Raw genomic sequence first — 288,358 nt, 5'->3', positions numbered from 1 at the left:
TAATTAATAATTTAAATATTTAAAAATCATATGAGAAAATTGTGATCAAATGAAAATTCGTTTGACTCTAAAAGATTTCGTATCATATAAATTATGACGGATGGAGTAATTAATTAGACTCGACATTTTCATTAATCACCAATACCGTGCATTCAAGTGATGTATATCTGGTTCAGAATTGAACACATCATGCTATTAATTCTTTTTCTCTTTATAGTTCTTTTCCGTAGTGGGAATGGGAGCAGAAAACCTAATGAAGTGAATTATATAGCCTAACCCTTGGCTTTTAAGATTGGTAAGAGTTTCATCAACTAATTAAAGAACCTGTTACCAGTTCAGAAGCATTTATCAAGCTGAGCGCAATACAGAATTAGGATGGGTCCATATCACGACCCAAAATCACACCTGTCGTGATGGCGCCTATCTTAATACTAGGCAAGCCGACTGCAACGACCCGTCCAGTCGTTTTAAGAGTTGTAGCCACGTTTTCCCATTTACTTCTCATTCTGTACTTTATAATTGTTATGTGACTTGCCGGGGTAGTCGGTTCGGGTCCGGAGAGATTTCAGAATAAATTGAGACACTTAGTCTCAAGGTTGAAAACTTAAGTTGAAAAGGCTGACCGGATATTGACTTATATGTAAACGACCCCGGAATAGAATTTTGATAATTTCAATAGTTTCGTATGGTGATTTTCGACTTAGGAGCGTGTCCGGAAAAATTATTTAGAATTCTGTAGCTAAATTAGGCTTGAAATGGCTAAAATAGAAATTTGAGTTTGAAAGTTTGACCGGGGAGATGAATTTTTGATATCGGAGTCAGAATCCAGTTCTGAAAATTTTCATAGCTCCGTTATGTAATTTATGACTTGTGTGCAAAATTTGAGGTCAATCGAAATTGAATTGATAGATTTCGGCATCGAATGTAGAATTTGGAATTCGTTAGTTTCGTTAAGCTTAATTTGGGTGTAATTTGTAATTTTAGCGACGTTTGATGTGATTTGAGGTTTCGACTAAGTTCGTATGATGTTTTAATACTTGTTGGCGTATTTGGTTGAGGTACCGGGGGCCTCGGGTGAGTTTCGGAGGGTTAAAGGATCAATTTTTCGACGAGGAATGCTGCTGGAATTTTTCTGATGTCTGCACCTGGTTTCCTTCTTCGTGTTCGCGAGAGAGGTCTCGCGCTCGCAAAGAGGAACTGGAGGCAGGCGATGTTGTTCATCATGTTCGCGGCATGGGGCTCGCGATCGCGTAAGGCAAGGAGGCGAGGCTACGTGTTCGTGATTGGCCATCATGTCCGCGAAAGGGAAAATGGTTGGTAAGGATTTTTGCCTTCGCGTTCGCGAAGTGTAGGCCGCGTTCGCGAAGGTTTGCCTGGTAAAGCATCGCGTTCGCATCATGGGTCTCACGTTCGCGAAGGGAAATTTTTGGGCAACATAATTTTGTGCTTCGCGAATGCCTGGCAGAAAGTTTAAGTTCTGAAAGTTGAGGATCGACTTGATATCAGAATTTAATAATTTTTGTATGGTTAGACTCGTAGTTGAACGAGCGTTCATATTTTGTAACTTTTGTCGGGTTCCGTGATGTGGGTCCCAGGTGCGATTTTTGAGTTAAATTTTGGATTTTTGTTGGAAAATTTATATTTTCATATGGAATAAATTTCAATAATTTGTATTGATTAAATCGAATTAATTGTGACTAGATACGGGTCTTTTGGAGGCCATGTCACGAGATAAAGGCATAGCAGAGTAAAGAATTACACAAGTCGAGGTAGGTGACTTGTCTAACCTTGTGTGGGGAAAATTTTTCTTAGGATTGGTATTGATGTGATGTGTTGAAAGTCGTGTACACGAGGTGACGAGTGTGCACACTGATTAAATATGGAAGATTATGTCTTTAAACTGTGTAGATCACTGTTACATATTAATTAAGTTATTTTATCCTGTTATATTCATCATCATTGATCTATTTTTATATTTTTGAAATTTGCCTAACCTTTTCTTGCTAATTGCCTTACTTGTTTAGTTGAAATTTTGTTTCTTATATTTTGTGCATTATTTGATGATTGGATTTCTTAATTTAAATATTTTTAATATGAAGTATTTTGACATTTTAAAATTTGATATTAATGCAAGGTGTTAAATTTGTGAAATATTATTTTTGCTGAGTTATTCATTCCTGAATATTTTATGAGATTTTGTACTCATTGTGATTGAGCCGTGAGCTCCTTATTGTGGAAAATATTATTGTTGTTGATTTATTTTGGCAAGTTAAAATATTTGGGCACTTGAGGTGCAAATTGTAATATATTGTGATATTGATACGCATGTGGTGGTATAAGGTCTGGGTGTTGAAACACATGCGGTGAGATAAGGGTGGCTTGATACGCGTGGCTAGTAGGGGAACTACAAGAAGTCATGTGGTGTGATAAGGGTGACTAAAATGCGAGATGCTATTTCCGAAAAATATTTTCTTTAAAATTAAATGTGAAGGCTCCCGTAGTGATATAAGAAAATAAGATATTGTGAATATATTTATGATTTGGTACAACGAGGTGGTACCTCGGGAGTTCCTTGTTGATATTTCTTTATGACTGCATTTGCCTTTGGTTATTTTGTGATTTTCCTTAAAGTTGTAAATTTCTGTTTTCTTTTAGCGAGGTATTATTTACCCTTATTCTGTGTAGTTAAATTGTGACATACTACTTACTTGATTCATTATTATTATTATTATTATTAATATTATTATTATTATTATTATTATTATTATTATTATTATTATTATTATTATTATTATTATTATTATTATTATTATTTATTATTATTATTATTATTATTATTATTATTATTATTATTGTTAAACTTTTCACCATGTCTTTTATTATTCCAGTAGAGCCTGACCTGACCTCGTCACTACTCTACCGAGGTTAGGGTTGACACTTACTGGGTACTACTCTGGTGTACTCATACTATGCTTCGGCACATCTTTGTGTGCAGATCCAGGTACTTCTTACCAGACCAGGTATCAGTGAGCTAGTCTATACGCGGAGACTTCAAGGTACATCTGCCAGCATCTGCAGACCTCGGAGTCCCCCTCTATCTTTATTATGTTGTTTTCCTTATCTTCACTAGACTCTGTTGTTTAGAGACACTTAGTACTCGTCTTAGAAGCTTGTGACTTATTTCTACTGGGTTTTGGAAGTTGTAATTTGTTTAAGTTACAGTACTTATTTATTTCAGCTGTTAAGAATTTTATTTCACATTTATATTCAGTTATTCCGTAAATTGTTAGGGTTACCTAGTCATAGAGATTATGTGCCATCACGACATCCTACATAGAGAATTTGGGGTCGTGACAAGTTGGTATGGAGGGGATTATTGAGGGGAATTTGGTGTCATCACAACTTTGGAGATGCTTTTCGAGGGGATTATTTAGGTAATGTTCTTATACTCATTTGTTTATCATAAATCTCGATTCCCCACTGATTTCCCCACCTAATTAGCGAGATTTTGAAGTGAAATTTGGAGGTTTAGGGCTTGAAAATTAGAGAGTAGATTTTGGGGATTTCGAGGACCAAATGATGTCGGATTTTGATGAATTTAGTATGGATAGACTCGTGAGTTAATGGGATTTCGGTTTTTGTGACTTTTATCGGATTTCGAGACGTAGTCCTGGGGGCGGGTTTGAGCCAATTTCAGATTTTGGCTTATGATTTCGTATTTTTCTTGTGGAATTGATTCTTTTAGCTTATATTAATTATATCGTACTGCTTGTGGCCAGATTTGGGGCGTTGGGAGATTGATTCAAGGGGCAAGTCCATTTCAGAGTAGGATTTTTTCATGTTTTTAGGTAAGTAACTGTTTTATATTTGGTCCTGAGGTATGAAACCCCGAATTTTGGTATGATGTGACTATTTTGGAGGTGACGCACATGCTAGGTGACGGGCGTGTGGGCGTGCACCGTGGGGGATTGCGACTTGGTCCGTCATGTGAGACGGTAAAGTCGAATAGACTATTGTTAATTACCTGTTCTCTCTGTGTTATAGAAATTTTACTGCAAATCATATAAGGAATCATGATTAGGCTATGTGATAGTACTATTGGGACTTGCAGAGGTCGCGTACTTATTGAATTATTTGCTAATTGTTATCTTGTACTCAGTCATAGTTTTACTTGCGCATCATATCTCAATCTCTTCTTGATTCTTGTTGATACACTATGTTACTTTGTTTATGTTGATCTTTATGAATTCTGAGAGCCCGAGAGACTGTAGAGGTTGGTGACTGAGTTAGGGCCTGAGTGCCGAGCTGTGAGCTATAGGTATGTATTTGAATCGGGTTGCACGCCGCAACGAGCCTTAAGGCTCTGTGTGTGTGTGTGTGTGTGTGTGTATATATATATATATATATATATATATATATATATATATATCTTTCGAAAATAATTCTTTCAAGTAAATATCTTTCAAATATAATTCTTCCAAGTAAATATCTTTCAAATATACTTTTTTCAAGTAAATATCTTTCTAATATAATTCTTTCAAATAGATATCTTTCTAATATAATTCTTTCAAATAAAAGTCACCATGTGACGCCTCCTTTAACTTTTCAGGCGTGAGAAATATATTCAACATATCACATCAAATGGCACGGCAATACCTTCGTGCACTTGTCTCATTCTCACCCAATATATAAATATATATGTAGATTAAATTAATTGGCACGGTAATACCCTTCGTGCATTTATATCTTTCTCACCGTGCATAGAGAGAGAGAGAGAGAGAGAGAGAGAGAGAGAGAGAGAGAGATTAAATCAATTGGCATGTAACACCCTTCGTGCATTTATATCTTTCTCATCGTGCATATATATAACAGTACCAACTAGGTGGGAGAAATACCAATAACAATAAAAGAAATAAAGTGGAGGCATACATGAAGCAACAACGACTACAAGTCACGAAAACACCCTTCGTTCCATGAATATATGATAATATCAAAATAATTGCACGAAATCACCCTTCGTGCTTTACACTCTCAAATGGCACGGCATCACCCTTCGTGCTTTACACTCTCAAACGGTACGGCATCACCCTTCGTGCTTTACACCCTTCCTCACCAAGCACATGTATATCATTAACATGCAAGGTAGGAACCATAAATAACATCAAGGAGAGTGTTTAAACCACAACACAATACAATAATTCATATCACAATTTGCCACTAACCACAACCAAATTCCAAATATGTAGCAGAATCAATAAATTTCTCAACAAATAGCCCAAGGCTCCACAGAACGTATATAAAACCTCAAAACTACCAACAGAGGTGAAAAATACTCAGTATAGGGCAACGCCTTCATTAATCCAAATTCTTGATAATTATATTAACTCCTCAATTTAAACTTATTTAATAAATATTTGCAGATAATGATTCCTTCGTGAATTTAATTCCAAGAAAAATATCAAGTCAACAAACACATGGAATTCACATAACATCCAAGTGAAAATAACACCAAATTATTATATAAAATACAAACTTGACAATTAAGGAACGAGGCGCGATAATTCAAGCATTTACTAATGCTAACAATTATCTAATTTAATACATAAGAATGCCTAAAACTTTAAACCAATAAAATTTGCACATATAAACCCGAGTACGTACTCGTCACCTCGCGTACACAGATTTTCACATTTCACAAATGGCACATAAGACTCGATGCCTAAGGGGTAATTTTCCCACTCGAGGTTAAGCAAGACTCTTACTTTATTGAAGTTATGCCGATATTCCAAAATCGCCTTCTTGCTTGAATTGACCTCCGGAAAGCTCAAATCTATCCAAATTAATTTTACAACTTCATTAAAATTCATCGAAAATAATTCTGGATAATAAAACACCAACTTAAATTTTTATTATAAAAAGTCAGGGCTAGGCCCGCCCCTCAGAACGTGATAAAATTTTTACGAAATTCGAACACCCATTCCGATACGAGTTCAACTATACCAAAATTATCAAATTCTGATAACGGATCGTCCTTCAATCTTAAATTAATGTCTAGAGGATTTCTACCATTTTCTACCCAATTCACTAACTTAGTGGTAAAAACAACAATAGATTTATGTAATTTAAACAAAATCAAGTTAGGAATTTATACCCTAATGTTTTCCTTGAAAAACTTTAGAAACATTGCCTCAACCGAGCTTCCTTGGTCCAAAAATGGAAGAATGAGACGAATTTGGACTTTATTCTGCTGCCCAGGGATTTGTTCTCCGCGTTCGCGACCCTTCCCTCGCGTTCGCGATGAACAAATTCTCCAACAACCATTTTCAAACTCTTCTCAGATAGCCTCTAGTATAATGGTCATAACCTTTTGTACGAAACTCCAAATGACAAATGGTTTCACTTTCTGAAAACTAGACTTAAAGAGCTATAACTTTTATATGTTGCTCATCTCCCCATTCCTTATATATTGCGAGATATAAGCTTCCAAAGTCAGCCCTGTGCAACAGAGATTTCTAAACTCTTCCCAGAAAGCCTGTAGTGTATCTACCATAACTTTTGGTACACAATTCCAAATGATAAATGGTTTACCTTTCTGCAAACTAGACACAAAGGACTACAACTTTAATTTTTAGATCATCTCCAAATCGTTTATAGATTGCGAGATATGAGCCTCCAAACTTAGACCATTGCAACAGAGATTTCCTTCTTCGCGAACGCGAGAGTCTGTTTGTGAATGCGAAGAACAAAATAGACAAAAATGATCTGAAACACACCCGAGGCCCTCGGGACCTCAACCAAACATACCAAGGTGTCCCATAACATCATATGAACTTAGTCGAACCTTCAAATCATCTTCAACAACACCAAAAATACAAATTACACTCGGGTTCAAGCCTAATGAACTTAGAAATTTTTGAATTCCACAAATGACCGCGAAACCTACCAAACCACGTTCGAATGACCTCAAATTTTGCACACAAGTCAGAAATGATACAATGAAGCTATTCCAATTTTCAGAATCGGATTCCGACCCCGATATCAAAAAGTCAACCCCCCGGTCAAACTTCCAAAAAATTCATCTTTCGCCATTTCAAGCCTAATTCTACTACAGGCCTCCAAATAATTTTCCGGACATGCTCCTAAGTCCATAATCACCATACAGAGCTATTGAAATCATCAAAATTCCATTCCGGAGCCGTTTTCTCAAAAGTCAACTCTCCAGTCAACTTTTTACATTTAAGCTTCTAAATAAGGATTGTTCTTTTAATTTAAATCTGAATATTCAGTAATTCAAACTCGACCACACCCACGGGTCATAATACATATTGTGAAGCTGCTCAAGACCTTTAGTCACTGAACGAGGCATAAATTCTTAAAACGACAAGTCGGGTTGTTACATTCTCCACCTCTTAAACAAACGTTCGTCCTCGAACATGCTAAGAATCTTTCTGGGGACTTTAAATTACTGAGTACATTCTTGCACACATACTTGTGAGTGATTCTACATCTCTGCAATTTAACACGGGTCCGACAACACCATCTCAATTGAGATTATTTCTTTTCTCCATTCGTATAAGCTTTAGAGCAAAAATCCCCAACTCTCCAATCATTTCCAAAATGCCTGATTTTCACTTCGACGCACGGTATTAGTCTCAACAGGCTATAGCAACTCGTGCATATGCACACACCAACTTTTTTGATAGTGTTGAAGTACTTTAAAATTTTTCTGGGGTGTTTCATTCTTCTCCGCTTAGGATCATTCGCCCTTAAACACATAACATAGTTTGTCTCTTCTTTTGCACGTCTCAATCCCCCAAATTTTTACTAACTCCCAAATTTTTCAAAAATTTTGGTAGAGTCTCCCCTGTAATTGGGCCTAACCACCTGCCAGAGTAACACCAAAATAACTCCTACAACACATCCGTAACCCAACAAAACACCACAAGTATATATCAATAACACTAATCTCAGCATTGCATTATCATAATTATATCAGGACATGAAGCACATCATATGTATGCTCATCGCCACATCTCTGGCCTTAAAAGCTGTTCATAATTAATTCCAGCATCATCAATTAATCTCAAATTAACACCACCTCATTTCGAATTTTCACAACACTGAAAATAGAATGTGAGGCATGAAGACCTCATGATTACTTACTCGGATTAATGAGTTACATTTAACTCCACCTGGGCAATCACCTTATAGGCTAAAACTCAATGTTTACAGCACAAAAATTGCTGAATATGAACAGAAAATATACAAGAATTATCAAATAAGCCTAACAGGGATGACTCCATATTAATATTATTATACAAATTAAATTTCACAAAGGGAGAATTTTAAACTCATAAATATTTCACCACAAGGATCTCGTCCTCATATAACTTCCACCGTGACTTGTAGCCCGGTTTAAATATTTCACATCATATAAAAATGCGAGGATCTCGTCCTCAACTCTGAATCACAAGTATTTTGCACATTGTGCCAACTAAAATTTTCAATTTCCTTTCTTTTCTCCTGTTCAATATATTTCATAAATAGTTTTCACAATACATAATGAACCCTCATACCGGTAGGGCATATAATTCATAAAAATTGGAATTAATTATTTTGAAACACATTAAACCCACTGTGATGAATATTAAAAATTACTTTTGGACTTATAGCCCTCAATGGTGTACAAAAGTAAAAATGACAGACACAGGCTCACATCCTCAATTGTCCCAACAGGGATAACATATAAGTGGGTCACAAAATTACGAAACTTACCCATAAGCGGAGCATAATAGGAGGACTCACCTCAATATTCAGAACCGAATCAAATTAAGGGAAGATATCCTTTTATAACAAAATCAGGATCGTACCTGTAACGACACCATCTGGTGTCTTGGCCTCAGCCAAATCATAGAGATTATATCAACGGGTCGGGCCTCCACCTCTTAGGCGCCCTCTACCCACCTGTCCACCACCTCTAACTGACCATGCACATGAAGTATTAACTAGAATAACCCTTGTAAGAACCCCGTGCCGATGGCGCATTAAAAGAACTTACTGTAGCACCCCGAATATTTGAAATTGTTGATGTGACCGCTGTTACACCCTATATTTTTGTACGTAAAAATGCGTCGTAAGAAAACTAATGTAGGACCAAAAATGAGATAATATTTAAAAGTATATAAAGTAAGTTAATCATGTTACCTCTGAGGTTACAAATATTGAAGATCATGAACAACAAGTACAAAGAGGGTTAGACAGTTCAGAAGCTAAAGCAATTGAATAAAACAATGTTTCGTTGAAAGTCGACAAGTTGGGAATGTTATAACATGTACCTTTGGGGTGATACTAGGGTGATTAACATGATAAAGAGATTATGTTATGATTTATATTAGTCGTATGACATCCTTGTGTTATGTTTTTAAGTCAAGCGAGTTGTGAAACAAAAGTCGATGAAAGTCATCACAAGTTACATTCATAAGTTTTAATGAAACTTTGGGTCAAATGTAACTGCAATTTTCTCCCAATATACTTAGAGTTATGGGGTGTTCCACCTATCAAATTAAATATCTATGAGTCTATTTTCCAACACATTAAACCGTTTGTCAATACGACATAAGAGTAGAGAGATATGGGCATTTTTGCGATACTGCACAAGCTGCTAGGTGACAAGTAGGTGTGTCACCTACTTGCTTAAATGAAAGCCCAAAAATGGACCATTTCGGGTCGTCCAAAGAGGCCTTTTAAGGGCCTATTTTCTTCATATATTAGACTTAAACTAGAGCATAATAACCAGACATAAGCTCTGCAAAGAATCCTCCCAAAAATTTCCCACAAACCCTAATTGATTTTCTCTCCCTTTCAAGTTCTAATTAGAGGTAAAACCTAAAGTTTTGAAGAAACAAGATAGGAGCTGAGTTATCCAACAAATAAGGTGAGTTTACTGCTCTCTTTCATCCATTTTTTCTTCTATAAATTCATGGCAAGTCGTTCTATACTTGTAAGAACTCACGGGACGGTGATCGGAAGCCGTGAGTTCGAGTTATTCACTTGTAGCGGACTGTTTTGTGGACTGTTTTGTGTTGCTGTTGGGCTGTGTGTTTTACTACTATTTTGTGGAGTTTTGGAGTAGGAAAGGGGTTTATAAACACGATATAAATATAGGGTGGTTGGCTGGTCGTTCGTCATAACATTTCCGGGTCGTTTGACACTACTACGGTGGTCGTTTTGAGTATGAAGAGATTGGGGTGTGTTGGGCTGTTTTGTAGTGTTTAATGGCGTATATAGGGCTGGAAAATGATGTATTTATGTTGTTATTGTTCTGTTCTTGTATTTTTGGTGTTATCTTTAATTTGGAGGAATAAGGATTATAGGGGAGATGCTGCCCGTTTTAATACAAAATAAGTTTGTCGTTCGTTGTGCGATAGTTGTACCTTTCGTAACTTAACGATAGTATTATTATCATTCTTGTAGATTAAGGTGCAAAGAGGTGAGTTCAACTTGGTGATTGGGAAGATTGTGATAAGGTATGTTAAGGCTAATCCCTTCCTTCATTTTGGCATGATCTCGTAGCTACATGTGTTAATAATGAGACATAAAAAGAAGTTCATATTCATGAATTTATTCACACTATTCTAGTCTCATAAGTTACAATATTATTCCTTATCGAGATTCTATATTCAATTTAGTATTGTCTTCTTCCAGTCAAGAGAGCAGCAAGCCTATATATACAGTATTACAGTATTTTCATTACCATCGAGCTATAATCGATGGGCAGGCCCCTATTGGGCAACCTCTGATCAGATGGTAAGTTATATATACCGAGCCTACTGTGGCCGAGCGCCTATGAGCGAGCCCAGGATGGCCGAGGTACAGATGCCCAGTATGGCCGAGCGCCTATGAGCGAGCCTACTACGGCCGAGCAGTTACACGTACCGAACCTTATAGGGCCGGGCATTTATTTTACTTAATATATTGAGAGAGTTGAGTCAGTATCAGCACGTAAGTATATCTCCAGACCATCTTTGAATCCCAGTTAATTTTAGTTATCATATTATCAGTTCAGTTTCAGCTTTCAGTTATTTTATTGCCTTACATACTCGGTACATTATTTCGTACTGACGTCCCTTTTCTGGGGGCGCTGCATTTCATGCATGCAGGTTCGGACAGATAGACGGGTAGACCTCCTCAGTAGGTGTTTCCCGAGTTCCGCCTTATTGGTAAGCTCCACGTCTTTCGGAGTTGCCAGGTCTAGAGTTTTGTGTACATCTTATGTATATCTGTATATATGTTATGGGTAGGTCGGGGCCCTGTTCCGATCACAGTACATCTATTAGTAGAGGCTTGTAGACATATCCTGTTGGTTAGTGTTGTATGTTGGGTTTGTATAAATTGGTGGTTTGTCAGCTGTAGTAGCTATGACGGCCTTGTCGGCCTAACTTTATATTGATGTTTAGTTAGCGCTAGTTTCCATTCATTTTTATATTTTGCTTCGCAAATTTTCTTGCAAGGTGGCCCCATGGCCAAAGTATGAAATTATATGTTCAGAGTCCCTTAGTCGCAATATGGTATGCCAGAATAGGTGAGGCACCGGGTGCTGGTTTCGCTCCTAGGTTCGGGGCGTGACAACCGCGCTGGTACTGAAATGTAGAATTAATAAGGATGCAGGAATACAGCAAGACCCAGCATCATCCCATACAAATCATGACCCCGCAATCTGATCGTTGATAGTGGACTCCCCTCACTTGACGCGAAGCCATAGGACACATGCCGATGATCCACAATACTAACCTTCAGCGGTCATAAGACACCTCAAGCTATTTATTTGGCGCATGTCACCCTCGTGACAGTTAAACTCGCTTTCTCCAGTGCCTTGGCTGCCAGTATGTACCCTTCACTAAATAGAAATCCCATACGAACTACATAGTCTATAATACCACCAACTATCTTCATATCTACATCCACCTCATGACCCTACCACGCTTGTGATGATTAGGCAATTAATTAAACCTTCTTAGTATCATACTTATCAACCAGATGTCAGAACTTGCTGCACCCCAATGTGCACAACTGAATGATCTCTGAATACTTCTGCATCCTCGATCTGGACTACACGTTGTAATAATGGTTGAGAACTCGGCTCACTTATAACCCCTCGGTAGTATCACAAACCATTGGCGCATAGTTGATACCGAGTGCGCGATTTCATACACAAGTGGATGCAAAAGGACATAAGATATATGCTTCAAGCTGAATAAATGCCGCACGATAAGGAATAAAAGAAGTGAAAAATTTTCATACTAGTTATGTAGCCTCTCGAAGATAAGTACAGACGTCTCCGTACCGATCCACAAGACTCTACTAAACTCGCTCGTGACTCATAAAATCTATGAACCTAGAGCTCTGATACCAATTTGTCACAACCCAAAATCCCACCACATGTGTCGTGATGGCACCTAGTCTCTAAGACTAGGTAAGTCGATTTCCATTACATTTCAAAGGCATTTTTTTTAATATGAATTAAATAGGTAATCAAAACTAACAGCGGAGCAAATATGAATATAACAATCTCCCAAAACTGGTAGTACTGAGTCACGAACTCCAACTGAATACATGAAATTATCTCGAGGATCGAATATACAGTACTGACCGAATAAGAAATTAACAGTACAATAAAATGAAAAGACTCCAAGGGACTACAATGACCAAGCAGTCCTACCTTGAATCCTTGCGATCATACTCTAATCTCTGTCCGAATCCGATATCTTCAATACCTAGCTCTGCACAAAAATTTGCAGAAGTGTAGTATGAGTACACCACGGTCGGTACCCAGTAAGTATCAAGACTAACATCAGTGGAGTAGTGACGAAATACAGTCAAGACACTCACTAGTCAAATAATCTGTGCAATATAGCATAAACAAATAATAGAAAATAAATAGCAGTGATAGCAACACCAATCAACTAGTGATTTAAACATCAAGGCAACGGGAACACCATAAATATTAGTCAAACGAATAATAAACACAGGTACAACAAATTAATCAAGTCCTTCAAAATATACATCTTTTATCTATAAGTTTTTCAATAAAAGTCTCAAGAATATAGTCCTCTTCAATAAATATATTTCGAATATACTTCCTTCAAATAAATATCTTTCCATTATAATTCTTTCAAATAAATATCTTTCAAATATAATTCTTTCAAGTAAATATCTTTCAAATATACTTCTTTCAAGTAAATATCTTTCTAATATAATTCTTTCAAATAGATATCTTTCTAATTAATTCTTTCTAATAAATATCTTCCGAATATAATTCTTTCAAGTAAATATCTTCCGAGTATAATTCTTTCAAGTAAATATCTTTCAAATATACTTCTTTCAAGTAAATATCTTTCTAATATAATTCTTTCAAATAAAAGTCACCATGTGACACCTTATTTAACTTTCGTGGCGTGAGAAATATATTCAACATATCACATTAAATGGGACGGCAATACCTTCATGCACTTGTCTCATTCTCACCCAATATGTGACACCTCATTTAACTTTCGTGGCGTGAGAAATATATTCAACATATCACATTAAATGGGACGACAATACCTTCGTGCACTTGTCTCATTCTCACCCAATATATATATGTAGATTAAATCAATTTGCACGGTAACACTCTTCGTGCATTTATATCTTTCTCACCGTGGATATATATAACAGTACCAACTAGGTGGGAGAAATGACAATAACAATAAAAGAAATAAAGTGGAGGCACACAGGAAGCAACATCGACTACAAGTCACATAGAAAACATAGGTGCACAATAATATCTCAAGATAAAGGTATGAATGTATACACAACAAAATGATATCAAAATATAATGTAGGTATCTCGTCCTCGCCTGCACGGAAACACCCTTCGTGCCATGAATATATGATAATATCAAAATGATTGCACGGCATCATCCTTCGTGCTTTTACTCTGATCCTCATCTGATAATATAAATGAAATGGCACGGCGTCACCCTTCGTGCTTTACACTCTCAATGACACGGCATCACCCTTCGTGCTTTACACTCTCAAATGGCACGACATCACCCTTCGTGCTTTACACTCTCAAATGGTATGACATCACCCTTCATTCTTTACACTCTTCCTTACCAAGCACATGTATATCATTAACAAGCAAGGTAGGAACCATAAATAACATCAAGGAGAGTGTTTAAACCACAACACAATACAACAATTCATATCACAATTTGCCACTAACCACAACCAAATTCCAAATATGTAGCAGAATCAATAAATTTCTCAACAAATAGCCCAAGGCTCCACAGAACGTATATAAAACCTCAAAACAACCAACAGAGGTGAAAAATACTCAGTATAGGGCAACGCCTTCATTAATCCAAATTATTGATAATTATATTAACTCCTCAATTTAAACTTATTTAATAAATATTTGCAGATAATGATTCCTTCGTGAATTTAATTCCAAGAAAAATATCAAGTCAACAAACACACGGAATTCACATAAAATCCAAGTGACAATAACACCAAAATTATTATATAAAATACAAACTTGACAATTAAGGAACGAGGCATGATAATTCAAAGATTTACTAATGCTAACAATATCAAATTTAATACATAAGAATGCCTAAAACTTTAAACAAATAAAATTTGCACATATAAGCCCGAGTACGTACTCGTCACCTCGCGTACACGGATTTTCACATTTCACAAATGGCACATAAGACTCGATGCCTAAGGGGTAATTTTGCCACTCGAGGTTAAGCAAGACACTTACTTTATTGAAGTTATGCCGATATTCCAAAATCACCTTCTTTCTTGAATTGACCTCCGGAAAGCTCAAATCTATCCAAATTAATTTTACAACTTCATTAAAATTCATCGGAAATAATTCTGGAAAATAAAACAACAACTTAAATTTTTATTATAAAAAGTCAGCGCTGGGCCCGCCCCTCAGAACGTGACAAAATTTTTACGAAATCCGAACACCTATTCCGATACGAGTTCAACTATACCAAAATTATCAAATTCCGATAACGGATCGCCCTTCAATCTTAAATTAATGTCTAGAGGATTTCTACCATTTTCTACCCAATTCACTAACTTAGTGATAAAAACAACAATAGATTCATGTAATTTAACCAAAATCAAGTTAGGAATTCATACCCCAATACTTTCCTTGAAAAACTATCGAACAATCGCCTCACCCGAGCTTCCTTGGTCCAAAAATGGAAGAATGAGACGAATTTTGAGTTTATTCTGCTGCCCAGGGATTTTTTCTTCACGTTCGCGACCCTTCCCTCAAATTTGCGATGAACAAATTCTCCAACAACCATTTTCAAACTCTTCTCATACATCCTCTGGTATAATGGTCATAACGTTTTGTACGAAACTCCAAATGGCAAATGGTTTCACTTTCTGAAAACTAGACTCAAAGAGCCATAACTTTCATTTGTGACAAATGGTTTCACCTTATATATTGCGAGATATAAGCTTCCAAAGTCAGCCCTGTACAACAGAGATTTCCAAACTCTTCCTAGACAGCCTGTATTGTATCCACCTTAACTTTTGGTACACAATTCTAAATGACAAATGGTTTACCTTTCTGAAACCTAGACACAAAAGGCTACAACTTTCATTTTTGGATCAAACTTACAACAGAGATTGCGAGATATGAGCCTCCAAAGTTAGACCATTGCAACAGAGATTTCCTTCTTCGCGAACGCAAAGAACAAAATCCTAGAAGCCAAATCTGTCATGACCTGGAATTTCCAACCGACGAGACCGTGATGGCACCTAACATTTCACTTACTAGGCAAGCTAACGTTAGAAAATCGTTAAACCAATTCCTTATTTCCATTCAGTAAATAATAATGATTAACTAAGATGAAATATAAGAGGTGCGGAATTTTATAAAATTGTATTAATTACTACCACCCGGATCTGGAGTTACGATTCACGAGCATTCTAGAATTTACTACAAGTAATAGTCTGAAAGAAATATAACTGTCTGAATGAAAGAAAACAACATTGACATAAAAGGTAGACGGGGACTTCAAGGTCTGTGAACGCCGACAGATCTACCTTGAGTCTCTGGACAGAGGACCAATAACAAAATATCGATCAACCTGAGCCAGTATCAAAATCTCGATCAATCTCTGTTGTGAAAAATATTACAACAGAGATTGCTACAATCTCTGTTGCAAGTGTCAAGCCTAACCTAGGCGAAGTAGTGACGAGGCTAGGACAAGACACCCACATATAACCTGAACAGTATAATCATGATAGTGGCAACAACAATAAATAAATAAATAACGCATAAATAATGGGAAGGGAACATACAGTGGGGGGGAATACAACATAAAGAGTGAGAATAATGAAAAGACACGATTAAACCGAAAATCTTTAAACGAATTGAGCAATTAAAATAGTAAGGAAAACTGCACGGCATCACCCTTCGTGCTTTTACTTTCAACCTCACCAAATAAATAAATAGAACAACACGGCATCACCCTTTGTGCATTAAAACTCTAATAATATACACGGCATCACCCTTCGTATTTTAAACCTCTCATAATATACACGGCATCACCCTTCGTCCTTCAAACCTCTCATAATATACACGACATCACCCTTCGTGCTTTACACTCTTTGTCACAATATAAATAATGCATGCACGGCATCACCCTTCGTGCTTTACACTCTTCCTCACCATATAATTAAATCACGCACGGCATCACCCTTCATGCTTTACACTCTTCCTCACAATTCACAGAATCAATAACAACAGATAGAGAGAAGTTTCACAAAGAAATCAATATTTCATCAATGATTACTTTCATAATTTAACATCTCAACCTCGAATCAATATTCACAATTTTATCAACCTTGGTGGAACCAGATACAAGTCTCCCAACATTTCAATAACAACAATAAGCATGGATAACAAGATTTAAGACTACAAATTTGCAAGAATGGAATTTCACCCGCATGCTATGACTCAACCACAACGCATAGGTTCTCGTCACCTCAACTATACATCGTATTCAACAACAAAACACATAGCAATTACTCACACAATACCTATTCCATCAAGCCAATGTTAGACACAACACTTACCTTGCTCCAAAGACCACTAAATTCTCAATCACAGCTTTTCCTTTGGAATTCTCCTCCAAACCACTCGTATTTATTCAAAAATGAGTCAATAACATCAAATTTTCTAAAGGAATCAATTATATTTCATAAATTAAATTTTCCAAATTTTCCTCCAAATGGTTAAAAAATTGACCCTGGGCCCGCTTGGTCAAAACCTGAGGTTCGGACCAAAATTCTTTTACCCATTCACCCCCAAGCCCGAATATGTAATTAGTTTTGGAATCCGACCTCAAATTGAGGTCTACCCAAAAATCCTAATTTCACCATAATAATTCTAGATTCTAGGTTGAAATCTTGTTATAAGATGTAAAAGATTGAAAGAAAAGAGTTAGTAATCACTTATTAATGCACCAGAAACACTCGGCACCTCAACCATAATGCACGGAAAGAACAACACCAGATATCATAAAATCAGCATCCAAAGTAGCCAAAAATTATCCGAAATACACCCGAAACACTCGGGACCTCAGCCAAACATACCAACACATTCCATAACAACATATGAACTTAGTCAAAACTTCAACAACACCAAAAACACAAATTACACACGGGTTCGAGCCTAATGAACTTAGAAATTTCTGAATTCCACAAACGACCGCAAAACCTACCAAACCACGTTTGAATGACCTCAAATTTTGCACACAAGTCAAAAATAACATAAGGAAGCTATTCCAATTTCCAGAATCGGATTCCGACCCCGATATCAAAAAGTCAACCCCCCGGTCAAACTTACCAAAAATTCATCTTTCGCCATTTCAAGCCTAATTCTACTACAGGCCTCCAAATAATTTTCCGGACACACTCCTATTTCCATAATCCCCATATGAGCTATTGACATAATCAAAATTCAATTTCGGAGCCGTTTGCTCAAAAGTCAATTCTCCGGTCAACTATTTACATTTAAGCTTCTAAATAAGGATTATTCTTTTAATTTAATTTCGAATCTTTAGTAATTCAAACTCGACCACACCCACGGGTCATAATACATATTCTGAAGCTTCTCAAGACCTTAAGTCACTGAACGGGGTGTAAATTCTTAAAACAACAAGTCGGGCTGTTACACGGATCACTATGGATTTTGTTCTTTCACTCAGAGGAAGTTCGATGCAATTTGGGTGATTGTGGATAGATTGACCAAGTCATCTCATTTCATTCCTATGGTTACTACTTACTCTTCGGAGCAACAAGCTCAGGTTTATATTCGTGAGATTGTCAGGCTTCATGGCATACCGATATCTATCATCTCTGATCGGGGTACGCAGTTTACATCACGGTTCTGGAGAACCGTACTGCGAGAGTTTGGTACTCAGGTAGAGTTGAGTACAACATTTTACCCTCAGACAGATGGACAGGCCAAGCGCATAATTCTAATATTGGAGGATATGCTTCGTGCGTGTGCTATAGATTTTGGGGGTGCTTGGGACCAATTCTTACCACTTGCGGAGTTTTTTTACTACAACAGTTATCAGTAGAGCATTCAGGTGGCTCCATATGAGGCCTTATACGAGAGGCGGTGCCGGTCTCTAGTGGGTTGGTTCGAGCCAGGTGAAGCTAGGCTATTGGGTACGCACTTGGTTAAAGTTTCTTTGAAAAAGGTTAAATTGATTCGGGATTGACTTTATACAGAAGGTTTGTGATGTTATGCGGATTGGAAGGTTTGTGATGTTGCATTCATGGCCGGTAAGCCGGTCTTGCTACGGGTTTTGCCCATGAAGGGTGTTATGAGATTTGGGAAGAAGGTCAAGTTGAGTCCTAGGTATATTGGGCCTTTTGTGATTCTTGAAATAATTGGAGAGTTGGCTTACAGACTTGCACTACTACCTAGTCTCACTGTAGTTCATCCGGTGTTCCATGTTTCCATGCTCTGGAAGTATCACATCGATCCGTCTCATGTGTTAGACTTCAGTTCAGTCCCGTTGGATAAGGATATGTCTTATGTTGAAAAGCTAGTGGTCATTTTGAAAAAAAAAATTAGAAAGTTGAGATCGAAGAGCATTGCTTCAGTAAAAGTACAGTGGAGGGGTCATCAGGTTGAAGAGGCGACTTGGAAGACTGAGCATGATATGCGTAGCTGTTATCCTCATTTTTTTCACCACTTGAGGATGAATGTTTGTTTAAGAGGAAGAGGATGTAATGACCCGGCCAGTCATTTTAAGAGTTGTAGCCCTGTTTCCCCATTTACTACTCATTTTTTACTTTATAGCTACTATATGACTTGTCGGGGTAGTCGGTTCGGGTCCGGAGAGATTTCATAATGAATTAAGATACTTAGTCTCAAGGTTGAAAACTTAAGTTGAAAAGGTTGATCGGATATTGATTTATGTGTAAACAACCCTAGAATAGAGTTTTGATGATTCCAATAGATCCGTATGGTGATTTTAGATTTAGGACCATGTCCAAAAAATTATTTGAAAGTCCGTAGCTAAATTAGGCTTGAAATGGCTAAAATAAAAATTTGAGTTTGGAAGTTTTATAGGGGAGTTGACTTTTTGATATCGGAGTCGGAATCTAGTTATAAAATTTTTTATAGCTCTGTTATGTCATTTATGACTTGTGTGCAAAATTTAAGGTCAATCGGAATTGAATTAATAGGTTTCGGTATCAAATGTAGAAGTTGGATTTTGTTTGTTTCGTTTAGCTTGAATTGGGGTGTGATTTGTGATTTTAGCGTTGTTTGATGTAATTTGAGGTTTCAACTAAGTTCGTATGATGTTTTACGACTTGTTGGCATAGTTGTTTGAGGTATCGAGGGCCTCGGGTGAGTTTCAGAGGGTTAACAAATCAATTTTTGGACTTGGAATGCTGCTGGAATTTTTCTGATGTCTGCACCTGGTTTCCTTCTTCACGTTCACGAGAGAGGTCTCGCGTTCGCGAAGAGAAACTGGAGGCAAGCGAGGTTGTTCATCGCGTTCGTGACATGGGGCTCGCGTTCCCGTAAGGCAAGGAGGTGAGGCTACGCGTTCAAGATTGGGCATCGCATTCGTGAAAGGGAAAATGGCTGGTAAGGATTTTTGCCTTCTCGTTTGCGAAGTGTAGGCCGTGTTCGCGAAGGTTTGCCTGTAAAGCATCGCGTTCGCGATTTGGTTCTCACATTCGCAAAGGGCAATTTTTGGGCAGCACAATTTTGTGCTTCGCGAACGTGAAGGACTTGTCACGTTCACGAAGAAGGAGTGCCTGGACATAAAGTTTAAGTTCTGAAAATAGGACGAAGTCCCATTTTTCATTTTTAATGATTTGGAGCTCGGGGAGAGGCTATATTCGGGAGATTTTCAAGAAAAACAATGGGGTAAATGTTCTTAACTCAATTTTTGTTAAAGTACCCGAATCTGTGGTAGTTTTAACATTTAATTGGTGGATTAAGTTGGAAACATTGTGAAAATCCCTCAGTTTAGATTGAAGATTTGAGGGTCGAATTGATGTCAAAATTTAGTAATATTGGTATGGTTGAACTCGTAGTTGAATGGACGTTCATATTTTGTAACGTTTTTGGGTTCCAAGACGTGGGCCTCACAGGCGACTTTTAAGTTAAAATTCGGATTTTTGGTGGAAGATTTATATTTTCATATTGAATAAATTCCAATAATTTGTATTGATTAAATCGAATTAATTGTGACTAGATACGAGGCTTTCGGAGGCCAAGTCACGAGGCAAAGGCATAGTAGAGTAAAGAATTACACAAGTCGAGGTAAGTGACTTGTCTAACTTTGTGTGGGAAAAATTTCCCTTAGGATTGGTATTGATGTGATGTGTTGAAAGTTGTGTACACGAGGTGACGAGTGTGTACACGGACTAAATATGGAAGGTTATGTCTTTAAATTGTGTAGATCACTGTTACATATTAATTACATTATTTTGTCCAGTTATATTTATCATCATTGATCTATTTTTATATTTGTGAAATTTGCCTCACCTTTGCTTGCTAATTGCCTTACTTGTTTAGTTGAAATTTTGTTTTTATATTTTGTGCATTATTTAATGGTTGGATTTCACAATTTAAATGTTATTAATATGAAGTATTTTGACATATTAAAATTTTATATTAATGCAAGGTGTTAAATTTGTAAAATATTATTTTTGCTGAGTTATTCATTTCTGAATATTTTGTGAGATTTTGTACTCATTGTGATTGAGCTGTGAGCTCCTTATTGTGGAAAATATTATTGTTGTTGATTTATTTTGGCAAGTTGAAATATTAGGGCACTTGAGGTGCAAATTATGATATATTGTGATATTGATACGTATGTAGTGGTATAAGGTGTAGGTGTTGAAATACATGCGGTGAAATAAGGGTGGCTTAATACACGTGGCTAGTAGAGGTGCGGTGTGATAAGGGTGGCTAACACGCGGGATGCTATTTCAGGAAAAATGTTTTCTTTAAAATTAAATGTGAAGGCTCCCGCGGTGATATAAGGAAATGAGACATTGTGAGTTTATTTATGATTTGGGACTACGAGGCGGCATCTCGGGAGTGCCCTTGTTGATATTTCTTTATGGCTGCATTTGCCTTTGGTTATTATGTGATTTTCCTTAAAGTTGTAAACTTCTCCGCGAGATATTATTTACCCTTATTCTGTTTAGTTAAATTGTGACGTACTACTTACTTGATTCATTCTCATTGTTGTTATTATTATTATTATTATTATTATTATTATTATTATTATTATTATTATTATTATTATTATTATTATTATTATTATTATTATTATTATTATTATTATTATTATTATTATTATTATTATTATTATTATTATTATTATTATTATTATTATTATTATTATTATTATTATTATTATTATTATTATTATTATTATTATTATTATTATTATTATTATTATTATTATGATATAAGGAAATGAGACATTGTGAGTTTATTTATGATTTGGGACTACGAGGCGGCATCTTGGGAGTGCCCTTGTTGATATTTCTTTATGGCTGCATTTGCCTTTGGTTATTATGTGATTTTCCTTAAAGTTGTAAACTTCTCCGCGAGATATTATTTACCCTTATTCTGTTTAGTTAAATTGTGACGTACTACTTACTTGATTCATTCCCATTGTTGTTGTTGTTGTTGTTGTTGTTGTTGTTGTTGTTGTTGTTGTTGTTGTTCTTATTATTATTATTATTATTATTATTATTATTATTATTTTTATTTTTATTATTATTATTATTTTTATTATTTTTATTAAACTTTTCACCATGTCTTTTATTATTCCAGTAGTGTCTGACCTGACCTCGTCACTACTCTACCGAGGTTAGGCTTAACACTTACTGGGTACCGCTGTGGTGTACTCATACTACGCTTATGCACATATTTTTGTGCAGATCAAGGTACTTCCTGCCAGACCAGGTATCAGTGAGCTGGTCTGTACGCGAAGACTTCTAGGTACATCTGCCAACGTCCGCAGACCTCGGAGTCCCCCTCTATCTTTATAATATTGTTTTCCTTATCTTCACTAAACTCTGTTGTTTAGAGACACTTAGTACTCTTCTTAGAAGCTTGTGACTTATTTCTTCCAGGTTTTGGGAGTTGTAATTTGTTTATGTTGCACTACTTATTTATTTCTGTTGTTAGAATTTAATTTCAGATTTATATTCAGTTATTCTGCAAATTGTTAGGTTTACCTAGTCTTAGAGACTAGGTGCCATCACGACATCCTACGGAGAAAATTTGGGGTCGTGACTCCGACAACCTGAATAAACCACAAATTTCTCTAAGTTTGAAACAATAATATTTAAATTTAAGAGAAAATCCCACAAATACTGATACAAATGCACTCCCAAAATCCGGTGTCACTGAGTACATGAGCATCTAAATGATAACATAGTCTGACTCATTAAACATTTTCTAGAAATATAAAATAGTACAAACAACTGAAAGGTCTACCTCGATAGGCTCCAACACATAAAGCTCTGAAATCTAGCAGCCACCGTATCCGGAAGTACATGGATCTGCACACGAAGTGCAGAGTGTAGTATGAGTACAACCGACCCCATGTACTCAATAAGTAACAAGACTAACCTTTGGGCTGAAAGTAGTGACGAGCTCAACAGGTACAATCTAATATAAAACTAACAGTACAAAAATGTAGGCATGCTCTCAAGTTCAGCAATTAAACTCAATACAAGAAAAATAGATCAAATCTGAATGATATGAGGAATATGACATCTCTATGTCTACATGCCAATGTATATGCCATATGTGATACGACATAATGAAAATCTCATGTACTCACACTCTCAGAGTACTCAATCACTCGGTATTATACGAGCAACTACATGCCCTGGGAAGTCTATCCCAAATATAAACATCAATTGCGCTCACTATGGGGGGTGCAGACTCCGGAGAAGCTCCTTCATTCCAACTGCTATATAAAGCGAATATGACTTACTGCTTCACGACCCAAAATCCACACGTTTGATGGCGCTTATCTCAACACTAGCCAAGCCGACAACCTCAATAAACCACACTTTCTTTTAAATTTAAAACATAATATTTAAATTCAATATAAAAATCTGCAAATACTAATATACAACACTCCCAAAATCCAGTGTCACTAAGTACATGAGCATCTAAAAGATAACAAAGTCTGACTGATAAAAACACTATCAAAAAATATAAAATGGTACAATAACCAAAAGGAAGAGAGTCAAGGTTAGCGGACGACAGGAAGCTAGCTACCTTGATAGTCTCCAACTAATGACACTCTGAGATCTAACAATCATCGTATCTGGAAGCACCTGGATCTGCACACGAGGTGCAGAGTGCAGTATGAGTACAACCAACTCAATAAGTAACAAGACTAACCTTTGGGCTGAAAGTAGTGACGAGCTCAGCAGGTACAATCTAGTATAGAAATAACAGTACAGAAATGTATGCATGCTTTCAAGTTCAACAGTTAAACTCGGTACAAGTAAAATTGATCAATATTGAATGATATGAAGAATATGACATCTCAATGGAAAAACCTCGTGTACTCACAATCATAGATTACTCACTCGCTCAGTACGGTATATGGCCAATCCAGCCCAGGGAAGTTCCATCCCGTATATATATATACACACACACACACACACACACATACATTAACTGACAGTTAGTGACTCAATACCATATAAGGCAAAATCCAGTCGAGGGGTAAATGTATCCCTAAATATAAATGATTCGGACAAGATCCATGTCCAGGGAATTCATCACAATTATAAATAAATTAAGCAAGTCCATGCCCTGGGAAATCCATCCCGCGTATAATCATCTACGCTCACTGTGGGAGGTGCATACTCTTGAAAGGCTCCTAAAGCCCAAGCGTGATATAAAGCCGATATGGTCTGCTGCAGGCGGGCAGCCCCGATCCATATGATAATAAAGCCGATATGGCCTGCTGCAGGCGGGCAGCCCCGATCCATATAATAATAATATATATAAAGCTTATATGGCATGCTGGGGCGCGCAGCTCGATCCCATAAATATCCTCACAATGGATGGATATGACTGAGTATGAAATGTATATTTTAAAATGATTAATTCAACAGCAACATGACCCTATGTGTCCCAAAATATCGGCATGTAGCCTAAACATGATCTTTAGTCCGAGTCTCAGCTCAATTTCTCTAGTACATGGAGGATATGCGCATAATAACATGATATTTTTAATTTTTACAGCTCCACAAAATTTATTCAATTCACCATTTATATTGTGCAAACCCACACGCTCGTCACCTAGCATGTGTGTCACCTCTAACAATTGATATAACACATAATTCGGGGATTCATACCATTAGAACCAAGTTTAGAAATATTACTTACCTCAAGCCGTGTAATTCTTTACTCCGCTATACCATTGCCTCGCAAATCGGTCTCCGAACGCGTCGAATATAGTCACAATTAATTTGATTCAGTCAATAAAAATTATTGGAATTAATTCCATATGAAAATACTAATTTTCCGACAAAATCCGAAATTACACTCAAAATCGCCCGTGGAGCCCACTTCTCAGAATGCGATAAAAGTTACAAAATATTAACACCCATTCAACTAGGAGTCCAACCTTACCAATTTTACCAAAATATGACATTAACTCGACCTTCAAATATTAATTTGAATTCCCTAGGCCAAAATCTCTAATCTCACCTCAAAAACACGTAATCTAGTCGAAATACTCAATGATAATCCAATATTATTGACTAACAATGATCACAAGTGACTTACCTCAAGTTTTCCAGTGAATTTTCCATGAAATATTGCCACAAACCGTGCTTGAAAGGTCCAAAATAACAAAAATATTGGAACCCCTCTGTTTTGTACACTGTCTAGTGCTTTCAAACACTTGCGGACGAATTTCTCGCTTCTGCGAGGCCGCTTATGCAGTCCTGTCTTCTGCACCTGCGGAGTTTCTCCTTCTGCAGTCCTGAATCCTCTTTTGTGGAGTAGCATGTGTGACCTTTCCATCACTTATGCGAAGCCAACTCCCCTCCCCTTTTTTCGCTTCTGCGATCGACCAACTGCAGGTGCGACCTGCTTCTGCGGTCCACCTTCCCGCTCCTGCGACCACTTCCCTTGCCAAGTAAATTCTACTTTTGCGCAACCAAGCTCATTTATATGAGTTCGCACCTGCGAGCCAATTTCCGCAGGTGCGATTGCATCAATAGGCAGTAGGAAGTTTCAATTGTTCTAAGTCTATATTTGATCTGTTAACTATGCGAAACTCACCCGATGCCCCCTGCACCTCAACCAAATACACCAACAAGTCGTAGAACATCATACGAATTTAGCCTAGACCTCAAATCTTATCAAACTACGCTAAAACTATGAATCATAGCCCAATTCAAGCTTAATGAAACAAATAAATTCAAACATTTACATTCGATGCCGAAACCTATCAAATCAAGCCCGATTGATCTCAAATTTTGCACACAAGTCATAAATGACATGACAGACCTATTTCAATTTCCAGAATTGGATTCCAACCCCGATATCAAAAAGTCAATTCCCCGGTCAAACTTCCAAACTTAAATTTCTATTTTAGCCACTTCAAGCCTAACTTTACTACGGATTTTGAAATAATTTTCCGGACACGCTCCTAAGTCCAAAATCACCAGATGGAGCGATTGAAATCATCAAAACTCTATTCCGGGGTCGTTTATACGTAGTCAATATCCGATTAACTATTTCAACTTAAGCTTTAAACCTTGGAACTAAGTGTTCAAAATTCATTCCAAAACCTCACCGGACCTGAACCATTTTCCCGGCAAGTCACATCACAACTGTAAAGAACACATTGAGAAGTAAATGGGGAAACGGGGATGTAACACTCAAAATGATCGACCGGGTCATTATACTCTCCCCCTCTTAAATAAACATTCATCCTCGAATGTGCCAAGAGTTATTTCCAAGCCATCACATCACTATTCCACCTTACCACGCACATACCCGGGGGTGATCACACACCACCCTATTCTATATAGGCCTGACAATACAACATAATTGACGATCATTACTTTAACTTTAGTCCGTAAAACTTAGAACCCAGATTTCCAACATCCAGAATTCCTTTCAAAACCCGAATCTCATATCTACACACTGTATAAGTCTGAACAGGTTGTATAAAGCCATAACCGTAATCCCAGATATAATCTCCTAACATACTACACAACCCGTATGCTCGCAACACCATTCCCGATCACAATAACTACTCCAAGAATTAACGCCCCATTCAGCGACTTAAGGTCCCGAGCAATTTCGTAACATGTATTATGACTTGCTTGTGCGATTGAGTTTGGAAGTTGGAAGATTTGAAATTTTATGAGTTTGATTTGTGGTGCCGAGGTAGGCTAATGTGTAAGGACCCGTGAATTTTTTACTCTAATTCGAGCAATTTTGAGCTTAGGAATATAATTTAATTTAGACCCGAACCGCATGAGAATTTCTGGAGTCGATAAGTTATTTAGATACTTGGTAATAATTATTTTATTAATCTTTGAGTGTTGTAGTAATGGGGAACCCTTGGATGTTAATTTCAAAGCAATAAGACTAAAGAAAATACAGTGAGCTATCTCCCCATAGCACAGCTATAACACAGGAGGGAAGCTGAAAATTTTAGCAAACCAGTGAGCTAAATCCTTATAGCACATGGATAACACCAGTGGAAAAACAGTGTATCCGATTTTAGAAAAACAGTGAGCTAAAGCCTTATAGCACAGGGATAGCACCAGTGGTCATATCACTTATTGATTTATGTTGCCCTTATAGTTATTTGTTTCCTATTATTTTGTATACTATATTGCACAGGTTATTAGACTAGTGAGTGTCTTGACTCTACCTCGTCTCTACTCTATTGAGGTTAGTCTTGATACTTACTAGGTACTGACTGTGGTGTACTCATACTACACTTCTGTACATTATTATGTAGAGTAAGGTATTAGAGCTATCGGACTCGGACAGAGTAAAGTGTGATCGCAAGGATTCAAGGTACAACTGCTTGGTCATCGCAGTCCCTTGAAGTCTTTCTATTTTATTGTACTGTTAATTATTAATCAAACAATATTGAGTATTCGATCCTTAAGATCATTTTATGTATTCAGTTAGCGTTCGTGACTCAGTATTACCAGTCTTGGGAAGGTGTTATAATTATTTTCGCTGTCAGTTTCGATTAAAATAAATGTGGCTTGAAATGTAATTGTAATCGGCTTACCTAGTCTTAGAGACTAAGTGCCATCACTACACCATGGGATTTTTGGGTCGTGACAGGACCGAATATGGGGAGGGTGTTGAAACCGGTTAGACAAAACACTAGCTATAGGGCGCATGCAATCAAACACTGCCCTAAAACATGAAATGGAACATAGCAACAAAGAAATAATTATAAAAAGAAAGATATAATTAATGTAATGCCACTTAAATATAATGTAACGACCCAGCCGGTCGTTTTGAATATTACAACTCCGTTCCCCCATTTACTGCTCAATTTATGCCTTACAATTGATTTATGACTTATCGGGTTAGTTGTTCGGGTCCGGAAAGATTTCGGAGTGAATTGAGACACTTAGTCTCATAATTAAAAACATAAGTTGGAAAAGTTGATCGGATATTCACTTATGTGTAAACGACATCGGAATTGAATTTTGACGATTCCAATAGCTCCGTATGGTGATTTTTGACTGAGGAGTGTGTTCGGAATATTATTTGGAGGTCCATAGTGGAATTAGGCTTGAAATGACGAAAGTCAAATTTTTAGGAAGTTTGATCTTAGGGTTTACTTTTTGATATCAGGGGTTGGAATCCAGTTCTGAAATTTTCATACCTCCGTTATGTCATTTATGACTTGTGTAAAAACTTTGAGGTCAATCGGACGTGATTTGATAGGTTTCGGCGTTGTTTGAACAAATTGGAAGTTTCAAAGTTCATTAGGCTTGAATCGATGTGTGATTCATGTTTTATTGTTGTTGGATGTGATTTGAAGATGCGACTAAGTTCGTATGATGTTTTAGGACTTGTTGGTGTATTTGGGTGAGGTCCCGGGGGCCTCGGGTGAGTTTCGGATGGCTAACGGATCAATTTTGTACTTTGCATTCCAGCTGAAGAATGCTGGTTTTCTGTCATTGGTTTCCTTCTATGCGATCGCGTGAGAAGGTCCGCGATTGCATAGGCTTGTTTAGGCAGTGGTGAAATTGTTCTATGCGATCGCGTAGCTGTGGGAGTCTGTTACTCGCGAACTCGTGAAGAAGGTCGCATTCGCGTAGAGTAATTGGAGTAGAAGTGGAGGTCACATGTTTGTGCTTCGCGATCGCGTGGACGAGTCCGCGATTGCGTAGGTTTGTGAAGTTATGCATCGCGATCCCATGGTCAGGTCCGCGATCGCGTAAGGTTAAAACTGGTCAGGGGCAAACTGTGCTACGCGATCGCGTGAGATTGTCCGCGATCGCGTAGAGCAAGTGACTGGGCAGAGAGTTTACGTTCTGAAAATGGGACGAACCCATTTTCCATTTTTACCGATTTGGAGCTCGGAGAGAGAGGATTTTCGAGAAATTTGCAAGGAAAACAATGAGGTAAGTGTTCTTAACTTGATATTGGTTAAATTACCCGAGTCCATGGTTGTTTTTAAAATTTAATTGGTGAATTAAGTTAGAAAATTGTGAAAACCCTCTTGGTTTAATTTTAATATTTGAGGGTCGTGTTGATGTCGGATTTGAGTAAAATTTGTATGGTTGGACTCGTGGTTGAATGGGCGTTCATATTTTGTAACTTTTGTCGCGTTCCGAGACATTGGCCCCATGGGCAATTTTTGAGTTAATTTCGGATTTTTATGAAAAATTTGCATTTTCTTATGGAATTAATTCCAATAAATTTTATTGACTCAATCGAATTATTGTGGCTAGGTTCGAGGCGTTTGGAGGCCAATTCATGAGGCAATGGCTTAACGGAATAAGAATTTCACGGTTTAAGGTAAGTAACAGTTTTAAATCTGGTCCTGAGGGTATGAAACACCGGATTTTTGTGTCATGTGATTATTTTGGAGGTGACGCACATGCTAGGTGACGGGCGTGTGGGCGTGCATCGAGGGGATTGTGACTTGGTCCGTCCCGTGAAACTACAGAGTGGAATAACTTGTTGTTAGCTATATGCTCTTGATGTGTTGCAGATATTTAATTGTAAATCATGTTAGAAATCATGTTTAGATTATGTGTTGGCACTGCAGGAACCCACAGAGGTCGTGCACATGTTGAATTATCTGCTAAATTGTTGTTTTGTACTCGGTCACAGTTTAGTTGTTATTTTATCTCAGTCTCTATTGTTCATTATTGATGCATCATATCATTGTTGTTTGGGCTGATTTCATGATTATTGAGAGCCCGAGAGATGGGAGTGATTTATGACTGAGTGACGCTGAGAGACTGATTGTGAGATATTATACAATAGCACGTGAGTTGTCCATGTAGCATGTGAGTTGTCCATGCTGATCCTTATATTATACTATAGCACATGAGTTGTCCGTGCAGCACATGAGTTGTTCGTGCAGATCCATATTTTTATACTACGGCACGTGAGTTGTATGGGAAGCACGTGAGTTGTCCGTATAGATTATAGCGCTTGGACTGTAGGAGCCCCTCCAGAGTCTGTACACCCCCCAATGAGCGCGGGTACCCATTAAGTGTGAGTGCTGAGAGCTGAGAGCCGAGTTGTCCGTGCAGATTATTTTTTGTTTTGGCGATGGGCTAGTCTGGAGGACTTGAGGCCAGGATTAGACCGCAGCTTAAGCTCGGTAGCTTCAGTTGTAACATGTACATTTTGACTCATATGTGTGGTAATGTCACACCACGAGCCTGGGGGCGAGACCGGCACCCGGTGCCTCACCTATCCTTGTATACCAACTTATGACTAAGGGACTCTGAATATATGATACCATACTTTGGCCATGGGCCACATTGCAAGACATCTGCGAATGCTGACTAAATATGAATTTAAAGCTGGGCCGACAAGGCCGTCATAATTATTGCAGCTAAAAAACCAACCAAATATACATACAAGGCCCACAAGTCCAACGCACTGCACTAGCTGACAGGATATGTCTACAAGCCTCTATTGATAGATATACTGTGATCGGAACCTCTTCCCGACCTATTCATAACATATATACATATAAACACAAGACGTACATAAAGCTCTAGATCCGGCAACTCTGAAAGGCATAGAGCTTACCGATCAAGATGAACTCGGGCAACACTTAATGAGGAGGTCTACTTGCCTGTCTGTCTGAACCTGCACGCATGAAATGCAGCGCCCCAGAATAGGGACGTCAATACGAAATAATGTACCGAGTATGTAAGGCAATATATTGAAAGCTGAAATTGAACAGATAATATAATAACTGGAAGTAACTGGGAGTTAAAGATAATCTGAAGATATGCTCACCTGCTGATACTGACTCAATTCTCTCAACATAGTAAATAAAATAGTTGTCCGGCCCTAGAAGGCTCGGTATATACATATATAACTGTTCTGCGGTAGTAGGCTCGTTCATAGGCGCTCGACCATACTAGGCTCCGTATCGCGGCCAACTAGGCTTGCTCATAGGCGCACGACCACAGTAGGCTTGGTATATAACTTATAATCTGATCAGAGGTTGCCCAATAAGGTCCTGCCCATCGATTACAGCTCGATGGTAATGAAAATACTATAATATTGTATATATAGACTCTCTGCTCTCTTGACTGAAAAAAGAAAATACTCAATTGAATATGAAGTTATGATAAGGAGAATATTGTAACTTACAAGACTAGGAAAATAAAAGTAAATTTCGGAATATGAATTTCTTTTTATGCCTCATTATCAAACTTGCGTAATTACGAGATCATGTTAAAATGAAGGAGGAGCTTAGCCTTAACATACCTGGAGTAGGAAAAAATCCGTATGTTGTTCTTGGAAAAGATTGTACCGTGCTCTCTTAGAATTGCAAATCCCGTTGCTATTATGCAGTGTAACTTTGTATGAAAATTTACCCAAAATCCATCACTTTCCTTAGTTTTAATTCACGTTTTTTTGTGAATTAGACTTGAAGATTGTGAATTGATCATTCTTATACGAAATTGCACCGTACTCTTTCTTTGATAAAGGATCATATTCTTGTATGAAATTAGTTGAATTTAATAAGTCTTACCTTAGTGGGTGTGGGCCCCACTAGGTAATGACTTAGCAAAGAACCCCTCTAAAATTTTCCACTTTTTTTGTGTGAGTTAATACTCATCATCAAGGCCCCTTTGGGCTGCCACGTTAGGGGGGTTAGACTTATCCAAAAGTTGTAATTAATTAGCTAATATCCCATCAAAAATTATTAATTACCCAATCATCCACATAATTAAAAATTATCTCAACTTATTTAAATTACTATTCACTTTTAACATGCCTTATACACCTTACTATCATGGCCATGTGGTACCTTGTATGGTACTAGTCCAAAAATACCAGGTATTTTAGCTCGGGCCGTATTTTATCCCAAAATATCAAAATTCGACGAAATTCATTTTCTTCGATTTTCTTACCCTCTTACCTTCACTAATTTACTTATCACTTATTTGAAATAGCATAATACTTATAATCCCAAAATAATCTCATCCCCGAACTTACGTCGATTTACTTACGACGAAACTTTAACGTACGAAAATGCGGGATGTAACATCTCATTTTCGAGCATATATCAATTTACTTATGGCGTACTTTTACGTATGAAAGCATGAGGTGTCACATCATTCCCACATTTGGAACATTCATCCTCGAATGTTTACTGATGCACTTATCATTCTCAAAACCCATACCTCTTGCGAATACTTTAATATTCTCCTTTCTATTTAGACAACTGTTCTTTGAATAAATCCAAAGGCCAGGGCATTCCCCCCTTTAAGCCTCTTTCTCACACCACGACTTGTAGTCAGAATCCTTCTAATCTCATAACTGTTGCTACTTTCTATCATGCAGCCTATACGACTCTAACTTTGTATGTGCACCTATGCGATGCTTCTCTCCTCTTTCCTCTAGCTCTTAGCCAATCTCTATGCCTCACTTTATGAACATATACAAAATTATGTCAAGCTGTTCCTATGGGCGTTATTAGCTTTACTATATCTAGGCAGGCCATACTATACCGTAACTCTTACTTCGATTTATTGTTACTGAGGTCTGCGACCAAACTCCAGGTTACTCTTGTTGCTTATCCTATATGCATAAAGCTAAGTATTTAAATGCTTCTCCATTACTGTTCATCTTAAGAATGATGGTCTAATCTCATCTCGTACTTTGTATCTTTTATCCATCTATTGTTGACTCACCTTAATACCGATAACTTGACCTCTTATGTAACACTGCCGCTAGGGCTCGCGTCTCATCGGGGAACATCTGAAATGATTAGACTGATCTATCTGGGGCGATACCATGCTTCCATAACCGTATTTCATAGCATCCCAATGTGATTCATCTTATGTGGGTTATTCTAATTCCGTACAACTCATGAAATCCTCTTCAAGTCATTACTCGATTGAAGGCCCAAACGTCATCCTTTTTTTTTATCACAATTACACCCTCTTAACACTACAGAGCATCATTCTATCTATTCTAAATGCTACTAGTATTAGACTCCTTTGAGTTTATTTAGGCTATACTGAATTTTCTATAACTTAGAAAAGTCATCAGCTCTCTTGTTTCCATGGGCTTAATCCTGAGGACCTATCCGTTCTTATCACCTTCTCACTCGCCCTTTTTTGTTCTTACTCTTGTCATAAAACTTTGTCTCTTTACTATACTTTAGCTTGCGACCTATACATATCTATTTATACTATTCACAGCCTTCCTTCAACTTGCTTGCACCATAGATTTCCTTGTGTTATTCTGAAACATCAAGCGAGACATCACATCATCTCTAATTTCTTCTTTACTCTCTTAACTAGACCAACCTTTATGTAGGCTTAAGCTATTGCAGCTCATGGTATTAGTTATTAATTTTAGCCTTTCATGGCGCTATGGCATATCCATGATACAATCCTTTGTTTATGACCCGGGATCAATTCTTCCTTTTAACTTATACCGGAACCTTCAACGGCTGTATGATTGTCAACATATATGCTGCATATATAAAACTCCAAACTCTTACGTGCGTTCATAATGTAACGAACTCTGGATCATTGATCGAATAATTCCTTTCTTTCCATCTTAGCTTTCATTAAACGTAAGCTATAACTTTTCTTGGTCTTTCTGCCCCCTTGTTGCGTCCATACTTAGCTTATCTTAGTGCCCACACATATTGGAATTCCATACAACTCATATGATCTTGAATGTCACTTTTGATTTTTCTCACCGTTCACTAGCCACGGTAGGTGCCACTTTCTTATGGAGTCAATGTTGCTTTGAGACTGTTGTTGTAAGACCATTTCCTCTTTAGGTCACTGAGTTTAGGTTGAAGCCTTGTTCCTTATTTTCCTTAGCTAGTCTTCCATAGTAGTACTTAGGGAGGTCCCTCTGACTCTTGTAAAGATGTGAGCTTATTACATTGCATACTCAATGGACCTCCTGATGTCCTTCCTTGCCTATACTTATCCGTAGTTACTTACTTCCATGACCTTGTACTTGTGGGGTTGCTTCTGAACTGATATTTTGATTGTCTTCCTAGTGGCACTCTCTTTTATTCCCGTAACACTTATACAGTACCTTTTTAAATTCCCAATATGAATATATCTCATGTATTATAATGTCATCCTAACTGCGAGGCTGAATTCCCCATGTTGGGGTTCACTCTATTTATCTTGCACGATCTATTGATTTGTCTATATCCTCTTATCTAGCCATAACTAGGGTCTTCCTGAATCAACTACTAAGCACTCGTTGGCCCACTCTTATATCAATATTCCGTGTAATATTTTTGGGGTTATTTCCTTTGTCTTAACTTACCTCTCGCACTGGCTCTTTATTTATCAATAACATCCCAGGCAGGAACCCTTACTTCCTTTCCTTGATGTCATGTTTGCATGATGTTCTGGAATCGTAGCATGTCTGTAGGATTTGAATGAGTGTAATCTCATCCCTTTTACAGTTTATCGCATTCTTCCTTTATCATTCCATAATTACTAGAATCACTTAATTCTAACTTAATGCCATCTCACTCCATATTCCCCTATTTAGGGAAGTACTAATAGTTAGCGCTACGGCGATCTACCTATAGATGTTTTACCTCTTTATCTTTGGCTTCTTTTCACATAATCGATGACCCTTACTCGCCTTGCGGAAACCCTTCTGTACCAAGGATAATGAAATTCCTTATTCATGAGGGTGACACCTAGTGTAACTAGCACATATATTCCCTTAAGCTTAACTTTGCTCCCATTGCTTGCTTTAAGAAAGCGTCCTCCAGAATTACCTTTAAGGGTTATTCTTCTGTTTTACATTCTATTATCGTTAGAACGCAATTTCTGAAATTCTTATGATGATGACTATTATTAAATCACTCAATCCTTAATTTATGTTTAGTTTGTCATGTTCACTAGCCCATACTGATTTCTATTATTCTTGGGTCTAACTTTCCCTTCCGGTAGTTATGTTGGAGTCACGAGCTTTTTTTTGAAAAGAGGATATGATTTTATGGCCTATATTCTTTGGTTGTCTTAAAGCCGGTCACTTATTGTCTTTCCCTTCCCTTAACTATCTACTCTATAATATTGTTTCTTTTAATTTTTTGTTTCTACCGTTGTCATCAATGTATCACATCTTACTCATAATGCTTCATTAACTCTCTCCTTATTTCCCTGCTAATATTTCTAACTATCACTTTGTTCTGAAAACTTCAACAAGACATTCTTTTGCTTTTAGCTCCCCTTTCTCCATTTACTGGCTCTTCAGATTGCTTAACATTCTCTCTCTACTAGGGAAGGAGCCACAGTTAGGTAATATTTATCCCTTCAAGGCTTCCAGTGACTATCTTTGTAGTACTCATATCTTATTGTACTATTTTAGAGTGCACCCTCTGGATGTCTCACAAGGAGATTTATTAGCACTTTTACAATATCCTTCGAAAACGTCAATTAATACAAATAATCCATCCACCATTTTGGGTTACTACGACCCCAGCCGGATCCTGATGTTCCATCCTTTTCTTAAACTATACTTGTTAGCCCCCATAAGGCATAACTGAGATAGGTGCAGCTAGTTGTACATACCTTTTTTATCGATGAAGGTAACTCAAAATGCTTATATCTCTCTCTCTGAATTGCACATAACGTTCATCTCTACTACTTAGGTACCTCGTACCCTTCCTCGCCTTGCTTCTTTTACTTGTTGAAACTTGTATCTTCCTTCTGAATCTCTCATTGCTTTTCACCATACGGGTGGACAGATATTCTTGCCTTAAGGCTCCTCACCAAGAAGCTTACACGTCTTAGTACACACAAGTTCTGCTGAAGACTAAGGGACTCTGAACATATGATACCATACTTTGGCCATGGGCCACATTGCAAGACAACTGCGAATGCTGACTAAATATCAATTTAAAGCTGGGTGACAAGGCCGTCATAATTATTGCAGTTGACAAACCAACCAAATATACATACAAGGCCCGCAAGCCCAACGTACTACACTAACTGACAAGATATGTCTACAAGCCTCTACTGATAGATATATTGTGATAGGAACATCTTCCTGACCTACTCATAATATATATACATACATACACAAGACGTGCATAAAGCTCTAGACCCGGCAACTCCGAAAGGCATGGAGCTTACCGATCAAGTTGAACTCGGCCAACACTTAATGAGGAGGTCTACTTGCCTGTCTGTCTGAACCTGTATGCGTGAAATGCAGCGCCCCCAGAAAAGGGACGTCAATACAAAATAATGTACCGAGTATGTAAGGCAATATATTAAAAGCTGAAACTGAATTGTTAATATAATAACTGGGAGTAATTGGGAGTCAAAGATAATCTGAAGATATGCTCACCTGCTGATACTTGCTCAACTCTCTCAACATAGTAAGTACAATAGTTGTCCGGCCCTTGAAGGCTCGGTATATACATATATAAATATTCTGCCGTAGTAGACTCGCTCATAGGCGCTCGACCATACTAGGGTCTATATCGCGACCAACAAGGCTTGCTCATAGGCGCTCGGCCACAGTAGGCTTGGCATATAACTTACCATCTGATCAGAGGTTACCCAATAGGGGCCTGCCCATCGATTATAGCTCGATGGTAATGAAAAGTATTTAATACTGTATATATAGACTCTCTGCTCTGTTGACTAGAAAAAGGAAATACCCAATTGAATATCAAGTCTCGATAAAGAGAACATTGTAACTTACAAGACTAGGAAAATATACGTAAACTCCGGAATATGAATTTCTCTTTATGCCTCGTTATCAAACTCGTGTAATTACGAGATCATACCAAAATGAAGGAAGAGCTTAGCCTTAACATACCTGGAGTAGAGAAAAATCCATATGTTGTTCTTGGGAAAGATTGTACCGTGCTCTCTTAGAATTGCAAATCCCGTTGCTATTATGCAGTTTAAGTTTGTATGAAAATGTTCCCAAAATCCGTCACTTTCCTTAGTTTTAATTCATGTTTTTTTGAATTAGACTTGAAGATTGTGAATTGATCATTCTTGTATGAAATTGCACCGTACTCTTTCTTTGTGAAATGATCATATTCTTGTATGAAATTAGTTGAATTTAAGAAGTCTTACCTTAGTGGGTGTGGGCCCCACTAGGTGATGATTTAGCAAACAACCCCTCTAAACTTTGTCACGTTAGAGGGGTTAAACTTATTACCCAATCATCCACATAAATTATCTCAACTTACTTAAATTACTACTCACTTTTAACACGCCTTATACACCTTACTATCATGGCCATATGGTACCTTATATGGTACTAGTCCATAAATATCGGGTATTTTAGCTCGGGCCGTATTACATCCCAAAATGTCAAACATCGACGAAATTTATTTTCTTCGATTTGCTTACCTTCTCACCTTTACGAATTTACTTATCACTTGTTTGAAATAGCATAATACTGATAATTCCAAAATAATCTCATCCCCGAACTTGCATCGATTTACTTATGACGATACTTTAACGTACGAAAATGCGGGATGTAACATCTCATTTACGTGCATATTTCAATTTACTTATGGCGTACTTTCACGTACGAAAGCATGGGGTGTAACAGGTAATGTCCCTATGAGTGGAATTTGTTCCTCGATGAGCGGTGGAAGTGACTATATGATGAGTATGATGTGAATGTGGCATGTGTCAGATGGGTTGAATGTGATGAATAAAGTTTGCTTATGACTCAAGAGTTTGCTATTGGGTACTTGATTTCTTCCTTGATTTGACATATAATCTCGAGTTGTGAGTATATTGAAGGATCTTTCACGTTGTTAAATTATGGAACAAATTAAATTCTCATGTCTTGTCAATGAGTATGGACTCAAGAAGAGTAAGTGATTGTGTAGTAATTGTGGTTGCGAATGGGCATTTCTAATGTTGATGGCTCGAGAAAGATGATCTTCGAAGAGGCTTAGAGTCGGTAATATTTTATTGATTCAGGTGCGACAGAGATGCATTTTGATTTGATGCAATAGTTGGGCAGCAATGTATGAGGGAAGACATGACGTGAAGTGTTTCGCGATGGTTGAAGTACTAGCAGGTCAAGTAGGAGAAGTAGAGGTTGAGAAGTTGCTTAAAGGAGATGATTTAGCCGAAGTAAGAGTGGCATATTAGCATATGGATTATGTGGTAGGGTAGTCGCACACCTTGAGAAAGTGTAGAACGGTTTGGAATCGCGATAGAATGTGATTTGGCCTACGGACTTCATTTAGAGTGATGGTTACTATACGAAGAAAGATTGAATATGGAAGAAAGGAGTTTGTTTGTAATGAAGAGGGATGTGAAGATCTGATTATCGTTTCAGGCGCAATATGACTTGAGTTCGGAAGGTATTGTTGATCTTTCAGTTGATGTCAATAGGGAAAGTGTAGACTTATACAAATGGTGGGCGAGCATGAGCTCAGGAGAATTTACTGATTACGTGGTCGTTGCACCCAGTGCGGCGTCGTTGGAAGATGTCGGTAAGGAATTTCACATGTGGGTTATCTCTTGTGAGCAGTTAAAGGTGGCATGATGTTGATGAAGCTTCTACCCGATAAGAGGTTGAGTGTGTGATTGTGGCTGGTGATTCAGAATGTTCATGAAAAGCTTAACAAAAGACTGCGAGAAGTCTGGCGGGATAACAATGCGAGATCATGATAATTGAGAAGGAGAAATCCTTGCGGGTTCTAAGTTTATATAATTGCAGCTTAAAGCTAAGTGGGGGAGCCTTCTATTGACAATTTGATTTCAGGGTTATGTGTTAAATTTTAGTTTTGGTCGGAGACATACTTGTGGATCAGTTATGACTTGTAGAGATGGAAATCGAGGATGACTCGAGTAAGGAAATTCCTGAATACGGATTATATGGAACTTTATAGAAATAGAGAAATCATGGAATGATTAAATTATTATTTTGAAGAACGTAGTATGCACGAAGTATGAATTTGATTGGTGGTGTTAAGGCAGGGTTACTTCTTTGGGGGTTGTTGTGCTAATGGGGCTTGTGCCCTTCGGCCCGTTTGGACAGTGCAATTTGGATTTGAGCAAAGTGGTTAATTCCCGAGAAAATTCAAATGGGTTTGAGAATTATATATAGCAAATGAGAATGTTTACGGACTTGTTTATGGATAAAATATGAGATTTGCACTTGAAGGTATCTGTAAATGCGGTTAAGTTTGTATGACTATGGATTCTACATTTCAGTATAAGAAAGGAATGAGGAACAATTTTAAATTCACATAAGGTATTTTCGGAGTGAGTGTTACGGTTGTGGTATTTATGGGGTAATTATGATGTTATGAGACTTTACATAAATTTTGGTGGCAATATTCTTGTGTTTGGTGACCTGCGTGGCTTGGTTGAGTTAGAGGGATTTAGTTCTGATAGCTTGGTTATGTGCAAATGGATTTCAAAGTGTTCTTAATGGTTTCTACCATGGGTTGAACCGGATATATTCTACCGGTGTAGGGAACATGTTGTGTATTATGAATTCCTCTTGGAAGAAAGCAAGATGAAGGTTACTGAATGACTGGGTGTGTAATTTGCTGGTTACCCAAAGTTGATAATGAGATTCTCGTGCTTATCACATGATGGCATGATAGATGTGGTATGTGGCGCGGGATTAAGATTTACATGTATAAGGTGGCAGTTCATTCTTGAAAGGAAGATCACGAATTTTTGAAAGAATGGTCAATTTCAGATAATTAAATGAATGTTATAATTGCTCAGTAATACCTGAGAAGGGTGCGCATTTCAAAAGGCACATTATGTTTTGACTTACGGATGTTCATTGGAATTGCAGTACTCACCTGGTTGATAGACTGCTGATATTCAAATTATTGCTATGTGGCACGGAAGAATTATGAAAGTATTCCTTATGGGAATATCATGAATGAAAGATGTGTTAGTCATTCTAGTGCTGGAGTTGGGATCAGTTACGGTGATTCATGTGTTTGATGAATTTGGAGAGTGGGAGTTCTCAGAAGTATATTGTTCCAGGTTACGGCCTATTTTAGGTGAGTATTATATTTAACTTAGTGGAGGCACTAGTTGCGTTAATTATTTGTGATAGCTACGCACTATGAGTGTGTATTTATGTGAGGATTTTAGCCAATGTGCGGGCATCGGGGCAAGTATTCATACTAGAAAGAAGGCTTAGGCTATGATATGCCTATAATTGACTGTTAAGCGTAAAGTTATAATGTTTCTCGTATTCGTACCTTTGTTGAGAACTATTTGTGCTACATTTGAGGTTACAAAGAGGCTAATTCCCCTGAATAAATGGGGTAGTTACTATTTCTGCACTAACTTGCTGATTTGAAGTGTGATACCAGACTTTGCACATGCTTACGCTATGGCGTGTTATTTGTACCAGTCCAGGAGCATGAGAACCTTATTTCATTATTATATACATGTGTACTTTTTTAATGCTCATGTATGATCTGCTGGGACTGGAGGCCTGTGACCATGCCAGGGGATTTATATTATTGGCACGTGAGTTATCCATGCCGTGTGTGGGAATTTTATTTCTATGATAATTTATCTCATTCATTAATTTCCTTCCTCTACTATTGTGCACATGCACCTACGGTTATCCTCTTCACGAAAATTGAGAAGTTGGTTGTAACATTGGGGTTGTGGTGGTGCTTGTTGAACTTGCAATATGGTTCTCTTCCTTGAGACATCTCCCATATTTGGGTACACAAATTGCGCAGTTGTGGCTTGAGTTATGCTAATGTGACGTGTCAGTGGGATAATTGAGTTTAATAATATAAGGTCATTGGACCTAGAATGGGTGCTATCAGGTTTGATTACGATATATTCGGGAGGATACTATTGAAATTCAGCTTAGAAAGTGATTATGGTTATGGTTGGTGTGAGAGAGCTCCATGACTTGTTGATCCGATAAGGGGTCATGAGATTTATGCGTGTTTCTTTCATTATCAACAGTGTATGAAGGTTTTGGAATGAGGTTTTGTTTGATATGGGATTTAATACTAGTACCGGGTTAGTTTGGAATAGTCACTGTGATCGGGAATGGTGCTGCGAGCATGTGAGTTGTTTTGTACGTTACGTGATTATATCTGGGGTTATAGTTATGGCTTGATACAGCTTGTTCAGACTTATACGGGTAGATGTAATATTCGGGTCTTGAAAAGAAATTTTGAATGTTGGAAATTGTATTCCATATTTTTTGGACTAAGGTTAAATTAATGATTTTCCGTTGTATTGTGTTGTCAGGCCTATATTGAATAGGGTGACGTGGGATCACCCTCGGGTATGTGCGTGGTAAGGTGGAATAGAGATTTGAAGGTTAAGAACAACTCTTGGAAAGTTTGAGGACGAACGTATGTTTAAGTGGGGGAGAATGTAATGACCCAGCCGGTCGTTTTGAGTATTACAGCCCCGTTCCCCCATTTACTACTCAATTTATGCCTTACAGTTGATTTATGACTTATCGGGTTAGTTGGTTCGGATCCGAAAAGATTTCAAAGTGAAATGAGACACTTTGTCTCATAATTAAAAACTTAAGTTGAATTAAACGACCTCGAAATTGAATTATGATGATTCCAGTATCTCCGTATGGTGATTTTGGACTTAGGAGCATGTCCGGAAAATTATTAGGAGGTCCGTAGTGGAATTAGGCTTGAAATGGCGAAAGTCAAATTTTTGGAAAGTTTGACCAGAAAAGTTTGATATCGGGGTCGGAATCCAGTTCTCAAAATTTTCATAGCTCCGTTGTATCATTTATGACTTGAGTTCAAAATTTGAGGTCAATCAGACGCGATTTGATAGGTTTTGGCGCCGTTTGTAAAAATTAGAAGTTTCAAAGTTCATTATGCTTGAATCAATGTGTGATTCATGTTTAATTATTGTTGGATGTGATTTGAAGACGCGACTAAGTTTGTATGATGATTTAGGACTTATTGGTGTATTTGGTTGAGGTCCTGGGGACCTCGGGTGAGTTTCATACGGCTAACGTATCAATTTTGGAATTTGCACTCCAGCTGAAGAATGCTTGTTTTCTGTCACTGATTTCCTTCTATGCGATCGCGTGAGAAGGTCTGCGATCGCATAGGCTTGTTTGGGCAGAGGTGAAATTGTTCTATGCGATCGTGTGAAGGAAACCACGACTGCGTAGGCTTGTTGAGGCAGTGTCAATTTTGTTCTTCGCGATCGCGTGAAGAGGGTCGCGATCGCGTAGCTGTAGGAGTTTGTTATTCACGAACGCGTGAAGAAGGTCGCGTTCACATAGAGTAATTGGAGCAGAAGTGGAGGTCACACGTTTGTGCTTCGCGATTGCGTGGATGAATCCGCAATTTTGTAGGTCCGTGAAGTTGGGCATCGTGATCCCGTGATCAGGTCCGCGATCGCGTAAGGTTAAAACTGGTCAGGGGCAAATTGTTCTTCGCGGTCGTGTAGAGCAAATGACTGGGCAGACAAGTTAAGTTCCCATTTTCCATTTTTACCTATTTGGTGCTCGGAGAGAGAGGATGTTCGGGAGATTTTCAAGGAAAATAATGGGGTAAGTGTTCTTAACTTAATGTTGGTTAAATTACTCGAATCCATGATTGTTTTTAACATTTAATTGGTGAATTAAGTTGGAAAATTGTGAAAACCCTCTTGGTTTAATTTGAAGATTTGAGGGTCGAGTTTATGTCGGATTTGAGTAAAATTTGTATGGTTGGACTCGTGGTTGAATGGGCGTTCATATTTTGTAACTTTTGTCGGGTTCTGAGACGTGGGCCCTATGGGCGATTTTTGAGTTAATTTCGGATTTTTATGGAAAATTTACATTTTCTTATGGAATTAATTCCATTAAATTTTATTGACTGAATCGAATTATTGTAGCTAGATTCGAGACGTTTGGAGGCCAATTCACAAGGCAAAGGCTTAGCGGAATAAGAATTTCACGGTTTGAGGTAAGTAACAATTTTAAATCTGGTCCTGAGAGTATGAAATCCCAGATTTTTTTGTCATGTGATTATTTTAGAGGCGACGCACATGCTAGGTGACAGACGTATGGGCGTGCACCGAGGAGATTGTGACTTGGTGTCACGACCCAAACTACCCCGTCGTGATGGCGCCAATCGCAGTACTAGGCTAGCCGATTCGTTATTCAAAACATACAATAATTCTATTCAATAATTCATTTTCAAATATTTTTCATCATAAATCTTTCATTAAACAATTCAATACAAGTGAAAGTAATCGAATATAAAACCAACGGTCCGAACTCGGGTGTCACTAGTCATGAGAATCTATGATAAAAGTCTGATACAGTCTACTCAAAAGGACAACAAAGTCTAACGAAATAATCTACTAGCAAATAGGAGGGAGAAGAGCAAGGTTGAAGTTGCCATGCAGCTACTGAGGAAGAATCAGAACTCACTCGGATGTCCCGTGGCACATGGATCTGCACACAAGGAGCAGGGAGTAACGTGAGTACGCCAACTTAGTAAGTAACAATTATAAATAAAGACTGAGTGCAGTGATGAGCAGTAAAATCACATAAAGTTCAAAATTATAAAGTCTCAGTGAAACAACAAATGCCAAATCAATGTTCAAGTCAAAATATCTCGTAAAACTCCAGTTTCAATGGAAGACATATAAGAATATCTTTAACATTTTCAATAGAGGCTCAATATAAAAATAGAGTGAAAATAATGATTTCATAAATAAGCCCCTCGGGCAAAACATATCACTCATGAGCAGCCCCTCGGGCACGCCTCACAGGCACCCAAGCCTCCTAATCACTCGTCACTCAGCACTCGGCACTCGCACTCAGTAGGTACCATATAATAACTATTGCGGCGTGCATCCCGATCCATAAATATATAGTCGACTGCGCTCACTGGGGGTGTGTATAGACTCTGGAGAGGCTCCTATAACCCAAGCGCTATACCGCTGCGGCATGCAGCCCGATCCATATCGTATCCTCACAAATCAGGTCCTCGGCCTCACTCAGTCATAAACCTCACAATCCACTCGGGTGTTTCAGTAAAATCAGGGGACTTAGCCCAAAAATCAGGGGACTTAGCCCAAAACAACTTTCATATACTTTAAACTAGAGTAATGAAACTGAATTAAACAATAAACAGGCAAATCATGACTGAGGATATGCTTTCAAATCAAAACAGTGTGAGGATAGTAACAAAACACCCCAAACATGGCATTCAGCCCAAGTTATAAGAAATATTTCTAAAACATATAGTTGTTATACAACTTTAATCAAAATATGCAACTCTAGGACGGACCGAGTCACAATCCCTAACGGTACACGCCCACACGCCCGTTATCTAGCATGTGCGTCACCTCAATGTAGTGAAATAGCATAAAATTCTAGGGTTTCATACCCTCAGGTATAGATTTACATTCATTACTTACCTCAAACCAGACAAAGCTCTAGCCCGCGATGCTCTTGCCTCTCGATTCGGCCTCTAAATACTATGAATCTATCCAAAATCAGTATATTATCATCAATATACGCTAAAGGAATGAATCCCATATGAAATTTATCAAATTAAACCACAAATCCCGAAATAGGTCAAACCTGGTCCCCGGGCCCACGTCTCGAAATCCGACGGAATTCAAAAAACTAGGAAACCCATTCACTCACGAGTCCAACCATACTAGTTTCACTCGAATCTGACTCCAATTCGATGTTCAAATCCCAAAAATTCATTTTTAGAAGTTTCTACAATTTTTCCCAAATCCGAATTAGAATCACTTACCCCGATGAATTCTTGAAAAACCCTCGAAATATCGTCACAAACCGAGCTCCCTAGGTCCAAAATGTGAAATAAAGCCCTTAACCCGGTTTATATAGTGCACTCTCTGATCTCCACTACGCTGAGGCGAAAATCCAGGCGCGGCCGCAAAAATCCAACCCCTGCGGTCGCAAAAAGGTAGCACTGTCCACGCTTCTGGTGGCTGTAGTGATGGGCTTTAGTAATTTGGCCATCACTTTCTCTACAGATTTCCAAATAATGATTTCTTTAGCTTTCTGGAAACTAGACACGAAGGACTATAACCTTTGTTTTTGAATCATCTCAAAATTCCTTGTAGATCAAAAGATATAGGCTTTCGAAGTCCTACCAGCGAATCTACAGATCTGCCCTGGCGCTATAATTAAGCACCAGAACCATGACTGAGTTCCGGTAATGCCCAGACTCGCTCAAAACTCACCCGAAATACACCCGAGGCCTCCGAAATCTCAACCAAATGTGCCATCAAGTCCTAAAATACCATACCAACTCAACCGAGCTCTCAAATCACTTCAAACAGTAACATAAACATAAATCGCACACTAATTCAAGCTTAATGGACTTGAAACCTCAAAGTTTCACAACCGATGCCGAAACCTATCAAACCTCGTGTGAATGACCTCAAATTGTTCACGCACGTCAAAAATGACACTACGAACCTACTCCAACTCTCGGAATTCCATTCCGACTCCGATATCAAATTTTTTACTGCCGACCGGGAATCACCGAATTTCTAGTTTTGCCAATTCAAGCCTAATTCCACCACGGACTTCCAAATTATATTCCGGGCATGCTCCTAAGTCCAAAATTATATAACGGAGCTAACCGAACCATAAAGATCCAAATCCAAGATCGATTACTCAAGAGTCAAAATTTGGTTAAACCTTTCATATTTAAAGCTCCTAGTTGAATATCATTTCCCCATATCAATCCCTAATAACTTGAAAACCAAAATCTATGACTCACATAAGTCATAATACATCATAAGGGGCTACCCATGCCCGTAAACCACCGAGCGAAGTGCAAATGCTCAAAACGACTGGTCGGGTCGTTACACTTGATCCGTCCCGTGAAACTGTAAAGTTGAATAGCTTGTTGTTAGCTACATGCTCTCTATGTGTTGCAGAAATTTGACTGTAAATCATGTTAGAAATCATGTTAAGATTATGTGTTGGCAATGTAGGGACCCACAGAGGTCTTGTACATATTGAATTATCTGCTAAATTGTTATTTTGTACTCAGTCAGAGTTTACTTGTTATTTTATCTCAGTCTCTATTGTTCATTATTAATGCATCATATCATTGTTGTTTGGACTGATTTCATGATTATTGCAAGCCCGAGAGACGGGAGAGACTTATGACTGAGTGAGGCCGAGAGCTTGATTGTGAGATATTATACTATAGCATGTGAGTTGTCCGTGCGGATCCTTATATTATACTATAGCACGTGAGTAGTCCACGCAGGACGTGAATTTTCCGTGCAGATACAGATATTATACTATAGCACGTGAGTTGTCCGCGCGGATCTAGATATTTATACTATGGCATGTGAGTTGTCCATGCAGCACGTGAGTTGTCCGTGCAGATTATAGTGCTTGGGCTGTAGGAGCCCCTCCGGAGTCTGTACACCCCCCAGTGAGCGCGGGTACCCATTAAGTGTGAGTGTTGAGGGCTGAGAGCCAAGTGGTTGAGCTGTTGTGACGAGTTGAGCAACTGTTGCCCTGAGAGGCTGTACTTGCGTTTCATTTGTTGTTGCTCTTAGTTACTATATATCATTGTTATGAAATTCTCTAAAAGATTTTATATGCGGATTACATGAACTTGAACTGTATAAAACTGATTTGACTTAAACTGCTGGAATTGAAAGTATGTCTACTCTCTGCTGGAATTACTGAAAATAAATTGTAACTGTGTAACTCGTCACTCTCTTCAGTTCCTTATTTATTATTGTTACATGCTGAGTTGGTTGTATTTATACTATACCCTGCACTTCATGTGCATATCCAGGTATTCCCGGACATAGCGTGTGTTGATTCTTTAGCACAGTTGATTTTTCAGAGATTCAGAAGTAGCTGCGATGAAAATTAAGTTCTCGGGTAATAAAAACAAACATGACATGACCATCCATATCCATAAGAAGTGAATGGAGATTTCTGATACATTTGTTCTAACTACCAACACAAAACTATATATTATACTATACTAGAACACACATAAATCACGAATACCATACATCTTCATATTGTGAGGCTTAGCTTCAATTACTTTATCCAAGTCTTCATTTAATTTCCTCCTCCAAATCCAGCTCCATTTTCACTACCAGGATATGCTCCTCCATAGTATCCACCATATCCTCCTCCACGAGATCCTCCTCCTAGGAATCCTCCTTATCCGCCTCCTCCGAATCCTGGAAATCCACCTCCTCCCAATCCAGGAAATCCTGCTCCTAGAAGTTTGGTGTCATTTTCCTTATTTTTCTTTTCGGATAACTTTTATGCACGGGTGTAACAATCATGCATATGCATGTTAGGTTGATAATTAGCTGCGAATTATCAAAAAGTCATGTTAGCTACAAGAGATTTAGCGACAAATTAGGATGAGTTTAGTAGCTAATTCATTTTTTTGTAGTAGTCTTTTTAGATAAATCCAGTTATTAAAAGCAAAAGTTAATACAAAATAAATCAAGTCCATAATGGCCATAAACATGAGAAAATACTCCATATTTTCATTTAGATGGAATTGTTGATTTGAATTTTATATATGAGTTCAAGTTCGGGATACTTCTGAACTCATTTAATTTATTTTTTGGGTTCAAAATCAATTTTTTGCACTTGTTTAGTGAATCATTTAACACATATACAAGGTCGTAGTCAAAGCTACTTGGTTTGGATAATTGTCACGACCCAAAATCCCAACATGTCGTGATGGCGCCATGTTGGATAAACCACAATTTCTCTTTAAGTTTGAAAATATAATATTTAAATACAATACAAAATCCCACAAATACTGATACGAAAACTCCCCAAAACCTGGTGTCACTGAGTACATGAGCATCTATTATGAATAAAAGTTTGGAACATACGGTCTATAATAGTCTGAGACCAAATACAGTAAACAAGGAGATATGGAAGGAGAGACAGGGTCTGTGATACACGACAGCTACCTTAGAATCTCCGTAAAATCAGCTGTGCAAAAGAATCAACACCCGCTATGTCCGGGAACACCTGGATCTGCACACGAAGTGTAGGGTGTAGTTTGAGTACAACCATCTCAGCAAGTAAAAATAATAAATAAAGAACTGAAGATAGTGACGAACTACACAACTATAGTTCACTTTCAGTAATTCCAGCAAAGAATAACATGCTTTCAAATCCTACAGTTTAAGACAAATCAATTTTATACAGATCAAGTTCACGTAATCTGGATATAAAATCATTCAGAGATTTCACAACAATGGCAGCTAGCAACCAATTGCAACAACAAATGCAAAGCAAGTACAGCCTCTCAGGCAACAGTCACTCAACTCATCACAACAGCTCAACCACTCGGCTCTCAGCCCTCAGCACTCACATTCAATGGGTACCCGCGCTCACTGGGGGTGTACAGACTCTGGAGGGGCTCCTACAGGCCGAGCGCTATAATCTGCACGGATAACTCACGTGTTGCACGCACAACTCACGTTCCAAAGTACAAATATCTGAATCCAAACGGACAACTCACGTGCTGCACGGACAACGCACGTGCTATAGTATAATACAAGGATCTGCATGGATAACTCACGTGTTTCATGGACAACGCACGTGCTATAATATCCCGCACTGACAACTCACGTGCTATAATGTAATATCTCACAATCAGGCCCTCAGCCACAAATCTCTCCAGTCTCTCGGGCTCTCAATAACCATGAAATTAACCCAAACAACAATGATGTGATGCATTAATAATGAACAATAGAGACTGAGATAAAATGAACAAGTAAACCGTGACTGAGTACAAAACAACAATTAAGCAGATAGTTCAACATGTACATGACCTCTGTGGGTCCCAACAGTACCAACATGTAGCCTAAACATGGTTTATAGTAAAATTTCCACAACACATAGAGAGCACATAGCTATCAACAAGTCATTCAACTTTACAATTTCCATGGGACGGACCAATTCACAATTCCCTCGGTGCACGCCCACACGCTTGTCGTCTAGCATGTGTGTCACCTACAAAATAATCACATGACACAAAAATCCGGGGTTTCCTACCCTCATGACCAGATTTAAAATTGTTACTTACCTCAAAACGTGAGATTCTTTACTCTGCTATGCCTTTGCCTCGCAAATCGGCCTCTGAATGACTCGAATCTAGTCATAATTAATTCGTTTCGGTCAATAAAATTTATTGGAATTAATTCCATATGAAAATATAATTTTTTCCATAAAAATCCAAAAATTAGCTAAAAATTCGATCGTGGGTCCCACGTCTCAGAACACGACAAAAGTTACAAAATATGAACGCCCATTCAACCACGAGTCCAACCATTCAAATTTACTCAAATTCAATATCAACTCGACCCTCAAATCTCCAAATTAAACCAAGAGGGTTTTCACAATTTTCCAACTTAATTCACCAAATAATGTTAAAAACAACCATGAATTCATGTAATTTAACCAATATTGAGTTAAGAATACTTACCTCGTTGTTTTCCTTAAAAACCTCCCGAAAATTGCTTCTTCCCGAGGTCAAATCCGTCAAAAATAGAAAATCCATTTTCAGAAATTAAACTCTCTGCCCAGCCATTTGCTGTACACGATCGCGAACATTCTCGCGCGATCGCGAAGAATAGTTTTCCACTACCCAGATTGATCCCTACACGATCCCTGACTTTCCCACGCGATCGCGATGCGCAACATCACAGATCTACACGATTGTGGACTCGTCCATGTGATCGCGAAGCACAAGACGCGTGACTTCTACCTCCGCTCTACTTACTCTACACGAACGCGACCTTCTTCACGCGTTCGCGAGTCACAAAATCTCAAAGCTACGCGATCGCATCCGTCTTCACGCGATCGTGAAACACAAATCTCAGCAGTCCTCAATTAACCTTATGTAATCGCGAAGCACAAAACCTCTACTGACCAACTAAGCCTACAAGATCGCAGACGTATTCACGCAATCGCGTATACGGAAATCTGATACAGATATCAGAAAATTCCAGCAGCTGTTTAAGTCTAAATTTTGATCCGTTAACCATCTGAAACTCACCCGAGCCCCTCGGGACCTTAACCAAGTATACCAACAAGTCCTAAAACATTATACGAACCTAGTCAAACCGCCAAATCACCTCAAACAACGCTAAAACCACGAATCATACCCTAATTCAAGCCTAATGAACTTTGGAATTTCCAATTTCTACAAACGACTTCGAAACCTATCAAATCACGTTCGATTGACCACAAAGTTTTCACACAAGTCATAAATGACATAACGGACATGTTCAAATTTTTAGAATCGAAATCCGACCCCGATATCAAAATGTCAGCCCCCGGTCAAACTTTCAAAAAATTTAACTTTCACCGTTTCAAGCCTAATTCCACTACGGACCTCCAAAAAATTTTTGGACACGCTCACAAGTCCAAAATTACCATACGGAGCTGGTGGAATTATTAGAATTCAAATCCGAGGTCTTTTACACATAGGCCCACATCTCATCATCCTTTCAAACTTCAATTTTTAATTGTGAGACTAAGTGTCTCATTTCACTTCGAATTCCTTCCAGACCCGAACCAACTAACCGGGTAAGTCATAAAATAACTGTAAAGCATAAATTGAGCAGTAAATGGGGGAACGGGGTTATAATACTCAAAATGACCATCCGGGTCATTACATTCTCCCCCTCTTAAACAAACGTTCGTCCTCGAACGAGTTTATAATAATACTTGGAGTCTTAAATAAGTATGGATATTTACTCCGCATATCCGGTTAAATCTCCTAAGTAGCTTATCCAAATGGCTGGTCTCTCCACCGCACCTTCACTGATGCTATGTTCTTTGACCTCAGCTTTCGAACCCGTCAGCCTAAAATAGCCACCGGCTCCACATCATAAGTCAAATTACCGCCCAGTTGAACCGTACTTAAATCCAGAATATGAGACGGATCCCCGACATATTTTCAGAGCATGGATACATGGAACACGGGATGAACACCTGATAGAGTAGGTGGCAAAGCAAGTTAATAAGCCATCTGTCTAATTTTCTTAAGTATCTCAAAAGGCCAAATATACCGAGGGCTCAACTTTCCCTTCTTCCCGAACCTCAACACACCCTTCATGGATGAAATCTTGAGCAGAACTTTCTCTTCAACCATGTGAACAACATCACGAACCTTCGTGTCAGCATAATTCTTTTGTCTAGACTGTGCCATGCGAAACCGCTCCTGAATCAATTTAACCTTCTCCAAAGCTTCTTGAACCAAATCAGTACCCATTAGTCTAGCCTCCCCTGGCTCAAACTAACCCACGGGAGACCGACACCGTCTCCCATATAAAGCCTCATACGGAGCCATCTGAATGCTCGATTGGTAGCTATTATTGTAAGCGAACTCTGCTAGTGGCAGATATTTATCCCAAAAACCACCGAAATTAATGACACAAGCGCGTAGCATATCCTCCAATATTTGAATAGTGCGCTCGGACTGTCCGTCCATCTGACAGTGAAATGTTGTACTCAACTGAACATGTGTGCCAAATTCTCGCTGCACTGCTCTCCAAAACTGCGATGTAATCTACGTGCCCCATTCTGAAATGATGGACACTGGCACACCGTGTAGGCGAACAATCTCGCGGATATAAATCTCAGCCAACCGCTCCAAAGAATAATTGGTACCAATAGGAATAAAATGCGCGGACTTAGTCAGCCGATCTACAATCACCCAAACCGGATCAAACTTCCTCAAAGTCCATGGAAGCCCAACTACGAACTCCATGGTAATACGCTCCCATTTTTACTCCGGAATTTCATGTCTCTGAAGCAATCATCCTGGTCTCTGATGTTCATACTTTACCTGTTGACAATTTAAACATCGAGCTACAAACCCAACTATATCTTTCTTCATTCGCCTTCACAAATAGTGCTGCCTCAAATCCTGATACATCTTCGCGGCTCTTGGGTGAATGGAGTACGGCAAACTGTGAGCTTCTTGGAGATTCAACTCACACGAATGATCTACATTAGGCACACATAGCCTGCCCTACATCTGTAATATAACGTCATTTCCAATAGTGACTTCTTTGGCATCACCGTGGTGAACCGTGTCCTTAAGGACAAGTAGATGTGGAACATCATACTGGTGCTCTCTGATGTGATCATATAAAGAAGACCGAGAAACCATACAAGCCAAAACTCTATTCGACTTGGAAACATCCAATCTAACAAACTGGTTGCCCATGGCCTGAACATCCAAGGCTAAAGGCCTCTATGTTACCGGTTAGTATGCTAAGCTGCCCAAACTCTTCGCCTTACAACTCAAGGCATCAGCCACTGCATCGGCCTTTCCGGGATGATAGATAATGGTGATATCATAATTCTTAAGCAATTCTAACCACCTCCGCTCCAGCAAATTAAGATTTTTCTGTTTGAACAGTTGTTGTAGACTCCGATGATCGGGATATACCTACAAGTAATGCCTCCAAATATTTAAGGCATGAACAATAGCTGCTAACTAAAGATCGTGGACTGATAATTCTTCTCATGTACCTTTAACTATCTGGACGCATAGGCAATCACCCTACCGTCTTGCATAAGCACTGCGCCGAGACCAATACGTGACGCGTCACAATAAATAGTATAAGACTCTGAACCTGTAGGCAACACTAATACTGGAGTTGTAGTCAAAACTGTTTTGAGCTTCTGAAAGCTCTCTTCACATTCATCCGACCACCTGAACGGAGCACCTTTCTGGGTCAATTTAGTCATAGGCGATGCAATAGATGAGAAACTATCAACGAAGCGATGATAATAACCGGCCAAACTGAGAAAACTCTGAATCTCAGTAACTGAAGATGGTCTGGGCCAATTGTGAACTACCTTTATTTTCCTTAGATCTACCTTAATTCCTTCACTGGACATTATATGTCACAAAAATGCCACCGAACTAAGCCAGAACTCACACTTAGAGAATTTGGCATAAAGTCTCTCCTCTCTCAGCCTCTGTAATATAATACCCAAGTATTGTGCATGCTCCTCCTAGCTACGTGAGTACACCAGAATATCATCAATAAATACCACTACAAATAAATCAAGATATGGCTAGAATACACTATTCCTCAAATGCATAAATGCTGCTTGGGCATTGGTTAGCCCAAAAGACATCACCAGAAATTCATAGTGGCCATAACGAGTTCTGAATACCATCTTTAGAATATCCGAATCCCTAATTTTCAATTGGTGATACCCAAATCTCAAATCAATTTTGGAGAACACCCTTGCTCCCTGAAGCTGGTCAAATAAGTCATCAATATGCGGCACAATATATTTATTCTTGATTGTATCTTTGTTCAACTTCTTATAATCGATGCACATCCGCATAGTACCATCTTTCTTTTTCACAAACAGAACTGGGGCACCCAAGGTGACACACTAGGCCTAATAAACCCCTTTTTAAGGAGTTCCTGAAGTTGCTCTTTCAATTCTTTTAACTCAACTGGTGCCATACGATACAAAGGAATAGAAATGGGCTGAGTGCCCTGCAATAAGTCAATACCAAAATCAATATCCCTGTTGGGTGGCATACCCGGCAGGTCTGCAGGAAATACATCAAGAAAGTCTCGTACGACCGGTACTGAATCAATAATAGGAGTATCTGCATCAACATCTCTCACAAAGGCCAAATATGACAAATATCCATTTCCAACCATACGTTGGGCCTTCAAATAAGAAATTACCCTACTAGGAACAAACTCAAGAGAAACCCTCCATTCAACATTTGGAATCCATGGCATCGTCAACGTCACGCTTTTTGCATGACAATCTAGAATAGCATGACATGGAGACAACCAATCCATACCCAAAATTATATCAAAATCAAACATACCGAGTAATAAGAGATCAACTCTAGTCTCCAGTTCCCCAATAGTTATCACACGCGACCGATACACATGGTCCACAGTAATAATATCACCCACCGGTGTAGATACACAAATAGGTAAAACTAAGGTCTCACGGCGCATATCCAAATAATGAGAAAAATACGATTATACATATGAATAAATGGAACCAGGGTCAAATAATATAGAAGCCTCCCTGTGGCATACTGAAACAATACCTGTGATCACTGCATCTGAGGCAATATCATTTGGCCTGACAGGAAATGCATAAAATCGGGCCTGACCACCACCTGATCGGCCTTCCGCTCTTGGGCGACCCCTAGCTGCTGACCCCCACCCTGAGCTAGCTGGGTGGGTGGTGGAACTGTTGGTGCTGGTGCTGTCAGTCGAGGACTCTGCTGTGGAGCCCCACTCAACAGCCTAGAACACTCTCTTGAAATGACCAAATTCTCCACACTCGAAACAATCCCTCCTTTGACGGAACTGCTGCTCCTGATAACTAGAGGAATTACCTATAGAACCCTGAGCAGACGTGGCATGATGAGAACTCTGCGCTAGCAGTGCACTTAATGGAGACTGGCCTGAGTGAGCACTGTAAAAACTATGGCTAGTTGATGCACCAAGATGAACTGGACGACCCATCTGGGCGTGTCTGTAAGAATGACCCCTACCGCTGTAATCACCTGGACCACGAGGCCTCTTAGCCTCCCTCTCTCCACATTCATGGCAATGAACCATATCTATTTACCGAGCAATGTCAACCACCTCATAAAAGGTATCACCAGATACCTTCTCCCTAGTCATAAGTAACCAGAACTGATATGTGAGGCCATTAATGAACCTCCTAATCCTCTCACTATCAATGGGAACCAACCAGACTGTGTGATGAGCCAACTCAGAAAATCTCATCTCGTACCGCGTCATAAGCATGCCATCCTGACACAACTGCTCAAACTGTCTGTACATCTCCTCTCTGCGAGACTGCGGCATGAACTTCTCCAAAAAGAGAACGGAGAACTACAGCCATATAAGTGGTACTTCACCAACTGGCACACGCCTCTCACAAGCCTCCCACCATCTGAAGGCCACCTCAGAAAATTGAAAAGTAGTGAACGAGAACTGGTCTCCAGAATACCCGTTGTCCGAAGCATCCGCTGACACATATCCAGAAAACCTTGAGCATCCTCTAAATCAGTACCGCTAAATGGTGGAGGTCGAAGCCTCTCAAATCTCTCAAGTCTACTCTGCTCATCATCTGCCATAACAGGAACTATCGGGGCCTGAGCAGCTGCAACCGACTGGGCTGGTAGTGCCCCCGGTATATGAAGTCTCTGCATTACCTAGTCTGGAGTATGGGAAACAGGGGTAAGAGTACCACCCCCTGGCCTGGGAAGTGGTAGGTGCAGCCGGAGCCGAAACCACCTGAGCAAGACCAGTGCAAACTGTCAATATCTGGGCCAAAGTCTCCTGAAGGACTGGAATCTCAATAGGCACAACTGGTGCCTGAGCTGGTCCTGTCGGCTCGGCTATATCTGGAAACTGCTCATGAGTTTGAGGACCTGGTGGTATTACAAGTGCTGGTCCAACTGTGGTACAAGCTACACCTCAACCTCGTCCTCTACTACGGCCCCGACCTCTCGTGGCCCTAACTGGTGGCACTGGTAGCTGACCGTCCGATCCGGTAGTATGTGCCCTCACCATCTGTGAGAGAATAGAAAAAACAGAATTTTTAGTTTTTCGGAATCAACAAATTCGCACGACAGAATACAAGAAAGTGAAATTTTCCTAAGGGTTCTACAGCCGCTCGAAGATAAGTACAGACGTCTCCATACCGATCCGCAAGACTCTATTAAACATGATGTTGACTCGTGAGAGCTATGTAACCTAGGGCTGTGATACCAACTTGTCACGACCCAAAATCCCAACCTGTCGTGATGGCACATATCGCGATATTAGGCAAGCCGATAATCTCAGTAAACCACAATTTCTTTTTAAGTTTGAAAATATAATATTTATATACAGTACAAAATCCCACAAATACTGATACGAACACTCCCCAAAACCTGGTGTCACTGTGTACATGAGCATCTATTATGAATACAAGTCTGGAACATATGGTTTATAATAGTTTGAGACCAAATACAGTAAACAAGGAGATAGGGAAGGAGAGGCAAGGTCTGCGAAACACGGCAGCTACCTCAGAATCTCCGTAAAATCAGCTGTGCGAGAAAATCAACACCTACTATATCTAGGAATACCTGAATCTGCGCACGAAGTGTAGGGTGTAGTGTCAGTACAACCAACTCAGCAAGTAACAATAATAAATAAAGAACCGAAGATAGTGATGAGCTACATAGTTATAGTTCACTTTCAGTAATTCCAGCAAAGAATAGACATGCTTTTAAATCCGGCAGTTTAAGTCAAATCAATTTTATACAGTTCAAGTTCATGTAATCCGGATATAATATCCTTCAGCGATTTCACAACAATGGCAGATAGCAACCAAGTGAAATAACAAATGCAAAGCAAGTACAGCCTCTCATGCAACAGTCACTCAATTCATCACAACAGCTCATCTATTCGGCTCTCAGCCCTCAACACTCATACTCAATGGGTACCTGCGCTCGCTGGGGATGTACAGACTCCGGAAGGGATCCTACATCCCAAGCGCTATAATATGCATGGACAACTCACGTGATGCATGGATAACTCATGTGCCATAATATAAATATCTAGATCCGCACGGATAACTCACATGCTTCACGGACAACTCACGTGCTATAGTACAATACAAGGATCCTCACGGACAACTCATGTGCTACACGGACAACTCACGTGCTATAATATCCCACATGGATAACTCACGTGCTATAATATAATATCTCACAATCAGGCCCTCGGCCTCACTCAGTCACAAATCTCTCCAGTCTCTCGGGCTCTCAATAATCATGAAATCAGCTCAAACAACAATGTTATGATGTATCAATAATGAACAATAGAGACTGAGATAAAATAACAACTAAACTGTGACCGAGTACAAAACAACAATTTAGCAGATAATTCAACATGTGCACGACCTCTGTGGGTCCCAACAGTACCAACATGTAGCCTAAACATGGTTTCTAACATGGTTTATAGTCAAATTTCCACAACACATAGAGAGCACATAACTATAAACAAGTCATTCAACTTTTACAGTTTCCACGGGACGGACCAAATCACAATCCCCTTGGAGCACACCCACATGCTCGTCACCTAGCATGTGCGTCACCTCCAAAATAATCACATGACACAAAAATCCAGGGTTTCATACCCTCTTGACCAGATTTAAAACTGTTACTTACCTAAAAACGTGAAATTCTTTACTCTGCTATGCCTTTGCCTCGCAAATCGGCCTCCGAATACCTTGTATCTAGTCACAATTAATTCGTTTCAATCAATAAAATTTATTGGAATTAATTCCTTATGAAAAATATATTTTTTTCCATAAAAATTCGAAAATTAGCTCAAAAAAATTGCTCATGGGCCCCATGTCTCGGAACCCGACAAATCTTACAATATATAAATGTCCATTCAACCACGAGTCCAACCATATATATTTTACTCAAATCCAACATCAACTCGACCCTAGAATATCCAAATTAAACCAAGAGGGTTTTCACAATTTTCCAAATTAATTCACCAATTAAATGTTAAAAACAACCATGAATTTGGATAATTTAACCAATATTGAGTTAAGAACACTTATCCCGTTGTTTTTCTTGAAAAACACCCGAAAATCGCTTCTTTTCGAGCTCAAATCCGTCAAAAATGGAGAACTTAAACTCTTTGCCTAGTCATTTGCTCTACGCGATCGCAAACATTCCCACGCGATCGCGAAGAACAATTTTCCACTGCCCGGATTTAACCCTACGCAAACACGAATGTTTCCACACGATCGCGATGCGCAACATCACAGACCTACGCGATCGCGGTCTCGTCCACGCGATCGCGAAGCACAAAATGCGTGACTTCTATCTCCGCTCCACTTACTCTACGCGAACGCGACCTTCTTCACGCGTTCGTGAGTTACAAAATCTCAAAGCTACTCGATCACATCCTGCTTCATGCGATCACGAAGCATAAAAATCAACATCCCTCAATTAACCTTACGCGATCAAGGATATCCCCACACGATCGCGAAGCACAAAACCCCTACTGACCAGCTAAGCCTACGCGATCGCAGACGTATTGATCCGTTAACCTTCCAAAACGTACCCGAGCATCTCGGGACCTTAACCAAATATACCAACAAGTCCTAAAATATCATGCGAACCTAGTCGAACTCTCAAGTCACCTCTAACAATGCTAACACCATGAATCATACCCCAATTCAGGCCTAATGAACTTTGAAATTTCGAATTTCTACAAATCACTCCGAAACCTATCAAATCACATCCGATTGACCTCAAATTTTGCACACAACTCATAAATGACATAACAGACCTGTTCAAATTTTCAGATTCAGATTTGGACCCCGGTATCAAAAAGTCAACCCCCCATCAAACTTTTCAAAAATTCGACTTTCGCCATTTCAAGCCTTATTCGACTACGGACCTCCAAACATTTTTCCGGACACACTCCTAAATTCAAAATCACCATACGGAGCTGTTGGAATTATCAGAATTCAAATTCGAGGTCTTTTACACATAGGTCCATATTCGGTCAACTTTTCTAACTTAAATTTTTAATTATGAGACTAAGTGTCTCATTAACTCCGAATTCCTTCCGGACCCGAACCAACTAACCTGGTAAGTTGTTAAACAACTGTAAAGTATAAATTAAGCAGTAAATGGGGAAACAGGTTTATAATACTCAAAACGACCGGCCGGATCGTTACAATAATTCCATATAACTCACACTCTATGCACGCCACTTTATTTGACTGAACACGAAGTTCAAGCATAAAAAAGATTAATAATAAATAATCAACTCTAAAAGATGCTACAAGATACTCTTTTCCTTAATTATCAAACTGATCATCAAATTAATCATTTTCATATATTGCATGTTTATTATAAAACTCTTGTTATTTATTCGTATAACCTATAGTTCATTCTAAAAAAGATGCCCCTCCTTTTCAATTTATGTGAACCTTTTTTTAGTCTGTGCCAAAAAGAATGATTCCTTTCCATATTTGAAAATTATTTTCTTTTGTGCAATGATTTATAGTCACAAAATATATGTGCCTCATTTTTACATCACAAGTTTAAAAGACTTCTCCTTTTTCTTAAGTTTCATGCTCAATTAAATAAGTTCACATAAATTAAAATGGAAAGAGTATAAGATTTAGTATCCTCTATTAATCATTTCATACTACGTAATAATATTTTAAAAAATTAAAAAATGGGGACCTTCAATCGTCGGGGCCTAAAGCAATTGCTTTAATGGATCCCCCAGAGCCGGCCTAAGCACAAGTTACCTCGTAAATTGAAAAATTAGCTTATTAAAAATTCAAGTTATTCATTCCAATATATAAATATACTAGTTTTTATGAATGTTAGTTGCACGTTAATAATTGGCGTATAAATATTTAGTCAATTATTTATATAAGGAACGACAAAAATAATTAATGTATATATACATGAGGTGAAAAAATGTTTGAAGTGTGAAAAACTACAACCACCATTAAAATGTTGAAAATTGATGTTATTACCTGACTGCTTTTTGTCTTATATATATTATTGTTTTTAGGAAAAAGATAACGGAATTTTAGCATACTACGTAAATTCAAAATAATTTAACATCATCTAAACAAACATAAATGATCAATTTAATTAAGTTACTTAGATAATATTTATATATACTTATAGCTTTTCCATATGTAGTGTGACTATATCTTATCTAAGACTTTCTCGCAGATGAAATTTTCGGTGTATATTGTTTTTTGATGCTTTGGTTTCTCCGTCATGTTTGAAACTTTTATTGTTAATATTGATATTTTTCTTGAAAGTGAAACATATAATTATTTGTTAAAATGTTGTGGCAAATATAGTCTAACATTTGAGATTGTTTGCCTTTGTGCTTTATTTATTACAACAACAATAATAACATACCCAGTATATTTCCACGTGGGGTCTGGGAAGGGTAGTATCTACGCAGACCTTCACCCTACCTAGTGAAGGTAGAGACGTTGTGCTTTATTTATTATCATGGCAAAACAAAAGCAAACAAAAAATAATTTTGGATAAATTTAAAAGGATATCTATAACGACCCGACCAATTATTTTGAGTTCTAGCACGTCGTTCGGTGGTTTGAGGCCCTGAGTAGTTTCACTTCAGGTATTATGACTTTTATGTGTGGTCGTAATTGAATTTCGGGAAGTTCGGAATTGATTTGGAAAGCAAATTCTAATTTCGGAAGCTTTAAGTTGGAAGAATTGACGAAGGTTTGAATTTTGAGTAAACAACCTCGGAATCGGGATTTGACTGTTCCGATAGATTTGTATGATGATTTCGGACTTGGAGTATGTTCGAGTTGTGTATCGGATCACCCGGGAGCATTCCGACCCTTATTATGGAAGGTTGGTAATTTGAAGGTTTAAGAATTTCCTAAGTTTGGTTTGAAGTGGGCTTTGGTGTTATCGATATCCGCTTGGGGTTCCGCGCCTTGCAATGGGTTCGTATTGTAATTTATGACTTGTACACAAAGTTTGGCATTATTCCAAAATATTTTGGTATGGTCCGGGCGCATTCATCGAATTTGTAAATTTGAAAGCTTAAAGAAGGATTTCGATCGTTGATTTGTAGTTTCGATGTTGTTTGGCATGATTTGAGGCCTTGATTAAGTTCTTAATGTGTTTTGGGATGCGTTGGTATGTTTGGTCAAAATTCTCGGGGGTATCTGGTGGATTTCAGATGGTTAACAGTTCGGATGGTTAACGGATCAGATTTTGGATTTAAGGTAAAGCTAGAGATTTTTGGTTGCTGGTGCAACCGCTTCTGCAAAAGCTTTATTGCAGAAGCAACCTCGCAAAGGCAGTGAACTGTAGAAGCGGCTGGAGGTGATATGGGCAGAGTCCGCAGGTACGAAGAAGTTCTCGCACCTGCGTGATCGCAGATGCGACCAATGGAGCGCAGAAGTGGAGGTTGGCCAAGAAGGCCTGGGCCGCAGAAGCGGACATGGTCGCGCAGGTGCGCAATACACACTGCAGATGCAGCCGGTGACTTGGACTGGGTACTCGCAGGTGCGAGATTGAAGCCACAGAAGCGGTTGTCGCAGAAGCGACAAGGGGACCGCAGATGCGAAAATGTCGCTGGGCAGAGTTGTTTTAAGAACGGGATTTGGCACTTCTTCTTTTATTTTTCACTTAGGTTGGCCAAATTTAGTGAGCCATTTTTAGGGAATTTTCATCAAGCAGCACAAAGTAAATGATTTCCACCTATTATAAGTTAAATACATAGTTTATATATGGATTTAAACATGCAAATTAATAGAAATTTAGGATTTTGGTAGAAAACCTAGAATTTGGTATTTTGACACGAAATTAGATATGAAATTGGGAATAAATCATATATATGAGTTCGTAGGGTTATGGTAAAGTTTCGGAATCCGGACATGTGGGCCCGAGGGTGGGTTTTGTTGACTTTTCGAGCGAAGTTGGGAATTATTATGAATTGATTTATTATGAGTATTAGAGTATATTTCTATTGGTTTGCACATTGTTTGACTAGTTTTGGAGAGACGGACATCCATTTGAGTTGTTTGAGTGGCGTTGGAGCCGGTTATGGAACTTCGGAGTGAGCCAGGTCTCTTGTTTAACTCTGGGAGGGGGAAACTACCCCTAGGTGATGTATTTGATATGTGCTACTTGTTGTGGGGGCTAGGTGTGCACGAGGTGATGGGAGTCCGTACGTAGATAAATATTTATGTTATTGTCCGGGTAGTCTTAGGGTCACACCATGCAATGACTGTACTATTTCAGTTGTCCTTTGCCTATTAAATTCCTTTATTTTACATTACGACTTGAGACTAGACTTGCTATTATAGAGATTTGACTGTCGCAGAATAATTGTACTCCTCTTATGAATTTCTCCTGCGCTATGCATTTTTATCGAAACTCGCACGTTTGACGGGCTTCATGACGGGCTTCATAACTCGCACGTTTATTCGTGAATGGGGTCAAGGACCCGTTAAAACTTCTTATTCTAATGGGATAGAACCGTTCGCCTAGGAAGTATAATAGATACATCTATGGTTTGTGTCGTTCGACCCTCGACAGTGTACACATTATGATAGGATCGGGCCATTTGCCTCGGCAGGATTATGTATCACACTCTCATGGGAGCGGGTCATTCGCCTCGTCAATATAATATATGTATCTATGGTTCGTGTCGTTCGACCCTCGGCATTGCTCATATTATGATGGGATCGGTCCTTACGCCTCAGCATTTCTATAAAATATTCTTATGAAATCGTGCGTAATATTTGGCAAGAAGCCAGTGTATCTGTGAGTTTTCCTGATTTGAACTGTGACAACCTATCTGGTAAGGTCCATTATATATATATATACTCTAATTGAGGAGGTAACTGCTTAGTGAGAGCTTGAGTTACCGTTCAGAGGAGGATTGTACCTCGTATTTATATTTGTTCATACCGTTTATCTGCTTTGCCCTATATTTATTTACTTCTTACTGTACCTGTCTTATTGGACCACTAGTAAGTGTCGATGTCGACCCCAGGTCACTACTTCTCTATGGTTAGACTACTTACTGGGTACACGTTGATTTACGTACTCATGCTACACTTGTTGCACTTATTGTGCAGGTATATATATGTTTCTGGTGGTCCTCTAGGCGCAGAGGCGCGACATTTGCGGAGACTTTAGGTTGAGTTGCATTCCATGTTACGATCCGCAACATACAGAGTTTCCATCAGAGTTAGGATTTATATGGAAATATCTTATGAAAATATTGTTATTTCTATAGCCTAATAAACAAATAACATAAAATATTTTTATTAACAAAGATATAAATAATTAAAAAAAAATTAATCTTTTGGTCTTGAGAAATGATGAGTTTGGCTTTACAGCTCAGAGAAAAAAAATTGATAAGTGACAATGTAAAGTCTAAAAATAACTGATGTTGAGTTACTATTTTACAACTATTAACTTAACATATAAAAAATTTAAAAGTTGACATTCTTTTGGAATAAATGCAAATACTATTAATAAGAATTCATTACAACTTATTTAGAATATATTTTGTCTTCCACTATTTCATCCATATTATTTTTAGTTTGTATTTTTACTAACTTGACACTTAATACAAATTTTTTAAACTAATTTTGTTTATTTTTTTCACCGCTATTGCTCTTTTTATGGAGATAAATTTATGTATCCTAATATTTTTATTAACCTGAAAAATAATTTACTTATATGATGAATTTGGATTCTTTTGCTAATTAATAATTCAAAGACTTAATTATTTGTTCTTAGCATTAAAGGAAATAGTGTGTGTTTTGTTCATTCAAGCTCTTCATATATTATTAGCTCATTCATAGTTTTAAATATTTAACTATAATTGTAATTTTTTCCATTAAAAATTTCACATTGTTGAAGAGTCAGAAATTAATCTAATATTTCACTTTTGATTTTTTGTGTTTATAGAACTGTCAATCATTTTTCTATCTATATTTGTTTTTTATATTCTTAATGTCATGACCCCATTTCACCCTCCGTAGGATATCGTGATGGAACCTAGTCTCTAAGACTAGGCAAGCCTAACAATTTGCGGAATAAATGAACAATAAATTGAACTCCAATTCAACACATGATATATATAAATATAAAACTGCAAATCCATAATTTATAACTCCCAAAACCCGGTGGAAACAAGTCACAAGCTTCTAAATAGAGCAAATACTAAGTGTCTCTATGTAACGACCCGACTTGTCGTTTTGAACATCTATGCTCCTTTTGACAATTTGAAGTACTGAGCAGCTTCGTAATGTGTATTATGACTTGTGTGAATTGTCGGCTTTGGTTTTCAGATGAATCGGGATTTAATTGAAAGAACAATCCTTGTTTAGAAGATTAAAAAAAGAGTTGACCGATATGACTTTTTGTGCAAACAACTCCCGAATGGAGTTTTGATGGTTTCAATAGCTCCGTATGGTGACTTTGGACTTAGGAGTGTGTACGGATATTTATTTTAAAGTACGTAGTTAAATTTGGCTTGAAATGGGCAAAATATGAAATTTAAAGTTTGGAAGTTTGACCGGGCAGCTAACTTTCTGATATCGGGGTCTGACTCATATTCTGGAAATTGAAATAGCTTTGTTATGTCATTTATGACTTTTACGCAAAATTTGAGTTCATTCCGGACTGATTTGATATGTTTCGGCGCGGGGTTTGAACGTTGAAAGATTTAAAGTTCATTAAGCTTGAATTGGGGAATGATTCATAGTTTAAGTGTTGTTTGATGTGATTTGAGGCATCGACTTAGTTCGTATGATGTTTTAGGACTTATTGGTATATTTGGTTGAGGTCCCGAGGGTTTCGGGTGGATTTCGAATGGTTAACGAAATTTAATTTGGATATTTTCAAAATGATTCGACGTCATTTCTTTAAGCATAAGTGATATCAAATTAAGAAAATGAGCTCCAAATTTAGTTTTGATTGAATCATTAGATTCGTATTGAAATTACGGAGCCATAGCAAAAGGAATCGTCGAATTCGGATATCGTACGAGAGAGTTATGCCCATTTCCGTGACAGAAATAATTTTCCATCTCCGCCAGTGCCCCGGGCAGCGTGGGACGCTAGCCCTGGCGCTGGGAATTTTTGGGATGCTGGAAACTGCGCCACAGGCAGTGCCCCACGCCACCTGTGGTGCTCGAACACTAAAAATCCCTATAAACGGGAGTTTCTTGCCATTTTTGACGAAAACAGAGTTGGGGAGCTCAGTTTGGGCGATTTTCAGAGGCAAATTTAATCACATAACTTGGGGTAAGTGTTCTTGACTCCCTTGTGATTATATTCCATGAATTAATCTTTATTTTCGGAGTTAGATTTGAGTAAAATTAGTATTTTCTACAATTCCATAAAAAAAAATTTCGAGATTTGAACATCGATTCGGAGTTGGATTTGAGTAAAATTAGTATGGTTGGACTCGTAATTGAATGGGTTGTTGGATTTTGTGAGTTTCACCAGATTTAGAGATGTGGGCCCCACTATCAATTTTTCGAGCGAAGTTAGGAATTTTTGTAAATTGTTAAATTATAAGCATTAGAGTTAATTATGATTAATTTGCATGTTGTTTGAATAGATACAAATTGTTTGGCTTGAATTGAGGAGATAGGAAGGCGTATGGAGGTTGATACGCACAGAATGAAATTTCTGGAGTATTGTACAACTTTCTTGGTATTGGATATGGCTTGCTCGAAGTAAGTAACATCTCAAATCTTGGAGCTGGAGGTATGAACCCTGGTTACACGTATTATGTGAAATATTTGGAGGTAAGATTAATGCTAGGAGACAGGCGTATAGGCGTGCACCGTAGAAATTGAGACTCGGTTGATTCCGTAGAGCTGTATAGTTAATTAAGTTGTATTTTTCCATGTATTTTTATGTGTCAGAGAAACTAAGTTGTGACTCATGTTAGAAATCTTGCTTAGGCAAATGTTGGTATTATTGGGACCCATTGAGGTCATTTCTACTGTCGAATTATATGTTTAAACTGTAATGTCATACTCATTCATATTCATTCATTACATATCATATTTCAATCTCTGTTGTTATTTATTGATACATCATATCATTCTTTTGTGCTAGTTTCATGACATTGTGAGCCCGAGAGACTGGAGAGATTGATGACTGAGTGAGGCCGAGGGCCTGATTGTGAGGATAATTATGGAATCGGGCTGCACGGCATAGCATGCCAGATTGGCTTATTATAGCACGTGAGTTGTACGTGCAACACTTGAGTTGTCCGTGCAGATCCAGATATTGATACAACATCACGTGAGTTGTCCGTGCAACACGTGAGTTGTTCGTACAGATTATAGCACTTGGGTTGAAGGAGCCCCTCTAGAGTCTGTACACACTCCCCAGTGAGCGTAGGTACCTATTGAGTGCGAGTGTCGAGCTATTGGGAGGATTGAGTGACTGTGAGGACTAAGTGAATTGATACTCTGAGAGCATGTACATGGTTTTATCACTGAGTTGCATCGCATTGACATGCACACTTAATATACATGCATAGAGATGCATTTTTCTCATGTTGTACGATATAGCGTCATTTATGACTTCTCATACTCATTGACATGTAGGCATAGAGATGTATTTTCCTCATGCCATTTGAAAATGAAACATCCTATCTGTTGTTGAAAAAAGTTTGGGAAAAAGCATAGTTTTACAAAACGAACTCATATTTTGGTGAAGATTTGGGTTTTTGCTGATATACTTGAAAACATGCCTATTTTTCTGGAACTGTGAACGAGCTAAGTATTTTATCTCTGAGCTACTTCTTTTATTACTTCCATTATGTTGTTATGAACTATTGTTGGTTATTGGTGTTGAACCCCGACCTGTGTTCCAGTTCGTCACTACCTTCAACCTAAGGTTAGGTTTGATACTTATTGAGTACATGGGGTCGATTTTACTCATACTACACTTCTGCACCTTGCGTGCAGATATTGGATGTTGATGTTGCTGTGATCGACGAGAGAAGGATTTGAAGACGTACCTGCGTTTCGGTTGTAGCTGCCTCTTATTCATGTTAGCTTTAGATTTATAAAAATCCGTTATGTATGTTTCGAACAGATAATGTATTTATTTCATATCTGCTTTGTAAATTCTAATCTTAGAAGCTCATGATTTGTACTACCAGTCCTTGGAGAGTGTATTAGAGTCAGTTAAATATTAATTGAATTGGATAGTTATTAATTGGCTTACTTGACGGGTTGGGTTTGGTTCCATCACGACTAGGTGAAGTTTGGGTCGTGACAAGTTGGTATCAGAGCTCTAGGTTCATAGGTTCTACAAGTCATGAGCAAGTGTCTAGTAGAGTTTTGCGGATCTGTATGATGACGTCCATACTTATCTTCCAGAGGCTACAGGGCATTTAGGATTAATTCCAGCTTTCTTTCCTTATCGTGCGAAATTTATTCATCTTGAAACATAACTCTTTGAATTCCTTACACGCATTCGTGTGTGCATGTGAGCACTCAGTATCAGTCGTGCATCATCGGCTTGTGTCACGACCCAAACTAATCCCTGTCGTGATGGCGCCTATCGTGGAACTAGGCAAGCTGACTCATTTCCAAATCAAACCGATATTTTTATTTCAAAGATAATTTCAATGTTATTTAACATAAAAACCTTCGTAAGGGAGTTCCAATACAATTAAAAGTGCGGAAGGAAAATCCCGACTTCGGGGTGTCACTAGTCATGAGCATTTACTGCAATTTGTCTAACAATATCAAGGCAAACTCGGCCTGGAAAATAGCTAAATACAACTAAAGGAAGATAAGAGGAGGAAGAGCAGGGGCTGCGTTCACCAAGCAGCTACCTTGCTATCCCCGAGAAAACCTGCAACCAAAATAATCAACAATCGCTACACCTGGATCTGCACACAAGGTGCTGGGAGTAAAGTAAGTACGCCAACTCAGTACGTAACAACAATAAATAAAGACTGAGTAGTAGTGACGAGCAATAAAGCATATAACGTTCATATCGGGAAATCTCAATAAAATACCACATGCTTTTAAAATCAGGATTTGAATCAAAATATCTCGTTTAAACCCAGTTCCAGTAAAAATCATTTAAAGATATTTTTCAACAGTTTTCAAACAGAAGGAAAAATGCAAAGGTGAGCAAAAATGATAAAATCATAAACAACCCCTCGAGCAAAATATCACTCATATACAGCCCCTCGGGCAAACCTCACAGTCACTCATACCACTCAGGCATACCTCACAATCACTCTTTCCAATCGGGCATACCTCACAATCAATCTTGCCACTCGGGCATACCTTACAATCACTCATGCCTCCCAGTCACTCAGCACTCGGCAGTCGGCACTCGGCACTCGCACTCAATAGGTACCTGCGTACAGACTCCGGAGGGGCTCCTTCAACTCACGCGCTATAATCTGCACGGACAACTCACGTGCTGCACGGACAACTCACGTGCTATAATAATAAAGTATGGTACAGGCGGGCAGCCCCGATCCACACTCATCCTCACAATCAGGCCCTCGGCCGATATCAAACATGCTGCGGCGTGCAGTCCGATCCCATAAATATCCGCACAAATCAGGGCCTCGGCCTCACTCAGTCATAAACCTCTCAAGCCACTCGGGAATTTCAGTGAAACAGGGCATTCGGCCCAAAACATTTATATGCATCAAAATAGAGTCATAAAACTGAGTTATGCGGTAAACAAGTATAAACATGACTGACTATAGATTTTTAATCAAAAACAATGACAGGATAGTAAGAAAAGGCCCCTAAGGGTCCAAACAACATTGGCACAAGGCCTAAACATGGCATTCAACCCAATTTATAGAAACTCCTTCTAAAACATATAAGTATCATATAGTTTCAACAAAGTTTGCAACTTTACAGTTGCTACGGAACAGACCAAGTCACAATCCCCAACAATGCACGCCCACACGCCCGTCACCTAGCATATGCGTCACTAAAAATAGTAGAATGATACAAAATCTGTGGTTTCATACCCTCAGGACTAGATTCACAATCGTTACTTACCTCAAACTGGTCAAATCTCTACCCTGCAATGCTCTTGCCTCTGGACTCGGCCTCCAAATGCTCCAAATCTATTCACAATCAGTACAATACCATCAATATATGCTAATGAAATGAATTCAAATGGAAAAGCTTCAAAATTAGATCAAAACCCGAAATTGGCTCAAACCCGCCCCCCGGGCCCACATCTCAAAATCCGACAAAATTTACAAAACTAGATAGCCCATTAACTCAAGAGTCTAACCATACCAAATTCATAAAAATCAGACATCGTTTGGTCCTTCAAATCCTTAAATTACTTCTCCAAAAATCCCAAGCCCTAACCCCTCATTTTCACTAATTACAATGACTAAACAATGGAAATTCATCATATAAACAAGTATTAGGGCTCAAGCAACTTACCTCACTAATAGCCCCTGAATCAGCCTTCAAAAATCACTCCAAAAGCTCCACAAACCGACTTGAAAATGATAGAAATGAACCAAATTCGCGAAGGGTTCTATTTATGGTTTCTGCCTAGGTTTTCGCACCTGCGGGACCGCAACTGCTGTCAAGGCACCGCATCCGCAAACTCCACTTAATTACCTAGCTTCTGCACATGCTCTCCAGGCCTCGCACATGTGGGCTTGCAGGTGCGGCCAAAGTCTTCGCGCCTGCGCAAGCGCACTCCGCTTCTGCGAAGCCTGCCCAGCATCCCCTTTTCGCATATGCGCCCCAGGCTTTGCACCTGCGGGCTCGCAGATGCGACCTCCAACTCGCACCTGCGCAACTTGCCTAGCCCAGCATTGCCCGCACCTGCGAACTCCCCACGCGCACCAGCGGCCTCACACCTGCGACTCTTTCTTCCGCAGGTGCGAAAATAGAAGTAGCAGCAGCTTCACTGCATTATCCAACTTTGATAAATCCGTTAAACACCCGGAATCACCCCGAGGCCCTCGGGACCTCAACCAAAAATACCAACAAGTCATATATCAACATAAAAATTTAGTCGAACCTTCGAATCACTCAAAACAACATCAAATCATCGAATTACCCTCGGATTCAAGCCTAAGAACTTCTAAATTTCCAAATTTGGCAATCGATGCCTAAACCAATCAAACCACGTACGAATTACCTCAAATTTTGCACACACATCACAAATGATACTACGAACCTACTCCAACTTCCGGAATTCCATTCTGACCCCGATATCAAATTTTCCACTATCGACCGAAATCGCCAATTTTCCAAATTTCGCCAATTCAAGCCTTATTCTACCACGGACCTCCAAATCACATTCAAGACGCACTCCTAAGTCCAAAATTACCTAATGGAGCTAACGGTACCATCAGAATTTAAATCCGAGATCGTTTACACATAGGTCAACATTCGGCTGACTTTTCCAACTTAGGGTTTTGAATAAGAGACTAAGTGTCTCATTCCACTCCGAAACCACTCCGGGCCCGAACCAACTAACCATGTATATCATAATATAGCTTAAGAGCATAAAGGAAACAGAAATGGGGGAAACGGGGCTATAACTCCCGAAACGAATGGCTGGGTCGTTACATCCTCCCCCAGTTAAACATACGTTCGTCCTTGAACGTGCCGAGAGTTGTTCCAAAAGCCAAGAAATAGCTGTGTAACCTTCCCATGCACATACCCGGGGGTAATCCCACGTCACCCTATTCTATACAGGTCCGATAGCACAATATAACTGAAATTCCTCAATTCAACCTAGCCCACAAGCCTTCGAATCAAATTTTCGACATCCGAAATTTCTTATAAGATTAGAAGTTCGCATCTACATATCGTATAAGTCTGAACAAGTTGTACCAAAAGCCGTAACCATTACTCAAATACTCAAATTCAAATACTGCATAGCATGAATGCTCGAAGAAATGATTTCAAATTCCAATATCGACTCAAATCAACCCAGTGCTGGTAATAAACCTCATATCAGACAAAACCTCGTTCTAAAACCTTCGTACACTGCCGATGATGAAAGAAACATACTGAATTCATAACCATTCATTAGACCAACAGGTCATAGAGCTCCCGTTCCTTCTACAAGAACTATAGACAATTTCAAAGCCGACTTCCGATATTATCCTCCCAATTATACCACAATCAAATCTGATAGTATCCATGTTAGGCCCAATGACCTCATCCCATCCAACATGACCACTCTAGTGATACAACTCATCAATACAATCTAAAGCCACAACCCGTGCAATCCGTGCACCAGATAGCAACATTCCAAATGTACCCAATCGTAACAATGACCCAAATAGGAGAGTCATCCCGCAAGCTCAACGAGTACCACCCCGACGCAATGCTAAGAACCCATCACACATCACAGAACCATAACACACGAATCTTACATGAGGGATCATATTTCCACATAACTCTGTTGCAATACGCGACCCTATCCAAATACTAGTCCATATGAAACACGTCAAGCCACCCTGCTAAAATCAATAACCATGAGCAATTCGACATCAAGTACCCAAAGTGCATTACAATAACACGGAGAAGCAAACAACACCATGCCACATAAAACCCGAAAGAACATAACCAATACGCCATCAACCAAGTAATATCCAATACTATTCTCGCTCAAATTCCGATATAAGGCCACAATAGAACCGCACTATAGGTGCATGTAATGAACGAATCATAACTCCCCGTAGCATAGAAGAGGAACTCATAGATCATTTCAGAACATGAATAATCTTCACAACAACCGAATGGCACATCCTTCAACAATAGCAGTATGAAGCTAATCAATCCGGCTCGGTGTAGAATACACATCCTAATTGGGACTACCAATGGGCCCCAAAACAACTATGGTCAGCCACCAATAGATAAACAACCTCCTAAAGTCCACAATGACGGAATCATAACACCTTCTATCATTTGGCTAGCTCCGGCAACAACTTCACAGTCCACAACAATGAAACAATCTGCCCCTGAGAACTCCCAATCTCCAATTCCATAGAACACATGAATTACCATATTTGATTCCACCTCCACCACCTGAATGCCTAACACCTCTCTCATACACAATCATCCCACAAGAAATACTTTAAAAATTATTCCGTGCCACCTGGCAAAACAATTTGAATATCAACAGTCGATCAACCAGGAGAGTGCCGCAATACCAGCGAAGTACCCATAAATCAAAACACACTGCCCCTTCTGAAATGTACACTCTCATCAAGCCATACCAAATAGTAATATCATTTACCTAGTCATCTGAAACCGTCCATGCTACCTAAGAATTTATGTCCTTCCCTTCAAAACTGAACTGTGACCTTGTACATGTAAATCTTATTCCCGCACAACACACCACATCTATTATGCCAAAATGTTACAAGCATAAGAATTCCATTATCAACTCTGAGTCACTAGCAAATTACATACCTTATTAGTCAAAAACCTCTTTCTTTCTTCTTTCTAGGAGGAAATCATAACACACAACATGTTCCGTACATCGGTAGAAAATATCCGGTTCAAACCATGGTAGAACCCATCATGAACACTTTGAAATCCATTTGCACATAACCAAGCTATCTGAACTGAATTCCTCTAACTCCACCAAGCCACACAGGTTTCCAAATTTGAGAGCATTGCCACGAAACACCTGTAGATACTAGCCACATCATAAGTACCCAAAGAACCGATCATACCCATTACTGTGCTAAGCCAACCTACTACCAAGCTGTCCTATTTCTCCAAGTTCTTTCTAAATTGCCTTCAAATTGCTACTTTTTCCTTGTTAGAACACTACTCTCCTTAACTAAAACTTACCCCACGAACTCTAGCATAGAATCACGCTGCCCTAAGGCTTATAAGCAGGCGAATTCCCTTTTTATGTATCCCAAAGGTTCTAAAACCAAAAATGCTTACTCCGAAGAGACTTTATGTGAACCTAAAACTATTTTCTTCACCTTCTTGATACTGAAATGCATAATTCACAATGATATAAGATTCCACGAGTCTCAACACCATTCAATGCAACTCCCAGTTTTCTAGCCATATTTATAAATCTTGAATCCGTTGGAACCATTCTCGAGAGTCATCCACTCTACCCAAATCTCGAATTAACCGACCAAACGGACCGAAACGACCTGTGCCCCATTAGCACACCAACACCCAAGGGAATAAAAAGTAACCCACACTCTTAAGCAACCGAGCAAATTCCCGCTCCATGTACACTACATTCTCTCTGAATAACCACTCAATTATTTTATGGTCCTCCTATAACCATAGAGTATAATACAACTTGTGTCCAGAAATTCCTTTACCCGAGTCATCCTCGATCTCGATCTCTGCAAGTCATAACTAATTCACCGATATACCCCAAACCGAAACTAATACGACCCATAACCGTGCAATTAACTCGTTGATAGCAGACTCCCCCACTTAGCCTTAAGCTGCAATTATATAAAATTAGAACCCGTAAGGATTTCTGCTTCTCAATTACCAAGGTCTCGCACCTTTAACCTGCCAGACTTTTCGAAGTCTTTTATTAAGACTTTCATGAACATTCTGAATCTCCAACCAAAATCATACACGCGACCTCCTATGGGGTAGCAAGTAATATTCCTTGCAAAAGCTTCATCACCATCACACCACCGCTAGCTGCACACAGGAGATAACCCACATGTGGAATTCCTTACTGACATCTTCCAATGACACTGCACTGAGTGCAACGACCAATAAATCCGTAAATTCTCCTGAGTTCATGCTCGCCCACCATTTGTATAAGTCTGCACTTTCCCTATTGACATCAACTGTACGTCAACAACACCTTCCGAACTCAAGCCATATTGCGCCTGACACGATAATCAGATCTTCACGTCTCTATTCATTTCAAACACACTCCTTTCTGCCATATTCAATTTTCCTTTGTACACTAACCATTTCTCCAAATAGAGTCTGCAGGCTGATTCACATACTAATATGATTCCCAACCATTCTATACTTTCTCAACGTGCACGACTACCCTACTAGTGAATTCATATGCTAATCTACCACTCTTACTTCGGTTAAATCATCTCCTTTAAGAAACTTCTCAACCTCTACTTCTCCTACTTGACCTGCTAGTACTTCAACAACCGTGAAACACTTCCCATCATGTCTTCCATCATACTTTGCTACCCAACTGCTGCATCAAATCAAAATGTATCTCTGTTGCACCTGAACCAATAAAATATTATCGACTCTAAGTATCTTCGAAGATCATATTTCTTGAGCCATCAATATCAAAAATACCCATTAGCAACCACAATTACTACACAATCACTTACTCTTCTTGAATCCAAACTCATTGACAAGACATGAGAATTTAATTTGCACCAAAATTTAATAACGTGAATGATCCATTAAAACATTCACACTCGAGACCATACCTCACATCAAAACAAAAAAATCAAGCACCCAATGGCCTTCTTTTACATTTCAAGGAAACACTTCTCGTCACATTTAAATTGTCTTAACACATCCTGCAGTTACATCATACTCATCACAAAGCCATTCCACCGCTTATCAAGCCATGAATTCCACTCGTAGGGGCATTACCGCACATATAAGTCCAAATGTATAAGTTACAACTAAAGCTACGGAGCCAAAACTATGGTTTAAACCTGGCCTCATGTCCTCCAGACTAGCCCATCACCAAAACATATAATACACACCTCGAACATCTTTCATAGAATCACAAGCTGGCGATGCAAAACTGATACCGAGCGCTCATGTGCGCATACGAATGCGTGGAAGGAATTCAAAGAGTTATGTTTCAAGCTAAATCAATTTCGCACGATAGAATACAAGAAAGTGAAATTTTTTCTAAGGGTTCTGCAGCCTCTCGAAGATAAGTACAGACGTCTCCGTACCGATCCGCAAGACTCTGCTAAACCTGCTCATGACTCGTGAGACCTATGTAACCTAGGCTATGATACCAATCTGTCACGACCCAAACTAACCCATGTCGTGATGGTGCCTATCATGGAACTAGGCAAGCCGACTCATTTCCAAAACACACCGATATTATCATTTCAAAGATAATTTCAATGTTATTTAAAATAAAAACCTTCGTAAGGGAGTTCCAATCAAAATAAAAGTGCGAAAGAAAAAGCCCGACATCGGGGTGCCACTAGTCATGAGCATCTACTATAATCTATCTAACAATATCAAGGCTAACTCAGCCTGGAAAATAGCTAAATACAACTAGAGGAAGATAAGAGGAAGAAGAGTAGGGGCTGCGGTCGCCAAGCAGCTACCTTACTATCCCCAAGAAAATCTGCAACCAAAATAATCAACAACTGCTACCGTGTCTAGCTACACCTGGATCTGCACACACAAGGTGCACGGAGTAACATGAGTATGCCAATTCAGTAAGTAACAACAATAAACAAAGATTGAGCAGTAGTGATGAGCAATAAAGCATATAACATTCATATAAGGAAATCTCAGTAAAATACCACATGCTTTTAAAATCAGGATTTGAATCAAAATATCTCGTTTAAACCCAGTTCCAGTAAAAATCATTTAAAGATATTTTTCAACAGTTTTCAAATAAAGGAAAAATGCAAAGGTGAGCAAAAATGATGAAATCATAAATAGCCCCTCGGGCAAAATATCACTCATATACAGCCCCTCGGGCAAACCTCACAGTCACGCGTGCCACTCGAGCATATCTCACAATCACTCTTGCCAATCGGGCATACCTCACAATCACTCTTGCCACTCGGGCATACCTCACAATCACTCATGCCTCCCCGTCACTCAGCACTCGGCACTCACACTCAGTAGGTACCTGCGCTCACTGGGGGTGTGTACGACACAGGAGGGGCTCCTTCAGCCCAAGCGCTATAATCTGCACGGACAACTCACGTGTTGCACGAACAACTCATGTGCTATAATAATAATGTATGCTGCAGGCGAGCAGCCCCGATCCACACTCATCCTCACAATCAGGCCCTAGGCCGATATGCAACATGCTGCGGCGTGCATCCTGATCCCATAAATATCCTCACAAATCAGGCCCTCAGCCTCACTCAGTCATAAACCTCTCAAGCCACTCGGGCATTTTAGTAAAACAGAGCATTTGGCCCAAAACATTTATATGCATCAAAATAGAGTCATAAAATTGAGTTATGCGGTAAACAAGTACAAATATGACTGAGTATAGATTTTCAATGGAAAACAATGAGAGGATAGGGCCCCTAAGGGTCCAAACAACACTGGCACAAGGGCCAAACATGTCATTCACCACAATTTACATTAAATCTTTCTAAAACATATAAGTATCATATAGTTTCAACAAAGTTTGCAACTTTACAGTTGCTACGGGACGGACCAAGTCATAATCCCCAACAGTGCACGACCACACGCCCGTCTCCTAGCATGTGCATCACTAAAATAGTAGAATGATACAAAATACGGGGTTTCATACCCTCAGGATTAGATTTACAATCGTTACTTAGCTCAAACCGGTCAAATCTCTACGCTGCAATGCTCTTGCCTTTGGACTCGGCTTCCAAATGCTCCAAATCTATTCACAATCAGTACAGTACCATCAATATACGCTAATGGAATGAATTCCAATGGAAAAGCTACAAAATTAGACCAAAATCCGAAATTGGCTCAAACCCGGCCCCCGGGCCCACATCTCGAAATCCGACAAAATTCACAAAACTAGATAGCCCATTTACTCACGAGTCTAACCATACCAAATTCATCAAAAACTGACATAGTTTGGTCCCTCAAATCCTTAAATTGCTTCTCCAAAAATCCCAAGCCCTAACCCCTCATTTTCACTAATTACAATGACTAATCAACGGAAAATCACCATATAAATAAATATTAGGGCTCAAGCAACTTACCTCACTTATAGCCCTTGAATCACCCTTCAAATATCACTCCAAAAGCTCCACAAACCGACTTGAAAATGATGGAAATGAACCAAATTCGCGAAGGGTTCTATTTATGTTTTCTGCCCTGTTTTTCGCACTTGTGGGACCGCACCTGCGGTCAAGGCACCGCATCCGCGAACTCCAGGCCTGCGCTCCAGGCCTCGCACATGCGGGCTCGCATGTGCGGCCAAATCCTTCGCGCATGTGCAAGCGCACCTGCGCTCTCATACTCCGCTTTTGCGAAGCCTGCCCAGCATCCCCTTTCCGCATCTGCGCCCCAGGTTTCACACCTGAGGGCTCGCACCTGTTCAACCTTCCTATCCCAGCATTGCCCGCACCTACGAACTCCCCACGCACACCAGCGGCCTCGCACATGCGACTCTTTCTTCCGCAGGTGCGAAAATAGGAGTAGCACTAGCTTCAGCTGCATTTTCCAACTTCGACAAATCTGCTAACCACCCGGAATCGCCCCGAGGCCCTCGGGACCTGAACCAAAAATACCAAAAAGTCATATATCAACATACAAACTTAGTCGAACCTCCGAATCACTCAAAACAACATCAAATCATCGAATTACCCTCGGATTCAAGCCTTAGAACTTCTAAATTTTCAAATTCGGCAACCGATGCCGAAACCAACCAAACCACGTTTGAATGACCTTAAATTTTTCACACACATCAAAAATGACACAACGAACCTACTCCAACTTCTGGAATTCCATTCCGACCCCGATATCAAATTTTCCACTACCGACTGATATCACCAAATTTCCAGATTTCGCCAATTCAAGCCTAATTCTACCACGGACCTCCAAATCATATTCCGGACTTAATCCTTAGTCTAAAATCACCTAATGGAGCTAAAAACCATCAGAATTCAAATCCAAGATCATTTACACATAGGTCAAGATCCGGTTGACTTTTCTAACTTATGGTTCTGAATAAGACACTAAGTGTCGCATTCCACTGCGAAATCACTCCAAACCCGAACCAACTAACCTCATATATTATAATATAGCTTAAGAGCATAAAGGAAACACAAATGGGGGAAACGGGGCTATAACTCCTGAAACGACCGGCCGGGTCGTTACAGCTTGTTATTCCAAGGATGAGGTGCGAGATGTGTATTATATGTTTTGGTGATGGTCCAGTCTGGATGACTTGAGGCCAGGTTTAGATAACAACTTAGACTCAGTAGATTTAGTTGTGTGAACTTGTACACTGGGACTCATATGTCCGAAAGTGTCCCTTTGAGTGGAATTTGTAGCTCGAAGAGCGGTTGAATATCTATATGATGAGCATGATGTTACTGTGGAATGTGTTAAGATGGTTTGATTGTGATGAGAAAAGTTTTCTTTAAATGTAAAAAAAATAAAAAAATAGGGCCATTGGGTGCTTGACGTTTGTCTTGATTTGACATATAGTCTCGAGTATGAATGTGTTGAAAGATCTTTCATGTTGTTTAATGGTGGAGCAAACTAGATTTTTATGTCTTGTTGATGAGTTCAGACTTAGGAAGATTAAGTGATCCCATAGTGATTGTGGTTGCGAAAGGGTATATTAAGATGCCAATTTTAGGCAAAGCATGTGGGTTATCTCATGCGGAGTAATCTACGTAGGTGAACTCCTTATAAAGTTGAGCGGAGAGTTTCTTTTCTACAAGCGGGGTGTATGTGTTGAGACCTAAATTTGAATCTGGTTGAGAAAGTTGACTTGACTGTCAAGAGAATAAATGCGAGCTTAGCGGATGATTGAGGTATTTTATGGTTGGTGTGGCTCGAGCTTGAGAAGAATTATCGTTGAACTGACAATGGTATTATGGCAGTAATATAGTATGGATATTGTGAGTTATGGAATATTTTGTTCTATGGCTTTGAGCCAAGTGGGGGAGTCTGCTATCACCGATTTGATTGCACGATTATGTGTTGTATTGGTTTTGGTCTTAGGAATATTTGTGGATTAGTTATGACTTGCAGAGATTGAGATGGAGGATGAGTCGAGTAAGCAAATTCCTAGATATAGGTTATATTACACTTTAATAGCATATGAAAATCACGGAATGAGTTGAATTGTTATTCGTGGCGGATGTAGTGTGCACGGTGTATGAATTTGATCGGTTATGTTAAGGCATGGTTACTTCTTTGGGGTGTTGTTGAACCAATTGAGCATAGGCAATTCGGCCCGTTTGGGTGGTGCAATTGAGATTTGAACAGAGTGGACGACTATCGAGAAAGTTCTAATGGATTCAAGATTAATATGTAGCAACTGAGAATTTTTGGCGGATTTATATATGGCAAGAATCTAAGATTTAAGTTGGATGGTGTCGAGACTTGTGACATTTTTTTATATCATTATGGATTTTATATTTCGGTATCAGGATGGTGAAAGAAACGACTTTAGACTCAAATAAGGTATTTTCAGAGTGGGTGTTTTGGTTGTGGTATTTGTGGGGGTAATTATGATGTGGTGAGACTTTACATATGTTTTGGTGACAATATTCTTGGTTTTGCCTGGCTTGTTAGAGTTAGGGAGATTCAGCTCTAATAGCTTTGGTTATGTGCAAATGGATTTCAAAGTAGTCTTGATGGTTTCTACCATGGTTATAACCAGATATTTTCTACCGATATGGAGAACGTGTTGTGTATTGTAATTTCCTCCTGGAAGGAAGCAAGAGAAAGGTTTCTCACTAAGTGGGTATGTAATTTGCTGGTGACTCAGAGTTCATAATGAGATTCTTGTGCTTGTAACATGATGACATGATAGATGTGGTGTGTTGTGTGGGGTTAAGATTTACATATACAAGGTGGCAGTTCAGTCATGAAGGGAAGGACACGAATTTTGGATAGAATGGTTAGCTTTAGATATTTAGAGGAATGTTATAACTGCTCAGTAATCCCTGAGAAGGGAGCGCATTTCAGAATGTGTATTGTGTTTTGATTTACGGATGTTCATCGGTATTGCGGTACTCACCTGGTTGATAGACTGCTGATATTCAACTTGTTGCTATGTGGCACGGAAAAATTATGGATGTATTCCTGGTGGGATGATCATGCATGAAAGATATGTTAGTCATTCGAATGCTAGAGTTGGGATCAATTATGATGATTCATGTGTCATATGAATTTGGAGACTGGGAGTTCTTAGAAGCATACTGTTTATGGGTTGCGACATGTTTGAGGTGAGTACTCTATTTAAACTCAATGGAGGCACTAGTTGCGTTAATTTTTTGTGATAGCTACGCGCTATGAGTGTGCATATATGCGAGGTTTGAGCCCATGTGCTGGCATCAGTACAAGTATTCATACTCGGAAGAATGCTTAGGCTATGATATGCCTAGAGTTGACTACTAAGCATAAAGTTATAACATTTTTCATATTCGTACCTTTGTGGAGAACTATCTGGGCTATACTTGAGATTACAAAGAGGCTAAATCCCTGAGTAAACTTGGTGGTTACTATTTCTGTTTTAACTTGCCGATTTGAGTTGTGATAGCAGACTTTGCACATGCCTGCATTATGGCATGTTATTTATACCAGTCCAGGATCATGAGAATCTTATTTCATTATCATATACACGTGTACTTGTTTAATTACTCCAGTATGATATGCTTGGACTAGAGGCCTGTGACCATGCCAGTCGATTTATATTATTGGCACGTGAGTTGTCCGTGCGGATCTACATATTGGTATCATTGACACATGAATTGTACGTGTCGCACGTGAGTTGTCCGTGCAGTGTGTGGGAATTTCATTTCTTTGATAATTTATCTGATTTCAATGTTTTCATTCTTGTACGATAAAAATTATTTGAGCAGTGTATTTGAGCAATTATGTACATGCGCCTACGATTATCCTCTTCACGAAATTTGAGGAGTTGGTTGTAAATATTAGGTTGTGTTGGGGTTGCAAGTCAATAAAGTGGTTGTGTTTGATGAGATGAGGTCATTGGACCTAGAATGATTACTATCAGATTTAATTACGGTATATTTGGGAGAATAATATCCAAAGTCATCTTAGAAAGTGATTATGGTTCTGGTGGGGGCGAGAGACCTCCATGACTAGTTGATATGATGAGTGGTTATGAGTTTTTGAGTGTTTCTTTCATTATTGGCAGTGTACGGAGGTTTTTGATATGAGGTTTATCAATGGTATCGAGTTCGTTTTTTAAGAAGTTATGATGATAAGAAATTATTGCTATGAGTATGCGAGTTGTGTAGTACGTTATGTGACTATATATGGGGTAATGGTTATGGCTTGATACAGCTTTTTCAAACTTATATAGTGTGTATATGTGAGACTCGGTCTTTTAAGAAATTCTGGATGTTAGAAATTAGGTTCTAAGTTTTATGAACTAAGATAAAAGTAATGATCTTCAATTATGTTGTGTTGTATGTCCTATAAGGAATAGGGTGGCGTGGGATCACCCCCGGGTATGTGCATGGTAATGTGGAATAATGATTTGATGGTTTAGGAACAACTCTTTGGTTTAAATGGGTGAGAATTTAATGACCTGACTTGCCATTTTGAACATCTACGCTCCTTTTGAAAATTTGAAGTCTTGAGAATCTTCGTAATGTGTATTATGGCTTCTGTTAATTGTCGGCTTTGGTTTTCGGTTAATTTGGGATTTAATTAAAAGAACAATCCTTGTTTAGAGGCTTAAATGAAAAGAGTTGACCGATTTAACTTTTTATGCAAACGACCTCGTATTGGAGTTTTGATGATTTCAATAGCTCCGTATGATGATTTTGGACTTAGCATTGTGTCCGGATATTCATTTTGAAGTCCGTAGTTAAATTTGGCTTGAAATGGCAAAAATAGGAAATTTAAAGTTTGGAAGTTTGACCGGGGAGTTGAACTTCTGATATCGGGGTCAGAATCATATTATGGAAATTGGAATAGCTTCTTTATGTTATTTATGATTTGTACACAAAATTTCAGTTCATTCCGGATTGATTTGATATGTTTCGGCGCGAGGTTTGAACGTTGAAAGATTTAAAGTTCATTAAGCTTGAATTGGGGAATGTTTCGTGGTTTTAGGGTTGTTTGATGTGATTTTATGCATCGACTAAGTTCGTATGATGTTTTAGTACTTGTTTGTATATTTGGTTGAGGTCCCGAGGGCTTCGGGTGGATTTTGGATGGTTAACAGAATTTAATTTGGATATTTCTGGAATATTTCGACGTCGTTTCTTCAAGCATAAGTGTTATAACATTAAGCAAATAAGATCCAAATACTATTTTGATTGAAGCATTTGATCCGTATTGAAATTACGGATACATAGCAAAAATAATCATCGAATTCAAATATCGTACGAGAGAGTTATGCCCATTTCTGTAACAGGAACGATTTTTCGTCGCCGCCAGTGCCCAGCTTAGCGAGCGGCGCTAGACCTGGCATTGGGAATTATTGGGATGCTGGAAACTGTGCCACTGGCAGCGCCCCACGCCACCTGTGGCGCTCGAACACTAAAAATCCCTATAAATGGGAGGTTTTTGCCATTGTTGACGAAAACAGAGTTGGGGAGCTCGGTTTGGGCGATTGTCATAGGCAAATTTCACCACACAACTTGTTGTAAATGTTCTTGACTCACTTGTGATTATATTCCATTAATTAATCTTTGTTTTCGGCGTTAGATTATTGATTTTTTAAAGAATAATCAGAGGAATTTTCTACAATTCCATAAAATGAATTTTCGAGATTTGAACATCGATTCGGAGTCGGATTTGATTAAAATTAGTATGGTCGATTTTTCGAGTGGAGTTGGGAATTTTTGTAAATTGTTAAATTATAAGCATTAGAGTAAATTGTGATTAATTTGCAGGTTGTTTGAATATATACGAATCGTTTGGCTTGAATTGAGGAGATAGGAAAGCGTATAGAGGTTCATACGTGCGGAATGGAATTTCCGGAGTATTGTAAAACTTGCTCGGTATTGGATATGGCTTGCTCGAGGTAAGTAACATCTCTAATCTTTGAGCTGAGGGTATGAACCCTTATTATACGTGTTGTGTGTTTTGTTTGGAGTGACAATTAACATGTATTTTTCCATGTATTTGTATGGGTTAGAGAAACTGAGTTGTGACTCATGTTAAAAATCATGCTTAGGCAAATGTTGGTATTATTGGGACCCACTGAGGTCATTTCTATTGTCGAATTATATGTTTAAACTGTAATTTCATACTTAGTCATATTCATTCATTGCATATCATATCTCAGCCTCTGTTGTTATTTATTGATACATCATATCATTATTTTGGGCTAGTTTCATGACATTGTGAGCCCGAGAGACTGGAGAGATTGATTATTGAGTGAGGTCGAGGGTCTGATTGTGAGGATAATTATGGGATCGATCTACACACTGCAACATGCCAAATTGGCTTATTATAGCACGTGAGTCGTCCGTGCAGCACGTGAACCCCGAAATACGTTGAGGTGCAGTAGTTGACTGGACATCTAGGGGTAAAGCACTGTTTCAGTGCGGGCCGCGAGAGCGGTACCAAATCCAGGCAAACTCTGAATACTAGAAGTGACCTCAAAATAACATGGGTCAAGGTCGGCTAGTGAGACAATGGCGGATAAGCTTCATCGTCCAGAGGGAAACAGCCCGGATCACCAGCTAAGGCCCCTAAATGATCTCTCAGTGATAAAGGAGGTAGGGGTGCAGAGACAGCCAGGAGGTTTGCCTAGAAGCAGCCACCCTTGAAAGAGTGCATAATAGCTAACTGATGTAGCACTCTTGTGCCGGTTGTCCGTGCAGCACGTGAGTTGTTCTTGCGGATCCAGATATTGATACTATAGCACGTGAGTTGTCTGTGCGGATCCAGATATGGATACTATAGCACGGGAGTTGTCCATGTAGCATGTGAGTTGTCCGTGCAGATTGAAGCGCTTGGGCTAAAGGAGACCCTCCGGAGTCTGTACACATCCCCAGTTAGCGCAATAAGTCACAAGCTACTAAGAATTTATTTTGAGTGTCTCAATACATTAGAGTCTAAAGAGAAATTAGGAAGACAGAATAATAAGGTCTGCGGATGCTAGCAGAAGTACCTTGAAGTCTCCGTGTACAACTAGTTCACTAATACCTGGTATGATAGAAAGTACCTAGATTTGTACAAAAGATGTGCAGAGTGTAGTATGAGTACACCATAACACTACCTAGTAATAGCCAAGCCTAACCTCGGTAGAGTAGTGACGAGGTCAAGTCAGGGCCCTACAAGTTTTAATGAAAAGTAAGGCAGAAGATGTTAGATTATTTTTGAAATGACTAAGGATTTAAACAATAAGAAGTTCAAGAAAATATAAGCACAATAAATAAAGGTAAACAATAAGGGCACTCCCAAGGTACTACCTCGTTGTAACGACCAGGCCGGTCGTTTTGAGTATTACAGCCCCGTTCCCCCATTTACTGCTCAACGTATGCTTTATAGTTGTTTTATGACTTATCGAATTAGTTGGTTCGAGCCTAGAAGGATTTCAGAGTGAAATGAGACTCTTAATCTCATAATTGAAAACTTAAGTTGGAAAAGTTGATCGGATATTGACTTATGCGTAAACGACCTCAAATTTGAATTCTGATGAGTCTAATAACATCATATGGTGATTTTGGACTTAGGACCGTCTCTGAAATATTATTTGGCAGTCCGTAGTGAATTATGCTTGAAATGGCGAATGTTGAATTTTTGGAAATTTGACCGAGGTGTTGACTTGTTGATATCAGGATCAGAATCCGATTTTGAAAATTGGAATAGGTCCGTTATGTCATTTATGACTTGTGTGAAAACATTGAGGTCAGTCGGACTTGATTTGCTAGGTTTCGTCGTTGAAAGTAAAATTTAAATTTTTTTTGTTTCATTAAGCTTGAATTGGGGTATGATTTGTGATTTTGACGTTATTTGATGTAATTTGAGGCCTCAAGTAGATCCGTATTGTGTTATAGGACTTGTTGGTATGTTCGAACGGGGTCCCGAGGGGCTCGGGCATGTTTTAGATTGATTCTGGATCATTTTTTCTTCATGTTGTTATTGGTGGTTGCTGTTGGTTCTGGAGTGACCGCACGTGCAGTTCAATTTGCGTAGGTGCGATGGACACATAAGCGATGGGCGCAGAAGAGGAATAGAGGGTGCAAAAGCGTGACCGCATATGTGATTTCCGCGCCGTAGAAGCGAATGTCGCAGGTGCGACTATGCGACCGCATTTGCGGAAGTCGCTGGGTAGAAGATTTAAATGGTGGGTTTTGCTTTCTTTCTGCATTTTCGGATTTTGGAGCTCGGTTTGGGCAATTTTGGAGAGGAATATTTTCACACAACTTGGGGTAAGTGTTCTTGACTCCTTTGTGATTATATTCCATGAATTAGTCTTCATTTTCGGCGTTAGATTATTGATTTTTTAAGAGAAATCGGAGGAATTTTCTATAATTTCAAAAAATGAATTTCCAAGTTTTGAACATCGATTCGGAGTAGGATATAAGTGAAATTGGTATGGTTGAACTTGTAATTGGATGGGTTGTCGGATTTTGTAAGTTTTGTCGGATTCCGAGATGTGGGCCCCATTAGCGATGTTTGTAGTGTATTTTCGGATTTTGTGGGAAAATATTAGTATTTTGATATGGAATTAATTCTTATAAATTATGTGGACTGAATCAAATTAATTCTGACTAGATTCGAGCCATTCTAAAGCTATTACGCACAGAATGGAATTTCTGAAACATTGTTTAGCTTGCTTAACATCAGATTCATCTTGTTCGAGGTAAGTAACTCTTCTAATCTTAGAGCTGAGGGTATGAACCCTGAATATACGTTTTATGTGTTTGGTGTTGAGGTGATGCACATGCTAGGTGATGGCCGTGTGGGCATTCACCATGTGAGCTGTGACTCCATCATTTTTGTGGTACTGTGTAGTTACCTGAACTTGTCTGAAATCATTAAATCTCTACGTACTAGAGTTATTAAAATGTGATTCATGCTATAAACTATGTTTAGGCTACATTCTTATCATGTTGGGACCCACCGAGGTCATTTCTGTTGTTGATCTATCTGCTTTCATTGCATTACATACTCAGTCATATGCATTCATATGCATATCATATCTCAGTCTCTGTTGTTATTTATTGATATATCATATCATCATTTTCAGGCTATATTTATGACATTGTGAGCCCATGAGAGAGAGAGAGAGAGAGAGATTGGAGATATTGATGATGGAGTGAGGCCGAGGGCCCGATTGATTATGATATTGATACTATGGCACGTGAGTTGTCCGTGCAGATTATAGCGCTTGGGCTTAAGGAGCCCCTCCAGAGTGTACACACACCCTAGTGAGCACAGTTGTTATTATTGAGGGATGGATCTTCCGTAGACATGGATCTTGTCCGAAGCATTATATACCTGGAGATGAATTTTCTCCACTGGCTAGATTGGCCCTACTTAATATTTAGTGACTAATGATCAGTTGATGTGTATATTTCGGGATGGATCTTCCTTGGGCCGGATTGGCCATATACAATACCGAGTGATTGAGCATGATGAGTTGAATGTGTGAGACAGTGAGATTGAGTACTCTGAGAGTGTGAGTACATGAGTTCATCTCTGAGATACATTGCGTTGACATACACATATGACATACATGCATAGAGATGTATTTTCCTCATGTTGTACGGTATCACGTCATTCATGATTTCTCACACATATTGGCATATGGGCGTGGTGATGCATTTCACACTGGCTATCTGGAAGGAAAAATGAAACATCTTATTTATTATTGAAATAAGTTTTGGGAAATATTACTCTTTTCAAACTTACTCCTATTTTTGGCAACTTCGGTAAACGATTTTGATTTTCACTAATACACTCAAAAGGCAGAATTATTTTTAGAAATCATGATTGAGCTGAGCATTTATTCTTTGAGTTACTTCTTTTATTACTTGCTTTATATTATTATGAACTGTTGTTGGTTATTGACGCTAGACCCTGACCTTGGTACAAGCTCGTCACTACTTTCAACCTAAGGTTAGGTTCATTACTTATTGCGTACATGGGATCGGTTGTACTCATACTACACTTCTGCACCTTGCGTGCAGATGTTGGTTGCTAATGTTGATGTGTTCGTTGGGAGCTGGATCCGAAGATGTACCTATGTTCCGGTTGTAGTTGCCTCTTGTTCATGGTAGCCTTAGATTCATAAAGATTTGTTTATGTAATTTTCAAACAGATGATGTATTTATTTCATACCAGCTTTGTAAACTCTATTCTTAGAAGATCATAATTTGTACTACTAGTCCTTTGTGAAATGTATAAGATTCAGATATTTCTTTATTATTGGAATTGGTTAGTGGTTAATTGTCTTACCTAGCGGGTTGGATTAGGTGCCATCACGACTAGTCAAATTTTGGGTCGCGACACTCGTAGTCCCAAAAGTAAATCTACAGTACGGGGGATCTCCCGAGGAACCGCCTCGTAGTCCCAAAAGTAAATATGCAGTACAGGGGGATCTCTTGAGGAACCGCATCGTAGTCCAAAAAGTAAATATGCAGTACATGGAATCTCCCGAGGAACCACTTAGTAGTCCCTAAAGTAAATATGCAGTACTGGGTTATCTCCCGAAGAACCGCCTTGTAGTCCCAAAAGTAAATATGTAGCAGGTAATCGGAGGAACAATAAATTTTCAGCAAGAAATCTTACAGTTAAAGATTTAAATCAAATCAAGGAAAGCATGTAATTCAGCTAAGCATGTTGCACATATTGCACGTAAGAGTTAAGGCATGTACACATGTGATACTAAGTTAAACATTATCACAAATATGCTAAGGTAGCTTAGTTAAAGAATTTGAAAGAAGACTACTCAACAAGAACCAATATTTCCAATTTAGCCCGTATACGCACTCATCACCTCGCGTACACGGCGTTCACTTATCACAAAATGTTATAATAGTTTCCAATCCTATGGGTAGTTCACCCACACCGTGTTAGACAAGTCACTTACCTCAAGCCAAGCTCAATCAGTCGATAAGAATGCCTTTCCCTTGATTTTTCGGCCCCAATCGGCTCGAATCTAGTCCCAATTAATACGATTCAGCCAATACAAATTATAGGAATTAATTCCATATGAAAATACAGATTTTTTAACAAAAACCCGAAAGTTTACTCAACAATAACTTCACGAAAACCAAAACAAATTATAAAATATGAACGCCCATTCAACCGCGAGTCCAACCATACCAAATTTACCAAATTCCGACATCAACTCGACCTCCAAATCTCAAATTCTTATATTGAAATCCCCATGCCCAAATCCTCTAATTTCACCTAAAAACATGTAATCTAGTCAAAATACTCAATGACAATCCAATTTTATTGACTAACAATGATCGCAAGTGACTTACCTCAAGCTGTCCAGCGAATTCTCTCTGAAAATCACCCCAAAACTGTGTTGGAAATGTCCAAAAAATGACAAAAACTTGGAAACCTCTGTTTTTGTACACTCCCAGAGGTTCTGCTTCTGCAGAATTTATAACCGCATCTGCGGTTCCACTGTTGCAGTAAATCTCTCGCTTTTGCGATAGCCTTCGCTTCTGTGGACTCGATTGTGTGATGAAGCGTCCGCTTCTGTGGTCCAAGGCCCCTTTAGCCTAGGCCGCATCTGGCATAATTGTGTCGCTTCTGTGATGACTCATCCTCTTTTGCGATGTCAGGCTCGCTTCTGGGAGCTCGCACATGCGAGCCAAATTCTGCAGGTGCGATTGCATCAGTAGGCACTAGCAAGTTTCAATTATTCTAAGTCCAAATTTTATCCGTTAACCATCCAAAACTCACCCAAGGCCCCCGGGACCTCAACCAAATGTACAACAAGTTCTGAAACATCATACAAACTTAGTCGAAACCTAAAATCACATCAAACAATTCTAAAACCACAAATCATGCTCTAATTCAAGCTTAATGAAACTTAGAAATTTTGACTTTTATATTCGATGTCGAAACCTATAAAATCAAGTCCGATTGACCTCAAATTTTGCATATAAGTCATAAATTACATAACGGACCTATTCTAATTTTCAGAATCGAATTCCAACCCCGATATCAAAAGTCAACTCCCCGGTAAAACTTCCAAGCTTACATTTCAATTTTAGCAATTTTAAACCTAATTTAACTACGGACTTTCAAATAATTTTCTGGATACGCTCCTAACTCCAAAATCACCATACGGAGCTATTGGGATCATAAAAATTCAATTCCACGTTCGTTTACACATAAATCAATATCAAGTTAACCTTTTCAACTTATGTTTTAAACCTTGGAACTAAGTATTCCAATTCATTACAAAACCTCACCGGACCCGAACCAATCACCACGGTAAGTCACATAACAACTGTGAAGCATAAATTGAGCAGTAAATGGGGGAATAGGGTTGTAATACTCAAAATGACCGGCCGGGTCGTTACATCAGCCTTACGCATGTGCGATTACATCAGCCTTGCGCATGTGCGATACCGTACAAATAATGCCGCCAAATCTTCAAGGCATGAACAATAGCTGCTAACTCAAGGTCATGGACAGGATAATTCTTCTCATGTACCTTTAACTATCTGGACACATAGGCAATCACCCTACCATCTTGCATCAACACTGCGTCTATACCAATACGCAATGTATCACAATACACAATATAAGATCCTGAACCAGTAGGCAAAACTAATATTGGGGTTGTAGTCAAAGCAGTCTTGAGATTTTGAAAGCTCTCCTCACGGTCCTCGGTCCACGTGAATGGAGCACCCTTTTGGGTTAATCTAGGCATAGGTGAGAAAATAGAAGAGAAACCCTCTACAAATCGGCGATAATACCGCTCTAAGCCAAGAAAACTTCAGATCTCCGTAGCTGAGGATGTCTGGACCAACTCAGCACTGCCTCAATCTTCTTCGGATCTACCTTGATCACCTCCCACGAAACTATATGACCCACAAATCCCACTGAATCAAGCCAGAATTCACACTTTGGAAATTTTGCATATATCTTCTTTTCTCTCAAAGTCTAAAGCATAATCCTTAGGTGATGTTCATGAATGTCATCAATAAACTCAATGACGAAGGAGTCAAGATAGGGCAGCAATACATTGTTCATCAAATGCATAAATTCTACTGGGGCGTTGGTCAGCCCAAATGACATTACAAGGAACTCATAATGACCCTACCGAGTCCTAAAAGCAGTCTTCGGAATATCTTGCTCCCAAATCTTCAACTAATGAAAGCCTGAAGCGCAAGTCAATTTTAGAGAACACTCTACCACCCTGAAGCTAATCAAATAAGTCATCAATACATGGCAATGAGTACCTGTTCTTTACTGTAACCTTGTTCAACTAGCAGAAATCAATACACATCCGCATAAAACCATCTTTCTTCTTCACAAATAAGACAGGAGCACCACAAGGAAATACACTGGGCCGAACAAAACCCTTATCAAGCAGTTCCTGTAACTGCTCCTTTAATTCTTTCAATTCTACAAGGGCCATACGATATGGTGGAATAGAAATGGACTGAGTGCCTGGTAACAAATCAATGCCAAAGTCAATATCCCTGTTGGGTGGCATACCTGGAAGATCCACTGGAAATACATCGGGAAAATCCCTTACTACCAGAACTGACTCCACGATAGGAGTATCAACACTAACATCTCTCACATAGGCCAGATACACAACACACTCCTTCTCAACCATACGTTGAGCCTTAAGAAATGAAACATCCCTGCTAGGAACATAATGCAAGGTAACTCTCCACTCTAGCCGTAGTAGACCTGGTATAGCCAACGTCATCGTCTTGGCATAACAATCAAGGATAGCGTGATAGGGCGACAACCAGTCCATGCCTAAATTAATATCAAAATCCACCATGCTAAGCAATAATAAATCAACTCTGGTCTCAAGACCACTGATAACAATCAAACACATAAGAATCACGGGATACGTCCAAATACGGGGCAAAATAAGATGACACATAAGAATAAATGGATCCTCGATCAAATAAGACTGATGCATCTCTATAACGACCGAAACACTACCTGTTATAATCGAATAGGATGCAACTACCTCCGTCCTAGCAGGAAGGGCATAATATCTGGCCTGGCCTCCCCCTCTAGCGTGACCTCTACCTATCCAACCTCCACCTCAAGCTGGTTGTCCAGGTGGAGTAGAAACTGGTGCAGTAATAATGGCCTGAGAAGCCTGTGGAATAGGTGGGGCAAGAGATATCTGTGGAGGTGCACCCCTTCTAAGTATGGGCCAATCCCTCACCATATGACGAGTGTCATTACACACAAAACAAGCTCTTAAAGGACGTGGCTATTGTGATTGGCTTGGGCCTGATCGACTGGAGTGGCGCTAGAAGCACCCCGTACAGGAGGTACACTAGACACTGGCGGTGCATCATACGGATCCTGGGGCCTAGGAGTGGCCGGAGTAGCGTTGGCGGCTGGAAGTGCTGAATGAAAAGGGCGACCCCCATACACCTACACTGATGAGTTGTAGCTGTGGCACAAGAACTGTTATACGTGCCAAACTCTCGAGGTCTCGTAGCTTCTCTCTCTACTCTCTCTTCTCTCTCTTGTATCCGCATATTCTCCAATATCTTAGCAATTGACACCACCTGCTGGTATGTGATATCCATATCTAACTCTCGGGCCATACAAAATCTGGTACTATGGTGGAGCCCCACAATAAATCGACGAACCCTCTCTCGAACAGTAGTAACCAAGGTTGGTTCATGCCTAGCCAAATCACTAGATCAGACCGCATACTTTGACATAGTCATAGAACCTTGGTACAACTGCTCAAATTCTGCGCGCCATGCATCTCTAAGACTCTAAGGAACATATTCCCTCAAGAACATATCTGAAAACAGAGTCCAAGTGAGTGAAGTTGTCCTGCCGGGCTATCCAACTCGTATGCCCGCCATCACTGGTAGGTCGCTCCTCGAAGTTGGAATGCCATGAAAGAAACCTCACTAGAATCCAAAATACCCATAGCAAAGAGGATGTGAAGACATTCTTCAAAAAAACCATGAGCATCCTCTGAAAATAGGAGGGTGGTACTTCTTGTACCTCTCAAGCCTGAGTTGTTCCCCATCCGAATCTGTTGCCCTAACCTCGGGCCGAACTAGGACAACTGGTTGTACTAGTATAACCCTTGGGGCATGGCCAACCTGGGTCCTTGGCTCTGGGGTACGAGCGGTGGGAGTCTGTGCTCCTTCCCCGGCCTGAGATATGGCAGGAGCAAGTGGAATCAACCCTGCCTCAGCTAGAGTGCCAAACATGCTCAAAACCTAGGAAAGAGTCTCCAGAAGTGCAGGAGTAGTAACGGGCGTCTCAGGTGTCTGCTCTCCAACTGGAGCTACTGGTTGCTCTGTTGTAGCAGCTCATGCAGGTGCTCTGGCTGCACCACCTAGTAACTCAGTCTCTACACCGGCCCCGACCTCTTGTGGCTAAAATAGGTGGCGTGGGTGTTTGATCATCGGATCCATTTGTGCGTGTTCTCACAATCTTTGAGAGAATAGAAAGGCAAGGGTTTAGAATTTCGAAGTCAACAAATGCGCACGATAAGGAATCAAAGAAGTGAACATTTTACTAATAGTTCAATAGCCTTTCGAAGATAAAAACAGACGTCTCAGTACCAATCTACGAGACTCTACTAAACCTTCTTGTGATTCATAACACCTATGAACCTAGAGCTCTGATACCAACTTGTCACGACCCCAAATTCACCCTTCATAGGATGTCGTGATGGCACCTAGTCTCTAAGACTAGGTAAGCCTAACCATTTTTTCGAAAATAAATAAAATAAAACTGAAGCCAAATTCTCAACATATGAAATAAATATAATACTGCAATCCAATAATTTCAACTCCCAAAACCCGGTAGAAATAAGTCACAAGCTTCTAAGAATTTATTTTGAGGGTCTCAATACATTATAGTTTTAAGAGAAATCAGGAAAAGACAACATAATAAGGATAGAGGGGGACTCCAAGGTCTGCGGGCGCTAACAGAAGTACCTTGAAGTCTGCGTGTACAACTAGTTCACTAATACCTGGTGGGATAGGAAGTACCTAGATCTGCACAAAAGATGTGCAGAGTGAGTATGAGTACACTACAACGGTACCTAGTAAGTTCCATGTCTAACCTCGGTAGAGTAGTGACGAGGTCAAGTCAGGGACCTACTGGTTTAAGAGAAAAGTAAGGCATAAAATGTAATAATATTTTTGAAATGACTATGGATTTAAACAATAAGAAGTTCCAAAAAATATCAGCACAGTAAATAAAGCTAAACAACAGGGTCACTCCTGGGGTACTGCCTCATAGTCCCAAAAGTAAATCTACAGTATGGGGGATCTCCCGAGGAACTGCCTCGTAGTCCCAAAGGTAAATATGCAGTATATGAGAATCTCCCGAGGAACTGCCTCGTAGTCCCAAAAGTAAATATGCAGTACATGGGAATCTCCTGAGGAACCTCCTCGTAGTTCCAAAAGTAAATATGCAGTACAAGGGATCTCCCGATGAACTGCCTTGTAGTCCCAAAAGTAAATATGCAGCAGTTGGTCAGAGGAACAACAATTTTTCAACAAGAAATCTTACAGTTAAAGATTTAAATCAAATCAAGGAAAGCAGGTAAGAGTTAAGGAACATACACATGTGATACTAAGCTAAACATGAACACTACATATGCTAAGGCAGCTCAGTTAAAGAATTTAAAAGAAGACTACTCAACAAGAACCGATATTTCCAAATTTTTCCCGTGTACGCCCTCGTCACCTCGCGTACATGACGCTCACATATCACAAAATGTTACAATAGTTTCAAATCCAAAGGGTATTCCTCCACACAGAATTAGACAAGTCACTTACCTCAAGCCAAGCTCAATCAATCAATAAGAATGCCCTTCCCTCTATTTTTCGACTCCGATCGGCTCGAATCTAGTCATAATTAATTTGATTTAGTCAATGCAAATTATAGAGATTAATTCCATATGAAAATTCAGATTTTTCAACAAAAACCCGATATTTAACTCAAAAATTGCCTGTGTCGCCCACGTCTCAGAACCCGACAAAAAGTTACAAAATAGGAACGCTCATTCAACCACGAGTCCAACCATACCAAATTTACGAAATTCTGACATCAACTCCACCTCCAAATCTCAAATTCTTATTTTGAAATCCCTAGGCCTAAATCCTCTAATTTCACCTCAAAAACATGTAATCTCGTTGAAATTCTCAATGATAATCCAATATTATTGACTAACAATGATCGCAAGTGACTTACCTCGAGTTTTCCCATGAATTCTCTCTGAAAATCGCCCCAAAACCATGTTGGAAACGTCCAAAAATGACAAAAACTCGAAACCCTCTATTTTTGTACAGTGCCCAGTGGTTTCGCTTCTGCAGAATTTTTAACCACAACTGCAGTTCCTCTTTTGCTGTAAATCTTCTGCATCTACGACAGCCTTTGCTTATGCGGACTCGCTTGTTCGATGAAGCGTCCGCTTCTGCGGTCCAAAGCCCCCTTAGCCCAGTCTGCATCTGCGACCATTGTGTCGCTTCTGCGATGTCTCATCCGCTAGTGTGATGCCAGGCTCTCTTCTGCAAGCTCGCATCTGCGAGCCAAATTCTGCAAGTGCGATTCCATCAGTAGGCAACAACAAGTTTCAATTGTTCTAAGTCCAAATTTGATCCGTTAACCATCCGAAACTAACCCGAGGCCCCCAGGACCTCAACCAAATATACCAACAAGTCCTAAAACATCATACTAATTTAGTCGAAACCTCAAATCACATCAACTTCTACATTCGATGCTAAAACCTATCAAATGAAGTCCGATTGAACTCAAATTTTGTACACAAGTCATAAATGATATAACAGACCTATTTAAATTTTCAGAATCAGATTCTGACCCTGATATCAAAAGTCAACTCCCCTATCAAACTTCCAAACTTAAATTTCTATTTTAGCCATTTTAAGCCTAATTTAACTACGGACTTCTAAATAATTTTCTGGACATGCTTCTAAGTCCAAAATCACCATACAGAGATATTGGAATCGTCAAAATTCTATCAAGGGGTCATTTACACATCAATCATTATCCGGTCAACCTTTTCAACTTAAGTTTTAAACCTTGGAACCAAGTATTCCAATTCATTCCAAAACCTCACCAGACCTGAACCAATCACCCCGACAAGTCACATAACACCTGTAAAGAATAAATTGAGCAGTAAATGGGGGAATGGGGTTGTAATACTCAAAAAGACCGGCTGGGTCGTTACATCAGCCTTGTGCAGGTGCGATTACACCAGAACCAGCCCTGCACCAGAAAATCTTTTAAGTACAAAAATGATACGTTAAGCATCTAAAACTCACCCGAGGCCCCCTAGACCTCAACCAAACATACAAACAAGTCCTAAACATCACACGAACTTAGTCGAACCTTTAAATCACATCAAACAATACTAAAAACACAAATCGCGCATCAATTCAAGCCTAATGAACTTTAAAATTTCAAACTTCTACATTTGATGCCGAAACCTATCAAATCAAGTCTGATTGACCTTAAATTTTGCACACATGTCATAATTGACATTACGGACCTACTAAAACTTTCAGAACTAGAATCCAACCCCGATATCAAAAAGTCCACCCCCGACCAAACTTTCCAAAATTCATCAAATTTTCAACTTTCGCCAATTGATGCTAAAATGACCTACGGGCCTCCAATTCAACATCCGAACATGCTCCTACGACCAAATTCACCCTACAAAACTATTGAAACCATGATACCTTATTCTGAGGTCATCTTCATACAGTTCAAACTACGGTCAATTCACACAATTTAAACTTCCATTTTAGGGACTATGTGTCCCGATTCTGTCACGACCTAAAATTCCCTCCTTCGGGACCGTGATGGCGCCTAACATTTTATTTGTTAGGAAAGCCAGCGTTAGAATAATTTTAACAATTTAATTTAATAAATAATAAAAAAACTAATAACTGGAATAGGATCTGAAATAAAGTGAGTAAACCATAATAATAACGATCTCTAAATACCATCCCGGAATTAGTATCACAAGTGCACGAGCTACTAGAATAATACAAATAAGGGTCCGAATGAAAATAAAGTTGTATGGAAGAAATACAGAGCTAAAATAAAGTAGATGGGGATTTCAGAGCTGCGAACGCCGTGCAGCTATACCTCAAGTCTCCTGTGGATAGCTAAATCCGAGCAAATCTATTGTACGCCGATGGGACCAACTCCTGTATCTGCACAAGAAGTGCAGATTGTAGTATGAGTACAACCAACCCCATGTACTCAGTAAGTGATGAGGCTAAGGCAGGTAACTTACATTAACTTGTACGCAATAATAATAATAATAACAACAATATTGGAGGACAGGAATAGAAATTAAACCTGTAAATCATATCAACCATCAAGCCAACTCGACAATCATAACCAATTATTACTTAAATCACATTCTGTTGCGGCGTGCAACCCGATCCCACAATATATTTATTTTTATTTTATTCTGTTGTGGTGTGAAACCCGATCCTCAATATATCTTTTCAATCAATTTTGTTGCGGCATTCAACCCGCTCCTCCAATATATTCACTTTCATTTCTGTTGGGGCGTGAAACCCGCTCCTCAATAATATAATTTAACAATTCTTATAAAAAAAATTATTCCAATAAATACAACAATTAATACGAAATTGTAAGACAACAAGCATATAATAATTATGATTTATTTAGAAACAAGTGATGACAAGTAGCAATTAATTGTGGAAATTAAGGAGGTAATAGGAAATTTAATATTTAGTATGCTAAATGTCAAGTAACAATTAAGTCACATAAATCAAATAAGCATGTAGCAAATATAGCATGGATTCAAGACATAATATTGAGCAGGGAATATGAGAGAAATAATTAATATAATAATTAATTCATGATTTAAAATAATTTATGATTTCCAGATAAATGTGCATACATTTGTTACCTCGCCTATACGTCATTACACATGAAATTCACATAACAATAATTCAAAGGTTCTATTCTCTCAAGTCAAGGTTAACCACGACACTTACCTCGCTTCGCAACAAAATTCAAAATAAACCTTTGCCTCGCGAATTGATGTCTGAAAGCTTCAAATCTAGTCACAAACAATAATTCAATATTCTCAACACGAATCGTAGAAATTAATTCCATATGAAATTACTAATTTTCCGGATTAAAATCCGAAATTCATTTCAAAAACTGACAGTGGGACTCACGTCTCAAATCCCAGAAAAACTCACGAAATCTGAACACCCGTTCCGATACGAGTTCAACCATACAAAAATTATCGAATTCCGACATTGAATTGTCTTTCAAATCTTAATTATTATTTTTTTATGATTTTATAAAAAATTGATTTTTCCACTATAAATTCACGGATTCATGATGTAAATGAGTATGGAATCATGAAATATAACTAATTTATGATAAAGAATACTTACCCAACTCAAACTCGTGAAAAATGCTTCTGAAATCGCCCTAAACCGAGGTCTAAAACTCTAAAAATGAACAAAATGTCGGACTCCGGACATATATATTATGTCCAGGCAAGTTGCATATGTGAGATGCGACTTGTCTTCAAATTTCAAGCCAAAAATTGTGGCACCAGTCTTCAGTCAAACGATCGTAACTTTCTGTACACATGTCCAAATGATGAATGGTTAATCTTCTTCGAAACTAGAATCAAAGCTCTACAACTTTCATGTTTTGATAATTTTCAGATTCCTTATAGATTGGCGATATAAGCTTCCAAAGTCAGCCTTGTGCATCAGAAATTTTCTGGCGATGCACACTACCAGGCAAAGAAAAAATGTATTACTAGCCTTCAATCAATCGATCATAACTTTATGTACAAATGTCCAAATGATGAATGGTTTATCTTTCTGGAACTAGAATCAAAGGGTTACAACTTTCATGTTTTGATCATTTCTAGATTTCTTATAGATTGCGAGATATAAGCTTCCAAAGTTAGCTATGGGCAGCATAAATTTCGCACACTGCTGTCAAAACACAGTAGTTAAAAATGACCTAAAATGGTCAGAAACCACTCCGAAACTCATCTGAGCGCTCCGGGACCCCGTCCGAACACATCAACAAGTCTCAAAACATATTATGGACCTACTCGAGGTCTCACATCACACATTAAAATGGCGAAACTACTAATTGCACGCCGATTTGGACTTATGAGTTTATGGAATTTTCAATTCTATAACTCGCGCCAAAACATGCCAAATCAATTCAGAATGAACTCAAATTTTGCATGCAAGTCATAAATAACTGGAGCTGTTACAATTTTCAGAATTGAATTTCTACCCCGATATCAATAAAGTCAACTCCCGGTGAAACTTTTCAAAAATCTTCTATTTTTCAACTTTCGCCAAAATGCGTCGAATTGTCCTACGGACTTCCAAATCCATATCCAAACATGTCCCTAAATCCGAAATCACCATACGAAGCTATCGGAATCATTAAAATTCAATTTCGGGGTCGTTTGCTCAAAAGTCAAATCTTCGGTCAAACTTTAAAAATTCAAGCTTTATAAAATCGAACCCTTTTTATTTTTTTTGTACATAAGTTATAAATATTGTTATAAAGCTGATCGAACTCTCAAAATTTAAATCGGGACCCGATATCATCAACAACCCAATTATGACCAAATTTAGGAATTCTTAAACTTTTTAATTTCTAGTTTCCGTTAAATGACGATAATTTGAGCTAGGGACCTTTGAATTCGATTCCGGGCATACGCCCAAGTCCCAAATCACGATACTGACCTACCGAAAATGTCAAAACACTCATCCGGATAAAACGTTGACCGAAGTCAATCGAGTTGTGTTTTAAAGCTCTATTTCACATTTTAATCAATTTTTCATAGGGAAAATACATAAGATGCACCCTTTACTTGTCCAGGAAAATCGGTTTCACACTCAACCTTTACGTGTGTCCAAGTACCTCTCTATACTTATTCTAAGTGAATTGAATACCCCTTCTGAAACATAATACCACTTTCAAAGTATAAGGTGCACGCGCATACCACATCAGCATCATCTGCCTTTAATTTTTTTTTTCCTTTTTTTATTCACACATTTCTTTGTATTCTTCCACACCCACCAACAAACATCCATTACCACCAATAACACCACCATCAGAAACCCAATCACCACCAATTTTACTAGTTACCACCGATTTCACTGCCAAATTCATCATCATTAATTCCATCAACCATCACCAATTTCATTAAATTGTATATTAAATTGACGAATTTTTGTTGCAAGTTAGTGATATGCTAAAAATCGTTTTCAAAAGAACCCATTTCCATCAAACACCACAAACCCATTAAATTGTACGTCAAATCGACGCACTAGATGGTGGTGGATTTCCAAATCACCATCAATTTTATAAATACATTACACTTAAAGTATTATATATTAAACATCATCTTTATTTCTCTTTTTATCATGTCTATTAAAATGACTAATATTTCTTTCTTTTATTGTTGTAGATTCTTTAAAGAGAACCATATTTTGAGGCGAGTCAAAATAAAAAATAGGTAGTTGAAGAAGAAAGGAGTGTGCAGTGAAGACAAAGATCAAAGGGGAAGGGGCAACAAACTCTGGATTATAGGTGTGAAAATGGAGAGGAAGAGATTGAGCGTTAAGAAGGAGAATACGGGTTTGGGGACGTGAAAGATGACGATGGGTTGTATTAAATTCACTTTGGACAAGAATAAGTAGGTAATAGGATGCTCGTAAAGGTTGAATGTAAAACTGATTTTCCTAGACAAGTATAGGGTGCATCTTATGCATTTTTCCATATTTCATATAAAAACTTTCCGAACAAATTTACGAAATGCGCACGGAAGTCGAGAAATGCTGAATAGTGCTTTTCGATGTCTCAGAACACATAAATGAATATTTAAAATTAAAGATGACATATTGAGTCATTACATTCTCCACCTCTAAAATAAACGTTCGTCCTCGAACGGAGTTAGAAAAATACCTAAGCTGGTGAAAAGGAGGAGATATCTACTCTGCATGTCCGGCTCCGACTCCTTGGTAGCTGCCTCAATTGGCTTGTCATGACCCAACTCCATGTCAGGCCGTGATGGCGTCCAACACCATTGCTGGATAAGCCAACAGTGAACAACTTAGTGATTTTCCATTTTTGTTTATTAATTAATTCCAGCATTTAGCTTTACTTATATTTAAAGTATTTGGTAAATAAAGGATTTTAAGGTAAACAAACGGAAACATCTAAAAGCAGTTATAACTATTGAATTACAACCTAAAAATCATAGTCTACAAATACGTGCCAAGATATGGTGTCACAAGCGTGTGGGCAACTAGTAGAATATACAAAAGATGACTATCCTACTATCTGCAGCAGAATAGACTAATAAAAATAAAAAAGAAACTCCGGCATGCTGCTGAATGGCTCAGAAGGGGCAACTCACCGTGCAGTCTCGGTCCAAGATCAGGTATGCACGCCGGGCAGGTAACTAGATGCACCAGCCTCAGATCCTGTGCAATTAAGTACAAAAGCATAGTATGAGTACATAAACAATATGTACCCAGTAAGTATCCTGCCTAACCTCGAAGAAGTAGTGACGAGGGGTCGACTTGACACTTAATAGGGCCAATAATAATGTAATTAAAGTATTATGCTAAGCATGGATATCATGAATAATATTGTCAGTTCAATAACATAACAAGAAGAGATAAGTTCTTCTTTCATAATTATAACTTCAATTTTAGTAATATCATTTAACAACTTACATTTCAAGGCATTTAAGCAGTATAAATCATGGAGAATTTCCAAATAATTAGCATTATGCTGAGATTGTACGGCCCGATCTAACAAAATATTCAAATTGTGCACTGCCGGAGGGTCGAATGACGCGAACCATAGATGCATCTATTTACTTTCGAGCCGCTCGGCCCGATCTACAAATAACAATTATTTTCAAGAAAATACAAGTTTCTCATTTAAAGTCAAGTATCTCAAAGAAACCTTCAAGTAAGTGAATTTAACCTTATACAATTCTTTTTTCTAATTTCTATCATGACTAAGTGGTTATATTAGCAAGTAAGGACACAAACTTTCCAAGTATAGAATGATACGGGTCCCAAAGTACCCGGACAATAGCATAATAGTAGCTACATATGGACTCTCGTCACCTTGTACGTACGTAGCCCCCACCATTAGGTACAAACATTTATTTAATTCACCTATGGGGTTAATTACCTCTTAAAAGGTTAGAAAGGAGACTTACCTCGTCTCAAATCCTACTTCCCAATTCAAGAAAACGCTCAAGCCTCCAAATTTGACGCCAAACGACTCGAAACTAGTCAAACATTACATAAACTAATGAATCTAGGCTTAAAAGTTCATAATTCCACCATTTAAGTGATTACCCAACCTAAATTGCAAGATTCCTAAAATTCACTCCCGGCCCCACATGCTCGGATTCCGAAATTTTTAAAGAAAGTTGTTACCCATAACCTTAGGAACATAAATATATGATTTTTACTAAATTCTATAACAAATTTCGTGGTTAAATCTTATTTTTATCAAAAACCTAGGTTTTCACCTAAACCCATAATTTTCACTAATTTACATGTTATAATCTACCCATAAACTATGTATTTAACACACATTGTATAGAAATTACTTACCTCAATTAGTGATAAAATCCCCTCTCTAACCAGCTTCAAAAATCGTCCCAAGAGTGTAAGAAATGAGCAAAAATTGTCACGACCCAAAATCCATTAAGGCCGTGATGGCGCCGGGCAGCACTGTCAGGCAAGCCAACAACAAATACTAAATTAGGTTCTCATTTTTATTACTTTTGAAATTATATTTTCATTTAATATACATAGTAAAGAATGGGGATTTACAGAGTAAATAATAATACTTTTAACAAATTCACTACAGAACAACTCATAATCCTCCCAAAATCCGGTGTCACAAGTGCATGAGAATTTACTAGGAATATAAAATAAAATACAACAACTGTCCAGAATACAACTTAGACAGAAAAAATATAAATAGCTCTGAAGGAGATTCTAGTGGTTGCGGATTGTAATGTAGAATGCAGTTCATCTAAGTCTCCGCATTAACCATACCTCTGCGCCCACAAGGCCGCTAGACATATACGTACCTGCACAAAAATGTGCAGCAAGTGTAGCATGAGTACGTAAAATACGTGTACCCAGTAAGTATCAAGCTTAATCTCGAAGAGGTAGAGACGAGATGATCGACTTTGATACTCACTAAGGGTCAATAATAATAATTGGAATAAAAATAAAAATATCTAAATCAACATGATTCATAGAGTTACAATAATATTTATTTAATGAACATAAATAATTAAATTCACAAGCTGCAATTAAAATAGAAAAGTATCGTGTAATTATTATTATTATTAGGCACGATTTCCGCTGAGGTCGTACGACCCTATCCAGAGTGTCGTGTACACTGTCGAGGGACATGCGGCGCGATCTATAGATGCATGTATACAGCCGAGGCATTCGGCCCGCTCCATAAGAAAGGAGGACATTTTGTTATGTACCTCCAGAAGGAGAGTATATTTATTATAGGTAAATTCGAGAGGATGAACAATTCTTTTAACAATTCATTAATTTAAGCAGAAAATTAAGTATATAAGATTTCCATCTTTTACTATCTTTCCCTAACAATTCACAATATATTTCAAATAATTTAATAAAAATAAAGGATACAATTTACACACATAATTTATGCTTCGAGTCCTAAACCACCCGGACTTTAGCATAGATAGTAGCTACGTACGGACTCTCGTCACCTCGTGCGTACGTAGCCCCCACAGTTAACAACAATTATTAGTTTAATAACCTATGGGGTAATTTTTCCCTCACAAGATTAGACAAGAGACTTAACTTGTCTTAAAGTCTACTTCCCGATCATCACGTCATATTAAATTCCCAATTCGATGCCGAAAAATCCGAAACTATACAAATGTTATACAATATAATTAATATGTGCTCAATAAATCGAATTTAGGCTATTGAATTAATTACCCAAACCAAAATGGTAAAATTCTTAAAATTTACCCCGGGCCCACGTGCCCGGATGCCGAAAATTTTCAGATGAAAATGCTACCCATAATCTCAAGAACTTAAATATATAGTTTCTATCCAATTCCGTAACAATTTTAGTGGTTAAAATCTTGTTTTTATAAGAATCTAGGTTTTTCATCTAAACCTTTGATTCTAAGATTTACTAGTTATAATCTACCCATAATCTATGTATTTAACTCAAAGTGTGTAGAATTAACTTACATTGAAATTGCTAGTTGAAATCCCCTATGAAAAGGTTTTAAAATCGCCCAAGAATGAATAAATGAGCAAAAGTGCTCAAATCCCTGCTTTAAACACTCACTACCCAGCGATCATCGCGCCCGCGGCAAAATCCTTCGCACCTGCGATGGATTTCTCGCACTTGTGGATTCGCACACGCGGCAAAATTCTTCACGCCTGGGATGGATTTTTCGCACCTGCGGCTTCGCACCCACGGCCCTTTTTGCGCAGGTGCGATCACACAAGATATCAGCTGCCTCAACTCTTCTTCAAATTCCAAATTCGCTTCGTCAACCCGGGGCCCTCGGGACCTTAACCAATTATACCAACACATCCCAAAATACATTACGAACTTAGTCGAGCCTTCAAATCGCATCAAACAACGTCGAATTCATGAATCGCAGCACATTCCAAGCATAATAAACTTTAGAATTTCACACTTCTACATTAGATGTCGAAACCTATCAAACCGCGTCCGATTGACCTCAAATTTTGCACACAAGTCATAATTGACATTATGGACCTACTCCAACTTCCGGAATTGGAATCCGAACCCGAAATCAAAAAGTTCACTTCCGGACAAACTTCTTAAAAACCTTCAAATTTCTAACTTTCGCCAATTGACTCCGAAATGACTACGGACCTCCAAATTAACATCCGGACGTGCTCTTAAGACCAGAATCACAATACAAAGCTATTCCCAGGCTCGGAATTTCAAACGGATCTCGATTACTCCAAAACCTACTTCAAACTAAATTTAAAGATCTTTAAACCTTCAAATAGTTGATTTTTAATATTAAGCGCTAAAACACTCCCAAATTATCCAAAAAACCCGTTTCGAACATACGCCAAAGTCCAAAATCATCATACGAACCTATTGGAACCGTCAAATCCCGATTTCGGGGTCATTTTCTCAAAATGTTGACCGAAGTAAAACTTGCCCCTTTAAAGCCAAACTAAGGAACCAATTGTTCCGATTTCAACCTAATCACTTCCAAATTCCGAACCAACTATCCCCGCAAGTCATAAATTAATAAAAGCACATATGGGGAGTCTTATTTACGGGAACGGGGTTCTAGCAGTCAAAACAACCGATAGGGTCATTATATTCTCTCCCACTTAAATATGCGTTCGTCCTCGAACGTGCTAAGGACTGTTCTGGAGTTGTCCAAAATCACTCTTTAACACTTCATGCACCTACCCATGATACCACACCAAGTTGAGCACATTAGCTCGAGCCAATCTGAAGATTCTCCTCTTTATTTAGGCAATTAAGCCTTAGAGCCCAATCCTAACATCCAGAATTCTCCACCATGCATGTTTCCAACCTACGAACTCCATATCAATCACTGCACGATGCACCAATACAGGATTGCTGACCTTTGTTGAATTTAGACCATGCAACGCACTATTCACATGACCATAATAACATCCTCCGATAACAATAGCCGACATTCCACGAATCTGATGTTCACAACACACCTCATGATACTTATAAGTCCTGTTCCAACTCTTGAAATGCTTTCACGAGGGAAGAAATGTGTAGAAATTCATAACCAACTGCCGAGTCAACAAATTATTGAGTTTCTCCTTCTCACAAGAACCATTTCCTCATTACAAACCAAATAACGATATTTGCTCTTTAATAAGTTTCATATAAATCTGCTCGCACTGATCCCAGGTCTAATAATCCTGTCTCCCCCCAGCATAAGCTACTCAAGAAATAAGCCACCTCAGATACTGCCAAAAATCTCATATGATGCCACAATGTGCCAAACAACTACAAACTCAAATGTGATACATAAAGAAAATGATCTCCCACGCAACGAATTAAACAATCGAAAGGATGTTATGAACTTTCCCCAGAAAAGAGAAACAAAATAAATAAGAATAGATATAGGGAACTGTACTCAATAGCACACTGTTTCGGTGTGACCCCAATCCACACATGATACCGCTGTGGCGTGCAACCCGATTCAAACAACATACCTATGGCGGCGTGGCACCCGATCCACACCTAATAATCTAAAGAAAACACCCATCGTGCCATAATGCTCAAACTCACGTAATGACCGAATATCATCCACAAGCACGCCAATTGCATAATATAAATCCTGGGGAGATGGGTAGCGTCATACGCTATAAAACTCAAGCACAACTAAGGTGTAATAAATGACCTGTATTTCGAGAGCACCCTCCTCATATAACACCGCAACCTAAACGGGATCTCAATATAAGTACGAATAATCAAACTGCCTCATAACCCACATAGCACAATTGAGATTACATGGAAGGGCCGACAATAGAAATAGCATCCAAGGACCGAAGAGCCCTCCGAAAACAACGTTATGCTAAAATGAACACATCCAGCCTATTATAGAGCCCACATTTATGTTCTAGATCCATCCACGGACCTCATGCTGATTCTGATCGTACCGCACTGGGCAAATGACCTTTCAAGGACCCACAATAACCCATTTTCCATAAAACACAAGAACTACTGTCGAATTCGAAACAAACTTTCACAATTCTCAACCAACTGGATAGAGCGCCTTTCAAGCCCTAACTCTCACATTAGCGACACTACCAAAAATTTTCATACTTGGTTTCAATCCTTAATCAATCAAGTTACTCCATGTCACCCTTGTATAATCTTTCCACGGAATATGCTTCCCCCAACTTTCCGCACCAGGTAACAAAGCCTACACATCCATACTACAAGTTATACAATGCTGTAAAGCTAATCGAAAGCTTGCAAAAATCAATACACAAAGCTTCGTACACATGACACTAGTTTCAGGTAAAGCTAAAGACGATACCAGCTTACTCCAAACAGCTTAATTCTTCCTTGCTTGTCCGAGCTCGTGACATCCCTGTCAACACCGAATTGCAACCTTGATCCTCAACTTTAAAATTTCATGTCGTTCACTACACCTAACATACCGTTATGCGATAATACACGTATTAGCCATAACCCTTGAATTACTAGTGGAATAAGTCACCCAATTAGCTAGAAACATTTCACTTAGCTTATTTTCGAAGAACCAATGCAATACGCAACCGAATTCCCATACCGTAGAGATATACCAGCCTCAAATTGCGATCTAAACTGCCAAGACTTTTCTGGAATCCATTTACATAAAAAGACCGTTTGAATTAAATATCTCCCGAATCAACAAAGTTATGGTGGCTGTCAAACCCACGAGTACAACCACAAACCATATGTAAAACTTCATGCTAAAGAAACCGATCACTGCCACAACCATGCTGATTCAACCATTACTAACCAACCCCGCTTCTTCCAATTTATTCTCTACTTGCCTTAGAAATAGTAACAATAGCTCCATTCCAACGTAACGAACCAAATCTGCACTTGTCCTGAGTGACCCCATTTCACGGGACCACATTCTCTTAAAACCCACAAACTATCTCATACCCTCATTGTGTGCACATTCACATCTTCAACTGATACGCACATTCTGATATTTCCTTTATGAATCCAAAGTAATTTTTTCCCATTCCTCCAATGCTACACCGCAGACCAAAAATAACATAGAATACCCCAAACCCTTTTCAAAATCTGCTGCAAAAGCTCGATACTTAACCATACTACAGGCTCGAAATTCTTAGGCACTGCACTTTAACATTTTGAATCCACTAGGGCCATTGTTGAGAGTCACCTATTCCAACCTAGTCCCGAATATAATCAACTCAAAGCTATGCTAGCAGTTGAACACTCTCTAAAAGAAGCATTCGGCTGAATCACCTTCTTTGTACATCACATCAACACGAAGCATAGACTCTAAGTCTTCCCAAATCCTGAACATGAATCGATAAGGCCAAATATGGCACACATTCCTCAAATCCTTTACTCAAATTACCAGTGATGTTTTCTTTCCTTAGTTGAAATGGCCCACGAATACACTGATAACCAAAAACCATAGAAATAGACAACCATGCAATCCAATCATAGACGGTGGGGCTCTCCTACTTGGCTTGAAGCTACAATTTCATAACTCCGGAACCAACTAAGACTCCTTATCCCCCATTAACACAATCTCGCATAACTGACCTACCAAATTCCTTGAAATACTTATGTTAAACATTTCATGAACATTCTGAATCACTAGCCACATTCACATTCTTGACCTCTTACAGGATAGTCAATAAAATTCTTCGTAGAAGCTCCATCAACACCACGCAACCACTAACCTGCTCACAGGAGATATCCCACCTATGGAAATTCCATTCTAACATCCTCATAGAAGGCTGCACCAAATACTATTACCATGAAACCAATAAACCATCCTGAGCCCATGCTCGTTCACCAGCTATACAAATGATACATCCTAAACCGAAGTCATGTTGCATTCCTCTTCACATCAGGCAAACTCATTTCTGTCGCATCCAATCTTCCCCCAGTATAATAGCCAATATTCCAAATTAAGTCTATAGACCTAGTCACTGTCCATCATGAATCCAAATCACTCCAAACTTTACTCAAGACGTGTAGTTATCCTACCCTGTAAACCATATACTACCTTGCCATTCTCCCATTTTGGTCAAACCCTCTCCTTTAAGCAACTACTCGACTTCCGTTTCTCACACTTGGCCTTCTAGGAACTTAACCACCACAAGACACCTCCCACATGTCCTTCCTCGTCCTCCACTGCCTAGTTGTTGCCTTAACACAAAATCCGTCTCTATAGCACTTGAACCAATAGATCGCTACTAGATTTAAACCGATTCGATCCTGAACCACTGCACACCGCGAATTCTGACAACTACTTCCCCGACACAAATTCCAAATACCCCGCTGTAAAGGCGAGTTGAAGAAAACCATAACACCGGAGAACCTTAACGCATTCAACAAGGCGATGACACCACATCACAATTGAGAACTCTACCACACTCAAAAATAGCAAGATTCATTACTTCATCAACCCCAAACCTGAACATTCATAGTACGATTACCTTTCTTTTGCTGATATTAAACGTCGAACCTTTACATCATGTACTAAGAAAAACCTTACTTCAAGTCGTTCACCGTGTCGACACATAAACGAGCACCTCACCATTACATCAATTCCGTAAGATAATAACTCATGAACATCGTGGCAACCTGTGCATAGCCTCAAAACCATCCGAAATATAGCTACTGAGCTGAAATGACCGAACATCGTTCTTCAAGGCGACGATAATAGCCCAATCAATTATGCAGGGAGAAACATCCTACACCACATTTGTTGTACCATTACAATTCCTCAATTCCCGATCTATAACAAGCATTCCACATAGCACAAGATTGAATAGGATAGAAACAAAGGCATAATCCTTAAAGGAATTAAATCGCACGATGAGGAATCAAGAAGGGAAGTGCTCCTAACAACCCTGTAGCCTCTGGAAGATAAGTATAGATGTCTCCGTACCGATCCGCAAGACTCTACTAGACTTGCTCATGACTCGTGAGACCTAAGTGAACCTAGTGCTCTGATACCATGTTGTCACGGACCAAATTCCATTAAGGTCGTGACGGCGCCGGACACCACTGTCAGGCAAGCCAACAATAAATACTAAATTGAGTTCTCATTTTTATTAATTTTGAAATCATATTTTCCTTTAGTATACATAGTAAAGAATGGAGATTTACTTAGTAAATAATAATACTTTTAAAAAATTTACTATAGAACAGCCCATAATCCTCCCAAAACCCAGTGTCACAAGTGCATGAGCATTTACTAGGAATATAAAATAAAATACAACAACTGTCCGGAATAGAACTTAGACAGGAAAAATATAAATAACTTTGAAGGAGACTCTACTGGTTGCGGATCGTAATGTAGAAGGCAGCTCAACTAAGTCTCTGCATTAGCCACATTTCTGCTCCCACAAGGCCACTAGACATATACGTACCTGTACAAAAATGTGCAGCAAGTGTAGCATGAGTACGTAAACAACGTGTACCCATTAAGTATCAAGCCTAATCTCGAAGAGGTAGAGACGAGATGGTTGACTTTGACACTCACTAAGGGTCAATAATAACAATTGGAATAAAAATAAAAATATCTAAATCAACAAGCCCTCTCGGGGACTTTCTTAAAGAGGAACCTTATTGATTCATAGAGTTACAATATGTTTTATTTAATCAACAGAAATAATTAAATTCCTTCAAATGCATCAATTACCAATCTATTAATTAAATTCACAAGCTGCAATTAAAATAGCAAAGTATCGTGTAATTATTATTATTGGGCACGATTTATGTCGAGGTCGTACGACCCGATCCATAGTGTCGTGTACACTGCCGAGGGACGTGCGGTGCAATCCATAGATGCATCTATACTGCCGAGGCGTTCGGCCCGCTCCACAAAAAAAAGAGGACATTTTCTTAAGCTACCTACGGACTCTCATCACCTCGTGCGTACGTAGCCCCCACAATTAACAACAATTATTAGTTTAATCACCTATGGGGTAATTTTTCCCTCACAAGATTAGACAAGAGACTTACCTTGTCTCAAAGTCCACTTCTCGATCACCACGTCGCATTAAATTCTCAATTTGATGCCGAAAAATCCAAAACTTTCCAAATGTTATACAAAATAATTAATACGTGCTCAATAATTCGAATTTAGTCTGTTCAATTAATTACCCAACACAAAATGGTAAATTTCCATAAATTCACCCCGGGCCAACATGCTCGGATTTCGAAAATGTTCGGATGAAAACGCTACTCATAATCTCAATAACTCAAATATATAGTTTCTATCCAATTCCATGACAATTTTCGTGATTAAAATCTCATTTTATAAGAATCTAGGTTTTTCATCTAAACCTTTGATTTCTAAGATTTACTAGTTATAATCTACCCATAATCTATGTATTTAACTCAAAGTATGTAAAATTAACTTACCTTCAAATTTCTAGTTGAAATCCCCTCTTAAAAAGCTCCAAAATCGCCCAAGAATGATGGAATGAGCAAAAATGCTCAAATCCACGCTTTAAACACTCATTGCCCAGTGATCATCGCTTCCGCGGCAAAATCCTTCGCGCTCGCAGCTTCGCACCCGCGGCAAAATCATTCGCACCTGCAATGGATTTCTCGCACTTGCGGCTTCGCACCTGCGGCACAATTCTTCACGTGTGCGGTGTCCGCGCCTGCGATGGATATTTCACACCTGCGGCTTCGCACCCGCGGCCCTTTTTGCGCAGGTGTGATCACACCAGATATCAACTGCTTCAACTCTTCTTCAAATTCCAAATTCGATCCGTTAACCACCCGGGGCCCTCAGGACCTTAACCAATTATACCAACACGTCCCAAAACACATTACGAACTTAGTCGAGCCTTCAAATCATAACAAACAATGCCGAATTCATGAATCGCAGCACATTCCAAGCCTAATAAACTTTAGAATATCAAACTTCTACATTTGATGCCGAAACCTATCAAACCGCGTCGGATTGACCTCAAATTTTGCACATAAGTCATAATTGACATTACGGACTTACTCCAACTTCCGGAATTGGAATCCGAACCCGATATCAAAAAGTCCACTTCCGGTCAAACTTCTTAAAAACTCCGAAATGACCTACGGACCTACAAATTAACATTCGGACGCGCTCCTAAGACAAGATTCACAATACAGAGCTATTCCGAGGCCTGGAATTTCAAACTGACCTCGATTACTCCAGAACCTATTTCAAACCAAATTTAAAGAATGTTAAACCTTCAAATACTTGATTTTTACTTTTAAGCTCTAAAACGCTCTCGGGTTATCCAAAACCCGATTCGAACATACGCCCAAGTCCAAAACCATCATACCAACCTATTGGAACCATCAAATCTCGATTTTGGGGTCGTTTTCTAAAAATATTGATCGAAGTCAAACTTACCCTTTTAAAGCCAAACTTCGAACCAATTACTCCGATTTCAACCCTATCACTTCCAAATTCCGAACCAACCATACCCGCAAGTCATAAATTAATTAAAGCACATATGGGGAGTCTTATTTAGGGAAACGTGGTTTCTAACAGTCAAAACAACCGGCTGGGTCGTTAAAGAAATGCTCAAACCCCGATTTAAAACACACACTGCCTTCTGCAATTCTCTCACCTGAGGTGCCTTGGCTGCATTTTTGGTACCGCATCTGCAGTGCTTGGGCCGCTTCTGCAGAGTTCCTCAAGCTAGCGAAGGTCGCTTCTGCGGACACGGGCATCACACCTATGCGCTCGTAGGTGCACCAAACTTCTCGCTCTTGCGGATCCTGGGCAGCCTTCGCTTGCTCGCTTATGCGGCTCCTTGCTCCCACCTTCGAGCTCGCACCTGCGGCTGGCCAAGTGCAGGTGCAATTATGACAGCAGCTGGAAGCTTCAACTTTGGCTGCCAATTCTAACTTGGTCCGAGCCTCGTCCGATTGACACTCGGGGCCCCCAGTGCCCTGCCCGAACATACCAACGAGTTTTGAATCATAAAACGGACTCACTCGAACTCTCGGAACGCTCGAAAACCAAATTGGATCCAACTTTGAACTTCAAGTTTCTAAATCGATCCGAACGCGTCGAATCATACTTAGACTATTCGGATTGACACCAAATTTTACGTGCAAATCTTAAATGACATTACGGAACTATTCCAGGTCTCGGAATTCCATTTGGATCTCGGTATCACCAAAACCCACTCCAAGCCAAATTTAAAGAACTTTTTAAAACTTTCAAGAACCAACTTTCACTATTATGCGGCGAAACGCTCCTGGGTCATCCAAAACCCGATTCGAACATATGCCCAAGTCCGAAATCATCATACCAATATATTGGAACTATCAAATCCCAATTCCGAGGTCGTTTACTAAAAATGTTCATCGAAGTTAAACATGGCCTTGTATGCCAACCTTAAGGAACCAAGGGTTCCGATTGCAACCCAGACTCTTCCAAATCCCGAACCAACCATCCCCGCAAGTCATAAATTAGTAAAAGCAAGTACGGGAAGTCTTATTTAGGGGAACGGGGTTCTAGAAAACAAAACGACTGGTCGGGTCATTACATTCTCCACCTCTTAAACAAATGTTCGTCCTAGAACGGGTTTAGAATAATACCTGAAGTGCTGAATAAGTGTGGATATCTGCTCCGCATGTCCTTCTCGGACTCCCAGGTCGCCTCCTCGACTGCTTAGCCCCTCCACTAAACCTTTACCGCAGAAATCCTCTCGGACCTCAACCGGCGATCCTGTCTAGCAACAATAGCAACTGGCTCCTCCTTATAACCCAAGCTCTCATCTAGCTAAATAGTGCTAAAGTCTAACACGTAAGACAGTCGGCATGATACCTTCCGAGCATAGACACGTGAAAACCTGGATGAATCCACGATAGGCTGGGAGGTAAATCAAGCTCATAAACAACCTACCCAACTCGCCTCCACACCTCAAATGGGCCTATGAACCTTGGGCTCAACTTGCCCTTTTTTTCGAATCTCATAATACCCTTCATCGGCGAGACCTTTAAGAGAACCTTCTCGCCGACCATAAATGATACATCACGCGCCTTCTGATCAGCGTAACTCTTCTGTCTTGACTGTGCTGTGCAAAGTCTCTCCTAATTCAAATTTACCTTTTCCAAGGCATCCTTTACTAGATCAGTACCATATAACCTAACCTCACCAGGTTCAAACCACCCGATGGGAGAATGACATCGCCAACCATATAAAGCCTCAAATGGGGCCATCTCGATGCTGGACTGATGACTATTGTTGTAAGCAAACTTGGCCAACAACAAGAATTGATCCCACTATCCCCAAAGTCAATTCTACATGCTCTAAGCATGTCCTCCAATATCTGAACTGTCCGCTCTGACTGGCTATCGGTCTGTGGATGGAATGTTGTGCTGAGCTCTACACGGGTCCCCAACTCACTCTGTACGACTCTCCAGAAATCTGAAGTGAACTGAGGGCCTCTATCTGATATGAAGGAAACAGGCACATCGTGCAACCGAACTATCTCCCTAATATAAACCTTGCCCAATTTATCTGAAGTATATGTAGTCACAACCGGAATGAAATGTGCCAACTTGGTCAATCTGTCGACAATGACCCAAACTGCATCACACTTCCGCACGGTCCGTGGCAATCCAACTACGAAGTCCATAATGATGCACTCCCATTTTCACTCAGGTATAGTCATCTGTTGAAGTAGGCCACCCGGCCTTTGGTGCTCTTACTTGACCTGCTGGCAATTTAGACACCTAGATACATACTCCACTATGTCTTTCTTCATCCGCCGTCACCAATAATGTTGCCTCAGGTCACGATACATCTCCGTAGCACCTGGATGAATAAAATACCGAGAACTGTGTGCCTCCTCTAGAATCTTCTCCCTCATGCCATCGACATTAGGAACACATAGACGACCCTGGAGTCGCAGAACACCATCCCTGCCAATAGAACCTTCTTTGGAACCACCTTGTAGTACCGTCTCTCTAAGAACTGCCAAGTGCGGATCATCAAACTGTTGGGCATTGATCTGCCCCAATAATGAAGACTAAGCAAAAACACATGCAAGAACTCGGCTGGGCTATGAAATATCCAACCTCACAAGTCTGTTAGCCAAGGACTGAATGTCCAAAGTTAGTGGCCTCTCTTCCGCTGACATAAATGTCAAGCTACCCACACTCTCTGCCTTCCTGCTTAAGGCATCAGCGACCATATTTGCCTTGCACGAATGATAAACAATAGTGATTTCATAATCCTTCAGTAACTTGAGCCGTCTATGCTGCCTCAAATTGAGATCCCTTTGCTTGAACAAATGCCTCTATATCTTAAGAGCATGAACAATCGCGGCTAACCCCAAATCATGCACAGGATAAAACTTCTCATGGGGCTTCAACTGACATGAAGTGTATGCAATAACTCGCCCCTACTGCATCAATACACAACCCAAGCCAACGCGTGAATCGTTACAATACACAATATACATCACCGAACTGGAAGGCAACACTAAAACTGCTGCTGTAGTCAAGGCTGTCTTGAGCTTCAGAAAGCTCGCCTCACAATCATCGGACCAACGAAACGGGGTACCCTTATGGGTCAATCTAGTCAAAGGTGCTGCAATGGATGAAAATCCCTCCACAAACCGGCGATAATAGCCTGCTAACCCTAAGAAACTCCTGATCTCAGTTGCCGAAGTGGGACGAGGCCAACTCTGAACTACCTCAATCTTCTTAGGATCCAATTTAATACCCTTTCCTAATACAACATGCCCCAAGAATACCATCGACTCTAGCCAAAACTCACATTTGGTGAACATAGCTTATAGTTTCTGTTCTCGCAATGTCTGAAGTACCACTCTCAAATACTGCTCGTGCTCCCCCGGGCTACGTGATTAAATCAAGACATCATCAATGAAAACAATAACAAAGGAATCAATATAAGGCCTAAACACTTTGTTCATAAAATCCATGAACGTCGCTGGGGCATTAGTCAAGCCGAAGGAGATCACTAGACACTCATAATGACTATATCTGGTATGGAAGGCAGTCTTCAGAACATCTGAGTCCCGAATCTTCAACTAATGGTACCCTGATCTCAAGTCGATCTTAGAAAACAGCCTATCACCCTATAACTGGTCAAAAAAATCATCAATACGCAACATCGGGTACTTGTTCTTGATGGTAACCTTGTTCAACTGGCTGTAATCAATGCACATCTGCATTGTCCCATCTATCTTCTTCACAAATAACACTGGTGTACCTCAAGGTGATACACTTGGTCTCACAAACCCCTTAGCTAACAACTCCTCAAGCTACTTCTTCACAAATAACACTGGTGCACCTATATCTATACGGTGGTGTAGATATAGCTTAGGTTCCTGGAGCCACATCAATATGGAAATCAATATTATGACCTGGAGGCATGCTTGGAAGGTCAGAAGGAAACACATCAGCGAACTCCCAGACTACTGGCACTGAATCAATCGTCGGAGACTCTGCGGATGTATCCCGAACATAAGCTAGATAAGCCAAACCACCCTTCTCGACCATGTGTCGAGCCTTTAGAAAAGAGATAACCCGACTAGCTGTACTAACCGAGGAACCCTTCCACTCCAATCTTGGTAATTCTGGCATCACTAAGGTAATAGTCTTAGAATGATAATCAAGGATGGCATGGTATGGGGATAACCAGTCAATGCATAGGATGACCTCAAAGTCAATCATATCAAGTAGTAGAAGGTCCTCCCTAGTCTCATAACCACAGAATGTGACCTCACAGGACCGGTAGATCTAATCCACAACCACAGAATCACCCATAGGAGTGGACATATAAACAAGAGTACTAAAGGACTCGCAAGGAATATCCAGAAAATGAGAAAACAGAGATGGCACATATGAATAGGTAGACCCTGGATCAAATAATACTGAAACATCCCTACCGCTTACTGAAACAATACCTATGATCACGGCATCTAAGGCCAATGCATCTGGTCTAGATGGAATAGCATAGAATCTGGCTGGAGCGCCGGCGGGCTCGCCCCCGCCTGACTAAACAGTAACTGACTGGCCTCCCCCTACTTGGCCTCCACCTCTAGGACGACCCCTACCAGCCTGCCCTCCGCCACTGGGCAGCCAGACAGCCGATGCTGAAATCATGGGCTGCTGGCGCTGCTTCACTGCCTTGCCCCAAAGCCTGGGTCAAAATCTCCTCATGTGACAGATATCTCCACACTCGAAGCAGCCACTCGGTGTTTCGATCTGTTGCCCTGATGTCTGACCCTGATGGCCTGTCGAACCACAGGAAGAAGCTTGAATAGCCGGTGGATGGTATGAACTCTCCGGCATGGCACTAACATAGGAGCTGGAAGAACCCTGGTGACCTGAGTACCCACTGAAAGAACCCTGGATGGCTGGTGGGTGGTAAGAACTCTATGGCATGGCACTGAAACAGGGGCGTGCTGGAGCACCTCGAGGAGGTGGTGGTGATGAATATGGGGGCCTGCTAGGCTGACCCTTCCCAAACTAACCTCTGCCCCTAGTCGGGGCACCTCTAAACTCTCCAGAGAAATGGGCCCTCTTGTCTTGCTACATTTGCTCTCTCCCTCTCTGACGGTATCCCTCAATCCTCCAAGCAATCTCGACTACCAGCTGATAGGAAGTCCGCATCTCAACCTCTCGGGCCATATTAGCCCTAATACCGGAGTGCAGCCCCGCAACAAATCTCTGCACTCTCTCTGCGTCCGTAGGAAGTATCATAAGTGCATGGCGAGACAACTCAGAAAACCTCGCCTCATTGTCGGTCACTAACATCTGACCCTGCTCAAGCTGCTCAAACTGATACCGTAACCCTTCCCTCTCGAGGGTGGAATATAACTATCCAAGAAAAGCTGTGTGAACTAGCTCCAAGTCATGGGAGAAGAACCCGCTGGTCTGCCAAGAAGATAAGACTACCACCAACTACGGGCCCTGCCCTCCAGCTGGAAAGTACTGAAGTCAACCCCCTGAGACTCCAGTATCCTCATGTTGTGCAGTCTATCCCTACACCTATCAATGAAATTCCAGGCATCCTCATTGCGCTTGCCTCTGAAGATATGAGGGTGTAGCCTAGTCCATCTGTCCAATAGCTTATGCGGATTGCCATCCGCAGCTGGCTGGTCTATGCCCACGGCTAGTTCACCCAGTATCCGATATATTGCAGCTGCGTGCCCGGGAGCCTGAGCAGTAGGGGTCTGTGCTCCCTCTCATGCTTGAGATGTGACTGGGTCCGCTAGAAATAAACCAGCCCGAGTCATGGTGTCCATGAACCGTTTCGTATGACCCATGACATCCTGAAAGCCCGGTGCTGTCATGAAATCTACCGTGGCTGGCTCTGCGGTAGACACCTCGCCCTGCTCCTCAATAATGGGATCCTCCACTGGATCCGCTGGTGGTGCTACTGGGGCAGCTTTGGGATGCCCTCCTCCCCTACCCCCGGCCCCAGCCTCTGCCTCGGCCTTTAGCAACGAGGGAGAAGCTTCTCCCAGGTCCGGAACGTCTGTCATACACGTCCTCACCATCTGTGAGAGAATAGAAGAAAGATTCTTAGTGTACCATCAATTGCACGATAGTAGATGAATAAAGAGTAGGTTCCTAACATCCTATAGCCTCTCGAAAATAAGTACGGACGTCTCCACACCGATCCCCAAGACTCTACTAGGCCTGCCCATAACTTGTGAGGCCTACGTGAACCTAGAGCTCTGATACCATGTTGTCATGACCCAACTCCATCTCAGGCCATGATGGCGTCCAACACTGTTGCTGGACAAGCCAACAGTGAACAACTTAGTGATTTCCCATTTTTGTTTATTAAGAAATTCAAACATTTAGCTTTACTTATATTTAAAGCATTTGGTAAATACAGGATTTTTAAGGCAAACAAATGGAAACATCTAAAACCAGTTATAACTATTGAATTACAACCCAAAAATCAAAGTCTACTAATACGTGCCAAGATCAGGTGTCACAAGTGTGTGGGAAATTAGTAGAATATACAAAAGATGACTATCCTACTTTCTGACACAAAATAGATAGATAAAAATAAAAGAGAAACTCCGGCATGCTGTTGAACGACTCAGAAGGGGCCGCTCACCGTGAAGCCTCGGTCCAAGATCAGGTATGTGCGCCGAGCCGGTAACTAGATGCACCAGCCTCAGATCCTGTACAATTAAGTACAGAAGCGTAGAATGAGTACATAAACAATATGTACCTAGAAAGTATTCCGCCGAACCTCGAAGAAGTATTGACGAGGAATCGACTTGACACTTACTAGGGCCAATAATAATGTAATTAAAGTATTATGTTAAGCATGGATGTCATGAAAAATATTGTCAGTTCAATAACATAACAGGAAGAGATAAGTCCTTCTTTAATAATTATAACTTCAATTTGAGTAATATCATTAAACAACTTACATTTCAAGGCATTTAAGCAGTATAAATCATGGAGAATTTCCAAATAATTAGCATGCACAATTATGCCAAGGTCGTACGGCCCGATCCAACAAAATATTCAAACTGTGCACTGTTGGACGGTTGAACGACGCAAATCATAGATGCATCTATTTACTACCGAGGTGCTCAGCCGGATCCACAAATAACAATTATTTTCAAGAAAACAAAAGTTTCTCATACAAACCTTCAAGTAAGTGAATTTAACGTTATACAATTATTTTATCTAATTTCTATCATGACTAAGTGGTTATATTAGCAAGTAAGGGCACAAACATTCCAAGTATAACATGATACGGGTCCTAAACTACTTGGACAATAGCATAATAATAACTATGTATGGATTCTCGTTACCTCGTACGTACGTAGCCCCTATCATTAGGTACAAACATTTATTTAATTCAACTATGGGATTAATTCCCTCTTGCAAGATTAGAAAGGAGACTTACCTTGTCGCAAAGCCTACTTCTCAATTCAAGAACGCGCCCAAACATCCAAATTGAACGCCAAACGACTCAAAGCTAGTTAAACATTACATGTTCAATCTATGCTCAAAAGTTCATAATTCCACTATGATTACCGAACCTAAATTGCCAGTTTCCTAAAATTCACCCTCGGGCCCACATGCTCGGATTCCAAAAATCTTTAAAGAAAGTTGTTACCCCTAACATTCGGAACATAAATATATAATTTTTACTAAATTCAATAACAATTTCATGGTTAAATCTCATTTTTATCAAAAACCTAGGTTTTCACCAAAACCGATAAAAATCCCCTATCTACCCATAAACTATGTATTTAACACACATTGTATAAAAATTACTTACCTCAATTAGTGATGAAAATCCCCTCTCTAACCAGCTCCAAAAATTGTCCCAAGAGTGTAAGAAATGAGCAAAAATGCTCAAACCCTGATTTAAGACACCCACTGCCTGTAGCAAATCTCGCACCTGCGGTGCCTTGGCCGCATTTGCGGTACCGCATCTGCGGCACTTGGGCCGCTTCTACGGAGTTCCTCAAGCCATCGAAGGTCGCTTCTGTGGACACGGGCATTGTAGCTGCGCGCTCGCAGGTAAGCCAAACTTCTCGCTCCTGCAGATCCTCGGAAGCCTTGGCTTGCTCGCTTCTAAGCTCCTTTCTCGCACCTATGAGCTCCCCAAGCGCAGGTGCGATTATGACAGCAACTGGGAGCTTTAGCTTTAGCTCCCAATTCTAGCTTGGTTCGAGCCTTGTCCGATTAAAACTCGGGGCCCCGCCCGAACATACCGACAAGTTTTGAATCATAAAACGGACTCGCTCGAACTCTCGGAATGCTCGAAACAACATTAAAACTAAGAATCACACCCCAAAACTAAATTGGATCAAACTTTGAACTTCAAGTTTCTAAATCGATCCGAACTCGTCGAATCATTACGAAACTATTCCCGATTTTGGAATTCCATTTGGACCTCGATATAACCAAAACCCGCTCCAAGCAAAATTTAAAGAACTTTTTAAAAATTTTAAGAACCAACTTTCACTATTAGGCGCCGAAACTCTCCCGGGTCATCCAAAACCCGATTCGAACCTACGCCCATGTCTGAAATCATCATACAAACCTATTGGAATCGTTAAATCCCGATTTCGGGTTCGTTTACTAAAAATATTGACCGAAGTCAATCTTGGCCTTTTAAGCCAACCTTAAGGAACCAAGGGTTCCGATTCCTACCCAGACTCTTCTAAATCCCGAACCAACCATCTCCACATGTCATAAATCTGTAAAAGCAAGTACGGGGAGTCTTATTTAGGGGAATGGGGTTCTAGAAAGCAAAACGACCGGTCGGGTCATTACATGGCTGACCCTTCTTTCTGAATCTAATTACACCTTTCATAGGTGAAACCCGTAGCAATACTCTTTCTTCAGTCATGAATGCAACATCATGAAACTTACGGTTGGCGTAACGTTTTTGCCTAGACTGAGCTGTGTGAAGTCGATCCTGGATAACCTTGACCTTATACAAGGCATCCTGTACCAAATTAGTACCCAACAATTGAGCCTCTCCCGGTTCAAACCAGCCAACTGGAGAACGACACTGCCTCTCGTATAATGCTTCATACGGAGCAATCTGAATGCTCGACTGGTAGTTGTTATTATAGGCGAACTCTGCAAGTGGCAAGAACTTATCCCAAGAACCTCCAAAATCTATAATACAAGAGCAAAGCATATATTCAAATATCTTAATAGTGCGCTCTGATAGTTCGTCTGTCAATGGATGAAATGTTGCACTCAACTCAACCCGCGTGCCTAACTCACGATGTACAGCCCTCCAGAAGTGCTATGTAAACTGCGTACCTTAATTTGAAATAATAGACACGGGCACACCGTGAAGAAGGACAATCTTACGAATGTAAATTTCAGCTAAACGCTCTGAAGAATAGGTAATTGCCACTCGAATGAAATGTGCTGACTTGCTCAACCTGTCTATAACAACCCATAGTGCGTCAAACTTCTTCTGAGTCAGTGGGAGTCCAACAACAAAATCTATAGTGATATGCTCCCACTACCACTCATGAATTTCTAACTTCTGAAGCAAACCACCAGGTCTGCGATGCTTGTACTTAACTTGCTGACAATTCAAACATCGAGCTACATATGCAACTATATCCTTTTTTATTGTTCTCCACCAATAATGTTGCCGCAAATCTTGATACATTTTGGCAGCACCCGGATGAATACAATATCGGGAACTGTGGGCCTCTTCAAAAATTAATTTTCGAAGCCCATCCACATTAGGAACACAAATACGACCTTGCATCCGCATAACTCCATCAACCCCCACAACAACCTGCTTGGAACCACCATGCCGCACCGTGTCCTTAAAGACAAACAAATGAGGATCATCATACTATCGCTATCCGATGCGCTCATACAAAGAAGATCGAGCAATTGTGCAAGCTAGAACCCGACTGGGCTCCGAAACATCTAACCTCTCAAATTGATTGGCCAAAGTCTGAACATCTGTAGCTAGCGGCCTCTCACAACCTTTCTACTAAAAGCATCAGCCACCACATTGGCCTTTCCCGGGTGATACAAAAAGATGATATCATAATCTTTCAACAGCTCAAACCATCTTCCCTGCCTCAAATGATCTTTTTGTTTGATTAGATACTGTAGACTACGATGAGCTGTTAATACTTCACATGACATGCTGTAAAGATAGTGCCTCTAAATCTTCAGCGCATGAACAATGACTGCTTATTCTAAGTCATGAACAGGATAATTTTTCTCGTGAACGTTCAATTGTTGTGACGCATATGAAATCACCCTTCCATCTTGCATCAACACTGCATGGAGTTCGATATGAGATGTATCACAATACACCATGTACGATCCTGAACCAATGGGCAACACCAACACTGCCGATGTAGTCAAAGCAGTCTTGAGCTTATGAAAGCTCAACTCACACTCGTTTGACAATCTGAATGGAGCATCCTTCTATGCCAGTCTGGTAAATGGGTTTGCTATAGATGAAAACCCTTCCACGAACCGGCGATAATAACCTACTAGACCCAGAAAACTCCGAATCTCTGTAGTTGAAGTAGGTCTAGGCCAATTCTAAACTACCTCAATCTTCTTAGGGTCCACTTTTATGCCTTCTAGCGATACAACATGCCCCAAAAAGGCAATTGAGTCTAACCAAAACTCGCATTTTGAAAATTTGACATATAATTGATTATCCCTCAAAGTCTGAAGAACAATCCAAAGATGTTGCTCATGCTCCTCTCAACAGCTGGAGTAAATCAAGATGTCATCAATAAATACAACCACAAAGGAATCTGGATAGGTCTTGAACACATGGTTCATCAAATCCATAAATGCTGTTGGGGCATTTGTCAGCCCAAATGACATCACTAGAAATTCATAATGCCTATACTGAGTCCGAAAATCTATCTTAGGGACATCAGATGCCCTAATCTTCAACAGATGATAGCCAGACCTCAAGTCAATCTTCAAAAATACCTTGGCACCCTGAAGTTGATGGAATAAGTCATCAATTCTTGGCAACAGATACTTGTTCTTGATTGTAGCCTTGTTCAACTATCGATAATCTATAAACATCTGCATTAAACCATTTTTCTTCTTCATAAACAACACTGGTGCACCCAAGGGGAAGACACTAGGTCTAATGAATCCCTGATCAAGCAACTATTGTAAATGCTCCTTCTATTGTTTCAACTCCTGTGGGGCCATACGGTATGGTGGAATAGAAATGGGCTGAGTGACCGGAGCCAAATCAATACAGAAGTCAATATCTCTATCAGGTGGCATCCTTGGAAAATCTGCATGAAATACTTTTGGAAATTCATGAACAAATGGTATTGAGTCCATAGAAGGAACATCCGCACTGGGATCGCGAATATAAGGCTAGACACCCCTTTTCGACCATACACCGAACCTTTATATAAGAAATAACCCTGCTGGTAGAATGACCAGGATTTCCTTTCAACTCTAATCGAGGTAACCCCGGCATGGCTAAGGTCACCATCTTGGCATGACAATTCAATATAGCATGATAAGATGATAGCCAATCCATAGATAGTATGACGTCAAAATCTGCCATGTCGAGAAGTAGAAGATCCAAACTAGTCTCAAGATTCCTAATAGTTACCACACACGAACGATAGACATGATCTACCATAACAGAATCTCCCACCGGTGTGGAAACATATACAGACGCAATCAGAAAATCATGAGGCACAACCATATATGAAGCAAATTAGGAGGACACATAGGAGTAAGTAGATCCTACATCGAATAAAACTGAGGCCTCTCTATGGAAAACTGGAACAATACTTGTGATCGCGGCGTCGGATGACTTGGCCTCAGGCCTAATTAGGAAAGCATAAAATCAGGGATGGGCCCACCAGTCTGAACTACTTCTCCAGGACTGGCCATAGCTTGCTGGCCTCCACCTCTAATAGTCTGACCTCCACCTCTAGAAGTCTGACCTCCACCTCTAACAGTCTGACCCCTGCCCTTAGCTGGTCGGGCGGGTAGTGGAGCAACCGGTGCCCGTATGATGGCACGAGAATTCTGCTGAGATCTGTTGCTCAACAACTTAGTGCAATGCCTCCTGATGTGACCAATGTTCCCACACTCATAACACCCATCCTGTTGTTATGGCTACTGAAGCTGAAGCTGATCTTAAACGGGTCGGATACCCGCTATAGTGACTCTGGAGTTGTGGCGCACTAATAGGAGCTGAATAGGAACTGAATGTTAGTTGTCCAGGGTAAGGAACATAAGGACCTTGACTCCCTGAAGCAACATGAGAAGTCTGAAGTGCTGAATAAAATGGCCTGGGAGGATGACCCCTACCATACGTAAACCTGCCTCCAGATAAGGCACCTATGAAATTACCCGAATGACGGGGCCTCTTATCTGACACTGGCCCTCTCTCTTGTGAAAGAACCATCTCGATCTGCCCAGCGACATTAGAAGCCATCTAAAAAGAAATCTCATTCCCGGTCTCCTTGGCCATCTATAGTTTGATAGGTTGAACGAGTCCATCAATAAACCTTCTCACCCTCTCTCTCTCTCTCTCTCTCTCGGTAAGAAGCAGTAAAAGAGCATGACGGGCTAGATCCACAAATCACATCTCGTACTGAGTGACTGATATATTGCCCTGCTGGAGACGCTCAAATTGCTTATGGTAATTCTTCCTCAGTGTGATAGGAAAACACTTCTCCAGAAATAGCTGCGAGAACTGCTCCTAGGTAAGTGCTGGTAAACCAACTGGTCTAGTAAATACATAATCTTTCAAACACCTCTTGGAGGAACCGGTCATCTGAAACACATCAAAATCTACTCTATTGCTTTCGACTATCCCCATGTTCTGCAATACTTCATAGCAGCGGTCAAGAAAATCCTGTGGGTCCTCAGAAGTTGTACCACTGAAATGGATTGGAAATAAGTTGGTAAACTTGTCCAACCTCAACAGAGCCTTAGAAGACAAAGCAGGCCTACCACCGGCCTATGCTGCAACAACTGGTTGAACTACCCCAACTGGATGGGCTACTGGAGCCTGATACCGGGGAGCTGTCTGCCCCGAAACGGGAGTAATGGGAGTTTGTGCTCCTCTCCCAGCCTGTGAGACTGCTGGTGCCACTGGAAATGTACCATTTTGGGCCACACCCTCCATAAGACTCACCAAATGGACTAGAGCGTCCTAAAGTACTGGAGTAGCTATTTATCATTATGGAACCTAAACTGGTCCAACAAGTACCGTCTGAGCTGGAACCTCCTTTAAATCAACCTGAGGTGCTACAACATATGATATTGCTCGAGCTCTATATTGAGCTCTGCTTGTGCTTCTACCTCGGCCTCTGCCCTTAGTCGTAGCTGTCACCGGTTGTAGATGCATTGCGTGTTCTTGCCATCTGCGAGAGGACAAGAATAGAAGAGTTCAATCGTCAATGATAGAATAAAATTGCACGACGTAGTAGAATATAAGTGAAATTGTTCCTAAACTCCATATCCTCTGGAAGATAAGTACAGACGTCTCCGTACCGATCCTTCAGACTCTACTAAGCTTACTCCTGACTTGTGAGACCTATGTAACCTAATTCTCTGATACCAACTTATCATGACCCGAAATTCCCTCCTTCGGGACTGTGATGGCACCTAAAATTTCACTTGCTAGGCAAGTCAACGTTATAATACTTTTAACCATTTTTTTACAATTTAATTTAATTAATAATAAGGAAATTAATAACTGGAATAAAATCTGAAATAAAGTGTGTAAACCATAATAATAACGATGCCTAAATACCACCCCATAAATGGTGTCACAAGTGCACGAGCTCCTAGAATATTATGAATAAGGCTCTAAATGAAAGTAAAGTTGTCTGACAGAAATACACAGCTAAAATAAAGCAGATGGGGACTTTAGAGTTGCGAACACCGTGCAACTATACCTCAAGTCTCTTGTGGATAGCTGAATCCGAGCAAATCTACTATACGTCGCTGGGACCAACTCCGTTATCTGCACAAGAAGTACAGAGTATAGTATGAGTACAACCAACCCCATGTACACAGTAAGTGCCAAGCTTAACCTCGACGAAGTAGTGACGAGGATAAGACATGTCACTTACATTAACCTCTACGCAATAATAATAATAATAGCAACAATATAGGAGAACATGAATAGAAATTAAACTGGTAAATCATATCAACAATCAAGCCAACTCGACAGTCATAACCAATTATTACTTTAATCACTTTCCGTTGCGACGTGCAACCCGATCCCACAATATATTCATATTCAATTTCTTACTGCATGCAACCCGATCCCACAATATATTAATTTTCATTTAATTCCTTGCAACGTGCAACCCGATCCTCAATGTATCTTTTCAATCAATTCTATTGCGGCGTGCAACCCGCTTGTAAGGACCCGGCCGGTCAGTTCGAGAGTTATAGCCCTATTTTCCTCATTTCTACTTTTTTGTGTTATACATCTATATTATGTTATACCGGGTTAGTTGGTTCGGGACCATAGTAGTTTCAGAGTGAATTGAGACACTTAGTCACTTAAGTAGAAACTTAAGTTGGAAAAGTCAACTGGATATTGACCTATATCTAAACGATCTCGGATTTAAATTCTGATGGTTCCGTTAGCTCCGTTAGGTGATTTTGGATTTAGGAGTGCGTCCGAAATGTGATTTGGAGGTCCGTGGTAGAATTAATCTTGAATTGGCAAAATTGGAAATTTGGCGATTTCGGTCGGCAGTGTAAAATTTGATATCGGGGTCGGAATGGAATTCCAGAAGTTGGAGTAGGTTCGTAGTGTCATTTGTGATGTGTGCGCAAAATTTGAGGTCATTCGAACGTGGTTTGGTCGGTTTCAACACCGGTTGCCGAATTTGGAAATTTAGAAGTTCTTAGGCTTGAATCCGAGGGTAATTTGATGATTTGATGTTATTTTGAGTGATTCGAAGGTTTGACTAAGTTGGTATATTGATATATGACTTGTTGGCATTTTTGGTTGAGTCTCGAGGGTCTCTGGGTGATTCCGGGTGGTTAACGAATTTGTGGAAGTTGGAAAATGCAGCTGGAGCTGCTGCTACTGATATTTTCGCACCTGCGGAAGAAAGCCTTACAGGTGCGAGGCCGCTGGTGAGCGTGGGGAGTGCGCAGGTGCGGGCAATGCTTGGCTAGGCAATATGTGCAGGTGTGAGTTGGAGGTCGTATCTGCGAGCCCGCAGGTGCGAAGCCTGGGGCATAGATGCGGAGAAGGGAAATGCTAGGCAGGCTTCACAGAAGCGGAGGAAACGCGCAGGTGTGCCTTCGCAGGTGCTATGGGTTTGCCGCAGATGCGGAGTCTGGGTGCGTAAGTGAGTTGCGCAGGTGCGTCTCCTTGGACCGCATGTGCGGTCGTGCGGGTTGGAGAATATGGTCGCAGGTGCGAGGAGCCTAGGCAGAGGGTACATATTGCGCACTTCGCGAATTTTGGTGCATTCTTCACCATTTCTATTCGGTTTTTGTAGCTTTTGGGAGAGATTTGAAGAGGGAATCAAGGGGATTTCGTTGAGATAATTTACTTGTATATATAATGATTTTTCGTTGTTTAATCATTGTAATTAGTGAAAATGAGGGGTTACGGCTTGGAATAATTGGAGAGTAATTTAAGGATTTGAAGGACCAAATGATGTCGGATTTTGATGAATTCGTTATTGTTAGACTCGGGAGTGAATGAGCTTTCTAAATTTTTAAATTTTGTCGGATTTTGAGACGTGGGCCCGGGAGTCGGGTTTGAGCCAATTTCGGGTTTTGGTCTAATTTTGTAGCTTTTCTTGTGGAATTCATTCCACTAGCGCGTATTGAAGGTATCGTACTGATTGTGAATAGATTTGGAGCATTTAGAGGCCAAGTCCAGAGACAAGAGTATTGCGGGGTAAAGATTTGACCGGTTTGAGGTAAGTAACGATTGCAAATCTAGTCCTGAGGCTATGAAACCCTAGATTTTGTATCATTCTACTATTTTTAGTGACGCACATGCTAGGTAACGGGCGTGTGGGCGTGTGCTGTTGGGGATTGTGACTTGGTCCATCCCGTAGCAACTATAAAGTTGCATATTTTGTTGAAACTAAATGATACTTATATGTTTTAGAAAGAGTTTTTATAAATTGGGCTGAATGCCATATTCGGGCCTTGCGCCAGTTCTGTTTGGACACTTAGGGGCTTCTTCTTACTATCCTCTCATTGTTTTCGATTGAAAATCCATTCTCAATCATGTTTATACTCGTTTACCACGTAACTCAGTTTTATAACTCTTATTTGGTGCATATAAATATTTTTGGCCGAATGCCCTGTTTTACTGAAATGCCCGAGTGGCTTGAGAGGTTTATGACTAAGTGAGGCCGAGGGCCTGATTTGTGATAATGAGTGTGGATCGGGGCTGCCCGCCTGCAACATACTTTATTATTATAGCACGTGAGTTGTCCGTGCAGCACGTGAGTTGTCCGTGCAGATTATAGTGCTTGGGCTGAAGGAACCCCTCCGAAGTCTGTACACACCCCAGTGAGCGCAGGTACCTACTAAGTGCGAGTGCCGAGTGGTGAGTGACTAGGAGGAAAGAGTGATTGTGAGGTATGCTCGAGTGGCAAGAGTGATTGTGAGGTATGCCCGAGTGGCAAGAGTGATTGTAAGGTATGCCCGAGTGGCACGAGTGACTGTGAGGTTTGCCCGAGGGGCTGTATATGAGTGATGTCTTGCCCGAGGGGTTGTTTATGACTTCACCATTTTTCTCACCTTTGCATTTTTTTTCCTCTGTTTGAAAACTGTTGAAAAGTATCTTTTAATGATTTTTACTGGAACTGGGTTTAAACGAGATGTTTTGATTCAAATCCTGATTTTAAAAGCATGTAGTATTTTACTGAGTTTTCCTGATATGAATGTTGTATGCTATATTGCTCATCACTACTGTAGGCACTCGTCACCTCGCCTATACATCGTTATATTCCCTCAAGTCAAGGTTAACCACGCCACTTACCTCGCTTCTCAACCTAATTCAAGATTCCAATAAACCTTTGCCTCGCGAATTGATATTCAAAAGCTTCAAATCTAATCACAAACAATTCACTATTCTCAACATGAATCGTAGGAATTAATTCCATATGAAATTACTAATTTTCCGGATTAAAATTCGGAGTTCATTTCAAAAACCGATAATGGAATCCACGTCTCAAATCCCGTAAAAACTCATGAAATCCAAACACTCATTCCTATACGAATTCAACCATAAAAAAATTATCGAATTCCGACATTGGATTGGCTTTCAAATCTTAAATTTTCGTTTTTGCAAGATTTTATAAAAATCTAATTTTTCTTCCATAAATGCACGGATTCATGATGTAAATGAGTATGGAATCATGAAATACAGCTAATTTTGGGATAAAGAATATTTACCCAACTCAAACTCGTGAAAAATGCCTCAAAAATCGCACAAAACCGAGGTCTAAAACTCTATAAATGAACAAAATATCGGACTCCGGACATATATATTCTTTCCAGGCAAGTCGCATTTGTGAGATGCGACTTGTCTCAAAATTTGCAAGCCAAAAACTGTGATACCATCCTTTAGTCAATCAATCATAATGTTCCGTACAAATGTCCAAATGATGAATAACTATTTTATGGAAACTAGAATTAAAGGGCTACAACTTTCATGTTTTGATATTTTCCAGATTTCTTATAGATTGAGCGATATAAGCTTCCAAAGTCAGCCTTGTACATCAGTAATTTTTGGCGATGCACGTTGCCAGGAAAACAAAAACTACATTACCAGCCTTCAGTCAATTGATCATAATTTTATGTACAAATGTCCAAATATTGAATAGTTTATCTTTCTGAAAACTAGCATCCACGGGCTACAACTTTCATTTTTTGATAATATTTAGATTGCGAGATATAAGCTTACCATGTCAGCAATGAGCATCAGAAATTTCGCACACTGCTGTCAAAAACCAACAGTTAAAAATGACCTAAATATTGTCAAAAATTCACCCGAGCCCCTCGGGACCCCGTACGAACACACCAACAAGACTCAAAACATATTATAGAACTACTTGAGGTCTCAAATCACACATAAGAATGACGAAACTACAAATCGCGCGTCGATCAGAACTTATGAGTTTATGAAATTTTTAATTCTATAACTCGCGCCGAAACATGCCAAATCAATTAGGAATGAACTCAAATTTTGCATGCAAGTCATAAATAACATAATGGAGTTGTTACAATGTCCAGAATCGAATTCCGACCCCGATACCAATAAAGTCAATTCCCGGTCAACTTTTCAAAAATCATCTATTTTCCAACTTTCGCCAAAATGCGTTGAATTCTCCTACGAACTTCCAAATCAAAATCCGAACATGCACCTAAGTCCGAAATTACCATACAAAGGTATTATATTATCAAAATTCCATTCCGGGGTCGTTTACTCAAACGTCAAATCTCCAGTCAAACTATAGAAATTCAAGCTTTATAAAATCAAACCTTTTAATTTTTTCAAAAACTAACGGAAAACGTGCCTATATACCTCGGAATAACTTCGAATTTTGTACATAAGTCATAAATATTGTTACGAAGCTGATCGAACTCTCAGAATTTAAATTCGGACCCGACCCGGTATCAATAAAAACTCAATTATAACCAAATTAATGATTTCTTAAACCTTTAAATTTTTAGTTTCCTTTAAATGCCGGTAATTTGAGCTAGGGACCTTCGAATTCGATTCCAGGCATTTGCCCAGTTCCCAAACCAAGATACAGATGTACAGGAACTGTCAAACCACTAATACGGGTCCGTTGGCTCAAAACGTTGACCAAAGTCAACTCAATTGAGTTTTAAAGCTCTATTTCACATTTTAATCTATTTTTCATACAAAACCCTTTTAGAAAAATTTACGGATTACGCACGCAAGTCGAGAAATGCTGAATAGTGCTTCTTGAAGTCTCAGAACACAAAAATGAATATTTAAAATTAAAGATGATATATTGGGTCCTCATAATTTCACTCGAACCAAAATCAAATCCTCCCGGCAAGTTACGTAACCACAAAATGAAATAGAGGGAGCAATAATTAAGGGCTCGGGGCTACTACTCTCAAAACAACCGGTCCGGTCATTACATACTCCCTCTTTTAAAACAAACGTTCGTCCTCGAACAAGTATAGAGACATACATGGAGTGGTAAAAAGATGAGGATAACGGTTGAGCATATCATGCTCGGTCTCCCAAGTTGCCTCCTCGACCGGATGACCCCTCCACTAAACCATCACTAAAGATAGGTCCTGCCTATCCAAGATGACCACTCGCTCTTCAACATAAGATAGGTCGTGGAGACGGATCGCCGTGATACTTTTGGAGGATGGAAACATGGAATAATGGATGAACTGTAGAGAGACTAGGTGGTAATGCAAGTCTGTAAGCCACCTCTCCAACCCTCTCAAGGATCTCAAAAGGCCCAATATACCTAGGGCTCTACTTTCCCTTTTTTCGAACCTCATAAGACCCTTCATGGGCGAAACCCAGAGCAAACCCTACTCCCCAACCATGAATGCAACGTCACAAACCTTCAGATCAGCATAACTCTGCTGCCTCGACTGGGCTATATGTCGATCCTGAATCTATTTAACTTTCTCCAAGGTATCCTTAAGCAAGTCTGTACCCAATAGCATAGCCACGCCTAGCTCGAACCAACCCATTGGATACTGGCACTGTCTACTATACAAAGCCTCATACGTTGCCATTTGAATGCTCGATTGATAAGTGTTGTTGTAGGAAAACACTGCAAGTGGAAAGAACTGATCCCAAGCACCCCAAAAATCAATCACACACGCACGAAGCATATCCTCCAATATCTGAATAGTGCACTCGGATTGGATGTCCGTCTGTGGGTTAAATATTGTACTCAACTTGACACGAGTACCCAACTCACGTTGTATGACCCTCCATAACCATGATGTAAACTGCGTACCCCGGTCAGAGATGATAGATATTGGTACTCCATGAAGCCTAACAAAAACCTGATCCAGCTGCTCTGAACAATAAGTAGTAACCACAGGAATGAAATGAGCTGACTTGGCCAATCTATCCACAATCATATAAACTGCATCGAACTTCCTCTGAGTCTGTGGGAGCCCAACAATAAAATCGATAGTGATTCTATCCCTGCGTTCGCAATACACCGTCATCTCCAATTGTGAATTCCTTGGCATCACCGTGCTGAACCGTTTCCTTAAGGACAAGCAGATGAGGGTCATCATACTAATGCTCCCTGATACAATCATAAAGAGAAGACTGAGAAACCATACAAGCCAACACTCTGGTCGTCTCGGAAACATCCAATCTGATGAACTGGTTGGCCAAATGCCTGAGCATCCAAGGGTAAAGGCCTCTCTGCTACCAGTAATATGCTAAACTACCCAAACTCTCCGCATTGCGATTCAAGGCATCGGCCACCACATTGGCCTTCCATGGATGATAGAGAATGGTGATGTCATAATCCTTAAGCAGATCCAACCATCTCCGCTGTCGCAAGTTAAGATCCTTCTGTTTAAACAGATACTGTAGACTCGGGTGATCAGTGAAAACGTACAAATAGTGTCTCCATATCTTCAAAGCATGAACAATAGTTGCTAACTCAAGGTCATGGACAAGATAGTTCTTATGATGCACCTTCAACTGTCTAGACGCATAGGCAATCACCCTACCGTCCTCCATCAACAACGCTCTGAGACCAATGCATGAAGCATCACAATATATCGTAAAGGACCCCGAACCGGTAGGCAATACCAACACTAGGGTTGTAGTCAAAGCAGTCTTGAGCTTTTGAAAGCACTCCTCACACTCCTCGGTCCACCTGAACGGAGCACCATTCTGTGTCAATATGGTCATAGGTGATGCAATAGATGAGAAACCCTATACAAATCAACGGTAATACCCCGCCAAGCCAAGAAAACTCCGGATCTCCGTAGCTGAGGACAGTTTAGGTAAACTTTGCATTGCCTCAATCTTCTTCGTATCTATGTTCATCCCCTCACTCAATACTGCATGACCCAAAAATGCCACTGAATGTTGCCAAAATTCACACTTCAAAAATTTTGCATACAACATCTCCTCTCTCAAGGTCTGATGAACAGTCCTCAGGTTCTGCTCAAGGAGTACACCAGAATGTCATCAATAAACATATTGACGAAGGAGTCAAGATAGGGCTGAAATAAATTGTTCATCAAGTTCATGAATGCCACTGGGGCGTTAGTCAGCCCAAAAGACATCACAAAGAACTTGTAATGACCATACAGAGTCATGAATGCATTCCTCGTGATATCTGGCTCCTAAATCTTCAACTGATGATAGACTAAATGCAATTCGATCTTAGAGAACACTCTGGCACACTGAAGTTGATCAAATAGGTCATCAATAAATAGAAATGGATACTTGGTCTTCACTGTAGCCTTGTTCAACTAGTGATAATCGATACACATTCGCATAGAACCATCATTCTTCTTCACAAACGAGACATGAGCAACCCAAGGCGATACACTAGGCCGAATAAAGCCCTTATCAAGCAACTCTTGCAACAGTTCCTTTAATTCTTTCAACTTTGTTGGGTCCATCTGATAAAGTGGAATAGAAATGGGCTGAGTGCCCAGTAACAAATCAATGCCGAAGTTAATATCCCTATCGGGCGGCATGCCCGGAAGATATGCCGGAAATACGTCTTTAAAATCCCCACTACCGGAACTGACTCGACGGTAGGAGTATCAACACTAACATCTCTCACATAGGCCAGATATGCATCACACCCCTTCTCAACCATTCATTGAGCTTTAAGAAATGAAACAACCCTTCTAGGAACATTATCCAAGGTACCTCTCTAGTCTAGTCGCGGTAGACCTGGCATAGCCAACGTCACCGTCTTAGAATGACAATCAAGGATAGAGTGATAGGACGACAATAGTATATGCCTAAAATAACATCGAAATCTACCATACTAAGTAATAATAAATTGGCCCTGGTCCCAAAACCACTAATAACAATCAAACACGACCGATACACACGATCAATAACGATGGAATCACCCACAAGTGTAGATACATAAACAGGTGAACTCAGAGAATCACGGGATATACCCAAATACGAAGCAAAATAAGATGACACATAGGAATAAGTGGATCTTGGATCAAATAAGACGGATGCATCTCTATGACTGACCGGAACAATACTTGTGATAACAGAATCTTATGCAACTGCCTTTGTCCTAGAAGGAAGAGCATAATATCTGGCCTGGCCTCCCCCTCTAGGGCAATCTGTACCTGTCCAGCCTCTACCTCTAGCTAGTTGTGCAGGTGGGGCGGTAGATGGTGCTGTAATCATAGCCCGAGGAGACGGTGGTGCACACGGTGCCTGAGAAATCTGTGGAGGTGCACCCCTCATGAATCTGCGACAATCTCTCACAAAATGATGAGTGTTTCCATAATCAAAATATGCTCTCGGAGGACGTGACAGCTGCGACTGGCTTGGGCCTGATTGACTGGACTGACCACTGGAAGCACCCCGTACAGGAGGCACACTAGACACTGGCGGTGCATAATAAGGATCCTGAGGCCTAGTAGTGACCGGAGCACCTCTGGCAGCTGGAAGTGCTGATTGAACAGGGTGACCCATATAACCCCTGCCCTGATGAGCTGCCGATGGGGCTTGCGTACCACTGTAAGTGCCATACTCTCGAGACATCTTGGTCTCGCTCTCCTCTCTATCCTGAGTCAGCATACCCTCCAACCTCCTAGCAATCCATACTACTTGTTGGTATGTAATATCCATCTCCAACTCTCGGTCCATGCTCAATATGATGCTAGGGTTGAACCCCTCAATAACTGACGAACTCGCTCTTGAAAAGTAGTAACCAAGGCCGGTGAATGCATGGCCAAATCACTGAATCAGACTGCATACTCTGACATGGTCATAGCACCCTAGCACAATTGCTCAAACTCTACACAACAAGTATCTCTGAGACTATAGGGAACATACTCCCTCAAGAACATATCTGATACCGAGTCCAAGTGAGTGAAGCTGCCTCAACCGGACTATCCAACTCATATGCGCGCCACCATTGATAGGCCGCTCCTCTAAGCTTGAACATAGTGAAAGAAACCCCACTAGTATCCGCAACACCCATAGTACGGAGGATACGGTGGAACTGCTCAAGAAAACCCTGGGCATTCTCTTATGCCAAGCCACTAAAAGTAGGTAAGTGGTATTTCTTATACCTCTCGAGCCTGAGATGCTTTGCCTCAAAAGCTGCTGCCCTAACCTCGAGTTGAACTAGAGCTACTGGCTGCATTGGTATGATCTCTAGATCTTGGTCTGCCTGCACCCTGCTCTACGGGGCATGAGATATGGTAGGAGCAAGTGGTATCAATCCTGCCCGAGCCAAGGTACTGAACATGCTCAGGAACTGGGCTAAAGTCTCCTGGAGGGTTGGTGCTGTAACAAGCATCTCAGGTGCCTGTCCTCTAACTGGGACTACTGGTGGCTCCTCTGTAGCAGCTCGTGCGGGTGCTCTGGCTATACCACATGGACATCGTCGACCTCTACCCGGGCCCCGGCCTCTCGCGGCTCTAGCAGGGGCCGCAGGCGTCTGGTTATCTGACCCAGTTGTACGTGTCCTCACCATCTATGAGAGAATAGAAAGTCAGAAGTTTAGAGTCCGAAGTCAAAATCTCGCACGATAAAGAATCAAAGAAAGTGAAACTTTTCCTAACAATTACATAGCCTCCAGAAGATAAGTAGAGACGTCTCCGTACCGATCCGCGAGACTCTACTAAACCTGCGTGTGACTCATAACACCTATGAACCTAGAGCTCTAATACCAACTTGTCACGACCCCATTTCACCCTCCGCACGATGTCGTGATGGCACATAGTCTCTAAAACTAGGTAAGCCTAGCAATTTGCAGAATAAATGAACACATGATATATATAAATATAAAACTGCAAATCTATAATTTACAACTCTCAAAACCCGGTGGAAACAAGTCACAAGCTTCTAAGAGAAAATAATAAGGGTATTTATACTTCAGAGTCTAAAGAAAAACAAGGAAAACAACATAGTAAGGATAGAGGGGGACTCTGAGCTCTGCGAACGCTGGCAGATATACCTTGAAGTCTCCAACGTGCGATCCAACTCACTAGTATCTGGTCTGGTGGGAAGAACTTGGATCTCTACAAATGATGTGTAGAAGTATAGTATGACTACACCACAATGGTACCCAGTAAGTGCCAAGTCTAAGCTCCATAGATTAGTGACGAGGTTAGGTCAGGGCCCTACTGGTTTGAAATAAAAGTAAGGCAGAAGATATAATAATATTTGAAATGACTGAAAATTTAACAACGAGAAACTTCAGAAAATAACAGCTTAGCAAATAGATGTAAACAACGGGGGGCACTCCCGAGGTACCGCCTTGTAGCACCAAATGTAAATATACACGACAAGGGGATATCCCGAGGTACCGCCTCGTAGTCCAAAAAGAAAATATGCAGTACAGAGGGATCTCCCGAGTAAACCCCTCGTAGTCCCAAAGTAAATATGCAGTATAAGTAATCAAAGGGAGACATAAATTTTCAGCAAGAATCTTACAATTAAAGATTTAATTCAAATCAAGTAAAGCAGGTAATTCAACTAAGCATGTTACATAAATTGCAAGTAAGAGTTAAGGCACATAGACATGTGATACTAGGCTAAACATGATTACTACATAAGCTAAGGCAAGTCTGTTAATGTATTTTAAAAGATGACAAATCAGTAAGAACCGAATTCTTCATAATCAGCCCGTGTACGCACTCGTCACCTTGCGTACACGACGCTCACATATCACAAATTGTTACAACAGTACCAAATCCTAAGGGGAATTCCCCCACACAAGGTTAGACAAGTCACTTACCTCAAATCTCGCTCAATCAATCGATAAGGATTCCTTTCCCTCGATTTTCCAACTCATAATTGCCCAAATATAGCCAAAATAAATTACATATCATGAATACAACTACAAGAAACTAATTTAAATAATAAATTTACAACTTTAGCAAAGAATCAAAAAATCACCCCAAAAAGTCGACCTAGGCCAGCGTCTCGGAATCGGGTAAAAGTCACACAATATGAACACCCATTCAACCACGAGTTCACCCATACAAAAATTCGGTTGAAGAACTTTCCAACATTTTTTCCCAAATTTCTCAACCTAAATCCTTAATTAAATGAATAAATTAATGATAAATTAGTGGAATTTAACCAAAAACGAGTTAAGAATCATTACCCAATGGTATCATCTGAAAATCCTTCAAATTAGTGCCTCAATCCGAGCTCTTAAAATGAGATCAAACCCTCGTAATTTTCACTTTTCTGCCCAGTGATCTCGCACCTGCAGACCTATAGTCGCACCTGCGACGCCGCACCTATGGAATTTCCATCGGAGGTGAGGACTTAAGTTAAAACACATGGTTCTGCTTCTGTGATCAAAAGGCCGCACCTGCAAGTGCGCGCCTATGAAGATTGTCCGCTTTTGTGGACTCCCCCTCCTAGCTCACTCTCCGCTTCTGCGGAACTTCTAGTGCATCTGCGGGCTAGCAGATGCGGCATTTCCCTCGCACCTGTGATCCCTGGACACATCCTCAAATCCCACTTCTGCGCTTTTTAGCTCGCTTCTGCGAGCTCGCACCTGCAGTCAGCCTTGCGCAGGTGCGATTACATAAGAACCAACACAGCACCTGAAAATCTTCTAAGTCCAAAAATGATCTATTAACAATTCGAAACTCACTCGAGGCCCCCGGGACCTCAACCAAACATACCAACAATTCCTAAAACATCACACAAACTTAGTCGAGCCTTTAAATCACATAAAATAATGCCAAAAATACAAATCGCGCATCGATTCAAGCCTGATTGATCATAAATTTTCACACAAGTGTAATGACCCGACGGGTCATTTTGAGTATTTTCACATTGCTTGATAGTTTACGGGCGTGAGTAGCTCCGTATGATATATATTGACTTGTGTGAATCTTTGGTTTTGGTTTTCAGGTTATTCGGGACTGGATGGGAAGAAATATTCTCAACTAGGGAGCTTTAAATTTGAAAGAGTTAACCAAGTTTAAATTTTAGAATTTGACCTCAGATTGGAATTTTGATGGTTCTGTTAGCTCCGTTGGGTATTTTGGACTTAGTAGCGCATCCGGATTGTGATTTGGAGGTCCATGGTTGAATTTGGCTCGAAATGGCGAAAGTTGAAATTTTGAAAAGTATGATTGGGAGTGGACTTTTTGATGTCGGGGTCGGATTCCTATTCCGGAAGTTGGAGCATGTTCGTAATGTCGAATGTTACTTGTGTTAAAAATTTGAGGTCAATAGGACGTGATTTGATAGGTTTCGGTATCGGTTGTGGATGTTTGAAGTTTCAAAGTTCATTTATTTCGAGTTGAGGTGTGATTCATCGTTTTGATGTTGTTATGTGTGTTTTGAGGCATCGAGTAGGTCTGTGTTATGTTATGGGACTTATTGGTATGTTTGGACAGGGTCCCAAGGGGCTCGGGCATGTTTAAGATTGATTTTGGATCATTTTTCTTTGCATTCGCATATGGAGGATCGCGTTTGCGTAGTTTTGAGGTTGTCAACTGGGAATTTGAGTGTTATTCTATGTGATCGCATAAGGATATTCACGTTCATGAAGCTTTGGCAGAAGTGTTCATTGTATTCGTGTGGGGTGCATCGCGAACGCGTAGAGACTTTTGTGGTAATGTAAGTTTTATTCATCGCGAACGAGATGGTTTTCCCGCATTCACGAAAGAGGACGTATGAGCAGTGTACCAGTGTTCATCGCGTTCACGTGGGGTACATCGCGAACACATAGAGTCTTTTGTGGCAGTGTGAGTTTTATTCATCGCGAATGCGATAGTTTTCCCGCGTTAACGAAAGAGGACGTCTGGGCAGTGTATATAGTACTCTATTTCAAAGGTTTCAGATATTTTTACATTTTGGGAGCTATGGTGTAACGACCCATTCGGTCGTTTTGAGAATTAGAGCCCTGATCCTATAATATCTGTTTTCCCACATTTGTTTCTGCTTTTGGGATTTGCCGGAGTATTTGGTTATGGAATTCGGAGAGTTTTGGGACACTTAGTCCCTAGTTGTTAGTTTAGGCCTAAGAGTTTGGACCGTAGTCGGAACTGTGTGAAGACGGACCCGAAATGGAATTTTGTCAACTCCGTTAGCTCCGTTGAGTGATTTTGGGGTTAGGAGAGCGTATGTAATGTGTTTTGGAGGTCTGTAGTAGATTTAGGCTTGAATTGGCGAAAGTTAGTTTTTTGGCCATTTCGAAAGTGGAATTCCGAAAGTGGCTGTAGGTTCGTAGTGTCATTTGTGACCTGTGTGCAAAATTTGAGGTCATTTTGACTAGATTTAATGTGGTTCGACGTCGTTTGTAGAATTTGGAAAATTTTTAAATTCTTAGGCTTGAATCCGTGCTTAATTCATGATTTTGCTGTTGTTCGATGTGGTTTGAAAGCTCGACTAAGTTTGTATGGTGTTTTAGGATTAGTTGGTATGTCTGGTTGAGGTCCCGGGGGCCTCAGATGTGTTTCGGATGCTTAACGGAATGAATTTGGACTTAAGAAATCTGGTGCCTTTGCTGGTTCTGGTGTTTTTCACCTGCAGAAGGGAGGCTGCAAGTCCGCGAGCCGCAGGTGCGGAGGGAGTGCGCAGATGCGGAACTGGTGGAGCTGGTGATGGAGCACAGGTGTGAAGCGTTGGCGCAGGTGCGGAGCCTGGCTGCCTTAGTGAAATGCGCAGATGCGCCGATTTGGACCGCATGTGCAGTATCAGTAGGTGCGATGAATTGCCCGTAGATGCGGCCCTAGACCGGATAAGTGATCTTCGCACCTGCGATGATTTTTCTGCAGGTGCGTGACCGCAGATGCGGCCCCATGAGCACAGGTGCGGAAATCGCTGGATTGAAGAGGCAGCTTCGAGGGTTCGTCCCTCATTTTTCACCGATTCGAAGAGGAAGGGTTTTGAAGAGGAAATCAGTGGGTAACAATTATTAACTCTGATTCGTGTATATTTCATTAATCTATAGCAATTTGCCTCATTTAATCAAGGGATTTGAGTTAAAGAGTGGGAATTTGGGGGAAAATGTTCCCCAATTGAATTTTTGGGTTTTGATCAAGTTCTAGGTGTCGAAATTGGATAATGTTTGTTCGAGTGAAATCATGAGTAAATGGGTGTTCATAATTTGTAATTTTTACCCGATTCTGAGACGTGGGCCCGGGGAGACATTTTGGGCATTTTTCCTAATTTCACACTTTAGCTTCGAATTAATTAGCTAAATTAGTTACTTGTAGTTATATTTACATTATGCAATTAATTTGAATAGATTTGGGCCATCTGGAGTCGGATACTCGTGGCAAGAACGTGACATCGAGTTGTTTTGAGCGGTTCGAGGTAAGTGGCTTGCCTAACCTTGTGTTGTGACTTTCCTTTTAGATGTTTGATATTAATTGATGTTTGGGCGCCATGTATGTGAGGTGACGAGTACGTACACAGGCTATTATTGCAAAAATCTCATTTTTCCTTTCTAAATCATAAACTCTTTTTCCTAATTAAATTGCATTAATACGTTTAATTGTTAAACTTAGACTAGAGAAGCATGCTTACGTGTTTTAATTGCCTATATGACATTTTGTGTGCCATGCTTAATTAAGTCCCTATTTTCCTTATATGTGTTCAGTATAAACTGTATAACTCGATGCCATGTCTGCCATTTCATCTTGCGTTGCATATTTAAATTAGGACTACGGACGTATTCCGGGAGATCCCCTTATACTACATACTTACTTTGGGACTACGGACGTATTCCGGGAGATCCCCCAGCACTGCATATATACTTTGGGACTATGGACGTATTCCGGGAGATCCCCCAGCACTGCATATTTACTTTGGAACTACGGACTTAGTCCTGGAGATCCCCCAGAACTGCATATTTATTTTGGGACTACGACGTATTCCGGGAGATCCCCCTGTACTGCATATTCATTTGGAACTACGGGACGGTATCCCAGGAGATTCCCTACTGTGTTTACCTTGTTCTAAGCACAGGACTCCCTTAACTGTTAAATTTTTGAGAAATTCTTTAACTGTGTTACCGTAAATTTTACTTATATCTTTTACTTTTTAATTTATTATATTTACTCCGGTAGGGCCTTGACCTGACCTCGTCACTACTCAACCGAGGTTAGGCTAGGCACTGACTGGGTACCTTTGTGGTGTACTCATGCCCTTCCATGCATATTTTTTCGTGTGCAGATCCAGGTGCGAGCTATCAGCCTCGGGGTTAGTGCGTGCTGCTGATTCTAGGAGACATCAAGCTACTACTGCTTGCGTCTGTAGATCTTCGGAGTATCCTTCTACTCCCTTGCATAAAGACTTTCTTTATTATCTTCAGACTTTTGTATAGAGCTACATAGATTATAGCAACTTGTGACTTAGTGATATTCCGGGTCTTGGGAAATTATTTTGTATATGCCGAGTGGTACTATTCTTGGTTATTCACAATATGTTGTATATCTTTAAAATGCTGTGTTTTCTTTATATTTTTTGTAATATTAGGCTTACCTAATCGTAAAGACTTTCTGCCATCACGACACCTTGCGGAGGGCTAATTTGGGTCGTGACAAGTTGGTATCAGAGCACTAGGTTCATAGGAGTCGCTGGACACAAGCAGGTATATTAGAGTCTCGCGGATCGGTGCGGAGACGTCCGTACTTATCTTCGGGAGGCTATGTAACTGTTAAGAACAATCATATTCTTTGATTTCCCTATCGTGAGAGTTATTGACACCAAAATTCTAAAACACTATTCTATTCTTTCTCACAGATGGTGAGGACCCATACCGGGAGGACCGACGATTAGGCACCCAAGCACCCTATCAGAGCCGTCAGAGGCCGGGGTCAGGGTAGAGGACGACCATGCGGTGCAGCCCGAGCACCTACGAGATCTGCATCAGAGGGGCCCCCAGCAGCTCTAGCTGGAGGGCCAGCACCGGAGATCCCTATTGCTACTCCAGCCCTTTTGGAGACATTAGCTCAGTTCTTGAGCATGTTCAACACTCTGGCTCAGGGTGGACTATTTCTGATAGCTCCCGCTACATCTCAGGCCGGGGGAGTGGTACAGACTCCCGCAGCCCGTACTACTGAGCAGAGGGTCTAGGTTGATCACGCCTTAGAGCATATTCCTACGCCCTAGTGGCTCCGGTTCAACATGATACCAGAGTAGCTGCTTCTAAGGCAGAGCAGCTCAGACATGAGAGGTACAAGAAGTACCACCCACCTACTTTCAGCAGACTAGCTTCAGATGATGCTCTGGGTTTTGTTGAGGAGTGTCATCGTATTCTCCGCAATATGGGCATTATGGAGATGAGTGGGGTTTCTTTCACCGCTTTCCAGTTGAGGGGAGCAGCATATCAGTAGTGGCGTGCCTAAGAGCTGAGTAGTCCAGACGAGGCAACCTCACTCACTTGGGCTCAATTTTCAGAGATGTTCTTGTGTGAGTATGTTCCTCAGAGCCTCAGGGATGCTTGGCGCGCAGAGTTTGAGCAGTTGTGTCAGGGTCCTATGACTGTGTCAGAGTATGCAGTCTGTTTCAGTGAGTTAACTCGCCATGCACCGGCTCTGGTTGCTACAATCAGAGAGAGGATTCACCGCTTCATTAAGGGACTCCACCCCAGCATTCGGACCAGTATGGCCAGGCAGTTGGAGATGGACATCACTTATCAGCAGGTAGTGAGCATTGCCAGGAGAGTGGAAGGCATGTTTTCCTGGGACAGAAAGGAGAGAGGCCAAGAGGTCCCGAGAGACTGGTCATTATTCAGGAGCTTGTGCACCAGCAGCACGCTATGGTAGGGGTTTTGTTAATCACCCTGTTCATTCAGCTCTTCCAGCAGATAGCGGTGTTCCAGCTCCTCCTATACCCAGGAGCCCTATTATGCACCACCAGTATCCAGTATGCCTCCTACTCGGTGTGCTATTACCGGCTAGTCCAGTAGGTCCGAGTCAGTCTCAGCCGCCGCATCCTCCGAGAGCTTGTTTTGAGTATGGTTACACTCGTCACCTGGTTAGAGATTGCCCCAGAGCCAGGAGGGGTGCACCTTCACAGACTTATCAGCCTCCACGTGCTCCACCAGGTCCTCCGGCCATTCTTCCAGCACCAGTTGCCACCCCACCTCCTCAGCCAGCTCGAGGTGGAGGTTGGGGAGGTTGAGGTCACCCTAGAGGGGGAGTCCATGCCGGGTACTATGCCCTTCTAGCCCATTTAGAGGCCGTTGTTTCAGATTCAATCATCACAGGTATCGTCCCTGTCTGTCATAGGGATGCATCAGTATTATTTGACCCAGGATCTACGTATTCATATGTGTCTTCTTATTTTGCTCCACAATTGGGGATACCGTGGGATTCTTTGAGTTCCCCTATTTATGTATCTACTCCTGTGGGAGATTCTCTCATTGTCGAACACATATATCGGTCGTGTTTAATTGCTCCTAGGGGTTATGAGACTAGAGTCAATTTGTTATTACTCAGTATGGTAGATTTTGATGTTATCTTAGGCATGGACTGGTTATCACCTCATTATGCTATTCTTGATTGTCATGCTAAGACCGTGACACTGGTTATACCAGGTCTTCCAGGATTAGAGTGGAGAGGTACCTTAGAGTATACCCCCCGCAGGGTCATTTCATTTCTTAAGGTTCAGCGAATGGTTGAGAAGAGGTGTGATACGCATTTGGCCTATGTGAGAGATGTCAGTATTGATACCCCTACAATTGAGTCAGCTCCAGTAGTGAGGGACGTTCAAAATGTATTTCCAGCTGATCTTCTAGGCATGCCGCCCAACAGAGAGATTGATTTCGGCATTGATTTGTTGCCGGCCACTCAGTCCATATCTATTCCTCCTTACCGTATGGCTCCTCCTGAGATGAAAGGGTTGAACGAGCGGTTGCAAGATTTGCATGATAAGGGTTTCATCAGGCCTAGTTTATCACCATAGGGTGCTACGTTCTTATTTGTTAAGAAGAAGGATGGTTCTATGCGTATTTGTACTGATTACCGGCACTTGAAAAAGGTTACAATGAAGAACATGTATCCTTTGCCTCGCATCGATGATTTATTTGATCAGTTATAGGGTGCCATGGTATTTTCCAAGATTGACTTGTGTTCTGGCTATCATCAGTTGAAGGTTCGGGAGTCGGATATCCCGAAAACTGCTTTCAGGACCAGATGTGGTCACTATGAGTTTCTTTTCATGTCATTTGGGCTGACCAATGCCCTAGCAGGCTTTATGCATTTGATGCACAGTGTGTTCCGGCTTATCTTGATTCCTTCGTCATTGTGTCTATTGATGACATCCTGGTATATTCCCGGTCTCGGGAAGATCATGAGCAACACCTGAGGACCGTGCTTCATACTTTGAGGGAGAAGAAGTTGTATGCAAAAACTTCTAATTGTGAATTCTGGCTTGATTCAGTTGCGTTCTTGGGCCATATAGTGTCTTGTGAGGGAATCAAGGTAGATCCGAAGAAGGTGGAGGTAGTGCAGAGTTGGCCTAAACCGTCATCAGCTACAGAGATCCGCAGTTTCCTTGGTTTGGCGGGGTATTACCGTCGCTTTATGGAGGGATTTTCATCCATTGCAGCGCCTATGACCAGGCTGACCCAGAAGGGTGCTCCGTTCAGGTGGACCGAGGAGTGTGAGGAGAGCTTTCAGAAGCTCAAGACAGCTTTGACTACAGCCTCAGTATTAGTATTGCCTACAGGTTCGGGGTCCTACACTGTCTATTGTGATGCCTCGAGAATGGGCATTGGAGCGGTATTGAAGCAGGATGGTAGGGTGATTGCCTACACATCTAGACAGTTAAAAGTGCATGAGAAGAATTATCCGGTCCATAATCCCGAGTTAGTAGCTATTGTTCACGCCCTGAAGATCTGGTGTCATTATTTTTACGGTGTTCCTTGTGATATCTACACTGATCACCAGAGTTTGCAGCACTTTCTCAGGCGGAGGGACCTTAATTTGCGTCAGCGGAGGTGGTTGGAGCTACTTAAAGACTATGATATCACTATATTGTACCACCCGAGGAAGGCCAATGTAGTGGCCGATGCCTTGAGTCACCGGGCAGAGAGTTTGGGGAGCTTGGCACATCTTCCGACAGCTGAGAGGCCCTTATCCTTGGATGTTCAGGTCTTAGCCAGCCAGTTTATAAAATTGGACATTTCGGAGCCTAGCCGAGTATTAGCTTGTGTGGTTGCTCGGTCTTCTCTTTATGATCGTATCAGGAGGCGCCAGTATGATGATCCTCATCTTTTAGTTCTTCAGGATAGGGTTCGGCGAGGTGATGCCAGAGATGTTACTATTGGTGATGACGGTGTGATGAGGATGCAGGGCCGGATCTGTGTGCCCAATGTAGATGGGCTTCGGGAGTTGATTCTCGAGGAGGCCCACAGCTCGCGGTACTCCATTCATCCTGGTGCTGCGAAGATGTACCAGGATTTGAGACTGCAATACTGGTGGAGGAGAATGAAGAAGGATATAGTTGGGTTTGTGGCCAAGTGTCTCAACTGTCAACAGGTCAAATGTGAGCACCAAAGACCGGGTGGATTACTCCAGAGGCTAGAGATCCCAGAGTGGAAGTGGGAGAGGATCACCATGGACTTTATAGTTGGACTTCCATGGACATTGAGAAAGTTCATTGCTATTTGGGTAATCGTGGATCGGCTGACCAAGTCAGCTCATTTTATTCTAGTGTTGACCACTTATTCTTCTAAGAGGTTGGCTGACATTTATATGAAAGAGATTGTCTGCCTTCATGGTATTCCACTATCCATCATTTCAAACAGAGGTACACAGTTCACATCACGATTTTGGAGAGCCGTACAGCAAGAGTTGGGTACTAGGGTGGAGCTGAGTATAGCCTTTCACCCTCAAACGGACGGGCAGTCCGAGCGCACGATTCAGATTCTTGAGGATATGCTCTATGCCTATGTGATGGAGTTCGGAGGGTCATGGGACCAATACTTGCCACTTGCAGAGTTCTCTTACAATAACAATTACCAGTCGAGCATTCAGATGGCATCGAATGAAGCTTTGTATGGTAGGCGGTGCCGGTCCCCAGTGGGAAGGTTTGAGCCGGGCGAGGCCCGATTGTTGGTATAGATTTAGTCCAGGATTCTCTAGATAAGGTGAAGGTGATTCAGGAGAGACTTCGCATAGCCCAGTCCAGGCAGAAGAGTTATGCGGACCGTAAGGTTCGTGATTTGACATTTATGGTTGGTAAGCGGGTCTTGCTTCGGGTATCGCCTATGAAAGGCATCATGAGGTTCGGGAAGAAGGGCAAGCTGAGCCCAAGTTTCATTGGTCCTTTTGAGATATTGCGGCTAGTTGGGGAGGTTGCTTATGAGCTTGCCTTGCCTCCCAGCCTAGCAGGAGTTCACCCGGTATTCTATGTATCTATGCTCCGGAAGTATCACAGTGATCCAACTCATGTATTGGATTTTAGCTCAGTCCAGTTGGACAACGATCTATCTTATGTTGAGGAGCCCGTAGCCATTTTGGACAGGCAGGTCAGAAAGCTCAGGTCAAAGAATATTGCTTCAGTAAAGGTCCAGTGGAGGGGTCAACCGGTCGTTTTGAGAATTAGAGCCCCGATCCCCTAATATCTGTTTTCCCACATTTGTTTCTGCTTTTGGGATTGGCCGGAGTGTTTGGTTATTGAATTCGGAGAGCTTTGGGACACTTGATCCCTAGTTGTGAGTTTAAGCCTTAGACTTTGGACCGTAGTCGGAACAATGTGAAGACAGATCCGGAATGGAATTTCATCAACTCCGTTAGCTCTGTTGAGTATTTTGGGGTTAGGAGCTCATCCGGAATGTGTTTTGGAGGTCTGTAGTAGATTTAGGCTTGAATTGGCGAAAGTTAGTTTTTTCGGCAATTTCGGCCGATAGTGGAAATTTTTATATCGAGCTTGGAATGGAAATTCGAAAGTGGTTGTAGGTTTGTAGTGTCATTTGTGACCTGTATGTAAAATTTGAGGTCATTCGGACTAGATTTGATGTGGTTCAGCGTCATTTGTAGAATTTGGAAAATTTTAAGTTCTTAGGCTTGAATCCATGCTTAATTCATGATTTTGGTCTTGTTCGATGTAGTTTGAAGGCTTGACTACGTTTGTATGGTGTTTTAGGATTGGTTGGTATGTTTGGTTGAGGTCCTGGGGGACTCGGGTGTGTTTCAGATGCTTAACGGAATGAATTTGGACTTAAGAAATCTGGTGCCTTTGCTGGTTCTGGTGTTTCGCACCTACGGAAGGGAGGCCGCAGGTGCGGAGGGAGTGCGCAAATGCGGAACTAGTGGAGCTGGTGATGGAGCACAATTGTGCAAGTTTGACCGCATGTGTGAAGCGTGGGTGCAGGTGTGGATCCTGGCTGCCTTAGTGAAATGCGCAGATGCGCCGATTTGGATAGCTGGTGCAGTATCCGCAGGTGCGAGGAATTGCCCGTATATGCGGCCCCAGCCCGGATAAGTGACCTTCGCACCTGTGATGATTTTTCCGCAGGTGCATGACCGCAGATGCGGCCCCATGAGCGCAGGTGCGGAAATCGCTGGGTTGAAGAGGCAGCTTCGAGGGTTCATCCCTCATTTTTCACCAATTCTAATTTTAGCTCGGGAGAATGCGATTTTGCAAGTGTTTTGAGAGAAAATCAGTGGGTAACAATTCTTAACTCTAATTCTTGTATATTTCATTAATCTATAGCAATTTGCCTCATTTAATAAAGGGATTTGAGTGAAAGAGCGGGAATTTGGGGTAAAAAGTTACCCAATTGAATTTTTGGGTTTTGATCGTGTTCTAGGTGTCGGAATTGGATAATGTTTGTTTGAGTGAACTCGTGAGTGAATGTGTGTTCATAATTTGTAATTTTTACCCGATTCCGAGACGTGGGCCCGGGGAGACTTTTTGGGTGTTTTCCCTAATTTCACGCTCTAGGTTCGAATTAATTAGCTAAATTAGTTACCTGTAGTTATATTTACATTATGCAATTAATTTGAATGGATTTGGGTCATTTGGAGTCGGATACTCGTGGCAAGAACGTGATATCGAGTTGATTTGAGCGGTTCAAGGTAAGTGGCTTGCCTAACCTTGTATTCGGGACTTTCCTTTAAGAGTTTGATATTAATTGATGTGTGTGCGTCGTGTACACGAGGTGACAAGTACGTACACGGGCTATTATTGCAAAAATCCCATTTTTCCTTTCTAAATCATAAACTATTTTTCCTAATTAAATTGCACTAATACGTTTAATTGTTAAACTTAGACTAGAGAACATGCTTACATGTTTTAACTATCTATTTGACATTCTGTGTGCCATGCTTAGTTAAGTCCCTATTTTCCTTATATGTGTTCAGTATAAACTGTATAACTCGATGTCATACCTGCCATTTCATCTTGCGTTGCATATTTAAATTGGGACTACGTACGTATTCCAGGAAATCCCCTTATACTGCATATTTACTTCGGGACTACGGACGTATTCCGGGAGATCCCCCAGCACTGCATATTTACTTTGGGACTACGGATATTTCGGGAGATCCCCCAACACTGCATATTTACTTTGGGACTACGGATGTATTCCGGGAGATCCTCCTGTACTGCATATTCATTTGGAACTACGGGACGGTATCTCAGGAGATTCTCCACTGTGTTTACCTTGTTCTGAGCCGAGGACTCCCTTAACTATTAAATTTTTGAGAAATTCTTTAATTGTGTTACCGTAAATTTTACTTATATCTTAAACTTTTTAATTTATTATATTTACTCCGATAGGGCCTTGACCTGACCTCGTCACTACTCGACCGAGGTTAGGCTAGGCACTGACTGGGTACCTTTGTGGTGTACTCATGCCCTTCCCTGCACATTTTTTAGTGTGCAGATCCAGGTGCGAGCTATCAGCCTCGGGGTTAGTGCGTGCTACTGATTCTAGGAGACATCAAGGTACTACTTCTTGCGTCCACAGATCTTCGGAGTCTCCTTCTACTCCCTCGCCTAGAGACTTTCTTTATTATCTTCAGACTTTCGTATAGAGCTACATAGATTATAGCAGTTTGTGACTTAGTGATATTTCGGTTCTTGGTAAATTATTTTGTATATGCCGAGTGGTACTACTCTTGGTTATTCACAATATGTTGTTTATCTTTAAAATGCTGTGTTTTCTTTATTTTTTTCGTAATATTAGGCTTACCTAGTCGTAAAGACTAGGTGCCATCACGACACCTTACGGAGGGCTAATTTGGGTCATGACATATATAGCTCTGATTGAGGCAATTCTTGAAACAATTTTCACCATATGAATTGGGGTAAGTGTTCTCTACTCGGTTTTGGTTAAATTTCATGAATCTATCTGCATTTTTGGTAATGGGATTATGAATTTTAAAGAGGAAATTGGGGGGTTTTGGCCTAAAGTTTCATAGTGTGAATTTTTGAGTTTTGAATATCGAATTGGAGTCGGATTTGACTGAAACTAGTATGGTTTGACTTGTAATTGAATGGGTTGTTGGATTTTGTAAATTTTGTCGGGGTCCGAGGTGCGGACCCGAGTTTGACTTTTGGCCGGTTTTAGGCTTTTGATTCAAGATTTGATCTTTTGCGATCGGGATTGGTTCATTTAGCATTGTTAGATACATTTGAGTTGTTTTTGGTTAGTGTCGAGCCGTTCGGAGGTCGGAACGTGCTGGATGGCATCTTTGAAGCATCGTTTGGCTTGCTCGGTGTTGGTATTTGCTTTTTCGAGGTAAGTAACTCTTCTAATCTTAGTGCTGAGGGTATGAAACCCCGAAATACGTGTTATATGATTGGTATTAAGGTGATGCACATGCTAGGAGATGGGCGTATGGGCGTGCACCATGTGAATTGGGACTTCGATGTTTCCATGGCACTGTATAGTGGTCCTACTTTGTTGATATCCGTGTTGTCTGGACCCATAGTGGTCGTTTCTTACTGTCATCTCACCGATTTCATTGATATTTCGTAATCAGTCATATTCATGCATTCATAATATATTAGTCTCAGTTATTTATTGATACATCATATCATTGTTGTCGGGCTAGTTTCATGACATTGTGAGCCCGTGAGTGAGACTGGAGAGATTGATGACAGAGTGAGGCCGGGGACCTACTTGTGAGGATGTTATCACTATAGCACGTGAGTTGTACGTGCAACATGTGAGTTGTCTGTGTGATTCCAGATGTTGATATTATAGCATGTGAGTTGTCCATGCGGCACGTGAGTTGTCCGTACGATTCCAGTTATTGATGTTATGGCACGTGAGTTGTCCGTACAACACATGAATTGTTCGTGCGGATTCTATCGCTTGGGATGAAAACAGCCCCTTCGGAGTCTGCACACCCCCAAAAGAGCGCAGTCGACAATAAATAGGGATAGGGCTGCACGTTGCAGCAAAAATGGTACAACGCTGAGTGTTTGAATATGCTGAGCTTAGTGAGAAAGAATGCGAGACAGTGAGATTGAGTACTCTGAGATTGTGAGTACATGAGCTCATCATCGAGATGCATTGCATTTGACATGCGTACTTTAGATACATGCATAGAGGTGCATTTCCTTCTACTACCCAGGTTTGGGGACATTTATGATTTTACTTGTATCTTAACATGTAGGCATAGAGAAGTACCTTCCTCATGCTATCTGAAAATGAAACATCTTACTATTTGCTGAAAGGAGATTTGCGAAAAATAACAGTTTTCAAACTTACTCGTGTATTGGCTTTCGGTAAAAAGATTTTCTTTTTTGACTGAGATACTTGAAAAGAAAAGCCTATTTTTCTGGAACTGTGAACAAATTGAGCCTTTTATTTCTGAGATTCTTCTTTTGTTATTGTACAATGCTGTTATGAACTGCTGTGGAATATTGGTGTTGGACCTAATCTTTCTTTTAGCTCATCACTAATTTCAACCTAAGGTTAGGTTTGTTACTTATTAAGTACACGGGGTGATTTGTACTCGTACTACTCTTCTAAGCCTTGCGTGCAGATGTTGGTGGTTGATGTTACAATGTTCGATGGGAGCTAGATTTAAAGATGTACCTACGTCCCGGTTGTAGCTGCCTCTTGTTCGTGGTAGCTCTAGATCTGTAAAACTCTGTTTATGTACTTTTTAAACAGACGATGTATTTATTTTATTTCAGCTTTATAAATTCTATTCTTAGAAACTCATGATTTGTACTACCAGTTCTTAGGGAATGTATAACATTCAGATAATTTCTTTACTTAATTGCTTTATTTATTGTTATTGGAATTGGTTAGTGGTTAACTGGCTTACCTAGCGGGTTGGGTTAGGTGCCATCACGATTAGTTGAAATTTACGTCACAGGTGGTATCAGAGTTCTAGGTTCATAGGTTTTAGAAGTCATGAGCAAGTGTCTAGTAGAGTCTTGCGGATCGGTATGTCGATGTCCATACCTATCTTCGAGAGGCTACATGGCATTTAGGATACACTTCCCATCTTTATTTCCTTATCGTGCTGCATTGATTCAGCTTGAAGTGTAACTCTTTGAATTCCTTTCACGCATTCGTATGCGCATGTGAGTGCTCGATATTAGTTGTGCTTCAGTGACTTGTGATACTATGAATGCGGTGCGAGATGTGTATTCTGTGTTTTGGGGAAGAGGCAGTCTGGAGGACTTGAGGCAGTCGGTAGCTTCAGTGGTAACTTGTATAATTTGACTCATATGTCTGGTAATGTCCCTACGAGTGGAATTTGTGGATCCATGAGTGGTGGAATGACTATGTGGTGAGTGTGATGTGATTGCGAGATGTGTTCCGATTGTTTGAATTTGACGAGAAGGATTTCTTTGAAATGTAAAGGAAAGGCCATTGGGTTCTTGATTTTCATTTTGATATGAGGTACAATCCTGAGTATTAATGTTTTGATGGATCTTTCACGTTGTTAAATTTTGGGGCAAATTAAATTCTCATGTCTGGTTAATGAGTTGGACTCATAAAGATTAAGTGATTTCATATTAATTGTAAGCAAGATACTGATTTAACGTTAGCAAGATTCCCAGGTGGGTTAAGGTTAGCAAGATTCCTACTGCGAAAGGGTTTAGCAAGATACTGATTTACGGTTAAGCAGGTAGGTTATCCCCTGCGGAGTAATCTACGTAGGTGTATTCCTTATGATGTGAGTAGAGAGTTTCTTTTCTGCCGACGGGGCGTATGTATTGGGATTTGAATTTGAATCTGGTTGAGAAAGTTGACCTGAGTATTAAGAGAATGAATGCGAGCTTAACGGACGATTCTGGTATCTTTATAGTTGGCGTTGTGTGAGCTTGAAAAGAATTGTTTTTGTTGTATTGACTACGGTATTATGACAATAATAGAGTATGGGTATTGTGAGTTATTGAGTGTTTTAATTTATGGCTTTGACCAAGTAGGGGAGCCTGCTATTGACAATTTGATTCCATGGTTATGTGTTAAATTTTAATTTTGGTCTAAGGCATACTTGTGGATTAGTTATGATTTGTGGAGATTGAGTTTGAGAATGACTCGAGTAAGGAAATTTCTGGATGCGGGTTATGGCACTTTAGGAGTATATGAAAATCACGGGAATCATAAAATAATTGAGTGGTTATTCGCGAAGGATGTAGTATACACAGAGTATGAATTCGATCTGTGGTATTAAGGCATTGTTACTTCTTTGGGTGTTGTTGTGCTAATGGGGCACAGGTCATTCGGTCTGTTTGATTGGATCAATTGAGATTTGAGTGGAGTGGATGACTCTCGAGAATGGTTCTAATGGATTCAAGGATTATATGTAAAAATTGAGAATTTTGGATTGGTATATGGCTAGGATCTGATATTTGCATGGGATGGTGTTAAGACTTGTGGCATTTTGTTTATCATTGTGGAATATGCATTTAAGTATCAAGAAGGTAACATAAGGTCTCTTTAGAGTGGGTATCTCGGTTGTGGTGCTTTGGGGAACTTAAGAGAGGAGTTAGTGGTTTATGGCCTTAGGGCGTGTCTCTTGTGTGGTAAAATTTGGTTAAGGATCGTGGTGTTCTAGCAAGGAGAAGTATGAATTTGAAGGCAGTATGGAAAGGACTTGGAGAAATAAGACAGCTTGGTAGTAGGTTGGATCAGCACAGTAATGGATATAACTGGTTCTTTAGGCACCTATGATGTGGTTGGTCTCCACATGTGTTTCGTGGCAATGCTCTTGAGTTTTGGCGACTTGCGTGGCTGGGTTGAGTTAGAGAGATTCGATTCTGATAGATTGGTTGTGTGCAAATGGGTTTCGAAGAGTTCTCATTGGCTTTTACCATGGTTCAAGGGGTATATTTCCTACCAGCGTGAGGAATATGTTGCGTATTGAAATTTTCTCCGGGATAAGATCAAATGAAAGGTTTCTAAATGATCGGGTATATATTCTGCTTGTGAGTCAAAGTTAATTATGAGATTCTTGTACTCTTCGCATGATGGCATGGTAGACGCGATGTATTGCGTGGGATTGAGATTTGCTTATGCAAGGTCACAGTTCAGTTTTTAAGGGAAGGACATAAATTCGTAGGCAACATGGACGGATTCAGATGACAAGGTGAATGATATTACTACTTGGTATTGCCTGAGAAGGGTGTGCATTTTAGAAGGGGCAATGTGTTTAGATTTATGGATACTTCATTGGTATTGCGGCACTCTCCTGGTTGATCAACTGCTGATATTCAAATTTTGCTATGTGGCACGGAAGAATTTTAGAAGTATTTCTCGTGGGATGATCGTGTATGAGAGATGTGTTAGACATTATGGCAGTGGAGATGGAATCAGATATGGTGATTCGTGTGTTTTATGGATTTGGAGGCTGGGAGTTCTCAAGAACAGATTGTTTCATGATTGTGGACTGTGAGGTTGTGGCCGAAGCTAGCCAGATGATAGTATGTGTTATGATTCAGTCATTGTGGATTTTTGGAGGGTTATTTATCTATTTGTGGGTGACCAGAGTCGATTTGGGGTCCATTGGTAGGCCTAATTAGGATGTGTATTCTGCACCAAGCCAGATTAGTTGGTTCCATACTGCTACTGTTGAGGGATGTGCCATTCGGCTGTTGTTGAGCTTATTTGTGTTCTGAGATGATCTATAAATTACTCTTCTATGCTACGAGGAGTTGTGATTTGTTGGTTATATGCACATATGGTGCGGTTCTATTGGCTCATTATAGTGAAATTTGAGCGAGAAGAGTATTGGTTATTGCTCGGTTAATGGAGTATTGGTTATGTTCTTTGAGGTTTTGTGTGACATTGTGTCATTTGCTTCATCGTGGTTATGGTAATGCACTTTGAGTACTTGATGTCGAATTGTTCATGATTATTGATTTTTAGTAGGGTGGCTTGAGGTATTTCATATGGACCAGTATTTGGATAGGGTCCCGCATTGCAGTGGAGTTATGTGGAAATATGATCCCTCATGTTAGATTCGTGTGTTTTGGTTCTATGGTGTGTGATAGGTTCTTAGCATTGCGTTGTGGTGGTACTTTTTGAGCTTGAGGGAACATTCTACCGAGATCGCATGGGTTATGGCTTTAGATTATATTGACACGGCGTGTCACTAGAGCGGTTGTGTTGTATGAGATGAGATCATTAGGCCTAGGATGGATACTATCGGAATTGATTACGGCTTGTTCGGAAGGCTAATATCAAAAGTCGGCTTAGAATTTGCTATAGTTCTTGTCGAATGAGAGGGAATTCCATGATTGGTTGATCTGATGAATGGTTATCAGTTCTGCGTGTTTCTTTCATCATCGGCAGTGTATGAAGGTTTTAGAACAACGTTTTATTTGATATGAGGTTTATTACAGACATTGGGTTGATTTGAGTAGCTACTGTAATTAAAAATCAATGCTTCGAGCATTTGAGCTATGTGGTATTTGAATTTGAGTGTTTGAGTTATGGTTAAGGCTTTTTGTACAGCTTGTTCAGACTTATACAATATGTAGATGCGAAATTCTGACCCTATAAGAAATTTCAGATGTTAGAAATTTGATTCAAAGTCTTGTGGGCTAGGTTGAATTGAGAAACTTCAGTTATGTTGTGTTATCTGACTTGTATGGGATAGAGTGACGTGTGATCACCCCCGGGTATGTTCATGTTAAGGCTATATGGCGGTTTGATGGCTTTGAGAACAACTCTGGACACGTTCGAGGATGAACATATGTTTAAGTGGGGCAGTATTTAACGACCCGACCGATCGTTCTAAGCACTTTGCTCGGTAGTTTACGGGCGTGAGTAGATCCGTATGATGTATTTTGACTTGTGTGAATCATCGGTTTGGTTTTCAGGTTATTCGGGACTGGTTTGGAAGAATGAGTCTCAACTCGGGAGCTTTAAATTTGAAAGAGTTAACTAAGTTTGACTTTTAGAATTTGACCTCGGATTGAACTTTTGATAGTTCCGTTAGCTCCGTTGGGTGATTTTGGACTGAGGAGCGCATCTGGATTGTGATTTGGAGGTCCGTGGTTGAATTTGCCTCGAAATGGCGAAAGTTAAAATTTTAGAAAGTTTGACCGGGAGTGGAATTTTTGATGTCAGGGTTGGATTCCGATTCCGGAAGTTGGAGCAGGTCTGTAATGTCGAATGTTACTCGTGTGCAAAATTTGAGATCAATCGGACGTGATTTGATAGGTTTCGACATGAATTGTGGAAGTTTGAAGTTTCAAAGTTCATTGATTTCGAGTTGCGGTGTGATTTGTTGTTTCAATGTTGTTATGTGTGTTTTGAGGCCTCGAGTAGGCCCGTGTTATGTTATGGGACTTGTTGGTATGTTTGGACAGGGTCTCGAGGGGCTCGGGCGTGTTTTAGATTGATTTCGGATCATTTTGGTACTGCTGTGTTCTGCTCTTTTCTAGGGTCTCCGTTCTTCATCGCGTTTGCGTGGCAAGTATGGCGAACGCGTAGTGTATTTGGATGGAAGCAGCAAATTATTCTTCGTGATCGTGAAGTATGTATCGCGTTCATGTAGAGTTGGGCAGGTCCTCTTCGCGTTTGCGTATGGAGGATCGCATTCGTGTAGTGTTGAGGTTGGCAGCTGTGAATTTGAGCGTTCTTCTACACGATCACTTAAGGATAGTCGCGTTCGCGAAGCTTGGCATAAGTGTTCATCGCGTTCGCATGGGGTGCATCGCGAATGCATAGAGACTTTTGTGGCAGTGTGAGTTTTATTCATCGCGAATGCGATGGTTTTCCCGCGTTCGCGAAAGAGGACGTCTAGGCAGTGTTTATAGTACTCTATTTCTAAGGTTTCAGACAGTTTTACATTTTGGAAGCTATGGAGCTCGAATTGAGGCGATTCTTGAAGCAATTTTCACCATATGAATCGGGTAACTGTTTTCTACTCGGTTTTGGTTATATTTCATGAATCTATCTTCGTTTTTGGTAATGAGATTCTGAATTTTAAAGGGGAAATTGGGGGTTTTGGCCTAAAGTTTCATATTGTGAATTTGTGAGTTTTGGATATCGAATTGGAGTCGGATTTGAGTGAAACTAGTATGGTTTGACTCGTAATTGAATGGGTTGTTGGATTTTTTAAATTTTGTCGGGTTTCGAGAAGCGGGTCCGGGTTGGGCTTTTGGCCGAATTTGGGCTTTTAATTCAAGATTTGATCTTTTGCGATCGAGATTGGTTCCTTTAGCATTTTTTGAGACATTTGAGTTGTTTTTGGTTAGTGTCGAGCCGTTCGGAGGTCGGAACACACGGAATGACATCTTTGGAGCATCTCTGTGCTTTCTCGGTGTTGGTAGTTGCTTGTTCGAGGTAAGTAACTCTTCTAATCCTAGTGCAGAGGGTATGAAACTCCAAAATGCGTGTTATGTGATTGGTATTGAGGTGACGCATATGCTAGGTGACGGGCATGTGGGCGTGCACCATATGAATTGGGACTTTGTTGTTTCCATGGCACTGTATAGTGGTCCTACGTTGTTTATATCAGTGTTTTCACTATGTAATAAGGTAGTTAAGCTGTCAATCAAGCTCGATATCATGTTTAGGCATTATTTCGATATTGTTTGGACCCATAGTGGTCGTTATGCACTGTCATCTCACCGATTTCATTGATATTTCGTACTCAGTCATATTCATGCATTCATATCATTTCTCAGTCTCAGTTATTTATTGATACATCATATCATTGTTGCCGGGCTAGTTTCATGACATTGTGATCCCGTGAGTGAGACTGGAGAGATTGATGACTGAGTGAGGCCGGGGGCCTGTTTGTGAGGATGTTGTCACTATAGCACGTGAGTTGTCCGTGCAACACGTGAGTTGTCTGTGCGATTCCAGATGTTGATATTATAGCACGTGCGTTGTCTATGCAGCACGTGAGTTGTCCGTGCGATTCCAGATATTGATATTATGGCACGTGAGCTGTCCATGCAGCACGTGAGTTGTTCGTGTGGATTATAGCGCTTGGGTTGAAAGGACCCCCTCCCGAGTCTGCACACCCCTAGTGAGCGCAGTCTTCTATAAATAGGGATCGGGTTGCACGCCGCATCGAATATGATACAATGCTGAGTGTTTGAGTGTGCTTAGCATAGTGAGAGAGAATGCGAGATAGTGAGATTGAATACTCAAAGATTGTGAGTACATGAGCTCATCATCGACATGCATTGCATTTGACATGCGTACTTGAGATACATGCATAGAGGTGCATTTCCTTCTGCTACCCAGTTTTGGGGACATTTATGATTTTACCTGTATCTTGACATGTAGCCATAGAGAAGTACCTTCCTCATGCTATCTGCAAATGAAACATCTTACTACTTGTTGAAAGGAGTTTTGGGAAAAATCACAATTTTCAAACTTACTTGTATATTGTCTTTCGGTAAAAGAATTGGATTTTCACTGAGATACTTGAAAAGAAATGCCTTTTTTTCTGGAACTGTGAACGAACTGAGCCTTTTATTTTTGAGATTCTTCTTTTGTTGTTGTACTATGCTGTCATGAACTGCTGTGGAATGTTAGTGTTGTACATGACCTTTCTGTTAGCTCGTCACTACTTTCAACCTAAGGTTAGGTTTGTTACTTATTGAGTACATGGGGTCGGTTGTACTCATACTACACTATTGCACCTTGTGTAACACTTCTGCACCCCGGTCCACTAAATAAAACTTCCTGTACATACTTTTACTGTTTTATGACTTGCGAGGATGGTTAGTTCGGGATTTAGAAATGTTCGGGTTGAAATCGGAACACTTGGTTCCTTAAGGTTGGCTCAAAAGACCAAGTTTACTTTGGTCAACATTTTTGAGTAAAGGACCTTGGAAGCAATATTTTGCGGTTCCAATACATTCGTATTATGCTTTCGGACCTGGGAGTATGTTCGGATCGTTATTTTGATAAACCGGGAGCGTTTCGGCACCTAATAGTGAAAGTTGGTTCTTGAAGGTTTTAAAAGTTCTTTAAATTTGTTTTGGAGTAGGTTTCAGTGATATCGAGGTCCAAATGGAATTCCGAAACCGGTAATAGTTCTGTAATGTCATTTAAGACTTACACGTAAAATTTGGTGTCATTCCGAGTAGTTTAAGCATGTTTCGGTGCATTAGAAGTAAATTGAAGAACTTGAAGTTCTTAAGTTTGATCTACTTGGTTTTGAGGTGCGATTCTTAGTTTTAATGTTGTTTTGGGCGTTTCGAGAGTTCAAGCGAGTCTGTTTTATGATTCCAAACTTGTTGGTATGTTCGAGCGGGACCCCGAGTGTCAATCGGAAGAGGCTCGGACCAAGATAAGAATTTGGAGCAACAACTGACGCACCAGATCTGTCAAAACTGCATTTGCGCTTTGTCAGCCGCAGGTGCGAGCTCGCAGGTGCGGACGAAGCCTCGCAGAAGCGGCCAAATGAGGGCAGCCCAGGTTCTGCAGATGCGGTCCATCCTTCGCAAAAGCCGGACCGCATAAGCGGGTTCCCATCCGCAGAAGCGATCCCAGTCGGCCCAATGAATTCCACAGAAGTGGACCCTTGTCCGCAGAAGCGAGGGCGCAGGTGCGGCCCTATGACCGCAGGTGCGGAAACCGCTGGAGGTAGTGACCCTCATTTATTACGGGTTAGGACTATTTTATCACATATCATCCACTCTTGGGCGATTTGAGAGCTTCTAAGGAGGGGATTTCGACCTAACTTTGTGAGGTAAGTAATTTCTTCTAAATATGAGTTTAGTACATATATTATGGGTAGATTTCCACATGAAAATTGGTAAAAATTATGGGTTGAGATGAAAAACCTAGGGTTTAAATGAGATTTTACCACAAAAATAATTATGAAACTTAGTGAAAATCATATATTTTGTTCCTAAGGTTCTGGGTAACAACTTTATTCAAATATTTTCGGAATCCGGCCGTGTGGGTCCGGTGATGAATTTTAGGAATCTTGCAATTTTGGTTGGGTAATCACTTTAATAGTGGAGTTATGAACTTTTGAGCATAGATTGATTGATTTATATAATGTTTGGCTAGTTCCGAGTCGTTTGAGCGCATTCGTGAATTGGGAAGTAAGCTTTGTGACGAGGTAAGTCTCTTTTCTAACCTTCTAAGAGAGAACTTACCCCTAGGTGAACTTAATTAATATGTGTTGCTATCTGTGGGGGCTACGTACGGACGAAGTGATGAGAGTCCGTACGTAGCTACTATTCCTGTTTATGTCCGGGTAGTTTTAGGTTTTCACCATGCATGTGGACACCGTTATTTGATTATATTTGTTAACTGTATCAATTGGAACTGAGTTGAGGATTTTTAAGGATTTAAAAACTTCAAGTCGAATTGTATTTATTTTGAAAAGAATCAAGAAAGGGTTATGATTTATTGATAAATTTATATTTGACCGCGTCACATTTATGATCCACGAGCGGTATAGTAGATGCATCTATGGTTCGCGTTGTTCGACCCTCGGTAGTCCACAATTTACATTTATGTTGGATAGGGCCGAACGTCCTCGGTGGTATTCGTGTGTGATAAAAGAACTGGAAGTTCCTTTCATAATCGGTATAAATTCATTGTTTGTGTGATCATATGTTTTAAAGGAAGGAAGTGATTCAAGCTATTAAATATTTCTGAAGACTTGTCCAGTTATCTCTTGTTCTGAGTCTTATTGTTGTATATCATGCTTAATTAGAATTTTATATTTTTATGTTATTGGCCCTAGTAAGTGTCGGAGTTGACCCCTCGTCACTACTTATTCGAGGTTAGACTAGATACTTACTGGGTACATATTATTTATGTACTCACGCTACACTTTTGTACTTAATTGTACAGGATTTGAGGCAGGTGCATCTGGTTACCAGTTTGGTGTGCAGATTTGATCCCATCTCGAGACTTCACGGTGAGCTGCCTTCGGACCTGTTCTGCAGCAGCTGGAGTCTCCCTTATGTTTTATTTTTCTGTCTATTTCCTTTCAGACAGTAGGCTAGTGTTCTTTTGTATATTCTACTAGATTGCCCACATACTTGTGACACCAGGTTTTGGCACACACACTAGTAGACTTATGATTTTGGATTTGTTTACATGATTATGATTTGTACTCATTTGCTTCCGTTTAATTATGTCACATTCACAAATTTCAAAATTCTTTAACAAATAAGGAAATGTTATCAATTTAGTATTTTATTTAAGCGGCAAACCATTAGTTTGATTAGTGTTGGCTTGCCTGACAATGGTGTTGGGTGCCATTACGGCCTAAGATGGAATTGGGTCATGACAACATGGTATCAGAATACTAGGTTCATGTAGGTCTCACAAGTTATGGGCAGACCTAGTAGAGTCTTGCGGATCGGTGCGGAGACGTCCATACTTATCTTCGAGAGGCTATAGGGTGTTAGAAAACTACTCTTTATTCATCTACTATCATGCAGTTGGTGGTATACTAAATCCCTTTCTATAATTCTCTCACAGATGGTGAGGACGCATACGGCGGACATTCCAGACCCGGGAGGAGCTGCCCTCCCCCGGTTGCTAGAGGCCGAGGCAGAGGATAAGGGAGGGCATCGGCCCGAGGTAGGGGACGACGGCGTCCCAGAGCTGTCCCAGTAGCACCACCAGCAGATCCAGTGGAGGATCCCGTCATTGAAGAGCAGGGTAAGGTGCCCACCGTAGAGCCAGCCCTAATAGATTTCATGTCAGCACTGGGTGTTCAGGATGTCATGGGCCGTATGCTGCGGTTCATGGACACTATGACTCAGGCTGGTTTATTTCCAGCAGACCCAACCACATCTCAGTCGGGAGGAGGAGCACAGACCCCTACTGACCAGGCTCCGGGGCATGCAGCTGCAGTATATCAGACTCCGGGTACATTGCCAGTGGGCGGAGTCCAACCAGTTGCAGCAATTGCACCTGAACCTAGATCAGTTGCTAACGGCGATTCGCATATGCTATTAGATAGATGGACTAGGCTACACCCTCCTATCTTCGGGGCTGAGCGGCATGAGGATCCCCAAGACTTCATTGACCGGTGCAGGGATGGACTGCACAACATGAGGATATTGGAGTCCCATGGGGTGGATTTCACTACTTTCCAGCTGGAGGGAAGAACCCGTAGATGGTGGCAGTCTTATTTACTTGGCAGACCAACAGGTTCTCCTCCCATGACTTAGGACCAGTTTACACAACTTTTCTTGGACATGTATATTCCATACTCTCAGTGGGAAGAGATACGAGGTCAGTTCGAGCAGCTCGAGCAGGGTCAGATGTCAGTGACCGGTTATGAGGCGACATTCTCTAAGTTGTCTCGCCACACACATATGATACTTCCTAACGACGCAGAGAGAGTGCATAGAATTGTTGCAAGGTTGCAACCCGGTATTCAGTCTAGTATGGCCCGGGAGGTTGAGATGGGTACTGAGTATCAGCTAGTAGTGGAGATTGCTTGAATGATTGAGGGCTACTGCCAGAGGGGTAGAGAGCAGATGCAGCAGGACAAGAGGACCCATTTCTCTGGAGAGTGTATAGGTGCCCCGGCTAAGGGCAAAGGTCAGTTTGGGAGAGTTCAGCCTAGCAGGCCCACAAATCTAGCACCACCATCTCCTCGGGGTGCTCCAGCGCGACCCTATTCTAGTGCTATGCTAGAGAGTTCTTATTGCCCACCAGCTTATCAGAGTTATTCCTATGCCTATTTCAGTGCCATGCCGGAGATTTCATACCGCCCACCAGCCATCCAGGGTTCTTCTAGTGGGTATTTAGGCCATCAAGGTCAGACTTCGGGGCAGTAGTCTATGGTACCGAGAGGTTGTTATGAGTGTGGAGATCCGGATCACATGAAGAGAACTTGTCCCAGACATTGGGGCAAGGCAGTACAGCAGGGTCATCAACACATGGTTGCAGCACTAGCCATCCGACCGCCAAGAGGTGGGGGACAGGCGGGTAGGGGCCATCTTAGACGTGGAGGCCAGGCAGAGGGAGGTCAGCCAGTTATTGTTCAGCCAGGTGGAGGCCAGCCAGCCGGCGCTCCAGCTAGATGTTATGCTTTTCCGGCCAGACCAGATACAGTGGCCTTAGATGTCGTGATCACAGGTATTATTTATGTCTGCGGTAGGGATGTTTCGATATTATTTGATCCAGGGTCAACCTATTTATATGTATCATCTCTGTTTGCTCATTTCCTGGATATTCCTCGTTAGTCCTTGGGTACTCCTATTTATATGTCGACTCATGTGGGTGACTCTGTGGTTGTGGATAGGATCTATCGATCCTGTGTGGTCACATTCTGTAGTTACAAGACTAGAACGGACATTTTGTTACTTGATATGACCGACTTTCAGGTCATCCTAGGCATGTACTGGTTATCCTTATATCGCGCCATCCTTGATTTCCATGCCAAGTCTGTTACCTCAAAAATACCAGAGTTAGTGCTATGGTCCTAAAACACCATACGAACTTAGTCGAGTCCTAAAACAACATCAAACAATGCTAAAATCACGAATCACCCTCCAATTCAAACTTAAAGAACTTGAAACTTCAAATTTTCACAAACAATGTCGAAACCTATCAAACCACGTCCGATTGACACCAAATTTTGCACACAAGTCGTATTCAACATTAAGGACCTACTCCAACTACAGAATCGGAATCCGACCCCGATATCAAAAAGTCTACTACCGGTCAAAATCTCCAAAAATTCGGCTTTCGCCATTTCAAGCCTAAATGAGCTACAGACCTCCAAAACACATTCCGAACATACTCTTAAGTCCAAAATCATCCAACAGAGCTAACAGAACTGACAAACCTCCATTACGGAGTGGTCTTCACACATTTCCAACTACGGTTCGAATCTTAAGGCTTAAGCTCTTGTTCTAGAGACTAAGTGTCCTAAAATACTCCGAAACAAAAAACAAAAGCCCCCGACAAGTCACATAAGCAGAAAAAGATACGGGGGAAACAGTAAATATGGAACCAGGGATATTACTCTCAAAACGACCGGCCGAGTCGTTACACCTTATGTTTTTTTCTGTCTATTTCCTTTCAGATAGTAGGGTAGTGTTCCTTTCAAATAGACTTATGATTTTGGATTTGTTTACATGATTATGATTTGTACTCGCTTGCTTCCGTTTAATTATGACACATTCGCAAATTTCTAAATCTCTTTAACAAATGAGGAAATATTTTCCACTTAGTATTTTATTTGAACGGGAAACCATTAGTTTGATCAGTGTTGGCTTGCTTGACAAAGGTTTTGGGTGCCATTACGGCCTTATATGTAATTTGGTCGTGACAATTCCGATATTGTTTGGACCCATAGTGGTCGTTTCTTACTGTCATCTCACTTATTTCAATGATATTTCGTAATCAGTCATATTCATGCCTTCATAATATATCAGTCTCAGTTATTTATTGATATATCATATCATTGTTGTCGGGCTAGTTTCATGACATTGTGAGCCCGTGAGTATGACTGGAGAGATTGATGACTGAGTGTTGATATAGTGAGGATGCTGTCACTATAGCACGCGAGTTGTCTATGCGATTCCAGATGTTGATATTATAGCACTGAGTTGTCCGTGTGGCACTTGAGTTGTCCGTGCGGCACGTGAGTTGCTCGTGCGATTCCAGATATTGATATTATGACACGTGAGTTTTCCATACAGAACATGAGTTGTCCGTGCAGAGTATAGCGATTGGGATGAAAGGAGCCCCTCCGGAGTCTGCACACCCCCATTGAGCGCAGTCGGTTATAAATAGGGATCGGGCTGTGGTATAATGCTAAGTGTTTGAGTGTGCTGAGCATAGTGAGAGAGAATGCGAGACAATGAGATTGAATACTCTGAGAGTGTGAGTACATGAGCTCATAATCGAGATGCATTGCATTCGACATGCGTACTTGAGATACATGCATAGAGGTGCATTTCCTTCTACTACCCAATTTTGGGGATATTTATTATCTTACCTATATCTTGACATGTAGGCATAGAGAAGTACCTTCCTTATGCTATCTGAAAATGAAACATCTTACTATTTGTTGAAAGGAGTTTTGGAAAAAATCAAAGTTTTCAAACTTACTCGTATATTGGCTTTTTGGTAAAAGATTTGGATTTTCATTGAGATACATGAAAAGAAATGCTTATTTTTCTGGAACCGTGAACGAACTCAGCATTTTATTTCTGAGATTCTTCTTTTATTATTGTACTATGCTGTTATGAATTGCTATGAAATATTCGTTTTGGACTCGACCTTTCTGTTAGCTCGTCATTACTTTCAATCTAAGGTTAGGTTTGTTACTTATTGAGTATATGGGGTCGGTTGTACTCATACTATACTTCTGCACCTTGCGTGCAAATGTTGGTTGCGGATATTGTTGTGTTTGTTAGGAGCTGAAATTGAAGATGTACCTGTGTCCCGGTTGTAGCTGCCTCTTGTTCGTGGTAGCTTGAGATCTGTAAAACTCTGTTTATGTACTTTTCAAACAAATGATGTATTTATTTCATTTCAGCTTCGTAAATTCTATTCTTAGAAGCTCGTTATTTGTACTAGCAGTTCTTGGAAAAAGTATAAGATTCACATAATTTCTTTACTTAATTACTTTATTTATTGTTATTGGAATTGGTTAGTGGTTCACTGGCTTACCTAGCGGGTTGGGTTAGGTATCATCACGACTAGTTGGATTTTAGGTTGTGACAACAAGTCATAGTTGACAATAAGGACCTACTCTAACTTTCAGAACCGGAATCTGACCCCAATATCAAATAGTCCACTCCCGATTAAACTTTTCAAAATTCATCAAATTTCCAACATTCGCCAATTGACATTAAAATTATCTACGGGCATCCAATTCAACATCCGAACACGCTCCTAAGATCAAAATCATCCTACGGAACTATTGGAACCGTCAAAACTCCATTCCGAGGTCATCTTCATACAGTTCAAACTGCGGTCAATTCCTACAACTTAAACTTCCATTTTATGGACTATGTGTCCCATTTTACTCGAAACCAAAAACAAATCCTCCCATCAAGTTACATAACCACAAAATGAAATAGAGGGAGCAATAATTAGGAGCTCAGGACTACTACTCTCAAAACGACCTGTCGGATCGTTACACTTAAATATCTTGTTAGATATTTGTCTTATTATTGATTAGTGAACTTTTCAAAGATTGTACAAAAACGATATCTAGAAAGCTAGAACTTAATTGGAATTAGACTTTCGAAAACAAGTATGACATATATTCTCATTTAATAACAGTAGAAATCAGAAAAAGAAGTCCACTTAAACTCATTTACTTCTCTTGTGCTTAGCATCCTAATAAAATATACATAAAGAAATGTTCTAAAATATATATTTATAATTACAATTTTGCTTAACACATTTTTTGCACTAATTGTAATTAAAGAATATTAATTGTTTGAGCTTCTTGTTTTTTTCTTACTTTTGTAAAGTAAATATAGATAGAAAAGATTTGAAAGTTCAATATTTTAATACTAAAATTAGGACATAAAAAGTGATATGTATCATTGGCCAACGAAGCAATGTAATACCTATTCTAAGTCTCATTAAGTTTTCTTTATCTCAAAAAAGGAAATATGACGTTAGGCCTCATTATATAGAAGTTTAGACAAGGAATTTTTAGTATGTAAAATTTTAGTTGATTTAGAACTTCTACATATTATTAACATAATGTATAAAATTTAGTTGATTTAGAACACCTAATTATTAGAAAAATAATTAAACGACTATTTTGTCTAGTGCAAAAGTTATTTTTAACGGGTAAAAAAGACGAACGACATTTCGATAAGGGACTTCATATTTTTAATATAGTATAGATACTCATTGCCTAAGAGAAGGAATAGAGTCAAACAGAAAAGGGATTCTATCCAATATTACAGTTATATCCTACATTAGTTTTTTATGGAAGATTATTTAAAGAATATTTTTGTCAACCAACATTGTATTCATGTTTTTATAATAACTAGTCTTAAAGCACGCGCTTTGCGCGTGTATCCATATTATTGAATACATAATTTTAAAAATAATATAAATATTATCAAATAGTATATTTGACTTAAAAAATTAAAATTAAAGAAACAAATGCTAGTTCTTGAAAATAATTATTGTTGCCCATTTGTTAGCTCAATAAAAGGAGAAATCTTGCCCATGGATGTCGGCATATACTCCTTATTGTGATTTTTGAGGATTTATATGGGAATATCTTATGAAAATATTGTTATTTCTATAGCCTAACACTAAAAATAAACAAATAACATAAAAATATTTTTATTAACAAATATAGAAATAATTTAAAAAATTAAAGCTTTTGGTCTTGAGAAATGATGAGGTTGGCTTTATAGCTCATAGGAAAAAATTAATAAGTGACAATGTAAAGTCTAAAAATAAATTATGTCAAGCTACTATTTTACAACTATTAACTTAACATATAAAATTTTTAAAAGTTGCCATTTTTTTTGAATAAATGCAAATAATATTAATAATAATTCATTACAACTTATTTAGAATACATTTTGTCTTCCACTATTTTATCCTTATTATTTTTAGTTTGTATTTTTACTAACTTCATGTAACGATCTGACCGGTCGTTTTGAGTATTGCAACCCCGTTCCCCATTTACTGCTCAATTTATGCATTACATTTGTTATGTGACTTGTCGGGGGTAATTGGTTCGGGTCCGGTGAGGTTTTGGAACACCTAGTTCCAAGGTTTAGAATTTATGTTGAAAGGTTGACCGCATGTTGACTTATGTGTAACGGCCTCCAAGAATTTTACTAAAAAAATTAAGGTTTTGTAGTGCCGAGGTAGATCAATTAGTACAAAGATTATAGAAATTTCTCTCGGCAAGCTTGCTCGCCGCGATTCAGACTTTTTTGGTTGAACAATGCACTGGGAGTAAAGAAAATTTGTGGCAGAAAAATATATTTCTGCGGTCCATTATGCGACCGCAGAATCACTCTGCGCACCGTGTAATGGTCGTAGAGTGAGGCAGGTAAGGGGCCATTTTGGATGCAATCTTGCGGTTGACTATGCGACGGCAGAATTATTTTGCGGTTCATTATGCGACTGCAAAACAGGCCTACGAGCCACATAGTGACCGCAAACCCAGGCAGGTTTTTCCCAGTTCTGGAGGTCAATTTTGCAGCCGATATGCGGACAGCATATCCAATCTGCGGTCGCATATGCAACTGCATATCCTGTCCGGAGCATTATTTTTTGGATTTTTATAACCCGACCCAACTTGAATTTATAGCTCTTGAAACTCATTTTGGAGCAAAAATCTTACATTTTTAGAGAGAAGGGTGAGTATTGTAGATAGAGGAAGAAGCTCAAGTGCTTTGTTCATCAAGATCTTGTTCAAACTTTGAAATCCAACAAGGAAATAATATAAGATCTTCACCCAAAAGGTAAGGTTCTAACCCCTAATCTTCAATTTTTAGTTTAGGTAAAGATAGGTGATTAAGAGTATGATTCTTGGGTGTAAGAGTATTATTTATACATATCAATAAGTTTTATGGAAATAGTGTTGAGTTCAAATGGGTAAAGATTGGGTTGAAAATGGTAGAAATATTCAAAGACTTTAATTGAAGATTTGAGGGTCGGGTTGATGTCGGAATTTGGTAAAACTTGTATAGTTGGACTCGTGGTTGGATGGGCGTTCATATTTTGTGACTTTTGTCGAGTTCCGTGACGTGGTCCCCACGGCCAATTTTTGAGTTTATTTTCGATTTTAGTATTTCCTTATGGAATTAATTACAATAATTTATATTGACAGAATCGAATTAATTATGGCTAAATATGAGGCTTTCGGAAACCAATTCTCGTGGCAAGGGCATAGCGAAATAAAGAATTACACGAGTTGAGATGAGTAAGAGTTCTAAATTTGGTCCTGAGGGTATGAAACACCAGATTATGTGTTATGAGATTTGTTTTGAGGTAACGCATATGCTAGGTGACGGGCGTTTGGGCATGCACCGTAGGAATGGCGACTTGGTCAAATTCCATGGAACTGTCTAGTTGAATAATCTGTTGATATCCATACATTCTCTACGTGTTAGAGAAAATTATGCCGAGCCTCGTATTAAAAATCATGCTTTGGCATATGTTATTATTGTTGGTACCAACTGGGGTCATTTCTGTGGTTAAATTATATGTTCAAATTGAAATTTCACACTCAGTTATGTTCATTCATTTCATATCATATCTTAGTCTCTATTGCTATTTATTGATGTATCATATTATCATTTTGGGCTGATGACTGAGTGAGGTTGAGAGACTGGAGAGGTTGATGAATGAGTGAGGCCGAGGGCCTAATTGTGAGGATATATATGGGATCGGGCTGCACGCCACAGCATGTTTTATTGTTTTATTCCATGATTGGCTTGTTATAGGGATTGGGCTGAAGGAGCACCTCCGGAGTTTATACACACCCCCAGTGAGCGTTGGTACCTACTGAGTGCGAGTGTCGAGTGCGAGTGACGAGTGTCGAGTGATAAATGACTGTGAGAAATGAGTGATTATGAGGAAAGAGTGACTGTGAGGTTGGACTGAATGGGAGGACTGAATGACTGTTACTTTAAGAGGATGCATTGATTTCATTATTTGCTGCATTTCAGCTATCATATATCACTATTTTACAAATTTCTGAAAAACATTATTTTCGGTTTCGGTCAAACTTGATATGAAATTTCAGTTCTTCACTACTTTCAGTTCTTTATTTATTTTTGTTACTTACTGAGCTGGTTGTACTCATACTACACCCTGCACTTCGTGTGCAGATCAAGGTGATCCCGGATACAGTGAGTATTGATTCTTTCCTACAGTCGATTTTTCGGAGATTCAGAGGTAGCTGCCATGTTTCGCAGACCTTGTCTCTCCTTCCCTATCTTTTTATTTATTATATTTGGTCTCAGATTATTATAGACCATATTTTCTAGACTTGTAATGTATAAATGCTCATGTACTCAGTGACACCAAATTTTGGGAGTGTTTATATCTATGTTTGTGGGATTTACTCTTAAATTTAAATATTATATTTTCAGTATTTAAAAGAAATTATGGGTTATTGATGTTGTCGGCTTACTTTTACACCCCATATTTTCGTACATAAAAGTACTCCATAAGTAAATTGACGAAAGCTCGAAAATGAGATATTACATCCCGTATTTTCGTACGTTAAAGTTTCGTCGTAAGTTAATTGATGTAAGTTCGGGAATGGGATTATTTTGAGATTATAAGCATTATGCTATTTCAACAAGTGACGAGTAAACTCATGAATGTGAGAGGGTAAGCAAATCAATGAAAATAAATTTCGTCGATGTTTGATATTTTGGGATAAAATACGACCCGAGCTAAAATACCAGATATTTATGGACTAGTACCATACAAGGTACTACATGGTCATAATAGTAAGGTGTACAAAGTGTGTTAAAAGTGAGTAGTATTTTAAGTAATTTGAGATAATTCCTAATTATGTGAATAATAGGGTAATTAATAAATTTTAGTGGGAGATTAATTAGAAATTTATGGATAAAATAATTAAGTGTGAATATTGGATAATTACTATGGGACAAACTTCCACGTGGGAGTGTGGAAATTTGGCAGCAAATTGCCATCTCTTCATGACCTTAAGAAGGTGGTGGCATCATTTAAAGAGATGTGTAACTTTATCTCACTTGGTTGAAGAATATCAAGAAGGCAAAAAGGGCATCTATTTATTTCCTTTCTTGTAGTGACGGATGCTAAGATTTAAAGTGAATTTAAAGTGGGATAATATAGATTGGATTGCTAAGTTCGGATGGAATTCTTAAACAAGATTTCACATGAATCCTTTACAAAGTGAGATAATCTGTAACGTGATTTTGCTTTAACAATATTTCATACGAAGTTATACTGCGTAATACTAACTAACGAGATATGCAATTTTAAGGGAGTACGGTGCAATCTTTCTCAAAAACATCATACGGATTTTTTTTCTACTTCGATCTGCCGTTACGCATTGTCGCAATCAATGGTGTTAAAGGGATTGTCAAGAGAATCGGTTCAGGTATGTTAAGGCTATCCCTTCTTTCTTTTGGCATGATATATACGACACAAACGAAACGAGCAAATGCACAATTTTCATAAATGACTCTATTCATAGAAATATTAAAGATGCGTATGTTCTTGATTCCCCATGTGTCATATTATTCTATCATCTATTTATGGGTCTCAGAAAATACGTAAGTTGATAAAGTTTATTTCATGATATTAATCAAAGGCATCATGGTTTTATAACACTCCGAAAGATTTTATTGACGTACTTCACATGCATTGCATTTAATGATACATGCACATTGACCCATGACCAGATGGCATTATATATGCGTATATATGTATGTATATGTATATGGTATATGGGAAAGGGTTATGGCATTATATACGCACCACCACCTGATCATCTGGTATACGTTAATGATTTGCCCACATTAGCCGATATGATATGATGGGATGCCCTCAGAGGTTTGATGATGTTATGAACACATATACCTATGCAAGGTATGACAGTTATATGCATATGCATGATATTATAATAATAAATGATTCATAGAGCTATTCAGATTTCAATTCCTTACATACTCGGTACATTATTTGTACTGACGTCGCTTTTGCCTAGGGACGCTGCATTTCATGCACGCAGGTCCGGATAGACAGGTTGAGAGTCCTCCAAGTAGGTTATTAGCTTAGCGGAAGGTGTTGGTATACTCCATTTGCTCCGGAGTTGCTTATGTGGTCAGTATGATTATGACATATATCGATTAGTATGGTGGGGCCCTGTCTCGACCTGTATGCATTTATGTACTCTTAGACGCTTGTAGACATATGTCGTGTACATGAAAGATTGTACGGCCTTATCGGCCTGTGTTTTGAGTTTATAAATGATCATGTTGGCCTATTAGGATCGTATGTCACGTGTATATGATGATGTAATAAGAAAGATATGTTACATTGGTACTCGGCTGAGTAAGGTACCGGGTGCCCGTCGCGGCTCATCAGTTTAGGGCGTGACAAAAGTAGTATGAGAGCAGTTCTGTCCTAGGGAGTCTACAAGTCGTGTCTAGTAGAGTCTTGTTTATGGGTGTGTTGTGCACCACACTTATAATTAGGAGGCTACAGGGCATTCAGGACTGTCACTCTTTCTTCTTTCTCTAAATCGTATGGTAGAGCTCAGTTGTAAGAACTTAATTTTCTAAACTCTATCTTATTAAGAATATGACAATGCCTATATCTAGAAACATGGTTGGTAAGAGATTGAATGTAACTATGGAAGAGTTGAGTCAGAGGAACTCAATTTTTGCATCATGCTTATGATGGATAAATATGAGGTGTTCAGCAGATCATGTGTGTACTAAGATGTGTAAACTTCTTTATAAGTATACCTAAGGTAAGAAAGTCTGTCCACTCTTACGGTAAAAAGGAATAAGAGAATCGGAAGGTAGATACAAGTTTCAGCAAGTAAAAGAAGCAAGATAAAAAAGGGTACGAGCTACCCAGCTAATGAAGATTATCGCAGAGGAATATAAGCCTTTGAGTAGTATAAGAGAAGGCAGGATATCAGGATCTAGCTGGGGTTAGGGTAACCCAAAACGGTGGACGGATTATTAGCGTTAGCTGACATTTTCGGAGGATATTGCAAATGTGTAAATAGATCTCCTTGTAAGATGCCCAGATGGTGCACTCTAAAATAGTACAACTAGATATGAGTACTACAAAGATAGGCACTGGAAGCCTGGAAGGGATAAATATTATCTTAGTATGACTCCCGTTCCTAGTAGAGCAAGAACGTTAAGCAACCCGAAGAGCCACTGGACGGAGTAAATGAGAGCTAAAAGAAAAATAATATCTTGTTGAAGTTTTCAAAATAAAGTGATCGACAGAAATATTAGCAGGGAAATAAGCAGAAGGTTAATGAAGTATTATGAGTAAGATGTGATACATGGATGACAACGGTAGATCAAGAAAGTGACAGTATTACAGAGTCTATAGTCAAGTGAAGGAAAAGATGAGAGGTGACAGTCCCGGAGACAACAAAAGAGTATAGACCATAAAGTCATATCCTCATTTCGAGAAATAAGTTCGTGACTCCCACGCGATTACCAAAAGAAAAAATTAGACCCCATAATAATAAGAAATTAGTATGGATTGGTGAACAAGATAAACTAAACATGAATTAGGGACTGAATGATTCGATAATGGTCGACATCATGAGAATTTCATATTTGTTTTTGCGATAATAGAATGGGCGACAGAAGAATACCCTTTAAAGGTCATTCAGGAAGACGTTTCCCTAAAGCAAGCAAGGTGAGTAAACTTAAGCTTAAGGGACTGTATGCGCTAGTTACACTAAGTGTCACCCTCGCGGGTGAGGAATTTCATTATCCTTGGTACAGAAGGATTACCGCAAGGCGAGTAAGGATCATCGATGATGTAAAAAGATGCCAAAGATGAGAGGGTAAAATATGTATACGTAGATCATCGTAGCACCAACTGTGCCCATTGAGATTGTAGGCCTACAGGAGGCATTGACTCAGATATTGACAGTTTGCACTTGCCTTGCTCAGGTGGTTTCGGCTCAGGCTGCACCAGCCACTTCTCAGGCCGGGGGAGGTACTCATACCCTTGTTGTCTGTGCTCCAGAGCAGGTAGTGTAGGGACTTCAGATACCGGGGGCACTACCAGCCCAGCTGGCTGCAACTGCTCAGGCCTCGGTAGTCCCCGTTATAGAAGATGATGAGCAGAGGAGACTTGAGAGATTTGTAAGGCTTCGACCTCCATCATTTAGCGGTGCTGAGTCAGAGGATGCTCAGGTTTTCTGGATAAGTGCCAGTGGATGCTTCAAATACCGGGTATTCTGGATACCAGTGGGGTCTCGTTCACCACTTTTCAAGCTTCTGGGGCGGCCTTCAGATGGTGGGAGGCCTTTGAGAGGTGCAAGCCGGTCGGTGTAGTGCCACTTTCATGGCAGGAATTCTTCGTTCTCTTTTTGGGGATGTTTGTGCCGCAGTCTCGTAGAGAGGAGTTGCGCAGACAGTTTGAGTAGTTACTTCAGGATGGCATGTCTGTGGCGTAGTACGAGATGAGATTTTCTGAGTTGGCTCGTTACGTGGTTTGGTTGGTTCCCACTGATAGGGAAAGGATTTGGAGATTCATTGATGGCATAACCTATAAGTTGCGATTATTTATGACTCAGCAGAGGGTATCTGGTGCTACTTTTGATGAGGTAGTTCACATTGCTCGGCATATAGAGATGGTCTGTAACCCGGAACGTGGAGAGAGGGAGGCCAAGAGGCCTTGTGGTCCAGGTGATTTCAGCGGTGTTCCTTCGGGGGGTCAAGTTTACTACGGTAGGGTTCGTCCTTATAGACACTCTCCAACGGGTGGTCCAGTTCATCGTGGTGCATCCTCCAGCCATGGTTCATACAGTTCTCATCAGGGTCAGCCAACTCTCGGTGCCCTTCCAGCCCAGAGATCGTCCCGTGCCACATTCAGTTTAGGGTTCATTTGCACCGAGTGCTTCAAGCATTTATTTTGGTTCTCAGGGCCCGATTCAGTCCGCTCCACCACCAGTACCGGGAAGCTGCTTTAAGTGCAGGGAATTTGGGAATATATGGAGACAGTGTCCTCGTCGCTCGGGAGATCCGGTGCAGCAGAGGAGTAAGACTATGACTTTAGCACTAGTTAATTCTGTTACAACCCAAATTCGCATACCATAGATCACGCCGTAATTTAGTCGACGTAAATCCAAGAAGAGATTATCTTTGAGATGATAAGAAGTTAATCCTATTGGTCTTAAACGATACAAGGGTGTATAAGAGTGGTTAACAAGTATTAGAAGTTAAACGAATAAAGGATGTTGTAACCCATATTTTCGGGTAACACTAGAGGTGATTAACTGTCCCAAGAGGTCTTGTTTTAATGTATTTGAATCATATAATTTCCGTATCATAAGTCTTGAAGTCAAGCGAGTTATGAAACAAAAGTCGATAAAAGTTGTCGCAACTTAGGTTTATAATTTTACTTAAACTTTAGGTCAAATGTTAGTGCATTTGTCTCCCAATGTGCTTGGAACTATGGGGTGATATATCTATCAAATTGAATATGTATGAGTCTAGTTTCCAACTTATTAAACCGTTCGTCGATACGATCTCGGAAGAGAGAGATATTCGCGTGTTCGCGAGAGTGCGCCAAGCAGCTCTCTATGGGGCCCACAAAGGCGGTTTAAGACATATGGACATATAAAAGATACCTCAACCCCATTTTAAGTCATTATTTTTCAGTATATTCAGACATTAGAACCCTAAAAATACTCTCTCAAGGTTCGCTCATGATCCAAGACCCAAATAAAGGGCAAACAACACAAATCAAGTGTCGGAAATCCCGTGGCGCTAGTAAGTTTCTTGTTCTTCTTGTTGTTGCTGATTTTTGTGTTGTTCCAGCTCGTGTGGAAGGCTGTTTTAAGTGTTTTATGTTCTGTAAATACTCCTTCAAGTTTTTAATATCAACCCTAGGTGATTTAAAGTCTTCTAAAGTAATTATAGTGCCGAAAAATCCGAATTAATTGCTAGTTTCACTTCCTTGTTCTTGTGGCAGAATTGGAGGGATATTTCGTGAAATATTAAGGTAAAATTGGAGTTGTTCTTTCTGTTTAAAGGTAAGGAACCTCTTACTCTATATATATTTAAGATTATCCAAGTTGCGGCTAAGTCGTTAAAGCTAGAACTTGTGAAATATATATCGAAAGGCTTGGTAGTAATGTTGTTAGTTGGTGGACTGTTTTGGAGGCTCAATATGATTATTAATGATATTGTTTGGGCTGTTTGGTGATTTTATTAACTTGTGGGAAGTCATATAAATAGGGGAGGTGCTGTCCGTTTCATCGTAAAATAGGTTGCGGTCGATACATAATAGTTACGACGCTTAAACCATAATGATAGTGTCATTTCTCTTATTGTAGACTAAGGAGTCGTGACATTTGCATAGCTTGAGGTTGGGCAGTATATACAAGGTATGTGAGGCTATCCCCTTCATTCTTTTGCATGACTCCGATTGTACATAATTTAATGAACGAGCTCCCAAAGATACTTTACTCTTAGAAGCTAGCAGTACTTACATTGCTGCCCTTCTTATGAAACGATTGATATTGATGTTACTTCTCTTATTCTTATATTATCAATGTTGTTGGTAGTTCCTGATTCTTATAAGATTCTTGATGAAGAGTTAATCCTAATAACGTGTACGAAGGATACCACCTTACGTCACTCCGAAAGGTTCAAAATGTGATCCCAATGAGTCCAGCATGCATCATATATATGTATCTATTTTACACTATCGAGCCGCGCTATAGTCGGCCGGGTATGGCACCTATTGTGCAACCACTGATCAGTTGGGTTTTACCGAGCTCCACGTGATCGGGTACGATTCTACCGAGCCCTATGATGGCCGGGTATGTTTTACCGAGCCTATTACGGCCGGGTACGATATGATGATAGTGATGCCCACAAAGACGTATGTTTTAAAAGTTTATGTATATATATGTATGTATTATGTATTTCATGTCAGTAGCCCTCAGAGGTATCCAGATGTCACAGGTTGTATATTCTCTATCCCTGTTTACATTACTATTCTTACTTATGCTTTCCTGCCTTACATACTCAGTACTTTATTCGTACTGACGTCCTTTTTATTTGTGGACGCTGCATGTCGTGCTGCAGGTCCTGATAGACAGGTAGACGCAGCTCCCCCACCACAGTAGGTTGTCCAGTTAAGTGGTTATTGGCGAGATCCCTTCTCCGTACTTGCCGTGGTCTTGGTATGCATTTTTGTCATAGACATTATGGGTATGTCGGGGCCCTGTTCCGGCAATGTTGTAGCACTTAGGTTCCTTTAGAGGCTCATAGACAGGTGTCAACTTATGTATGGTTTAGAATGCCTTGTCGGCTGATTTTTGTTGTATAGTCTTTCATGGTAGCATGGTAGCTCGTACCTTATATATAGTTTTTTGACAGTCTTGTCATCCCATGTTATGTCTGTTCATGACATTATCTTTCATTATTGGATGTTCATGATCCATGTCAACTATTTATATTGATCTTGTCGGCCCTTAAAGATAATAAGGAAGGTTAGATAAAATGTACGTTGGTGCTCGGCAAGTATGGCCCGGGTGCTAGTCATGACCCTCCAGTTGGGTCGTGAAAAACTTGGTATCAGAGCAAGTCTGTCCTAGGGGATGTCTATGAGCCGTGTCTAGTAGAGTTTTGATTATGGATCTGTAGCGCGCCACATTTATAATCAGGAGGCTACGTGACATCTAGGGTTGGTACCTTCTTCCTGAATCTAGATCGTGCATAGAGTTGAGTCGTAAGTGTTCATATCTAATATTCACCTTATTTTCTTTCAGCGATGCCTTCGACTAGGAAGCAAGCAATTAGTAAATGGCTTGATACAACTGTGGGAGAAGGTAACATTCAGGTGCCTCCAGCCAGAGCAGGCCAAAGTGAGGCTCAGACTGAGATGCCGTCTCATACCTCTTCGTCTCCTCCAGAGGATATTAGGAGGCACCCAGTACATCCAGTTCCTCTGTCTGGCACTACACACCACGATATGCGCAGCGCGGTGCAGTTGTTGACTAGCTTGGTAGCTGCTCAGGCTCAGAGGTAGAATACCGGTGCTGCTGATAAACCGATTAGTGTGAGAGTTCATGATTTTATTAATCTAGACCCTCCAGTGTTTACCGGATCAGACCCCAAGGAGGACCCACAAACATTTATTGATCAGGTTCATCGTACATTGCGGGTTATGCATGCTAGTGATACGGAGGCAGTAGATTTGGCTTCTTATCGCTTATGGGGTTTAGCGGTTTTCTGGTATGATAGTTGGGATAGATCTAGGGGTCCGAACACTTCTCCAGTCCTGTGGAAGGAATTTTTTGAGGCCTTTCTTCGTCACTACTTGCCAGTTGAGATACGACGAGCTAGAGCTGATAAGTTCTTGAACCTTTGACAGGGTAATATGAGTGTACGAGAGTATAGTATACAGTTTGATTCTTTAGCAAGGTATGCTCCCCATATGGTGTCCGAGATGAGTGATAGGGTGCATCTGTTCGTGAACGGGTTGGGACCACATCTGATAAATGAGTGCACAACAGCCTCCTTGATAGAGGGCATGGATATTTCCCGTATTTAGGCTTATGCCCAGACCCTAGAGGATAGTAAGCGCCAGCGAAGGGCGGATAGGGAGCAGGATAGGGGCCAGCATAAGAGGGGGAGATTTGCAGGGTATTCTGATGAGTTCAGAGGCAGTATCAGGCCCCAATCTTCGAGGAGTTCGGCGCCACCTGTAGCTAGTGCTCCTCCACAGTTTCAGAGGCCTCGGTATGATCAATTTACCTATTCTGGTTCAAGTCAGAGTTCGAGGGCATCAGGCTCATAATTTCATAGAGATACTAGTCAGACAAGACCCCCAACACCTCGTTGTGATCAGTGCGGCAAGGCCCACTTTGGACTGTGCCGTTGAGTTTCCGATGCGTGCTATTCTTGCGGACAGCTTGGTCATATGATCCGGGATTGTCCTAACAGAGGAGGTGGTGGTATGGCTCAGCCAACTAGATCTATGTCTGGTTATTCCTCATCAGTTCGACCTCCAGCACAAAGTTTTCAACAGTCGACAGGTCGTGGTAGAGGTAGAGGTTCAGTGCCGAGTTCGAGTGGTGCTCAAAATCGAACCTATGCTCTAGTAGGTCGACAAGATCTCGAGTCGTCTTCGGATGTTGTTATAGGTATATTGTCTGTGTTTTCTTATGATGTATATGCGTTAATTGATCCAGGATCTACCTTATCATATGTTACACCCTTTGTGGCTAATAAGTTTGGCATTGAACCTGAATTGATAAGTAAACCACTTGCGGTATCCACTCCGATAGGAGATTCTGTGATTGCTAGAAGGGTATATAAAGGTTGCACTGTGATGATTTGTAGTCGTCAAACCTCGGCAAATTTATTTGAGTTAGAAATGGTTGATTTCGATGTGATAATGGGAATGGACTGGTTGGCCTCATGCTATGCAAATGTTGACTGTCGTACGAAGATGGTTAGGTTTCAGTTTCCTGGTGAACCCACCATTGAATGGAAGGGGAACATTGCTACGCCGAAAGGTAGGTTTATTTCCTATCTTAAGGCAAGGAAGATGATCTTAAAAGGTTACATTTATCATCTTGTTCGCGTTAGGGATGCGGAGGCGAAGCCGCCTACTCTACAATCAATCCCCGTGGTCAATGAATTTCCAGATGTTTTCCCAGATGAACTCCCAGGCCTTCTTCCTGAAAGGGAGATTGAGTTTAGCATGATGCATTGCCTGACACTCAACCGATCTCTATCCCTCTATACAGGATGGCCCCAGCAGAGTTGCGAGAGTTGAAGGCGCATTAGAAGGACTTGCTGGATAAGGGTTTCATTAGGCCTAGCACTTCACCTTGGGGTGCACCAGTCTTGTTCGTGCAGAAGAAAGATGGGTCGTTAAGGATGTGTATCGATTATCGACAGTTGAATAAGTTTACAATAAAGAACAAGTATCCACTTCCAAGGATTGATGACCTATTTGACCAACTCCAGGGTGCCAAGTATTTCTCCAAGATTGACTTGCGTTCAGGGTATCATCAGGTGAGGGTTAAGGAGAAGGATATTCTAGAGACGGCCTTCCGGACAAGATATGGGCATTTTGAGTTCTTGGTGATGTCAGTCGGGCTAACAAATGCCCCAGCAGCTTTTATGGATCTCATGAATAGTGTATTCAGGCCCTATCTTGATGTGTTCGTGATCGTATTCATTGATGACATTCTAGTGTATTCTCGTTCGGAGGCGGAACATGCGGGCCACTTGCGGATAGTATTACAGACCCTTCAGGATCATAAGTTATATGCTAAGCTCTCTAAATGTGAATTCTGGCTGAACTCAGTAGCATTCCTTGGCCATGTGATATCTGATGAGGGTATTAATGTCGACACTTAGAAGATCGATGCAGTGAAGAGTTGGCCGAGACCTACAACACCGTCAGAAGTCCGCAGTTTCCTGGGGCTAGCAGGATATTATAGGCGGTTTATAGAAGGGTTTTCCTCTATATCAGCACCATTGACTAAGTTAACACAGAAAGCTACCAAGTTCCAGTGGTCTGATGCTTGTGAACATAGTTTTCAGGAGCTAAATAATCGATTGACATCCGCGCCAGTGCTCACTCTCCCAAAAGGAACAGAAGGTTATGTGTTATATTGTGATGCCTCAGGTATAGGTTTGGGGTGCGTATTGATGCAACGTAGGAAGGTGATTGCTTATGCATCAAGACAATTGAAGAAGCATAAAAAGAATTACCCAACTCATGATTTGGAATTGGCTGCAGTAATATATGCTTTGAAGATATGGCGGCACTACTTATACGGCATCCATGTTGACCTCTACACAGATCACAAGAGTTTACAATACATCTTAAAGCAGAAGGAGTTGAATTTGAGGCAGCGTAGGTGGCTTGAATTACTGAAAGACTACGACGTCAAGATATTGTACCATCCCGGTAAAGCCAATGTTGTGGCAGACGCTCTCAGCCGTAAGTCAATGGGAAGCTTAATACATATTGAGGCAGGTAGACAAGGGTTGACCAAAGAGCTTCACCAGCTGGCCAATATGAGAATCAGATTGTTGGACTCTGATGACGGAGGTGTTACTGTACAAAATACAGCAGAATCATCTTTGGTAGATGAGGTAAAAGCACGACAATATGAAGATCCTACCTTAGTAAGATTGAGAGAGGGAATTCAGCAGTGTAAGATTACAGCTTTCAACATCGGAGGAGATGGGACACTAAGATACCAGTGCCGATTATATGTGCCTAGTGTGGCAGGGTTACGAGAGAAGATTATGATTGAAATTCATCAGTCCCGATATTCTATCCATCCTGGCTCGACAAAGATGTATCATGATGTTAAGGAGCAGTATTGGTGGGATAACATGAAGAAGTCTATTGCAGAATTTGTAGCCCAGTGTCCTAATTGTCAACAAGTAAAGATCGAGCATCAAAAACCCAGTGGATTGATTCAGAATATAGAGATTCCGACCTGGAAATGGGAGGTGATTAATATGGACTTTATTATTGGATTACCTCGCCCTTATCATAAGTTTGACTCCATCTGGGTGATAATTGATCGACTTACAAAATCTGCCCATTTTCTACCAATTAAGACAACTTACACGGCTGAAGATTATGCGAAGTTGTATATCAAGGAGATTGTTAGGCTTCATGGTGGGCCGGTATCTATTATATTAGACCGAGGAGCTCAATTTACGGCTAACTTTTGGAGGTCTTTTCAGAAGGGTTTAGGCACACAAGTAAATCTCAGCACTGCATTCCATCCGCAGAATGATGGACAGGCTGAACGTACCATCCAGACGCTTGAAGATATGCTACGAGCATGTTTTCTAGATTTTAAGGGGAATTGGGATGACCATCTGGCACTTATAGAATTTGCCTACAATAATAGCAACCATTCCACTATTAAAATGGCCCCGTATGAGGCACTGTACGGAAAGAGATGAAGATCACCAGTTGGATGGTTCAAAGTCGGTGAGACAGAATTATATGGGCCAGATTTGATTCACCAAGCCATTGAGAAGGTGAAAGTGATACAAGAGCAACTGAGGACGGCACAAAGCAGGCAAAACTCTTATTCCGATGTCCGACGTCGTGATCTGGAATTTGAGGTTGGTGATTGGGTTTTCCTGAAGATCTTACCGATGAAGGGTGTTATGCGTTTTGGGAAGAAGGGTAAGTTGAGTCCGCGGTATATTGGGCCGTACAAAATTCTTCGACGAATTGGACAGGTTGCTTACGAGTTAGAATTGCCATCTGAATTGGAATTTGTCCACCCGGTATTCCATGTATCTATGTTGTGGAAATGTATTGGATACCCTTCTCGGGTCGTCCCTTTGAAAGATGTACAAGTTAAAAAGGATCTATCATATGATGAAGTGCCAGTGGCTATATTAGATCGACAAGTCCACAAGCTGAGAACAAAGGATGTAGCTTCCGTGAAAGTATTATGGAGGAACAAGAATATAGAAGAAATGACATGGGAAGCAGAAGAGGAGATAAAGTCTAAATAACCTTACCTATTCCAGAGTGAAGATAACGAGGATGCCAGGGGAAAGAGGGACGCATTATAAGGTGAAACGACTCTATGAGGTAAGCAATAGCTTGTGAATACTCTTTTTTTTAATACAAAATGGTGATATGCAGATAATGTACAAATCCATAATGCTTTGTATAGTCTTGTAAGGCCATAGGTTGGGTTTAACTGCTTGCAAGTTTGGCTAGTGTCCATTTTATAGGGGAAACTCAGCCAGAAATCTCCGTCGGAATCCACGATGAGTTAGACACCCCATAAACCCATACATTCGAGGACGAATGTTCCTAAGGGGGAGAGGACCCAAATTCGCATACCATAGATCACGCCGTAAGTTAGTCGACGTAAATCCAAGAAGAGATTATCTTTGAGATGATAATAAGTTAATCCTATTGGTCTTAAACGATACAAGGGTGTATAAAAGTGGTTAACAAGTATTAGAACTTAAACGAATCAAGGATGTTGTAACCCGTATTTTCGGGTAACACTAGAGGTGATTAACTGTCCCAAGAGGTCTTGTTTTAATGTATTTGAATCATATAATTTCCGTATCATAAGTATTGAAGTCAAGCGAGTTATGAAACAAAAGTCGATAAAAGTTGTCGCAACTTAGGTTTATAATTTTACTTAAACTTTAGGTCAACTGTTAGTGCATTTTTCTCCCAATGTGCTTGGAATTATGGGGTGCTCTACCTATCAAATTGAAGATGTATGAGTCTAGTTTCCAACTCATTAAACCGTTCGTCGATACGATCTCTAAATAGAGAGATATTCACGTGTTCATGAGAGTGCGCCAAGCAGCTCTCTATGGGGCCCACAAAGGCGGTTTAAGACATATGGACATATATAAGATACCTCAACCCCGTTTTAAGTCATTATGTTTCAGTATATTCAGACCTTAGAACCCTAAAAATACTCTCTCAAGGTTCTCTCATGATCCAAGACCCAAACTAAGGGCAAACAACACAAATCAAGTGTCGGGAATCCCATGGCGCTAAAAAGTTTCTTGTTCTTCTTGTTGTTGCTGATTTTTGTGTTGTTCCAGCTCGTGTGGGAGGTTGTTTAAAGTTTTTTATGTTCTGTAAATACTCCTTCAAGTTTTTAATATCAACCCTAGGTGATTTCAAGTTTTCTAAAGTAATTCTAGTGCCGAAAAACCCGAATTAATTGCTAGTTTCGCTTCCTTGTTCTTGTGGCATAATTGGAGGGATATTTCGTGGAAAATTAAGGTAAAATTGGAGTTGTTCTTTCTGTTTAAAGGTAAGGAACCTCTTACTCTATATATATTTAAGATTATCCAAGTTGCGGCTAAGTCGGTGAAGCTAGAACTTGTGAAATATATATCGAAAGGCTTGGTAGTAATGTTGTTAGTTGGTGGACTGTTTTGGAGGCTCAATATGATTATTAATGATGTTGTTTGGGCTGTTTGGTGATTGTATTGACTTGTGGGAATTCATATAAATAGGGGAGGTGCTGTCCGTTTCATCGTAAAATAGGTTGCGGTCGATACATAATAGTTACGACGCTTAAATGATAATAATAGTGTCATTTCTCTTATTGTAGACTAAGGAGTCGTGACATTTGCATAGCTTGAGCTTGGGCAGTATATACAAGGTATGTGAGGCTATCCCCTTCTTTCTTTTGCATGACTCCGATTGTACATAATTTAATGAACGAGCTCCCAAAGATACTCTACTCTTAGAAGCTAGCAGTACTTATATTGCTGCCTTTCTTATGAAACAATTGATATTGATGTTACTTCTCTTATTCTTATATTATCAATGTTGTTGGTAGTTCCTAATTCTTATAAGATTCTTGATGAAGAGTTAATCCTAATAACGTGTACGAAGGATACCGACCTTACGTCACTCCGAAAGGTTCAAAATGTGATCCCAATGAGTCCAGTATGCATCATATATATGTATCTATTTTACACTATCGAGCCGCGCTATAGTCGGCCGGGTATGGCACCTATTGTGCAACCACTGATCAGTTGGGTTTTACCGAGCTCCACGTGACCCGGTACGATTCTACCGAGCCCTATGATGGCCGGGTATGTTTTACCGAGCCTATTACGGCCGGGTACGATATGATGATAGTGATGCCCACAAAGACGTATGTTTTAAAAGTTTATGTATATATATGTATGTATTATGTATTTCATGTCAGTAGCCCTCAGAGGTATCCAGATGTCACAGGTTGTATATTCTCTATCCCTGTTTACATTACTATTCTTACTTATGCTTTCCTGCCTTACATACTCAGTACTTTATTCGTACTGACGTCCTTTTTATTTGTGGACGCTGCATGTCGTGCTGCAGGTCCTGATAGACAGGTAGACGCAGCTCCCCCACCACAGTAGGCTGTCCAGTTAAGTTGTTATTGGCGAGATCCCTTCTCCGTACTTGCCGTGGTCTTGGTATGCATTTTTGTCATAGACATTATGGGTATGTCGGGGCCCTGTTCCGGCAATGTTTTAGCACTTAGGTTCCTTTAGAGGCTCATAGACAGGTGTCGACTTATGTATGGTTTAGAATGCCTTTTCGACTGATTTTTGTTGTATAGTCTTTCATGGCAGCATGGTAGCTCGTACCTTATATATAGTTTTTTGACAGTCTTGTTGTCCCATGTTATGTATGTTCATAGCATTATCTTTCATTGTTGGATGTTCATGATCCATGTCAACTATTTATATTGATCTTGTCGGCCCTTAAAGATAATAAGGAAGGTTAGATAAAATGTACGTTGGTGCTCGGCAAGTATGGCCCGGGTGCTAGTCATGACCCTCCAGTTGGGTCGTGACAAATTCTCTACCCGCGCAGCCTGCACGGGGTAGGGGTCAGTCAGCTAGGGGTCACCTAAGAGGGGGAGGCCGATCAGGTGGCGGTAAGGCCTAATTCTATGCTTTTCCTGCGAGGCTAAATGTTGTTGCCTCAGATGCAGTGATCACAAGTATTGGCTCAGTGTGCCAAAGTGACGCTTCTATACTATCTGACCCTGGTTCTACTTATTCGTATATGTCAACATACTTTACTCATTATCTGGATATGCCTCGTGATTCCTGAGTTTCACATGTTCATGTATCTACACTGGTGTGCAATACTATTATTATGAACCGTGTGTATCGATCATGTGTGGTAACTATTGGGGGACTAGAGACTAGAGTTGATCTTTTATTGCTCAATATGGTTGATTTTGATGTAATTCTGGGTATGGATTGGTTGTCTCCATGTCATGCTATTCTGGACTGTCACATAAAAACCGTGGCGCAATGTCGGGGTTACCAAAGGTTGAATGGAGAGGTTCTCTAGATTATGTTCCTAGCAGGGTAATTTCTTATTTGGAAGCCCAACGTATGGTTGGGAAGGGGTGTTTGTCATACTTGACCTTTGTGAGAGATGTTAATGCAGATACTCCTACTATTGATTAGGTACTGGTAGTGAGAGACTTTCCTAATGTATTTCCTACAGACTTGCCGGGTATGCCGCCCGACAGGGATATGTTTCGGTATTGACTTGGTGCAGGGCACTGAGCCCATTTCTATTCCTCCGTATCGTATGGCACCAACGGAGTTAAAGGAATTGAAAGGGCAACTTTAGGAACTTCTTGATAAGGGGTTTATTAGGCCTAGAGTGTCGCCATGGGGTGCACCGCTTCTGTTTGTGAAAAAGAAAGATGGTACTATGCAGATGTGTATCGATTACAGGCAGTTGAGCAAAGTTACAATCAAGAATAAGTATACTGTGCCGCGTATTGATGATTTATTTGACCAACTTCAAGGAGCGAGGGTATTCTCCAAAAATGATTTGAGATCTGTGTACCACCAATTGAAAATCGAAATTCAGATATTCTAAAGACGACATTCAGGACTCATTATGGTCACTATGAATTTCTTGTGATGTCATTTAAGCTAACAAATGCCCCAGCATCATTCATGCACTTGATGAATAGTGCATTCTAACCATATCTTGACTCATTTATCGTAGTATTTATTGATGATATATTGGTGTACCCATGTAGCCAGGAGGAGCATGCACGACACTTGAGTAATGTACTACAAAGGCTGAGAGAGGAGAAACAATATGCCAAATTCTCTAAGTGTGATTTCTGGCTTAGTTCGGTAGCAGTTCTGGGACACAAAGTGTCGAGTGAAGGGATTAAGGTGGATCCGAAGAAGATAGAGGCAGTTCAGAGTTGGCCCAGGCCATCTTCAGTTACTGAGATTCGGAGTTTTCTCGGCTTGGCCGGTTATTATCGTCGCTTCGTAGAGTGTTTCTCATCTATTGCATCGCCCATAACTAAATTGACCCAGAAAGGTGCTCCGTTCGAGTGGTCGGATGAATGTGAAGAGAGCTTTTAGAAGCTCAAAATAGCTTTTACTACAGCTCTAGTATTGGTGTTGCCTACGGGTTTAGGGTCTTATACTGTTTATTGTGATGCGTCGCGTATTGATCTCGGTGTAGTGCTTATGAAAGATGGTAGGGTGATTGCCTATGCGTCCAGACAGTTAACAGTACATGAGAAAAATTATCCGGTCCACTACCTTGAGTTTGCAGCTATTGTTCATGCCTTAAAATTTTGGTAGCATTATTTGTACGGGGTCCATTGTGAGATTGACACTGATCATCGGAGTCTACAACATTTGTTCAAATCGAAGGATCTTAATTTGCGATAGTGAAGGTGGTTAGAGTTGCTTAAGGATTATGATATCACAATTCTCTATCATCCCGGAAAGGCCAATGTTGTGGCCGATGCCTTGAGTCGTAAAGCGTAGAGTTTGGGCAGCTTAGCATATTTAAAGGTAGCAGAGAGGCCTTTAGCCTTGGATGTTCAGGCCTTGGCTAACCAGTTTGTTAGATCGGATGTTTCGAAGCCGAGTCGTGTTTTGGCTTGTGTGGTTACTCGGTCGTCTTTGTATGATCGCATTAGAGAGCGCCAGTATGATGATTTCCATCTTCTTGTCCTTAATAACACGGTCCAGTTCAGTGATGCCACGTAAGTCACTATTGGGGATGATGGTTTATTATGTATGCAGGGCAGGCTATGTGTGCCTAATATAGATAGTTTTCGTGAGCTGATTCTCCAGGAAGCTCACAGTTCACGGTACTCCATTCATCCAGGTGCCGCAAAGATTTATCAGGATTTGAGGCAGCACTATTGGTGGAGGCGAATGAAAAAAGATATAGTTGGGTTTGTAGCTCAGTGTTTAAATTGTCAACAGGTAGAGTACGAGCATCATAGACCGGGAGGATTACTTCGGAGACTTGAAATTCTGTAGTGGAAATGGGAGCGCATTACTATGGACTTCGTAGTTGGGCTTCCATGGACATTGAGGATGTTTGATGCGGCTTGGTTGATTGCAGATCGGTTGAACAAATTTACGCATTTTATTCCAGTTAGTCCTAATTATTCTTCAGAGCGGTTGGCTGAGATTTATATCCACGAGATTGTTCGCCTACACAGTGTGCCGGTGTCCATCATTTTAGATCGGGGCACGCAGTTTACATTATAGTTTTGGAGAGCAGCGCAGGGAGAATTAGGCACACAGGTTCAGTTGAGTACAACATTTCCCCCTCAGATAGACGGGCAGTCCGAGCGCACTATTCAACATTTACCGCTCAATTTATGCCTTACATTTTTTATGTGACTTGCCAGGGGTAATTGGTTCGGGTCCGGTGAGGTTTTGGAACACTTAGTTCCAAGGTTTAGAATTTAAGTTGAAAGGTTGACCGGATATTGAATTATGTGTAACGACCCCGGAGAATTTATCTAAGGAAATTAAGGTTTTATGGTGCCGACGTAGATCAATTAGTACAAAGGTTATAGAAATTTCTCGCGGTAAGCTTGCTCGCCGCGACTCTGACTTTTTGGATTGAACAATGCACTGGGGCATAAAGGAAATTTGTGGCAGAAAAATGCATTTATGCGGTCTATTATGCGACAGCAGAATCACTCTGCGGACCGCAGAATCACTCTGCGGACTGCAGAATGGCCGCAGAGTGAGGAAGGTAAGGTGTCATTTTGGATGCAATTATGAGGTCGACTATGCGACCGCAGAACTGTTCTACGGTTCATTATGCGACCGCAGAACAGGTCTGCGGGCCGCATAGTGATTGCAAACCCATGCAGGTTTTTCCCAGTTCTGGAGGCCAATTTTTCGACCGATATGTGGACCACATATTCAATCATGCGACCGCATATCCTGTCCAGAGCTTCATTTTTTGGATTTTTATAACCCGACCCAACTTTGATTTACAGCCCTTGAAGCTCATTTTGGAGCAAAAATCTTATATTTTTTAGAGAGAAGGGAGAGTATTCTAGAGAGAGGAAGAAACTCAAGTGCTTTGTTCATCAAGATCTTGTTCAAGCTTTGAAATCCCACAAGGAAATATCACAAGATCTTTACCCAAAATATATAGTTCTAACACCTAATCTTCAATTTTGAGTTTAGGTAAAGATGGGTAATTAAGAGTGTGATTCTTGGGTGTAAGAGTATTATTTATACGTATCGATAAGTTTTATGGAAAGAGTGTAGAATTCAAATGGGTAAAGATTAGGTTGAAAATGGTACAAATCTTCAAAGACTTTAATTGAAGATTTGAGGGTCGAGTTGATGTCGGAATTTGGTGAAATTTGTATGATTAGACACGTGGTTGGATGGGCGTTTATATTTTGTAACTTTTATCGAGTTTCGAGACATGGGCCCCACAGGTAATTTTTGAGTTAATTTCCGATTTAATTGAAAAATTAGTATTTCCTTATGAAATTAATTGCAATAATTGATATTGACCGAATCGAATTAATAGTGGCTAGATACGAGACTTTCGAAGACCAATTCTCATGGCAAGAGCATAGCGAAATAAAGAATTACACGGGTTGAGGTAAGTAACTGTTCTAAATTTGGTCCTGAGGGCATGAAACCCCGGATTATATGTTATGAGATTTGTTTTGAGGTGACGAGCGTGTGGGCGTGCACCGTAGGAATGGTGACTTGGTCAAATTCCAGGGAACTGTCTAGTAGAATAATCTGTTGATATCCGTACATTCTCTTCGTGTTAGTGAAAATTGAGCTGAGACTCGCTTTAAAAATCATTCTTAGGCATATGATGTTATTGTTGGTTCCCAGTGGGGTCATTTATTTGGTTGAATTATATGTTCAAATTAAAATTTCACACTTAGTCATGTTCATTCATTTCATATCACATCTCAGTCTCTGTTGCTATTTATTGATGCATCATATTATCATTTTGGCCTGATTTTCATGACATCTTGAACCCGAGAGACTAGAGAGGTTGATGACTGAGTGAGGCCGGGGGGCTAATTGTGAGGATATATATGGGATCGGGTTGCACGCCGCAGCATGTTTCATTGTTATATGCCATAATTGGCTTGTTATAGCGCTTGGGCTGAAGGAGCCCATCTGGAGTCTGTACACACCCCCAGTGAGCACAGGTACCAACTGAGTGCGAGTGCTAAGTGTCGAGAGTGATGAGTGACTGTGAGGAATGGGTAACTATAAGGAAAGAGTGATTGTGAGGTTTGAGTAAATGGGAGGACTGAGTGACTGTTACTCTGAGAGGATGCATTGATTTCATTATTTGCTGCATTTCAGCTGTCATATTTCACTATTTTAAAATTTTTGAAAAAACATTATTTTCGGTTTCGGTCAAACTTGATATGAAATTTTAGTGAAATCTTAAATATTGAATTCAAGAGCATGCCTACTCTTTTATATTGAAAAGTATTGTATTTGGACTTAGCTGAGAAGCTCGTCACTACTTTCAGTTCTTTATTTATTATTATTATTTACTGAGTTGGTTGTACTCATACTACACCCTGCACTTCGTGTGCAGATTCAGGTGATCCCGGATACAGTGGGTGTTGATTATTTCCTACAGTCGATTTTCCGTAGATTCAGAGGTAGTTGTTGTGTTTCGCAGACCTTGTCTCTCATTCTCTATCTTTTTGTTTATTGTTACCGTGTTTTCTAGATTTGTAATGTATAGATGCTCATGTACTCAGTGACACCAGGTTTTGGGAGTGTTTATATCTATGTTTGTGGGATTTACTCTTAAATTTAAATATTATGTTTTCAGTGTTTAAAAGAAATTGTGGGTTATTGATGTTGTCGTCTTGCCTAGTATCGAGATAGGTACCATCACGACGGGTGAGATTTTGGGTCGTGACACTTGACTCTTAATACAAATTTTTTAAACTATTTTTGTTTATGTTTTCACCGCTATTGCTCTTTTTATAGAGATAAATTTATGTATCCTAATATTTTTGTTAACCTAAAAACTAATTTACTTATATGATGAATTTGGATTCTTTCGCTAATTAATAATTCAAAGACTTAATTATTTGTTCTTAGCATTAAAGGAAACAGTGTGTGTTTTGTTCATCCAAGCTCGTCATATATTAGCTCATTCATAGTTTTAAATAATTAACTATAATTATAATTTTTTTCGTTAAAAATTTCGCATTGTGGAAGAGTAAGAAATTAATTAATCTAATATTTCACTTTTGGTTTTTTGTGTTTATAGAACTGTCAATCATTTTTCTTTCTATCTTTGTCTTTTATATTCTTAAATATCTTGTTAGATATTTTTCTTATTATTGATTAGTGTACTTTTAAAAGATTATACAAAAACAAAATCAAGAAAGCTAGAACTTAATTGTAATTAGACTTTCGAAAGCAAGTATGACATATATTCTCATTTAATAACATGAGTAAATAGAAAAAGAAGTCCACTTAAACTCATTTACTTCTCTAGTTTATATTGTTACTTCTCTTAATAAAATATACGTAAAATAATGTTCTAAAATATATTTATAATTACAATTTTGCTTAACACTTTTTTTGCACTAATTGTAATTAAAGAATATTAATTGTTTGAGCTTCTTGTTTTTTTTCCTTACTTTTGTAAAGTAAATATAGATAGAAAAGATTTGAAAGTTGAATATTTTAATACTAAAATTAGGATATAAAATGTTGTAACGACCCGACTTGTCATTTTAAGAATTAACGCCTCGTTCAGTGACTTAAGGTCTCGAGCAGATTCGTAATATGTATTTGTGATGACCCCAAAAGGTCATTTTATGTTTTAGAACTTGAATCTGCGCTCTTAAGCCTTAAAAATCTCATTTTTTACCCTTCTCTATTTGTGTGTGCAGTCCGGGCAGGTTTGCGGAAAGCTTTTATGTTGAAAATTGATGAAAATAAGAATTTATGCCTTAAAGTTAATTTTTGTTGACTTCGATCAACATTTTTGGTAAACAGGCCTGGATCAGTAATTTGATGCTCCCGGTGGGTCCGTATCAAATTATGGGACCTAGACGTATGCCCGGAATCGAATTCGGAGGTCCCTAGCTCAACTTATGATTTTTTTATGAAAATTAAAAGTCTTAAAATTAATTTTTTTAAGAATTGATTGATGTTTGGCATTGTTAGCGTCGGGTCCGTATTTTGGTTTCGGAGCCCGATACAAGTTCATTATGTTATTTAATACTTGTCTGTGAAATTTGGTGAGAAACAGAGTTGATTTGACCTGATTCGGACGTTCAGTTGATAAAATAGAAATTTTAAAGTGTTCTTGAGAATTTCATTTGATTTGGTACTAAATTCGTAGTTCTAGGTGTTATTTTAGCGATTTGATCGCGCAAGCAAGTTCGTATGATATTTTTGGACTAGGGTGAATATCGAATAGACCACGGGATATTTTGGACATTGGAAATCTGGTATTTTGCTGCAGTAGGTGTTCTGGCATGTCCTTCTTCGCGTTCGCGAAGGTACTCTTACTAACGCGAAGAGTAAACTGGGCAACTGAAGATTTCTTCTTCGCGAACGCGAAGGCTTGGTCGCGAACGCGAATGCGACAAGCTCATTGCAAAAGCTTAGTGTTCGGCATTGGGGAGAGGGAGTCAGTCGTTCCTTCATCGTGAACGCGAGCAATGCCTCGCGAACGCGAAGGCCGGGGGGAGTAACCATCGTGAACACGAGCTGGGTCTCACGAACGTGTAGGCTTGGCAGCCAGTACCCTTCGCGGACGCAATAGTGCTCTCGCGAACGCGATGAACACTGTCGCCCAGCAATTAACAGAATCCAAAAACGAGATTTTAGCCAAAAATTCATTTTCTCAAAAATCAAACGGTGAGAGGCAATTTTTCAAGAGCCATTTCTTCCCCAAATTGTTGGTAAGTGATTTAAACCATTTTCTTTCAATTACGCATTTCTTTTCTTGAATTTTCAACGTAAAATATAGAGTTTTCATGGTAGAATTAGGGGTTAGGGTAGAAACTAGGGATTTCAGAAATTTCGGATTTTAGACTTCGATTTGAGGTCGGATTCCAAAACTAATTATATATTCGGGTTCGAGGATGAATGGGTAAAAGGATTTTGGTCCGAACCTAGGGTTTTGACCAAGCGGGCCCGGGGTCGATTTTTCGTCTTTTTGGAGGAAAAATTTGGGAAATTTAATTTATGAAATATAATTGATTCCTTTAGCAATATTTGATATTATTGAGTCATTTTTGAATAGATACGAGTGGTTTGGAGGTGAATTCCAAAGGAAAAGCTGTGATTGAGAATTAAGTGGCCATCGAAGCAAGGTAAGTGTCGTGTCTAACTTAGGCTTGAGGGAATAGGTATTATGTGTTCATTTGCTACGTGTTTGGTTGTTAAATACGATGTATAGGTGAGGTGACGAGCATCTATGCATCGTTGTCGAGTCATAGCATGCGAGTGAAATTCTATTCTTGTCTATTTTATAGCCTTAAATTCTATTATCCATGCTTAGCGGGTTATTTGAAATGGTGGGTGACTCATATCTGGTTTCACTGAGATTTGGTAACTTTCGAATATTGATTCAAGGTTGAGATTACATTGTGCTATTGATTATGGGTAAAATACTGGTTTCTTTGTGATACCCCTATCTATCCGTTGTTATTGATTCTGTGATTTGTGAGGAGGAGTGTAAAGCACGAAGGGTGATGCCGTGCATGCATTATTTATATTGTGAGGAAGAGTGTAAAGCACGAAGGGTGATGCCGTGTATATTATGAGAGGTTTAATGCACGAAGGGTGAGGTCGTGCCGTTCTATTTGTTTATTTGGCAAGGTCGAGAGTAAAAGCACGAAGGGTGAAGCCGTGTCGTTCTAATTATTTATTTGGCGCGGTCGAGAGTAAAAGCATGAAGGGTGATGCCCTGCCGTTCTATTTAATTATTTGGCAAGGTTGAGAGTAAAAGCACGAAGGGTGATGCCGTGCCGTTCTATTTATTTATTTGGTGCGGTTGAGAGTAAAAGCACAAAGGGTGATGCCGTGCAGTTTTCCTTTGTTGTTTTATTTGCACAATTTGTTTAAGAATTTTTGGTTTAATTTTGTCTTTTCATTAATCTCACTCTTTATATTATATTACGCCATTGTATGTTCCATTCCCATTATTTCTGCGTTATTTCTTTATTTACTGTTGCTTCCACTAGCATGATTATACTGTTTAGGTTATATGTTGGTGTCTTGTCCTAGCCTCGTCGCTACTCCGCCGAGGTTAGGCTTGACACTTACCAGTAGATGAGGTCGGTTGTACTGATGCTGCACTCTGCACTTTCTGTTCAGACTTTGATACCGGCTCAGGTTGATCGAGATTTTGCTATTGGTCTGCTGTCCGTAGACTCAAGGTAGATCTGTCGGCGTTCACGAACCTTGAAGTCCCCGTCTACTTTTTATGTCACTGTTGTTTTCTTTCATTCAGACGGTTGTATTTCTTCCAGACTATTTCTTGTAGTAAATTCTAGAATTCTCGTGAATGACTCCATACCCGGGTGGTAGTAATTAATACAGTTTGATAAAATTCCGCACCTCTTATATTTCATCTTAGTTAATTTTTTTGTGATTTACTAAATGGAAATAAGAAATTGGTTTAATGATTTTCTCACGTTGGCTTCCCTAGCAAGTGAAATGTTAGGCGCCATCACGGTCCCGTCGATGGAAAATTTCGGGTCGTGACAGTTGGTATCAGAGCACTAGGTTACATAGGTCTCACGAGTCACGAGCAAGCTTAGTAGAGTCTGAAGGATCGGTACAGAGACGTCTGTACTTATCTCTTAGAGGTTATGGAGTTTAGGAACAATTTCACTTCTTTCTTTCCTTATCATGCGGCATTGATTTATCTTGAAATATATGTCTCATATTCCTTTGTATCCACTCGTGTATGATATTGCGCACTCAGTATCAGTTGTGCGTTGATGGTTCGTGATGCCGCAGATGGATTACGAGAGAGCCATAGATGCTTAACATTGCCTCACTGTGTGGTTCCGACTGAAGATGCGGACGTATTGAGAGATCAACCAGTGAATCTTGTGAGGGGTGCAACGGACCTTGGTATCTGGTTGATTTATACAAGCTACGAAGGTTATTATTGTGGATCATCAGACGTGGTGAACTATGACTTCGCACTGAGTGGGGGAAGTCTAGTATCAATGGATGGATTGCGGGGTCATGTGTTATATCAGTTTTGTCCTGAAATGTATATATGTGGTACTAAAAGGTTCCCCAAAAATTTACACATGTTTAAGTCCTGAGATTTTATAGAGGATAAGGTTGGGACTTGCGGTATGTCCGCCGACTTAATAATCCTATACTTCAGTACCAAAGGAGTTAGAGAAACAACTTTAAATTTACAGAATGTCTACTCAGCGTAGACGGCATGGTTGCAGATTTTGGGGTGCTTCGGAGGAAGTATAGTGGTTGACGAGATTCTGGACTATGTGGTTCGTGCCAAGATTTGCCTGTGTGGAGCTCTACTTCTGTGTCGTTATGTATAAATGGGGGTAAGGGTTACTCCAAAGAAGAATCGAAGAGTATGTTAAGAAATGGGTCAGCTAAACAGTGTTAAGTCAGCATAACAAAAGAAGAAATTGGCCTTGGGAGAGATAATTCTCCACAGGTGTCTGTGGCAAGCCTATGAAGAGGGCAGACCAGCCAATACAACACCGCCCACTTGGCTCGGTTCTCAGAAATGCTTTTGAAAGAGTTTATTTCCCGGACTCTCCATAATGCATGGCGCATAGGGTTTGAATGGTTGCGTCAAGTCACTATGACGGTGTCATAATATGCCATCGAGTTCAATAAGTTAGCCCGTCATATTCCTACTTTGCTTCCTATAGCCAGAGAGCGAGTCCACAAACACATTAAAGGACTCAATTATGATCGTAAAATTTTGTATGCTACTTCATTTCCACTAGTGGTAGAAATTGCCAAGATATTAGAATGTGTTCGGGGTGATGAAAAAGGGAACTAAGGAGATCAAGACGTCTCGAGGTTCTGGGGGATTCAGTGGATTCTACTCTGTGAGTATAAATCATTATGGCGGGGGCTCGAGGAGTCGGATAGCCCAGTTCGCACATTGGATTAATCGAGGTGCTCCAGTAAATTCTTCTAATGCGCCACTGACATAAGTGTCATACAATGGTTATTCTAGTTATCTGGCACTGACTCAATATGAGCAGCCAAACTCGCAAAGGGGTTGTTATGAATACGGTGATACAAGGCACATCATGAGAAAATTGTCCCAAACTTGGGAGAGACATATTTCATCAAAGCACTCAGTCTATGTGCCCCGTTGTAGTTACTACACCATCCACACGACCAGTTAGGGGTGGAGGACAGGCGTGTAGAAGGCGTCCTAGAGGTGGAGACCCAAATGTTGTTATATTTGTTTTATGGTATGGTGGAGGTCATTATATTAGATGGTGTCGTTATAGGTACGACCTCGATTTAAAATAAAGGAATAATTTCCTTAACTTGATTCAGTTCTGAGTACTAAGACGAGTCCTCTTATTGTGCTCCACTTATGAGTGAGCTTCGTAATTCTATAATCTACTTATGTATCTACTTCTGTTGGGAGGTTTTATGGAGATAACTACACCTATCATTCCATGATAGACTCTAATAAGATCTGTGAGGCTAAAGGTGCCTTTTTGATACATATTTCGGTATGTTTTGATGTATTTCCGAATAATTAATTACAAATTGTGAATTATATGCCCTACCGGTGTGGGGTTCATTATGTGTTGTGATTTTGTTTAATGAAAGTTATTTAAAAGGAGAAAATGGAAAGTTTTTATTGTCAAGATGTGCATATTACTTGTGATTCAGAACTGAGGCCGAGGCCCTCGCATTTTAAAATAAATTGATATGTTTAAACCGAGCTATGAGCTGCGGTGGAAGTTATATAAGGACGAGATCCTTGTGATAAAGATTCTTGTATTTAAATTCTCCCTTAAGAAATTAAATTTGTACAATAGTACTAATAGGGAGTCATTCCTGCTAGGCTTATTTAAAAATATTTATATGAAATTCTCTGTGCATACTTGCCAAATTCGTGTCGAAATACTGAGTTGTAACCTACGAGGTAGTGCCCGCCAAGGTGGCGTTAAAGGTAACTCGTTAATTCGGGTAAATAATTATAAGGTCTTCATGCCTCGCATCTCATTATCAGTATTGTGAAGGTGTGTAATGAGATTTTTGTTAAGATGAAGTTAATTGATGATTCTGTAATTGATTATGAACAACTATTAAGACCAGATTGACCCAGAAGGGTGCCCCATTTAGATGGTTAGACGAGTGTGAGTTGAGCTTTTAGAAGCTCAAGACCGCTTTGACTACAACGCTAGTGTTGGTATTACCCACAGGTTCAGGATCGTATACGGTATATTGTGATGCCTTTCACATTGGGCTTGGTGCAGTATTAATGCAAGATGGAAAGGTAATTGCATATGCGTCGCGGCAATTGAAAGTTCACGAGAAGAATTATCATGTTCATGACTTAGAATTGGCATCTATTGTTCATGCGCTGAAGATTTGGAGGCATTACCTCTACGGTGTCTCGTGTGAAGTATTTACTGAGCATCGTAGCCTTCAGTATCTGTTCAAACAAAAGGATCTTAATTTGAGGCATAGAAGATGGTTGGAGTTGTTGAAAGACTATGATATCACCATTTTGTATCACCCTGGAAAGGCCAATGTGGTGGCCGATACTTTAAGTAGGAAGGCTGTGAGTATGCACAGTCTTGTGTATATTCCGGTTGGTGAGAGGCCATTAGCTACAGATGTTCAGACTTTGGCTAAAGCAGTTCGTGAGGTTAGATATTTTGGAACCCAGTCAGGTTCTAGCTCGCACAGTCGCTCGGTCTTCATTATATGAGAGCATCAGAGAGAGGCAATATGATGATCTTTAATTACTTATCCTTAAGGACACGGTGCGGCACGGTGATGTCAAACAGGTTGTTGTGGGGGAAGATGGGGTTCTGCGAATGCAGGGTCATATTTCGTGCCTAATGTGGATGGACTTCATGAATTAATTCTTGAAGAAACTCACAGTTCCAGGTATTCTATTCATCCAGGTACCGCCAAAATGTATCAAGATTTGCGGCAACATTATTGACGGAGGAGAATGAAAAAGGATATAGTTTCAGATGTAGCTCGGTGTCTAAATTGTCAGCAAGTTAAATACGAGCATCAGAGACCTGGTGGTTTGCTTCAGAAGTTATAAATCCCTGAGTGGAAGTGGGAGCGTATCACTATGGATTTTGTTGTTGGGCTCCCACGGACTTAGAAAATTTGACGCAGTTTGGGTCATTATGGACAGGTTGACCAAGTCAGCAAATTGCATTCCAGTGGCAGTTACCTATTCTTCAATGAGGTTAGCTGAAACTTACATTCGTGAGATTGTCCGCCTTCAATGTGTGCCCGCGTCTATCATTTCTGATCGAGGTACGCAATTTACCTCGCACCTTTGGAGGGCAGTACATCATGAGTTAGGTACGCGATCTTGGAGGATATGCTCCGCGCATGTGTTATTGACTTTGGAGGTTCTTGGGATCAGTTCTTGCCGTTAGCAGAGTTTGCCTATAATAACAGCTACCAGTCGAGCATTCAGATGGTTCCCTACGAGGCATTATACGGAAGGCGATGTCGATCGCCAGTTCGGAAAGAAAGGCAAGTTGAGCCCTAGGTATATCAGACCTTTTGAGATTCTGGAGAGAGTGGGAGAGGTGGCTAACATGCTTGCATTTCTAGTTTAGCAGTTGTTCATCCGGTATTCCATGTGTCCATGCTTCGAAAGTATGACGGTGATCCGTCCCATGTGTTAGATTTTAGCTCTGTCCAGTTGGACAAGGATTTGACTTACGAGAAGGAGCCGGTGGCAATTCTAGCCCGGCAAGTTCGCCAGTTGAGATCAAATAGTTACCCTTCAATTCGAGTGCAGTGGAAAGGTCAGCATATTGAGGCAGCTACTTGGGAGTCCGAGTTCGATATGCAGAGTAGATATCCCCACCTTTTCACCAGCCCAGGTACTTTTCTCTATCCATTCGAGGACGAACGGTTATTTTAGAGGTGGAGAATGTGATGACCCAAAAGGTCATCTTGTGTTTTAGAACTTGAATCTGTGCTCTTAAGCCTTAAAAATCTCATTTTTTACCCTCCTCAATTTGCGTGCGCAGTCTGGGCAGGTTTTCAGAAAGCTTTTATGTTGAAAATTGATAAAAATAAGAATTTATGCCTTAAAAGTTGATTTTTATTGACTTCGGTCAACATTTTTGGTAAACGGGCTCGGATCCGTGTTTTGACGATCCCGGTGGGTCAGTATCGAATTATGGGACCTGGGCGTATGCCCGGAATCGAATTCGGAGGTCCCTAGCTCAAGTTATAATTTTTTTATAAATATTAATTGATTTTAAGAATTGATTGATATTTGACATTGTTAGTGCTGGGTTCGTATTCTGATTCTGGAGCACGGTACAGGTTCATTGTGATATTTAAGACTTGTCTGTGAAATTTGTTGAGAAACGGAGTTGATTTGACGTCATTCGGACATCCAGTTGAGAAAATAAAAATTTTAAAGTTTTCTTGAGAATTTTATTTGATTTGGTGTTAAATTCGTAGTTCTAGGTGTTATTTTGGCGATTTGATCACTCGAGCAAGTTCGTATGATGTTTTTAGACTTGTGTGCATGTTTGGTTTTGAGCCCCGAGGGCTCGGGTGAGTTTCGGATAGGCCACGGGATGTTTTGGACTTTGGAAATTTGATATTTTGCTGCAGTAGGTGTTCTGGCATGTCCTTCTTCGTGTTCGCGAAGGTACTCTCGCGAACGCGAAGAGCAAACTAGGCAATTAAAGATTTCTTCTTCGCGAAAGCGAAGGTTTGGTCGCGAATGCGAAGCAATGCGGGTGTTACCCTTCGCGAATGCGACAAGCCCATCGCGAACGCGTAGTGTTAGGAATTAGGGAGGGGGAGTCAGTCGTTCCTTCATCGCGAACGCGAGCAATGCCTCGCGAACGCGAGCAATGCCTCGCGAACGCGAAGGTCAGGGGGGAGTAACCATCACGAACGTGAGCTGGGTCTCGCGAACGCATAGGCTTGGCAGCCAGTACTCTTCGCGAATGCGACAGTGCTCTCGCGACGCGATGAACACTGTCGCCCAGCATTTAACAGAATCCAAAAATGGAATTTTAGCCAAAAATTCATTTTCTCAAAAACCAAACGTTGAGAGGCGATTTTTCAAGAGCCATTTCTTCCCGAAATTGTTGGTAAGTGATTCTAAACCATTTTCTTTTAATTACCCATTACATTTCTTGAATTTTCAAGCTACAATCTAGAGTTTTCATGGTAGAACTAGGGGTTAGAGTAGAAACTAGGGATTTCGGGAATTTGGGGATTTAGACCTCGATTTGAGGTCGGATTCCAAAACCAATTATATATTCGGGCTCGAGGATGAATGGGTAAAAGGATTTTGGTCCGAACCTCAGGTTTTGACCAAGCGGGCCCGGGGTCGATATTTTGACTTTTTGGAGGAAAAATTTGGGAAATTTAATTTATGAAATATAATTGATTCCTTTAGCAATATTTGGTATTATTGAGTCATTTTTAAATAGATACGAGTGGTTTGGAGGTGAATTCCAAAGGAAAAGCTGTGATTGAGAATTAAGTGGCCTTCGGAGCAAGGTAAGTGTCGTGTCTATCTTTGGCTTTAGGGAATAGGTATTATGTGTTCATTTACTACGTGTTTGGATGTTAAATACGATGTATAGGTGAGGTGACGAGCATCTATGCGTCGTTGTCGAGTCATAGCATGCGAGTGAAATTCTAATCTTGTCTATTTTGTAGCCTTAAATTCTACTATCCATGCTTAGCGGGTTATTTGAAATGTTGGGTGACTCATATCTGGTTTCACTGAGATTTGCTAACTTTTGAATATTGATTCAAGGTTGAGATTATATTGTGCTATTGATTATGGGTAAAATACTGGTTTCTTTGTGATACTCCTATATTTCCGTTGTTATTGATTCTGTGATTTGTGAGGAGGAGTGTAAAGCACGAAGGGTGATGTCGTGCATGTATTATTTATATTGTGAGGAAGAGTGTAAAGCACGAAGGGTGATGCCGTATATATTATGAGATGTTTAATGCACGAAGGGTGATGTCGTGCCGTTCTATTTATTTATTTGGCGAGGTTGAGAGTAAAAGCACGAAGGTTGATGTCATGCCATTCTATTTATTTATCTGGCGAGGTTGAGAGTAAAAGCATGAAGGGTGATGTCGTGCCGTTCTATTTATTTATTTGGCGAGGTTGAGAATAAAAGCACGAAGGGTGATGTCGTGCCGTTCTATTTGTTTATTTGGTGAGGTTGAGAGTAAAAGCACTAAGGGTGATGCCGTGCAGTTTTCCTTTGTTGTTTTATTTGCTCAATTTGTTTAAGGATTTTCAGTTTAATTTTGTCTTTTCATTATTCTCACTCTTTATATTGTATTACGCCACTATATGTTCCCTTCCCATTGTTTCTGCGTTATTTCTTTATTTATTGTTGTTGCCACTAGTATGATTATACTGTTCAGGTTATATTTGGGTGTGTTGTCCTAGCCTCGTCACTACTTCGCCGAGGTTAGGCTCGACACTTACCAGTACATGGGGTCGGTTGTACTGATGTTGCACTCTGGACATTCTGGGCAGACTTTGATACCGGCTCTGGTTGATCGAGATTTTGCTATTGGTCCGGAGACTCAAGGTAGATCTGTCGGCATTCACGGACCTTGAAGTCCCCATCTACTTTTTATATCACTATTGTTTTCCTTCATTCAGACAGTTGTATTTCTTCCAGACTATTACTTGTAGTAAATTCTAGAATGCTCGTGAATTGTGACTCCAGATCCGGGTGATAGTAATTAATACAGTTTTATAAAATTCCGCACCTCTTATATTTCATCTTAGTTAATTTTTTTGTTATCTACTGAATGGAAATAAGGAATTGGTTTAACGATTTTCTAACGTTGGCTTGCCAAGCAAGTGAAATGTTTGGCGCCATCACGGTCCCGTCGGTGGGAAATTTTGGGTCGTGACGCTATTGTGACACGCGGGTGTGGTCGAGTTTGATTTTCAGAAGATTCGGGATTAAATTGAAAGAACAATTCTCATTTTTGAAGCTTAAATGAAAAGAGTTTACCAGAGTTGGACTTTTGAGTAAACGACCCCGAAATAGAGTTTTGATTATTCCAATATTTTCGTATGGTGATTTTGGACTTAGGAGTGTGTCCGGAAAATTATTTGGAAGCCCGTCGTTAAATTAGGCTTGAAATGGCGAAAATATGAAGTTTAAGTTGGATGTTTGACTGGGGAGTTCACTTTTTGATGTTGTGGTCGAAATCCAGTTCTGAAAATTTTTATAGGTCTGTTATGTCATTTATGACTTGTGTGCAAAATTTGAGATCAATCGGACTTTATTTGATAGGTTTCAGTGTTGAATGTAGAAGTTAAAATTTCTTAGTTTCACTACACTTGAATTGGGGTGCGATTAGTGGTTTTGATGTTGTTTGATGTGATTTGAGTCCTCAAGCAGGTTTGTGTTATGTATTGTGACTGGTTGGTACGATGGACGGGGTCCCGGGGCCCTCGAGTTTGATTCGGGGTGGTTCCGGACCACGTTTGGGTATTTTGATGTTGCTGATTGCTGGTTCTGGTGTTGTGCTTCGCATTCGCGAAGAAGGATTTTGCTGTTGAGACTTTGTTTTTCGCGTTTGCGAAAAGGCTCTCGCGTTCGTGAAGAAGCAACTTTTATTGTCCGTCGTCTGATTTTGGAGGCTCATATCTCGCAATCTATAATAAATTTTGAGATGATCCAAAAATGAAAGTTGTATCCTTTGTGTCTAGTTTTCAGAAACGTAAACTATTTGTCGTTTGGATTTGTGTAAAAAAAGTTATGGTAGATACACTACAGGCTGTCTGGGAAGAGTTTGGAAATCTCTGTTGCACGGGGCTGACTTTGAAAGCTTATATCATGCAATATATAGGCAATTGGGAGATGAGTAACAAACTAAATTTATAGCCCTTGGAGTCTAGTTTTTAGAAAGTTAAACCATTTATCATTTGGAGTTTTGTACAAAAGGTTATGACCATTATACTAGAGGTTGTCTAAGAAGAGTTTGAAAATGGTTGTTGGAGAATTTATTCATCGCGGAAGCGAGGGGAGGGTCGCGAACGCGAAGAACAAACCCCTGGGCAGCAAAATAAAGTCCAAATTCATCTCATTCTTCTATTTTTGAACCAAGGATGCTCGGGTGAGGCAATGTTTCGAGAGTTTTTCAAGAAAAACATTGGGGATAAGAATTCCTAACTTCATTTTGGTTAAAGAAATATGAATCTATTGTTGTTTTTATCACTAAATTAGTGAATTGGGTTGAAAATGGTAGAAATCATCTAGACTTTAATTTAAGATTGGAAGGGAAATCCGTTATCGGAATTTGATAATTTTAGTATGGTTGAACTCGTATCGGAATGGGTGTTCGGATTTTGTAAAACTTTTGTCTGGTTCTGAGGGGCCGGCCCCACGCTAACTTTTTAGAATAAAATTTTAGGTTGGTGTTTTATTATCCAGAATTATTTTCGATAAATTTTAATGAAGTTATACAATTAATTTGGATAGATTTGAGCTGTTCGGAGGTCAATTCAAGCAAGAAGGCTATTTTGGAATATCGGCCTAACTTCAAAAAGGTAAGTATCTTATCTAACCTTGAGTGGGGGAATTACTCCTTAGGCATCGAGTCTTATGTGCCATTTGTTAAATATGAAAAGCCGTGTACGCGAGGTGACGAGTACGTACTCGGGCTTATATGTGCAAAATGTATTGGGTTAAGGTCTTAGGCATATTGTGTAGTAAATTGGATAATTATTGACAATTATTAAATTATTTATTTTTCCATGCCTCAATTCGTGTTTGTTGAATTTATTTTTGTATGACAATTTGATGTCATTATTACTTGTATATTTATGTGGATTCCGTGAATTGATGATTTGATATTTCTTGGAAATTAATTTTATTATGGATTTTTCATCGGCAAATAATTAATTAAATAAGCTTAAGAAGAGGTGTTTGTATAATTATTAAGAATTTAGATTAATGAAGGTGTTGCCCTATACTGAGTATTTTCCATCTCTGTTGATTGTTTGAGGTTTTATATACGTTGCGTGGAGCCTTGGGCAATTTGTTGAGAAATTTATTGATTCTGCTACATATTTAGAATTTAGTTGTGGTCCGTGGCAAATTGTGATATGAATTGATGTATTGTGTTATGGTTTAAACACTTTCCTTGATGTTGTTTATGCTTCCTACCTTGCTTGTTAATGATATACATGTGCTTGGTAAGGAAGAGTCTAAAGCATGAAGGGTGATGCCGTTCCATTTGAGAGTGTAAAGCACGAAGGGTGATGCCGTGCCGTTTGAATTTTATTATCATGTGAGGGAGAGTGTAAAGCATGAAGGGTGATGCCATGCCATTTGAGAGTGTAAAGCACGAAGGGTGATGTCATGGCATTGAGAGTATAAAGTACGAAGGGTGATGCCGTGCCATTTAATTTATATTATCAGGTGAGGATGAAAGTAAAAGCACGAGAGACATACATTATATTGTGATATCATTTTGTTGTGTATGCATTCATGCCTTTATCTTGAGATGTTATTGTGCACCTATGTTTTCTATGTGACTTGTAGTCGTTGTTGCGTACTGTGTGCCTCCCACTTTATTTCTTTTATTGTTATTGACTTTTCTCCCACCTGGTTGGTATTGTTATATGTATGCACGGTGAGAAAGAGATAAATCCCCAAAGGGTGTTGCCGTGCCAATTGATTTGGTCTACATATATATATATATATATATATATATATATATATATATATATATATAGTGTGAGAATGAGTCAAGTGCACGAAGGTATTGCCGTTCCATTTGATGTGATATGTTGAATATATTTCTCATGTCAGGAAAGTTAAATGAGGTGTCACATGGTGACTTTTATTTGAAAGAATTATATTTGAAAGATATTTACTTGAAAGAATTATATTTGAAAAATATTTACTTGAAAGAATTATATTCAGAAGATATTTATTTGAAAGAATTATATTCGAAAGATATTTATTTGAAAGAATTATAAAGGAAAGATATTTATTTGAAGGAAGTATATTCGAAATATATTTATTGAAAATGATTATATTCTAAAGACTTTTATTGAAAAACTTATAGATAAAAGATGTATATCTTGAAAGACTTGATTAATTGGATGTACTTGTGTTTAATATTCGTTTGAGCAATGTTTATGATGTTCCTGTTGTCTTGCAGTTTAAATCACTAGTTGATTGGTGTTGCTATCACTGTTATATGTTTTCTATTATTTTTGTATGCTATTTTGCACAGGTTATTTGACTAGTGTGTATCTTGTTTGTACCTCGTCACTACTCCACTGAGGTTAGTCATGATACTTACTGGCTACCGACCGTGGTGTACTCATACGACACTTCTACACATTTTTGTGCAGAGCCAGGCATTGAAGATATCGGATTCGGACAGAGATTTGAGTATGATCACAAGGATTCAAGGTAGGACTGCTTGGTCATCGCAGTCCCTTGGAGTCATTCTATTTTATTGTACTGTTAATTTCTTATTCGAACAGTATTGTACATTCGGTTCTCGAGATCATTCCATGTATTCCGTTAGAGTTCGTGACTCAGTATTACCCGTCTTGGGAGGTTGTATTAAATTATAAGTTTTAAAAAGAAATGGCTTGAATTATGATTATAATAGGCTTACTTAGTCTTAGAGACTAAGTGCCATCACGACGCATGGGATTTTTGGGTCGTGATAAGTTGGTATCAGATCTCTAGGTTCATAGGTTCTACGAGTCACGAACGAGTCTAGTAGAGTCTTATGGATCGGTACGGAGACGTCTGTACTTATCTTCGAGAAGCTACAGGACTGTTAGGAAATTTCCACTTGTTTCATTCCTGTCGTGCGGAATTTGTTGATTTTGAAATTTGAGCCTTTGTATGTATATTCTCTAACAAATTGTGAGGACACATGCTACCGAATCATCTGAGCAAACACTCGCGCATACTGCTAGAGCCGCAAGAGGCCGAGGTAGAAGCTGAGGTAGAGGCCGAGTAAGGGCACATGTCGCAGCTAGAGCACCTATCAGAGTAACAATTGAGGGGCCGCCAGTAGCTCCGGTCAGGGTACAGGTGCCAGAAGCACCTGTTGTTACCCTAGGATTTTAGGAGACTTTAGCACAGCTCCTAAACATGTTTGGTATATTTACTTAAGCAGGGTTGATCTCTGTTGCACCAAATATTTCACAAATTGGGGGAGGAGCTCAGACTCCTACCGCATGTACTCCAGAGCAGCATGTCTACATTGGTCAGGTTCTGATGTGTCGGTTCAACCTATTATTCCGCTCATGTCTGAGGTCAGGCTAGAGGTATTAGAAGAACAAAAGGGGCTTGAGAGGTTTAAGAGATATAGTCAACCTACTTTAGTGGCACAACTACCGAGAATGCCCAGGGATTTCTAGGAAAATGTCATCGTATTCTCCGCACCATGGGTATTGTGGAAGTGAGTGGAGTTGCCTTTACTATATTTCAGCTCTCAAGAGCAGCGTATCAGTGGTGACAAGTTTTTGAAGAAGGTAGACTAGCCGGTGCAATGCCACCAACCTGGGCTCAATGTTCGAAGATGTTTTTGAAAGTGTTTGTCCCCCAGACTCTCCGGGATGTGTGGCGCACAGAGTTTGAAAGATTGCGTCAGGGCACCATGACGGTGTCAGAATATGCTATCAAGTTTAGTGAGTTAGCCCTCCATGCTCCTATCTTGGTTTGTACAGTTAGAAAGCGAGTCCGCAGATTCATTGAAGGGCTCGATTATGATTTTATAATATGTATGCTCGAGAGTTGTAAAATGACATTCTATTTTAGCAAGTAGTAGAGATTGCTAGAATATTAGAACGTGTTCGAAGAGAGGAAAAGGAGGCTAAGGAGGCCAGAAGGTCTCGAAACTTTGGAGGATTTAGTGGATTCTACTCTGCATCTATGACTCATCATGGCGGAGGCTCGGGCAATCGGTCAGCCCAATCTGCAATTTAAAATACTCGTAGTACTCCAGTTAATACTTTAGTGTACCATTGGAATGAGGTTCTTACAGTGGTTATTTCAGTTATCCAGCACATACTCAGTACGAGCAGTCGCAGCCTAAGATGGCTTGTTATGAGTGTGGTAATACTAGACACATCAAGAGAAATTGTCCCAGACTTGGGAGGGGTGGATTTCATCAGAGCACTCAAGCTACAAGCTTTATTCCAGTTAATACTCCACGTGCACAACCAGTTCGGGAGGGGAGGACAGGCGGGTAGAGGGCGCCTAACAGGTGGAGGCCCGACCCGTTGATATAATTGCTATGATTTGGCTAAGGCCGATATACCAGATAGTGTCGTTACAGGTATGAATCAATTTATAATAAAAGGAGCACTATTATTATTTTAATTCGATTTCGATTATCGAGGTGAGCGCTCCTTTCATGCTCCTTATATAGTGGATTAGTAAATTTGTACTCCACTCCCGTGTTTGTCCCTGTTGGGATATTTTATGGTGTTAGCCCATGTGTATCATTTTGTTTTGTACATTATTGTGGGCTATGAGTCCAAAAGATGACTTCTTATTACTCACTACAGTTGGTTTTGATGCGATTTCGGGATAATTGATTACGATTTTATAAATTATATGCCCTATCAGTATGGGGGTTCATTATGTGTTATGAAAATTATTTACGAAATTTATTGAAAAGAAAAAAAAAGGAATTTGAAAATTTCAGTTGGCACAATGTGCAAAAATACTTGTGATTCGGAGTTGAGGAAGAGATCCTCGCATTTTTTTATATGGTGTGAAATAATTAAACTGGGCTACCCGGTGGAAATTATATAATGACGAGGTCCTTGTGGTGAAGAAATTATGAGTTTAAATTCTCCTTTTGTGATATTAAAATTTGTACTATAGTATTAATAATGAGCCATGCCTGTTAGGCTTATTTGATAATTCTTTTATGTATTTCTGTGCATATTTAGCCATAATTGTGAGGAAAATATTGAGTTTTAGCCAATGAGGTGAGTGCCCAAGCGGCATTAAATGTGACTTGTTAAGTCGAGTAAATAGTTATGAGGTCTTCATGCCTCACATTTTGCTGTCAGTGTTGTGAAAATTCGAAATGAGGTTTTGGTTAATATGAGGTTAATTGGCGATGTTGTAATCGATTATGAACAACTATTAAGACCAGAGATGTGGTGATGGGCATACATATGATGTGCTTCATGTCATGATATCATTATGATAATGCAGTGCTTATGATGTTGAGATTAGTGTTATTGATATATACATTGTGGTGCTTTGTTGGGTTGAGTATGTGTTGTTAGGAGTTGTTTTGGTGTTACTCTGGCAGGTGGATAGGCCCCATTTATAGGGGAGACTCTGCCGAAATTTCTAAAACATTTGGGAGTTAATAAAATTTGGGGGATTGAGACGTGCGAAAGAAGAGATAAATTATGTTATGTGTTTGAGGGCGCACTCTACTTATCATTCAAGGGCGAATGATCCTAAGTGGGGGAGAATATAACACCCCAAAAAAAATTTGAAGTACTTAAACACTATCAAGAAAGTTCATGTGTGCATAGGCACGAGTTGCTATAGCCAGTTGAGACTAATACCGTGCATTGATGTAAAAATCAGGCCTTTTGAAAATGTTTGGAGTGTAAGAAATTTGTTTTAAAGGTTATAAGTATGGATAAAAGAAATAGTCTCAACTGAGATGGTGTTGTCGGACCCATGTTAAATTGCGAAAAATGAAATCACTCGCGAGTATGTGTGTAAGAATACACTCGGTAATTTAATGTCCTCAGAAAGATTCTTAGCACGTTCGAGGACGAACGTATATTTAAGAGGTTGAGAATGTAACGACCCGACTTATCATTTTAAGAATTAACACCCCGTTCAGTGACTTAAGATCTCGAGCAGCTTTGTAATATGTATTATGACCCGCGGGTGTGGTCGAGTTTGATTTTCGGAAGTTTCGGGATTACATTGAAAGAAACAATTCTCATTTTTGAAGCTTAAATGAAAAGAGTTGACCAGAGTTGGACTTTTGAGTAAACGACCCCGGAATAGAGTTTTGATTATTCCAATAGTTTCGTATGATGATTTTGGATTTAGGAGTGTGTCCGGAAAATTATTTGGAAGCCCGTAGTTAAATTAGGCTTGAAATGGCGAAAATATGAAGTTTAAGTTGGAAGTTTGACCGGGGAGTTGACTTTTTGATATCGGGGTCGGAATCCAATTCTGAAAATTTTTGTAGGTCAGTTATGTCATTTATGACTTGTATGCAAAATTTGAGGTCAACCGGACTTGATTTGATAAGTTTCGACGTCGAATGTAGAAGTTAAAACTTCTTAGTTTCATTAAACTTAAATTGGGGTGCGATTAGTGGTTTTGATGCCGTTTGATGTGATTTGAGGCCTCGAGCAGGTTTGTGTTATGTATTTGGACTGGTTGGTACGATTGGACGGGGTCCCGGGGGCCGCGGGTTTGATTCGAGGTGGTTCCGGACAAGTTTGGGTGTTTTGATGCTGTTGGTTGCAGGTTCTGGTGTTGCACTTTGCGTTCGCGAGGAGCCGCTTGTGTTCGCAAAGAAGGATTTTGCTGTTGAGACTTTGTTCTTCGCGTTCGCGAAGAAGGAATTTTTGTTGTCCGTCATCTGAATTAGGAGGCTCATATCTCGCAATCTATAAGGAATTTGGAGATAATCCAAAAATAAAAGTTGTAGCCCTTTGTGTATAGTTTTCAGAAATGTAAACCATCTGTCATTTAGATTTGTGTAAACAAAGTTAAGGTGGATACACTACAGGCTGTTTGGGAAGAATTTGGAAATCTCTGTTGCACAGGGCTGACTTTGGAAGCTTATATCTAGAAATATATAAGGCATTTGGACATGAGCAACAAATTAACATTATAGGCCTTGGAATCTAGTTTTTAGAAAGTTAAACCATTCATCATTTGGAGTTTTGTATAAAAGGTTATGACCATTATACAAGAGGATGTCTGAGAAGAGTTTGAAAATGGTTGTTGGAGAATTTATTCATCGCAGACGCGAGGGGAGGGTCGCGAACGCGAAGAACAAACCCCCGGGCAGTAGAATAAAGTCCATATTAGTCTCATTCTTCCATTTTTGGACCAAGGAAGCTCGGGTGAGGCGATCTTTCGAGAGTTTTTCAAGGAAAATATTGGGGTAAGAATTCCTAACTTGATTTTGGTTAAATTACATGAATCTATTGTTGTTTTTATCACTAAATTAGTTAATTGGGTTGAAAATGGTAGAAATCCTCTAGACTTTAATTTAAGATTTGAAGGGCAATCCGTTATCGGAATTTAATAATTTTAGCATGGTTGAAGTTGTATCGAAATGGGTGTTCGAATTTCGTAAAAATTTTTGTCGGGTTCCGAGGGGCGGGACCCGCACTGACTTTTTAGAATAAAATTTAAATTGGTATTTTATTATCCAGAATTATTTTCAATGAATTTTAATGAAGTTATACAATTAATTTGGATAGATTTGAGCAGTCTGGAGGTCAATTCAAGCAAGAAGGCTATTTTGGAATATCGACCTAACTTTAAAAAGGTAAGTATCTTGCCTAAGAGTGGGAGAATTACCCCTTAGGCATCGAGTCTTATGTGCCATTTGTTAAATATGAAAAGCCGATACGCGAGGTGACGAGTATGTACTCGGACTTATATGTACAAAATATATTGGGTTAAGGTATTAGGCATATTGTGTAGTATATTGGATAATTATTGACATTTATTAAACCATCTATTTTTTCATGCCTCAATTCGTGTTTGTTGAATTTATTTTTATATGACAATTTGATGTGATTATTACTAGTATATTTATGTGAATTCCGTGAATTGATGATTTGGTATTTCTTTGAAATTAATTTCATTATGGATTTTCCATCTGTAAATAATTAATTAAATAAGCTTAAAAAGAGGTGTTTATATAATTATTAAGAATTTAGATTAATGAAGGCGTTGCCCTATACTAAGTATTTTTCATCTCTATTGATTGTTTGAGGTTTTATATACGTTGCGTGGAGCATTGGGCTATTTATTGAGAATCTTTTTGATTCTGGTACATATTTGGAATTTGGTTGTGTTAAGTGGCAAATTGTGATATGAATTGTTGTATTGTGTTGTGGTTTAAACACTCTCCCTGATGTTATTTATGCTTCCTACCTTGCTTGTTAATGATATACATGTGCTTGGTAAGGAAGAGTATAAAGTGTAACGACCCGACCAGTCGTTTTACTTGCTAGAACCCCGGACCCCTAAATAAGACTTTCCGTACTTGCTTTTACTGATTTATTACTTGCAGGGATGGTTGGTTTGGGATTTAGAAGAATTTGGTTTGAAATCGGTACACTTAGTTCCAAGGTTGCCTTGAAAGGCCAAGTTTGACTTTGGTCAATAATTTTAGTAAATGACCTCGGAATCGGGATTTTACGGTTCCAATAGATTTGTATGATGATTTCGGACTTGGGCGTATGTTTGTATCGGGTTTTGGGTGACCCGGGAGCGTTTCGGGGCCTAATAGTGAAAGTTGGTTCTTGAAGGTTTTTGAAGTTCTTTAAATTTTATTTGGAGTAGGTTTTGCCGATATCAAGGTCCGAATGGAATTTCGAGATCGGGAATAGTTCCGTAATTTCATTTAAGACTTGCACGAAAAATTTGGTGCCAATCCGAGTAGTCTAAGTATGATTCGATGCGTTCGGAGCGATTTAGAAACTTGAAGTTCAAAGTTTGATTCAATTTGGCTTTGGGATGTGATTCTTTGTTTTGTTGTTGTTTAGCGTATTTCGAGAGTTCGAGCAAGTCCGTATTATATTTATAGACTTGTTGGAGTAGTTGGACGGGGTCCCTAGGGGCTCAGTTGCGTTTTGGACTGCCCGGAGTTGAGTTGAAACACACCAGATTTCTGCTTCTGGTTTCCTTCTTCGCGAACGCGGTCAGACCCTCGCGTTCGCGATGAAAGATTTGGGGTACTGTGGGCTGGGGAGCTTTTTCCCTTCGCATTCGCATGCGCAGGACCGAGTTCGCGAAGGTCTGGGCCCTCTACCCTTCGCGTTCACGTGACCTGGCCCGCGTTCGCGTAGAAGAGGCTGAGCTGGGTGGCCGCTGTCTGTTCTTCGCGTTCGTGAAGAAGCCCTCACGTTCACGTAGGGTAGGCCAAGTGAGCCTCCGCTTTGGCGTTGCTCCTGTCGTGTTCGTGATGGTAAATCTTCCTTGGCCTGGGCCATTCGCCTTCGCGATCGCGAGGCCTCTTCCGCGATCGCGAAGAAGGCAGACCTGGGCAGAAGCTTTTTAAAAACGAGACTTAAAAAGGCTATTTTAGCTCATTTCTTCCCTTGTTGGGCGATTCTTTGAGCTCTTTGAGAGGGGATTTCACTTAGCACTTCGAGGTAAGTAATTTCTATACAATATGAGTTAAATACATAGTTTATGGGTAGATTATAATATGTAAATTAGTGAAAATCATGGGTTAAGATGAAAACCTAGATTTTTGATAAAAATGAGATTTAACCACGGGATTTGTTATGGAATTTTGTAGAAATCATATGTTCATGTTCCTAAGGTTATGGGAAACAACTTTCTTCAAATATTTTCGGAATCCCAGCACGTGGGCCCGGGGTGAATTTTAGGAATCTTGCAATTTGGGCAGGGTAATCACCTTAATAGTGGAAATATGAACTTTTGAGCATAGATTGACGAGTTTATGAATTTTTTGACTAGTTTAGAGTCGTTGGGCGTCAAATTTGGAGTTTTGAGCGTGTTCTTGAATTTGGGAAGTAGGCTTCGGGATGAGGTAAGTCTCCTTTTTAACCTTGGAAGAGGGAAATAATCCCATAGGTGAATTAAATAAATGTTTGTACCTAATTGTGGGGGCTACGTACGTACGAAGTGACGAGAGTCCGTACGTAGCTACTATTATGCTATTGTCCGTGAAGTTTAGGACCCGTATCATGTTATTTGTGCACTTGCTAATATAATCACTTTAAGTCATGATAGAAATTGATAAAAGAATTGTATAAGGTTAGATTAACTTACTTGAAGTTTTGTATGAGATACTTGACTGTAAATGAGAAACCTGTATTTTCTTGAAAATAATTGTTATTTGTGGATAGAGACGAGCGCCTCGGTAGTAAATAGATGCATCTATGGTTCACATCATTCAACCCTCCGGCAGTGCACAATTTAATATTATGTTAGATCGGGCCGTACGACCTCGGCATAATTGCGCATGTTAATTATCTAGAACTCTCCATGATTTATACTGCTTAAATGCCTTGAAATGTAAGTGGTTAAATGATATGATCGAAATTGAAATTTTAAATTTATGAAAGAAGTACTTATCTCTTCCCGTTATTGAACTGTCAGGATTATTCATGATATATGTACTTAGCATAACACTTTAATTACATTATTATTGACCCTAGTAAGTATCAAGTCGACCCCTCGTCACTCTTCGAGGTTAGGCGGGATACTTACTGGATACATATTGTTTATGTAATCATACTACGCTTCTATACTTAATTGTACAGGATTTGAGGCTGGTGCATCTAGCTACCCGCCCGGCGCGCATACCTGATCTTGGACCGAGCCTTCACGGTGAACCCCCCCCCCCCCCCTTCTAAGCCGATCAGCAGCATGCCGGAGTTTTTTTTTTTTTACTATCTATTTTGTTTCAGACAGTAGGATAGTCATCTTTTGTATATTCTACTAGTTTCCCACACACTTGTGACACTAGATCTTGGCACGTATCTGTAGACTTTGATTTTCGGGTTGTAATTCAATAGTTATAACTGCTTTTTGATATTTTCGTTTATTTGCCTTAAAAATCCATTTTTTATCAAATGCTTTAAATGTAAGTAAAACTAAATGTTGGAATTGCTTAACACACTTGTGACACTGTTGGCTTGTCCAGCATTGGTGTTGGACGCCATCACGACCTGACATGGAGTTGGGTCGTGACATAAAGCATGAAGGGTGATGCCATGCCATTTGAGAGTGTAAAGCACGAAGGGTGATGCCGTGCCAGTTGAATTATATTATCATGTGAGAAGAGTGTTAAGCAAGAAGGGTGATGCCTTGCCATTTGAGAGTGTAAAGAACGAAGGGTGATGTCGTGCCATTGAGAGTGTAAAGCACAAAGGGTGATGCCGTGCCATTTAATTTATACTATCATGTGAGGATGAGAGTAAAAACACGAAGGGTGATGGAGTGCCATTATTTTTATATTATCATATATTCATGGCACGAAGTGTGTTTCCGTGCAGGCAAGGATGAGAGACATACAATATATTGTGATATCGTTTTGTTGTGTATGCATTCATGCCTTTATCTTGAGATGTTATTGTGCACCTATATTTTCTATGTGACTTGTAGTCGTTGTTGCTTACTGTGTGCTTCCCACTTTATTTCTTTTATTGTTATTGACTTTTCTCCCACCTAGTTGGTATTGTTATATGTATGCACGGTGAGAAAGAGATAAATCCCCAAAGGGTGTTGCCGTGCCAATTGATTTGGTCTACATATATATATATATATATATATATACACACCTAAAATATCATCTTTAAATTTAATAAGTAATTCAATGTTCTAAGACCTCAAAAATCACATTTATCATTCCTCGACTTGCGGTCATAGTCCGTACAATTTTTCGGAAAGTTTTTATGTGAAAAATGGATTAAAATGTGAAATAGAGCTTTAAAACTCAACTAATTCGACTTTGGTCAACATTTTGAGCAAACGGACCAGGATTAGTGTTTTGACAATTCCGGTAGGTCCGTATCGTGATTTGGGACATGGACGCATGACCGAAATCGAATTCCGAGGTCCCTAGCTCGAGATATAAAATTTTGATAAAAATTAAAAGGTTGAAAGCTTAATGATTTCTAAGAAATTAATGAAGTTGGATTTATTGATCTCGGGTCCGTATTTTGGTTCCGGAGCCCGATGTAGGTCTACTATAATATTTATAACTTGTCTGCCGAATTTGGTGAGAATCAGAGTTTATTTTACGTAATTCGGACGTCCTGTTATAAAAATATAAGTTTTAAAGTTTTCTCGGAAATTTAATTTGATTTGGTGTCTGATTCATAGTTCTTGGTGTTATTTTGGCGATTTGATCGCGCGAGCAAGTTCGTATGATGTTTTAGGACTTGGGTGCATGTCTGGTTTGGAGCGCCGAGGGCTCGGGTTGGTTTCGGGTGGTTAATGGATCATTTTCGGACTTAAGAAATCTAGTTTTCTGCAGACTTCAGGCTTCTGGTGTGTTCTTCCAGTTCGCGAACGCGAAGAGCAAATTGGGGCTGGCACATTTTGTGCTTCGCATTCGCGACAAAGTGACCTCGTTCGCGAAGGCTTGAGGTTCAAAGTTTCGCGTTCAAGACCAAAGCCTCGCGTTCGCAAAGGGAAAGAGGCTGGCCAAGATTATTGCCTTCGTGTTCGCGAAGGGCATCTCGCGTTCGTGAAGGCCAAGCTAGGCAAGCTTCGCGTTCGCGAAGTAGCCCTTGCGTTCGCTAAGTGTAAAATGGGACAGCACAAATTTGTGCATCACGAACGCGAGGCACTGACCACGTTCGCGAAGGGTAAAAGTCCCAGAAACAGAACTTAAGTTCTGGAAAATGGGATTCGTCCCATTTTCAACCCTTTTCTATTTTTGAGCTCGGGTAAGGCTATTTTTATCCGAAAAATTTGTAAATTCATATGGAATTAATTCCTATGATTCGTATTGAGTATATCGAATTGTTTGTGAATAGATTTGAAGCTTTTGGAGACAAATTTAAAAGGTAAAGTTGTGGTCGAGTAATTGATTGGAATTTGCAACGCGAGGTAAGTATCGTGGTTAACCTTGACTTGAGGGAATAGAACCATTAAATTAATTGTTATGTGAATTGTATGTGAACGATGTATAGGCGAGGTAACGAGTGTCTATACGTTATCAAATTAATTATTTGTCTGCTTACTTGAAAAATCATAAATTGTTTTAAATCATGAATTAATTATTATAATAATTGTTTCTCTCCTATTATTTGTCAAATAATAATTCTTGAATTCCTGCATTAATTGTTACATGCTATTTGAATTATGTGCCTCAAATGTTATTTGATATTTAGCATATTAAATATTAAACTGCACATTTTCTCTCTGATTTCCATAATAATTTGCTATTTGCCTTTGTTTGTTTCATAATTAAACTATAATTATTATATGCTTGTTGTCTTATAATTTTATATTAATTGTTATATTTATTAGGGAAATTTCTTCTATAACAATTGGTAAATGAATATGTTGGAGAATCGGGTTGCACGCCGCAACAAAATTGATTATGATGAATATATTGGAGGATCCGGTTGCACGCCGCAACAGAATTAATTATAATGAATATATTAGAGGATCGGGTTGCACGCCGCAATAGACTTATTAAAAAGTCCATATTGGAGGATCGGGTTGCACGCCGCAACAGACTTATTAAAAGTCCATATTGGAGGATCGGGTTGCACACCGCAACAGACTTATTTAAAAGTCGACATACATATATATATATATATTGAGAGAGCGGGTTGCACATATATATATATATTAGGGGATCGGGTTGCACGCCGCAACAGACTTGATTAAAATGAATATATTGGAGGAGTGGGTTGCACTCCGCAACAGAACCGAATGTGAATATATTGGGAGAGCGGGTTGCACGGTGCAACAGAATTGATGGAAATAATAATTGGTTATGACTGCTGAGTTGGCTTCAATTATTATAAACGAGTTACCTGATTTATTTCTATTATTGTTGTTATTACTAATATTGCATACAGGTAATGTAAGTGACCCGCCTTAGCCTCGTCACTACTTCGTCGAGGTTAGGCTCAGCACTTACCAGTACATGTGGTCAGTTGTACTGTTATTACACTCTGCACTTCTTGTGCAGATTTTTGAGTTGCTCCTAGCAGCGTACCATAGACTTGCTTGTATTTCAGCTACTCAGAGGAGTCTTGAGGTATAACTGTACAACGTTCGCAGTTCTGAAGTCCCCGTCTATTTTACTTTAGCTGTGTGTTTGTTTCCAGACAGCTTTATTTTATTCAGACCTTTATTTGTATTTATTCTAAAAGCTCGTGCACTTGTGACACCAATTCTGGGATGATATTTACACACCGTCGTTTTTATGGATTATTCACTATATTTTAGACTTTACTTCCGCATTTGTTCTTGGTTATTAACAAATACAAAAATTATTTTAAAAATGGATAATATTATTCTAACGTTTGCTTGCCTAGCAAGTGAAATGTTAGGCGCCATCACGGTCTGAAGGTAGGAATTTCGGGTCATGATAGTTGGTAGCAGAGCACTAGGTTACATAGGTCTCGCGAGTCACGAGCAAGCTTGGTAGAGTCTGAAGGACCGGTACGGAGACGTCTGTACTTATCTCTCAGAGGCTATGAAGTTTAGGAACAATATCACTTCTTTCTTATTCTGTCGTGCAATTTTATTCTATCATCGATGATTGAACCATTCTACTCTTATTCTCTCGCAGATGGTGAGAACATGTAATACCTCTACCGATGGATAGCGACCAAAAACCCCGGTGGCAACTATGGTCAGGGGTAGAGATCGAGGTCGAGGTCGTGCTAGAGGTCGAGGTAGAGCTCAGTCCAGAGCTTGATCAGCTGCACCTGTTGTAGAACCTCAGGTGGACCTTCAGGAGGAGGTTCCAGTTTAGAATGTACCAGCTAGACCAGTTCAGGTCCAGGAAGGATTCATAGCCACTCCAGTACTTCAGGACGCTCTAGTCCGTCTGCTAAGTCTTATGGAGGGCGTGGCCCAGAATGGTACATTACTAGTCGCACCAGTCGTCTCACATGATAGGGGAGGAGCACAAACTCCCACTACTCCCGCTCCGGATTAGATGGCTCCCCAGAATCAGGCTCCAGCAGCCCCGCCAGTTGGGGTAGTTCAGCCAGTTGTTGCGGCACAGATTGGTGATAGGTCTGCCATATCTTTTGAGGCCTTATTGAGACTGGATAAGTTTACCAAGATTTTTCCAGTTCACTTCAGTGGTACACGTTCTGAGGACCCACAGGATTATCTTGAACGCTGCCATGAGGTGCTGCGGATCATGGGTATAGTTGAGACCAATGGGGTTGATTTTGCTGCATTTCATATGACGGGTTTCGCCAAGAAGTGGTGGAGAGATTATACATTGACCCGACCAGTCGGATCGCCTGCACTTACCTAGGAGTAGTTCTCTCAGCTATTTCTGGAGAAGTTCCTCCCTATCATACTGAGAGAGAAATTCCGCAAGCAATTTGAGCGTCTACAGTAGGGCTGTCTGACTGCTACTCAGTATGAGTCCCGTTTTGTAGATTTGGCCCATCATGCTCTCCTTTTACTACCTATGGAGGGAGAGAGAGTGGGGAGGTTTATTGAGGGACTCACTCACCCTATCAGACTTCAGATGGCCAAGGAGACCGAAAGTAAGATTTCTTTTCAGGCAACTGCTAATGTCGCAAGGAGGATCAAGATGGTTCTTATACAGGAGAGAGGGCAGAGGTCTATTAAGAGGCCTCGTCAGCTCGGTGGTTTCAATGGTGCCTCGTTTGGACGCAGAGGTAATTTTGGTAGGGGTCATCCTCCCAGGCCATTTCATTCATCACTCCATGCATCTCTCGGTGTTTCAGGGAGTCACGGTCCTATTATGCCTTACTCTGGATAGCCGACATTCAATGCACATTTAGCTCCTATCAGTGCTTCACCACTCCAGAGTTATTACAGCGGTTATCTGGCCTATTTGGGTCAGCTTCAGCTTCAGCAGCCACGACATCAGGATGGGTGTTATGAGTGTGGAAACATTGGTCACATCAGGAGGTATTGCCCTAGATTAACGAGTTACAGATCTCGGCAAGATTCTCGTGCCATCATACTGGCACCGGTTGCTTCACCGTCTGCTCAGCCAGCTAGAGGTAGGGATCAAGCAGCTAGAGGTGGAGGTCAGGCCATTAGAGGTGGAGGTCAAGCCATTAGAGGTGGAGGTCAGACCGTTAGAGGTGGATGCCAGTCAGTTAGAGGCCGTCCCAAGGACGCAGTTCAGAGTGGTGGGGCCCAACCCTGATTTTATGCTTTTCCAGGTAGGCCTGAGGCCGAGTCATCTGATGTTGTGATCACAGGTATTATTCCAGTTTGGCATAGAGATGCTTTAGTTCTATTTGATCCACGATCTACTTATTCCTATGTGTCCTCCTATTTTGCTTCATATTTGGTTGTGCCTTGTGATTCTCTGAGTGCTTCTGTGTGTGTATCTACACCGATGGGAGACTCTGTTGTAGTAGATCATGTCTATCATTCGTGTGTGATTACTATTGTTAATCTTGAGACTAGTGTGGATCTTTTACTTCTTGATATGGTAGATTTTGATGTCATATTGGGTATGGATTGGCTGTCACATTATCATGCTAGATTGAATTGTCATGCCAAGACAGTGACTCTAGCCATGCCGGGGTTACCTTGGTTAGAGTGGAAAGGAACTTCTGGTCATTCTGCTAGCAGGGTTATTTCTTGTATGAAAGCTCGGCGTATGGTAGAGAAAGGGTGTCTAGCCTATTTGGCTTATATTCGCGATCCCAGTATGGATGCTCCTTCTATGGACTCAGTACCAGTTGTTCGTGAATTTCCAGAAGTATTTCCTACAGATTTGCTGGGGATGCCACCCGACAGAGATATTGACTTCTGTATTGATTTGGCTCCGGGCACTCAGCCCATTTCTATTCCACCATACCGTATGGCCCCGCCGGAGTTGAAAGAATTGAAAGAGCAGTTACAAGACTTGCTTGATCAAGGATTCATTAAACCTAGTGTCTCGCCCTGGGGTGCACCAGTATTATTTGTAAAGAAGAAAAATGGCTCTATGCGGATGTGTATAGATTAGCGGTAGTTGAACAAAGCCACTATCAAAAACAAATATCTACTGCCAAGAATTGATGACTTATTTGATCAGCTTCAGGGTGCCAAGGTATTTTCGAAGATCGATTTGAGGTTTGGTTACCATCAGTTGAAGATTGGGGCATCTGATGTCCCTAAAACAACTTTCCGAACTCAGTATGTGCATTACGAATTCCTAGTGATGTCATTTAGGTTGACAAATGCCCCAGCAGCATTTATGGATTTGATGAATCGGGTGTTCAAGCCTTATTTGGATTCTTTTGTGGTTGTATTTATTGATGATATCTTGATTTACTCCAGCAGTCGAGAGGAACATGATCAGCATCTTCGAAGTGTGCTTCACACCTTGAAGAATAATCAGTTATATGCCAAGTTTTCAAAATGTGAGTTTTGGTTACACTAAGTTGCCTTTTTGGGCATGTTGTATCGGCAGAAGGCATAAAGGTGGATACTAAGAAGATTGAGGTTGTTCAGAATTGGCCTAGACCTAATTCAGTTACAGAGATCCGGAGTTTCCTGGGTTTAGCAGGTTATTGTCGTCGGTTCGTGGAAGGGTTTTCATCTATAGCAAGCCCATTGATCAGATTGACCCAGAAAGGTGTCCCATTCAGATGGTCAGACGAGTGTGAGTTTATCTTCTAGAAGCTCAAGATCGCTTTGACTACGGCGCCAGTGTTGGTATTACCCACAAGTTCAGGATCGTATACGGTGTATTGTGACGCATCTCACATTGGGTTTGGTGCAGTATTAATGCAAGATGGCAGGGTAATTGTATATGCGTCGCGGCAGTTGAAAGTTCACTAGAAGAATTATCCTGTTCATGACTTAGAATTGGCAGCCATTGTTCATGCGTTGAAGATTTGGAGAAATTACCTCTACGGTGTCTCGTGTGAGGCATTTACTGATCATCGTAGCCTTCAGTATCTGTTCAAACAAAAGGATCTTAATTTGAGGCAGAGAAGTTGGTTGGAGTTGTTGAAAGACTATGATATCACCATTTTGTATCACCCCGGAAAGGCCAATGTGGTGGCCGATGCTTTAAGTAGAAAGGTTGTGAGTATGGTAGTCTTACGTATATTCCGGTTGGTGAGAGGCCATTAGCTGCAGATGTTCAGACTTTGGCTAATCAGTTTGTGAGGTTAGATGTTTCAGAACCCAGTCGGGTTCTAACATGCACAGTCGCTCGGTCTTCTTTATATGAGTGCATTAGAGAGAGGCAGTATGATGATCCTCATTTATTTGTCCTTAAGGACACGATGCGGCATGGTGATACCAAACAGGTTGTTGTGGGGGAAGATGGGGTTATGCGAATGTAGGGTCGTATTTATGTGCCTAATGTGTATGGGCTTCGTGAATTAATTCTTGAAGAAGCACATAGTTCTAGGTATTCTATTCATCCAGGTATCGCCAAAATATATCAAGATATGCGGCAACATTATCGGTGGAGGAGAATGAAATAGGATATAGTTGCATATGTAGCTCAGTGTCTGAATTGTCAGCAAGTTAAGTAAGAGCATCAGAGACATAGTGGTTTGCTTCAAAAGTTAGAAATTCCCCGATGGAAATTGGAGCGTATCACTATGGATTTTTTTGTTGTGCTCCCACAAACTCAGAGAAAATTTGACACAGTTTGGGTCATTGTGGACAGGTTGACCAAGTCTGCACATTTCATTCCAGTGGCAGTTACCTATTCATCAGAGAGGTTAGATGAAATTTACATTCGTGAGATTGTCCGCCTTCACGGTATGCCCGTGTCTATTATTTTAGATCGAGGTACGCAGTTTACCTCACATTTCTGGAGGGCTATACAGCGTGAGTTAGGCACGTAGGTGGGGTTGAGTACAGTATTTCATCCACAGATAGACGGACAGTCAGAGCGCACTATTTAGATATTGGAAGATATGCTCCGCGCTTGTTTTATAGACTTTGGAGGTTCTTGTCATTTCTTGCCACATGCAGAGTTTGCTTATAATAATAGCTACCAGTCGAGCATTCAGATGGCTCCATATGAGGCATTATATGGAAGGCGATGCCGATTTCCAGTTGGTTGGTTTGAACCGGGAGAGGCTCGGTTGTTGGGTACCGATTTGGTACAGGATGCGTTGGATAAGGTCAAGATTATTCAGGATCGACTTCGCACAGCTCAGTCTAGGCAAAAAGTTTATGCCGACCGTAAAGTTCATGATATTGCATTCATGGTTGGAGAAAGAATATTGCTCCGGGTATCACCTATGAAAGGTGTTATGAGGTTCAGGAAGAAGGGAAAGTTTAGCCCTAGGTATATCGAACCCTTTGAAATTCTTGAAAGGGTGGGTGAAGTAGCCTACAGGCTTGCATTACCATCTAGTTTATCAGCGGTTCATCTAGTGTTCCATGTGTCTATGCTCCGGAAATATCATGGTGATCCGTCCCATGTGTTAGATTTGAGCTCAGTCCAATTGGACAAAGATTTGACTTACGAGGAGGAGCCGGTGGCTATTCTATCCCGGCAGGTCCGACAGTTGGGTCTAAGAGTTATGCTTAAGTTCAGTTGCAATGGAGAGGTCAGCCGGTAGAGGCATCTACCTAGGAGTCCGAGTCGGACATGCGGAGTAAATATCCACACTTATTCACTAGCTCAAGTACTTTTTTTTTAACTCCGTTCGAGGACGAACGTTTGTTTTAGAGGTGGAGAATGTGATGACCCAAAATGTCATCTTTAAATTTAATAAGTAATTTTGTGCTCTAAGAAATCGAAAAGCACCATTTATCATTCCTCGACTTGTGTGCGCAGTCCGTATAATTTTCCGAAAAGTTTTTATGTGAAAAATGGATTAAAATGTGAAATAGAGCTTTAAAACTCAACTAAGTTGACTTTGGTCAACATTTTGAACAAACGGACCCAGATCAGTATTTTGACTATTCCAGTATGTCCGTATCGTGATTTGGGACTTGGGCGTATGCCCGAAATCGAATTCCGAGGTCCCTAGCACGAGATATAGAATTTTGATGAAAAATTAAAAGTTTGAAAGCTTAATGATTTCTAAGAAATTACAGATGTTGGATTTACTGACCTCGGGTCCATATTTTGGTTCCGGTGCCCGGTGTAAGTCCACTATAATATTTATGATGTGTCTGCCAAATTTGGTGAGAATCGGAGTTGATTTGATGTGATTCGGACGTCAGGTTATAAAAATATAAATTTTAAAGTTCTCTCGGAAATTTCCTTTGATCTGGTGTCCGATTCGTATTTCTTGGTGTTATTTTAGCAATTTGATACTGCGATCAAGTTCGTATGATGTTTTAGGACTAGGGTGCATATTTGGTTTGGAGCCCCGAGGGCTCGGGTTGGTTTCGGGTGGTTAACGGATCATTTTCGGACTTAGGAAATCTGGTTTTCTGCAAACTTCAGGCTTCTGGTATATTCTTCTTCGCATTCGTGAAGGTACTCTCGCAAACGCGAAGAGCAAATTGGGGCTGGCACATTTTGTGCTTCGCATTCGCGACAGAGTGGCCGCGTTCGCAAAGGCTTGAGGTTCAAAGCTTCGCGTTCGCGACCGAAGCCTCGCGTTCGCGAAGGGAAAGAGGCTGGCCAAGATTATTGCCTTCGCATTTGCGAAGGGAATCTCACGTTCGCGAAGTCCAAGCTAGGCAAGCTTCGCAGTCGCGAAGTAGCCCTCGCGTTCGCGAAGTGTAAAATGGGACAGCACAAATATGTTCTTCGCAAACGCGAGGCACTGACTGAGTTCGCGAATGGTAAAAGTCCAAGAAACAGAACTTAAGTTCTGGAAAATGGGATGAATCCCATTTTCAACCCTTTTCCATTTTTGAGCTCGGGTAAGGCGATTTTTGGGCGATTTCTACGGGAAAATATTGGGATAAGTATTACTTATCCTATATTGATTATATTTCATGATTTCATACTCATTTATATCATGAATCTGTGAATTTATGGAAGAAAAATCAGATTTGTTTATAAAATCTTCCAAAAACGAAAATTTAAGATTTAAAGGTCCATTTGACATCGGAATTGGATAATTTTTGTATAGTTAGACTCGTTTCAGAATGAATGTTCGGATTTCGTAAGTTATTCCGGGATTTGAGATGTGCGTCCCACTGTCGAATATTTTAATAAATTTTGGATTTTTATCCGAAAAATTTATAAATTCATATGGAATTAATTTCTATGATTCGTATTGAGTATATCGAATTGTTTGTGAATAGATTTGAAACTTTTGGAAACAAATTTAAAAGGAAAAGTTGTGGTCAAGTAATTGATTGGAATTTGCAAAACGAGATAAGTATCGTGGTTAACCTTAACTTGAGGGAATAGAACCCTTAAATTAATTGTTATGTGAAATGCATGTGAACAACGTATAGGCGAGGTGACGAGTGTCTATACATCATCAAATTATTTGCCTGCTTACTTGAAAAATCATAATTTTTTTTAAATCATGAATTAATTATTATAATAATTGTTTCTCTCCTATTATTTGTCAAATATTAATTCTTGAATTCCTGCATTAATTATTACATTCTATTTGAATTATGTGCCTTAATTTTTATTTGACATTTAGCATATTAAATATTAAAGTGCATATTTTCTCTATGATTTCTATAATAATTTGCTATTTGCCTTTGTTTGTTTCATAATTAAATCATAATTATTGTATGCTTGTTGTCTTATAATTTTATATTAATTATTGCATTTATTGGGGAAATTTCTTCTATAAGAATTGGTAATTGAATATGTTGGAGGATCGGATTGCACGCCACAACAGAATTGATTATAATGAATATATTGGAGGATCGGGTTGCACGCCGCAACAGAATTAATTATAATGAATATATTGGAGGATCGGGTTGCACGCCGCAACAGACTTATTAAAAAGTCCATATTGGAGGATCGGGTTGCACGCCGCAACAGACTTATTAAAAGTCTATATTGGAGGATCAGGCTGCACGCCACAACAGACTTATTTAAAAGTCGACATACATATATATATATTGGGGGATCGGGTTGCACGCTGAAATAGACTTGATTAAAATGAATATATTGAAGGAGCGGGTTGCACGCCGCAACAGAACCGAATGTGAATATATTATGAGAGCGGGTTGCACGCTGCAACAGAATTGAATGTGAATATATTGTGAGAGCGGGTTGCACGTTGTAACAGAATTGATGGAAATGATATTTGGTTATGACTGCTGAGTTGGCTTCAATTATTATAAATGAGTTACCTGATTTATTTCTATTATTGTTGTTGTTACTAATATTGCGTACAGGTAATGTAAGTGACCCGCCTTAGCCTCGTCACTACTTCGTCGAGGTTAGGCTCAGCACTTACCAGTACATGGGGTCGGTTGTACAGATACTACACTGTGCACTTCTTGTGCAGAATTTGGAGTTGGTCTCAGCGGCGTGCCATACACTTGCTTGGATTTCAGCTACTCAGAGGAGACTTGAGATATAACTGCACGGCGTTCGCAGTTCTGAAGTCCCCGTTTACTTTACTTTAGTTGTGTGTTTGTTTCCAGACAACTTTATTTTATTCAGACCTTTATTTGTATTTATTCTAGAATCTCGTGCATTTGTGACACCAATACTAGGATGGTATTTAGACACCGTCGTTTTTATGGATTATTCACTATATTTTAGACTTTACTTCCGCATTTGTTCTTTGTTATTAACAAATTCAAAAATTATTTTAAAAATGGATAATATTATTCTAATGTTGGCTTGCCTAGCAAGTGAAATGTTAGGCGCCATCACGGTCCGAAAATGGTAACTTCGGGTCGTGACAATGAGAAAAGTGCATGAAGGTATTAGCATGCCATTTGATGTGATATGTTGAATATATTTCTCACGCCAGGAGAGTTAAATGAGGTGTCACATGGTGACTTTTATTTGAAAGAATTATAGTTGAAAGATATTTACTTGAAAAAATTATATTTGAAAGATATTTACAACAACAACAACAACAACCCAGTATAATCCCACTAGTGAGGTCTGGGGAGAGTAGTGTGTACGCAGACCTTACCCCTACCATGGGGTAGAGAGGAGATTTCCGATAGACCCTCGGCTTCCTCCCTCCAAGAACTCCCCACCTTGCTCTTGGGGTGACTCGAACTCACAAACTCTTGGTTGAAAGTGGAGGATGCTTACCACTAGAGCAACCCACTCTTGTCAAAATATTTGAAAGAATATTTATTAGAAAGAATTATATTCGAAATATATTTATTTGAAAGAATTATACTGGAAAGATATTTATTTGAAGGAAGTATATTCGAAATATATTTATTGAAAATGATTATATTCTAGAGACGTTTATTGAAAAACTTATAGATAAAAGATGTATATCTTGAAGGACTTGATTAATTGGTTGTAGTTGTGTTTATTATTCGTTTGAGCAATATTTATGGTGTTCCTGTTGCCTTGCAGTTTAAATCACTAGTTGATTGGTGTTGCTATCACTGCTATTTATTTTCTATTATTTTTGTATGCTATATTGCATAGGTTATTTGACTAGTGAGTGTCTTGACTGTACCTCGTCACTACTCAACTGAAGTTAGTCTTGATACTTACTGGGTACCGACCGTGGTGTACTCATACTACACTTCTGCACATTTTTGTGCAGAGCCAAGTATTGAAGATATCGGATTCGGACAGAGATTTGAGTATGATCGCAAGGATTCAAGGTATGACTGCTTGGTCATCGCCGTCCCTTGGAGTCTTTCCATTTTATAGTACTGTTACTTTCTTATTCGAACAATATGGTACATTCGGTTCTCGAGATCATTCCATATATTCAGTTAGAGTTCGTGACTCAGTATTACCAGTCTTTGGTGATTGTATTAAATTATAAGTTTTAAAAAATGGCTTGAATTATGATTATAATCGGCTTACTTGGTCTTAGAGACTAAATACCATCACGACGCCTGTGGTGAGATTTTTGGGTCGTGACAAAAGTGATATGTTTCATTGGCCAACGAAGCAATGTAATACCTATTCTAAGTCTCATTAACCTTTCTTTTTTCGCAAAAAAGGAAATATGACGTTAGGCCTCATTATATAGATGTTTAGACAAGGAATTTTTAGTATGCAAAATTTTAGTTGATTTAGAACTTCTACATATTAGGAAAATAATGTATCCACTTAAACTCATTTACTTCATTGTTCATTGTCATTCTACACTTATACATACGAAAAAATTCAAAAATTGAATAATAAATGTCTTCAAACTCCTCCTTGGTCAACGTCTCTTGTGGTTGTTTAAGAACCTTATCCCTGTTATTTAGGAAGAATAACACATTAACACTTTCACATAATCAAAAATACAAGCTAACAATGATTAACAATTCAACAAATTAAACTAATGAAAGGACGAATTCCGCAGAGGCAAAACATTTACCTTAAGAAAGCCCTCAGTTTGCCACAACCAAACTCTCGTCTGAAAGAAGAAATTGTAAGGACAAGCTTATGGACTAAATCATATGATTAGTAGTAACCATGAAACATCAAGAACCAAGCCAAGGAAAGGGCTACACACTACTCATCCTTCAGCCAATTCCAAAACCAACAACTAACATAGAGAAATTTTCAATTCTTTAAAACATCAACTCAATCCGTACAAATGTTGCACCAAGACAAACCAGTTGAAGGAAATCTGCTTTAAAACTTTATTTTGGCCCTTCAGAATCAAACCATTATCATGTAATTTACTTATCTTTTTTTAGGTTGGTTACCTTATCCTTTTCTCACAGCTAGAAGTGTGGAAGCAAAGGAAAATGCAGCAGCAACCATCTTTAGTTTGTCACTTAGAGATGAGAATAAAATAATAATAATAATAATAATAATAATAATAATAATAATAGTAATAATGATGATGATGATGATGATGATGATGATAATAATAATAATAATAATAAGGTGCATTGGGGCCAAACTAGCTCATTGATCAGCTATTTGTATCGAGAACAAGTATACATGAAGATGATCAGCAAACATGAACATTAGACAGTCCTTACTGAGAATTATAAGTCAAATGGAACCCATTTCCTTACATGATCTAAGGATTGTAGGCCTTAAGACGGGAAGCAAAAAAATTTAACAGGAACGGATTTAAGAAAATCTAACATAATTTTCAAAGATATGACGAAATGAAAATTTACATATTATGAGAAAAATTCTATTCTTTCATGGTATTCATCTTTTAGTAGAATCTTCTCCATATGTATAACAAACAATTTAAAATTGATCTTTTGATTTGGTTTTTTTCTATATGAATATAAAGAGATTAAGCACCTAATAAGGTAGTAGATGACGTAAGCTCAAACAGCAAAGCTCCGGAACAGACATATATTTGAAATGTGATAACGACATTTCCGTTGCAAGGTTTTCATGGTTCCTGCTTAGATAATGAACCCAAATGAGTTAACAAATTAATGTAAGGTTCCATAAAGATTTTCCACCTGAGATGTAAAACATTTGCAATAAGGGGAGAAACTGCCTCAATATTTACAATTTCTTGAGAATGAACTCGAGATCCAAGGAGCTTGCCGAACTACGAACTTGTAAGTTATGGTTATCACTTATCACCAAGAAGCATTTAGTTTTACAATTGCAGTTCATGCTTTATGTGTTAGACACTGATGCAAATAAAGAATTGCTAAAATAACTCTTTACTTTTATATCATTAACTTCAAAAATCATGGATAGTCTTTTGAAATTGTGGAAGTTTATAAATCATTTCGTAGTGAAGCTGAAAATAGGAGGATCTATTGCTTCTAGCTATACTATAATTTCTTAACATTTGCAAAAGCAAGTTGACTGAAATACCATAGAAACTAAAAGCAGCAAAGAAGCTTGTAATAATCACTGACATGCGACTGGAACTGAAAGTAGCTTACTTTCAAGTTTATATGAATATTGCAGGCAGCTGAAGAGGAAAAATTTCAGGATTGAGTATAAGGACCTACACAACCTTGAAATCAAATTAGAGATGGCTAATTAACTTTGTAGTATCTAAAGTGAATATTAGAAGTTGTACTCACACTCCTTTTTCCCCCAAACGGAAGGCAATAAATTTAATAAAATTTAATAATTAACTTTGTAAAGCTTAGGCAACCATCTCATTGATTAAAGAAGAAAACAAAATGGTGACTGACAATCTTATTAAACAGCGTCAATGGATATTAATAAAAAACTTAGAGGTTTTTGCCATCAACAGAAAGACTCTTAACAAAAGAGCAGTGTGATATATGATTAATGGCGAATATCATCACGACAGAAATAAACTTGAGATTCCATACATGCAATAAATCGAACACATTTTGGGCATCTATAAATTATACTATTTGGAGAATAACATACAAGTGGATCACCATATCTTCCATCATCACATACATTTCACTATTTCATATCAAATTCAATGTACTCATCCAAACTGTCATGACCCAAAACCTAACCCGTCGTAATGACGCCTATCTCAATACTAGGCAAGCCGACAATCTCAATAAACCACATATCTTTTAAATACAAAAACATAATGATTAATTTCAGCGGAAGAAATCTCACAAGTACAAATATAAATGCTCCCAAAATCCGATGTCACTGAGTACATGAGCATCTAATGTGAATACATGTCTGGAAAATACGGTCTATAATTGTCTAAGACCAAATATAGTAAACAAGGAGATAGGGAAGGAGAGACAAGATCTGCAAAACACGATAGCTACCTTTGGATCTCCGAAAAATCAACTGCACGAGAGAATTAACACCTTCTATGTCCGAAAATACCTGGATCTATACACGAAGTGCAGGGTGTAATATGAGTACAACCAACTCAGCAAGTAATAATAATAAATAAGGAACTCAGGATAGTGACGAGCTATACAGTTACAGTTCATTTTCAGTAATTCCAGCAGGGAGTAGACATGCTTACAAATCCGGCAGTTTAAGTCAAATCAGTTTATATAGTTCAACTTCATATAATCCGGATAGAAAATCTTTCAGAGAATTTCACAACAATGACAGATAGAAACTAATTGCAACATCACATGAAAAGCAAGTACAGCCTCTCAGGGCAACAGTCACTCAACTCGTCACAACAGCTCAACCACTCGGCTCTCAGCCCTCAGCACTCACATTCAATAGGTACCCGCGCTCACTGGGAGTGTACAGACTCCGGAGGGGCTCCTACAGCCCAAGCACTTTAATCTGCACGGACAACTCACGTGCTGCACGGATAACTCACGTGCTATAATATCCATACCTACGATAGGCCCTCAGCCTCACTTAGTCATCAATCTCTCTAGTCTCTCGGGCTCTCAGAAATCACAAAGATCGGCCCAAACAAAGATAATATAGTGTATCAACAAATGTCAAGAAAGACTCAGGTATGATACACAAGTAAGATTATGATTGAGTATAAGACAGCAATTAGTAAATAATTCAACAAGTACGCGACCTCTGCAGGTCCCAATAGTACTATCACATAGCCTAAGCATGATTTACTGTCAAATTTCTTCAACACACAGAGAGCATATAGCTAACAACAAGTTATTCAACTTTACAGTTTCACGGGACGGACCAAGTCACAATCCCCTCGGTGCACCCCCACATGCCCGTCACCTCCAAAATAATTATATGACATAAAATTTGGGGTTTCATACCCTCAGGACTAGATTTATAACTGTTACTTACCTAAAACCGTGAAATTATTATTCCGCTAAGCCTTTGCCTCGTGAATTGGCCTCCAAACGCCTCGAATCTAGTCACAAATAATTCGATTCACTCAATAAAATTTATTGGAATCAATTCCACAAGAAAAATGCAAATTTTCCATAAAAATCCAAAATTTAACTCAAAAATCTCCCACGGGGCCCACGTCTCGGAATCTGACAAAACTCACAAAATTCGACAACTCATTCAATTACCAGTTCAACCATACAAATTTTACTCAAATCCGACTCCGAATCGGTGTTCAAATCCCAAAAAATTATTTTATGAAATTTCTACAATTTTCCCCAAATTCCCATCTCATAATACTGATTAAATGATGAAAACAATGATATATTCATGTATGTTAACCAAATCTAAGCTAGAATCACTTACCTCGATGCGTTTCTTGAAAAGTTCATGAAAAATCGTCTCAAATCGAGCTCCCAAGGTCCAAAAATAAAATAATAACCTAAGCCTCGGTTATATAGTACATTCTTTGAACTCAACATGTGCATTCCGCACAATTCCAAGTGCAGCCGCACATCCCAGCTCCTGCGGTCGCACACAAATTGTGCGGCCGCACTCTCTTGGTGACTGCACTGCCATGCTTTAGTATTTTGGCCATACCTTTCTCTACAATTTTGGCCATACTTTTCTAAAAACTAGACACGAATGGATACAACTTTCATTTTTGAATCATCTCAAAATTCCTCGTACATCAAAAGATATAAGCTTCCGAATTCGGACCAGCAAATCTAAGAGTTCCTGAGTGCGGCCGCACGCAAAATTGTGCGGCCTGCACACTCCTCTGCGGCCTGAAGTGTGGCTGCACACAAAATTGTGCGGTCCGCACAATTCCCCTGAGGTCCGCACTTCCATTTTGCCTCAGAACTCCCAAAATGTGAGGTCCGCACTTCCAAAGACCCCCATAACAACATTAGAGTGCTGAAAAGCCCGTACTCGCTCAAAACTCATCCCGAAACTCCCCTGAGGCCCCCGAGATCCCGTTAAAATAAACCAACAAGTTTCATAACATAACACGGACCTACTCGAGACCTCAAATCACATCAAACAACATCAAAACGTTGAATCGCACCTCAAATCAAAATCTATGAACTTTGAACTTTTAAATTTTATATCTTGTGCCGAAGCACATCAAATTAATCCGAAATGACTTCAAATTTTTCACACAAGTCATAAATTACATAATAAAGCTATTCAAATTTTCAGAATCGAATTCTGACCCTAATATCAAAACGTCAACTCCCCGGTCAAACTTCCAAACTTTAACTATCTATTTTAGCCATTTCAAGCTAAATTCTACTACGGACTTCCAAATAATTTTTCGGACACGCTCCTAAGTCCAAAATCACCATACGGAGCTATTGGAATCATCAAAAATCTATTCCGGGGTTGTTTACACATAATAGCTACCAGTCGAGCATTCAGATGGCTCCATATGAGGCATTATACGAAAGACGATGTCGTTCGCCAGTTGGCTGGTTTGAACCGGGAGAGGCTCGGTTATTAGGTACCGATTTGGTACAGGATGCATTGGATAAGGTCAATGTTATTTAGGATAGACTTCGCACAGCTCAGTCTAGGCAAAAAAAGTTATGCCGACCGTAAAGTTCGTGATATTTCATTCATGGTTGGTGAAAGGATATTACTCCGGGTTTCACCTATGAAAGGTATAATGAGGTTCGGAAAGAAGGGCAAGTTGAGCCCTAGGTATATTGGACCCTTTGAAATTCTTGAAAGGGTGGGTGAAGTAGCCTACAGGCTTGCATTACCACCTAGTTTATCAGCGGTTCATCCGGTTTTCCATGTGTCTATGCTTCGGAAATATTATGGTGATCCGTCCCATGTGTTAGATTTCAGCTCAGTCCAATTGGACAAGGATTTGACTTATAAGGAGGAGCCGGTAGCTATTCTAACCCGGCAGGTCCGATAGTTGAGGTCTAAGAGTTATCCTTCAATTCCGGTGGACTGGAGAGGTCAGCCGGTAGAGGCATCTACCTGGAAGTCCGAGTCGGACATACGGAGTAAATATCCACACTTATTCACCATCTCAGTTGCTTTTTCTAACTCCGTTCGAGGACGAACGTTTGTTTTAGAGGTGGATAATGTGATGACCCAAAGTGTCATCTTAAAATTTGATAATTAATTATATGTTCTAAGACCTCGAAAAGCACTATTTATCATTTATCGATTTGCGTTCACATTCCTTATAATTTTTCAAAAACTTTTTGTGTGAAAATGGATTAAAATGTGAAATAGAGCTTTAAAACTCAACTAAGTTGACTTTGGTCAATATTTTGAGCAAACGGACTCGGATCAGTGTTTTAACTGTTTTGATAGGTCCGTATCGTGATTTGGGGCTTGGGCGTATGCTCGGAATCAAATTCTGAGGTCCCTAGCCCGAGGTATGAAATTTTGATAAAATATTAAAAGTTTGAAAGCTTAATGATTTTTAAGAATTTACTGATGTTCGATTTATTGACATCGGGTCCGTATTTTGATTCCGGAGCCCGGTATAGGTCCACTATAATATTTGTGACATGTATGTCGAATTTGGTGAGAAACGGAGTTGATTTCACGTGATTCGGACGTCCGTTTATTAAAATATAAGTTTTAAAGTTTTCTTGAAAATTTCCTTTTATTTGGTATCCGATTCGTAGTTCTAGGTGTTATTTTGGCTATTTAATCACGCGAGCAAGTCTGAATGATATTTTAGGACTTGGGTGCATGTTTGGTTTGGAGCCCCAAGGGCTCAGGAGAGTTTTGGGTTGGCTACGGGATGACTTTGAACTTAGAAAAATTAGTTTTCTGCAACTGGTATTTCCTTCATCCCATTCGCGAAGGTACTCTTGCGAACGCGAAGAGCAAAGTGGACTGGAGAGGATTTTTGCCTTCGCGTTCGCCAAGAGCAACTCGTGTTCGCGAAGGTCAAGTCAGGCAATGCATCGCATTCGTGAGGTTGCTTTCGAGTTCGCGAAGGGTAAAATTTGGGCAGCACAAAATTGTGCTTCACGAACGCGAGGCACTGACCGCGTTCGCGAAGGGTAAAAACCTGGGCAACAGAACTTAAATTCTAGAAATGGGATTTCGACCCATGTTCCACCATTGTCGATTTTGAGCTCGGGTAAGGCCTTTTTTGGGCTATTTTCATGGGAAAATATTGGGGTAAGTGTTCCTTATCCTATATTAATTATATTTCATGATTCCATGCTCATTTGTATCATGAATCCGTGAAATTATGGGAGAAAATCAGTTTTTTATAAAATCTTCCAAAAATCAAAAATTTAAGATTTGAAGGTTCATGTGACATCGGAATTTGATAATTTTTGTATGGTTGGACTCGTCTCGGAATGGGTGTTCTAATTTCGTAAGTTTTTCTAAGATTTGAGATATGGGCCCCACTGTCAATTTTTAAAGTTAATTTATGATTTTATCCGGAAAATTAGTAAATTCGTATGGAATTAATTCTTATGGTTCGTATTGAGTATATCGAATTATTTGTGAATAGATTTGAAGCTTTTGGAGACAAATTTAGAGGGAAAAGTTGTGGTCGAGTAATTGATTGAAATTGCAAAGCGAGGTAAGTGTCGTGGTTAACCATGACTTGAGGGAATAGAACCCTTAAATTATTTGTTATGTGAAATGCATGTAGCGACGTATAGGCAAGGTGACGAGTGTCTATACGTCATCAAATTAATTATTTGCATAATTATTTGAATTATTCTTTATCAAATATTAATTTTTGAATTCCTGCAATAATTGCTACATGCTGATTTGATTTATGTGCATTAATTGCTACTTGACATTTAGCATATTAAATAGTAAACTGCCTATTTTCTCCCTGATTCCATAATAAATTGCTATTTTTCATTGTTTGTTTTATAATTAAATCATAATTATTGTATTCTTGTTTTCTTAAAAATTTTATATTAATTGTTGCATTTAATGGGGCAATTTCTTCCATAAGAATTGGTAAATGGATATATTGGAGGAGCGGGTTGCATGCCACAACAGAATTGATTGAAATGATTATATTGGGGGATCGGGTTGCACGCCGCAACAGACTTATTAAAAGTCCATATTGGGGGATCGGGTTGCACGCTGCAACAGACTTATTAAAAGTCCATATTGGGGGATTGGGTTGAACGCCGCAACAGACTTATTAAAAGTCCATATTGAGGGATCGGGTTGTATGCCACAACAAACTTATTAAAAGTCCATATTGGGTGATCGGGTTGCACATCGCAACATACTTGTTTAAAAGTCCATATTGGGGGTTCGGGTTATTCGTCGCGACAGACTTATTTAAAAGTCTATATATACTTGATTAAAATAAATATATGGGAGGATTGAAAATGAATATGTTGCGGGAGCGGGTTGCACGCTGCAACAGAAATTGAATGAAATAATAATTGGTTATTACTGCTGAGTTGGCTTCAATTATTAGAAATGAGTTACCTAATTTAATTCTATTATTGTAGTTATTACTATTACTGTGTACATGTTAATGTAAGTGACCTTCCTTAGCCTCGTCACTACTTCGTCGAGGTTAGGCTCGGCACTTACCAGTACATGGGTTCGGTTGTATTGATACTACACTCTGCACTTCTTGTGCAGATTTCGGAGTTGGTTCCAGCGGCGTACCATAGACTTCCTCGGATTCCAGCTACTCAGAGGAGACTTACTGCACAGCGTCCGCAGTTTTGAAGTCCCCATCTACCTTATTTTAGCTGTGTGTTTGCTTTCAGACAACTTTATTTTATTCAGACCTTTATTTGTATTATTCTAGTAGTTCGTGCACTTGTGACACTAATTCTGGGATGGTATTTAGACATCGCTATTATTATGGATTATTCAATACATTTCAGACTTTACTTCCGCATTGATTTCCTTGTTATTAATTAATTTAATTTTTTTTTAAAATGGCTAATATTATTCTAACATTGGCTTGCGTAGCAAGTGAAATGTTAGGCTCCATCACGGTCCCGAAGGTGGGAATTCCGGGTCGTGACAAGCTCAAAACTCATATATATGCACAATTATAGCGCGTAACTATCACAAATAATTAACACAACTAGTGCCTCCACTGAGTTAACATAAAATACTCACCTCAAACAGGCCGCAACCCAAAACAATATACTTCTCAGAACTCCCAGTCTCCAAATTCATCAAACACATGAATCACCGTAACTGATCCCAACTCCAACACTAGAATGACTAACATATCTTCCATTCACGATCTTCCCATAAGGAATACTTTCATAATTCTTCCCTTCCACCTAGCAATAATTTGAATATCAGTTGTCTATCAACCAGGTGAGTACTGTAATACCAATGACCATCCGTAAGTTAAAATACAATGCGCCTTATGAAATGCGTAACCTTCTCAGGGATTACCGAGCAGTTATAACATTCATCTAATTATCTGAAATTGACCAATCTGTCCAAAATTCGTGATCTTCCTTTCAAGAATGAACTGCCACCTTCTACATGTAAATCTTAATTCCGCGCCACATACCACATCTATCATGCCATCATGTGACAAGCACGATAATCTCATTATCAACTTTGGGTAACCAACAAATTACATACCCGGTCATTCAATAAGCTTCATCATGCTTCATTCCAGGAGGAATTCTGTAACGTCCTGGTCAGTCGTTTTGAGAGTTATAGCCCCGTTTCCCTCATTTCTGTTTCCTTTATTCTCTTAAGCTATATTATGTTATATCGGGTTAGTTGGTTCGGGTCCGGAAGGAACTCGGAGTGAAATAAGACACTTAGTCTCAGAATTGAAAAAACATAGGTTAGAAAAGTGGACCGGATATGGACCTATGTGTAAATGATATCGGATTTGAATTATGATAATTCCAATAGCTCTGTATGGTAATTTTTGTCTTAGGAGCCTGTCTGGAATATTATTTGGAGGTCCTTAGAGGAATTAGGCTTGAAATGCCAAAAGTTTAATTTTTGAGAAGTTTGACCGGGGGGTTGACTTTTTGATATCAGGTTCAGAATCTGATTCTGAAAATTGGAATACCTCTATTATATCATTTATGACTTGTGTGCAAAATTTGTGGTCAATCGGACATGATTTGATAGGTTCCGGAGTCGTTTGTAGAAATTAGAAATTTCAAAGTTCATTAGGCTTGAATTGGGGTGTAATTCATGGTTTTAGCATTTTTTGAGGTGATTTGAGGGTTCGACCAAGTCAGTATGATATTTTAGGACTTGTTGGTATATTTGGTTGAGGTCCTTAACGGGTTGGATTATGGACTTGGAACCCTGCTGGAATTTTTCTGATGCACCATCTGGTTTCCTTCATCGCGTCCGCGAATGAAGCCTCGCGTTCGCGAAGAGGAAATGAGAGGCTTGCAATATTTTCTCTTTGCGTTCGCGAATAGAAGAATGTGTTCACGAAGGGTGGACTGGGTGTGCATCACGAACACGAGAGGTGCTACGCGTTCGCGAAGAAGAGAGTAAGAAGCTGAGGACCCCGGGCAATTGGTCTACGCGTTCATGTAGTGAGGGGGAATGAAGCATCGCATTCGCAATGGGTTGAACGTGTTCGCGTAGAAGGCAATAAGGCAGAGGCATTTTGTGCTTCGCGAACGCGAGGGTGAAGTTGTGTACGAGAAGGAGGAATTAGGACGGGAGCTATTTTGTGCTTCGCGAATGCGAGGCACTGACCGCTTTCGCGAAGAGGAAAAGCATGGGCAGTGAGTTTAAGTTCTGAGAATGGGACTTCGTTCCATTTTCAGTTTTTGACGATTTGAAGCTCGGATTGAGGCGATTTTTGTGTGATGTTCAGAGGAAATAATAGGGTAAGTGTTCTTAACTCAATATTGGTTAAATTACCCGAATCCGTGGTTATTTTTATCATTTAATTGGTGAATTGAGTTGGGAAAATTTGAAAACCCTCTTGGTTTAAATTGAAGATTTGAGGGTCCAGTTGGGGTCATATTTTGGTAAAATTGGTATGATTAGACTCATGGTTGAATGAGCTTCCGAATTTTGTAACTTTTGTCGAGTTCCGAGACGTGGACCCCACGGGCAATTTTTGAGCTAATTTCAAATTTTTATGAAAAATTATTATTTTCTTATGGAATTAATTCCGCCTTCAGTATCTGTTCAAACAAAAAGATCTTGATTTTAGGCAGAGAAGATGGTTGGAGTTATTGAAAGACTATGATATCACCATTTTGTATCATCCCGGAAAGGACAATGTGGTGGCCGATGCTTTGAGTAGAAAGGTTGAGAGTATGTGCAGTCTTGCATATATTTCAGTTGGTGAGAGGACGTTAGCTGCAGATATTCAGACATTGGCTAATCAGTTCAAGAGGTTAGATGTTTCGGAACCCAGTTGGGTTCTAGCTTGTACTGTCGCTCGAGCTTCTTTATATGAACGCATCAGAGAGCGGCAATATGATGATCCTCATTTGCTTGACATTAACGACACGGTGTGGCACGGTGATACCAAAAAGGTTGTTGTGGGGGAAGATGGAGTTCTGCGAATGCAGGGTTGTATTTGTGTGCCTAATGTTTACGGGCTTCGTGAATTAATTCTTGAAGAGGCACATAGTTATAGGTATTCTATTCATCCAGGAGACGCCAATATGTATCAAGATTTACGACAACATTACTGGTGGGGGAGAATGAAGAAGGATATAGTTGCATATGTATCTCGGTGTCTAAATTGTCAGCAAGTCAAGTACGAGCATCAGAGACCTGGTGGTTTGCTTCATAAGTTAGAAATTCCTGAGTGGAAGTGGGAGCGTATCACTATGGATTTTGTTGTTGGGCTCCCACAGACTCAGAGAAAATTTGATGCATTTGGGTCATTGTGGACAGGTTGACCAAGTCAGCATATTTCATTCCAGTGGCAGTTACCTATTCTTCAGAGCGGTTAGCTGAAATTTACATTCGTGAGATTGTCCGCCTACACGGTGTACCCGTGTCTATTATTTCAGATCGAGGTATGGAATTTTCCTCACACTTATGGAGGGTTGTACATCGTAAATTAGGCATGCGGTTTGCGTTGAGTACAATATTTCATCCACAGACAGACGGACAGTCAGAGTGCACTATTGAGATATTGGAAGATATGCTTCGCGCTTGTGTTATAGACTTTGGAGGTTCTTGAGATCAGTTCTTGCCACTTGCGAAATTTGCTTATAATAATAGCTACCAGTTGAGCATTCAGACGGCTCCATATGAGGCATTATAGAAAGGCGATGTCATTCGCCAATTGGCTGGTTTGAACCGGGAGATGCTCGGTTGTTAGGTACCGATTTGGTACAGGATGCCTTGGATAAGGTCAAGGTTATTTAGGATCAACTTTTCACGGCTCAGTCTTGGAAAAAGAGTTATGCCGACCGTAAAGTTGGAGAAAGGATATTACTCTGGGTTTCACCTATGAAAGATGTAAGGATGTTCGGAAAGTAGGGCAAGTTGAGCCCTAGCTATATTGGACCCTTTGAAATTCTTGAAAGGGTGGGTGAAGTACCCTACAGGATTGCATTACCACCTAGTTTATCAGCTGTTTATCCGGTGTTCCATGTGTCTATGCTCTGGAAATATTATGGTGATCCGTCCCATGTGTTAGATTTCAGCTTGGTCCAATTGGACAAGGATTTGACGTATGAGAAGGAGCCGATAGCTATTCTAACCCGGCATGTCTGACAGTTGAGGTCTAAGAGTTATCCTTCAATTCGGGTGGACTGGAGATGTCAGCTGGAGAGGCATCTACCTGGGAGTCTGAGTCGGAAATACGGAGTAAATATCCAAACTTATTCACCATCTCAGTTACTTTTTCTAACTCCGTTCGAGGACGAACATTTTAGAGGTGGATAATGTGATGACCCAAAGTGTCATCTTTAAATTTGATAATTAATTATATGTTCTAAGACCTCGAAAAGCACTATTTATCATTCCTCGACTTGCGTGCACAGTCCGTATAATTTTCTGGAAAGTATTTGTGTGCAAATGGACTAAAATGTGAAATAGAGCTTTAAAACTCAACTAAGTTGACTTTGGTCAACATTTTGAGCAAACGGACTCGGATCAGTATTTTGACAGTTCCGGTAGGTACGTATCGTGATTTGGGACTTGGGCGTATGCTCGGAATCGAATTCTGAGGTCCCTTGCCCGAGGTATGGAATTTTGATGAAATATTAAAAGTTTGAAAGCTTAATAATTTTTAAGAATTTACTGATGTTGGATTTATTGAAACCAGCTCCGCATTTTGGTTCCGGAGCCTAGTATAGGTCCACTATAATATTTATGACATGTATGTCGAATTTGGTGAGAAACAGAGTTGATTTGACGTGATTCGAACGTCCGTTTATGAAAATATAAGTTTTAATGTTTTCTTGAAAATTTCCTTTGATTTGGTGTCTGATTCATAGTTCTAGGTGTTATTTTGGCGATTAAATCGCGGGAGCAAGTCCGTATGATGTTTTAGGACTTGGGTGCATGTTTGGTTTGGAGCCCCAAGGGCTCGGGAGAGTTTTGGATCGGCTACGGGATGGCTTTGAACTTAGAAAAATTGGTTTTCTGCAACTGGTATTTCCTTCATCGCGTTCGCGAAGGTACTCTCGCGAACGCGAAGAGCAAAGTGGACTGGAGAGGATTTTTTCCTTCGCATTCGCGAAGGGCAACTCGCGTTCGCGAAGGTCAAGTCTGGCAATGCATCATGTTCGTGAGGTTGCCTTCGCGTTCGTGAAGGGTAAAATTTGGGCAGCACAAAATTGTGCTTCGCGAACGCGAGGCGATGACTGCGTTCGCAAAGGATAAAAACCCGGGCAACAAAACTTAAATTCTGGAAATGGGATTTCGACCGATGTTCCACCATTGTCGATTTTGAGCTCGGGTAAGGTCATTTTTGGGCGATTTTCACGGGAAAACATTGGGGTAAGTGTTCCTTATCCTATATTGATTATATTTCATGATTCCATACTCATTTATATCATGAATCCATGAAATTATTGGAGAAAAATCAGATTTTTATAAAATCTTCCAAAAATCGAAAATTTAAGATTTGAAGGTCCATGTGATATCGGAATTTGATAATTTTTGTATGGTTGGACTCGTCTCCGAATGGGTGTTCTAATTTCGTAAGTTTTTCCATGATTTGAAATGTGGGCCCCACTATCAATTTTTAAAGTAAATTTCTGATTTTATCTGAAAAATTAGTAAATTCATATGGAATTAACTCTTATGGTTAGTATTGAGCATATCGAATTATTTGTGAATAGATTTGAAGCTTTTGGAGACAAATTTAAAGGGAAAAGTTATGGTCGAGTAATTGATTGAAATTGCAAAGCGAGGTAAGTATCGTGGTTAACCTTGATTTGAGGGAATAGAGCCCTTAAATTATTTGTTATGTGAAATGCACGTAACGACGTATAGTCAAGGTGACGAGTGTCTATACGTCGTCAAATTAATTATTTGCATAATTATTTGATTTATTCTTTGTCAATTATTAATTTTTCAATTCCTGCAATAATTGCTACATGCTGATTTGATTTATGTGCATTAATTGCTACTTGACATTTAGCATATTAAATAGTAAACTGCCTATTTTCTCCCTGATTCCATAATAAATTGCTATTTTTCATTGTTTGTTTCATAATTAAATCATAATTATTGTATGCTTGTTGTCTTAAAAATTTTATATTAATTGTTGCATTTGTTGGGAAATTTCTTCCATAAGAATTGGTAAATGAATATATTGGAGGAGCGGGTTGCATGCCACAGCAGAATTGATTGAAATGAATATATTAGGGGATCGGGTTGCATGCCGCAACAGACTTATTAATAGTCCATATTGGGGGATCGGGTTGCACGCCGCAACAGACTTATTAAAAGTCCATATTGGGGGATTGGATTGCACGCCGCAACAGGCTTATTAAAAGTTCATATTGGGGGATCGGGTTGCACGCCGCAACAAACTTATTAAAAGTCCATATCGGGTGATCGGGTTGCACATCGCAACATACTTGTTTAAAAGTCCATATTGGGGGTTCGGGTTTCTCGTCGCGACAGACTTATTTAAAAGTCTATATATACTTGATTAAAATAAATATATGGGAGGATTAAAAATCAATATGTTGTGGGAGCGGGTTCTATGCTGCAATAAAAATTGAATGAAATAATAATTGGTTATGACTGCTGAGTTGGCTTCAACTATTAGAAATGAGTTACCTAATTTAATTCTATTATTGTGGTTATTACTATTACTGCGTACAGGTTAATGTAAGTGACCTGCCTTAGCCTCGTCACCACTTCGTCGAGGTTAGGCTCGGCACTAACCAGTACATGGGGTCGGTTGTACTGATACTACACTCTTCACTTCTTGTGCAGATTTCGGAGTTGGTCCCAGCGGCGTACCATTGACTTGCTCGGATTCCAGCTTCTTAGAGGAGACTTGAAGTATAACTGCACAACGTCCGAAGTTTTGAAGTCCCCGTCTACCTTATTTTCGCTGTGTGTTTGCTTTTAGATAGCTTTATTTTATTCAGACCTTTATTTGTATTATTCTAGTAGCTCGTGCACTTGTGACACTAATTCTAGGATGGTATTTAGACATCGCTATTATTATGGATTATTCAGTACATTTCAGACTTTACATCCGCATTAGTTTTCTTGTTATTAATTAATTTAATTTTTTTTAAAATGGCTAATATTATTCTAACGTTGGCTTGCCTAGCAAGTGAAATGTTAGGCGCCATCACATTCCCGAAGGTTGGAATTCCGGGTCGTGACAGGCTTAAACCTCACATATATGCACAATTATATCACGTAACTATCACAAATAATTAACACAACTAGTGCCTCCACTGAGTTAACATAAAATACTCACCTCAAACAGGCCGCAACCCAAAACAATATACTTATCAGAACTCCCAGTCTCCAAATTCATCAAACACATGAATCACCGTAACTGATCCTAACTCCAACACTAGAATGACTAACACATCTTCCATTCACGATCTTCCCATAAGGAATACTTTCATAATTCTTCTGTGCCTCCTAGCAATAATTTGAATATCAGTTGTCTATCAACCAGGTGAGTACTGCAATACCAATGAACATCCGTAAGTCAAAACACAGTAAGCCTTTTGAAATACGTACCCTTCTCAAGGATTACCGAGTAGTTATAACATTCATCTAACTATCTGAAATTGACCATTCTGTCCAAAATTCGTGATCTTCCTTTCAAGAATGAACTGCTACCTTCTACATGTAAATCTTAATCCCGCGCCACATACCACATCTATCATGCCATCATGTGACAAGAACGATAATCTCATTATCAACTTTGGGTAACCAGCAAATTACATACCCGGTCATTCAATAACCTTCATCTTGCTTTTGAATTCAATAACCTTCATCTTGCTTTTGAATTCAATAACCTTCATCTTGCCGGTCATTTTTGAATTTATAGCCCCGTTTCCCCCATTTCTATTTCCTTTATGATCTTAAGCTATATTATGTTATATCGGGTTAGTTGGTTGGGGTCCGGAAGGAACTCGGAGTGAAATAAGATACTTAATCTCATAATTGAAAAAACTTAATTTAGAAAAGTGGACCGGATATGGACCTATATGTAAATGACCTCAAATTCGAATTCAGATAGTTCCAGTAGCTCCGTATGGTGATTTTGGGCTTAGGAGTGTGTCCGGATTTTATTTGGAGGTCCGTAGAGGAATTAGGCTTGAAATGTCGAAAGTTTAATTTTTTAGAAGTTTGACCGGGGGTTGACTTTTTGATATCAGGGTCGGAATCGGATTTTGAAAATTGTAATACCTTTGTTATGTCATTTATGACTTGTGTGCAGAATTTGAGGTCAATCGGATGTGATTTGATAGGTTCCGGAGTTGTTTGTAGAAATTAGAAATTTCAAAGTTCATTAGGCTTGAATTGGGGTGTAATTCATGGTTTTAGCATTGTTTGAGGTGATTTGAGGGTTCGCCTATGTCCTTATGATATTTTAGGACTTGATGGTATATTTGGTTGAGGTCCCGAGGGGCTCGGGTGAGTTTCGGATGGTTAACGGGTTGGATTATGGTCTTGGAACTCTGCTTGAATTTTTCTGATGCACCATCTGGTTTCCTTCATCTCGTTTGCGAGTGGAGCCTCGCGTTCGCGAAGAGGAACTGAGAGGCTGGCAATATTTTCTCTTCGCGTTCGTGAAGAGAAGAACACGTTCGCAAAGGGTAGAGTGGGTGTGCATCACGAACGAGAGAGGTGCTACGCGTTCGCGAAAAAGAGAGTAAGCAGTCGAGGACCCAGGGCAATTGGTCTACGCGTTCGCGTAGGGGGTGTCGCGTTCGCGTAGTAAGGGGGAATGAATCATCGCGTTCGCAATGGGTTGAACGCGTTCGCATAGAAGGCATTGAGACATAGACATTTTGTTCTTTGCAAACGCGAGGGTGAAGTCGCGTACGCGAAGGAGGAATTTGGACGGGATCTATTTTGTGCTTCGCGAACGCGATGCACTGACCGCTTTTGCGAAGAAGAAAAGCACGGGCAGTGAGTTTAAGTTCTGATAATGGTACTTAATCCCATTTTCAGTTTTTGACGATTTGGAGCTCGTATTGAGGTGATTTTTGGGTATTTTTAGAGGAAACAATGGGGTAAGTATTCTTAACTCAATATTGGTTAAATTACCCGAATCCATGGTTATTTTTATCATTTAATTGGTGAATTGATTTGGAAAAATTTGAAAACCCTCTTAGTTTAAATTGAAGATTTGAGGGTAGAGTTGGGTTCGGATTTTGGTAAAATTGGTATGATTAGACTCGTGGTTGAATGGGCTTACGAATTTTGTAACTTTTGTCGAGTTCCGAGACTTGGGCCCCACAGACGATTTTTGAGCTAATTTTCGGATTTTTATGGAAAATAATTATTTTCTTATGGAATTAATTCTAATGAAAGTTGTAGCCCTTTGTGTCTAGTTATCAGAAACGTAAACCATTTGTCATTTGGAGTTGTGTACAAAAGGTTATGGTAGATACACTCTAGGCTGTCTGGGAAGAGTTTGGAAATCTCTGTTGCACAGGGCTGACTTTGGAAGCTTATATCTCGTCATCTATAAGGAATTGGGAGATGCGCACCCAATAAAATTATAGCCCTTGGAGTCTATTTTTCAGAAAGTCAAACCATTCATCATTTGGAGTTTTGTACAACACGTTATGACCATTATACTAGAGGCTGTCTGAGAAGAGTTTGAAAATGACTTTTGAATAATTTGTTATATGAACGTTATATGCTTTATTGCTCGTCACTACTGCTCAGTCTTTATTTATTGTTGTTACTTACTGAGTTGATGTACTCACGTTACTCCCTGCACCTTGTGTGCAGATCCAGGTGAGCTAGACACGGTAGCGGCTGTTGATTATTTTGGTTGCAGATTTTCTCGGGGATAGCAAGGTAGCTGCTTGGCGACCGCAGCCCCTGCTCTTCTCCCTCTTATCTTCCTCTAGTTGTATTTAGCTATGTTTTAGGCTAAGTTAGCCGTGATATTGTTAGATAGATTGTAGTAGATGCTCATGACTAGTGACACCCCGATGTCGGGCTTCTTATTCCGCACTTTTATTTTGATTGGAACTCCTTTACGAAGGTTTTTATGTTAAATAACATTGGAATTATCTTTGAAATAAAAATATCAGTTTGTTTTGGAAATGAGTCGGCTTGCCTAGTTCCACAATAGGTGCCATCACGACAGGGGTTAGTTTGGGTCGTGACAGATTGGTATCAGAGCCTAGGTTACATAGGTCTCACGAGTCATGAGCGGGTTTAGTAGAGTCTTGCGGATCGGTACGGAGATGTCTGTACTTATCTTCAAGAGGCTGCAGAACACTTAGAAAAATTTCACTTTCTTGTATTCTATCATGCAAAATTGATTCAGCTTGAAACATAACTCTTTGAATTCATTCCACGCATTCGTATGCGCACATGAGCACTCAATATCAGTTGTGCATCGCCGGCTTGTGATTCTATGAACGAGGTTCGAGATGTGTATTATATATTTTGGTGATGGTCTAGTTTGGAGGACTTGAGGCCAGGTTTAAACCGTAGTTTTGGCTCGGTAGCTTTAGTTGTAACCTGTATATTTGGACTCATATGTCCGGTAATGCCCCTACGAGTGGAATTCGTAGCTCGATGAGCGGTGGAATGGCTTTGTGATGAGTATGATATAATTGTGGGATATGTTAAGACGATTTGAATGTGACGAGAATTGTTTCCTTGAAATGTAAAGGAAGTCCATTGGGCGCTTGATGTTTTTTTGATGTGACGTACGGTCTCAAGTGTGAATGTTTTGAAGGATCTTTCACGTTGATAAATTTTGGGGCAAATTAAATTCTCATGTCTTGTCAATGAGTTTGGACTCAAGAAGAGTAAGTGATTGTGTAGTAATTGTGGTTGCGAATGGGTATTTTTGATGTTGATGGCTCGAGAAAGATGATCTTCGAAGAGACTTAGAGTCGGTAACATTTTATTGGTTCAGGTGCGACAGACATACATTTCAATTTGATGCAGTAGTTGGGTGGCAAAGTATGAGGGGAGACATAACGGGAAGTGTTTCGCGGTGGTTGGAGTACTAGCAGGTCAAGTAGGAGAAGTAGAGTTTGAGAAGTTTCTTAAAGGAGATGATTTAACCGAAGTAAGAGTGGCAGATTAGCATATGAATTCACTACTAGGGTAGGCATGCGCCTTGAGAAAGTGTAGAATGGTTTGGAATCATGTTAGTATGTGAATCGGCCTGCAAACTCTATTTGGAGTGATGATTAGTGTACAAAGAAATATTGAATATGGTAGAAAGGAGTGTGTTTGAAATGAATAGATCGTGAAGATCTGATTATCGTGTCAGGTGCAATATGACTTGAGTTCGGAAGGTATTGTTGACGTACAGTTGATGTCAATAGGGAAAGTGCAGACTTATACAAATAGTGGGCGAGCATGAACTCAGGAGAATTTATGGATTTATTGGTCGTTGCACTCAGTGCAGTGTCATTGGAAGATGTCAGTATGGAATTCCACATGTGGGTTATCTCCTGTGTGCAGCTAGCGGTGGTGTGATGGTGATGAAGCTTTTGCAAGGAATATTACTTGCTACCCCATAGGAGGTCGCGTGTATGATTTTGGTTGGAGATTCAGAATGTTCATGAAAGTCTTAATAAAAGACTTCGAAAAGTCTGGCAGGTTAAAGGTGTGAGACCTTGGTAATTGAGAAGGAGAAATCCTTACTGGTTCTAATTTTATATAATTGTAGCTTAAGGCTAAGTGGGGGAGTCTTCTATCGACGAGTTGATTGCACAGTTATGGGTCGTATTAGTTTCGGTTTAGGGTATATCGATGAATCAGTTATGACTTACAGAGGTTGAGATCGAGGATGACATGGGTAAAGGAATTTCTGGACACAAGTTGTATTATACTCTATGGTTATAGCAGGAACATAAAATAATTGAGTGGTTATTCCCAGAGAATGTAGTGTACATGGAGCAGGAATTTGCTCGATTGCGTAGGAGTGTGGGTTACTCTTTACTCCCTTGGGTGTTGGTGTGCTAATGGGGCACAGGTCGTTTCGGTCCGTTTGGTTGGTTAATTCGAGATTTGAGTAGAGTGAATGACTCTCGAGAATGGTTCCAATGGATTCAAGATTTATAAATATGGCTAGAAAACCTGGAGTTGCATTGAACGGTGTTGAGACTCGTGGCATCTTTTATCATTGTGAACTATGAAATTCAGTATCAAGAAGGTGAAAGAAACAGTTTTAGGTTCACATAAAGTCTCTTCGGAGTAAGCATTTTTGGTTGTGGAACCTTTGGGATACATAAAAAGGGAATTCGGCAGATTATAAGCCTTAGGGCTGCATGATTCTATGCTAGAGTTTGTGGGGTAAGTTTTAGTTAAGGATAGTAGTGTTCTAACAAGGAAAAAGTAGCAATTTGAAGGCAATTTAGAAAGAACTTGGAGAAATAGGACAGCTTGGTAGTAGGCTGGGTTAGCACCATAATGGGTATGATCGTGGGTACTTATGATGTGGCTAGTATCTACAGGTGTTTCGTGGCAATGCTCTCGAATTTAGCAACCTGTGTGTCTTGGTGGAGTTAGAGGAATTCAGTTCAGATAGCTTGGTTATGTGCAAATGGATTTCAAAGTGTTCATGATGGGTTCTACCATGGTTTGAACCGGATATTTTCTACCGATGTACGAAACGTGTTGTGTGTTATGATTTCCTCCTAGAAAGAAGCAAGAAAGAGGTTTCTGACTAATAAGGTATGTAATTTGCTAGTGACTCAGAGTTGATAATGGAATTCTTATGCTTGTCACATGATGGCATAATAGAAGTAGTGTGTTGTGCGGGAATAGGATTTACATGTACAAGGTCACAGTTCAGTTTTGAAGGAAAGGATATAAATTCTTAGGCAGCATGAGCGGTTTCCAATGACCAGGTTAATGATATTACTATCTGGTATAGCTTGATGAGAGTGTACATTTCAGAAGGAGCAGTGTGTTTTGATTTATGGGTACTTTGCTGGTATTGCGGCACTCTCCTGGTTGATCGACTGTTGATATTCAAATTTTTGCGAGGTGGCACTGAAGAATTTTTTTTAAGTATTTCTCGTGGGATTATTGTGTATGAGAGAGGTGTTAGGCATTCGGGTGGTGGACGTGGAATCAAATATGGTGATTCATGTGTTCTATGGAATTAGAGATTGGGAGTTCTCAGGAGCAGATTGTTTCATGGTTGTAGACTGTGAACTTGTGGCCGGAGCTAGCCAGATGATAGAAGGTGTTATGATTCCGTCATTGTGGACTTTCGGAGGTTGTTTATCTATTGGTGGCCGACCAAAGTTGATTTGGGGCCCATTGGTAGGCCCAATTAGGATGTGTATTCTACACCGAGCCGGATTGATTGGCTCCATACTGCTATTGTTGTAGGATGTGCCATTCGGTTGATGTGAAGCTTATTTGTGTTCTGAAATGATTTGTAAGTTACTCTTCTATGCTACGAGGAGTTGTGATTCGTTGGTTATATGCACATATAGTGCAGTTCTATTGTGGCCTTATAGCGGAATTTGAGCGACAATAGTATTGTATATTGCTTGGTTAATGACGTATTGGTTATGTTCTTTTGGGTTTTATGTGGCATGGCGTCGTTTGCTTCTCCGTGGTTATGGTAATGCACTTTGGGTAATTGATGTCGAATTGCGCATGGTTATTGATTTTAGCAGGGTGGCTTGAGGTGTTTCATATGGACCAGTATTTGGATATGGTCGCATATTGCAGCAGAGTTATGTGGAAATATGATCCCTCGTGTAAGATTCGTGTGTTATGGTTCTGCGGTGTGTGATGGGTTCTTATCATTGCGTCTGGGTGGTACTCGTCGAGCTTTTGGAACGGTTCTCCTGTTTGGGTCATTGTTACGATTTGGTACATTTGAAATGTTGCTATCTGGTGCACGGATTGCACGGGTTGTGGCTTTAGATTGTATTGATGTGTCATATCACTAAAGTGGTCATTTTGGATGAGACAAGGTCATTGGGCCTAGAATGGAAGCTATCAAATTTAATTGTTGTGGTATAATTGGGAGGATAATATCGGAAGTCGGCTTTGAGATTGGCTATAGTTCTTGTAGAAGGAACGGGAGCTCCATGACATGTTGGTCTAATGAATGGTTATGAATTTGGTATGTTTCTTTCATCATCGGCAGTGTACGAAGGTTTTAGGACGAGGTTTTGTCTGATACGAGGTTTATTACCGGCACTGGGTTCATTTGAGCCAATACTGTGACTAGAAATCATTGCTTCGAGCATTCGAGCTATGCGGTATTTGAATTTGAGTATTGGAGTTATGGTTACGGCTTTTGGTACAGCTTGTTGAGACTTATACGGTATGTAGATGCAAACTTCTAATCTTATAGGAAATTTCGGATGTTGAAAATTTGATTTGACGGCTTGTAGGCTAGGTTGAATTGAGAAATTTCAATTATGCTGCACTATCAGACCTGTATAGGATAGGGTGACGTGGGATCACCCCGGGTATGTGCATGGGAAGGTTACACAGCCATTTCTTGGCTTTTGGAACAATTCTCGGCACGTTCGAGGACGAACGTATATTTAAGTGGGGGAGGATGTAACGACCCGGTCGGCCGTTTCAAGAGTTATAGCCCCATTTCCCCCATTTTTGTTTCCTTTATGCTCCTAAGTTATATTATGTTATATCGGGTTAGTTGGTTCGGGTCCGGAAGGAACTCGGAGTGAAATGAGATACTTAGTCTCATAATTGAAAAAAATTAAGTTAGAAAAACGGAACGAATATGAACTTATGTGTAAACGACCTTAGATTCGAATTCTGATAATTCCAATAACTCCGTATGCTGATTTTGGGCTTAGGAGCGTGTCCGGAATATTATTTGGAGGTCCATAGAGGAATTAGGCTTGAAATGCCGAAAGTTTAATTTTTGAGAAGTTTGATCGGGGGGGTTGACTTTTTGATATCAGGGTTGGAATCCGATTCTGAAAATTGGAATACCTCTGTTGTGTCATTTATGACTTGTATGCAAAATTTGAGGTCAATCGGACGTGATTTGATAGGTTCCGTAGTCGTTTGTAGAAATTAGAAATTTCAAAGTTCATTAGGCTTGAATTGGGGTGTAATTCATGGTTTTAGCGTTGTTTGAGGTGATTTGAGGGTTCAACTAAGTCCGTATGATGTTTTTGGACTTGTTGGTATATTTGGTTGAGGTCCCGAGGGGCTCGGATAAGTTTCGGATGATTAACGGGTTGGATTATGGACTTGGAACTCTGCTGGAATTTTTTTGATGCACCATCTGGTTTCCTTCATCGCGTTCGCGAAGAGGAATTGAGAGGCTAGCAATATTTGCTCTTCGCATTCGTGAAGAGAAGAACGCATTTGTGAAGGGTGTACTGGGTGTGCATCACGAACGTGAGAGGTGCTACGCGTTCGCGAAGAAGAGAGGAAGCAGTCGAGGACCCTAGGCAATTAGTCTACGCGTTTGCGTAGGGGGTGTCGCGTTCGCGTAGTGAGGGGGAACGAAGCATCGCGTTTGCGAAGGAGGAATTTGGACTGGAGTTATTTTGTGCTTCGCGAACGCGAGGCACTGACCGCGTTCGCGAAGAAGAAAAGCCTGGGCAGGGAGTTTAAGTTCTGAAAATGGGAGACGATTTGGAGCTCAGATTGAGGCGATTTTTGGGTTATTTTCAGAGAAAACAATGGGGTAAGTGTTCTTAACTTAATATTGGTTAAATTACCCGAATCCATGGTTGTTTTTATCATTTAATTGGTGAATTGAGTTTGGAAAATTTGAAAACCCTCTTGGTTTAAATTGAAGATTTGAGGTAGAGTTGGGGTCGGATTTTGGTAAAATTAGTATGGTTAGACTCGTGGTTGAATAGGCTTCCGGATTTTGTAAGTTTTGTCGAGTTTCGAGACGTGGGCCCCACGGGCGATTTTTGAGCTAATTTTTGGATTTTGATGGAAAATTATTATTTTCTTATGGAATTAATTCCAATAAATTTTATTGAATGAAACAAATTATTTATGACCAGATTGGAGGCATTTGGAGACCAGAGTAAGTAACAATTGTAAATCTAGTCTTGAGGGTACGAAACCCCGAATTTTGTATCATTCTACTATTTTTAGTGATGCACATGCTAGGTGACGGGCGTGTGGGCGTGCACTGTTGGGGATTGTGACTTGGTCCATCTCGTAGCAACTGTAAAGTTGCATACTTTGTTGAAACTATATGATACTTATATGTTTTAGAAAGAGTTTCTGTAAATTGTGTTGAATGCCATGTTTGGGCCTTGTGCCAGTGTTGTTTGGACCCTTAGGGGCCTTTTCTTACTATCCTCTCATTGTTTTCGATTGAAAATCTATATTCAATCATGTTTACACTTGTTTACTGTATAACTCAGTTTTATGACTCTATTTTGATGCATATAAATGTTGTTTTGGGCTGAGCACTCTATTTTACTGAAATGCTCGAGTGGCTTGAGAGGTTTATGACTAAGTGAGGCTGATGGACTGATTTGTGAGGATATTTATGGGATCGGGCTGCACGCCGCAGCATATTGATATAGGCCGAGGGCCTGATTGTGAGGATGGGTGTGGATCGGGGTTGCCCGCCTGTGGCATACTTTATTATTATAGCACGTGAGTTGTCCGTGCAGATTATAGCGCTTGGGCTGAAGGAGCCCCTCCGGAGTCTGTACACACCCCCAGTGAGCGCAGGTACCTACTGAGTGCGAGTGCCGAGTGTTGAGTGATTGGGAGGCATGAGTGATTGTGAGGTATGCCCGAGTGGCAAGAGTGATTGTGAGGCATGCCCGAGTGGCACGAGTGACTGTGAGGTTTTCCCGAGGGGCTGTTTATGAGTGATGTTTTGCCCGAGGGGCTGTTTATGATTTCAACATTTTCGCTCACCTTTGCATTTTTCCTCTATTTGAAAACTGTTGAAATATATCTTTAAATGATTTTTACTGGAACTGGGTTTAAACGAGATATTTTGATTCAAATCCTGATTTTAAAAGCATGTGGTATTTTACTGAGATTTTCTGATATGAACGTTATATGCTTTATTGCTCGTCACTACTGCTAAATCTTTATTTATTGTTGTTACTTACTGAGTTGGCGTACTCACGTTACTCCCTGCACCTTATGTACAGATCAAGTTGTAGCTGGACACGGTAGCGGTTGTTGATTATTTTGGTTGCAGATTTTCTCGGGGAAAGCGAGGTAGCTGCTTAGCAACCGTAGCCCTTGCTCTTCTCTCTCTTATCTTCCTCTAGTTGTATTTAGCTATTTTCCAGGCTGAGTTAGCCAAACCCAAGAATATTGCCACCAAAATTTCTATAAAGTCTTACAATATCATAATTACCCCATAAATACCACAACCGTAACACTCACTCTGAAAATACCTTATGTGAATTTAAAATTGTTCCTCATTCCTTTCTTATACTGAAATGTAGAATTCATTCCTGTCTGTCGCACACAAAATTGTGCGGCGCGCATACTCCTCTGCGGCCTGAAGTGCGGCTGCATACAAAATTGTGCGGTCCGCATAATTCTCCTGAGGTCTGCACTTCCCTTTTGCCTCAGCACTCCCAAAATGTGTAGTCCGCACTTTCAAAGACCCCCATAACAATATTAGAGTGCCGAAAAGCCCGTACTGGCTCAAAACTCATCCCGAAACTCCCCCGCAGCCCCCGGGATCCCGTTCAAATATACCAATAAGTTTCATAACATAACACGGACCTACTCAAGGCCTTAAATCATATCAAACAACATCAAAACGTCGAATTGCACCTCAAATCAAAATCTATGAACTTTGAACTTTCAAATTCTATATCTTGTGCCGAAACACATCAAAACAATCCAGAATGACTTCAAATTTTGCACACAAGTCAAAATTACATAACGAAGCAATTTAAATTTCCAGAATTGAATTCCGACCTCGATATCAAAAAGTCAACTCCCCGTTCAAACTTCCAAACTTAACTTTCTATTTTAACTATTTTAAGCCAAATTCTACTACGGATTTTTAAATAATTTTTTGGACACGCTCCTAAGTCCAAAATTACCATACGGAGCTATTAAAATTATCAAAACTCTATTCTGGGGTCGTTTAAAGATAAGTCAACATCCGGTCAACTATTTCAACTTAAGCTTCCAACATAAAATTCATTCTTTCAAGCTAACTCCGAGATATCTTAAAACCAAAACCGATAATTCACATAAATCATAATACCTCGTAGGAAGTTATTCAATACTTCAAATAATTGAAAGGCGCGTAAATACTCAAAACGACCGGTCGAGTCGTTACACAAACCAAAAATAAAAATGTCATCATATCACGAGCAAAACTTTCAAAGAATATTCAAAGGAATCTATTTCTCTGTTTAATTATACAGCATTACCAGATTTGAGAAAAGAATCTACAAAAACATATTGACTATAGAAAACTAGGTTTCAGAAAAGAGTTTCTTAAAATGCACTAAAAATCCAAGTAAAATTTTGACACAACCATAACAAATGAAGAATGATGAGAAATAAAATAGAAAGTAAGAAATGCAAAAAGAAACACAAAAAACCTTCTCAGAGTTACTAATATCGGATGAAATGAGGAAAATCGCTCAAGGCCGCTTCTCGGCCCTCAAAAGATACCTAAGTTTCTCTCCAAAGACAAATAGTTTGCTTCCATTTTCTACTTTCGTCTCTCTACTCAATTCTTCTTCAATAGCCCCGATTTGAATGGACTCACGCCAAGCACTAAAATTTTTAGGAGAATGGGGAAAAAGGATTTTGGAATAAGGGGGTTTTGAAAGGCCTCACACTCTAGGGTTTAGGAGAAGCAGGAAGATGGGATTTGGCAAAATGAGAGAATTAAAGAAAACGTAGCTTTCTTTTATGAAAAAGAATTATTTTATTTAAAGCAAAAAATTTGTGGCGACACAGTCGCCCCATTAGACATTCTGTGGCATTTTTGATAGGTCGCCACGAATGACTCTTCAGCTAAATTTTTGTTCTCGGAAGAAATAAAAATTTAGTATATCATTAGAGGCGACCTCACCAATGTCGATCACCACTATAATCTTACTTTTTGTAGCGACTATAATGGTAGCCACTAAACCTTTATCCTTTTGTGGCGACATTTTTAAGTCGCGGCAAATAGCTTACCTATTGTAGCAACTGAACTGGTCGCCATTAAAGATTGTCACAGAAAACCTAATTTCTTGTAGTGATTTTGTCTAGTGCAAAAGTTATTTTTAATGAGTAAAAAAGACAAACGACATTTCGCTAAGGGTATTCATGTTTTTAATATAGTATTGATAGATATATATATATATATATATATATATATAGATAAGATAATAGTAGCTTTTATTAATAATTTTATTATATATAATAATATAAAATTTTTTAAAAAGTGGCGGCCTTTTATTGTCGAGGCCTAAAGCTAGGCTATTGCTTTAGTGACTTTCCGCTTGAGCCGGCCTAAGCACAAGTTACCTCATAAAGTGAACATTTAAACCAAATGAAACGTTAAACTCATGAAATGTATATTAAACAATATTAGCTGGTGGCTAAAAGTGGTAGAGCTCTTAGTCAGCACCCTATTTAAGTTATAACTAAGCAACTATACTACTTGCGTCGAGAATGAATAAATTTTCTCTATTTATAGTATCATTATCTGTTTCTTTTGGGGCGAATATTGAAAAATACATTAACGGAATACCAGACAAGTTATTAAGTTGGCAGCTACCCTACATCTTAATTTATATGATATAGTTTAAATTTCGAGAGTTAAAATTTTGATCGCCAATTTAAACATAGAATCTTTAAGTATTTAAAATAAAATTTACATGTTCAGAAGTTACATAAAGAGTATAATATAAGTCAAAATAATTAATAATTTAAAATATTTAAAAAATCATATGAAAATATGGTGGTCAAATGAATACTCGTTTGACTCTGTAAATAGGATGGAGGGAGTAATTAATTAGACTCGACCGTGCATTCTAGTAAATAGTTGTTGCAGTTCTCTTTATAGCTCTTTTTCATATAGGGAAGGGGAGCAAGGAACCTACTAAATTGAATCTTAGGATTTTAAGCTTGGTAAGAGTTTCATCAACTAATTAATGAACCTGCTAATCGTTCAGAAGAATTTATCAAGTTGAGCACATTGGATAAACACTAAAATTAAAATGAGTCTGACTCTGATACTATGATAAAGAAATAAACATTGAATCTAACTCGATTCTAAAAATTAGCACAAAATGTGAGAATTATCCAAGACCGATTCCATAAGGGACTTAATTGTTTGACACGACTATTAATGCAAGCATAGAATTTTAAATTTTAAATTTGAGTTTGGATAAAACTGAACATGTCTATTTAGAAGCGTCTCTTCCAAAAGGTCTTGTCTTTGCTCTACAAATAACAGTTTTCATTACAAAGTGGTATAGAAAACCTTGCATGTATGATCTTGGCTTGTTATATCCCGAAGAAGATTGTCTGTATTTTCCTCAATTAAAATGCAGGCAATGTTGTTCTCACGCTCCAAGCTTTCCTTGTTCTCGTTTTCAAATTACTAAATTTTCTAACAAATGATTTATGCATAGAGGGTTAAACGTAGAACAGCCATTACTTACAAGTAAAATAATGCAAATCAAAGCTAATCACAAATCGGGTATTTGTCTCAGAGAATTTAACATGGGTTTCAAATCTTGTAATAATTCCTTCTTTTTAAAATGAAAGGAATATTTCTTGGTAGTTTGAGCTGTAATGACTGGCGGTTGGGTAGTGGGGCTAAGATGACTTTGTTAAGTCTACTAATAAATGATCGTTTACACATTAATTTTCCACTGCATTTTTGTTAATCAACTGATAAGACAACCTTCATGCTTTAATTCGGATTCTGTACGTGGTACACCAAAATAACGATACGTGTCGCGGTGTCGGGTTTCGAAGTCACGAGTTCGAAGCATATGAGCTGCGACCAAAACTACCCCTCTGCCATAGTTTTAGATTTTAGATTAAACAAATTCGTAGGCACCTCAGGTGCGGATTCATGATTTAAATTATATGGGTTTAATTTTTAAAAATTTTAGTATTGAACTTATTATATTTTTAAAATTATGTGTTCATATCTACTATTTTTAAAATTTTAATAATGTTTACATATAATTTTTTACTCTACGTCAAAAGTTATGGGTCCAATTAAACCGGTCACAACCATCTAATAACCTATATAAGAGGGGAGGTTAATTAGTCCAAGTTAAACACGATGCGCGCGGGAGAGGACAGGTAGGTATATATAAAAAGGCGTGGCTACACGCCCAATATCAACCCCCTACGACCTAATTATATCATCTGCTTCCTTTCTCTCTTCAAAAATTTCAAGTTTTTTCAAAAGCCCTCAGAAAAGGAAAAGTCCAAATTATCAAAAGTATTAGGAGAATCTATTTTAACGGGTTCTTTGATCCAAACTGAACTCCTTATAATACTGTGTTGAATATTTTGATCATGATTGTAACTGCTACTACTGGTGCATTTTTCCCCGTCGCAAATTATTCACCTGAATTTAGAGAAAGCGCATCAGGAAAGCTAGGAGGAAGTATTGATGCACCGCGAGTAGACAATTATAAGAAGTGTTCTATTTGTAGCCTACAAATTAAGGCGAATTCTCAAGCATCGCCGCATGTGAATGGATCAAACGTTTGCCTTAAGCACGATCATAGGCTCAATATCGACCCTTTTGGACAGGGAAAACTCATGCAAGATGGCTTTGTTTTTCGTCAAAGTTTCAGCATCAGGTCATATGAAATCGGGGCTGATAGGGCTGCGTCTATAGAAACGATGATGAATCTTTTGCAGGTTGGCATAGCATTTTTGGAATTTGCGCATTAAACTGAATGTGTGTTTGATATCAGGGAAAATGACATATATATTTATATTTATTGAGATTTAATATATTTTGGTAGGTCTTTACATATATATGTATACGCCGAATCAATAGTTATCGGTTCAGAATCAGATTACCCCCTTATTACTATATAAATATACTTCATAAGATTGAGTTGGTTGTACTGCAGGAAACATCTCTAAACCACGCGAAGAGTGTAGGACTTATGGGGGATGGGTTCGGGTCAACTCCAGAAATGTCCAAAAGAAATTTGATTTGGGTTGTCGCGAAGATGCAGGTTTTGGTGGATCGCTATCCTACTTGGTAAGTTTCTGCTCTTGATTTTATGGTTTCAGTTCCCCCCGAGAGGAGCTAGAGAAAAGTTCACTCTTAAGCCTTAAAGAGTGTGATGTAGATAGTTTTTCAGTGGCGGACCTAAGTGGTGGCTAGCGGATTCAGTTGAACCCGCTTCACAAAAAAATAATATTGTGTAAAAGTATAAATTAGGATTAAACTACTATTTTACCACTAAATTTATATACTTATAAGATTGAACCCGGTTGCACAAAATTTTGGGTCCGCCACTGACTGTTTCTATGGCTCGAGCCCTTAAGTTGGTTGAATATGGTGATTATTTGTCTTTTCTTGATTCTGCTTATATCAAAATCTGTTCCTGGATTTCTAATTGCACATTTTCTTTTGCCATTGTGAAGAAATTAATCACTTGGACTTATGATACTGCTTTGATTTCTTTTGCTCAGGGGCGATGTTGTTCAAATAGACACTTGGATAGCTGCTTCAGGGAAGAATGGAATGCGGCGTGATTGGCTTGTCCGTGATAGTAATACAAGGGATATATTGATGAGAGCTTCCAGGTAGATACTTCCTATATATGTGAAGATGTTCAGATTTCAAGAGTCAAACAAATCCTTCTTTGACCGCGATTCTTTTATACGTCTTTTAAATACTTTGAATTATTAATTATTATGACTTATAGTACTCTTTTTACGTAGTTTCCAAACATAAATTGGGACAGAGGGAATATTAGTTTGCATCTTACTCCCCACAGTTTGATGAAGCCTTCACTTTTAGTTCAGCTATTTTGTGGCAAATGCTACAACTTTCTTATGGTCTCTAGTAGTAGTATGTTTATATATGGTTGTTTACAGCTTATGGGTAATGATGAATGAAGAGACGAGGAAATTATCTAAAATACCAGGTCAGGTTAAAACTGAAATTGAAGTTAATTTTGTGGATTTGCCTCGGGTTCTTGATTGGGACAGCAAGAAGTTACCAAAACTTGACGAGATCACAGCAGACTACACTCGTACTGGTTTAACTGTAAGGAAAAAAAATACTTCAAGAATGATATAATGTCTTTTTAATAAAATTTTTAGTAATTACTGCTGGTTTGTTAATTCAATAGCCAAAATGGAGTGATCTAGACGTGAACCAGCATGTTAATAATGTCAAGTACATTGGCTGGATTCTTGAGGTACATCTTTCTTGTTCTTATTTTTCCCTTCACCACATTCCCTTTAATAATGTGAAGGAGTTATGTTGTGTCTTGTATCAGTATGCTCTTTAATCAATCATCATTTACCTAATACAATCAAACTTCTCTATAATAGATTCGTTTATTTCGAAATATTTTGGCGGCTATAGTGAAATACTATTATAGAGGACATATATTATAATATAATATAAATTTTCGATTACGAGAAAAACTTGTCTTTTATAATGAATGAATGTTATATAGACATGTTTTTATAGAAAAGTTTGATGGAAGTTTTACTAATCCAAGTGATAATCCTTAGATGTCTGAATAAAACAGGAAAGTCAAAAGAGACTAAACAGAGCATTTTCATTTCTATAATATTTTTTTTGTTTCCATTGTCTTCTAATTGTGTGTTATTGACGAATATGAATATAGCTGGTGAGAATTCCAGAATTGTCAACTATGTTGTTTTTTCACGTGTCATTAGCTGAATATACTAAAGAAAAATTATGAAGGGGAGTCTTGACGTAACTGATAAAGTTGTTGTCATGTGACCAGGAGGTCACGGTTCGAGCCGCAGAAATACAGGCTAAAGTTGCGTACAATAGACCGTTGTAGTCCGGCCCTTCCAAGGACCCCGCATATAGGGAGCTTAGTGCACCGGGCAGATTACTAAAGAAAAATTATCCATAGTTCTTGGAATCTCATTTACATATCTTTTGGGCTTATGATTGTTTGGGACAATGTATTTTACTGCAGAGTGCACCTATGCAAGAACTAGAGGGTTATGAGCTTGTTCGCATGACGTTGGAGTACCGACGTGAGTGCAGAAGAGACAGTGTGCTACAATCTCTCACATCCGTATTGCAAAATGCAGTGGGTAATTTGGCCAACTCCAGCAATGTCGAGTGTCAGCATTTGCTTCGTTTGGAGAGTGGCGAAGACGTTGTGAAGGGATGGACTGAATGGAGGCCAAGATTTGCCAACAGAGAGCAATAGATCGTGAAATCAGTCACTAATACTTCCATTAGGATAGGCTGCCCATATTACACCCATGCGTGAATATAGGATGCCTTGTGAAATGGGCCGTCCCTTTAATTGAGAGCAATGGATAATTTGCAGCAAGAGTGCCTAGCTATCTCTTGGGCATGTCACAATCCCTTGTTGATCTTATATTATATATTCCCTCACTGCATATAATGTATATCTATTTTCCTTTGTATGCTTGTTTTTTTCATTTATTGTTCATCTTTCCTATTGGTGAAACTAGAATTTAATGTCATTGGACGAATGAAGATTTTACGTTATAGCAATGTTTTACTATTTATAATGCAAGATGATTCTCAAGGAACATCCTCTTGATCTCATGGACAATTCATTTATACTAGTCTTCAAATTATTCAACCACTATTTTAACTCAAAAAATCGCATTACCTGTGCAAAATCAATAGTAGATTTGCCTTTCAATAATTAAAAGTTACTTATGATTAACCGTGTGAAGCGCGAACAATTTTACTAGTAACATTTTAATATTGACCATGTGCTAGGACGCGTAGGAATCATGAAATAATTGTATTATTGTGAATGATAAATGGTACAAGAATCTGAAGATTACTTCCATGATCATCGGCAGATTTTCTCAATTTTACAATATTTGTTTATGAATTATTTAAGGAATCTATATATATATATATGCCGTTTCAAAATTTTCTATTTCAATCTATATATATATTAAAGGAATAAAATTATCATATATAATTGGCATTGTGGTTAATCCAAGTGGCAAGCTAATAAATGCCAATATTATAAGGTAACTTTATTCTATTTATGTTAGTCAAATACAAATATATATATATATATATATATATATATATATATATATATATATATATATATATATATATATATATTAAAGGATAATTTTGAATCTATAGATAAAGTTTTTAAATTTGAATTAAAATAAAAAAGTAATTTATCTTTTGTTATCATGTTATCATACTTAATTCGGTTAATGGTCATATGCAATCATATTAGGAACTTTTGTTATCTTAATTCAAATTATTTAAATAGTAGTTCGCATCTGGCAAAAAAGAAAATAAAATACCCATATAACTATAAAACTCTTTTACATTTAAAATCCTATAATTATAGCTCTTTAAAACACTATAACTAGATTTGAATAAAGTGAATTTCTTTTAAAATAAATGTAATAAATAGGGTACACGTAAAGGCCCAAAAATGACCTTGTGGTATTCGAAATGGATCAATTATAATCCCCGTTTAAATTTGAGTCCAAAAATAACCCTGCCGTTATAAAATGAGTCTAATAATGCCCCTGTGTTATTCAAAATGGATCAATTATAACCCTCATTTAAATTTGAGCTCACTAATGACCCTGCCGCTAAAGAATGGGTCTAATACTGCTATTTTCTTCACTCAGTAATAAAAATAAACCGAAAAAATATTGAACCGTCAAATTGAAAAAAAAAAAAATTTGCAAAATATTTTTATTTTTTAAAAAAACTAATGCATATGTAGTCCACTGCTTTAGGAGAGTTTTTGTTTCCAGTTTTTTTTTTTTTTTAAAATAATTCCAGTATTTACAAAAATAATACTTTAAAAATACTGAAAAGACTTAAAAATATATATTTTGCAAATTCCTTTCTTTTTCTAGTTTTTACAGAATATATATTTTTCAGTTTTTAAAAGTATTTTTAAAAAAAAAAAAAAATTTCCAGTTTTTACAAAAACAAATACTTTAAAAAAACTGAAAAGACTTAAAAATATATATTTTGCAAATATTGAACCGTACGGTTCAATATTTTTTCGGTTTATTTTTATAAAATAAAAAATCTACCATAATTATCGGTACCGTTATAGATTTATATAAAAACATACGGTTTTATTAAAAAAAAACCTAAAAATCGGTTCGGCACGGTACGATTATGTCGGTTTAGTCGGTTTTTAAATATTCATTTGCACCCCTAATCATTATTGACTTAGGGAAATAGCAGTATTAGACCCATTCTTTAATGACAGGGTCATTAGTGAGCTCAAATTTAAATGAGGGTTATAATTGATCCATTTTGAATAACACAAGGGCATTATTAGACCCATTTTATAACGGCATGGTTATTTTTGGACTCAAATTTAAACGGGGGTTATAATTGATCCATTTCAAATACCACAAGGTTATTTTTGGACCTTTTCCCTATATAATGATGTAAACCTAGATGCTAGAGAAAGAAACATTACTGTAACGACCCGAAATTTTTACTTTCAGGACCGTGATGGGGCCTAACATTTCACTTGCTAGGCAAGCCAACGTTAAAAATAATCTTACCCATTTTAAAGCAACTTAAATTAATAGAAGTCAATTACTGAAATAAAGTGCGGAAGACCATAAATAACGAATTATCAAAATACATCCCTGAATCTGGTGTCACAAGTGCACGAGCTACTTGAATAATACAAATAACGGTCTGAATAAAATTCAAGATGTTTGAAAGATAATACACAGCTAAGATAAGATAGAAGGGGACTTCAGAACTGCGGGCGCTGTGCAGTTATACCTCGAGTTTCCTTTGAGTAGCTGAATTCGAGCACGTCTATGGTACGCTACTGGGATGTCATGACCCAAAATCCAACTAGTCATGATGGCACCTAACCCAACCTGTTAGGTAAGACAATTATCAACTATCCAATTCCAATAATAATTATTAAAGCAATTTAAGTAAATAAAAATCTTAATCTTATATATTCCCCAAGAACTGGTAGTACAAATCATGAGCTTCTAAGAATAGAGTATACAAAGCTGGTATGAAGTAAATACATCATCTGTTTGAAAAGTATATAAATAGAGTTTTATGAATCTAAGGCCACCATAAACAAGATGCAGTTACAACCGGAACGCAGGTACATCTTCAGATCCAGCTCCCAATGAACACAACAACATCAGCAGCCAACATCTGCACGCAAGGTGCAGAAGTGTAATATGAGTACAACCGACTCCATGTACTCTATAAGTAACAAACCTAACCTTAGGTTGAAAGTAGTGACGAGCTTGTACCAAGGTCGGGTCCCAACTTCAATAACCAATAATAGTTCATAACAACATAAAACAAGTAATACCAGAAGTAACTCAACAATTAAATGCCTAACAAAAACATGATTTCTGAAAATAGTTATGCCTTTCAAGTACATCAATGAAAACCCAAATCGTATACCGGAGTTGCCAAAAATATGAATAAGTTTGAAAACAATAATTTTTCCAAAATCCTTTCAATAATATATAAGATGTTTCATTTTCTTTCTAGATAACCAGTGTAAAACAAATGCATTACTATGCCCATCTGTCAACATGTGTGAGAAATCATGAATGATGTGATACCGTACAACATGAGAAAAATACATCTTTATGCCTGTATGTCATGTGTGCATGTCAATGCAATGTATCTTAGAGATGAACTCATGTACTCACACTCTCAGAGTACTCAATCTCACTTTCTCACACATTTCACTCATCATGCCCAATCACTCGGTACTGTATATGTCCAATCCGGCCCAAGGAAGATCCATCCCGGAATATACACATCAACTAATCATCAGTCACTCAGTACCGAGTAGGGCCAATCCAGCCCGTGGAGAAGATCCATCTCCAGGTATATAATCCTTCGGACAAGATCCATGTCCAAGGAAGATCCATCCCTCAATAATATCAACCGCGCTCACTGGGGGTGTGTAGACTCTAGAGGGGCTTCTACAGCCCAAGAGCTATAATCCGCACGGACAACTCACATGCCATAATATCAATACCTGGATCCGCAAGGATAACTCACGTGCTGCACGGACAACTCACGCGCTTTAGTTTCAATATCCTCACAAACAGGCCACCGACTTCACTCAGTCATCAATCTCTCCATTCTTACTCACAGGTTTATAATGTCATGAAACTTGCCCAACAATAATGATATGATGTATAAATAGATAACAATTGAGACTGAGATATGATATGAATGCATGAATATGACTGAGTACAAAATATCAATGAAATCAGTGAAATGACAGCAAGAAACGACCACTATGGGTCCTAGCAGTATCGTCATAAAGCCTAAACATCATATCTAGCATGATTGCCAACTCAATTACTTTATCACATGGTGAAAACACGAACAACAACAAAGTAGGACCACTATACAGTGCTATGAAAACAACTGAGTCACAATTCATATGGTGCACGCCCACACGCCTATCACCTAGCATGTGCGTCACCTCAATACCAAATACATAACACATATAATCAGGGTTCATACCCTCAACTCCAAGATTAGAAGAGTTACTTAGCTCGAACAAGACGAATCCAATGCCGAGCAAGCTAAACAATGCTCCAGAAATCCCATTCTGCGCGTATCAACTCCTGAACGGCTCGAATCTAGCCACAATAAATTTGATTCAGTCCACACAATTTATAGGAATTATTTCCATACCAAAATTATAATGTTTTCCACAAATCCGAAATTACACTCCAAAAATCGCCAGTGGGGCCCACGTCTCAGAATCCAACGAAACTCACAAAATTTGACAACCCATCCAATTACAAGTTCAACCATACTAATTTCACTCAATTCCAACTCCAAATCGATGTTCAAAACTCAAAAATTCATATTATGAACTTTAGGCCAACACCCCCAATTTTCTCTTTAAATTCATCAACCACTATTTTAACTCAAAAAATCGCATTACCTGTGCAAAATCAATTGTAGATTTGCCTTTAAATAATTAAAAGTTACTTATGATTAACCGTGTGAAGCGCGAACAATTTTACTAGTAACATTTTAATATTGACCATGTGCTAGGACGCGTAGGAATCATGAAATAATTGTATTATTGTGAATGATAAATGGTACAAGAATCTGAAGATTACTTCCATGATCATCGGCAGATTTTCTCAATTTTACAATATTTGTTTATGAATTATTTAAGGAATCTATATATATATATATATATATACGCCTTTTAAAACACTGATATATATATTAAAGGAATAAAATTACCATATATAATTGGCATTGTGGTTAAGCCAAGTGGCAAAATACAAATTGTATATGGTAACTTTATTCTATATTTAACTTTGTTAGTCATATATATATATATATATATATATATATATATATATATATATATATATATATATATATATATATATATATATATATATTAAAGGATAATTTTGAATCTATAGATAAAGTTTTTAAATTTGAATTAAAATAAAAAAGTAATTTATCTTTTGTTATCATGTTATCATACTTAATTCGGTTAATGGTCATATGCAATCATATTAGGAACTTTTGTTATCTTAATTCAAATTATTTAAATAGTAGTTCGCATCTGGCAAAAAAGAAAATAAAATACCCATATAACTATAAAACTCTTTTACATTTAAAATCCTATAATTATAGCTCTTTAAAACACTATAACTAGATTTGAATAAAGTGAATTTCTTTTAAAATAAATGTAATAAATAGGGTACACGTAAAGGCCCAAAAATGACCTTGTGGTATTCGAAATGGATCAATTATAACCCCCGTTTAAATTTGAATCCAAAAATGACCCTGCCGTTATAAAATGAGTCTAATAATGCCCCTGTGTTATTCAAAATGGATCAATTATAACCCTCATTTAAATTTGAGCTCACTAATGACCCTGCCGCTAAAGAATGGGTCTAATACTGCTATTTTCCTCATTCAGTAATAAAAATAAACCGAAAAAATATTGAACCGTCAAATTGAAAAAAAAAAAATTTTGCAAAATATTTTTATTTTTTTAAAAAACTAATGCATATGTAGTCCACTGCTTTAGGAGAGCTTTTGTTTCCAGTTTTTTTTTTTTTAAAAAATAATTCCAGTATTTACAAAAACAATACTTTAAAAATACTGAATAGACTTAAAAATATATATTTTGCAAATTCCTTTCTTTTTCTAGTTTTTACAGAATATATATTTTTCAGTTTTTAAAAGTATTTTTAAAAAAATATTTTTTTTCCCAGTTTTTACAAAAACAAATACTTTAAAAAAACTGAAAAGACTTAAAAATATATATTTTACAAATATTGAATCGTACGGTTCAATATTTTGAATCTATAGATAAAGTTTTTAAATTTGAATTAAAATAAAAAAGTAATTTATCTTTTGTTATCATATTATCATACTTAATTCGGTTAATGGTCATATGCAATCATATTAGGAATTTTTGTTATCTTAATTCAAATTATTTAAATAGTAGTTCGCATCTGGCAAAAAATAAAATAAAATACCCATATAACTATTGTCACACCTCCTTTTTCCCGAGGGGGTAGGGGATAGGGGAGTTTTTCCAATTTAAGTGACATTATTCGAAATGAGATTTTATTTATTCAGAGTCGGCACTTGGAATAATTTATGGTGTCCCAAGTCACTGATTTATTTTAGAATCCCAAATCGAGGAAAATTGACTCTTATTTATGGTCTGCGAACATAGAAGACCGGGTAAAGAATTCTGTTAACCCGAGAGAAGGTGTGAGGCACTCCCGAATTTCGTAGTTTTAGCACGGTCGCTCAACTATTAATAATTGGCCTAGTTATCTGATTTAATACATGTTTTAAACCTATATGTGTATTTTTATTCCTTTTAACCGCTTTTATTACATTACTGCATTTTAAACTTTTATGGAATTAATATGAGACGAGTTACGTTTGTCGTACACTCGTTATTTATACACATCGCAAATCGCGTCACGTGAAACGCACCCTCAATCTACAACGTGTTTAATTTTATTTATTATTGTTTGAAATTGTGGTCGAGTTACGTGAAATGCACACTCGAATTGGGGATTACGTATCGTGATCATGGCACGGAAACCGTATCCACAGTCACGGTGATTTATTATTAATCGCGCCTAAAGCAAGCTACGATGTTCGAATATTATTTATTCTCCTAAGATTTGAGATTAGTGAGGCCATGAATTATGAAATCAATTGTGAAAAGGATCAGTTTTTGTTCTTAATTATTCTGGCCCAGATAATTTAAAATTGATCATAGCACAATTGGATTTTTAAAGTTAATTAGTGAGTATGCCTAGTTACTAGTTCATCAAGTTACTCCACTATCCATTAGCCATTTGCAGTAGTACATGTTTTATTAAGCAAAGCTCAACCACCGGGCCCAATCATCTTTTTTTTTTTAAAAGTCCAACCCTCTTTTTTCAATTTCAACTTACAGACATGAATTTTATCCCCAAAGTTCAAACATTCACTACGTACCCAAAAATCATGTTTGCATCAATCTTCATGTTAATCAAATAAGAAAGTAACAAAATTTAACAAAGCTAATGAGATCTAACAATTAATACAGAAAAAAAATAATTTCAATCTTCATGAATCTAAATAAGATCAAATTATATATTCAATCATAATATCTTAACAAAACAATGATGGGAGAAATGAACCTTTACAAGACTGTTTTGAAGCCCGAATAATGGACAAGGATGCAAATGGAGCCTCGACCAAAATCGACAAACGGAGCTCGAACTCGACGACTCAACTTTGGAGCTATTGTTTTCTAAACAAAAGGGGACTATTTCGCTGGGTTTTTAGCTCGTTTTTGTCGTGCTTTTTAGCTTGGTTTCCATTTGCTTTCGGTTTAGTGTTTGGTGATGGATTGCTGGATTTTTCGAAAGAAAGCCGAAGAAAGAATGACACGAATAGAAATTCCCTTAGCGTAGAATAAGTATAAACATTTCTCTCAATTCCCTCCTCCCTATTTTTTTTCTCTTTCTCCCCTCCTTTTTTTTCCCTCACATTTCTCTTCTATTAATAGAAATATTTTTGGAATTTTCAGATTTTTATTTTATTTATTTAATTATTTTTAATTAAAAAGAATTTCCACTTCCCATTTTTTTATTTTAAAATAAAAATAAAAATTGCCACTTTCCTTTACATTTAAGTTTTAATTTCTCACTTTTTTCACTTTTAATATATTTAAAATCCCACTTTTTTTACTTTTCTTTTTTTATTTCCCACTTATTTTACTTTTCATTTTTTTTAATTTCCACTTACTTTTACTTTTATTTAAAAAAAATCAGATACCCTTACTTCTATTTTTTATTTCCAAATGTATTTTAATTTTCATTTCGTAAATTTACACATTCTTTTACTTTTATTTTTTTTATTTTCCACTTTCTTTTACTTTTTTTATTAAACAATTTCTACCTACTTTTACTTTTACTTTTTAATTTTATATTTCTACTTTTAATATTTTTTAATTCCCATCCGAAATTTAATTTTTTTTAAAAATAATTTTTATTTATTTTCGGTTTTTAATTCATTTTATTTAAAAAATAAAGATAAAAATAATAATAAAAATAATAGTAATAGTAATAATTGACCTTTTAAATTATTATTAATTTTTACCATATGTATATATATATATATATATATATATATATATATATATATATATATATATATATATATATATAAGTGTAACAAAGCTAAAAAAATATATATTAAATTTCTGAAAATATTTACATAATAGAAGGTGATAAAAATTCAAATATAGTCAAAAGTTAGGTGCTCACAGCTGCCCCTCTTTGCTTGGAAACATGAATAGTTTTCAGGAAAAGACTAGGTGAGCCATGTGACTAATTTGTGACCAAACCATTATTCAAAAGGAAAAGAAATAAAAGATAGGGTGCAACCGAGTCCTGATTTTGGACAGCCTACATATCCCGGGTTATAGGGGAATCAGGTCGTGTGTAGTTCAAAGATAATAGTGGAGTGATGAGTTGAGGAGTCAAGTAAGGTTCCGTCGAGGCTCCGATCCGCGGTCCTGCCATTATATAAAAATAAAAACTAAACAAGCCTATCAATTATGAGTTACAAGATTCATATCTATGAGTCTTCAGAAACTTAATCTTGAGTCTTGACTGGTTCTTTATGCAAACTCTGATCTAAACCTTGATGCTCGCTAGCTGTAGGATCTAGTTCATTATTCTATAGCTTCTTCTAATCAAAACGGGACTCCAATGCTCGTGGCTTCAGTCATGTCTTGAGCATTCCACATCTTTTCAATTGCTTTTGCATTTTGGATTCACTTAGTTTTTTCTTTTCTTTTATTCTGAATTGAGACTGCTTCTTTTGGTCATCTCGAACCATGTGCCTCGAGGTAAAACCTACTCAGACACCAAAACAAACAAATAAACAAATTTTTTCTGCCCCAGTTTGCACTAGAAAAATTTCGTGAGTTATTGTAACAAAATTCTAAACTACTTCTTTATTGAAAAAAATAAAAGGTCGGGAGTGGTGTACCCTGAAAATGTCATTTTTTTTTTTGGATTGTGTTCTTTTATTGTCAAAAAGATGTCTCAACTAAGGATTGGTGTACCTTATGTTGGGAAAATGTGGCCAGGGAATGGGATACCCTATATTGGCAAAGATATCGGGGAATGGTGTACCCTGCATTTAAGATCAAATTCACTAGGGAGTGGAGACCCTATATTGGAAAAAGCGACTAGGTATTGGAGACCCTATGTCGAAAATAAAATCAACTAGGGAGTGGAGACCCTATGTTGGAAAAGAGACTAGGGAGTGGAGACCCTATGTCTACAATAACATCAACTAGGGAGCGGAAGCCCTATATTGCAAAAGCGACTATGGAGTGGAGACCATAACTCTAAAAATATCAATTAGGGAGTGGAGACCCTATGTTGGAAAAGAAACTAGGGAGTGTAGACCCTATGTCTAAAAATCATCAACTAGGGAGTGGGGACCCTATGTTGGAAAATCATCAACTAGGGAGTGGAGACCCTATGTCTAAAATATCATCAACTAGGGAGTGGATACCCTATGTTGGAAAATCATCAACTAGGGAGTGGAGACCCTATGTTGGAAAAGAGACTAGGGAGTGGAGACCCTATGTCCAAAATATCAATCAACTAGGGAGTGGATACCCTATGTTGGAAAAGCGACTAGGGTGTGGAGACCCTATGTCTAAAATAAAATCAACTAGGGAGTGGAGACCCTATGTTGGAAAAACAGACTAGGGAATGGAGACCCTATGTCAAAAAATATCAACTAGGGAGTGGAGACCCTATGTCTAAAAACATCAACTAGGGAGTGGAGACCCTGTGTTGGAAAAGAGACTAGGGAGTGGAGACCCTATATCTAAAATAAAATCCACTAGGGAGTGGATACCCTATGTTGGAAAACGACTAGTGAGTGAAGTCCCTATGTTGGAAAATCGACTAGGGAGTGGAGACTCTATGTCCAAAAATCATCAACTAGGGAGTGGAGACCCTATGTTGGAAAACACAGCTAGGGATTGGAGACCCTATACTACCATGGTTTTTTTTCTTTCTTTTTAATTTCATATATTGTTTTTTAAGATAATGAGTAAAATGCGGGAAAGAGTTTGGAGAAAACTTCCCTTTTGCAGTAGTTTCTGCAAAACTGTTTCTAGCCTTTGCGTAATTTTGTTTTGGTTGCACGTGGTTCTTGCAAGGTTGCTTTTGGATTACACCTGTTTCCCTATTTTGTTTTTCAAACAAAGAACAATTTGTCAGTTTGAAACGGTGGTTGGTTTTGTGGCCTTGATTGTTTCAGTCACTTGGTCTCGGTCCTTTCAGTTGCAACTGGTTGTTTCCTGAATATCGATTGCATTTCTAACCTCGAAGAACTTCTGGCTTTTTCGGACTTTTCCATGATGGTTAGTCACGTGGGACTTAACCTTTCAACTTTTATTTTGCCCTTGTGGGCATTTGACTTTGAATTTCCTCTTTCAACGGTTTTTGATTTCGAAACATCGACCAACATGGCCAGTTGGAGTCAACTTGATGCCCTTGCCGAGATTGGGTGCCTTTTCTTTTGCATATTGGCTTGTATCAAGTGAGAACCCTGTAAATCAGTCCTGCCTTCCCTTCTTTGTCTTAGTTTCAGAACAGAGTTAAACCGAAAAGGATTCAAATAAAAGCAAACAATGGAATGGACAAATGAATCTAGACAAGAGGTATCCCTTCCGGGGAAAAGAAAGAAGGACTTATCTGGAGTGTATACATACTTCAATGAACATGACATGCCTCTTGGACTAGATGCCTGATCTGTGTAAACCGTCCAACTCTCAGAAATTCATCACAACTCTTGCTTTGAGACTGAGAAACTTTGCCCAGGACTGTGCCGATGCCAGTGACTGTGAGGATCCTCTTTTCGATCAGTGGCGCCCTTTGCGGGTTTTCACCAGCTGACCTCTCTCATATCTCTTCTCACCATCGCCTTATAGTGCTCTTTGTGAGTTTTTACTAACAAGACTCTCTCATTTTCGAATTTCTCTGCTTACCATCGCCTTATGGTGCCCGTGAGGTTTTCACCAATAAGACTCTCTCATTTTGTTGTATCAGATCCGAGTAACTGTATCCTCCCATTTTGAATCTCTTTGCCAATTTATCGGAAGGACTTGAAAAGGATTTGGGTAAAAAAGATTTGGATTGAATTACAACATTGGAACCTTTCAGACAAAACCATCGCCAAACCATTATAACATCTGCCCCAGTTTCACTTTTGAGGGAATTTGGGTTTTTGTTTTGGTGTGACTGAACCTCGTAGAGAGGTTGCCTACGTATCCTTTCAGAATCAAGTCAAACGTAGTTCAAGGAACATAAACTTATTTGGATTTTTGTTTTGTTTTATTTTTCTTCTTTTTTTTCATCTTTGTTTTGTTTTTCCTTCTCTTTTTTCTTTCTTGTTTCTTTTTCTTTTTAATAATATCTTCAGGTTCCAAAGAGGGTAATCAAAGAAAGGTAACCAGCTCAAAATGGTTAGAAAAAGGGTTAATGATGTTTGGATAGCGAGAATGAAATCCTTCGTCATCCCAATCAGAGAACATTAATGCCACATAGAGGGTTAAACATAGTACCTTTTAACTAAATCCGCATTGACAGTTGTTTGAGGGACATTTCCTTTGTTGCTTCCCAGGTACAACACTCTCTTTTGCAGTACTCTTGTTACAACGTATGGACCTTTCCAATTAGGAGCCAATTTTCCTTTAGCTTCTTCCTGAGGTGGGAGGATACGTCTCACAATGAGTTGTTCTATTTCAAATTTCATGGGCCGCACTTTCTTGTTATAGACACGGGCTATTCTTTGTTGGTACAACTGCCCGTGGCAAATTGTGGCCAATCGTTTTTTTATCAATTAGTGTCAATTGTTCGAATCGGTTCATGACCCAATCTTTATCCTCAATCTCGGCTTCGACAATGACCCGGAGAGAGGGAATTTCAACTTCTGCAGGTTTCTATCGGGCTTGGCATAGGCTTATTCTCAAACTGTTCCGATTTTTTGTTTTATTTCCTTAACCTCATTTTCATTGCATTCTGCTTCTTGATTCATTATTTCGAAGTCTGACAAAGTTTTAGGATCTAGTCATGAAGTCCGCAAGCATGTCATGTTATTAAAATCTACATGAATCAAAACTGAAAAGAGAATAAGAAAGTGACAAGATTAAAATAAAAAAAATAGACATTCCTAGACAATGAAATATTAATTTCATTTAATTTTATTTTATTTTATTTTTTTTTAAAAAATATATATATTTGAAGATAGAAGGGTTTACATCGAAAAGTAAGACAATAAAGTAAAACATACGGATCACACCCTGAGATAATCCAGACGCAGAAAGGATAGCAAGACTGGCTACCGAGACTCCCGTCTGATGGGGAACTTTCAGGCTTGGCGATCGTTTTTTAGCTTTTCTTCTGTCACGACAATGGATGCAATGGCCTTCCGTGCCGGATCAAATTCTTCATCTTCACAAATTATTCCGACTAATGGCACATTGGTGTGAGTAGGCAGAGGATTGTTCATCATATTAGGGTCCTTTTCTTCCACTGCTCTTTTGAGAGTTCAACAATCTTCAGTATCATGTCTCACTGCTCCGGAGTGGTATTTACATCTAGCATCAGCTCGGTGCAAGGGGGACTCGGGGTTTGGCCTGTTCGGGGCTAATGGTTGTAGTAGACCTAGCATGACAAGCTTTTAGAATAAGCTCGAGAATGATTCACCAATAGGGGTGAACTGATTCCATCTCGGGAGACTCTTTCTTTTTCTTTTTCTTTTTGTTTTTTTGATTTTTTTTCATATCTTGATTTCTTTTTCTCTCTTTTTTTCTGTTATTTGTTTGTCACTCTTTTCTTTTTTTCACTCAATTTTTTTCTTTGGTTTATTTTTTCACTCAATTTGTTTATGGCTATGATCGAATCCAATGGGGATTGCCTACGTATCATGACGCCGCATGAATCAGATTTCGTGTAGTTCGGGAAGATTAGGAATAAAGTAAATAAACTAACTCTTTTTTTTTTTTCTGGATTTTGAATTTTTTTTTCCGAAAGACTTATAAAGAAGAAAGAATTTTTTTTTATTTCGTTTTCTTTGTTTTTTTTTTATAGAATTTTTGAAAAGAAAGAAAATATTATTTTGGATTTTAAAAAAACATATTTTGGGAGAAAGACTTCTAAAAAAAGGTAGAGAATATTTTTGGATTTTGAATTGATTTGTTTCTTTTTTCAAATGAAAGACTTGTATAAAGAATTTTTTTTTTGGTTTTAAATTTTTATTTATTTGGGATTTTCTAAGGAAAAACTTCTAAAGAATGAATTAAAGAAAAATATTTTTGGATTTTGACTTTTGTTTTTAAAAAAATTCCAAAAGAAAAACTTCTATAAAAGAAGGAAATTTTTTGGATTTTATTTGTCAAAGAAAAACTTATAAAGAAGGAATTAAAGGAAAATATTTTTGAAGTTTTGAAAATTGGGGCCGGAACCAATGAGGTTTGCATACGTATCTTACATCCGGTGAGAATCAGACCCGCGTAGTTCGGTGGGCTCAGCTTGCCCCTCCTTCCAAACCTTATAACGCCCTTCATAGGCGAAACCCGAAGCAAGACCCGCTCTCCAGCCATGAATGTAACATCACGAACCTTCCGGTCTGCATAGCTCTTCTGTCTGTACTAGGCTGTATGAAGTCTATCCTGGATCACCTTCACGTTCTCCAAGGAATCCTGAACCAAGTCCGTACCCAATAATATTACCTAGCCCGGCTCGAATCAACCCACTGGGGACCGACATCGCATACCATACAGAGACTTATACGGTGCCATCTAAATGCTGGACTGATAACTGTTGTTGTAGGCAAATTACTCAAGTGGAAAGAACTGATCCCAAGAACCTCCAAACTCCACCACACACGCACAGAGCATATCCTCAAGAATCTGAATAGTGTGCTTGGACTGCCTGTCCGTCTGAGGGTGAAAAGGTTGTGCTCAACTCCACCCGAGTACCCAACTCCTGCTGTACGACTCTCCAGAACCTCTATGTAAACTACGTGCCCCGGTCAGAGATGATAGATACCGGTACGCCATGAAGTCTGACAATCTCACGAATATAAATTCGATCCAGTTGCTCGGAAGAATAGGTAGTCATCACAAGAATGAAATGAGCTGACTTGGTCAGCCTGTCCATAATCACCCAAACTGCATCAAACGTCCGCTGAGTTCGTGGGACTCCAATAACGAAGTCCATAGTAATCCTCTCCCATTTCCACTCCGGAATCTCTATCTTCTGAAACAACCCACCCGGTCGCTGATGCTCATACTTCACCTGCTAGCAATTTAGACATATAGCCACATACTCTACTATGTTCTTATTCATCCTTATCCACCAATAATGTTGCCTCAGGTTTGAATACATCTTCGCGGAACCCGGATGAATGGAGTACCGCGAGCTGTGAGCCTCATGGAGAATCAAGTCATGCAAACCGTCCACATTGGGCACACATAACCTGCCCTGCCTCCTCAATGCACCATCCTCCCCAATAGTGACCTCCTTAGCATCACCGTGCTAGACCGTGTCCTAAAGGACAAACAGATGTGGGTCATCATAATGATGCTCCCTAATATGATCATAAAGAGAAGACCGAGAGACCACACAAGCCAATACTCGACTCGGCTCAGAAATATCCAATCTCTCAAACTGGCTGGCTAAGGCCTGAACATCCAATTCCATGGGCCTCTCTACTTCTAGTAGATATGCTAAACTCCCCAAACTCTCTACCCGATTACTCAAAGCATAGGCCACCACATTGGCCTTCCCGAGATGGTACAAAATGGTAATATCATAATCCTTAAGAAGCTCTAACCACCTCCTCCGACGCAAATTAAGATCCTTCTGCTTGAACATACGCTGCAAACTTCGGTGATTAGTGTAGATCTCACAAGGAACGCCATACAAATAGTGCCTCTAAATATTCAAGGCATGAACAATAGATGCTAGCTCAAGGTCGTGGACAGGATAGTTCCTTTCATGCACCTTCAGCTATCTGGACGCGTAGTCAATCACCCTACGGTACTACATCAACAACACGCCGAGGCCAACTCGCGACGCATCATAATAAACTATATAAGACACCGAACCTGAAGGTAATACCAATACTGGGGCTGTAGTCAAAGCTGTCTTGAGCTTCTGAAAGCTCTCCTCACACTCCTCTGTCCACCTAAACGGAGCACCATTCTAGGTCAGCCTGGTCATAGGTGCTGCAATAAAAGAAAATCCCTTAACAAATTGACGGTACTACCGCGCTAAACAAAGGAAACTCCGGATATCTGTAGCTGAGGACGGTCTAGGTCAACTCTGCAGTGCTTCCACCTTCTTAGGATCCACCTTGATCCCCTCACTCGACATAATATGACCCAAAAATGCCACGGAATCTAACCAGAACTCACATTTTGAGAACTTTGCATAAAACTTCTTTTCTCTTAAAGTCTGAAGCACCGTCCTCAGGTGCTGCTCATGATCCTCCTGTGTCCGGGAAAATACTAGAATGTCATCAATGAATACGATGATGAAAGAATCAATATATGGCCGGAATACACTGTGCATCAAGTGCATAAAGGCTGCTGGGGCATTGGTCAGCACAAATGACATCACAAGGAACTCAGAGTGGCCATACCGAGTCCTGAAAATAGTCTTTGGGATATTTGGCTCCCGAATCTTCAATTGATCATAACCTGATTGCAAGTCAATCTTGGAAAACAATTTGGCACCCTGTAGTTGATCAAATAGGTCATCAATACGAGGTAAAGGATACCTGTTCTTCACTGTGACTTTGTTCAACTAGCGATAATCAATACACATACGCATAGAACCATCATTTTTCTTCACAAAAAAGACAGGAGCACCCCAAGATGACACACTGGGCCGAATGAAGCACTTATCAAGCAACTCATGTAACTGCTCCTTCAACTCAGGAGGATCCATACAATATGGAGGAATAGAGATGGGTTGAATGCCCGGTAACAAATCAATGCCGAAATCAATATCTCTGTCGGGCGGCATGCCTGGAAGATCAGCTGGAAACACATCTGGGAAATCCCTCACTACTGGAACTGACTCAACTGTAAGGGTATCAATACTTACATCTCTTACATAAGCTAAATACATGTCACACCGCTTCTCAACCATTCGTTGAGCCTTACGAAATGAAATAACTCTTGGGGGGGGGGGGGGAGTATACTCTAAGGTACTAATCGTGGCAAGTCTGGCATAACCAACATCATGGTCTTAGAGTGACAATCAAGGATCACATAATGGTGTGATAACTAGTCCATGCCCAAGATAATATCAAAATCTACCATGCTGAGACACAATAAGTCAGCTCTGGTCTCAAACCCACTAAGAGCAATCAAACACGACCAATACACGTGGTCCATAACAAGAGAATCTCCCACAAGAGTAGACACATAAACAGGGAAAATTAAAGAATCCCGAGATACGCCCAAATGTAGGGCAAATTACGTAGAGCCTAGGTCAAATAATACCAACGCATCTCTATGATAGACTGGAACAATACCTGTAATGACAAAGTCAGAAGCAACTGCCTCTGTACGAGCCGAAAGAGCATAATACTTGGCCTGACCTCCCATTCTAGGGCGACCACCACCTTGAGTTGGCTGAGCAGGTGGGACGGTAGCTGCTGTTGGAATCATAGCCTGAGGACCCGGTGGAGCACATGGCGGCTGAGAAGTCTATGGAGGTGCAACCCTCCTAAGTATGGGGCAATCCCTCACCATATGGCGAGTGTCACCACACTCAAAATAATGCCTCGAAGGGCGTGGCTGTTGTGACTGACTCGGGCCAGGTCTGCTGGACAGGCCGCTAAAAGTACCCCGAGCAGGAGGCACACTAGATACTGGCGGTGCATAATAAGGCTCCTGGGGCCTAGAAGGGGTTGGAACACCACTGACAGCTGGAAGAGCTGAAAGAACGGGGCGACCCACATAACCCCTACCATGGCAAGATGTTGGGGCACGAGCTCCAGAATAAGAATTAGTTTATCGAGACCTCTCTCTCTCCTCTCGATCCCGGGCAAGCATGCCCTTTAATCTCTTAGCAATACTCACAACCTGTTTGTAAGGGTATATCCATCTCCATCTCCCTAACCATACACTGATACTGGGGTGAAGTCCCTCAATAAATCGTCAAACCCTATCTCGAACTGTGGCAACCAAGGCCGGTGCACGTTAGGCCAAATCACTGATGTGGACTGGATACTCTAACACAGCCATAGCACTCTGGCGTAGCTTCTCAAACTCTGCGCACCATGAGTCCCTGAGCCTCTGAGGGACATACTCTCTTAAAAACTTGTCCGAGAACTGAGTCCATGTAAATGAAGCTGCCTCATCTGGACTACTCAACTCATAAGCACGCCACCACTAATAGGCTTCTCCTTTAAGCTGAAAAGTGGTAAAAGAAACCCCACTCATCTCCACTATGCCCATAGTACGGAGAATACGATGACACTCCTCCAAAAACCCTAAGTATCATTTGTAGCCAATCCACTGAAGGTAGGTGGGTGGTACTTCTGGTACCTCTCAAGTCTGAGCTGCTCCGCATCAGAAGCGGTTGTCCTAGTCTCATGCTGAATTGGGGCTACCGGAGGCAAAGGAATGAACTGTGGGGCCTGATCAACCTGGACCCTCTACTCAGGAGTGCGGGCTTCAGGAGTATGTGCCCTTCCCCTGGCCTGAGATGTGGTGGGAGCTAACGGAATCAATCCAGCATGAGTTAAGGTGTTGAACATGCTCAAGAACTGGGCAAGAGTCTCCTGGAGGCCTGGTGCAGCAATAGGAACCTCCGGTGCTTGCCCTCCAACTGGAACTGGTGGGCCTCTTCTGTCGCAGCTCGCTTGGGTGCTCTGAATGCACCGCGTGGCCATACTCTACCCCGACCCCAGACTCCAGCGGCTCTAGCAGGGGGCGCGAGTGCCTAGTCGTCAGATCCTCCAGTACGGATCCTCACCATCTGTGAGAAAGAATAGAATAGAGAATTTTTAGAATTTGATGCCAATAACTCGCACGACAAGGAAATCAAAGAAGTATGTTTGTTCCTAACAGTTCCATAGCCTCCCGAAGATAAGTATAGACGTCTCCGTACTGATCTGTGAGACTCTAATAAACTGGCTTGTGACTCACGACTCCTATGAACCTAGAGCTCTAATACCAACTTGTCACAACCTAATTTTTCCCTCTGTGAACCGTCGTGACGGCACCTAGTCTCTACGACTAGGTAAGTCTAATACTTTGCGGAAATGAAACAAAAACACAAACATTAACTACTAATAGTATCAAATATCTAATAAGCAACTGAATGCCACTCGGCATATACAATTATCACCTCTGAAAATGTACAAAACAATTCCCAAAACCCGGAATACCGTAAGTCACAAGCTACTAAGAAGTTCTAACTGTTCTATACATCATTTCTACAGAAAGAAGGAAAAATGAACATAGGGGGATAGAGGGGGACTCCGAGGATCTGCAGGCGCGGGCAGATGTACCTTGAAATCTCCAATAAGTAGCAACAACTACGGCTAGTGATGAGGCTGGTAAGATGAACCTGGATCTGCACACGAAAAATATGTGTAGAAAAGGGCGCTAGTACAGGACAACGGTACCCAGTAAGTGCCAAGCCTAACCTCGGTCGATTAGTGACGAGATCAGGTCGGGGCTCTACTAGTGTACATACAATGAAATAAGACAGAATGAAATATCATAGTAAAATAAATACAGAAATCTAACAGGAATTGAATCAATGAAAGACAACAGCTTAGAACACAGTGATAACAATAGGGGATTTCCCGAGATACCGTCTTGTAGTCCTAAACGTAAATGTTCAGGGGTATCTTCTGGAATACCGTTCTGTAGTCCCAAAATAAATATGAAGAACAGGGATAACAAGTAGGCATGCTATTCTAGTCTAAAAAGGATATTTACATATGATAACGTGTTTCAATTAAGGAGAAAACAAGTTATGACTTAGTGGAAAATGAAATTTTACAACAAATCACCTGCGTACGTACTCGTTACCTCACATACACAGCGCTCACATATCAAACAGTACCTAATCATAAGGGGAGTTCCCCCGCACAAGGTTAGACAAGCCACTTACCTCGAACCAAGCTCAATGAATCAGTCACAAGGTCTTTCCCACGAATATCCGGCTCTAAGTGGCCCAAATCTAGCCAAAATCAATTACATAACATAAATATAACTACAAGAAACTAATCTAGCTGATGAAACCAAAGCTAACGCAAGAAAATGAAAAATCGCTCAAAAAGCCTCCCCGGGCCCATGTCTCGGAATTGGGTAAAAGTCACAAAATACGAACACCCATTCACTCACGAGTCTAACCATACCAAATTCACTCAAATCCGATACCAAAATCTCGATCAAACCCCCCAAAATTTGGTCTAAGAACTTTTCTCAAATTTTCCCAATTTTTCACCCCAAATCCGAAATTAAATAAAATAATTAATGATAAATTAGTGGGTTATAACCATAAAGGAGTTAGGAATAATTACCCAGTGTCTCCCTCTAAAAATCTCTCGAAATATCATCTTCTACCGAGCTCCCAATTCAATTTTGTGATATGAACTCAAAACCCTCATTTTTGAACTTTAAATTCTGCCCAGGTAAGCCCTTCTTCGTGAACGCGGTCAAAGCCTCACGTTCACGAAGCACATGCTGCTCCAGACAAAAATATACTCATCGCAAACATGATGCACGGGTGGAGAACGCGAAGCTAAACTAGCCTGACCCTACGCGAACGCGGGACACTAATCGCGAACGCGTAAGCTTTCATGCCTGGAACCCATCTGACCGTTGACTCTACACGAACGCGAAGTCCTTATCGCGAACGCGTAGCCTTAGTGTATCATACCTTTGTGAACATGAAGAACAACCTCAACTGCCTTTCCCAGATGCTCTACGAGACCGCGAGACTTCTCTTGCGAACGCGATGAAGGTTTGTCTGAAACAAAACAAAACACCAGAAATCTGCTATCTTTCAAGTCAAAAAACTAGTCCGTTAAGCACCCAAAACTCACCCAAACCCCCGGGACCTTAACCAAACATACCAACCAATCCTAAAACACCATACAAACTTAGTCGAGCCCTCAAATCACCTTAAACAACGTTACAATCATGAATCACCCTCCAATTCAAACTTAAAGAAACTTGAAACATCACAATTTGACAACCGATGCCGAAACCAACCAAACCACGTTTGATTGACCTCAAATTGTGCACACAAGTCATATTTAATACTATGGACCTACTCCAACTTCCGGAATCAGAATCCGACCCCGATATAAAAAATTCCACTACCGGCCCAAAATACCAAAATTTTTACTTTCGCGAATCCTAAGTCTTAAACCTCCATTTAGGGACTAAATGTCCCAAAACACTCCAAAAAACCAAAACAAAACCTCCCAGCAAGTCACAATAGCATAAATAGATATGGGAGAAGTAGTTAATAGGGGATCGGGGCTATAACTCTCAAGACGACCGGTCGTTTTGACTTTTAGAACCCCATTCCCCTTAATAAGACTCCTTGTATATGTTTTTACTAATTTATGACTTGCGGGGATAGTTAGTGCGGGATTTGGAAGTGTTCGGGTTGAAATCAGAATATTTGGTTCCTTAGTTTGGCTTTAAAAGCCCAAGTTTGACTTCAGTCAACAGTTTTAGAAAACGACTCCGTAATCGGGATTTGACAGTTCAAATAGGTTCGTATGATGGTTTTGGACTTGAGCGTATGTTCGAATTGGGTTTTGGACAACCTGGGAGCGTTTTAGAGTTTAATAGTGAAAATCAACTATTTGAAGGTTTAATATTCTTTAAATTTGGTTAGGAGTAATTGAAGTCCGTTTGGAATTACGAGCCTGAGAATAGATTCGTATGGTGATTTAAGACTTGCACAAAATATTTAGTATCATTCCGAGTAGTATAAGTATATTTCGGCACGTTCTGAGTAAGTTTGAAGAATTTAAAAATTTTAAGTAGAATCAATTTGGTTTGAGGCATGATTCTTAGTTTTGATGTTGTTTTACAAGTTCTGAGTGTTTGAGCGAGTCCGTTTTATGATTTCAAACTTGTTGGTATGTTCGGGCGGGGGCCTCAGGTGTTAACTGGACGAGGCTCGGATCAAATTTGGACTTTGGAGCAGCAGCTGAAGCTTCCAGCTTCTGCTGCAACCGCACCTGCACTAGGCCGACCGCAGGTGCGAGATCGCAGAAGCGAGCCACGAGCCGCAAAAGCGAGCAAACCAAGCATGCCTAGGGATCATAGGAGCAATATTTTTGGCACACCTGCGAGCGCATAGGTGCGATGCAATACGACGCTGTAGCGGCTAGAGCCGCAGGTGCGGTAGAAGCACCGTAGAAGCGGACGCGCACGTGTAGTCCTTAGGGTGCAGATGCGAAGCTTGGCCAGGTGAGGGAAACTCGTACCTGCAAAGCTTTTTCCGCTGGTTCGGCTAGCCCTCCGCAGGTGCGAAACTACTGCTGGGCAGAACGTTTTAAATGGGCGAGGCTCAGCCATATTAGCCCGTAATTCCTCCATTTTTGGGTGATTTTGGAGCTTATTTTGAGGGAACTTGAAGGTAAGTTAATTCTACACAGTTTGAGTTAAATACATAGATTATGGGTAGATTATAACCTAGAAAATTGTGGAAATCAAGGGTTAGAGGAAAAACCTAGATTTGTATAAAAAGTAGATTTTAACCACGAAAATGGTTATGGAATTGTATGGAGATTGTATATTTGAGTTCTTGATATTATAGGTAACGTTTTCCTCTGAACATTTTCGGAATCCGGGCATGTGGGCTCGGGGTAAATTTTAGGAATTTACCATTTTGGATAGGGTAATTTATTTAATAGTCTAAATCAGAAGTTTCAAACATGTATTAATTATTTTATATAACATTTCGAAAGTTTCCGATTTAAGGATTGTTCATGAATTACTTGTGATAATTGTAACCTTATTTAATTAAAGCAACAGAATTATGTTGCAAATTGTTAGAGGAAATGGTAGAAGATAGAAATCTCACATACTTGAAATTTTCTTTAGAATATTTAACTGTTGTAGAAATTTGTACACCCCTACGTTAAATCCGAAAAATGTATATATATATATATATATATATATATATATATATATATATATATATATATATATATATATATATATTCTCATTCCGGAGGTTCATAAGAAAATGTCCTCCTTTCTTGTGGAGTGGGCCGAATGCCTCGGCAGTATAGATGCATATATGAATCGTGTTGCACGTCCCTCGACAGTGTACGCGACACTCTGGATCGGGTCGTATGACCACAACATAAATCGTGTCTAATAATAATAATTACACAATATCTTGATATTTTATTGCAGCTTGTGAAGCTAACTGATAAATTGAAAATTATTGGAATTGAAGGAGTTATTTATTTCTGCTGGTTAAAGAAAATTATTGGTATTCCTATAAATCATGTTGATTTAAATATCTCTATTTTAATATTATTGACCCTTAGTGAGTGTCAAAGTCGACCTCTCGTCATTGCTTTTTCAAGGTTTGGCTTGATACTTACTGGGTACACGTTGTTTACGTACTTATGCTACTCTTGCTGCACATTTCTTTTGTGCAGGTACGTATATGTCTAGCGGCCTTGTGGGCGCAGAGGTGTGGTTAAGTGCGGGGACTTAGATGAGCTGCATTCTATATTACGATCCGCAGTCAGTAGAGTCTCCTTCAGAGTTATTTATATTTTTCCTGTCTAATTTGTATTCCGGACAGATGTTGTATTTTATTTTACTCCCTAATAAATGCTCATGCACTTGTGACACCTGATTTTGGGATTGGTTATGGGTTGTTTAGTAATTTAGTTGCTAAAATATTTATTACTTACTCTATGAGTTCTATCTTTACTATTAAGTTGAAAAAATTTTGATTTCAAAAATACTAAAATGGGTAATTAAGTTAATTAACTATGACTGGCTTGCCTAGCAGCAGTGTTAGGCGCCATCACGACCTTTAATGAATTTTGGGTCGTGACAATAAATATCTTTCAAATATAATTCTTTCAAATAAAAGTCACTATGTGACCTCTTATTTAACTTTCCTGGCATGAGAAATATATTCGACATATCACATCAAATGGCATGGAAATACATTTGTGCACTTGTCTCATTCTCACTCAATGTATATATGTAGATCAAATCAATTGGCACGGCAACACCCTTCGTGCATTTATCTCTTTCTCACCATGCTTACAGGTAACAATATCAACTAGGTTGGGGAAATGCCAATAACAATAAAAGAAACAAAGGGGGAGGCACACAGGAAGCAACCACGACTACAAGTCACATTGAAAACGTAGGTACACAATAACATCTCAAGATAAAGGGATGAATGCATACACAACAAAACGATATCACAATATAATGTATGTCTCTCGTCCTCGCATGCACGAAAACACCCTTCGTGCCATGAATATATGATAATATTAAAATAATGGCACGATATCACCCTTCGCGTTTTTACTCTCATCCTCACCTGATAATATAAATGAAATGGCACGGCATCACCTTTCGTGCTTTTAACTCTCAATGGCACGGCATCACCCTTCATGCTTTACACTCTCAAATTGCACGGCATCACTCTTTGTGCTTTACACTCTCAAATGACATGTCATCACCCTTCGTGCTTTACACTCTTACATACCAAGCACATGTATATCATTAACAAGTAAGGTAAGAAGCATAAATAATGATATTCGGGCACACAAGGATAGATAAGATTAGGAATGATGATATTCGGGAGAAGGTGCACGTGGCTCCCATTGATGACAATATGCAGGAAGCGAGGCTTATATGGTTCAGAGGAGAAGCCTAGATGCTCCGGTACGGAGTTGTGAGCGGCTGGTTGTGGAGGGCATGAGAAGAGGTAGAGAGCAACCTAAGAAATACTGGGGAAAGGTTATCAGACAGGATATGGCGAGACTCTAGATTTCCGAGGACATGATACTTGATAGGAAGATGTGGAGGTCGAGTATTAGGGTTGTAGATTAGGAAATAGTTGAGTATTGCCTTACTTCATACCATTGTGGGACTAGACAAGTAGGATTTTTGTCTAAGATAGCTAGTGGCAATGTTGTGTCTTACTATTTCGCTTTTCAGTGCAGGACCTATTTACTAGCTATCGCTTTTGCTTTGCATCTTTTTTCTGGATTTCATAGTGTTCTCATTTTTCCTATGATTGCTGTGGTAATACTAATATTGTCTCCTTTTGTCTTTTCGTTTTCTTGAGCCGAGGGTCTTTCAGAAACATCATCACTACTCATTCGGGGTAGGGGTAAGGTCTGCGTACACACTACCCTCCCCAGACCCCATTAGTGGGATTTTATTGGGTTGTTGTTGTTCTAGAAAGCATAAATAACATCAAGGAGAGTGTTAAAACCACAACACAATACAACAATTCATATCACAATTTGCCACTGACCACAACCAAATATCAAATATGTAGCATAATCAATATATTTCTCAATAAATAGCCCAAGGCTCCACACAACGTATATAAAACTTCAAAACAATCAACAGAGGTAAAAAATACTCCGTATAGAGCAACGCCTTCATTAATCCAAATTCTTGATAATTATATTAACTCCTCAATTTAAACTTATTTAATAAATATTTGCAGATAAGGATTCCATCATGAATTTAATTCCAAGAAAAATATCAAATCAACAAACATACAGAATTTACATAAAATTCAAGTGACAATAACACCAAATTATTATTATAGAAAATACAAACTTGACAGAAAAGGAATGAGGCATGATAATTCAAGGATTTACTAAATGCCAACAATTATCCAATTTAATACATGAAAATGCCTAAAACTTTAAACCAATAAAATTTGCACATATAAGCCCGAGTACGTACTCTTCACCTCGAGTACACGGCTTCCAATCTTCACATAAGACTCAATGCCTAAGGGGTAATTTCCCACTCAAGGTTAGGCAAGACACTTACCTTTTTGAAGTTATGCCGATATTCCAAAATCGCCTTCTTGCTTGAATTGACCTCCGGTCAGCTCAAATCTATTCCAATTAATTGTACAACTTCATTAAAATTCATCTGAAATAATTTCGGATAATAAAACACCGACTTATAATTTTATTCTAAAAAGTCAACCAAAATCAATGCGGCGACATAATTTTTATGAAATCCGAACACCCATTCCGATACGAGTTCAACCATACCAATTTTATCAAATTCCAATAACAACTAGACCTTCAAATCTTAAATTTTTATTTTTTGTAAGATTTTGCAAAAATCTTGATTTCTTCCATTTAAATCCAAAATAAATGATGAATATAGCCATAGATTCATGAAATATAATCACTTTAGGATATAGAACACTTACCCCAACCGAGCTTGTGAAAAATCCCTCCAGAATCGCCTAAATCCAAACTCCAAAAATCCAAAACGAAAATGACGAAATGACCATTATTGGTCCTTAAACATTCTGCCCAGTTTACTTTTCTGCGGACATATTTGCGCTTCTGCGAAGCCGCTTTTGCGAGACCCTTCTCTCTTCTGTGAAAGACTACTGCCAACAACCCCATCGCACCTGTGGAAGAGCTTCCGCTTCTGTGGTCACGCAGGTGCAGAAAGTGCATCGCACCTGCGACCTTTGTCCATTCCAGTCCAGGCGAAATCACCCTTCAAAACTATTGACATCATCAAAATTCCATTCTGGGGTCGTTTTCTCAAAAGTCGACTCTCCGATCAACTCTTTCCATTTAAGCTTCAAAGATGAGAATTGTTCTTTAAATTTATTTCCGAATCTTCTGAAAATTAAACTCGACCACTCCCGCGGGTCATAATATATATTGCGAAGCTGCTCGAAACCTTAAGTAACAGAACGAGGCATTAATTCTTAAAACAATAAGTCGGGTCGTTATATTCTCCACCTCTTAAACATACGTTCATCCTCGAACGTGCCAAGAATCTTTAAGAGGACATTAAATTACTGAGTGTATTCTTACACACATTCTCACGGGTGATTCTACGTTACCGTAAATTTAACAGGGGTCCGAAAATATCATCTTAGTGGAGGTTATTTCTTTTATCCACACTTATAAACTTTAAAACCAATTTCTTACACTCCAAACGTTCACCGCGGCTCGTAGTCCAGTTTAAATATTTCACCTCACAGAAAATGCGAGGATCTTGTCCTCAACTCTGAATCACAAGTATTTTGCACATTGTGCCAACTGAAATTTTTAATTTCCTTTCTTTCTTCTTTTCAATAAATTTCGTAAATAAATTCACAGCACATAATGAACCCTCATACCAGTAGGGCATATAGTGCATAAAATTGAGATTAATTATTCCGAAATCACATCAAAAGCCACTGTAGTGAGTAATAATAAGTCACTTTGGGACTTATAGCCCTCAGTAGTGTACAAAACAAAAATCGGGCTAACATCTTCGAATCTCCCAACAGGGATAAAAACGGGAATGGAGTACAAATTCTCTAATCCACCATATATAAGGAGCATGAAAGGAGTTCTCACCTCGATAATCGGAATCGAATCAAAATAATAATGGTGCTCTTTTTATTATAAATTAAATCATACCTGTAACTACACCATCTGGTGTATCGGCCTCAGCCAATTCATAGAAATTATATCAACGGGTCGGGCCTCCACCTCTTAGGCGCTCTCTACCCTCCTGTCCTCCACCCCTAACTGGTTATGCACATGGAGTATTAACTGGAATAAAGCTTATAGCATGAGTGTTCTGATGAAATCCACCCCTTCCAAGTCTCGAATAATTTTTCTTGATGTGTCTAGTATCACCACTCTCATAACAAACCCTCTGCGGGCATGGCTTCTCATACTGAATCTCTGCCAGATAATTGTAATAACCACTGTAAGAACCCCGTGCTAGTGGTGCACTAAAAGTATTAACTGAAGCACTACGTGTATTCCGAATTGCGGACTGGGATGACCGACTGCTCGAGCCTCCGCCATGATGAGTCATAGCTGCAAAGTAGAATCCACTAAATCCTCCAGAGTTCCGAGACCTTTTGGCCTCATTAGCCTCTTTCTCCTCAGTTCAAACACCTTCTATCATCCTAGCAATATCTACTACTTGCTGAAATGGAATGTCAGTCTGCAACTCTCGAGCCATACATATTTTAAAATCATAATCGAGTCCTTCAATTGTAACGACCCGACTTGTCGTTTTAAGAAATTACGCCCCGTTCAACAACTTATGGTCATGAGAAACTTTGTGATGTCTATTAGGACTTGCGTGTGTGGCCGAGTTTGATTTTCGGATGATTTAGGATTAAATTGAAAGAACAATTCTCATTTGTGAAGCTTAAATGAAAAGAGTTTATCAGAGTTAGACTTTTGAGAAAACGACCCCGGAATGGAATTTTGATAATGTCAATAGCTTCATATGGTGATTTTGGACTTAGGCGTATGTCTGTATTTGGATTTGGAAGTCCGTAGGGCAATTTGACGCATTTTGGCGAAAGTTGAAAAATGGAAGATTTTTAGAAAGTTTGACTGGGAGTTGACTATATTGATATCGGGCTCGAAATTTGATTCCAAAAATTGGAACATATCCATTATGTCATTTATGACTTGTGTACAATATTTGAACTCATTCCGGATTGATTTGATACGTTTCAGCTCAAAATATAGAAGTTGGAAGATTTGAAAACTCATAATTCGATTTGATTCACGATTTGTAATTTCGGCATAGTTTGACGTGGTTTAAAGCCTCAACTAAGTTTGTATTTTATTTTGGGACATGTTGGTATTTTTGGTTGAGGTCCCGGGGGCTTCGAGCGAGATTTAGATAGTTAAACAGATCAAAATTGTTGTTAAAGGAATTTTGGAATTTTTCCAGTTCTGGTGCAATCGCACCTGCGATGGAAATGGTCGCAGGTGCGATGCATTTTCCGCACCTGCGTGACCGTAGAAGAGGAAGCTCTTCCGTAGGTAAGAGATGGCAGTGGCCTGTGGATGTCGGAGAAGTGAGAATTTTCTCGCAAAAGCGAGCTCAGAGGTGCGACAAATGTGACCGCATGTGCGAAACTAGGCAGAAACATAAGGATTGAACTTGGTCATTTTTTCATTTTCGTTTTGGATTTTTGGAGATCGGATTTAGGCGATTATGGAGGGATTTTTCACAAGCTTGGTTGGGGTAAGTGTTCTATATCCTAAAGTGATTATATTTCATGAATCTATGGTTATATTCATCGTTTAATTCGAGTTTAATGGAGGAAATTGGGATTTTGTAAAAACTTAAAATTTGGAGGTCGAGTTGTTATCGGAATTGGATAAAATCGCTATGGTTGAACTTGTATCGTAATGGGTGTTCGTATTTTGTGAAAATTATGTCGGGTTCCAAGAGGCGGGCCCATGCGATGACTTTTTAGAATAAAATATTAAGTCGACGTTTTATTATCCGGCATTGTTTCCGCTAAATTTTAATGAAGTTGTACAATTAATTTGTATAGATTTGAGCTGTCTGGATGTCAATTCAAGCAAAAAGGCAATTTTGGAATATCGGTCTAACTTCAAAAAAGGTGTCTTGCCTAACCTTGAGTGAGGGCATTACCCCTTAGGTATTGAGTCTTATGTGGAAATTGTGTGATTAGACGCCGTGTACGCGAGGTGACGAGTACGTACTCGGGCTTATATATGAAAATTTTATTGGTTTAAAGTTATAGGCATCTTTATCTATTAAATTGGATAATTATTGGAATTTGGCAAATCCTTGAATTATCATGCCTCATCCCTTATTTGTCGAGTTTGTATTTTATATAATAATTTGTTATTTTTGTCACTTGGATTTTATGTGAGTTCCGTGTGTTTGTTGATTTGATATTTTTCTTGGAATTAAATTCATGATGGAATTCTTATCTGAAAATATTTATTAAATAAGTTTAAATTGATGAGTTAATATAATTATCAAGAATTTGGATTAATGAAGGCGATGCCCTCTTCTGAGTATTTTTCACCTCTGTTGATTGTTTTGAGGATTTATATACGTTGCGTGGAGCATTGGGCTATTTGTTGAGAAATATATTGATTATGCTACATATTTGGAATTTGGTTGTGCTCAGTGTTAAATTGTGGTATGAATTGTTGTATTGTGTTGTGGATTAAACAGTCTCCTTGATGTTATTTATGCTTCCTACCTTGCTTGTTAATTATATACATGTGCTTGGTAAGGAAGAGTGTAAAGCACGAAGGGTGATGCCGTGCCATTTGAGAGTGTAAAGCACGAAGGGTGATGCCGTGCCATTTGAATTATATTATCATATGAGAGAGTGTAAAGCACGAAGGGTTATGTCGTGCCATTTGAGAGTGTAAAGCACGAACGGTTATTCCGTGCCATTGAGAGTGTAAAGTACAAAGGGTGATGCCGTGCCATTTCATTTATATTATCAGGTGAGGATGAGAGTAAAAGCACGAAGGGTGATGTCGTTCCATTATTTTTATATTATCATATAGTCATGGCACGAAGGATGTTTCCGTGCAGGCGATGACGAGAGACACACATTATATTGTGATATCGTTTTGTTGTGTATACATTCATAACTTTATCTTGAGATGTTTTTTTGCACCTATGTTTTCTATGTGACTTGTAGTCGTTGTTGCTTCCTGTGTGCCTCCACTTTATTTCTCTTATTGTTATTGGCATTTCTCCCACCTAGTTGGTACTGTTATATGTATGCACAGGGTGCCAATCGATTTGATCTACATATATAAATTGGGTGAGAATGAGACAAGTGCACGAAGGTATGCCGTGCCATTTGATATGATATGTTGAATATATTTACCACGTCAGGAAAG

The 288,358-nt window shown here is 39.5% G+C and overlaps 1 protein-coding gene and 1 pseudogene across 2 annotated transcripts; both read left to right on the top strand.

Moving 5' to 3' along the window:
• The first annotated feature begins 143,025 nt into the window (after window positions 1–143,025).
• Window positions 143,026–236,787, top strand: LOC142169198 (uncharacterized; annotated as a pseudogene).
• Window positions 236,788–254,959: 18,172 nt separating this feature from the next.
• On the top strand, window positions 254,960–258,354 carry LOC107793720 (palmitoyl-acyl carrier protein thioesterase, chloroplastic). 2 transcript variants are annotated; one of them, XM_016616126.2, is made up of 6 exons: window positions 254,960–255,540; window positions 255,759–255,892; window positions 256,330–256,443; window positions 256,738–256,909; window positions 256,995–257,063; window positions 257,826–258,354. In XM_016616126.2, the coding sequence occupies exons 1-6, from the start codon at window positions 255,190–255,192 to the stop codon at window positions 258,063–258,065; spliced, it is 1,080 nt and encodes a 359-aa protein (XP_016471612.1). In that variant the 5' UTR covers window positions 254,960–255,189; the 3' UTR covers window positions 258,066–258,354. The 2 variants fall into 2 exon arrangements, with proteins under 2 accessions (XP_016471612.1, XP_016471613.1); XM_016616127.2 differs by having other exon boundaries at window positions 257,625–257,969.
• Window positions 258,355–288,358: the final 30,004 nt, after the last annotated feature.

Source organism: Nicotiana tabacum, chromosome 14 (assembly GCF_000715075.1).
Source record: "Nicotiana tabacum cultivar K326 chromosome 14, ASM71507v2, whole genome shotgun sequence".
Taxonomy (NCBI): Eukaryota; Viridiplantae; Streptophyta; class Magnoliopsida; order Solanales; family Solanaceae; genus Nicotiana; species Nicotiana tabacum.
This window is presented reverse-complemented; position numbering and strand designations above follow the sequence as displayed.

Coding starts and splice junctions, on each gene's coding strand:
- LOC107793720 (XM_016616126.2), top strand. CDS start 255,190: ATGATTGTAACTGCTACTACTGGTGCATTTTTCCCCGTCGCAAATTAT. Junction 256,910..256,994: donor ACACTCGTACTGGTTTAACT/GTAAGGAAAAAA, acceptor TTAATTCAATAG/CCAAAATGGAGTGATCTAGA. Junction 257,064..257,825: donor ACATTGGCTGGATTCTTGAG/GTACATCTTTCT, acceptor ATTTTACTGCAG/AGTGCACCTATGCAAGAACT.